We start from the raw sequence: 202,444 nt of genomic DNA, 5'->3' as shown, positions 1-202,444 counted from the left end.
CAGGGATGGGGACAGGGGACAGGGATGGGGACAGGGACAGGGATGGGGACAGGGACTGTACCCCGGGGACAGGACGGGGACACAGGGACGTACCCTCCGCCAGGAACCAGCGGCTGGAATTTCCACTGGTCCTCATCGCCGTCGAAGTAGAGGCGGTTCATGATCTTGTTCTTCTCCTCGGGAGGGATGAAGTTCTCGATGATCAAGTACCTGAGGCAGCAGGAGAGATGGGGAAGGAGCAGGACAGGATGGGGTTCATGTGGCAGGAGACAGAAAACAGGTGGGAAAGGGAGAGGGAAGGCAGGAAGAGAAGGAGACATGGCAGGGAGAAGAAACAACCAGAGGATGAAAATGTGATGGAAGGGGAGAGGTGGAAGCAGTAGATGCAGCCACGGAGAGGGGAAAGGCAGGAGAGGAGGCATCAGAGAGGAGCCCGGGAGCTCTGGGGCTCCAGGCAGCACCAGGACCCTTCCCTCCTCTCCTCCCACATCTGCTCCCCCGCTGCCCGGCCTGAAAATCAAGGGAAGCTCAACAATGCCAGGAGGGAATCTTTTCTGTGTTTTTTGGGCAAGGCAAGCAGCTGTCAAAAACTGTTTTGAGGCAAGGAGTTGCATCAGTGAGCTGTGGCTTCCGGAGGGGAGAAGGGGCAAAGCTGGAGATGGAATTCTGTTTGTAGTGAAACTGCCTCACTCTGCAAACGCTGCAGTGCTCCTAAATAGCTGGGGGGGTATGAAAGAGAGGAGAGTTTGAAGTGAGAACAAAGCCCCGGGGGCGGTGGAGCAGCAGCTGCGGCTGCGGGAGGCTCCCGGAGGGAAAACTCTGCCAGGGAGCCGGGGTCACCCCCAGTCCCCAGAGCTGCTGTCCCCCCGAGGACAGAGCAGGTCACCCGGTGCCCTCGGGGGTCCCTTGGCCCCGGCCACCCCCAGGTTCAGCCTCAGCCAGGGTTTCTGCTGGAGGATTTTCTGGTTTTTCCCCTTTCTCGGCAACTCTTGGGTGCTCCCTGTGCTGCTCACCCAGCTCCCAGTGCCCACGGCTTGTGCCAGCACTGACAGCCGGGCAGGGCTCGGCTGTCCCTGTCTCTGGGTGGGGTCAATACCTCCAGTTCTGCACCCACTCTGAGCCTCTGAGCCTCCCAACCCTGCTCTGAGTCCCCCAACCCTGCTCTGAGCCCCCCAACCCTGCTCTGAGCCCCCAAACCCTGCTCTGAGACCCCAAACCCTGCTCTGAGCTTCCCAACCCTGCCCTGAGCCCCCAAACCCTGCTCTGAGCCCCCCAACCCTGCTCTGAGCCCCCCAACCCTGCCCTGAGCCCCCAAACCCTGCTCTGAGACCCCAAACCCTGCTCTGAGCCCCCGAACCCTGCTCTGAGCCTCCCAACCCTGCTCTGAGCCCCCAAACCCTGCTCTGAGCCTCCCAACCCTGCTCTGAGCCCCCCAACCCTGCTCTGAACCCCTCGATGCTGCTCTGCACCCCCAGTTCTCCAGGGCCCCGCAGGCCAGGGGACCCCCAAGCCCCCCAGAACACCTACTTGAGCTTCAGCTCCCGCGTCTGCTCGTTCTGGGCCTCCTCCAGGTCCCGGCGCACGCGGATGTACTCGTCGTGCTGGTCCTGGATCTCAGCCTTCACGGCCTGCAGCTTGGCGTAGAGCTGGGGGGGAGCAGCAGCTCAGCCCTGCCCGGGGCTGGGAGCCCTGGCAGGGACCTGCCCGTGCCCTGCCCTGCTCTCACCTTCTTCAGCTTCTTGGTTTTGATCTCCACCTCCTGCTGCAGGGACGTGTAGGTCTCGCGCAGCTCCACGGTCTCCTCGTCCCTCAGCAGCATCTCCTGCTGCATCTCGCGCTCCCGGCGTTTCTGAGGGGCAGGGACGGGGTTGGAAGCGGGGCGGGCACGGGGAGGGGTCCCAGGACCCCCCTGGCACCCCCCGGCACCTGCTCAGCGATCTCCTGGCGCCTCAGCTCCAGCATCTTCTGCTGCTCGTTGGTGTGGTCCACGATGGTCCTGCCCCCGATGAGCAGCTTGCTCTCCATGGCCTGGAGGGGACAGAGGGGCAGGGCAGGGGGTCAGGGCGGGGATCCCCACCCCCATCCACGGGCTCTGCCTCACGCCACCCTCACTGGGTGGTGACCCCCACCCTGATCCCTGTGGTCACCCCCACCCCTGATCCCTGTCCCCATCCCTGGTCCCTGTCCCCATCCCTGGTCCCTGTCCCCATCCCTGATGGTCACCACCATTCCTGACCCCTGTCCCTGCCCCTGATCCCTGTGGTCGCCCCGATCACTGATCCCTGTCCTCTGTCCCCATCCCTGGTCCCTGTCCCCATCCCTGTCCCCACCACTGTCCCTTGTCCCCATCCCTGTCCCCATCGCTGTCCCCATCCCTGTCCCCTGTACCCAGCCCTGTCCCCTGTCCCCACCCCTGTCCGCATCCCTGTCCCCTGTCCCCACCCCTGTCCCCTGTCCCCATCCCTGTCCCCATCCCTGTCCCCATCGCTGTCCCCTGTCCACATCCCTGTCCCCTGTCCCCACCCCTGTCCCCTGTCCCCACCCCTGGTCCCTGTCCCCTGTCCCCACCCCTGTCCCCTGTCCCCATCCCTGTCCCCTGTCCCCACCCCTGTCCCCTGTCCCCACCCCTGTCCCCTGTCCCCATCCCTGTCCCCTGTCCCCACCCCTGTCCCCTGTCCCCACCCCTGTCCCCTGTCCCCATCCCTGTTCCCTGTCCCCATCCCTGTCCCCATCGCTGTCCCCATCCCTGTTCCCTGTCCCCACCCCTGTCCCCTGTCCCCACCCCTGTCCCCTGTCCCCATCCCTGTCCCCTGTCCCCACCCCTGTCCCCTGTCCCCACCCCTGTCCCCTGTCCCCATCCCTGTTCCCTGTCCCCATCCCTGTCCCCATCGCTGTCCCCATCCCTGTTCCCTGTCCCCACCCCTGTCCCCTGTCCCCACCCCTGTCCCCTGTCCCCACCCCTGTCCCCTGTCCCCATCCCTGCTCTCAGGGAGGTGGGAGTGTTCCGTGCCCCTCTGCTCAGAGCCCAGCTGAGGGGAGGAGGCTGTGCACGATTAGATTGGACGTTGGGAACAATTCCCCCTGGAAAGGGCTGTCGTGTGTGTGTGTGTGTGTGTGTGTGTGTGTGTGTGTGTGTGTGGTGTGTGTGTGTGTGTGTGTGTGCACACTGTGTGTGTGTGTGTGCACACTGTGTATGTGTGTGTGTACACCGCGTGTGTGTGTGCACATTCTGTGTGTGTGCACTGTGTGTGTGTGCACTGTGTACGCACACTCTGTGTGTGTGTGTGTGTGTGTGTGTGTGTGTGTGTGTGTGTGCGCGTTCCAGCCGTGCTCCCGTGCCCGGGTGCCCGTGTGGGACGGGCAGGGGGACACGCGGTGCCCCCGCAGCTGCAGGGAGGGACCCAGGACACGGCACACGGAATCCATGCGCCAGCAGCACCCAGGAGACACCCACAGCAGCACCCAGGGGACACCCACAGCAGCACCCAGCACCCAGGGGACACCCACAGCAGCACCCAAGGGACACCCACAGCTGAGCCAGCACCCAGGGGACACCCACAGCAACACCCAGGGGACACTCACAGCTGTGCCAGCAGCACCCAGGGGACACCCACAGCAGCACCCAAGGGACACCCACAGCTGAGCCAGCACCCAGGAGACACCCACAGCAGCACCCAGGGGACACCCACAGCAGCACCCAGCACCCAGGAGACACCCACAGCAGCACCCAGGGGACACCCACAGCAGCACCCAAGGGACACCCACAGCTGAGCCAGCACCCAGGGGACACCCACAGCAACACCCAGGGGACACCCACAGCTGAGCCAGCACCCAGGGGACACCCACAGCAGCACCCAGCACCCAGGAGACACCCACAGCAGCACCCAGGGGACACCCACAGCAGCACCCAGCACCCAGGGGACACCCACAGCAGCACCCAGGGGACACCCACAGCAGCACCCAGCACCCAGGGGACACCCACAGCAGCACCCAGGGGACACTCACAGCTGTGCCAGCAGCACCCAGGGGACACCCGCAGCCATTGAGTGCTGTGGGGACACAGCCCCCCACGGGTGCCCCCGCCAGCCCCCCGACCCCGGGGATCCCTCCTCCTCCCCACCCATGGGTGGCCCAGGCTGGGTGCTCTGCTGGGGGCTGGCACCCCCAAGGGCAGCGCCCAGCCGATCCTGTGCCACCCCGTGCCAGGCCTGGGCGCCCTGGGGTGCCAGGGGTCCTCACCCCTGCTCCTCCAAAGGCCGTTCTGGCACCCAGCTAGTGCCCTGGGTGCCAGGTGTGCCCTGGGGACCCTGCGGGGAGCAGGGAGGGGACAGGAGGGTGCTGGCACCAGGGTCCCGCTGCCACCCCCTCCCACGGAGCTGCCCCTGCTGTCACCAGCCGTGCCAGGGTAGGAGGGTTCTCGGTGCCACTGCTTCCCCCGTGCCAGGGCATTTATCCCCCAAGGAAGAGATTCCCGATCTCCTTCAGCACCAAGGCTCGCCCAGGAATTCATCTCGGGCACCCAAAGGACCCCCGGCGCCTTTCCTCCCACCCACCTCGGCCTCAGCCCCTGGCACAGCCCTTGGGAGCAGCCACACCCCGTGGGCAGCTGCCCTGGGGCACTGCCCCTCTGCCTGGCACACATCTGGGCACCCGGAGCACATCTGGGCGCCCAGGAGCACATCTGGGTGCCCAACACACATCTGGGTGCCCAACACACATCTGGGTGCCCAGGAGCACATCTGGGTGGCCAGGAGCACATCTGGGTGCCCAACACAGTTCTGGGTGGCCAGGAGCACATCTGGGTGGCCAACACACATCTGGGCACCCAGGAGCACCCCACAGCCTGCACCCCCCAACCTGCACCCACAGCCTGCACCCCTCAAACTGCACCCACAGCCTGCACCCACAACCTGCACCCCCAACCTGCACCCGCAGCCTGCTCCCGCAGCCACGGGGGCATGGCTGCAGAGACCCCCGTGCCAGGCATCCTGCTCTGCCAGGACACCCATCACGGGACACCCGTCACGGGACACCCGTCACGGGACACCCGTCACGGGACACCCGCTGTGCCAGCCAGCAGCCCACGGCTCTGCCCCAGTGGCACGTCCCAGTGGCATCCCACGGGCTCTGTGCGGGCATCCAGACATGGCCACGCAGCCCTGGGCACAGCCACGCATCCCTGGGCAGGATCACACATCCCTGGGCACAATCACACATCCCTGGGCACAGCCACACATCCCTGGGTACAATCACACATCCCTGGGCACGATCACACAGCCCTGGGTACAATCACACAGCCCTGGGTACAATCACACATCCCTGGGCACGGCCACACATCCCTGGGCACGGCCATGCAGCCCTGGGCACAATCACACATCCCTGGGCACAATCACACAGCCCTGGGCACCATCACACATCCCTGGGCATGGCCATGTGTCCCTGGGGCTGCAACAAACACGACCCTGGCCATGGAAGAGGGTCCAGCCCCTTGGCCAGCCCTGGCACCCCGGGCATGTCCTTCCCCAGAGGGATCCCCCCAATGCCTGGGCTCCAGCCCAGTCTGTGCATCCGGGCCAGGGTGGTGCCAGGGGGGCCGTGCCAGGGGGGCCGTGCTGAGTGTGATGCCAAGGGTCAGGGTGCTGGGGCTCCCTCCCCACCGCTGGCACTGCGGTCCCGGCCCCACGGGCACCGTGGGCAGGGGGAAGGACCCCACAGCTCAGCGGGGTCCGGAGCAGGGTGGGGCAGGGGGAGGTGCAGCCCCAGACCCCCAGCACAGCCGGGGCTGTCGCGGCCCCTCTCACCCTCAAATCCCTCAGATCACCCGCAGCCCCCATCCACGCTGCTCTGGCTCGGGGTGCCAGGAGGATTTGGGGTGGGCAGGGGGATGGGGGTCCCTGCAGAGCTGCCAGGCCCTGCCCCCAGAGAGCCCCTGGGGCTGGACAGAACTGGGGGCGGCTGGGGGCAGGGGCACCGTGCCCCCAGCCCCAGCCCGGGGCTCCGTCCCGAGGCCACCAGGGAGGAATCTGCAGCATCACTCTCGTCACTCCCCTTCCCACGCCAGCTGCTTTGTTGTGCCGAGAGGGACGAGAGCCAAGCACGCCCGTGCCACCAGCGACCCCCTCCCTCCCTCCCATCCCTGCAGCACCCACGCAGGTCCCCACGCAGGTCCCAGGGCCACCCCAGCCCAGCCCCACGCCAGAGCCTGCCTGGACACCTCGCTTGGGAGGTCTCCTTGCTGGGCACCGCGGTGGGCACCTCCCCCTGGCTCCCCGCTTGGGATCCATTCCCACTGCACACCAGGGGCCGGGGGGCACAGCAGGTACCCCGGCCCCATTTGTCACCGTGGGTGGCAACACGAACCTTGTACTTGATGGCCAGCAGCTCCGTGGCCTCCTGCTCCTTCCGCAGGTCCTCTAGCATCTTCTCCTTCTCCTGGAGCAGCTTCTGCTTCTCCTCACTCACCAGGCTGTGGTCATCCTGGATAGCGGCTTTCTCCTCTTCCAGCCTCTCCTTCTGCTCCTTCAAGTAATTCTCCATGGTCTTCTCCAGGCCATCCTCATTCTCGTCCTCCCCTTCGTTGTCCACGGCGCCCTCTCCATCCACTGCTTTCTTCCTCCGGCTGCTCCTCCTCCTCTTCTTGCCCAGCATCCCGCGTTTCTCCAGCTGGGCCTTCAGCCGGACGATCTCCTCCTGGAACTCCCGCAGCAAGGTGTCCTTGGGGTCCTCGTTCACCCGGGGCTTGTTCTTGATGTTCTTGGCCCTGTTGGCGAACCTGAGGGTGGAGAGGCTCTCGTCGTAGCTGTGGGAGGCCGGGCCCAAGGTGGCCACCATGATTGTCTTGGCGTTGCCCCCGAGGGAGTCCTGCAGCAGGCGGGTGAGCTTGGAGTCCCGGTAGGGGATGTGCGTGCTCCGGCCGTCCACCAGCGCCGAGATGACGTTGCCCAGGGCCGAGAGGGAGAGGTTGATCTTGGAGGCTTCCTTGGGGCGCTCTCCGTGGGCCCCCATTTTGCTCTGGCGCTCGCTGCCGGCCAGGTCCACTAGGTTGAGCTTGCCCACACGGATGTGCTCGTCGCCGTCCGGCCCCGTCTCGCTGCACTCGATGGTGATCAGGAAGATGGCGTGGGAGCGCGAGCTGTGCTCGTTCATGTTGGTGCTGCCCACGGAGCGCGTCTGGCTGCCCAGGTTCATCACGTGCTCGATCTCCTTGACGTTCTTGGTCACGAAGGAGGAGAGGTCCTTGATGTACACCCCGGTCTCGGGGTTCTCCTTCAGCTCCAGCTTCTTGCTCTGGTCCTTGGCGAGGAGGTCCCTGATCTCCTCCTGGTAGATCTCCAGGTACGAGGCCCTCACCAGGTACTGCTGGTTCTGCGAGCGGGAGATGTGGGTGAAGATGTGCTCGAAGGCGCTGGGGATGATGCCGCGCTTCTCGGGCTCCGCCCAGGCGCCCTGCATGGTGTAGGTCTTGCCGGTGCCGGTCTGGCCGTAGGCGAGGACGGTGCCGTTGAAGCCCTGCAGCACCGAGTCGATGAGCGGCCGCACGGTCTCATCGTAGAGGTCGGCCTGCTTGGAGCTGGCGTCGTACACGGCGTCGAAGGTGAAGGTCTTGGGCAGCTCCCCGGGGGCGGCGCGGGGGTTGCGGATGCTCACCTGGCCCAGCTTCACGTCCAGCTCCAGGACGCGCTCGCAGCCCGCCGCCTCCTCCCGCCGGCTCATGGGCCGGCACCGGGCCACCACCCGCAGCGCCTCGCAGCCGCCGCGGGGCTTACCGGCCATGGCGGCGGCCGGGCGGGGCCGGCGGCGCAGCGGGGCCGGGGCGCTCAGCCGCGCCGCCCCCGCGGCACCGCCGGGGCCGAGCCCGGGGCCGGGGCCGGGGCCGGGGCGGAGCGGGCGGCGCCGGGGCGGGGGGCGCGGGCGGCCGGGGCGCGGCGGGGCGGCCCCGCCGGGCGCTCGCTCATGGCAGCGCGGCCGCGGCGCCCCGCCCGGTGCGGGGATGGGCCGGGGCGCGGCCGCGCCGCGATTGGTGCGCGCCCCCGCCCGCGCCCGCGCCCCCCGGGCGCGCTCCCGCGGCCGCGCTCCCGGCCCCGCCGCCGGCGGCTCCGCCCGGGCGCGCCGGGAGCGGTAGTGCGGCCGCGGGAGCGCGCACGGGCTCGGGGCGCGGGGCTCGGGGCGGGGAGCGAGGGGTGCGGCGCTGGGATGCTGCGCTGGAATGCAGAAGCGGCTTGCGGGATCGGGATGCGCCGTTGGAATGCGGGATTAGCATGCAGGATGAAGGATACGGGTCTGCCGGGCGGGGCTGGGATGCAGGATTAGGATACAGGATTTGGAATGCAGGATGAAGGATACGGGTCTGCCGGGCGGGGCTGGGATGCAGGATTAGGATACAGGATTTGGAATGCAGGATGAAGGATACGGGTCTGCCGGGCGGGGCTGGGATGCAGGATTAGGATACAGGATTTGGAATGCAGGATGAAGGATACGGGTCTGCCGGGCGGGGCTGGGATGCAGGATTAGGATACAGGATTTGGAATGCAGGATGAAGGATACGGGTCTGCCGGGCGGGGCTGGGATGCAGGACTGAAATATGGGATCACAAATGCAGGAATGGCATGCAGGGTGCAGGACTGGGGTATGGGTTGAAGGATACAGGATTGGGATGTACGACAAAGGATTGGAATGTAGAACTGGGATGTGGGATGAAGGATACAGGACTGGGATGTACGACAAAGGACTGCAATGTAGGACTGGGATGCTGGGCTGGAATGCAGGACCGGGATGTGGGATGAAGGATAAAGTGTTGGAATGCGGGATTAGGATGCAGGATGAAGGATACGGGTCTGCCGGGTGGGGCTGGGATGCAGGATTAGGATACAGAATGCAGGATTGGAATATGGGATCACAAATGCAGGAATGGCACAGGACTGCGATATGGGATGAAGGATACAGGACTGGGATGTAGGTCAAGGATTGGAATGTAGGACTGGGATATGGGATGAAGGATACAGGACTGGGATGTAGGACAAGGATTGGAATGTAGGACTAGGATGCTGGACTGGAATACGGGACCAGGATGTGGGATGAAGGATGCAGTACTGGGGTCCAGTGCTGGGATGCAGCACTGGAATGCAGGACTGAGATTCTGGGCTGGGATGCTGCATTGGAATGCAGGATGAAGGATTCCAGATGAAGGGTTGAGGATGAAGGATGCAGGTCTGGGATGTGGGTTGCAGGATGCAGGATGCAGGATTTGTGTGCATGGAGAGTACTTTTGTGGAATGCAGGATGTGAGATACAGGATGCAGGTCTGGGATGTGGGATACAGGATGCAGGGTCCATGATGGGGGATCAGGGATGTGGGATACAGGATACAGGACTGGGATGTGGGAAGCAGGGTGCAGGGTCTGTGATGGGGGATCAGGGATGTGGGATACAGGACTGGGATGTGGGATACAGGATACAGGACTGGGATGTGGGATACAGGATGCCGGGTCTGTGATGGGGGATCAGGGATGTGGGATACAGAATACAGGACTGGGATGTGGGAAGCAGGGTGCAGGGTCCATGATGGGGGATCAGGGATGTGGGAAGCAGGGTGCAGGACAGAGACAGGAGAAGCAGGGGATGCCCAGTCCCAGCACTCTGACAAGGTCAGAGCTCTTTTCTCAGACCTGGCAGCCAGCTCAGGGATAATCCCCTATCCCATCCCATCCCATCCCATCCCATCCCATCCCATCCCATCCCATCCCTGTGGGGCCAGGGCAGGGTCACCCTGTGGAATTTGAGGGTCCCTGGGCCGTCCCAGGCTCTGTGTCCCCTTGCAGCCAGGCATGGCTGGTGCATCCCAGTGGGAATAATCCTGGTGCCTTACGGGGCTGCAGGGAGATTAAACATTCTTGTGGTTAATCGAGTCTGAGCAGCCACCCGTTCCTTCCCTGGAACCAGAGATTATCCCATAATCAATTAATTAGGGTATTTGCTGCCATACACAGGCCTGCCTGGCACTATCCAAGTCCTCCAGCTCCAGGAGGAGCTTCCAGGCAGGGACAGTCCCCTCCCAAAAGGCACAGCCCCAGCCATGGAGGGGGACCAGGGGACCAAGGAGGGTGTGAGGGAGGAAAGCAGGAGGGAGATGCAGCAGGGATGGAGGGGAGATGGAATTGGGATGGAGGAACAATGAAGGGGGAAAGAGGAGGATGGAGAAGATGATGGGGAGAGTGAAGGGCGATGGAGGGCGATGGAAGTTTCAGGAGAGGAAGGGTGGGAGTGGGGGTGCAGCAGTGATGGAAGGAGGGATGGAGGGGGTGGAGGGAGGATGATGGATGATGCAGGGGAATGGATGGATGGATGGATGGAGGTGATGGGGAGGGTCACAAATGGAGGGGGCAAGAGAGGAGGATGGAGGAAGGATGGAGGGGGCACTGCGGGTGGAGTCAAGCGGTGGAGGGATAATGAGGGGATGGAGGGAAGGGAGTGATGGGAGGATGGAGGAGGTAGAGAATGGGATGGGGGGACAGCAGGGGCTGTGGAGGGGGCACTGCTGGGGCCACCTTTCCTCGCCTGCCCTTTCCCAGGGAAGGCTCCATCCCCAGGGCGCTGCAGCTGGGCCCTGTCAGGGGCACGGCCGCCGGGTGGGGACAGCCCCCGTGGCACAGCACAGACCTGCTGCTGCTGTCCCCGCTGTGCCCCCACACCCTGGCTCCCCACCAGGCCCCGTGCCACGGGCAGGGACCAGGTGCTGTGTGGCTCTGCCGTGGCACTGTCCCTGTGTCCCCGGGGATGAGTTCAGGGGCACCAAAGCTCCCCTGGCAGCCCCAAATCCCCCCAGGACCGGGCTGTGGGGACAGGCAGGTGACACACAGGAACAGGAGCGTGTATAGGTGTGGCAAGCAAATTTCTCTCTCTGTCAGGATTTTTCATAGAGGTACACAGAGAGAAAGAAAGAGAAAACAATTTCTATTTCTGCTCCTTGTTTTTCCTACGTGGAAAAATGTGTTCGGAGAATTGCTTACCTGGGGTGATTGTTTAAGTAGATTCTGGTGAGAATTGTTTGAGCCTGAAGGACAATCCAATCTATCTGTGTCTGGACCCTTAAGAGAAATCACAAGTTGTGAATTAGCTAAATATAGTAAGTAGAAAAAGTAAGTATGTAGTTTAGTATCTCCTTTAAATAGCATATTTATGTATTATAGTATAGTTATAATAAAGAAATCATTCAACCTTCTAAACTAGAATCAAACACCATTATTATCAAACACCATTATTTCTTCCCACCGAGTTCACCAACATTTACAATACAGGCAGGGCATGAGACATGGCAAAGAGACAGAGGGGACATTTCAGGAGCAGGGACAGTGCAGTGGGCAAGGACAGTGTGCCACGTCAGGCGGGGGAACCTGTAGGGACACGGTGACCTAGGGAGGGTGAGGTGACACGTATGGTCAGAGTGACACGCAGGGACACGGCGCCGGGCGGGGCAGGGTGCCAGGCAGGGCAGGGTGGCACACGAGGACAGTCCCTTGCCCACAGGTGTCAGCACAGGGTCACAGTGTGCTGGTGGTGGCCAGTGGCCTCTGGCCTTGGGGTGACCCTCGGGACGGTCCCTGGGGTGGTGGGGCTGAGGGGACAGCGAGCCCTCATTGGGGCCACGCTCAGCCAGCCCGGGAACACCTGGGCAGGGACACTGTGGGGCAAGAACCCCACAGGAACCTGCAGAGCACAGCCCTGACCCCCTCTGTGTATGGGGGATATGGTGTCTATGGGGGATATAGTGTGTGTGTGGATATGGTGTGTATGGGGGATATGGTGTGTATGGGGATATGGTGTCTATGGGGGATATGATGTCTGTGGGGCAATGTGGTGTCTATGGGGATATGGTGTGTATGGGGATATGGTGTGTATGGGGATATGGTGTGTATGGGGATATGGTGTCTATGGGGATATGGTGTCTATGGGGATATGGTGTGTATGGGGATATGGTGTCTATGGGGATATGGTGTCTATGGGGATATGGTGTCTCTGGGGGATATGGTGTGTGTGGGGATATGGTGTCTATGGGGATATGGTGTCTGTGGGGCAATGTGGTGTCTATGGGGATATGGTGTCTATGGGGATATGGTGTCTCTGGGGGATATGGTGTGTGTGGGGATATGGTGTGGGGGGGGATATGGTGTGTATGGGGATATGGTGGGTATGGGGATATGGTGTGTATGGGGATATGGTGTGTATGGGGATATGGTGTGTATGGGGATATGGTGTCTATGGGGATATGGTGTCTATGGGGATATGGTGTCTCTGGGGGATATGGTGTCTATGGGGGATATGGTGTGTATGGGGATATGGTGTGTATGGGGATATGGTGTCTATGGGGATATGGTGTGTATGGGGATATGGTGTGTGGGGGGGATATGGTGTGTGTGGGGATATGGTGTGTGTGGGGGGATATGGTGTCTGTGGGGATATGGTGTGTATGGGGATATGGTGTGTATGGGGATATGGTGTGTGTGGGGATATGGTGTCTATGGGGATATGGTGTCTATGGGGATATGGTGTGTATGGGGATATGGTGTGTATGGGGATATGGTGTGTGTGGGGATATGGTGTGTATGGGGATATGGTGTGTATGGGGATATGGTGTCTATGGGGATATGGTGTGTATGGGGATATGGTGTCTATGGGGATATGGTGTGTATGGGAATATGGTGTCTGTGGGGATATGGTGTCTATGGGGATATGGTGTGTATGGGGATATGGTGTCTCTGGGGGATATGGTGTCTATGGGGGATATGGTGTGTATGGGGATATGGTGTCTATGGGGATATGGTGTGTATGGGAATATGGTGTCTATGGGGATATGGTGTCTATGGGGATATGGTGTCTATGGGGATATGGTGTCTGTGGGGGATATGGTGTGTATGGGGATATGGTGTCTATGGGGATATGGTGTGTATGGGGATATGGTGTCTATGGGGATATGGTGTCTATGGGGATATGGTGTGTATGGGGATATGGTGTGTATGGGGATATGGTGTGTATGGGGATATGGTGTGTATGGGGATATGGTGTGTATGGGGATATGGTGTGTGTGGGGATATGGTGTCTATGGGGATATGGTGTCTATGGGGGGATATGGTGTGTATGGGGATATGGTGTCTATGGGGATATGGTGTCTATGGGGATATGGTGTCTATGGGGATATGGTGTCTGTGGGGGATATGGTGTGTATGGGGATATGGTGTGTATGGGGGATATGGTGTGTATGGGGATATGGTGTGTATGGGGATATGGTGTCTATGGGGATATGGTGTCTATGGGGGATATGGTGTCCAAGATTGAAGCACCAAGATGTTTCCTATCCCCATCCCAGGAGCAGCTGCCTCTGGGCAGTCTTCCTCATCCCCTGTTAATTGCCCATCAATGTCTCCCCACAGGACTCAGAGATAACTCTCTCCAGAGCCAGTTTTTTTAACAAGTGATTAAGGACACACCTCTGACTCAGAATAACATCAGCCCATGGTGAGATGCCCTGCCCAGGGGGAGGAGCCAGGCATTCCCACCTGGATAAATCCGGGGATTTCTTCACAGAGAGGCAGCCTTCCCACAGGTTTCTGAGAAGACACAGCAACCACATCTGCCATCCCAAGAGGACTGCAGCCACTACAATTTGGATTGCTACCAGCACGCTGGCCAGAGGTTGTCAGGTTGTATTCTGCCTTTGTCAGTGGTCTTCCTTTTGTATCATTTCATGTATTTTTGTCTTTTTCCCTTTTTCCAATAAATTGTATTTCTGACTTGGAGTATCTCGCTGGTTTTGCTTTCAAACCAGAACATATGGTGTGTATGGTGTGATATGGTGTGTATGGGGACATGGTGTCTATGGGGTGATATGGTGTGTATAGGGACATGGTGTCTATGGGGTGATATGGTGTGTATAGGGACATGGTTTGTGTGTGGAAATGGTGTCTATAGGGTGCTATGGTGTCTATGGGGACATGGTTTGTGTGGGGACATGGTGTCTATGGGGTGATGAGGTGTCTATGGGGTGCTATGGTGTCTATAGGGTGATGAGGTGTCTATGGGGACATGGTTTGTGTGGAGACATGGTGTCTATGGGGTGCTATGGTGTCTATGGGGTGATGAGGTGTCATCTATGGGGTGATGAGGTGTTGTCTATGGGGTGCTATGGTGTCTGTGGGGACATGGTGTCTATAGGGTGCTATGGTGTCTATAGGGTGATGAGGTGTCTATGGGGACATGGTTTGTGTGGGGACATGGTGTCTATAGGGTGCTATGGTGTCTATGGGGACGTGGTTTGTGTGGGGACATGGTGTCTATGGAGGGTCCTGGTGACATCCCAGTGCAGCCGTTGTCACGGGATGGCCCGTGAGAACTGAGCACCTGCAGGAGTGGGTTGCTAGATCCTGAGCCAGGGCTGACACTGAGCTGGCTGGGGCAGGGGACACAGTGTGGGTGCCACATAGGGTGGGGTGGCATTCGGGGCCTGCATCTGTCCCAAAGTGCTTCAGCAGGGCTGGGGTATCCCGGTTCCTGACCTTGGTTTTCCTGTTCCTCCCCATGAGGGGTTCCCACATCCTACAGCCACCCTGGGACATCCCAGCCGTCCCTTGGGCATTGTGGCTGCTGCCAGGACAGCCCCGATACCCTGAGAGTACCCAGCCTCTGGAAATCTGGTTGGCTTTGGGTACTGCAGCCATCCCTGGGACACCACAGCCAACATTGGGACACCATGGCCACTTTTGAGAGCCTAGTGCCAGACCTGGGCCACCAAGGGTATCCCTGGACAGCACAGTCACCTCTGGGACACCGCAGCCATCCCTGGGTACTGTGGCCACCCCAGTTCCCAGCTCTTGTGGATGACTGGGGGGATCTGGGGGGGGCTGTGGCCCCATGTACCCCGTAGTCACTGGGACACTTGACACCCTTGGCTGGCAGTGAGGGTGGCATGAGACCTCAGGACCTCCTTTCCATGGTCAGCTCCAGCCTCTTGGCATTCCCTGGCTGCCAGAGCAAGGCAGATGTGGGAGGCAGGGGATGCCCAGATGTGGGAGGGAGGGGTGATACTCTCCCACCCAGGGGACTCTCTCCCATCTCCTTCAGCACCACCATCCCTGCAGCATTCCAGGGGAAAGGCTAACAAAGGGGACACTGATAAAGGGACACACCAGCATCTGCCCCACGTGTCCTGGTGCAGCAGCTTCCCCTGAGGCACCCACAGCCCTTGGGCTGCTCCTGGTGCAGGACTGGGGACCAGCTCTCCCCTCCCAAAGCCCCCTCTGAGGGTGTCTCAGAGCTGCTCTCACTGCAGCCTCCACACAGGTCCAGGTGTAACCCCTCATTCCCAGGTCCTGCTGCTGCTCACTGCCCGGAGCACCTTCACTTTGTCTAAACCAAGGTGGTAACAGGAGCACTCCATGGCTGCCAAAACCTTCTCACCTTCGCTGTCACCAGGAGATTGTGCTGGAGCTCATGAACATCCTCTGGTCAGAGTGCTGCCTCTCTTGGCAGGGTCACAGGGGTCACCCCTGTCCCCAGGGAGGACCTCTTCCCTCTGTGGGGGCAGATGGAAGCACACAAGTTGGGAACAGGAAAATCAGCCTCTATGTTGGCAGTGCTGGATTGACATTCCTTAGGCTTTTTCTTGGTGTTTGGCCAGCTGGTAGCGGTGTTGGCTGGAGCAGCCCTGGAGAAAACCCTGTCCTCCCTGGTGGGAAAAGGACATGTCCAGTGGGATGTTCCCAGCTTGGGCTGCAGCTCCTTTTCCCACACCAATGACCCTTCACCCTCTCACTCTCTTGGCTTCTACATGGGGGAAGGGTTTGGCAGGCATTTGGCTGCTTTCCCTCAAAACCAGCTTGCCAGCATTCCCAGAGATCCAGTGGGTTTATTTCCCATTTCCCTCCTCTGTGGCAGTCCTGCGGTTCAGCTCAGCTGTTTGTGGCACTCCTCATCCTCCCCATGCTCCTGGCTTCCCTCCTGCCCTCCCCATCTCCATGTGCCAGATTGCTGCCGAGGAGCTTGGGAAGCAGCAGGGCCTCGGGCTCCAGCCATCCTTTTGGGCTGAGATCAGAGGTTTTGTGGTTTTTCAGACTGTGAACCGAGCAGGGCTGCCCAGGGGAGCACAGGAAAGGGGAGCTCCCACGGCCACACGGGAGGGCAGGACGAGAATCACTCCAGTGCGAGGCTCACCCCATATCCAGAGTGGGGGAGCTGGAGGGGCAGCGCAGCTCACACTAAGCCTGGATTTAGGATGGATCAGTTTGCCAGCAGCTGACTCCTCTATAATTAGACGACAGGGCTGGAACGGGAGCCAGCTCGGGGTGCAGAGCTCCAACACCTCCCCAAGCCCAGGCACGGCATTCCACATGACCCCCGGATGTGTAAACAGCCGCGGGAGGGATGAGCTGTGTCTCCTTTCCAAAGGGACACAGGAATGCGAGCTGCTGCAAATGCTGCCTCTCCTGCAGGCCCTCGGGCTGCCCCCGGGAGAAGATGTGGTCCCAGCAGCAGATGAATCCCGCTGGGACACGGGCTGGGTGAATCCTGCTGGGTGAATCCTGCTGGGACACAGGCTGGGTGAATCCCGCTGGGTGAATCCCACTGGGTGAATCCTGCTGGGACGCGGGCTGGGTGAATCCCGCTGGGTGAATCCCACTGAGTGAATCCCACTGGGATGCAGGCTGGGTGAATCCCGCTGGGTGAATTCTGCTGGGATGCGGGCTGGGTGAATCCCGCTGGGTGAATCCCGCTGGGTGAATCCCGCTGGGTGAATCCCGCTGGGACGCAGGCTGGGTGAATCCCACTGGGTGAATCCTGCTGGGTGAATCCCGCTGGGACGCAGGCTGGGTGTATCCCACCGGGTGAATCCCACTGGGTGAATCCTGCTGGGACGCAGGCTGGGTGAATCCCGCTGGGTGAATCCCGCTGGGTGAATCCCGCTGGGTGAATCCTGCTGGGATGCGGGCCGGGTGAATCCCGCTGGGTGAATCCCGCTGGGTGAATCCCGCTGGGACGCAGGCTGGGTGAATCCTGCTGGGATGAAGGCTGGGTGAATCCCGCTGGAACGCGGGCTGGGTGAATCCCGCCGGGTGAATCCTGCTGGGACACGGGCTGGGTGAATCCCGCTGGGTGAATCCCGCTGGGACGCAGGCTGGGTGAATCCCGCTGGGATGCGGGCTGGGTGAATCCCACTGGGTGAATCCCACTGGGTGAATCCCACTGGGTGAATCCCGCCGGGTGAATCCCACCGGGTGAATCCCACCGGGTGAATCCTGCTGGGATGCGGGCTGGGTGAATCCCGCTGGGTGAATCCCGCCGGGTGAATCCTGCTGGGTGAATCCCTCTGGGATGCAGGCTGGGTGAATCCCACTGGGTGAATCCCGCTGGGTGAATCCCGCTGGGTGAATCCCGCTGGGTGAATCCCTCTGGGATGCAGGCTGGGTGAATCCCGCTGGGTGAATCCTGCTGGGACGCAGGCTGGGTGAATCCCGCTGGGTGAATCCTGCTGGGTGAATCCCGCTGGGATGCAGGCTGGGTGAATCCCGCTGGGTGAATCCCGCTGGGTGAATCCCACTGGGTGAATCCTGCTGGGTGAATCCCTCTGGGATGCAGGCTGGGTGAATCCCGCTGGGTGAATTCTGCTGGGATGCGGGCTGGGTGAATCCCGCTGGGTGAATCCCGCTGGGTGAATCCCACTGGGTGAATCCCACTGGGTGAATCCCTCTGGGATGCAGGCTGCATGGCTTAGCAGCAATGTGCCCCAGTCACTCCGGGGCTGGAAGGAGCTGCAGCCCTGCTGGCTTCAGGCCCTGCAGGCTGGGAGCCCACACATGCCCAGCGCCCCTGGTCTGTGGCCCCCAAGCCGTGTCCTGGCTCCTGTGTGACTTTGGGAACTCCGTGTCTGCTTGCCAAGGTCCCACAGCTCCGGGCTGTGCCCTCTTCCACCTCTGCCATCATCTCACACAGGAGCTGAGAGGGGGGAAAGGGGCGGCTGGCAGCTGTGTGGGAGGCTCCAGGCTTTTATCTTGGACGTGGTTTCCAGCAGATGTGGAGTGAGCAGTGTCTGTAAAGCAGCAGCTCGGCTTCGCTGCGCCGAGATTAAAGGATTTCATCATCTGCTGGCAAGATGTAATTGAAAAAGGCAGAGCTCTGGCTGTGCAGCACTCAGCTGATGCACCAGGGCATTCCCACGCTCCCGAGATCCCTCCAAACCTCCTGGCAAGCTCAGTAAATCCCAGTGTGTGTGGGGCAGGCCCTACTCTCCACGGACCCAGGGACTAGCTCTTCATCTTCCTTCATAGCTAATTATTGATTTGTCGGTAATGAGCTGCCAGGGATCTTCTCACTCTGCACCTCGAGCTGCTCCAGAAAGGATCAGGAACTGGAAGTGGCACTGGCTCCAGCTGGGTACGTGTGGATGTGGCACACGGGGACAGGGGTTAGTGGTGGGAATTGCTGGATTTGATGGTCTCGGGGCCTTTTCCAACACCAGTGATTCCGTGATCCCGTGACTCCGGGTATGTGGTGTGTCTCCGGGTACTGAGGGCAGCAGAGCTGCCCTTGCTGGAGGTCAAAGCCTCATTCAGCAGCAGTGGGGATCCATCCAGTGCCACTCCTCAGTCCCTTGTTCCATCCCTGCTTCACTCCCTGGTTCCCACTGCAGGAACCAAGGCTGTGACTGGCTCTTCAAAGCACTGCCAACAACGCTGGCCTTCTTCCCCCACTGGGGAACCAGGACCCAGCACAGGCAAGGGATGCCACAGCCACAGAACAGCAATTTTTGGCTGTAGACACCAGGGATGAAGCTCTGGAGGGGGAACGCTGTCCTGGAGGGGCAGAGGTATGGGAAAACCGAGGTCCTCAGGCATTACAGCTGGGAAGGAGCCCCTGCAGGCTGAGGTGGCCTGGGCAGGGAGCTCCCGGATGATCCAGGAGCACAGATGGGAGCTCCTGGATGATCCCGGAGCCCAGAACATCCACTGGCAGGGAGATCCTGGATGATCCAGGAGCACAGATGGGAGCTCCTGGATGATCCCGGAGCCCAGAACATCCACTGGCAGGGAGATCCTGGATGATCCAGGAGCCCAGAACATCCATGGGCAGGGAGCTCCTGTGTAATCCAGCAGCCCAGATGATCCACTGGCAGGGAGCTCCTGGGTGATCCAGGAGCACAGATGGGAGCTCCTGGGTGATCCGGGAGCCCAGAACATCCACTGGCAGGAGCTCCTGTGTAATCCAGCAGCCCAGATGATCCACTGGCAGGAGCTCCTGGGTGATCCACTCAGCAGAGCCCAGCTGAGTGCCCTGTGCTGGCCAAGCTGAGGTGACTGTGCAGAAATCAGAGATGAGCCTGGCCCACAGAGCTGCTGCCAACGGCGCTGGGCTCCCTGTGCCCTTTGTGTCCTCCCTGTCACCTGGAAGTGCTGACTGAGTCCTTCTCCTTGCAGCAGGCTGGCTGGAACAAAAACTGGGGGAAGTCCCTGTTTCAGGAACTTGGAGCTGCCTTTCTTGTTCCCCTCACGTGCTCTCTGTGTGTCCACCTGCCTGGGAGAGGGGAGAGGGAAGGAGGTGAAATCCAGGCTGGTGAGAGCCTGACCCTGCTGGCAGCAGTGCTAGGAGCTGCTCTAAACACCAGCCTGTCCTCTGCTGAAGAATTCAACATTCTGACAAAGGTTATTTTCTTACACTGGGCTTCCTTGGGGCATCTCAAAAATTTCACCAAAGCTGGGAAGGGGCTCAGCCTGGAGCAAAGGAGGCTCAGGGGGACCTTGTGGCTCTCACAGCTCCTGCCAGGAGGGGACAGCCAGGGGGGGTCGGGCTCTGCTCCAGGGAACAGGGACAGGACAAGGGGAAATGGGCTCAGGCTGGGCCAGGGCAGGCTCAGGGTGGGCAGCAGCAGGAATTTCTGCCTGGAAAGGGAGCTCAGGCCTTGGCAGGGGCTGCCCAGGGGTTGGAGATGTCCAGGGAATTCCTGGATGTGGCACTCAGAGCTCTGGGCTGGGGACAAGGTAAGGATCAGGCACAGGTTGTCCTCAATGATCCTTTTCCAACATGAAGGATTCTGTGATTCTGTGAATTTATTTGAGTTCTCCTGCTCTGATGATATCAGGGAATAAAAAAAAGCCAGAGGGGTGCCTGGAGTTCAGAGCTCCTGCTTGGGTGTCTGGGGTGCTTGGAGCATAGAACGTGCTTTGGACATCCCTGCTAAGAGGACAACGTTGTATGGCAGCAGGTGGAGCAAATTCAACCTCTTCTGTTCCTCCTCAGACTATGCCCTGAGCTTCTGGGGCTGTTTAACAACTCCTTTGGGGCTCTTGTCCTTACACAAGTTTGGGTTCCAGACACTCCTGAAGCAGGGGGAGCTGGAGGTGCTCAGGGGCTGAGAGGGTCTGTGCCCCGTGGGAGCTCATCCTTCCAGGAATGGTGGTCCCAGAACCTCCTCAGATGGCCTGACCTGTGCCCATGCCCAAGAGCAGAGCCCCCAGCCCTGCCTTGGCCGGGGGAGGAGCTGGAGAACACAGAGCAGCTTGTTCCCAGTGGCTCTGGGATGACAAAGGCCCTGCTCTGTGAGGCTGGGAGTGAGCAACCAGCAAGCCCAGTGTGTGACTGCTCTGCTCCTGTTGCACAACTGGCTGGTGACTCACAGCTCTCCAGCAGTGGTGTTGCAATTCCTGCTGCTCAGCTGTCCCTGCACAGCCCAGGAAGAGGCTGCCAGGTCCTGCTGGCTCTCCCTTTACACCCCATTAGTCCTAATTTGGTAATTTCTCCTTGTCACAGATCAATGTTCTCTGGGGATCAGGACAGAAGGACAAGGGAAGGATGTGGTGGGGAGAGCTGTGGGAGCTGTTCCACCTTTGCCTGGGCATCTCCAAATCTCCCAGTCCTGCAGCAATGTTCTCCTGACTGAGCCACCAAGACCAAAGGTGTCTTTGTCCTTGGTCAGGCATCTCCTGAGGAATTGCTTCCCTCATGGGATAACATTTAACAATTTGACACAAGGGCCAGCCTTACACAACAGACAGAAAACATTTTCTCTTGCTTGCAGAGGGATATGTGAGACTCTCAGGAGAAAATTCTTCCTGGAAAGGGAGCTCAGGCCTTGGCAGGGGCTGCCCAGGGAGGTTTGGGGTGCCCATCCCTGGGGGTGTCCAAGGAAAGCCTGGATGTGGCACTCAGAGCTCTGGGCTGGTGACAAGGAGAGGATCAGTCACAGCTTGGACTGGAAGGTCTGGGAGCTCTTTTCCAACCGCAGAGATTCTGAGATTTCTGTGTGGCAGCATTTCCTCTCCAGGATCCCAAAGATCACCTTCCTTGAAGCGTTGAAGTCCATGAGCAAGGTGTCTAGGACAAAAGGTTCTTGTAAAGGGAGCTGTGAACACCCAGAGCTGACAAACCTCCCAGGAGTGCCTGGAGCCCCCTGGAGCACGGCTCCCAGCCGGGCTCCGTGCCTGTGCCACGGAGCTTCCCCCTTCTCTCTGCTCAGTCACAGAGGAAGTGTTTGTGCGGCGCCCTTCCACTGCTCCAGCAAAGAGCCAAAAATAACCCCGTGTGCTGTGTGCTGTGTCAGCACCGCAGCGGAGCCGCTGCTGGGCTCAGGGGACAGGGACAGAGCCAGGGCCCCGCTGCCAGCGGGGACAGCTGCCTGCACAGCCCACAGGGTGAGAAACCAAAGCACTGAACACACCCAGCCCTGTGGCAGAGCTGGGCCTGAGAGGGGACACGACCTGTAGGGAACCTTCTCACAGAATCGCTGAGGCTGGAAAATCCCGCCCAGCCCATCGAGTCCCAGTCCCCACCTTGTCCCAGCCCAGAGCTCTGAGTGCCACATCCAGGTTTCCTTTGGATATGTCCAGGGACGGGCACTCCGACCCTCCCTGGGCAGTGCCAAGGCCTGAGCTCCCTTTCCAGGCAGAAATTCCTGCTGCTGCCCACCCTGAGCCTGCCCTGGCCCAGCCTGAGCCCATTTCCCCTTGTCCTGTCCCTGTTCCCTGGAGCAGAGCCCGACCCCCCCTGGCTGTCCCCTCCTGGCAGGAGCTGTGAGAGCCACAAGGTCCCCCTGAGCCTCCTTTGCTCCAGGCTGAGCCCCTTCCCAGCTCCTCAGGAACTCTCCATTCCCTTCCCAGCTCCTCAGAAACTCTCTAGCCCCTTCCCAGCTCCCCCAGGAACTCTCCAGCCCCTTCTCAGCTCCTCAGGAACTCTCCAGCCCCTTCCCAGCTCCCTCAGGAACTCTCCAGCCCCTTCCCAGCTCCCTCAGGAACTCTCCAGCCCCTTCCCAGCTCCCTCAGGAACTCTCCAGCCCCTTCCCAGCTCCCCCAGGAACTCTCCAGCCCCTTCCCAGCTCCCTCAGGAACTCTCCAGCCCCTTCCCAGCTCCCTCAGGAACTCTCCATTCCCTTCCCAGCTCCCTCAGGAACTCTCCATTCCCTTCCCAGCTCCCTCAGGAACTCTCCAGCCCCTTCCCAGCTCCCTCAGGAACTCTCCAGCCCCTTCCCAGCTCCCTCAGGAACTCTCCAGCCTCTTCCCAGCTCCCCCAGGAACTCTCCAGCCCCTTCCCAGCTCCCTCAGGATCTCTCCAGCCCCTTCCCAGCTCCCTCAGGAATTCTCCATTCCCTTCCCAGCTCCCTCAGGAACTCTCCATTCCCTTCCCAGCTCCCTCAGGAACTCTCCAGCCCCTTCCCAGCTCCTCAGGAACTCTCCAGCCCCTTCCCAGCTCCCCCAGCCCCTCCTGGGGCTCCGTTCCCTTCCCTGGACACGCTCCAGCCCCTCCGGGTCTCTCCTGCCAGGGGGGCCCAGAGCTGCCCCAGCCCTGGAGGTGCCCCAGGCCCTGCCCTGGCCCTGCTGCCCCCAGAGCTGGCACAGCCCAGGGGCCTCCTGCCCACCTGGGCACACCTGGAATCGTGCCCAGGTACAGGACCCCCAGGGCCTTTTCCAACCTTGCAGCCCATCTGCCCTCACATGAGTTAACTCATCCTGCGAACAATGGGAAATTAATGAGAGAAGGATACTTAATTAGGATAGCAAATTGCAGTTGGCAGCGTGGTGGATCATACCATGGGATCTCGGGATTCAGTGTGAGAGAAGTGTCGAGTCTGTGAAAAATCTGTGATGGGGCATCTCCAGCATTTCCCATGCTGGTTCCACAGCCTGGCTCTTGTGGGTACGTTTGCTCCCCTGTGTGGGAAGAGCAGGAGCTGTCAAGGAATTCCTCATGTCCAGGTTGCCTTGGGCTCTACTGCAAACACACCAGGTGCAGAACAGGGGGGATTCTGTCCCTGTGTCCAGGTGAGCCCACCTGCAGAGCTGCCCCAGCCCTGGGGATTCCAGCAGCACAAGGACCTGGAGCTGCTGCAGAGAGCCCAGAGGAGCCCCCAGAGCTGCTGCAGGGCTGGAGCCAGGCTGGGAGAGCTGGGGGGGCTCACCTGGAGAGGAGAAGGATCCAGGGAGAGCTGGGGGGGCTCACCTGGAGAGGAGAAGGATCCAGGGAGAGCTGGGGGGCTCACCTGGAGAGGAGAAGGATCCAGGGAGAGCTGGGGGGGCTCACCTGGAGAGGAGAAGGATCCAGGCAGAGCTGGGGGGGCTCACCTGGAGAGGAGAAGGATCCAGGCAGAGCTGGGGGGGCTCACCTGGAGAGGAGAAGGATCCAGGCAGAGCTCAGAGCCCCTGGCAGGGCCTGGAGGGGCTCCAGGAGAGCTGCAGAGGGACTGGGGACAAGGATGGAGGGACAGGAGCCAGGGAATGGCTCCCAGTGCCAGAGGGCAGGGCTGGCTGGGAGATTGGGAATTAGGAATTGCTCCCTGGCAGGGTGGGCAGGGCTGGGATGGAATTCGCAGAGCAGCTGTGGCTGCCCCTGGATCCCTGGCAGTGCCCACGGCCAGGCTGGACACTGGGGCTGGGATCACCTGGGACACTGTCCGGGCCATGGCAGGGCTGGAATGAGCTGGGTTTTGCTGTCCCTTGCCAGCCAAACCTCCCCACCATCCCCGCACTCTCCGCTCTCCCCTCAGCGCCCTCTGCCCCCTCACGCCGCCGCCGCCAGGGGGCGCCCCCCGCCCCGCCCGCGGCCGCGCTCTGCCCTCCCGCGGTGACGTCACTCCAACCGGGGGGGGGGGGGAGGAGGGGAGCGCAGCCAATGGGAGCGCGGGGAGCGCAGAGGGGGCGGGGCTTTCGTCGGCGCAAGGGCGGGGCCGGCGGACCTGGCTGGTGACGTCATCAGGCGGGGTTCTGCGGACCCGCGGGGCGGGAGCGCAGCTGAGCGGGGCGGTGGGCGAGGGTCGCTCCCAAAATCCCAGCCAGCCCTGCCCTCTGGCACTGGGAGCCATTCCCTGGCTCCTGTCCCTCCATCCTTGTCCCCAGTCCCTCTGCAGCTCTCCTGGAGCCCCTTTGGCCCTGCCAGGGGCTCTGAGCTCTCCCTGGATCCTTCTCCTCTCCAGGGGAGCCCCCCCAGCTCTCCCTGGATCCTTCTCCTCTCCAGGTGAGCCCCCCCAGCTCTCCCAGCCTGGCTCCAGCCCTGCAGCAGCTCTGGGGGCTCCTCTGGGCTCTCTGCAGCAGCTCCAGGTCCTTGTGCTGCAGGAATCCCCAGGGCTGGGGCAGCTCTGCAGGTGGGCTCACCTGGGCACGGGGCAGCTCTGCAGGTGGGCTCACCTGGGCACAGGGACAGAGGAGCAGAATCACCTCCGTTCCTGGTACCACACTGGGGGATTAACCCAACATACGAGGGGTTTCATGGCCCAGCCTCTCACCCACCAACACCCCAAAGCCGCTTTCCCTGTGCTCGTCCGCAGCCTGGGTCCCTCCGACGCTTTGTTCTGACCCAAGTGCAGCAGCAGCACCAGCAGCCCCTGGTCCCGTTAAATTAAACCCCACGCGATCTTCGCTCCCGGAGCTCCGCTAACCGGAGCAAAAACCAAAAAAAAACAAAAAAAACCCAAAAAACAACAACAAAAAAAACCCAAATCTAAACCAGCAGCAGCAGCACCTGGTCCCGTTAAATTAAACCCCACGCGATCTTCGTTCCCGGAGCTCCGCTAACCGGAGCAAAACCCAAAAAAACCCAAAAAAACCCCAAAAAACAACAACAAAAAAAACCAAATCTAAATAACCGCACGAAATAAACCGAAATCCGGGGACCGCGCGGTGACGTCACCGGGGCGGTGCGGGTGACGTCAGAGCGGCGTGCGCGCGCCCGCGCCCTCCGCCGCGCCTGCGCGGTGCGCGAGGCGGGGGAGGCGGCGCGCGCAGCCTCGGCAGCGCCTCTGAGGAGCCGCCGAGAGCGCCCGGGGGGAAGGACCGGGAAGGGCCCGGGCGGAGAGAGAGAGAGGGAGAGAACACCGGGGCCATCGAGCCGGGCGGAGCCGGGGAGCACCGCGGGGTTATGAGGGCGGGCGCCGCCGCCGCTTCCCCGTGAGGAGCCGCGGGCGCGGGGAGCGCGCGAGGCCGCCCCGCCACAGGAAGCCATTTTGTGGGCCCCCTCCTCCTCCTCCTCCTCGTCGCTCTCGTCCTCTTCTTCCTCCTCCTCCTCGTCCTCCGCCGTCGCCGCCGCCCTCGGGAGCGGCCGGGCCCGGTGAAGGAGGCGGCGAGGAGGGGCGGCGGCGGCCGCCGCGCCCTCCCCCATGGCGAAGAAAACCTACGACCTGCTCTTCAAGCTGCTGCTCATCGGGGACTCGGGGGTCGGCAAGACCTGCGTCCTCTTCCGCTTCTCCGACGATGCCTTCAACACCACCTTCATCTCCACCATTGGTCAGTGCTTTTCCGCCCGCGGGGGGGTGGGATGCGGACCCCCCGGTTCTCACCGCCGTACCCCCCGGCTCCGTCCCTGTGTCACCCCCGGGGACCCACCCGCCCCCCCGGTGTTCACCGCAGTCCCGTTATTGTGTCACCCCCCAGGGGTCCCTTGTATTATGTCCAGCCCCCTAGGGACCCCGTGTGTCACCCATCAGGAATCCCTTGTGACCCCCTCCCCACCCAGGGACCCCCCAGCCCCCTGTCTGTGTCACCCCTAGGGGCCCCCTGTGTCACCCATCAGGAATCCCCTGTCACCCTTCCCAGGGACCCCCAGCCCCGTGTGTCTGTGAAACCTCTGGGGACACCATGTGTCACCCATCAGCAGTCCCCTGTGACCCCCAGCCCCGTGTGTCTGTGTCACCCCTAGGGATCCCCTATGTCACCCATCAGGAATCCCCTGTGACCCTACCCAGGGACCCCCAGCCCCGTGTGGCTGTGTCACCCCAGGGACCCCTATGTCACCCATCAGGAATCCTCTGTGATCCCCAGCTCCGTGTGTCTGTGTCACCCCTAGGACCCCGTGTGTCACCCATCAGGAATCCTCTGTGACCCCCAGCCCCGTGTCTGTGGCACCCCTAGGGACCCCCTGTGTCACCCATCAGGAATCCTCTGTGACCCCCAGCCCCGTGTCTGTGTCACCCCTAGGGACCCCCTGTGTCACCCATCAGCAGTCCCCTGTGACCCCCAGCCCCGTGTGTCTGTGTCACCCCCTTGCCCCACCCGTGTGCCCCCCCAGCCCCGTCCCTGTGTCCCCCCGCCGGTGCCGGTGCCGGTGCTGTCCCCGAGCCCCGGCAGAGCCGCCCCGGTGCCGCCTCGCCCCCGCTGCAGGGCGGGCTGTGTTCGGAGCCTCTCTCCGCTCTGGGTGACCCTGAGCGACCCTCGCTGTGCCCCCCCGCTGGCAGCTCGCCCCCCACGCCCTGTGCCAGCCGGCAGAGCCCACCTGGCCCCTTCCATCAGCGCTAATCCCTGCGGCTGCGGGCGGCGGGGCGCTGGGATCGCCGTGCCCGTGTTTGCAGCGCTATCCATGTGGCTCACAGGCGGTCGCGCTCCTGGGTGGGGTCTGTTTTCTCGCCCAACAAAGCTGTCCTTTCCCCCCCTCGGCAAAGCTGATTCCAGCCCTTCCTCGCAGAGCACCTCCTGACCAAGGTAGAGCTGCTGTGACATCAGAAAAGAGGGATGTGTCTTTGCCTTTTCCGTGCCATCTGTGCCATGGGACAGGCCTGGCACCCAATATCCTTCCATCCCAGGGCTATCACAGGGCTTCGTTTGCCTTCTCCTCAACATCTTGTTTTGCAGATGAAGAGTTCAGGTCAGCAGCTTCTTGGTGACCGCCTCTGGAAATTAAGGATAATTCCTGGCTCAGCTTTCTTGCAGCACCTGCTGGTGTAACACATGGAGATGCATAAGGATAAAAAAGAAAATTATTTTGAGGGATTTGAACTGGAGCTGACTTTTGTGTTTGCTGCAAATCCCTTAAATCACTGGTCATGCAGCTGAGGGAGCATGCAGTGTCAGTGTAGATCTTAGTGCTGGGTATAAGTTCACCCCTGTGCACTTCCTCATCTGTGTTGAAACATCGCCCAAAAATTGCACCTCAGCCTATAACATATAAAAATACTCTCTTAAGCAAGGCTTGGGAAATTTAAAGTGAAAAAACCCACCTTTGTGACAACTAAGTGTTGAGAAGGTTACTCCCTGAAATCTCTTAGGGCCTCAGCTTGGCATTTTGCTGAAATGTTGGGGCACTGTGTGGCAGTTAATGTTGTCCCTTCCCATGGCATACCCTAGCTCGGGGAGGCCAGATGGGTTTGCTGCTGTGGCCAGGGTGTATTTTGGCACTGCTTGGCAGATCCTTGCTGGGATCACATGACATTCCTTGCTTCTGGAGTTCGTTGGGAAGGTTTATTTCAATTCTCAAAGTTAAAAATAGTCAACGTCATAGTTAAAAAGTCAGCGGGCTCGCAGTGGCTCCTGCTCCAACAACTCGTGCTTTTAATAATTAATAATTTAGTAAGTAGTATTAGTTGCTGGTCTGACCGTGCAGTTTTGGGGCCTTCAAGAGAAGTATCACCAAGCTGAGTAGGAAGTGTGCGTGTGCAGATTTTGGAAGTGTTTCAGACCAGTGGCTGTTTGTTTCTGGAGTGCCTAAACTAGAAGGCAGAGGTGTTTCATTCCCTGAATCCTGAACTGAATGTCTGGTGATGGTAACTGTGTACACCCTTTGGTTATGTCAGGTTTGTGTCTTCACAGTAGAATTTGGCAGGTGTTGGAGTACAAATTGATTGTCTGTGTGGTATTTAGCTGCCCAAAGATGCCTTAAATGTGTTGTTTCCATAATCCTCTGTAAGTGGATGTGGAAACTTGGAGGGAAGTGTCCTGTGCAGACAATGTCACTTGAAAGGGAGACTCTCCATTAGCACCTTGGGAAAAACAGCCCATCCCTGAGGGAGGAATCCAAACACCTGAGTTACCCAGGTCCACTCAGTTCTCTCTGCATTATTCCCAAGTGATGCAGCAATCTGGCTGAAATGGGGATTTCAAATTCCCCCTGGTGACAGCAGCTCTCACACTCAGCCAGGCTGGCCCTGCAGCAGCAGGGGCAATCCAGGAGCCTGGAAAGGGCTGTTCCATGGGGGTCCCTGCTGTGGGAAGTCCCAGCACAGCAGCCCTGCAGCTCTGGAAGAGCAGAGTTTCGGGGAAAACCTCTGATGGAGTCTTTGACTTGTAGCAACACGGAAATGTGGTTTGCAAAGCCCTGTGTACACAGTGGGTGACGGGAGGTGACTGGATCCTTGGCTGAGGCTCCTCTGTGTTTGGATAACCCCAGCAGCTCTGGTCCCTGCCCTGGGTTTGCTCAGAGCTCAGCCAACAGCCTGGGACACACGTAAAATGTCTTGGAGTGTTTGGTGGGGGCTGTAGGCAGGGACTGGTTCATGGAATCCTGGAATGGTTTGGGTGGGAAGGGACCTCAGAGCCACCCAGTGCCACCCCTGCCATGGCAGGGACACTTTCCACTGTCCCAGGGTGTCCCAGTGTCCAGCCTGGCCCTGGGCACTGCCAGGGATCCAGGGTGGGCACCCTGTGCCAGGGCCTGCCCACCCTGCCAGGGAACAATTCCCAATCTCCCACCCAGCCCTGCCCTCTGGCACTGGGAGCCATTCCCTGGCTCCTGTCCCTCCATCCCTTGTCCCCAGTCCCTCTGCAGCTCTTCTGTAGGTTCCCTTCAAGCACTGGAAGGCTTAGTCTTTAGTTTGTAAGGAAAAGAAGGACCTCAAGGAATATTGAAACTGGCCTCTGTCTAAGGAGGATGCACGGGGAAAAGGTTTTAATTCTCTCAAACCAGAGGCCTGTTTGCATATGTTGGAGAAGACACACTAATAGAACATTTCTGCTTCACGTTAGTAACTTCTGTTCACATTTCATCTTTGCACACTGGCTAATCCTGCTCCATGATGGCTGCTGGGAGATAATTTACTGTCCCTGTAGTTCCACATACTCTCACTTTGACTTTGAGTCACTTCTATCTGATATTTCCTGCTAAAGCAGCAGTTAAGCTTCTGGATGTGCTGAGGTGCCAGCGTGAGTGATTTCATTGCCCCGTCTCAGGCACTATAAATATTCCAGATGGCATTTCTGCAAGAAATCCCAAAGTCATGCTAACCTCCCTGGGGAGGGCAGAGCCTGGGCCTCCAGCCCTGCCCTGCTGTTTGCAGGTACAAAAGGAATACATCTTGGAAGGCTTAACTGCTTTAAATTTTAACTGTTCTTCAGCGATTTTCTGGTGCAAGAATCATTTTTATGGTGCTTGGTTTTGAGAACCGTGGTGACTTCTCAGTTGTGCCCTGGAGGTGCTCCTGGCTGGCTCGGTGAGTGGGTGCAGCTCCCCTCTGGCACTGGTGGTGCTCCTCCTCATTTTAGTGCTCTCCCTGCTGCTGGCAGTTTGTCTTTATTTTGAGTGTTTCAAATGTTAGGATAAGTAACTTCCAGGCAGCATATCCCTGAGATCTTATTTTTTACAATCTCTTTATTGGCATTCAGTGGGTCGGGTTGTTGATGGTTTGAAGTGAGCTGTGGGTAGAGGATCCAGAGGAGCTGTGCACACTTTGTGGAGCTCCTCAGGGCCCAGCCTTTGGCACCTGGGAACAGGTAGGGAGGGAGGCTCCTCTGGCCAGGATGGCTGCTGGAGGATTTGAATGCCAGAACTGAGCCTGAGCATGTAATCACTGTTGTCTGACTAAGTCCAATGCAAATGAAGATGAATCACAAAAAAATGTTTTCCCATGCAATCTCTAGTAACAGCTCAGGAGAACAAAGGGTGTGTGAGTATTGGAGATTTCCCCCCTGTGCTCCTGATGGAGGTAAAACTTCCCTGGATCTTTATCCCTCCTGGAGGTGCAGCTGTATGTTGTGCTCCTAAGCTTTACTCACCTGGCTGCAAGTCTCCAAATCCAGAGATAAAAAACAGTGATTTTTGAAGTTTGTTTTATTTTGAACACAGCCAAAGCTGTGCTAGGAGTGTGCAAAACTATTACTTTAAATATGAAAGTATATGAAAACTACTTGGATGAAATTATTATTTTTTAATTATTTATTTTGCCTTTATTAGAAGTGGGTTGGAGTTGGAACCACTTGCTTTGAAATTGCTTCATATTGGCACATTGAAGCACTGAAGTTTTTAAAAACAAATCCTCAAGAGTCCTTAAGTAGTAAATTCAAGTTTGTTTGTGCATCCTGGGAGGAGTTGTTCACTCAGGATTGTGCTGTATTAATGTCAGAAGGAAGGAGGGATCTCCAGGTAGAGAATGGGGAAAAACTTGCCAGATTTGGGAAAACAAATGATGGTGTGAGTGGTGAAGATGCTGTTGCTGTGCAGGGGTTGCAGTGAAGTTTCAAAAACTGGTAGTTTCAGGATTCAAACAAAAAAGGGGTTGCTACACCAGTTGGAAGCACTGGTTTGCCTGTTCCCAAATTTTGTGGCTGTCCCATCCCTGGCAGTGTTCAGGCCAGGTTGGACAGGACTTGGAGCAGCATGGTCTAGTGGAAGATCTGCCCTTGGCAGGGGGTGAAATGTGAAATGGGATCAGCCTCGTGGTCCCTTCCGAGCCAAACCATTCCATAATTCCATAATTATGTCCCTTTTTTGTATCCTGCCTACAGGAGCAGCAGCAGCTGTGAGTTGTGTTCATGTTGTGCTCAGGCTGTGGGCTCAGTCTGCTTCTGACTCCTGGCATGGAGCAGGTGAATTACACAAGGAAAAACCTCAATAAACCCTGGCCCAGCAAAGCCCGTCCATCCCAACTCCTGCTCAGCCATTTCTGTGACCTGAACCCATCAGGAGGAGAGGCCAAAGTCATTTCCACTTGGAGGTGGCTGTGCTGCATGACTGGCTGCCAGGGGAATTTTGGAGGGGAAAAATGGGTGGGTTCAGAATGAAAGTAGAAAATGGAAGTGGATCCATCGGTGGCTGTTGGATGCAGTCCTCTGGATGCAGACTGGAGCTCAGGAATCCCCTGGGCTCTGGGCTGCTGGAGGTTGGACAAGCATGGTTTGGCCTGGAGAGGGGCTGTCCTCTCCTCTCTCTGCTGGGACACCCAGGGGAAGGATTGCAGAGCGAGCTGGACTGGTGTGATACTGTACCAGAAGGGTGGTTTGGTTTTGCTTTTGTTTAGTGGGGTTTTTTTTAGCTTTTGTGTGTGAGTGTTTGGGGATTTTTTTCTCATGTAGGGCAGTGAATAATGAGCAGCAGTTTTGCACACGCCTCGCAGAGCTGATGAGAAACTGGGGATGGCTGTGGTGAAGAGCTGAGGAACTGAGCTGGCTGGAAACTTCTTTGTGTAACGTGGCTGTTTTTTCAGCTGAGCTGGATCCGTTCCCTGATGGGGCTCCTTGCGTTACCCTCCAAATCTGTGCTGGTGGAGTGATAGGGCAGCAGGGGACATGGAAACAGCAGAGGAGGTGGTGCTTGTACTCAGAACACCAGGATCCCTGAGGCTGGAAAAGAGCTCCCAGCCCATCCAGTCCAGCTGTGCCCAATCCCCACCTTGTCCCCAGGCCAGAGCCCTGAGTGCCACATCCAGGAATTCCCTGGACACCTCCAGGGATGGGCACTCCGACTTTCCCTGGGCAGTGCCAAGGCCTGAGCTCCCTTTCCAGGCAGAAATTCCTGCTGCTGCCCACCCTGAGCCTGCCCTGGCCCAGCCTGAGCCCATTTCCCCTTGTCCTGTCCCTGTTCCCTGGGAACAGATCCCAAATCCCCCCTGGCTGTCCCCTCCTGGCAGGAGCTGTGAGAGCCACAAGGTCCCCCTGAGCCTCCTTTGCTCCAGGCTGAGCCCCTTCCCAGCTCCTCAGGAACTCTCCATTCCCTTCCCAGCTCCTCAGGAACTCTCCAGCCCCTTCCCAGCTCCCTCAGGAACTCTCCAGCCCCTTCCCAGCTCCCTCAGGAACTCTCCAGCCCCTTCCCAGCTCCTCAGGAACTCTCCAGCCCCTTCCCAGCTCCTCAGGAACTCTCTAGCCCCTTCCCAGCTCCCTCAGGAACTCTCCAGCCCCTTCCCAGCTCCCTCAGGAACTCTCCATTCCCTTCCCAGCTCCTCAGGAACTCTCCAGCCCCTTCCCAGCTCCCTCAGGAACTCTCCAGCCCCTTCCCAGCTCCCTCAGGAACTCTCCAGCCCCTTCCCAGCTCCCTCAGGAACTCTCCAGCCCCTTCCCAGCTCCCTCAGGAACTCTCCAGCCCCTTCCCAGCTCCCCCAGCCCCTCCTGGGGCTCCGTTCCCTTCCCTGGACACGCTCCAGCCCCTCCAGGTCTCTCCTGGCAGGAGGGGCCCAGAGCTGCCCCAGCCCTGGAGGTGCCCCAGCAGTGCCAGCCCAGGGGACGGGCACTGCCCTGGGCTTGAGAGGTTCTCCATGAAAATTCACCTTCTGGTTTCAGTTCCACATGAACAAACCTCTTGGCAGCAGTTCCAGTGCCTGGCCTTCCCTCCTCCCTGCCCCAGTATGAACCAAAGCCCAAACTGGGCTTGCTCCTCTCGGGGTGCTGTTGCTGTCGGTGCCGCGGGCTAAGCCGGTCAGGGAAGGTCGGGAACGCTGCAGACCTGCTTCCCTGGGCTCAGTCCTGTGCTGGCAGCCCTGCTGCTCCTCTGTCCTTGCACTGACACGCTGGTGATGTGCAGCTGAAACTCAGGGAATGTGCTGAGCACGATCAGGAGCCCTGCAGGCTCAGGGGAAGGAGAGTGCCCAGGTTGGCTGCTCCAGGGAGGGACTGAGCTGTCACTTCAGCAGTGACAGAGATGGAGAGTTAGGAAGTCCCTGATATTTGCTGGGCTAATGTGTGTTCAGATTTGGAGCACAGGCTTCTTGTGACAGGCTGTATGATCTGTGGGCTGCTTGTGAATTTTCAGAGGCCAAACAAAATGTCTGTTGGTGTTGCTAGAAACTTGTTCTTGAATGCCTAAGCAGGAACACAGCCTTTGTTTTAAGTAGCCAGTGATTAGTTTTTAGTGCCTTGTTGAGTGATAAACACAACTGGGAGGTGCAGAGAAGTGATTTCCTCTTGACTCCTTGGTTTATGTCCTTCGAAAGAAAATCTGTTATGCTCTTGCAGATTTTCTTCCTTGTGAGGGTGGGCAGGCCTTGGCACAGGTTGCTCAGAGAAGCTGTGGCTGCCCCTGCATCCCTGGAGCTGTCCAGGGCCAGGTTGGACTTGGCAGCACCCTGGGATAGTGGAAAGTGTTCCTGCACATAGCAAGATGTGAAATGGGATGAGCTTTAAGGTTCCTTCCCACCCAAACCATCCTGTGATTCAACAATTCTCTTTATCCTGAGAAAAACGCTTGATCTTTTCCACTCTTCAAGTCAATACTGATATTTAATTAGGGTATCGATTGAGAGCCTACTGATGAAAACCTCATCAAGGAACAGGAAGAATCAACCCTAACTTGAAGGGTTTTAGGCAGATGCTGCTGCCTGTAGTCCAGCAGTGCTGCCTGTGAGGGGTTTTGCCTTGGCAGGCCCTGCTCCTGTCCCTGCAGCCCTGGAGCAGGGCGTGGGCTCTCCCCACCCTGGGTACCCACAGCTTGCCTGCTTCTCCTCCCTGGAGCACAGAAAGCCAGCGTGTCCCTGCTTGTTAGTGAGCTGGAGAGCCTCAAGAAGGATGGTGGCTGGCAGAGGGCTGCTCTGCCAGGAAAATTCATCTCACCTGGGCTTGAGAAATGCCCAGGCAGGACAAGGGAGCAGAGCAGGTTGCACAGATTCTCCAGGAGTGGCAGCCTGTTGTGCCATCAAAAAAGTCATGGAGCAAAAAGTAGAGAAGGATTTCAGCCTTGGTTTGTGTAACTCTTACAAGGGGGGAAGGTAGTAGAGAAATGCTTTGTGAAGAACCAGCTTGTCAAATTCCTGGTGCTGGGGGAATTCCCTGCCTGGCCCTGGAGAACAGAGAAGAGACCAGAGCTGCTCTTGCAAGTTGTCTTGAATGTCTGGTGTTTCAGTGCAGCTCGGCTGTGTGGGTTTTCCTCTCTGTGTGGGTTTGACTACAAGTCTTGTGTGGGTTTAACTAAAGTCTCTGCATGTTTTGGTTCTGTTCTGTAGCTAAAACAACTCCAGGCTTTCTCTCCCACTGGGATTGTGACTGTTCCCTCTAACTTGGAGAAGCACTCGTTTGTGTCTCATTTCCAAAATCTGGCTTAATGCTCCCAGAGAGACACCGCCTTGCTTGAGAGCCAATAGGTGTGGAATTTCTGCAGTTAGATCCATACCTGTACAGCTTTTTCCTCAAGGATGCTTCTCAGATTGGTGTGCTTTCATGTTTGGACCCACTGAAGCTGTTGTTGGACTAGGAGGAATGCTGCAAATGGTCTCTTCCCAAAACCATGGCCGTGGTGTGGCTGCTGTGTACTGGGAGTTCCTTTGGTGCTGGAGGGGCTGGGATCAGCAGCGTGCTTGGGGAGGCTGTCCTGGCCTGAGATCTGAGCTTCAGAACCCTTGAAAGCCGTGGTTCCAAAGGTGGGTGGTGCTCTGGTAAGTTCAGGAGTCAGCATGTCCAGGTGGGGCTGACCTGGGCTGGGTCAGGGTACGGTACCAGCCACTGGATCTGTGGAAGGTTCAGGAAAGCTGGGCTTTGTCATGGCTCAGCTGCACCTTATGGGAGCCTCAGTTTCCTGACAACATTGGGTTGTACCTGGTCCCAAATAAGTTGTTCTGCCCCTGAGATGGTTGTGTCTTAAGTGGGTCTCACCAGCATTGTAATCTTCTACAGTAAAGGTGATTTTATGTTTCCCTCCAAGTGCTCACGTATTGACTTTGGGCACCTGGATGTAGGAACTCACCTATTGGTGTCTGACATATTTACATGCCAGGTGTCATCTCCTGCCCTTCCAACCAGGCCATGGTACCTGTTCTTCCTCACCACCAAATCCCCTGGGCATGTGACTTCCCTGAGGCCACCACTTTGCACTTTCATTCCTGCAGATCTTTAATAAGTGCCTGAACTTAGCTCATTGGAGTGCTGGTAGCAGTACCTAGAAGCTTCCAGTTCCTCAGGTAGCAGCATTGCTTTCACACCTTCCAAGGCTTGCTGCAGGCTGTGGCTCACCCTCCCTCCCCTCTCCCTCCTCCGGGTGGGATTGCTGTGGCAGAAGGAGCTCCTGAGAAGCTGAGCTGTCACCTCCATCCCTGTGCACGTGGCAGGACGTGCCTGTGCCTCTGTCACTTGAGAGGGAGCTCAGATGTGGGGCCTCAGCACAGCTGTCTAATTACTGCTTAAAGGAGTCCCTCCAACACTCCTGATTCCTTGAGTGTGCTGGGAAGGGCTTTCATCTCCAGGGAACCTTATGATCTTCCCAGTAAACAGCAAAGTTAGTTATTTTAGCTACACAAATCTCTGCTAAAAGCAAAGTAAATCCTGTCTAGTTCTTTGGGATTTGTGCTTCTTGTTGGTCTGTCCAGGACAGCATGGACCAGGAATGTGAGTTCTCTGGAAGTCTGCTGTGCCTCATTCCTGTTTCAGTGAGCAGAAGTGCTGTGTGTTCCTTCAGAGGGGCTCAGAAACTCCACCTGCAGCACCATTAGGCTGGCAGTGTCTGCTCAGCTGAGGTGGTCACATCACAGGGATGTGTCCCCAGCCTGGGGGATGTGTCCCCAGCCTGGGGGATGTGTCCCCAGCCTCAGGGATGTGACCCCAGCCTCAGGGATGTGACCCCAGCCTCGGGGATGTGTCCCAGTGTACTTGAGACCTTGTCCCAGCCAGAGACCCGGAGATGGAGCTGCCTGGGTTTGGATTGGGTTGGAAGGAACATTTAATATGTTCCTTATTCCACCCCCTTTCCCCTATCCCAGGTTGTTCCAAGCTCTAGTCCAGCCACAGACTGTGTCAGAGAACAACACCAGGATTTACAGGAAAAGAGCTGAGGTTGCAGCAGAGCTCTGCCAGCAGCTGGAGCAGCAGCCCCACAAGCCCCAGGGTGCCAAACCACAGCGCCGACAGTCCTTGTGTCACCTCTGGCAGCTGCTGGGTGACAGCACCTGCACTTGCTCAGAGCAGGACTTCCCACGCCACCTCTGTCGCCTGCTCATTCTGCTCTCGCCCACCTGCAGGGTTAGGAGCTCTTCCAAAGCCGGTGGCCACCATCAGCTGCTCTGAGGATCACAGGGAGACCTCATCCAGCAGGAATCTCCCCTGCCTGCAGGGCTTTTGCTGGGATCCAGAGCAGCTCTGCAGGCTGGGAAATGGGATCCCCACCTCAGGTCCTGTCCTGGCACCCAGGACCAGCAGCACGACTGAGGCAGCCTGTGGAGCACAGACTCTGTGGTTGTCACCTCACAGCAGGGCTGGGGTCATTGGGGTGTCTGGGGTCTCTCACTGCCCCCAGCACAGCAGAGCCAGCACCTCTCTGCTTTTCTGTCCTGTCACACACCACCTGCAGCACAACTTTTCCCCAGTATCCAGATCAAGTTCTCCCTGTTATGATCAGTGTCAGCCACCTTTTGTCCTCAGCACCAGTGGGGACACCCAGAACCCAGGGCCTGGAGGGGCTCCAGGAGAGCTGCAGAGGGACTGGGGACAAGGATGGAGGGACAGGAGCCAGGGAATGGCTCTCAGTGCCAGAGGGCAGGGCTGGGTGGGAGATTGGGAATTGGGAATTGTTCCCTGGCAGGAGCCAGGGAATGGCTCCCAGTGCCAGAGGGCAGGGCTGGGTGGGAGACTGGGAATTAATAATTGTTCCCTGGCAGGACCCAGGGAATGGCTCCCAGTGCCAGAGGGCAGGGCTGGCTGGGAGATTGGGAATTGGGAATTGTTCCCTGGCAGGGTGGGCAGGGCTGGGATGGAATTCCCAGAGCAGCTGTGGCTGCCCCTGGATCCCTGGCAGTGCCCAAGGCCAGGCTGGGCACTGGGGCTGGAGCTCCTGGGACAGTGGAAGGTGTCCCTGCCATGGCAGGGGTGGCACTGGGTGGGCTCTGAGGTACCTTCCAACTCAAACCATTCTGGGGTTTTGTGAACCTTCTTGCAGAATAAAGCAAACTGAAAAATTCAAACAAGTCTCACAGCCTCCAGTGCTGTGTCAGGAGATGCCAGTGCTCTGGATAGCAAGAAATGTTAATTCCAGGTGTGTCGTGTGACATTCTTCCAGTTGTTTCCACATTTTCAAAGGCACGTTTTTCCTGTTTCTCAGGCTTTTTCTGGGATTTCAGTTAGACTGTTGCAGTATCAATCACAACTAAAAACTTCCTGATAAATGTGATGCTTTGGGGCGATACCATAACAATGGGCCTTTATTTCAAGATTTTTCCTTGCTGATGAACTGGAGAGCTCTGCCACTCATCTTCTCACTTGCTAAAGAACTTAAAGCTTGGGTGGGAACTGAAAATCTGGTGTTGCAACTCTTGACCGCCAGGATCTCTCACGGTCACACTGTGCCATTACCCTGATGTGTAGGAATTACACATCAGATCTAGGAGTGTGCCTTACAGACTGCTAGAACTTGGTATGAACCAAAGATCAGAACCTGCTGCCACGCTTGTTATTGATGCTGAGAGGGGTTAATAAATGGAAGGTTTTCGTGACGTGTGAGTTGCTGTTCAGTAGCTGGGAGCACCCCCGGTGGTGTGGCAGCTGCTTTTGAGTGTTGGAACATCCTGCAGGGCCTCTGGAGCCTGGGGAGGGAGCAGGTGTGTCCCCAATCAGCCATTCCCTGTTGGAAATGTCACCCAGCGAGGGCTGGCTCCCAGCCTGTCCCCTTTGTAAGCAGGAGTGATGCGAGGTCACACGTGGGGTGGCAGTGCTGGTGCCAGCAGTGACAGAGCTCTCTGCTCTGGGCAGCCTGGCTTGGGACACTCAGAAATAATGGGATTGTTTTGTGTTTGTAAGAACACAAACAGGTTTTCCAGCAGTCAGTTGTCACATGAGTCCTTTTGGAGCAACCTGGTCCAGGGGAAAGTGTCCCTGCCCATGGAACGAGTTGAGCTGGAAGATCCTTCCCAACCCAAACTGTTCTGGGGTTCCATGGCAGTGAATCAAGTGGCTGAATCCTTTAATGATCTCCTCTTTGGTGAAGCTGATGCTTTTCTGAATGAATTCACTTCCCTTCATTTATGTATTATCTGTCGTGTCCATCTGCTGAGTATAAATTAGCCAGGATAAGTGTTAACTTGAATTTTATTTTTATGTATTTTGAGGGCAAAATTACCATTGCAGCAAGTAGTGACAAATTCTGTGTTTCATAAATAGCAGTCTATGTGAAGGCAGATTCATGTACTGTATTTATTTTCTAGCTAACAAATATAGCTTAAGTAGGGTGAGACATGCATGAAAACTGATTTAATTGGCTGTAATTGAACTTGAACATATTTAATTCATGTCCTTGGTGGTTTAGAGTAGAATTCCAATTGCAGACTGGGCTGTCTGGAGTCCAGACTTTTCCCTGCTGTGATTTTGGGTGTGGGACCTGATGGGCTCCTGACAGTGGGATTCATGAGGAGATGCAGCTGCTTCCCTGAAAATATGGGCTGGTGAAGGCCTGGACCAGAGTTAATTGAGTATATTGGAAAATGAAAGATGTAATGGCAGGGAATTAAATCAGCCCTCAAACCTGGAATTAACTGACACTGAGCAGACGTTACTGCTGCATGGGAACAGCTCTGAAGGAAGTTCTTTTTCTTGCTAGAGCTTCACTTCCTTTTTTTGCCCCTTAGTACCTTATGAATAAAAACCTTATTGTCTCTCTTTTCTCTTGGTATGCATAAAACATCACTAAAATAGTTCCTTTGTTCATTTTCTTTTGTTTTGTTTGTGGGAGCCTTGTGTAAGGTTTAGCTGCTGGAATAACAAAACGATCAAATTTCTTTTTTCTGGAAGAAATAACTGCTTGTGTTGAAGCTGTGGTCTCGGGGACCTTAGTGACAGTGTAGGTGGTGTCAGCAGGAACCTGGAGCCTTCTTTCTGCACAGAGATTGTTTTTACTCATAGATTTGAGCCGTGCTTTCATGTGATTTCTGAAACCCCTTCCCTGGGGGGAGCGTGGGTAAGTCAGAGCTCCCTGGACAAAAGCTGCAGTGATGTTTGTGAGCTGAGGGCAGCTGGGGAGGAGAGGATGAGGAGGTTCCGTATTCTGCCTTCAGAAGTGGCCTCAGTGCCTGGCCATGAGCGCTCACTGCCCCTCAGGGGTTGTGCACACTGATATTTCCAAGGGGGGTGCCAGGGGATGGTGCCAGGCTCTGCTCAGTGGTGCCAGTGGCAGGACAGGGTGCAGTGACCATCAACTGGAGCTCAAGGAGTTCCTCCTCCACGTGGGGAAGAACTTCTGTCCATGGAGAGTGACAGCTGCCCAGCGAGGATGTGGAGTCCCTCTCTGGAGATGTTTCAAACCCACCAGCTCCAGGTGACCCTGGTTGGGCTGGAGGATCCCCCGAGGTCCCTTCCAGCCCCAGCAGTTCTGGAATTGTCTTGGAAGCTCTGTTGTTGTCTGGGGTCCCAGTGTCCATCTGCTGGGACGCCAGGTGCACTCACTGCTCCCAAAACCCGTGGCACACCTGCTGAGTGCACAGTGGAGTTAAAGATGGTGGATTCTGAGCTCTTGGAAGTGGCTGTCCCTTCGTGTCCAGGTCACAGTGCTTGGGAAATGCTCCGTTTTGTGGCAAGTGTCCATTTTATGGAAAATGTCCATTTTATGGCAAATGCTCCCATTTTATGGGAAATGTCCATTTTATGGCAAATGTCCATTTTATGGAAAACACTCCCATTTTATGGGAAATGTCCATTTTGTGGAAAATGTCAATTTTATGGCAAATGTCCATTTTATGGAAAACGCTTCATTTTATGGCAAATGTCCATTTTATGGAAAATGTCCATTTTATGGAAAACGCTCCCATTTTATGAAAAACGCTCCATTTAGTGGGAAATGTCCATTTTATGGCAAGTGCTCAATTTTATGGCAAATGCTCCATTTTATGGCAAATGTCCATTTTATGGCAAATGCTCCATTTTATGGCAAATGTCCATTTTATGGAAAATGTCCATTTTATGGCAAATGCTCCATTTTATGGCAAATGTCCATTTAATGGGAAATGTCAATTTTACGGCAAATTCTCCATTTAATGGGAAATGTCAATTTTATGGCAAGTGCTCCATTTAATGGCAAATGCTCCATTTTATGGCAAATGTCCATTTTGTGGCAAATGCTCCATTTTATGGAAAATGCTCCATTTTATAGGAAATGTCCATTTTATGGAAAATGCTCCATTTTATGGAAAATTCTCCATTTTATAGGAAATGTCCATTTTATGGAAAATGTCCATTTTATAGGAAATGTCCATTTTCTGTGAAATGTCCATTTTATGGAAAACGCTACATTTTATGGCAAATGCTCCATTTTATGGAAAATTCTCCATTTTATGGGAAATGCTCAATTTTATGGCAACTGTTCCTCTCCCTGGTTATCTCCCAAACTTTGCCCGCGCTCTGATACGGAGAGCGCTGGCTCAGGAACCAAACCACCACATCAAACTGTGCCACAAAGCCGTGGCCCACAGGTTGGTCTGAGCTCTTGGGGCTTTAACTTCAGTCCCTTGAGTCCCCTTTCTCTCCAGCCCCCCAGGCAGCCACCTCTAACTAATGGTTTTAAGCTCACACGCCTTCACTATACAGAAAAATTGAAATTTATTTGCAAAGGCTAGTACAAACTTAATGACTGGCAGTTTGTGTCCAGGTCAGTATTAAAACACCTGCAGCAGATGGAGCGAGGGACCTGGAACTTGAGGTTGGTGTGGAGCTCTTGGGAAGGCCCTGTGTGTCATCAGAAATGAGGAAGGGACATTTGGGAATCCCTCCCAGGCAGCTCCCTGTGTGCTGTGTGGTACCCTGGCCTTTCCCACCTTTCCTGATTATTTGGATTTTAACCCCAGGTGTGGGTTTGAACAGCACTTCTCATTGTAATCGATCTATCAACCCTGAGCAGTGCTGCTTGAGGAATCCCTGATGTATTGATACTCTACTTCCTTAGAGCCCTGTGGCTTCCCAGACCTAAATGTGTGGGTAGAATCTGTATTTTTAAGAACAAAAAAGTCATGTTCAGCTGATAAAATTATTTACATTTGCAAGTATCTAATGTGTAAAATCAAGGTAATGGACTTCTCCCAGTTGGAGGGAATAAGGTGGAACAAAGGAGGTGTCAAGGATTGTTCCTGGAAGTGATTAATAATTTAATTTAGGTGATGAGCAGTGAAAGATCCTCTGTGCCATGGAGGTGCTGTGTAGGGAGCACACAGCTCCCACCACCTCTGTCTCCTTGGTCACTTCATATTTTTTATATTTTTTAACATAGCTGCCAAGTGCTCTTAAAGAATTCTTGGAAGCAGTACTGCCTTTTGCAGTGACTTACCTCAGGTGTTCATTTATGATTTTTCATACAAATCTCAAAAACAGTCACGGAGCAGGTTTCAGTGGAGACTTGGAGTGAGTTTTGGTGCCCTGCATGTGCTGTGCATCCCTGAAAAGGCCAATGGCAGAGATCTCACCTGCTCACAGCTCCTTTGCTGCTTTGGTGGCAGCAGGAGCACTCAGAAAGGAATTTCCAGTTAGGGAGTTGTGAGTTTCCTGGGGCTCTGAGTCCTGCAGTTGGGAGTGCTGCTCATCTCTGATTTGGTTGGTGCTGTGAGGGCAATATGAGATGGGTTTGGGAAGATCCCCAAATTCTTCCAGCAGTGGAGATGTGGATGAACTCCCAGCAAGTGGCCATTCCCAGCTACCAGGTCAGGCTGGAAAACAACAGCCTCCTATTGTCTGGGGGGGATTAAGCCTGGAATTTGGGGGGATAGAAGTACTGGATTTATCACCAAAATGAATATTCATGATCCCTGATGGGCTGGTTAGGGCTGGTTTTCATAAATGAGATCTCCCTGTACCCTGCTAGGGATGTGTGGCAGGGACTGAGGCACACAGATGCATCCAGGAGGGGAATGTAGGTCACCCCCAGGAGCTGCTGTCTCACAGGACTGTCATCTGCTTCGTTAAGAATAGATTAATTGGGAGGAGACGATCTGGCTCTGGTGCTGCTGGTGTGTCCTGGCTTTGCAGTTCCTCTGGATTGGTGTGGGATTGGGGAATCTGGGCCTGGAGGGGCAGTTTTATAAAGTGCTGGGAAATGGGGGCTCAGCACAGAGCCAGGGGGTCACTAAGAGGGGCTGGTAGAGCTTGAGCAGCCTCTTGGAAAGGAAATACACTTGGGTTTAAGCATCTCTAATTTAGCAAATTTTGTGTTAAAAGCTGAAGTGCTTCGTTTGGATTTTGGGAATCTACTGCATTCCTAAAAATAGATGCTGGAAATAAATAAGGTTTTTTTGTGTTTTTTTGTTTTTTTTTTCTTTGAGATACACACTCTCATGCTAGCAAATGTCACTGGATAAGAGTCTTTAACTTTCCTTACAGAGTGAGATCTAGTCATAATCCCTGTTCTTGATACCTGCTCTACAAAATAGCAATTTTCAGGATACTGCAGGTCCTGTGCATCCCCAGCAGTTGGGTTCAGCTGTTCCCATGGGAGTTTCTCTGCTGCTGCTGTGAATATTACCCAGAAAAACCCTTTTGTGTAGCTGTTGCTGCCGTGGTGTGGATGGATGGAGGCTGCTGACCTCGGGCTAGAGCAGGGAATGTTTGCCCAGGTGACAGTTCAGGGGGAAAAGCAGAGTGCAAGGGCTGGTTTGGTGAGTGGGTGATGAGAGAGCTTTTGGGGAAGGAGAGGCCTTTGGGTGATGGGCTGAGGATGGGAGGGCTGGCACCAGGGACTGGATGGATGGGAAAAAAACTGTTAACACTGATCATGTCATCAGTTGTGGCTGGTGGGATTAAAGCAATTAAATCACTTGACTCTGCCCCCGTGGTCCTGCCAAGCCCAGCTTGATCCAAACCAGGCTCCCAGACAGGACCTGCACCTTCAGGGAGGAGCTTCTCCTACCCTGTGGAGCTTTCTTAAACCACTGGAATGGTTGGCCTTGGTGATCTCAGAGGTCCTTTCCAATTCCATGATTGTGTTCTGTAACTGAGCTCAGCGCACATTTCCCAAGGTTTCAGCTGAGGTGTGTGTTACTTTACTTCATGTGAGGTATGTGCTGACTTTATTCAGATGCAGCTTCAGGTGCTCTGTCAGTCCAATTCCATGATTGTGTTCTGTAACTGAGCTCAGCACACATTTCCCAAGGTTTCAGCTGAGGTGTGTGTTACTTTACTTCATGTGAGGTATGTGCTGACTTTATTCAGATGCAGCTTCAGGTGCTCTGTCAGTGCTGAGCTGTCACGACTTGAAACCTTGCAGAGCAGGACGAGTGAGTTCCTGCTGCAGCTCTGCTTTGCACACTCTGCACTGGCAAAAACTTCCTGCAGAGAGGGCGAAACACCTGAATTCACTGAAAATTCACTGAATTTCTGCTTTGCTAACACACAGATCCATGATTGACTCATACTGTGAGTTCTTTGTTGCCCTCCTGGTGGTGGGATGTCAGAAGTGATGGAACTGAAAGTGTCGAAGAGGAGAGCAAAGACAGCCAGGAGGCCGTTCCAGTGTCCCTGTGATGACTGATGCTCTCTGAGCTGTTCCCAAGGCTGCTCCTGCCTCTCCCCACAGCTGTGGGAGCCCAGGGTCGCTGGAGTCTCTTCATTTCCTGGGACCCCTTTGCTCCCTGTGCCGAGCTCTGCTCCCGCTCCAGGCACTGAACAAGTCAGGCAGGAACTGCCCATCCTGCCCCGAGTCCTGAGTCACTGCAGCTTGGGAGGCTGGGAGGGAACTCCCCTGTCAGTTTGTACCACGAGCTGGAGTCCTTTGGAGAGCTTTAATCCTGGTCTGAGTAGTGTGGGAGGAGGCTGTGCTGAGGAGGGCTGGGAATGTGCAGCGTGGCCCGGCAGATCCCGAGCTGTGCTGCCTGCCTGTGGTGGGGCCCTGCATTATTTATAACCTGCCTTGCAGCTCTTTGTGTGGGCTTGTCTCAGGCCAGCAGCAGCTCTTGGCTTCTCTGATCCAGGTGTTCTGGGGTTGGAGATTCCTCCTGGGTGCCCTGCTCTCCGTGCCTGGCTGGCTTCTACTGCCAGGACACAGGGGTTGGCTTCCCGTGGGCGAAGGACAGGGCTATTGGGAAGGAATCCCAATATTCCCCTTGGGAACGCCCTAGCACAGCTTTCCCCTGGAACCCTGGCAGTGTCCAAGGCCAGCTTGGACAGGGCTTTTGATGCCTGGAAACACAACACCAACTTTTCCACCTGGGGCAGTGGAAGGTGTCCCTGCCCATGGAACACAGTGGGACAAGATGAGCTTTAATGTTCCTTCCCCACAAACCATTCTGGGATTCGGTGAACGCTATTTTTTTATATTTCCTTGAAGAAATCATGGCCACATGTAAGTGTCAGAAGGATCCATGCAGGAATGGCTGCTCTCCCAGGGATGTGTGTGCTGGCTCTGTGTACACACACAGCAGCAGGTGAGCTGCCTGTGCAGGGGCTGTCCCCTGAAGGAGGAGGAGGAGCAGCTGCTGCATTTACTGAGTTACTCTGCTGTTTACTCAGGGGATTAAGTGTGTTTGAGCTCCCAGAGCAGAGTGTGTGCGGGGCTGTGGAGCTGGGGCATCCTCCTGCAAACCCACGAGCAGAATTCCTGCTGCCTGCTGGGTTTAAACCAGGAGCACCATGTGTTTGCATCTTGTCGGACCCAGAGCATCCACAGGCTCCTTGTGTTGGTTCCATCCCTGGATTTTTGTTGCTGATCCAGCTGCCTTTCCCTCTTCCCACTGTCCTTCCCATGTACCTGACCGTGCTGCACGTGATCAGGGCTGAACACAAGGAAGAGTTCAAATGCAGTGCAGTGCCTCACTCTTGATGAATAAATGTTTTGTTAGAAAGTGTAGCCACGGCCTGAAGTGTCAATTCCTTAATCTGGAAGTTCCTGGTACTGTTTAAAAGAAGCCAGGTGATCTCAAGCTTTCAGGTTTCCTCATCACAATCTCTCTCATGATTTCATTGTCAGTGATTTCACTGAAGTGAGTTTTGGGGCTGCCTAGTGACCCCTCATGCTGTTTTATTGAAGTTTTCTCCTGGGACAGAAGGGCTCCCAAAGCTCTGATGGTCAGAGATGCTCCTGTTAGAGAAGTTGTTGGGACTGGGGGAGGACAGTGGGTGTTCCATCTCCCTGTCCTGGCAGTTCCTCCCCTTTGCAGCTGGGTGCTCTGCTGGCTCCCAGAGGTGGCAAAGCCTGATTGCAGGAGCAATTTCCAGGAGTGCCAAGGCTTGTCCCAGCCAGCCTAAAGCTTCCCACTCCCTCCCACGTCAGCTGAGTTTGGCTCCCTGATAAAACTCAGCCTTTCCCTCAGGCCTTTGCCAAAGGATGAGGCTGGGAATGGCTTCAGATTCTCTTTCCTGAAGAGAGCTGTGATTCTTACAAGTGGCACTGGTTGATGGAGGCCCGTTCCTTTATCTGCCATGGATGAGGCAAAGGAGACACCTCAAGGAGCTGGGAGGGGCTGCAGGAGTTGAAGCTGAGCAGTTTAATCATAGGATGGATCAGGGATTGGTTTGGGTTGGAATGGACCTTACAGCTCCGTGCCATGCAGGGACACTTCCACAATCCCAGATTGCTTCAAGACCTGTCCAGCCTGGCCTGGAACATCTCCCTCCACCCATCCAACTCAAGAAGTGCTTTAACAGCCACAGGAAGGTGTAAACCTTGTCCTTGCTGCCTCACTTTTTGGGAATTCTTGTGTGAAGGAAGTGCCTGGGCAGGCAGAAGGAAACTGCTGCTGTCTTCACTGAATTAACAACTCTCCCCTTCACAAAGTGTGAAGGAACGAGACCTCAGGGCTCACAGCAATCCCAGGAGCACAGGCTGTGCCATACCTGGAGTCAGCGTGGAGCTGGGATCCTCCAGGTGTGCTTAGAGCTTACACGGAGCCCAGGAAACAGCCCCAGAATGCCTTTATTTAAATTAAAAAAAAAAAAAGTAAAAGAGAACTGACAACAGCAGCAATAATTAAGCCTGGGAGCTCTTAAAATTGCCAGATTAACTTGGGGCTGGAAAGCTTTGCCTGGTCTTTCTAAAGTCAGCAATTTCATGCTGAGGTCCCCTGAGTGTAGAGAGAGATGGATTGACCTGAGTGTAGAGTTCCAGAATCCCTGGGTTTGGAAAAGACTCCAAACACCATGGAGCCCAAGCTGTGTCCAATCCCCACCTTGTCACCAGCCCAGGGCACTGAGTGCCACGTCCCTGGACACCTGCAGGGATGGGCACTCCAGCCCCTTCCAAGGCTGACCACCCTTTCCAGGGAGAAATTCCTCCTGCTGTCCTCCAGGCCCTCCCAGTAACAAATATTGCAAATATGTCACGTGCAGAGCTCTAAACTCTTGGAAGACAATGCAGCTCTTGCAAAGACTCTTGAATGCTTCAGAGTGTCATTTACTCGGAGCAGGCAGCCCTTAACCTTGGTTATCAGCTAAGATAATTATTAATTATTTCGTAAGAAAGCTTCAGCAGTAAATCCACTTTCTCTTTCCAAGGAAAGCCCAGCACAAGCGCATCAGGCAGGAGCTGAGAGTTCTGCTTTTAATTAAGCTCTTAATGATCTCAGTTCCTACTTAAGTCTTTCAAAACATTTCTCCTGCAAGGGATTCAGAGCTGCACAGTGTGCACGAACACCATTCCAAACCTACATCTTTAGTGCCAGTACAACTTCCCTGAGGTTTTCTAGGAACTGTTTTCTCCCTCCTTCACTTTTCAGCACAGAACAAGGCCTCAGTGTTTGCTTTTCCAGGTGATGTCCCCAGCACTGGGACTTTGCTGGGACAATGATTTCACTTGGTGTGAGAGGTTTTGGAAGCACAAGATCAGTCAGGAGAGTTTATTTTGGAGGGGCAATAGCAAACCCCAGGCCTGGGACGCTGGCACTGCTGGATTCCAGCTCTGTGGATACCTGTGGAAGAACACGTGGATTACTCAAGCATACACAGCTGGCAGGAAAAAGAACACAAGGATTACACAAACATACACAGCTGGCAGGGAGAGCCTTGACTCCTCACCTTACTAAAACATAAAACCCAAACAAAAACTGAACTCTGTTTTGGTGCTACAGTGACTTCATTTATAGCTGGCAAATTTGCAGGCTAGATAATCCAACAATGATCTCCATCCTCATCCCTGAAAATGCCCAAGGCCAGGTTGGCACTGGGGCTTGGAGCACCTTGGCGTAGTGGAAGGTGGCACTGGATGGGTTTTAAAGTTCCAACCCAAACCATTCCATGATTTTATAGTCAGCTGAGGTTCTTGGAGAAGCTCTGGCTGAGGATTCACCTTGCTCAGAGTGACCCAGCACTGGGAGGAACCCATGTGGGCACGGCCATGCAGGCACCTCCTGCTGCTTCTCAGGCGTGTGCCCCGAGTTCTGCCATGGCAACTCAAGTACTGAGAGCTGTTCTTGGAGTCACACTTAAAAATCCAGGCTGTTCTCAGAGCCTGTGGCACAAAGCTGGGCAGCTGGAACACGCAAGATTTAAATTGTAGAGTCAGTGAGGCTGGAAAAGGGCTCTCAGACCACCCCCAGCACTGCCCCATGTCCCCAAGTGCCACATCCACAGAGCTTTTAAATCCCTCCAGGGATGGGGAGTCCCCCCTAGCTGGGCAGCTGTGCCAGGGCAGGACAGCCCTTTCCAGGTGGGAATTGTTCCCAGTTCCCTGCCAGGGCAGGACAGCCCTTTCCAGGTGGGAATTGTTCCCAGTTCCCTGCCAGGGCAGGACAGCCCTTTCCGGGTGGCGATTGCTCCCAACACCCACCCTGAGCCTGCCCTGCCCAGCCTGAGCCCATTTCCCCTTGTCCTGTCCCTGTTCCCTGGAGCACAGCCCGACCCCCCCTGGCTGTCCCCTCCTGGCAGGAGCTGTGAGAGCCACAAGGTCCCTCTGAGCCTCCTTTGCTCCAGGTTGAGCCCCTTCCCAGCTCCTCAGGAACTCTCCATTCCCTTCCCAGCTCCTCAGGAACTCTCCATTCCCTTCCCAGCTCCTCAGGAACTCTCCAGCCCCTTCCCAGCTCCTCAGGAACTCTCCATTCCCTTCCCAGCTCCTCAGGAACTCTCCAGCCCCTTCCCAGCTCCCTCAGGAACTCTCCATTCCCTTCCCAGCTCCTCAGGAACTCTCCAGCCCCTTCCCAGCTCCCTCAGGAACTCTCCATTCCCTTCCCAGCTCCCTCAGGAACTCTCCATTCCCTTCCCAGCTCCTCAGGAACTCTCCATTCCCTTCCCAGCTCCCTCAGGAACTCTCCATTCCCTTCCCAGCTCCTCAGGAACTCTCCAGCCCCTTCCCAGCTCCCTCAGGAACTCTCCATTCCCTTCCCAGCTCCTCAGGAACTCTCCAGCCCCTTCCCAGCTCCCTCAGGAACTCTCCAGCCCCTTCCCAGCTCCTCAGGAACTCTCCATTCCTTTCCCAGCTCTTCAGGAACTCTCCAGCCCCTTCCCAGCTCCCTCAGGAACTCTCCAGCCCCTTCCCAGCTCCCCCAGCCCCTCCTGGGGCTCCGTTCCCTCCCCAGCTCCATTCCCTGGTCAATCTGAGGATGAATTTGCCCACGTTGGCTTTTCTTCCCCGAGCTGAGCAGGCGTGGTGCTGCTGCAGTGAGTGCACAGCAATTATTAATGAATTTCAGACCAAATGCAGTCGGTCCTGCACTGCTCTTGGCCTGGCTGGGGTGGGATGTGCTGAGCTGGGTGTAGAGGGTGGGCCTGTAGGGTGTGGTGGGCTGTGCCTGGAGGGTGGGATGTCCCTGTAGGATGGGATATCCCTACAGGGTGGGATGTCCCTGTAGGGTGGGATGTCCCTGTGGGATGGAATGGGATGTCCCTACAGGGTGGGATGTCCCTGTGGGATGGGATGTCCCTGTGGGATGGAATGGGATGTCCCTACAGGATGGGATGTCCCTGCAGGGTGGGATGTCCCTGCAGGGTGGGATGTCCCTGTGGGATGGAATGGGATGTCCCTACAGGGTGGGATGTCCCTGCAGGATGGGATGTCCCTGCAGGGTGGGATGTCCCTGTGGGATGGGATATCCGTACAGGGTGGGATGTCCCTGTAGGGTGGGATGTCCCTGTGGGATGGAATGGGATGTCCCTGCAGGGTGGGATGTCCCTGCAGGATGGGATGTCCCTGCGGGATGCCTGTCAAGCTCCAGCTCCCTCCTCCTGCCCTACATTCTGCTTCCTCCCGCCCAGCGTCCTCCCCGTGCTCAATGGGGGCTTTGTTTGGAAGGAATGCAAACAAAATTCGGGCTGTGTGAAAAGGCCGGCTCATCATCTGTAGCTCTGCAATGGACTGGAAAATAACGTTTTCAAACCAGTGGCCGTGGGTCTGTCACTTGTCCAGAACAGTCACTTTGTGATTTAGTGGCACAAGGGGGATCTTGCCAGGGGTTTGGGAAGGTGTAAAGTGAGATGGAAATGATTATGGACTTAAAGGTGTTCTGCTGATGCAGCTCCTGGCTCTTCATTAACATCTTATATCTGAGAGAGCTGGGAACACAAATCCCTTGAGCCAGTAGCTGTGTATCCACCAGGACATTGAAGGTTGGAACCTGCACAGGCACAGGAGGGGCTGTGGGCAGCATTCCCTGTGGCTGTGGGATGGAGGGGCCCGACTTCAGTGCCCAGTGTGAGCTGGCAGCCCCTGGAGCTGCTCCTGGCCCTGGCTGCCCTGGCTGGCACAGCAGACTCCGTGTTTGTGGCAGGGCAGTGTTTGCACTGACCGGGAACTCTGTGAGTGCTTCTGTCCTTTCTAAAGCTGAGTTCAGGTTTGTCACACCTGGGCCCGTGCAATCCCAGAATCCCAGACTGGTTTGGGTGGGAAGGCAGCCCACCCAGTGCCACCCCTGACACGACAGGGACACCTCCACTGTCCCAGGGTGTCCCAGTGTCCAGCCTGGCCTGGGGCACTGCCAGGAATCCAGGGTGGGCACGCTGTGACAGGGCTGCCCACCCTGCCAGGGAACAATTCCCAATTCCCAATCTCCCAGCCAGCCCTGCCCTCTGGCACTGGGAGCCATTCCCTGGCTCCTGTCCCTCCATCCTTGTCCCCAGTCCCTCTGCAGCTCTCCTGGAGCCCCTCCAGGCCCTGCCAGGGGCTCTGAGCTCTGCCTGGATCCTTCTCCTCTCCAGGTGAGCCCCCCCAGCTCTCCCTGGATCCTTCTCCTCTCCAGGTGAGCCCCCCCAGCTCTGCCTGGATCCTTCTCCTCTCCAGGTGAGCCCCCCCAGCTCTCCCAGCCTGGCTCCAGCCCTGCAGCAGCTCTGGGGGCTCCTCTGGGCTCTCTGCAGCAGCTCCAGGTCCTTGTGCTGCTGGAATCCCCAGGGCTGGGGCAGCTCTGCAGGTGGGCTCACCTGGACACAGGGACAGAACCCCCCTGTCCTGGTACCACACTGGGGGTTCAGGGCATTGGAAATTTGGGGCTCTGGTGTCCAGCCTCACCCACCAACACCCCCAGGCTGCTCTAAGCAGCAGGGGGAGGACTGGGAATGGGAGGGAAATGCAGAAGTGAGCTGGGATCCCTGAGGATCTGCCTGCTGTGAGCTGTGCTGAAGGGTAGCAAACATTTCCCTATCCTACTTGGAACATCTGGAGTTTGTAAGGGTTTTGTAAGCCTGGCCCACTCTCTTCCAGGTTTTCCCCTGAATTCCAGCTTGCCCTGCTGAAGGTGATAAATATCTCACAGTTAATGAGGGAGTAATTTCATGCTCATCTTTAATTCATGAGCTCTTTCATTATCCTCCCGTGATGACGAGATGTCTGTTCTCCAGCCAGTCAGGTTTGTTAGTGAATTTTCCTGGAAACCTCCCCAAATCTGTTTCCTGGGAAGCTTTTGTGTTTCTGCTGTTTGTTGTCAACAGCCTGACTGGACAGACACTACAGCCATGCAGGAGTTTCCTTTTGCCAGTCTGTTGAAACTCCTCTGGAGGTGTTTCCAGGGAAATGGATTGTTATTTATAACAACCTTTCTGTTCTGAAGGCTGAACTGGTATTATATTGGAATGGGAGCTGAGTATAACATGGGATTAGGGATTTATTTTATCCCCAGATACTGCAGTTGGCTAAATCCCTCTCAGTGCAGAGAAGAGTTAATTTCTTTGGCTGGGTTAATAATTTACTTTATCTTAACATATAAAAAGTGGCTCTCAAACATTCTCCTGCATCTGGGCACAGCCCAGAAGTAACTGTCACCATATAAAATATTTCATTTACATGTTAGGTGTTCATTTGTTTGGTTGTGTTACTAGGGACACGACGTGGCAGCAAACAGCTCCCCAAAATGCTGAGAGAAATGCAGGGCTGGGTGGATGTGGAGCAGTTTTGTTTGATTGATCTTGGCAATCAATCATTGAGCAGGTTTGTATTTCCAGTCACGTTTGTGTGATAGTTCTGCATTGATTCATAAGTGTAATCTCACGTGAGGGATGCAGCAGTGCTGGGCTGCCTGGAGAACAAAGAGCTCTGCCCTGGGGTGGGTGGGAGGTCCCAGGATTAATTCCCAGCCTTGCCCTCAAGTCACTGCAGGCCTTTAAATCCCTGAATTCTTCAGGTCAGAAAAGCACTCCAGGATCATCAAATCCCAGCCCGGAGCTCTGAGTGCCACATCCAGGAATTCCTGGGACACCTCCAGGGATGTCCTCCCAGTGCCCAGCCCAGAACTGGGAATTTCTGGGCTCAGGAAGTTCTGTGTGCTGAATTGGCTAAAAGGAGTTCAAGGCAGAGCTCCCATGCAAACTTCTTATGTAATGGTGCATTTCATAAATTCTGTTCAATCTTGTTTGGTATAAAGTGACCTTGTAGATTTGGGAGGGAAGTTTGGGATTGCAGCTGCTGCCTTTTAAAAAGTCTAAATATAAACAGGTTTTTGGAAAGCATGAGGAATGATCAGTGGCATTCTCTGATTGGAATCGAAAGCCAGGATGGTGGCATCTAATTAATGTCAGAGCAGTTTGAGGGAATGGTTTGGAGCGTTCCTGCTGCTCTGCTGCAGCAGCTTTGGGAAGAGAAGGCTGGATCCTGGGGCAGCTCTGGGCTCCTCCTGCCAGGAGAGACCCAGAGGGGCTGGAGCGTGTCCAGGAAAGGGAACGGAGCCCCAGGAGGGGCTGGGGGAGCTGGGAAGGGAATGGAGAGTTCCTGAGGAGCTGGGAAGGTAATGGAGAGTTCCTGAGGGAGCTGGGAAGGGGCTGGAGAGTTCCTGAGGGAGTTGGGAAGGGGCTGGAGAGTTCCTGAGGAGCTGGGAAGGGAATGGAGAGTTCCTGAGGAGCTGGGAAGGGACTGGAGAGTTCCTGAGGAGCTGGGAAGGGGCTGGAGAGTTCCTGAGGAGCTGGGAAGGGAATGGAGAGTTCCTGAGGAGCTGGGAAGGGAATGGAGAGTTCCTGAGGGAGCTGGGAAGGGGCTGGAGAGTTCCTGAGGGAGCTGGGAAGGGAATGGAGAGTTCCTGAGGAGTTGGGAAGGGGCTGGAGAGTTCCTGAGGAGCTGGGAAGGGGCTGGAGAGTTCCTGAGGAGCTGGGAAGGGAATGGAGAGTTCCTGAGGGAGCTGGGAAGGGGCTGGAGAGTTCCTGAGGGAGCTGGGAAGGGGCTGGAGAGTCGCTGAGGAGCTGGGAAGGGAATGGAGAGTTCCTGAGGAGCTGGGAAGGGAATGGAGAGTTCCTGAGGAGCTGGGAAGGGGCTGGAGAGTTCCTGAGGAGCTGGGAAGGGAATGGAGAGTTCCTGAGGAGCTGGGAAGGGGCTGGAGAGTTCCTGAGGAGCTGGGAAGGGAATGGAGAGTTCCTGAGGGAGCTGGGAAGGGGCTCAGCCTGGAGCAAAGGAGGCTCAGGGGGACCTTGTGGCTCTCACAGCTCCTGACAGGAGGGGACAGCCAGGGGGGGTCGGGCTCTGCTCCAGGGAACAGGGACAGGACAAGGGGAAATGGGCTCAGGCTGGGCCAGGGCAGGCTCAGGGTGGGCAGCAGCAGGAATTTCTGCCTGGAAAGGGAGCTCAGGCCTTGGCACTGCCCAGGGGAGTTTGGAGGTGTTTTACAGCTCTGTGGATGTGGCAGCTGGGGACTTTCTGTATTGGTATTGAAAGTAAAAACCTTTTTCATGCTCTGTGCTTGGCTGAGCTCTCAGAACCTTGGTGACACTTCTGCCAGGGCCTGGCTTTGCCTGTCCCATACCCAAGCCTGAGGGTCTGGACAAGGAGATTGAGCTCTGATAATTCTCCTTTTCTTGCTGGTTAAAGCTTCAAGTGGCTTGAACCATTCTGCATCCCTGTGGAAGCTGGGGATGTGGAATGAGGCTGCCAGAGCTCCAGGAGCCTTTGGCAACGTTCTCAGGCACAGTGGGGGTTGTTGGGGTGTCCTGGCAGGGCCAGGAGTTGGACTGGATGGGGATTTTTGAAGGAGTTTTAAATAAGTTAGAGCTGGGACTTGTGAGATTTTAGATAATGTCATTTTGTTCTTATTTTGTACATAGGCAGGAAGGGTGAGTTTGGCTTACATTGTTATAGCATGGCTCAGAAGGTCTCAAGACCCTTAGTTACAAGACTTTTTAAGGAGTTATTGACTGATGTAACACTGCTAATAAGGATACTTCTGTTTTTGACCCAATCCTTAAATATTTCATCTTATGGACTTATGTTACAGTGTAAGCTTTCTTAGCTAATTGTGTTGTGACACAAAAACTTCCAGTACTGCCTTCTAAACTTCTTGTTTACCTTTGTAATTACTTTATTATTTTACACCTTAAACTCTAAAACTCTAACCTTTCCGAGACACTGTCCCTGCTTTAAATTATAAATCCACATTCTCGCTTTCAGCACTTAAGTCTGGAAGCCTTTGCTGAGGTCTCAGATCAAATCCTGTGTTTCATTCTAAGCTTTGGCTTACAGAGTTCTCAGAGTTCCCTGCATTTTGGGTTGCAGCAGGCTGGATGGTCCCTGTGGCTCCTTCCTGCTCAGGGTGTTCTAGCTGTGCTGTGTCCCAGCTCCCTTCCCATTTCCGTGTCCCTGGACATCCCTGCTTTACCTGGCAGCTCAGTGAAAGAAGAAAAAAAAATCTCCTGTTCTGCCTCAGCCATTCAGAGTTCTTGTGGAATCGATTTTTTTTTTTTTTTAATAAATAAACACTAATTACTTATTTATGTGTTTGTTTATTTTAGGGATAGACTTCAAGATTAAAACTGTTGAATTGCAAGGAAAGAAGATCAAGCTACAGATCTGGTGAGTAACACACAGCTTCCTTCAGCAGCAGGTGTTCCTGGGGGGGTTTGCTCTCTCTGGATTCCCTGCAGGGCTGCAGGGCTGCAGCTGTGTTCTGTGTCCACAGTGGTGACTCCACTCCACAAGTGTTTCTGCAGCAGTTGCAGTGCTGTAACCACTGGGCCTGGCTGCTCTCGGGGTCAGGCTGCTGGCAAAGCTCCTGTGGTGGTGGGGAGAGCATCCTCACAGGCTGTGATTTAGTGGGAAGTGGTTTTAAACTGGAATCTTTAAATTAGGAGTTGCCTCCAGTCCGTGGCTATAAATTGACTCGTAGCCTTGCTTTGTGTCAGCAAGAAAATGCAATCCAGGGCTGCAGCAGGGCTGGAATTTTCCATGCTCAGCGTGGAGAGGTTCTGTGTGACAAGAGGCACAGCCTCAGCTCCTTCCTTTGAGCTTCTGTGCTTTGAAGCAGAGGCTTTTCACCAGCTCAGGCCAGGAGAGCCAGGGGCTGTTCCTGGCCCGTGGGGCTGGCTGGGCTCCCTGCTCACATCTGCATTCTCCAGCTCGCTGAAGGAAGGGCTCTGAGCTGGGATTTGTCCCTTTTGTCCCACTCAAAAACCCCATGGCTGTGTAACGTTGGCATCTGGAGATGCAGCTGGGTGTTTTCCAGTTTGGGGGAGCACTGATCTTTCCAGCCATCCCAGGATAATCATTCCAGGATAAGCAGGAGTCATTATCCTTCCTAAGCAGGGCATCTGGAGCCTTCCTGTCAGCAGCACCCCGAGGAAGTGTGAGAACTGACAGAGAGCAGGTTTGGATGGGATTTGGGGAATAATTAGGAATTGTTCCCTAGCAGGGTGGGCAGGCCCTGGCAGCTGGGGCTGCCCCTGGATCCCTGGCAGTGCCCAAGGCCAGGGACAGTGAGGGTTGGAGCACCCTGGGACAGTGGAAGGTGTCCCTGCCATGGCAGGAGTGGCACTGGATGAGTTTTCTGGTCCTTTCCAACCCAAAACATTCAGTGACTCTATGATTAAACTTAAAAAGAAATTGATGAAATGTAAAAACAGAAAATACAGAAAAATGAGGATATTTAATGCAGCTGTAAAGAGCAAGATGTAATGAAGCTGTAGAGGTTGTGGGGTTTAGTGCCTTAGGGAAGTGGAGTTGGGTGAGCTGAGATTTATACAGTGGCAACTTTTAAATGTCACCAAATTGGGAAGTTGTGGCCTGAATCTACTGCTTGTTTCTACCAGATTCAGATTGCACATTCGAAATGAAACTTGGAAAGCAGAAAATGAAACTCCTAAAGAAAAAAAAAATTAAAAAAAAAAAATAAAATCTCACTGTTGTTTCCTGCTTTTCCTGTAGCAGGAGCTTGCCCAGCAGTGGTTCAGTGTCTTGTGGAGGTGTTTTGTGCAGTGCATCTCTATTTCCCCACTGCTTCCTGCCTTTGAACTCCCTCCAGACTTGCAGGAGCTGTGCAGCATTCCCAGAACAATGCAAGGCAGCAACTGAGCGAGCAGGGCTTGGATTTAGGGAAACATTTCCTGTGTAAACCTGAGCATGTTCTGGATCTGCAGTTGCTCTTCTTAAACCTCAGGAGATTCCCGTGGGCCACTTCTGGAGCTTGTCCAAATCCCTTCAGGTGTGGCACCACTCCACACAGCAGGACAGCTCCTTACCTCTCCTGGGTGTGGGAAAGGCCCTCTGACACCCTCACAGCCATGCCCTGACCTCTGAAATTATATTTAGGACTAAAGAACACAAAGGTCAGGCTGAACTCAAGCCCTTCCAAGGAAATGAGCCTGTCCAGGGCAGATCCACCAGAACTGCCAGGAGCAGGGTGGGACATGGTCCTGGACTGCCCTTCCAAGGAACTGAGCCCATCCAGGGCAGATCCACCAGGAGATGCAAGGAGCAGAGTGGGACATGGTCCTGGACTGTCCTTCCAAGGAACTGAGCCCATCCAGGGCAGATCCAGCACTGTGTGTCAGATTCTGGGTGGAATCTCAGATCCTGCAGGAACTGAGGATCTCCTTGGCTGGGTCATTGTCCAGCTCCTCGCTGGGAGAATTGCTGCTGGGACAGTCAGTAGTGATGGACTGCTCCAGGAGCTGGGAGAAAGCAATTCATGCACATTTGGGAATGGAAACTCTTACAAAGGGTAGGAGCTGGAGGGGTTTGCAGTGCTGAATGGCTGGAAGAAGATTAATTAACTCTGTCATGGTGCAGGGAAGGAATGAAGGACCAGAGTGAGAGAGCCAAGAAAAGATGGTGCTGGCTTTGCTGAAGGACTTCAAAGGGACAGGGTAGTGGAGCTAAAAATTGAGTGTGGTATCTCTGTCACACACTCAGGAACTCGGGTAGAGTTGTTGTGAAATGGAAACCAAAAGGCTTTGGCATCTCTGAGTTCCCAGAACTCATTAACATAACGGAGCCATTGAGAAATGAAATGGGATTTTCCTGATGGTGTGGGCAGGAGGTGAGTGTGGCAACCCCACAGAACACAGGTTTGGGGAGAAAGGGACTTTCTTACGAAGAACAACTGGAAAAATGAGGGTTCTTTGTGATGGCAGAGCACATCTTGAACATCCTGGATTTCCTGAACACGTGGGGAGGGTCTGATACAACTTGCTGCCTTTTTCCAACACCAGAACATCAGTTCTGGCCTGAGGCTGGAAAATGGCTTGTGGAAAATACCAGGAAATGAAGTTTTGCTGGGAAACTCCTCATGGGATGCAGGGGTAGCTGCAGGTACCCATGGACAGGTTCACAAAGGGTTTCACAAGAGCACGGTCAGGTTTGGACTCCCAAATCCACCGAGGGGATCCCTGCTTCCAGAACTCCTTACCCACTGGGAAATGGAAGCTGGAAAACCTCTGGGCTGCCCAGGTACAGCCTGAGGGGCTTGTCAGGAGACACAAAAAGCAGAGCTGGGTTTGTCATCCAGGTAGAGCACAGGCTCAAAGGAATGCAACTGGCAGCTAAAAACCTCATTTTTTCTTTTTTTCCTGCATAGCTGCTCCTCCAGCTCTGCTATCTTCAATGACATTTGTGTGTCAGCCTGTTTTCCTCCAGTCTTCCTGACTGATTCCTAATTTTAGGAACAGCTTTGTGTCTTCAGTGGGCAGCTCCTGGCTGTGTGGAGGACTATAAAATAACATTTTTCTCTCGGTGCATCTTTGCGGGCAACACATTTACATGGCCAGAGAATGTCCTCAGGATCTTGGTTAACTCAGCAGTGAGCTCGTGTCAAGAAGAACTGTGTGGTGTGGCCACCCTGAGCCATCCCAGGGGTGGGAATTCCCTGTGGTGGGCAGGTTCTGGTGTTCAGGGGGCCTGTGGTGACCAGAGCTGCACACTCCACTCCCAGGTGCCATCAGCCTCATTCTTTTCTGCAATTACCCCTAGAATGTCTAGAAGTTAATTCTGTTTGCTGAGGCCTTTTGGAACTCGAGGTGAGAGATGTTCCTCTGGCATGGCAGTCCTATAAAACAGTTGGATGATTCTCTCATTATGGATTTCTCGTTATGGGAGCTGGGGGTGCTCAGCCTGGAGAAAAGGAGACTCAGGGGTGACCTCAGCACTCCCCACAGCTCCTGACAGTGGCTGTGCTCAGCTGGGGTTGGGCTCCTTCTCCAGGAACTGACAGAACCAGAGCACACAGCCTCAACTGCACCAAATTTAGGTTGGATATCACAACAGATATCAGGGAAAAGTTCTTCCCAGGAAGGTGATAAAGTTCTGGGATGGCTGCAAAGGAGGTGGTGGAGTCCCCATCCCTGGGTGTGTTTAACAAAGCCTGGGTGTGGCATCAGCATTTAGTTGAGGTATTTGGGCTGGGTTGGACTCTATGGTCTTGGAGGTCTCTTCCAACCTGGTGATGCTGTGAATTCTGGGAATGTTTTCCTGGCTGAATATTACTCAGAAAAGCTGAAATTTGCCAGTCATGAAGTACCTGACAGAGCACAGAACCCCAGGATCACTGAGGTGGGAGAATCCCTTCATGGCCGTGGAGTTCAGGCTGTGCCAATCCCCACCTTGTCCCCAGCCCAGGGCCCTGAGTGCCACATCCAGGCTTTTTTTAAGACCTGCAGGGCACTCCAAACTCCCTGGGCAGCCCCTGCCAAGGCCTGAGCACCTTTCCATGGCTCCAGCCTGTCCAGATCCCTCTGCAGAGCTTCCTGCCCTCCAGCACATCCTCCCACCCTGGCTGAGGGTACCTGAACGCCCTCCCAGCCCAGGCATGAAGGTGCTGGGCAGGACTGAGGCAGCCCTGAGCCCCTGGTGCCCCCTCCCAGCTGGATGTGCCTCCGTGCCCAGGTTGATCCCAGCCAGGAGTGCTGAGCCAGGGACACTTTTCCCTTTGGGAAATCCTCAGCCCAGTCACTGCAGCTCCTGGTGTTCCCCAGTCCCTCCAGTGCAACACTGGGCTGCACAGTTCTGCAAAAGTAACAACAGTGGGACAGTAATACAATTCTTGGGATTATTTTGCTAGGAATTACTTGGTTTGATATGTTGAAGATCTTCATTTTGAGCCACGTGGACCGGCAGGATGCTCACAAATCATCAGATCTGATCTTTCCTCGCTGCAGCCGTGTAAATCTTTCATCAATAAATCATAATACATTTTAAGGTTTCTTTAGTCTCTGCCAGGTCAGCTGGAAAGCTGTCCCAGAAATTCCTTTCTCTCTAGGTTAAACCTCTAATATGATACAGCTTATGCATATTTTAATGTTGGCATGAAAATAATTCAAAGAGACTTTTCACTTTCCTTGAGCTTCTCCTTCCCCCAGTCCCACAGGACAGCCTCCTTTGTCTTCACAGAGCTGAACATCCAAACTCCCTCCCTGTCTTGTTCTCCTTGGCTGTTTTCAATAATCCTCGCCCACATTCACGTGAGCTGGCAGAGCGAGCCAGTTTGTGCCTACAGCCAGAGCTTTGGAGCCTGCTGCCACCTCCCAGAGGTTTGAACAAAGGGCTGGGGAGCCCCTGCCCTGTGCCCAGGCAGGATCCAGCCCTGGTGGGCACCCAGAGAGCCACAACTCATTTCCTGTTTGCCTCAGCCAGCTCTAATCTCCAGCCATTAGGAGTTATCTCTGAATAATGAATGGAGAATCCATTAACCAGGGGAAAGGGCAGCTGTAGTATTTATTAAAAAAAAGCACCACAAAGGGAAACACGCCAGGTTCTTTGCTTCTTCCCTCCCCAGCCTTCTTCTCTTCCATCAGCTGAGCTGCAGTTGGCAGGAGAAGCAGTGGAGGAGTTAACCAGGCGAGTCAGATGTAGGATGTGACAAGCAGTGAGTAGCAGCTCCGTGCTGCCAACGCCAAAGCTGTGTGAAACCACTCAGAACTGCTCCTGTGACAGCTGCTGGCCGTGGCAGGAGGGAGGAATCACAGATCCCAAAACCCTGCTGGGGTGGGTCAGGCTTCTCCAGCACTGTCCTGCTGCTAGGAGCCAGGGGGAAGGAGCAACCTGGGGGAAGGGGCTGGCAAGTGGGTACAGAACTTGAGGAGAGAGAAAAGAATGAGGGTGTGAGTGGAGATCTGTGGACATATTTTACAGGAGTTTGTCCTGAGTGAAGGAAAGGATCCCTCTCTCTCTGGGATGAGCTAGGAAAGGATTAAACTATCAGTTAAACAACAATTAAAGAATTAAACTCCTCCAGATTAATTCACAGAATCCTAGAATGGTTTGGGTGGGAAGGCACCTTAAAGCCCATCCTATTCCAACCCCTGCCATGGCAGGGACACCTTCCAAACCATCCCAGTTTGCTCCCAGCCCCAGTGCCCAGCCTGGCCTTGGGCACTGCCAGGGATCCAGGGTGGGCACCCTGTGCCAGGGCCTGCCCACCCTGCCAGGGAAGAGTTAACAGCTGGGACAAGGAGACGGACTCTGGGTCTTGTATGGAAGATAAGCCAGAAAAGGTGAAGCTGTTAAGTTTAAATCCAGTCCAGGAGTGCATTTAAACGAATAAAAATTCCAGCTGCTCTCAGCCAGCGGGAGAAACATCACTGGAAAAAGTCCTGTGAAATTCAGTGCAGCCAAATGCCAAGTCCTGGGGGTCAGTGTGGGATGCCAGAGCAGTCTGCTCCTCGTGAGGCCAGGGGCTGGGATGAGGAAGCAGGAATGCCTGGAGATGTCCCAGCGTGGGACTGCTGGGGCTCCAGCTGCATGTCCTGGGTGTTTTGGGACATGGGCAATTGGGAAGAGCCCAGAGGCAGTGGGAGATGCGGCTCCACCTAAGAACTTTTGTGGGAATGCAGAGCTTCCCTCTGGCTGCCCTGGCACCCTGGCAGGGGTCAGAACCCCCCTGGACAGAGCCCCAGAGACACTGGCTGTGATCTCTGTCCATGGAAAAGAGTTTTCAATCTCACAGGGTGAATTACCAGCTCTGAGGGTTTGATATGAGTAATAATTAAGTGTGGCACGGGTGCAAAAGTAAAATTTTAGGATTCTAGATGAGGGGTCCAAAGGGGACAAGCTGGAGGAAACTGGGTGTGCCTTGTCCTTTTTCTCCTTCTTCATGCCCTCCATGTCTCACTGTGGTGTTGGCATTTTTCTGTTGGTTCAGGCTGGGCACACACTGTCCAACGTAGGTGACAGATATTGGCACGTTATTGTAAATGCAGCCCAGGGAGTTTCTGGTATTTAATGTTTGTCACATCCCACTGAGGGCAGAGCCCCACACGCTGCCCTGCAGGACAGAGCTGGGCAGGGCAGCAGAACATGTGAGAGATCAACAGAATAAACAACCTGGAAACCAGCACAGACCAATTATGGCTTCTGCTTTGGCTGTGGGGCAGAAAGACAGAGACTTTCTACAATCTCAGGATCATCAATACCTCAGATTCCGACACCCTTTGGCCAGCCAGTGCAGGCTGGGGAAGGTTCCAGCAGCACATCAAACACCTCAGGCCCAGTGTGGGACCCCTGGGTGGGTTGTGGAGCTGGGAGTGGGGTCAGTGACCTCCCGAGGCCACAGGCAGGGATCCAGGCCTGGCAGGGCATCCCTGGCAGAGGCTGCTGGGTTTGGGACCCCCTCTGCTCCTGGTCCTGGTGCCAGCAGCTCCAGGAGCAGATGCACAGCGGTGGCCGAGTGTGCTGGGTTGTGAGCCAGGGGCTGGTGGGTCAGGGAGGCACTGGGCCTTTCTGGAGAGGTGACAGAGTGTGTGACCTTGCTTTAAACCAGTTTAAATTCGGAGACACCTTGGGGTCTACCTCGCCATGGAATCACTGAATCACAGAGTGGTTTGGGTTGGAAGGGACCTTAAAGTTCATCCTGTTCCACCCCTGCCATGGCAGAGGACACCTCCCACTGTCCCAGGTGGCCCCAAGCCCCAGTTGAGATCCAGGGGCAGCCACAGCTGCTCTGGAATCAACTTTTTCTAAATTAATTTTTTGATTAAAAAAACTAAAACTAAACCAAAACGTTTAAAAAATGAAACCGTTCTCCATAAAACCAAGTGGGTAAGCCCACGTCCATGACAAGTGTGGTGTCTCCCCAGGGACACGGCGGGGCAGGAGCGCTTCCACACCATCACCACCTCCTACTACCGAGGGGCCATGGGCATCATGCTGGTCTACGACATCACCAACGCCAAGAGCTTCGAGAACATCAGCAAGTGGCTCAGGAACATCGACGAGGTGAGTGCCAGGCCAGGCCAGGCCTCCCCTGAGCTCTGCTCTGCCAGGCCTTTCCAGCTTCCCTTTTTCCCCGTCGAGGTCAGGATTGAGGCACTCGAGAGGATAGGTCACATTCAGACTCAGTGTTTATTATTTTTTATTTATGTTAGTCTCACAGCAGTGAGTTCTGCAGTTCTTCACTAACAAGGCACAAAATGGCCAACTGTCTCTTGGTACAGGGTCTTTTATGGTTAAATTATCCAACTAAAAAATTACACAAATTCATCCTCCGGGAGTTCTGTGATGGCAAGAGAACAGCACAACACAGTTCCTGCTTTTGTTAGGCTGCTCCCGAGAGGAACAAATGTTTGGATTTCCCTAGAAAGCACAGAGATGGCCCTGTAGAACTGAGCACAGGTGAGGACTGTGAGGCACTGCTCAGTGGAGCCCTGAGGCTGGAGAAAGCAGCACAGCGGAAATGGGATGTTGGGATTTGGATTTCCCAGCATGAGAAGTGGGACACGGTGGTGTTTGTGGAGAAGTGCCCTGTGTGGTGGGAACAGGACGGGGACAAGGCAGCACAGGAGGAGACTCAGCAATGGGTTGGAGTAAATTTGGAACTGAGGCCTTTGGATTCTGCAGTTGCTTTGTTAAAAATCTCAGAGGTGTCCCAGGTGAGGGATGGATGTCATTGGTACCATCAGGGCTTTGGGTGGCCTCGAGTTTTCAGTGTGGCCCACAGCTGATTTCAGGTGCATTGTGGAGGCTGCTCAGAGCTGTGGGGACATTTGACAAATTAGGGACAAAACAATCCTGTTTTTGTTACTGGAGAAGCTCAGGAGTGGAGTGTCTTTGCAAAAATCACAGAGGCATTGAGATTGGGAAATCCTTTGGAGCTCATGGAATCCAACCATCCCCTGCTCTGCCAAGGCCACCACTGCCCCGTGTCCCCAAGTGCCACATCCACACAGCTTTTAAATCCCTCCAGGGATGGGAACTCCAGCACTGCCTGGGCAGCCTGTGGGGAGTGAATTTTTCCCAGGTCCTTTCCTGCCTGGCAGCTTCCCATCCTGGGGTGTTCCATGGGCTTGCTGTGACCCCAGTGCAGGACCCAGCTCTTGGCCTGGCTGTCCCTCAGCCTGGCACCCAGCCCATGGCTCCGGGCTGTCCTGGTCCCTCTGCAGAGCTCCCTGCCCCCAGCCCATCCACATCCCACCCCCCTGGGGCTGTCCCTGGGCTGAGCCAGGCTGGTGCCCTCCGTCCCCGTGCCCAGGATGTGCCTCCATGCCCAGGTTTATCCCAGCAGGGTGCACCTAGCCAAGCCAGCACCAGCCAGTTTCTCCAGGAGAATGCCACGGGAAAGAAAAGGTGCCAGAGGCTCCAGCAAAGCCCAGGCACCTGCATCCACACCTTTCCCTCATCCATTAAGGTCACACTGTCACAGAAGGAGATCAGGTTGGTCAAGCAGGACCTGTCACAAAGCCAGACTGATCTCCTGCTTTTCCTGCACGTGCTGGGTGGTCACAGCCCAAAAGATCTGCTCCAGGACTTTCCCCAGCTCCTAGAGTTCTGGATCCTCCTTCCGTGCTTCCCGGAGCCTGGCATCACACTGGCCAAGCTCCAGGGAGACAGGACCTCCCCAGCTCAGCAGGACTGATGAGAAATGATCCACAGTCCCCCTCCTGCAGCCTGTGCTGCAGGGAATGTGCTGGGCCTGGCATTGCTCATCCCTGCCAGGCTGGCACTGCCTCCTCCCGCCCCACGCCGTGCAGGAGGCACCGACCCCTCCCCTCCTTCTCCCTTTGGAGAGCCTGCCCCTCTCTCTGCTTTCTGCTTCCCATTCCTCCCTCATTTCTCTGTCTGGGTCCTGTCCCTGATTTCCTCCCCAGTCCCTCTTTGTCCCCTGGCTCATCCCTCACATTGTGCAGTGACAAAGCAGGGAGGAGAAAACCATTAATCAGTGCTAGGCAGTCATTAGGAGGCTGGGGTTAATTAACAGCTCGTTCCTCTGCCACTGCAGTGCCTGAAGCTCCACGGTGGGCGGAATGTCCCCAAATTTCAGGTGCAGATGGTGGCCTGGCCACGCCAAAGTGAGGCAGATATTTTGGGTGTGCAGGGGGAGGTGTGTGACCCTGTAACCCAATCCCGGTGTCCTTCCAGCATGCCAACGAGGATGTGGAGAGGATGCTGTTAGGAAACAAGTGTGACATGGAAGACAAAAGAGTTGTCCCTAAAGCAAAAGGTGAACAGGTGAGTATCCAACAAAAACTTCTTTATCCAAGCCAGCAAATCACCCAAGATTGCTGCCTGCTCCCGGGGGTTGGGATGCCCCAGTGGGATGTGCCACAGGGAATGAATGCAGGAGCTGATGGATGTGAATCCTGGGAATGTTTTCTCAGAAACTGCCACAAATTGGATGAGTTCAGCTGCAGTTTCTGCTTCCTTTGATAACTCAGAATTTCCAGTCCATCCCTGAAGTTCCTCGTCATGTCACAGTGTGTGGTGTCCGTCCTCTTAGGTCCAGGCACAGACTTGGGATTATTGAGTAGATTTTAATTGTGCTGAATGGTGACATTCTGAATCTTCTGAGCCACCTCACCTGGCTGGTGCTGCTGGTGCCTGTTGGAAGGGAATCCCAGAATCCCTGAGGTTGGGAAAGAGCTCCCAGACATTGAGTCCAACCTGTGCCCAATCCCCACCTTGTCCCAGCCCAGAGCTCTGAGTGCCACATCCAGGAATTCCCTGGACACCTCCAGGGATGGGCACTCCAACCCTCCCTGGGCAGTACCAAGGCTGAGCTCCCTTTCCAGGCAGAAATTCCTGCTGCTGCCCACCCTGAGCCTGCCCTGGCCCAGCCTGAGCCCATTTCCCCTTGTCCTGTCCCTGTTCCCTGGAGCAGAGCCCGACCCCCCCTGGCTGTCCCCTCCTGGCAGGAGCTGTGAGAGCCACAAGGTCCCCCTGAGCCTCCTTTGCTCCAGGCTGAGCCCCTTCCCAGCTCCTCAGGAGCTCTCCATTCCCTTCCCAGCTCCTCAGGAACTCTCCATTCCCTTCCCAGCTCCTCAGGAACTCTCCATTCCCTTCCCAGCTCCCTCAGGAACTCTCCAGCCCCTTCCCAGCTCCCCCAGGAACTCTCCAGCCCCTTCCCAGCTCCCTCAGGAACTCTCCAGCCCCTTCCCAGCTCCCTCAGGAACTCTCCAGCCCCTTCCCAGCTCCTCAGGAACTCTCCAGCCCCTTCCCAGCTCCTCAGGAACTCTCCAGCCCCTTCCCAGCTCCTCAGGAACTCTCCATTCCCTTCCCAGCTCCCTCAGGAACTCTCCAGCCCCTTCCCAGCTCCTCAGGAACTCTCCAGCCCCTTCCCAGCTCCCCCAGCCCCTCCTGGGGCTCCGTTCCCTTCCCTGGACACGCTCCAGCCCCTCCAGGTCTCTCCTGCCAGGAGGGGCCCAGAGCTGCCCCAGCCCTGGAGGTGCCCCAGGCCCTGCCCTGGCCCTGCTGCCCCCAGAGCTGGCACAGCCCAGGGGCCTCCTGCCCACCTGGGCACACCTGGGCTCATGCCCAGTCCAGTATTCCCTGCTTTATAAATGCTGCTGATCCCAAGGTGGTGGTGGCACCACTGGAATATCCCCAGCATCTCTAACCTCCCTCTCTCTGTTTCCTGCAGATTGCCAGGGAGCACGGTATTAGGTTTTTTGAAACTAGTGCAAAAGCAAATATAAACATTGAGAAGGCATTCCTCACATTAGCAGAAGACATTCTTCGAAAGGTAGGTGCTCACAGCATTCCTTTGGAACAAATGTCCTGAAATTCCAGCTAGGTGCTCACAGCATTCCTTTGGAACAAATGTCCTGAAATTCCAGCTAGGTGCTCACAGCATTCCTTTGGAACAAATGTCCTGAAATTCCAGCTCTCACTGTCACGATGTTCCCCTGCCTTGGTGCAGTTCGATCTTGCTGTGCTGAGGCAAAGGAGTCCCTGAAGGAGCAGGGCTGAACTTCTGAAGTTTGTTTGGTGTTTTGTTGTTGTAGGGTGCTTGCAGGGAGGGACATCCATCCGAGCCACGGAACTGAAATCCCTGTTAGTTTGGCCCTTATTGTGCCTGGAGAGCCTGCCCCACTCTCCCCTTTCTGGTTCCCTTTTCTCCCTCATTTCTCTCTTTGGGTCCTGCCCCCTGATTTCCTCCCCAGTCCCTTTGTCCCCTGGCTTATCCCTCACATTGTGCAGTGGCAAAACGGGGAGGAGAAAACCATTAACCAGTGCTAGGAAGTCATTAGGAGGCTGGGGTTAATTAACAGCTCGTTCCTCTGCGTTTCCATTGGCGTGGGGAGAATTGTCCTTTGCTGCCACTGTCTGTCAGTGCACTGGCAGCTCCTGAGGGGCTGTTGGGCAGAGTTCAGGTGTGGAGGGTGGGAGCTCGGCCTCTCCCAGCTGTGCTCCCAGGATTCAGCTCCCAGGAATGGCATTTCCCTGGGGGTTCTGTTGCCCAGATCACCTGGTGGTGGCTCCCCTTCCTGAGCGATGCCACGGAACCACAGAATCAGCGAGGCTGGAAAAGCTCTCTGAGAGCACCAAATCAAATCATCCCCACCACTGATCCATGTCCCCAAGTGCCACATCCACAGGGCTTTCAAATCCCTCCAGGGATGGCAGCTGTGCCAGAGCTGGGCAACCTTTCCAGCAAGAAATTGTTCCCTGTATCCAATCTGAACCCTCCTGGCCCAGCCTGAGCCCATTTCCCCTTGTCCCATCCCTGTCCCCTGGCTGTCCCCTCCTGGCAGGAGCTGTGAGAGCCACAAGATCCCCCCTGAGCCTCCTTTTCTCCAGGCTGAGCCCCTTCCCAGCTCCCCCAGCCCCTCCTGGGAGCAGCTCGTGGAGCTCTGTGGAGCTCCAGTCCCACGGGTTGGCCAGCCCTGGCCCTCCTGTTCCTGTTCCTACACAAACCAACCCCGTCCTGAGCCTGTCTCAGCCCTGCCTTCCTCCCTCTCCCGAGGGAATGCTGTGGATAATGTCCCCCAGTTGTCACTGCAGTCCTCAGTCATTCCTTAATCCGTTTTTGACAAGCTTTGTGTGATAAACAGGGTGAAAGTCCCTGGCCTTTGGTGAACAGGAGCTCAAGCTATAAACCATACCAGCCTTTGGGCCTTAAATCTTCTTTTTTAACCTCTGTCATTATCTCAGGGGTTCTTTTGCAAGGCTGTGACAAAGAGAGTTTAAAAAGGAATGTGGAGAGTGAAGTGTGGTGAGGGTTCAGGTTCCTTTCCAGGCAGCTGGAAGTGGATGCTGGTGTTGGATCAGACCCACTGGAGTGGGGTTTTGGCTTTGGTGTCACCAAGCTCCGTCCTGGGCGTCCTTCCTCGGGAGCCGCTGTCCCAGCAGCAGGGAGCAGAGGCTGGGAACAAGCCCAGTTTATCCATAAAAACTGTGGGTTTTGGAGGTCATTAGTTCACATCATCCGAGTTCAGCTCGTGGTGTTTGCAGGCTGGGATTCTCTTACTCCACCAAACCCAGCGCTGGCTCTGCGTGCAGAGCCTAAAATAGTTCCAGTTGACTTTGGGGTGATCCCAGTTCAAGCAACTGGGTTTTTTTCCCCAGCTTTGCTGCTGTTTATTTAAAACAAACCAAACAACAACAACAACAAAAAAACCCTTAAATTGGATTTGCACATTTGTGCTGGAGTGGGGGGAGGATTCCCCGCCTTTCTGAGGAGCTCTTTGTGCGCGGTTCCCTCTGGTGATGTCAGTCCCCAGCTCTGGGTGTTTTCCTGGGGATCTCCAGAGCCATCTAACTGTGTGCACTTGTTTCCTTGCAGACCCCTGTAAAAGAGCCCAACAGTGAAAATGTAGATATCAGCAGTGGCGGTGGGGTGACGGGCTGGAAGAGCAAGTGCTGCTGAACCTTCTCCTCTCTCACCAATCGCCATCCACCGCCCCTTTTTTCTCGCTGCAAAACAAACCACTCTGCCCGTTTTTTAACCTGAAACCAATGTTTTTGTTCCTCATCTTAACGAGCTCCTGCCTCCCCTTGGTTTTCCGGCTAGGACAGCTTTGCCTACTCCACTTTTCTCAACACATGTATAGGAAATTCATCTCCGTGACTTCATTTCCATGTCCCTGCTCAACTCACCACTACGTTTGGGTTGTATTATAGTCCCGTCCCTCCTGCCATTAAACCCCAGAGCAATCATACTCAACTCTCTTCTGCAAATTGTATAAGAATAAAGGTTAGAATTAACAATTGATTTTGTACAACAGTGGAATTTTCTGTCATGGATCATGTGCTTGAGTCACCATATTCTCTAGACGCATCAGGCAAGAGCCAGGAAAAACTCCTTTTCGCCTTGAGTCCGTGAGTGGGGTTTCTTTGTCCTGTGCCTTATGTGGAAAAAGGAACTTTTATTTTCACTTTCTTTTCTCTTTTCTGGTGGAAGCATGTGCAGGAGACATCCCATGCCCCCGTGCCATTGAGTCCCACCTCTGTAGTGGTTGCTTTCTGTAACGTTGGTGTCATGCATCGAGGACAAAGGGTGGTGCAAAAACAAAAGCAAACTCATGTAACCCGCTGTGTCTCCTCTTGCCAATCCCGCCCTTCCCAACTCTTCCTGCTGCCATTTTTTTTCCTCACTTTGCCGCTCTTTCTTTTTTTTTTTTGGTTGTTTTGTTTTCTTTTCTTTTCTTTTGCCTGCATGCTGCTTTGATTTGCATTTCTCCATGGTGTGATGTGTTAATGGAAAGGATGGCAACGCGGTGTGTTTGCCAAAAATTTTAATACAAAGCACTGATTTAGCTTCCGAGGTAAAAATGTTGAGATTCCTACTAACCCCCCTAGGCCTGTCCGTCACTAGTGGTCCCCTCCTCCCGCGTAGCCCCGGCCTTTCCCCCCATCTGGAAGAGTTATTTGCATGCACTAGTTTCTATGGAGGGTGATGTGGTTGTCTACTTTGTGTATGAGTATAACGTGGATTCCCAAACTGACAGTTCACCAACACGAGCCCCAGCTCCTGTCCCCGCCGAGGGCTGCGGGGCCGGGCCACGGCTGAGCGGAACGGGGTGGAAAAAGGAAAGGAAAGGAACCGGCCAGCGGGCAGTTTAATTTATTACTTCCCTGGAAACTTTCCACCTGCCAGTGTCCGCAGCCGCGCTGGGCCAGCCCTGCTCCGGATCCCGGCGGGAGATCCCTGCCCCACTCATCCCGGGATGGAGCAAATCCCTGCCGGGCTCATCCCGGGATGGAGCGGTGATCCCTGCCCTGCTCATCCCGGGATGGAGCGGGGGATCCCTGCCGGGCTCATCCCGGGATGGAGCGGTGATCCCTGCCGGGCTCATCCCGGGATGGAGCGGTGATCCCTGCTGGGCTCTTCCCGGGATGGAGCAGATCCCTGCCGGGCTCATCCCGGGATGGAGCGGTGATCCCTGCCGTGCTCATCCCGGGATGGAGCGGTGATCCCTGCCGTGCTCATCCCGGGATGGAGCAGGAGATCCCGGCCGGGCTCATCCCGGGATGGAGCGGTGATCCCTGCCGGGCTCATCCCGGGATGGAGCGGTGATCCCTGCCGGGCTCATCCCGGGATGGAGCGGTGATCCCTGCTGGGCTCTTCCCGGGATGGAGCAGATCCCTGCCGGGCTCATCCCGGGATGGAGCGGTGATCCCTGCCGTGCTCATCCCGGGATGGAGCGGTGATCCCTGCCGTGCTCATCCCGGGATGGAGCGGGAGATCCGGGCCAGGCTCATCCCGGGATGGAGCAGGAGATCCGGGCCAGGCTCATCCCGGGATGGGGCGGTGATCCCTGCCCCACTCATCCCGGGATGGAGCGGTGATCCCTGCCGGGCTCATCCCGGGATGGAGCAGGGGATCCCTGCCGGGCTCATCCCGGGATGGAGCAGATCCCAGCCGGGCTCATCCCGGGATGGAGCAGGGGATCCCTGCCCCACTCATCCCGGGATGGAGCGGTGATCCCTGCCGGGCTCATCCCGGGATGGGGCGGCGGATCCAGCGCTCCCTGCCGCTCCTGCCGCTGTCACCCGGCCGTGCTGCCGCTGTCACCCGGCCGTGCTGCCGCTGTCACCCGGCCGTGCTGGCCCTGTCCTGCCGCTGTCACCCGGTCGTGCTGCCGCTGTCACCCGGCCGTGCCGGCCCTGTCCTGCCGCAGGAGGGTCTCTCCCCGCCGGTGCCGCTGCCCAGCGCTGGCTCCCGGGAGCTGCCCCGCGTGGATCCCCGCCCGCGGACCCCCGGCGGTGAATCCCGGCCCCGAGCCGGTCCCGAGCCGGTCCCGAGCCCGGTCCCGAGCCGGCCCCGAGCCGGTCCCGAGCCGGTCCCGAGCCGGCCCCGAGCCGGTCCCGGCACGGAGGAACCTCCGCAGCCGCCCCGGGCCCGTCCCCGCTCCGCCCTGGCCGCAGTCGCTGACGCTGAGTGAATTTTAATGAAATGACGGTGTTTTAACACGGCTCCTTCCCGGGCGGGGGCTCCCCGAGGTGTCTCCCCGTCCTTATTCGGCTTTTTGTCCCTGTGTGTGTCAACCCTTCCCCGGCCAGTGGCTGCTGAGCTCGGGCTCAGCGTTCTACGGAGTCCGGCCGCTTTCGGCTAAATCTGCACTTTCTAACGTGATCAAAAAGGGAAAAAAAAAATAAAAAATACGGCGAAATCTACACCAAGGGGGGTTTTAATGTCCAATCCTTGTTTTAAACGTGAGCTTTTTATTTGCTCGCGGGGGCTCGGCTCCCTGTGCGAGCCCTTGTGGAGCCCCGGCCGCTCGCTGGTGCCGCCGCCGCCGCCGGTCCCTCGGTAAAACCGAGCGCTTTCTGTCGGATTTATTTCTGTTCCTGTCCGGGAGGAGGGAGCAGCACGCGCCGGTGCCGATGCTGAGGCAGATAAAAACCCCTAAAAATAAGAATAATATTAATAACAACGATCATGTCGGAGGAGTTTGCAGTAACCTGATGTCTGCTGGCATCTCAGCTCCCTGCTAGTTCCGAACTAACCGCTTGTGAAACCTCTGCTTGGAGGCCCGGCCCGGCCCTGGGGAGTAGAGAAGGGCAGCGGGAGGTGCCAGCAGCCCCTCCGTGCCCCCGCCCGCGGAGGGAGCTCGGCGCTGCCCTTTGTCACCAAAAAAGTGTTAAACGATGAAATTGGTCCTGCTAAACCAAAGCCGAGCTCGGCTCTGTCCCACGGCCGTGTCACACGCCGGCGCTTCGTGCCCTCGGACTCGGACGGTGGAAAAAAAAAAACAAAAACAGCATCAAGGTCTCGGATTAATTCCCATGCCGACAATTTTTTACTTAATCTTTTAATATTTTTGCTACTCCACTCTGGCTTTTTATTTAAAACACATTCTTTTGTACCACTTACTGTATCAAATTGTATAAAAGATCACTGTCCCATTCTTGGTCGTACCAAGAGCAAATAAAAGCTTTTATAAACTTGCACTGGTGACTTCCTGGGCCCCTTAAATTCCCTCTGGCTCCGGTGGGAGTGAGCCCAGCGCTGGCTGCCCCTGGAGGGGGTGGGATGAGTCCCCCCAGACCCTCAGCGCTGCTTTGGCGGGGGTGGAGCTGCTCTGCCTTTTCCAAGGCGTTTCCCGAGGGCAGGATGGAGGGAAGGGCAGCGGAGGCTCCGCGCCTGCCCCATCCCGACGTGGAGCCCCCTTGGAGGGGGGAACACCGGCATGGGCGTCTGAGGTCTCCTCCCTCGTTTTTTTGGGAAGCAGCTGTTCCAACCCACCCTGCCGTGGGTGGGAATCAGGGGTGGCCGTTCCAGCTCTCCGAGAGCTCCTCCGTGCTGTGCTTCCCCAGCCTGTCCCCTCTGCCAGCCCCGGGCTGGGTGTTCCCGGCTCCGGCAGCCTCTGGGGCCGGGGATGTCCCCCAGCAAAGCCCAGCAGGGACAGGGGATGTCCCCTCATCAAAGCCCAACCAGGGACAGGGGATGTCCCCTGAGCAAAGCCCAGCAGGGACAGGGGATGTCCCCCAGCAAAGCCCAACCAGGGACAGGGGATGTCCCTCAGCAAAGCCCAGCAGGGACAGGGGATGTCCCTCAGCAAAGCCCAGCAGGGACAGGGGATGTCCCCCCAGCAAAGCCCAGCAGGGACAGGGGATGTCCCCTCATCAAAGCCCAACCAGGGACAGGGGATGTCCCCTCAGCAAAGCCCAGCAGGGACAGGGGATGTCCCCCAGTAAAGCCCAGGAGGGACAGGGGATGTCCCCCAGCAAAGCCCAGGAGGGACAGGGGATGTCCCCTCATCAAAGCCCAGGAGGGGCCGGGGATGTCCCCCAGCAAAGCCCAGGAGGGACAGGGGATGTCCCCCAGCAAAGCCCAGGAGGGACAGGGGATGTCCCCCAGCAAAGCCCAGGAGGGACAGGGGATGTCCCCCAGCAAAGCCCAGGAGGGATCGGGGATGTCCCCTCATCAAAGCCCAGGAGGGACCGGGGATGTCCCCTGAGCAAAGCACAGCAGGGACAGGGGATGTCCCCCAGCAAAGCCCAGCAGGGACAGGGGATGTCCCCTGAGCAAAGCCCAGGAGGGACAGGGGATGTCCCCCAGCAAAGCCCAGCAGGGGCCAGCCCGGGGCAGCAGAGGAGCCATTGCTGCTGCTGCCCCCCCTCCGCTGTCGCGGTGTCCCTGTCCCCACGGTGTCCCCACTGCCACAGTGTCCCCTTTCCCACAGTGTCCTTGCTGTCGCGGTGTCCCCATCCCACGCTGTCCCTGACCCCACAGTGTCCCTGTTGCCACGGTGTCCCTGACCCCACAATGTCCCCACTGCCATGGTGTCTCTGTTGTCAGTGTCCCCATGCCACGGTGTCCCTAGTTCCACAGTATCCCTGTGCCCACAGTGTCCCTGCTGTCGCGGTGTCCCCGTTCCCACAGTGTCCCGCTGTCGCGGTGTCCCCGTTCCCATGGCGCCGGTATCCGGGAGAAGCCCTTTTCGTGCCCTGCTGGGAATAAAGCCGGGAGCGTCGTGGCCGCGGTCCCCGGGAGGGGGCGAGGCCGTGGGGAGCAGCTCAGCGATCCCAAATCCTCGCCAGCCCGGGGGCTCACGGCGTGGGGGGTTTTGGGGGGCGATTCCCAGGGGCCTGGCAGGGACCTTTCCCACATGGGCGCCATCCAGCAGCTCCAGTGTCCCGCTCGTCCGTGTCACCCCCGGCAGGGAGGCTGGGGTCTTTCCCCATCCTCCTCCTCCTCCTCCTCCTGCTGCGGCTGCATCCTCTTTTCTGTCCCCATCCCGCCTCCATCCCCGTCCCGGCTCCGTTTCCTACGTGCCCTTCGCTGTCCCCTCTCCTTTCCTACAGCCGTTCCCTCCCTTTCCCTGCTCCTTCCCTGCAGCTGCTCCACGCTTTTCCCTGCTCCTTCCCCATCCCTGCTCCCTCCCTGCTCCTGCTTCACCCTTTGCACTGTTCCACCTCTGCTCCATCCGCTCCCCGCTCCGCCCTGCCCAGCAGCGTCCCCTTGGCCTGGGGGACAGTGACGGGGACAGGGGACAGCACGCGGTGGCACGTCCCCAGGGCCGAGCCCTTCTCCGCTCCTTCACCTTCCTCAGCCGGCCTCCAGCGGAGTGGGGCTGCAGCCAGCGAAGAACCGGGTGGGGGCACCCACCGGGTCCGGCGTCCCCGCTCAGGGTGGCCGGGAGTCCCCAGGGCGCGGAGTCCCCGCTCGGGGCGGCGGCGATGTCGCTGCCGAGGGTCCCCGCTGCCTGTGGTGGCCCTGGCCCCTCTCCCGGTGCCGTTTGTGCTCCGCGTCCGTGCGGCAGCGCCGGGCCGGGGGTCCCGGCCGGGCCATCGGGGTCCCCCCGGTCCCCCACGGTGCTCCCCGCAGCCCTCGCTCGGGACCCCCCGGCAGCTCCCGGCGACTCCGCGCCTCCAGCGGCGGCACGGGACGGGGGAGGGTCCCCGCGGCGCCCCCCGGCCCGTTCCTGGGCGGTCAGAGAGAGGCGAACCCCGGGAACCGCGGGGCGAGCCGGGGCTGAGCCCCCCGGACCTCCCCGCGGGGCAGCGCGTCCCCCCCGGGACACCCCCGGAGCGGCCCCGCCGGAGGGTGCCCGGCCCGGGGGGTGCCCGGTCCTGGGGGTGCCCGGTCCTGGGGGATGTTCCGCACGGGGGGGGTGCCCTGTCCCAGTCCCGGGGGGTGCCCGGTCCCGGGGGTTGTCCAGCTCTCTGGGGGTGCCCGGTGCCGAGGGGGTGCCCGGTCCCGAAGGGGTGCCCGGCTCTCCGGGGGTGCCCGTGCCCGTCCCGGGGGATGTCCCGCACAGGGTGGGGGGGTGCCCGGTCCCGAGGGGGTGCCCGGCTCTCTGGGGGTGCCCGTGCCCGTCCCGGGGGGTGCCCGGTCCCGAGGGGGTGCCCGGTCCTGGGGGATGCCCGTGCCCGTCCCGGGGGATGTCCCGCACGGGGGGTGCCCGGTCCCGAGGGGGTGCCCGGTCCTGGGGGGTGCCCGTGCCCGTCCCGGGGGATGTTCCGCACGGGGGGTGCCCGGTCCCGGGGGGTGCCCGGCTCTCGGGGGGTGCCCGTGCCCGTCCCGGGGGATGTCCCGCACGGGGGTCCCCGCCCGCCGCCGCCTCCCCCGCCCCCGCCGGGGGGTTCCGCCTGCCGGGGCGGGCGGGCAGGAGGGGCCGGGGGCGGGCGGGGGGCGGCTCCTCCTGCCCCGCTCCCGCCGCCCCCCGCCCCGGCCCCGGCCCGGCGGCGGCGGCGATGGAGCCCGGCCCGGGGCCGGCCTGAGCCGCGATGCGATGGAGAAGCTGGCGGCGGGGCTGGCCCGGCTCCGCTGGAGCCCCGCGGCGCTGCCCCTCGACGCCATCGTCAGCCAGTGCCGCCTGCCCACCCTCGTCTGCCTCGGGCAGGGTGAGCCCGGCGGGGGAGGACACCGCGGGGGATGAAGTCCGGAGGGACGAGAAGGAGGAGGAGGGAGGGAGGTTGGAGTGGTGGGGAGGAGGAGGAGGAGGAGGAGGGTGGGAGGAAGGCTGGAGGGACCAGGGGAGGGAGGGAGGATGGAGGGACGGAGAGTGAGGCTGGAGTGATGAGGAGGAGGGAGAAAGGATGGAGTGATGAGGAGGAGGGAGGGGTGGAAGGCGGAGGGATGGGGAGGGAGGGAGGAAGGCTGGAGAGTGAGGACGAGGAGGGAGGGAGGTTGGAGTGATGAGGGAAAGGGAGAGACGAAGGACGAAGGGACCGGGAAGAGGGAGGGAGGAAGGCTGGGGGGACGAGGAGGAGGGAGGGAGACCGGAGTGATGAGGAGCAGGGAGCAGTGGAGGGTGGAGAGGTGGGGAAGTGAGGAAGGCTTGAGAGTGAGGAGGAGGAGGGGAGGAAGGCATGGAGGAAGGGATGGAGAGTGGAGGGATGAAGACAGGAAAGGTGGAGAGGCGAGGAGAAGGAATGGTGGCTGGAGAAGTGAGGAGGAGGGAGAGAGGAGGGCTGGAGGGGTGAAGAGTAGGCTGGGAGAGGCTGAAGGGATGAGGAGGAAGACCGGCGGCACCAGGAGAAGGAAGGAGCCTGGAGTGCTGAGGAGGAGGAGGGAGGGAGGGAAGGAGGAAGGCCAGGTGAGCCCGAGCTGCTGTCCCGGCTCCAGGGCTGCTCTGGTGGGATCCTCGGGAGGGGGCTGGGGCAGGGGGGGCCGGGGGCTGCCCCTCAGGGGTCCCTGGGCTCCTGCCCTGCCCCGCGGGGATGCGAGGGGGGAGGTTGTGGCGCCCAGGCTGCTCCCACTGCCCGCAGGCATGGCCCGCCTTTCCCTTCCCGGTGACACTCTGGAGGGGCTGGCAGGGGCTGGGAGCCACCGTGTCCCCTCCCCACCCTCCCTGGGACACGGCCTGGATGGGGGGCCCGGCTGTGACCCCCCCGCCCCACGGGCTGAGTGGGGAGCAGGGGATGCGGGGAGGGGAGCTGGGGCAGCAGGGATGGGCTGTGGGGAGCAGGGATGGGGGATCAGGAGCTGTAGAGAGCAGGGGCTGTGGGGCTGTGGGGAGCAGGAGTTGTGGGGCTGTGGGGAGCAGGGGATGGGGGTGTGGGGAGCAGGGGTTGTGGGGAGCAGGGGATGGGGCTGTGGGGAGCAGGGGCTGTGGGGAGCAGGGGATGGGGGTGTGGGGAGCAGGGGTTGTGGGGAGCAGGGGATGTGGGGAGCAGGGGGTGTGGGGAGCAGGAGTTGTGGGGCTGTGGGGAGCAGGAGTTGTGGGCAGCAGGGGATGGGGTGTGGGGAGCAGGGGATGGGGGACCAGGAGTTGTAGGGAGCAGGGGCTGTGGGGCTGTGGGGAGCAGGGGCTATGGGGAGCAGGGGCTATGGGGAGCAGGAGTTATGGGGCTGTGGGGAGCAGGGGATATGGGGAGCAGGGGCTATGGGGAGCAGGAGTTATGGGGCTGTAGGGAGCAGGGGATATGGGGAGCAGGGGCTATGGGGAGCAGGAGTTATGGGGCTGTGGGGAGCAGGGGATATGGGGAGCAGGGGCTGTGGGGCTGTGGGGAGCAGGGGCTATGGGGAGCAGGGGCTATGGGGAGCAGGAGTTATGGGGCTGTGGGGAGCAGGGGATATGGGGAGCAGGGGCTATGGGGAGCAGGAGTTATGGGGCTGTGGGGAGCAGGGACTGTGGGGAGCAGGGGATATGGGGAGCAGGGGCTGTAGGGAGCAGGGGCTGTGGGGAGCAGGGGCTGTGGGGAGCAGGGGCTGTGGGGAGCAGGGGCTGTGGGGAGCAGGAGTTATGGGGCTGTGGGGAGCAGGGGATATGGGGAGCAGGGGCTATGGGGAGCAGGGGCTGTGGGGAGCAGGGGTTGTGGGGAGCAGGGGTTATGGGGCTGTGGGGAGCAGGGACTGTGGGGCTGTGGGGAGCAGGGGATATGGGGAGCAGGAGTTTTGGGGCTGTGGGGAGCAGGGGATATGGGGAGCAGGAGTTATGGGGCTGTGGGGAGCAGGGGGCGCAGGGACCCCCGCCCGGCCGCCTTCCCCACGGAGCAGGGCCCATCCCGGCTGCGGGGGCCCGGGGGGTGTCGGGGTGCCGCGGTTCTGGAAGGCTCCCGGGGGGGCTGCGCCGGCCCCGACTCAATCAACTTCTTGTTTGCGGCGGCTGCAGCTTTTCAGGGGGGACAAAGAAATTGTTTCCTGGGCAACTGGCGGCTCTTGGCAGCGGCACCTGCTCATCCCTCGCTCCGTCCGTCCGTCCGTCCGTCCGGGGGCGGGGGCGGGGGGCTGCTGGCGGTGGTGACAGCCCTGTCCCCTCGCAGGTGAGCGCGTGGAGGGGGTGACAGCCCAGGACGTGCTTCTGGTCCACTCCTGCCGGCAGTGGACGACGGTGACGGCCCACAGCCTGGAGGAGGGACACTACGTCATCGGGCCCAAAATCGACATCCCGCTCCAGTACCCAGGTGGGGGGCTGGGGACAACGGCGACGACGGGAGCGACGTCCCGGGGCCAGCAGGGATGGGATGGGATGGGATGGGATGGGATGGGATGGGATGGGATGGGATGGGATGGGATGGGATGGGATGGGATCAAGGTGAGTGATGAAGATGGAATGGGGAAAAGGGACAGGGAGGAACTGGATGGGATGAGGAAGGGATGGGGACAAGGAGAGTAATGAAGATGGGATGGGGACAGGGAGAGTGATAAAGATGGGATGGGGAAAAGGGGCATGGATGAAGTGGGATGGGATGAGGGACAAGGAGACGATGGGATGGGCTGAGCTGGGTAGGAGCCGGGCTGGGATCAGGATGAGGATGAGGTTGGGGCCGGCGGTGCAGACGAAGGTGCTGAGCTGCCTCTGCCGGCAGCCGCCAGAGCCTTAATGACCCCTCTAAGTGCTGCACGGCGGTAATGAGTCCTGCTAATAAATAAATAATGGGAAATGGAGCGGGGGAGGGGTTACTCGCCCGTCCCGCGGGGGAGGCGGGGGGGCTGGGCACTGTGTTAACAGCGGCCGGGGGTCGGGCGGGGGGTCGGGTCTGGGGTCGGGCCGGGGGTCGGGTCTGGGGTCGGGTCTGGGGTCGGGTCTGGGGTCGGGTCTGGGATCGGGCCGGGGGTCGGGTCTGGGCTCGGGCCGGGGGCCGGTTCGGGGGTCGGGTCTGGGGTCGGGCCGGGGGCTCGGGTCGGGGGCCGGTTCGGGGGTCGGGTCTGGGGCCGGTTCGGGGGTCGGGCCAGGGGTCGGGTCTGGGGTCGGGCCGGGGGCTCGGGTCGGGGGCCGGTTCGGGGGTCGGACCGGGGGCCGGTTCGGGGGTCGGGTCTGGGGTCGGGCCGGGCCAGGGGGTCGGGCCGGGGCTGGGCCGGGGGTCGGGTCTGGGCTCGGGCCGGGGCTCGGGCCGGGGGCTCGGCCGTGCCCGGCGCTGCCCGGGACGTGCGGCTGAGCCGGCTCAGCCTCCGCTGTCCCCGGAGCCGAGCCAGGAGCTCTGGCGGTGTCCCGGCTCCGCCGGCCGGGCGCGGAGAGGATTAATATTCCCGTCAGGTCCGTGCCCGGCAGCCGAGGCCGGTGGCGGCGGCTTCGCTGGGGCTGCAGCTCCGCGCTCCCGTTCCTGCCTCTCCCGTTCCCGTTCCTGCCTCTCCCCGTTCCCGTTCCCGTTCCTGCTTCTCCCCATTCCCGTTCCTGCCTCTCCCCGTTCCCGTTCCTGCCTCTCCCCGTTCCCGTTCCTGCCTCTCCCCATTCCCGTTCCTGCTTCTCCCCGTTCCCGTTCCTGCCTCTCCCGTTCCCGTTCCTGCCTCTCCCCGTTCCCGTTCCTGCCTCTCCCCGTTCCCGTTCCTGCCTCTCCCCGTTCCCGTTCCCGTTCCTGCCTCTCCCGTTCCCGTTCCTGCCTCTCCCGTTCCCGTTCCTGCCTCTCCCCGTTCCCGTTCCCGTTCCTGCCTCTCCCCGTTCCCGTTCCTGCCTCTCCCGTTCCCGTTCCTGCCTCTCCCCGTTCCCGTTCCCGTTCCTGCCTCTCCCCGTTCCCGTTCCTGCCTCTCCCGTTCCCGTTCCCGTTCCTGCCTCTCCCCGTTCCCGTTCCTGCCTCTCCCGTTCCCGTTCCTGCCTCTCCCGTTCCCGTTCCTGCCTCTCCCCGTTCCCGTTCCCGTTCCTGCCTCTCCCCGTTCCCGTTCCTGCCTCTCCCGTTCCCGTTCCTGCCTCTCCCCGTTCCCGTTCCCGTTCCTGCCTCTCCCCGTTCCCGTTCCTGCCTCTCCCCGTTCCCGTTCCTGCCTCTCCCGTTCCCGTTCCCGTTCCTGCCTCTCCCCGTTCCCGTTCCTGCCTCTCCCGTTCCCGTTCCTGCCTCTCCCGTTCCCGTTCCTGCCTCTCCCGTTCCCGTTCCTGCCTCTCCCGTTCCTGTTCCTGCCTCTCCCTGTTCCCCTGCCCGGTTCCCTTCCCGGTGTCTCTCCCACTGGAGCCGTGGGGTCACTGTGCCCTGGCAGGGTCGGGACGGGCTGTGCTGGCCCTGGGGGTGACAGAGGGGGTGGGTGGCCCTGTCACAGGCTGTGGTGGCCCCGGGGGTGACAGAGGGGGTGGCTGAACCCATGGGTGGCTGTGGTGGCCCTGTGACGGGCTGTGGTGGCCCATGGGGTGACAGGGCTGTCCCCATGGAAGGCTGTGGTGGCCCCGGGGGTGACAGCAGGGGTGGCTGAACCCATGGGTGGCTGTGGTGGCCCCGGGGGTGACAGCAGGGGTGGCTGTCCCCATGGAAGGCTGTGGTGGCCCCGGGGGTGACAGCAGGGGTGGCTGAACCCATGGGTGGCTGTGGTGGCCCCGGGGGTGACAGCAGGGGTGGCTGAACCCATGGGTGGCTGTGGTGGCCCCGGGGGTGACAGCAGGGGTGGCTGAACCCATGGGTGGCTGTGGTGGCCCCGGGGGTGACAGCAGGGGTGGGTGGCTGTTCCCATGGAAGGCTGTGGTGGCCCTGTGACGGGCTGTGGTGGCCCATGGGGTGACAGCAGGGGTGGGTGGCTGTCCCCATGGATGGCTGTGGTGGCCCCGGGGGTGACACAGGTCCCTGCGAGGGCCGGGTCCCTCTCACCTCGGTGGGCTCGGGGTCCCCGCAGGGAAGTTCAAGCTGCTGGAGCAGGAGCGGGACCTGCGCGAGCCCGTGCAGTTCTTCAACAGCGTGGAGGAGGTGGCCAGCACCTTCCCAGACCGCATCTTCGTCATGGAGGCCATCACCTTCAGCGTCAAGGTCCCGGGGCAGCGGGGACACCGGGGACACCGGCGGGAGCGGTGCCGGGGGGGACAGGGGACAGCAGGGACAGTGCTGGGGAGGGGGGTGAGGGGACAGGGACCGTGGGGGTGGTGGGACAGCAGAGGTTGGGCGTGGGACACTGTGGTGGGATATCTGGGGTGTTGGTGGGACACCCTGGTGGGATATCTGGGTGTCGGTGGGACACCGTGGTGGGATATCTGGGGTGTCGGTGGGACACCCTGGTGGGATATCTGGGTGTTGGTTGGACACCGTGTTGGGATATCTGGGTGTCGGTGGGACACCGTGGTGGGATATCTGGGGTGTCGGTGGGACACCCTGGTGGGATATCTGGGTGTTGGTTGGACACCGTGTTGGGATATCTGGGTGTCGGTGGGACACCATGGTGGGATACCTGGGGTGTCGGTGGGACACCATGGTGGGATACCTGGGGTGTTGGTAGGACACCGTGGTGGGATATCTGGGTGTTGGTAGGACACCATGGTGGGATATCTGGGTGTTGGTGGGACACCGTGGTGGGATATCTGGGTGTTGGTTGGACACCATGGTGGGATATCTGGGTGTTGGTAGGACACCGTGGTGGGATATCTGGGTGTTGGTTGGACACCATGGTGGGATATCTGGGTGTCGGTGGGACACCATGGTGGGATACCTGGGGTGTTGGTAGGACACCGTGGTGGGATATCTGGGTGTTGGTAGGACACCATGGTGGGATATCTGGGTGTTGGTGGGACACCACTGCAGGGTGTGGGAATGAAGGGGGAGCGTGGGAAAGCAGGGGACGGTGATGGGACATCAGGAGAGGATGGTGGGACAGGAGTGGTGGGATGTCAGGGATGGTGATGGGACATCAGGAGAGGACGGTGGGACAGCAGGGAGTGGTGGTGGAGCATCGGGGATGGTGGTGGGACACCAGGGGTGGTGATGAAATTTCAGGATGGTGGTGGGATGTCAGGGATGAGGATGGGACATCAGGGGTGCAGGTGGGACATTGCGGTGGTCATGGGACATCAGAGGGTGGTGGTGGGACATCAGGGGATGGTGGTGGGACATCAGGGATGGTGGTGGGACATCAGGGATGAGATGGGACATCAGGGGTGCAGGTGGGACATCAGGGGATACTGGTGGGACATCAGGGGGTGGTGGTGGGACATCAGGGATGGTGGTGGGACATCAGGGATGGTGGTGGGACATCAGAGGGTGGTGGTGGGACATCAGGGATGGTGGTGGGACATCAGGGATGGTGGTGGGACATCAGAGGGTGGTGGTGGGACATCAGGGATGGTGGTGGGACATCAGGAATGAGGATGGGACATCAGGGATGGTGGTGGGACATCAGGGATGGTGGTGGGACATCAGGGGCAGCGCTGGGCTGGCGGGGCCCAGGGCAGGGCAGCGGGCGCCACGCTGGGGCTGTCGCGGGCAGGTGGTGTCGGGGGAGTTCAGCGAGGACAGCGAGGTTTACAACTTCACGCTGAACGCGGGGGACGAGCTGACGCTGATGGGGCAAGCGGAGATCCTGTGCGCCAAGACGGTGAAGGAGAAGTCGCGGCTCAACTCCCTGCTGCGCAAGCTGGGCAAGGCAGCGCCGGCGGCGGGGGCGCGGCAGGTGAAGGGCAAGATGCCGTGCCTGATCTGCATGAACCACCGCACCAACGAGAGCCTGAGCCTGCCCTTCCAGTGCAAGGGCCGCTTCAGCACCCGCAGCCCGCTGGAGCTGCGCCTGCAGGAGGGCGAGCACACCATCCGCAGCATCATCGAGAAGGTGCGGCTGCCCGTCAACGTGGCCGTGCCCAGCCGGCCCGCCCGCAACCCCTACGACCTGCACGCCATCCGCGAGGGCCACTGCTACAAGCTGGTCAGCATCATCTCCAAGACGGTGGTGCTGTGCTGCATCCTGCGCCGCGAGGAGCTGGTGCCCTTCCACTTCTTGCTGCTCGCCGACATGCCCCGCTTCCAGCTGCCCGAGGGGCTGCTGGCCGGGGACCCGCAGCTGGAGAAGCTGCTGCGGGACAGCGCCGCGTTCTGCCACGACCGCTTCAACCCCGACGAGTACTCGCGGGCCGTGCGAGAGGCCAAGCCGGACTTGCTGGAGGAATGCGCGAGCCCGCGGCGCCTGCGGCTCTGCCTGCCCGCCTGCGCCCGCGAGGAGCTCAGCCAGCCCCTGCGGCGCCTCTCGCTCTGTGCCTGCGGCTCCGGGGGTCCCCGGGAGCCCCCCGCCCGCTGCCACGGCCCGCGGGGCCTCGGCACGGGCACCCCGCGCCCGCCGCTGCCCGACTTCCCCGACCCCGAGCGGGAGTACATGACGCCCGACTGGGCCGAGCCCGAGTTCAGGACTCAGGAGCCGCTGGAGATCCCCTACGAGGAGCTGTGGAGCAATCCCGGCCCGGAGGGCTGCTGCGAGCTGGGCGGCAGCGCCGGCCGGCCCGACCTGGTGTCCTTCGGGGCTGTCGCCCCGCTGGGCTGCCCGCAGCGGCCCGGGGACGAGCCCCGCGGGGACAGCCCGCCCCCCGTGCCACCCAAATCGGAGGCGGTAAGAGCCCGCTGCCGTCCCCAGGGACGGGGAAAGGCACGGCCGCGGTCCCGGCCGCCGCTCCGGGGCAAGGCCAGCCCCGCGGCAGGGCAGCCCGACCCCCTCCGTGTCCCCTGGGGTCCCTCCCCAGCTCTGCTCGGTCACCCAAACCTTCGGAGCTCGGTTCCCCAGGGCTGCCCAGCACCGCAGCCTCAGGGACACCCCCGAACCGCGGTGCCCGCGGCTGCCCAGGGCTCTCTGCACCATCCGCTCCCTGAAGCTCTCGGGCTGCCCGGAACCGCGGGGTATCCCGATCCTCTGGGCTTCCCTGCACACAATTCCAGGCTCCCCTTCACCACGGCGTATACCCCAATATTTTGGTCTCCTCGCCTCACGGGGTAGGAGGGCCCCGAGTGTCCCCGTTGCAGCCGGTGGCTGGGCAGGACCGGCTGTCCCCGGGCCCCCGTCACCCCCTCCAGCCGCGGGGATCCCCGGTTCCCGCTGGGGCCCTGACGGCTCTGCCCGTTCCAGGTGAAGGAGGAGTGCCGGCTGCTGAACGCGCCCCCGGTGCCGCCCCGGGGCAGCCGCCCCCCGGCCCCCTGCAGCCCCCCGGCCCCGCTGCGCTGCCCGAAGCTGGCGCCAGCGCCTTCGCCCAGCCCCAGCCTCTCCTACTACTCCTCGGGGCTCCACGACGGGTGAGTGGCTCCGGGAGCACCGGGGTGGGTGGTGGGTGGCTGGGTGGTACCCGGAGCCCGGGCACCCCGCGCCGGGGTGATGGTGACGCCGCCCTGGCCCCGGCAGGGCGGCCCCGCGGAGCGGCAGCGCCTCGCCCTCTCCGGACGCCTACTCGCTGTACTGCTACCCCTGCACCTGGGCCGACTGCAAGGCCGCCGAGCCCCCCGGGCGGCCGCCGCCCCCGGCCCAGCCCGCGCCCGGCTCCTGGTCCGACCCCTGGGCGCTGCCCGAGCCGGGCGCCGGCTGCTCCACGCCGCCGCTGGGAGCCGAGCCCCCGCTGAAACCCTTCCGCAGCTGCCCCCGCCTCAAGCCCCCGCACCCCCAAAAGCGCTTCGCCCCCTTCGGAGCGCTCAACCCCTTCGCCGGCCCCGCGGAGTGGCCGGACAGTCCCGAGTGGTCCAAAGCGCCTTCGGCCCCGGCCGCTCCCTCCTCCTCCTCCTCCTCGCCGGAGCCCTTCGCCCCCGCCGAGGAGCCGGCGGCTCCCCCTCGGCCCCCCAAGGGCTCGGACGGGGACGGCCTCGCCCTCCGGGGCGCGGTGCCGCCGCCGCCCGCCGCGCTGCGCGGGGCCGAGGGCATCGCCCGCCGGTACCTGGCGCAGGGGGTGATGGAGGTGCCGCCGGCGGCTCGGGCCGACGGGGCGGCCTGGCTGCCCCCCGCAGACCTGTCGGCGCTGTCGCTGGAGGAGGTGTCCAAGTGCCTGCGCTTCATCGGCCTCTCCGAGGACGTCGTCAGCTTCTTCGCCCGCGAGAGGATCGACGGCAGCATCTTCGTGCAGCTCAGCGAGGAGATCCTGGCCGACGACTTCCGCCTCACCAAGCTCCAGGTGAAGAAGATCATGCAGTTCATCAAGGGCTGGCGCCCCAAGATCTAGTGCCACGCCGGGGGCCCCCAAAGTCAGCTGGGGCACGGCTCTGGGGGCCCCGCTCCCGTCCCTCTCCGATGCTGCAGGTTCTCCCCCCCCATTGCCCAGCCCTTCCCCCATCCCCCTTTTAACACTGGACAGTAATTTTGGCCCCAACGGGCTGGAAAACACTGGATTTTGCGTCGACTGGTTTAACTTAATCCTTGTGGATTAGCATAATAAATGTACGGGAGAGTAACGAGCCCCCAGAGAAGGCGTTTGCTGGAGGAGAGGGGAAGGGGGAGGATTGATGCTCTGAGGGGTCTCTCCACACCTTGCAGACCCTTCCCATCCCTCGGGAAGGCATTACCAGCCCCGTGCCTCTCCCAGCACTCAGCACTCGGCCCAATTTTGGTCTTTGAAAGACAGGGAGAGGTGATGTGAAGAGCAGCAGGGCTCAGCCATGGCCCAAGGCCTGCCAGGGAGCAGGAAAATGGCTGGAAGCTGGAAAGGAAGCCAGGGAAGGTGGGAACAGGCCAGTGACAGGTGCCCGGAGATTTAAAGCCTTTTAGTTTAACTTGATCTCTCCCCACGGGGGGGGCCCTTCTGGCCTTTGCCTGCTCGATCTGCAATTACAGGCAGGTCCATCTGCCAGGATCACCTGCCAGGATCACCCCGTGGCAGAGAGAGCTGAGGCTCCTCAGAGCCCCTGAGTGATGGCAGAGGCTCCTCACAATCCCTGAGTGATGGCAGAGGCTCCTCAGAGCCCCTGAGTGATGGCAGAGGCTCCTCACAATCCCTGAGTGATGGCAGAGGCTCCTCAGAGCCCCTGAGTGATGGCAGAGGTTCCTCAGAGCTCCTGAGTGATGGCAGAGGTTCCTCAGAGCTCCTGAGTGATGGCAGAGGCTCCTCACAACCCCCGAGTGATGGCAGAGGCTCCTCAGAGCCCCTGAGTGATGGCAGAGGCTCCTCACAACCCCTGGGTGATGGCAGAGGCTCCTCAGAGTGATGGCAGAGGTTCCTCAGAGCCCGAGTGATGGCAGAGGCTCCTCACAATCCCTGAGTGATGGCAGAGGCTCCTCAGAGCCCCTGAGTGATGGCAGAGGCTCCTCACAATCCCTGAGTGATGGCAGAGGCTCCTCAGAGCTCCTGGGTGATGGCAGAGGCTCCTCACAACCCTTGAAGTGATGGCAGAGGATCCTCACAATCCCCGAGTGATGGCAGAGGTGACACTGCTGTGTCCTGCACTGCTGCCATCGTGCCCCTCCATGAGACCCACCACAGACAGGACCCCAGGGCACTGCCTGGACCAGTCAATCCCCACTCCAGCTGTTCCCCCAGGGAGATGGGAGGAGAAGCAGGAGTCCAAACCCAGGAGATGGGGCTTTATTTTGGTGGATGTTTGATGGAAAGGCAAGGCCTCGGCTCCAGCCACAAGCTGGATGCTACTGGCCAGACTGGGAGCTCTGGAGGCCACAGCTCTGGAGGCAAAGGCAGCAGGAATTCCCTCCCCCAGCACGGAGCCCCCAGGCCCAGGCTGGCACGGGACGGACGTACCCGACACACAGTGGCTGGTAAGGCACTTGAAATGACTACAAGCCATGAGGCAACCTGCTGCCCCCCTCCTTCCTTCTTCTCTTCCTTCCCCGGGGGCTTTGGAGATTAACCTAAGGAGAATGGGGTGCTGCAGGGAGGCTGGAGGAGCTGTCGGGGTGTCACCAGGCCGCCTCACTGGTGGAATTTCTTGCTGGGGCTGTTGGCGTGGTCCAGCAGGAGCTGGCACGGTGTGAACTGGCTGCCGTACACGGCCTCGTACTTGCGCAGTTTGTCCACGAGCTGCCGGGCGCCGTACGAGTCCGCGAACCTGAAGGGACCTGCGGGGACAGGGACACGGTGGGGACAGAGACACGGGCAGGGACACAGTGGGGATGGGGACACGGTGGGGATGGGGACACTGCTGGGACGGGGACACGGCGGGGACAGGGACATGGCTGGGATGGAGACACCACTGGGACAGGGATACGGTGGGGACAGAGACACAGGGACAGGGACATGGTGGAGATGGGGACTGCTGGGACGGGGACACGGACACGGCGGGGATGGGGACATGGCGGGGATGGGGACACGGTGGGGACAGGGACACGGCAGGGATGGGGACATGGTGGGGACAGGGACACCGCTGGGACGGGGACATGGTGGGGACAGGGACACGGCGGGGACAGGGATACTGCTGGGATGGGGACACAGAAGTGACAGGGACACGGTGGGACGGAGACACCGCTGGGATGGGGACATGGCGGGGACAGGAACACAGCTGGGACAGAGACATGGGGACAGGGACATGGTGGGGATGAGGACACAGCTGTGACAGAGACACGGTGGGGACAGGGATACTGCTGGGATGGGGACACGGCGGGGATAGGGACATGGTGGGGACGGGGACACGGCGGGGACAGGGACACGGAAGGGACAGGGACACGGTGGGGATGGGGACACTGCTGGGACGGGGACACTGCTGGGACGGGGACACAGGGACGAGGACACAGCGGGGATGGGGACACAGCAGGATGGGGAAGAAGCAGCACCAAGACGCCTGGAAGGTTCCCAGCACCCAGAAGCAATGGCTTTGTCCCATTCATCCTTCTGCACAAGAGACCCCCCTCAGGAACTCTACTCCCTGCTCACCTGAGCTGGGCAGAGGCACTCGAGGGCTGGGGACAAGCTGGGACACGGATAATCCATGGAATCATGGATGGTTTTGGTGGGATGGGGCCTCAAAGCCCATCCAGTGCCACCCCTGCCAAGTCTCACCACCTCCCACTGTCCCAGGCTGCTCCAAGCCCTGTCCAGCTTGGCCTTGGGCACTGCCAGGGATGCAGGGGCAGCCACAGCTGCTCTGGGCCTCCCTGCCCTGCCAGGGAACAATTCCTAATTCCCAATCTCCTGTCCAATCATGGGAAGCCATTCCCCATTGTCCTGTCCCTGCAGGACTTGTAAGAAGTCCCTTGGGGCTGCTCCCTCAGTCTGAACATGGCTCAAGGAGGGAAAGAAGCACCACCTTGGGTCTAAGAGCCCTTGGTAAACTCCAGCAGCAGTGTCAAGAGACAGCAGCAGAGTCATGGAATTATTTAGGGTGGAAAAGCCCTTTGAGACTATTGAGTCCAAACATTCCCCAGCAGTGCTGAGACTACCACTAACCCACATCCCCAAGTGCCACATGCACAGGGCTTTTAAATCCCTGCAGGCACAGGAAGCATGGGGAGTCCAGCCCTGCTCTGCAGAGCTGTGCCAGGGCTGGACAGCCTGGAATTATTCCCAATATCCAAACTGCACCCTCCCTGATGCAGCACCACTTACCCATGTCCCCAAGTGCCACATGCACAGGGCTTTTAAATCCCTGCAGGCATGGGGAGTCCAGCCCTGCTCTGCAGAGTCATGGAATTATTTAGGGTGGAAAAGCCCTTTGAGACTATGGAGTCCAAACATTCCCCAGCATTGCTGAGACTATCACTAACCCATGTCCCCAAGTGCCACATGCACAGGGCTTTTAAATCCCTGCAGGCACAGGAAGCATGGGGAGTCCAGCCCTGCTCTGCAGAGCTGTGCCAGGGCTGGGCACCTGGAATTATTCCCAATATCCAAACTGCACCCTCCCTGATGCAGCACCACTTACCCATGTCCCCAAGTGCCACATGCACAGGGCTTTTAAATCCCTGCAGGCATGGGGAGTCCAGCCCTGCTCTGCACAGCTGTGCCAGGGCTGGACAGCCTGGAATTATTCCCAAAATCCAAACTACACCCTCCCTGATGCAGCCTGAGGCCATTTCCTCAGGCTGCAGCTCCAACCTGGCCTTGTGGGCCGTTTCCCACAGGGCTGCAGCCCACGGGGAGCTTTGGAGCCCAAATCCCAGCACAGAGCACTCACCTCCCAGGCAGGGTGGGAAGCCCAGGCCGAACACAGCCCCGATGTCCCCCTCCACGGGGTTGCTGAGGATGCCCTCCTGCAGGCACATGGCTGCCTCGTTGACAAAGCGTGTCACCAGGCGCATCTGGATGTCCTCGTCGGAGCAGCTGTGGGACAGATGTGGGCATTCACATTCTCTGAACAGAGAGGGACACCATTCTTTCCCCCCAGGATTTTTCCTGGGAAGCTGTGAGACGCTGTCCTAGGGTGACATTATGGTGTTTGTATCCCCAGTCGGGTGTTCTGTGTATGTTTGATATTCTGTTCTGAAAGCAGAAGCTTTCAGAACTGACTCTGAAAGTGAAGGTTTGTTTTGTCTTGTTATCAGCCAGTTCACCTCCCCCCTGTCTGCTGTCTAGAAGAGGCTGGTGCTGGCTGGCTTGCTTTTGGCTTGCTTGCTTGCTTGCTTTTGCCTTTGCTAGCTTTGCTTGCTTCTGCTTTTGCCTTTGCTTCCTAGTTAGTTCAGCTAAGCAGTGCAATTCTGTCTCTGGACTTTTTCCTTTCCTTTCCCTTTCCCCTTCCTCTTTCCTTTCCTTTCCTTTCCTTTCCTTTCCTTTCCTTTCCTTTCCTTTCCTTTCCTTTCCTTTCCTTTCCTTTCCTTTCCCTTTCCCCTTCCTCTTTCCTTTCCTTCCTTTCCTTTCCTTTCCTTTCCTTTCCTTTCCTTTCCTTTCCTTTCCTTTCCTTTCCTTTCCTTTCCTTTCCTTTCCTTTCCTTTCCTTTCCTTTCCTTTCCTTTCCTTTCCTTTCCTTTCCTTTCCTTTCCTTTCCCTTTCTTTTCCTTTTCCTGAATACCATCCAACCTGCTCTGGACTGGGACCTGGAAACACCGAGGAACACCCAGAGCCTGCATTTTGTGATCTGCAGCAGCCATCCCCAGTGCCCAGAGCAATCCCTAGTGACCACTCCCAGGAGAGACTTTCTGGATTTGTTCATCTCTTCAGAGTGGTGAAAGAGTTTTGTTGTCATCTGGTGTTAGTAATTTTTTTTTTTTTTTTTTTTTTTTTGTGCTGGGGAGTGCTTTATTTGTTAAATAAACAGGTTCTTTTCCACTTCTCTCAGAGAAAATTTTTTCCCGAACCAGGTGGGTGGGGAGGGGCTGTGGGGGTCTGTTTTCTGGGGGCTCCTCCCAGAGGGTTTTCCCCAAATTTGCCCTAAACTAGGACAGACACAGTGAGAAAGCTCAGAGAAAGAAGAAAACCATTCTTATCTCTCTTTGCTGTTCCTGTTTTTTGGCACATGTGGAATGTGTTATGGAGATCGTTTACCCAAGAGTGATTTGTTAATTGGGCACTGGTGATGGTTTGGACTGATTGCCCAGTTGGGTCAAAGCTGGTCTGGAGACAGCCACGGGTTTTTCTTTAGAATCTTCTTAGTATGTTACAGTTCTAGTATAGTATTACTGTAATATAATTTAGCTTCATAAAAGCAATTTATTCAGCCTTCTGCACCATGGAGGTGCAGAAGGCTGAATAAATTATGCAGGGGGGTCACACTGCTCCGACAGGACAGAGGCTGTGAGGGCTGGGCAGGGACAGCACAGCTGGGACACAGAGCCAGCCCAGGGGTGGGAATGGCCTGGGAGTGTCCCAGTCCAGCTGAGGATCAGGGCTAAGCCCTGTCAGTGTCCTGAAGCAGGCACTAAGAATCAGGGAAGGTTTAGGCTGGATATTAGGAAAAATTTTTTCACTGAAAGAATAATAAAATACTGGAATTGATTTCCTAGGGAGGTGGTGGAATCACCATCTCTGGATAGGTTTAAAAAAAGACTGGATTTGGCACTTGGTGCTGTAGTCTAGGTGTGGTGTTAGGGCATAGGTTGGACTTGATCTTAGAGGTTTCTTCCAACCTCATTATTCTGTGATTCTGTGAACCAGAGGTTGGAAGGGAGCACTGGGGCTCCTCTAGTCCAACCTCTGTGCACAAGCAGGGTTTTCTGGAGCATGGCCCAGATGAATTTGGAATAAAAGTAAGAGATTGACCAGTCTCTGTGTTCAGCAATGTCATGGAATCACAGAATGGTTTGGGCTGGAAGGGACCTTAAAGCCCAGCAAGTGCCACTCCCTGCCATGGACAGGGACACCCTCCCACTATCTCAGGTTGCTCCAAGCCCCAGGGATCTTCCAGGGGCAGCCACAGCTGCTTTGGGCACCTTGTGCCAGGGAACAATTATTAATTCCCAATATCCCATCCATCCCTGCCCTCTGGCACTGGGAGCCATTCCCTGGCTCCTGTCCCTCCATCCTTGTCCCCAGTCCCTCTGCAGCTCTCCTGGAGCCCCTCCAGGCCCTGCCAGGGGCTCTGAGCTCTGCCTGGATCCTTCTCCTCTCCAGGTGAGCCCCCCCAGCTCTGCCTGGATCCTTCTCCTCTCCAGGTGAGCCCCCCCAGCTCTGCCTGGATCCTTCTCCTCTCCAGGTGAGCCCCCCCAGCTCTGCCTGGATCCTTCTCCTCTCCAGGTGAGCCCCCCCAGCTCTCCCAGCCTGGCTCCAGGACACAAGGAGCTGGGCAGGGCAGGAGCCAGCCCCAGCCTTCCCTTACACACAGGAACTCACACATCGGGGTTTGCTGGCACCCTGAACTTTTCCAAGATCTCATCCATGCCGGAATTCACGCTCCTGTTCTTCACTCCCTCCTGGTACACGTAGAAACCTTTCCCTGCCTTGCGACCTGCAGGGATCAAAGCACAGAGTCAGCTCCTGCCACCCTGGATCTTGTTTTGTGCCTGCTGTTCCTGCTGCCAGCACTCTGCACCTCAGAGCACAGATCTGCTGCCTCAGCAGGGGCACAGGGAAGGCACCCAGCTCCACCTTGGCAAGATGCTGCCACTCTGCCAGGCCCTTTCTCTATGTTCAAAGAACCAATGGCACCACTAACTCTGGGAGGGATTCCTGCCCCATTCCCCCACTGCTGCTGCTGGGGGCAGGGGAGGTGGATGATGCTGGTGCTTTCACTGGGGACACCCTTTAGCTGAGAACACCTCAGCAGCTCACCTAAGAAGCCTTTCTGCACCATGAGCTTGAAGAGGTCGATGCTGCCTCCTCCGAAACGAGGGCCAAAGGCCTTGCCCAGGTCCTCGGCCACGTGCGTGGCCACATCCACGCCCACCTCGTCAATCAGCGTGGCCGCTCCCACCGGGAAGCCGAAGGCCGTGGAGATGGCATCCACCTTCTTTGGGTCAACGCCCTCCTGCAGGATAGGGGGGGAAGCCGTGGGATCTCGGGATGAGGTGGGGCAGAGAGCCCAGCCCCATTAACTGGCTGCAAACAGGGGCCAAAAGCAGGCTGGGGACAGCCACAAGAGGCAGGGCTGGTGAACCACATCCTCTTCTGACCCCACCCCAGCCCTCTGGCCAACGCAGAAGCAATTTCCATGGCCGCTCGGGGGATGCTCACCTGGAGAACTCGGACCACCTCGGACAGCATCGGCCCCAGGCACCTGGTGGTGTAGAATCCAGGCCCATCCTGGGGAAAAGCAGTGCAGCAGCTGAGTCCTTGGCATCCCCAGAACTGTGTTCACAGCCCAGGCTGCAGTTCAGACACCCCAAACCCCATCTCCTACACTGTGCTACTGACTGCTAGAACAGGTTTGTGTGGGAATCCAGAGCTTCCCTCTGGCTGCCCTGGCAGGTCTGGGACCCTGGCAGGGGTCAGGAACCCCCCTGGACAGAGCCCCCAGAGACACTGTCTGGGATCTCTGTCCATGGAAAAGTTTTCAATCTTACAGGATGAATTACCAGCTCTGAGGGTTTGATATAATAATTAAGTGTGGCACGGGTGCAAAAGTAAAATTTTAGGATTCTAGATGAGGGGTCCAAAGGGGACAAGATGGAGGAAATGGGTGTGCCTTGTCCTTTTTCTCCTTCTTCATGCCCTCCATGTCTCACTGTGGTGTTGGCATTTTTCTGTTGGTTCAGGCTGGGGACACACTGTCCAACGTAGGTGACAGATATTGGCACGTTCTTGTAAATCCAGCCCAGGGAGTTTCTGGTATTGAATGTTTGTAACATCCCACTGAGGGCAGAGCCCCACACGCTGCCCTGCAGGACAGAGCTGGGCAGGGCAGCAGAACATGTGAGAGATAAACAGAATAAACAACCTGGAAACCAGCACAGACCAATTATGGCTTCTTTGGCAACAGGGCTGACAGAGACTTTCTACAATCCTGGAACCATCAATACCACAGATTCTGACAGGTTTGGGACTTTTTTCCCCCCCTGTAGAGCTCAGCAGTGTTTGCAGGCTTCCAGGAACTCGCTCCCTGGAAGTTCCTATCCCAGTGTTTTTATTTGAACTAGTGCCTGCAGGTCCAGAACAGGCTGGTGAGGGAAAGGGTGCTCAGCACAAGGGAAACCAGCATGAGCCAGTTGTTCCAGCTCTGCTGCTCCCCACCAAGTCAGGATAAGCTGCAAACTGCCCTTCAGGGAGGCAGCTGAGGTGGGGATGAGGCTCAGGGAAGCAGCACTGTGTCCCCACTGGTGTTTGGAGATGCCCAGAGCACTTTCTGACAAGCCAGTTTTCCCAGCACTACAGGAGAGACGTGCTCAGCATTCTGGCAACCTCAGGAATCAGGAAAAAGACTGGGACACCTTCCTCTGTCCCAGCTTGCTCCAAGCCCTGTCCAACTTGGCCTTGGCCAATTCCAGGAATGGGGCAGTCATGGATCCTCTAGGCAACCTGTGCCAGGGCCTCCCCACCATCACAGGGAAGAATTTCTCCCTAATATCCAATCTAAATCCATTTTCCCATGCATTCTTGCCCCTCTCCCTCAAGATTTAAGCCGGGCAGAGGAGGGTTGCTGCTCACTGACCCTCTGCTCTTGCAGGCTGCCAGGGAGCTGAGGTGCTGACAGTCCTGTGCAGGCTGCTCTGTCTGGGATGCCCTGGAAGCTGTGTGGGGCACGAGTGCCAGCTCCTCGTGCTGCCCCTGCACGTGTGCCTGGTGGCTTTCCATGCCTGCTCTGAGGGACATGTGAGGATCACCTGGGCACTTGCCCCTTTCTGACCTCCCTTTTCACTTCTCAGAGGAGCAGCCAACGTGTCCACAGACATGCTTCACCCTCCCCTCAGTACACAAACCCTTTTATTTATTACCCAGCAATGTGTAGCATCCCCTCACCTTCACCACGATGACCACTTTGCCCTGTTTGAGGCCAACAGCAACAGCAGAGGCAGCCGTGTCCTGGGAGGTTTTGTCTGTGGTGATGATTTCCAGCAGCTGCATCTTGTCAACAGGGGAGAAGTAGTGCATCCCAATCACCTGGCAGACAGAAGAGCTGGGTTCAGATGGGTTCTGGCCCCCAGAGGAATCAGCTGGGCAAGCTGAGTGCAGGGGGAAGGCCCTGAGCACACTCTGTGTCCCTCTGTGACAGGAGTGCTCTCCAATTCCCTTCTCTCCTTGGCTTTCCCAAAGACACAGCATAGCCCAGGAGCTCATTCAAGATTAAGGTACAATTTTTACGGGACTTTATAGTCTGGCAGCCAAATCTGCCTGGGATTCCCTGAGCTCACCCCCAGGGAAATGGTGTGAGCTGGCAGGGCAGCCCCAGCCAGCTGCTGTGCCCGCTGGGCTCAGATTGGAGCAGCACTCGGGGAGTCCCTGCGTGCTGCCTGTGAATGTCTGTGGTGAGGAAGTGAATTTAAGGATGAGAAGGCTTCTCTCCAGGAGCTCATTACAGAGGGAAGTGCAGCTTCCCCCGGGAACGGCGTTTAAGTGCAGATTATCTGGCTGTGTGAATGTGACCATGCCATCAGCGTGTCACCTTCGTGCCTCCTGGCAGCCACGCTTGGCACCAAGCCCTGTGTAAGTCAGAGGCACCTTGCTGAGTTGCAGGCTGCAAAACTAATTAAAGAAAATGTGCTAATTAGTTAAGTGACTTCCTATGAGTTTCCTCCTAAGAGCCATTGCACGGGCAATTTGAACAGCAAGAGGATGTTATTTGCAAAGATGAACAAATGAGGCTCGGTTGGCAATTTGGATACAAGAGAGGTCCTGCAGCAAATGAGGAAGAGGCTCAGCAGGGTGACAGGAACCTCCAGCAGGTCACCTCACACTCACAGGCAGCACAGGTACCCCTGGCAGGGCAGTCCCCTGCTGCCTCAGGGCTGTAGGAATCAGATGGACTGAGGCTGGAAAAGCCCTGCAAGATCATCAAGTCCAAGCTGTGCCCAATCCCCACCTTGTCACCAGCCCAGAGTGCCACATCCAGGAATTCTCTGGACACCTCCAGGGATGGGCACTCCAACCCTCCCTGAGCAGCCCCTTCTAATGCCTGACTACTCTTTCTGTTGTTCAGGAGGAAGAAATTCCTCCTGATATCCAAGCTGAACCTGCCCTGGAACAGCTTGAGGCTATTTCTCCTCATCCTGGCCCTGTTCCCTGGGAGCAGAGCCCAAGCCCCACTCAGCTCCAACCTTCCACAGCTTCTCTGCCTCCAACACTTTTTGATGTGTGCTGACCTGCCCCACCAACATCACCCTTGGGGTGAATCCACCTTCTCCTCCTTCCCACTGGAATCTGGAACCCCCAGATCGTGAGCTCTTTGCTCAAAGCCTGCACTGGGAGCAGAGGATGGGCTGTGCCATGTCCTGAGGAGGGGGCAGAAGGTCTCTAGAGCAGAGCCACCTCATCATGGACAGCTCTGTGCAGGGCACGTGGCCCTGGGGACTCACCTTCTCGGGCCTCTTGCTGACAGCAGCGATCTGGCTGATGGGGAGGGCAGAGGTGTTACTGGCGAAGATACAGTGGGCAGGGATCACCTGGGGGGACAAGAGACACAGGACAGTGAGCAGGGATCACCTGGGGGGACAAGGGACATGAGACAGTGAGCAGGGATCACCTGGGGGGACAAGGGACAGTGAGCTGGGATCACCTGAGGGGACAAGGGACAGTGAGCTGGGATCACCTGGGGGGACAAGGGACATGAGACAGTGAGCAGGGATCACCTGGGGGGACAAGGGACAGTGAGCTGGGATCACCTGGGGTGGACAAGAGACACGGGATAGTGAGCAGGGATCCCCTGGGGGGGGACAAGGGACATGAGACAGTGAACTGGGATCACCTGAGGGGGACAAGGGACACGAGACAGTGAGCAGGGATCACCTGGGGGACAAGGAACAGTGAGCAGGGATCACCTGGGAGGGGACAAACCCAGCAGCACAGCCCAGGACCCTCCACCAGCCAGGGGCTCCCATCCAGGGGCTGCTCAGGACTGACACTCACAGCCTCCACCTCCTTCAGCACTTTGTGTTTGACGTTGATGTCCTCGAACACGGCCTCGATGACCATGTCTGCCTTCTCAAAGCCCTTGTAGTCCAGCTGGCCCATCAGGCTGCTGAGGATGGAGTCCCTCTCAAATGATGTCAGGCTCTTCTTCTTCACCTTGCTGTTCAGCCTAGGGAGGGACAAGCTCTGTCACTGCTCCTGAGTGGGCCAGCCAGGCTGCTGGGGGTGCACCACGGGAATCCCTCCCGTCTCCCCCCAAATCTCCATCTCCCACCCTGCAGGACTGTCACTCTGTGTTCTGACCCCTCCTTCCACGTGGGAGCAGGACTCTCCTGCTCCCCCAGCTCAGCTGAAGGTCAGTCACTGCCATTCCTGATGACACACAGCTGAGTACTATTACTGCAGAGCCAGGAGAACAGGGCAAGAAACCCAGGAAGAAAACCCTGGAATGCCTCCTCTGCCATGGACCTTTAGGCAGCCAGAATCACTCTCTTCTTACCTCTAGAAGTTACTGCTGACTCTGAGGTCTCTGCCTACCTAAGGAGCTAAGGCTGGGCCTATCTCACAGCAGGCCCAGCACACTGCAGGGGACATTATTAAAATAAAACTTTTCCGTGACATCCAGTAGCTCCTCCAGAAGAACAGCAGTGCCAGGAGCTCCTGATGCTGACAGCACAGAAGAACTGTGACTAAAGCCAGCCCAGTGCCACCAGAGCAAACCCCCTGAACTGACATACCCCTTGTAGACCTGCTGCTGGCCTCTGTCCAGACCCTTCTGTGTCGTGTCCTTCAGGATGGTCTTGATGCCCTTATCCACGGAAACCTGGGCGATCCCAGCTCCCATGAGCCCTGCTCCCAGCACAGCCAGAGTCCTGCAGGGAAGGACCAAATGGACACGGTGACTCCCATTGAAACATAAACTTTAAGGAATTTAGAGATTTTAGAGGAGCTAAGATTTTAGTTAGAAATAAGCCTTACTAGAGTTAATTAAAATAAATGAGTAGGCCTTGATGAAGTTAGGAGTTAGTAGTTAACTAATAATTGATTGCTTGTCAGCACAATGTTTAGTTAGCTGGGTTTATAATGAAGAATACACAAACTGACAAATAGCTTTTAGGAACATAAGATAATTGTGGGCCTCCTCTGTTCTGAAACCAATTGAAGACAAGGAATGGGAGTTCTACCAAGAGTTCATTTGCCAGATTTGCATTGAAAAGGTAGAAAGGTCAGAATGAGGAAGACTTCATTTACTTCCTCATTTTGGGACACCTCCCCATGGAAGGGACACTGACCCATTTCAAGGGACAAACTACACATGCTTAATAGGTTTTGGAATAATTAGCATACGAAGTGGGGAATGGGATGTACCAAAATTATGAATATGTATTTGTATTTTGGGTGTTCAATACTTGTATGGATAAAAAGACTCTAATCACCTGGAAGGTGCGGTGTGTATTTGGGAGCTATCCCGCACGCTGCCCGGCGTTGAATAAACACACACTTTCTAACTTTAAACTTAGAGAGTTTTTGTCCATCACAGTTGGATATCGGTACTAGATCAATATCCATATTTTTTTAATAGATCACCATCACTGCTGGCAGAGTCACACAGCTCCTGTCATCCACCCAGGCACCACCTGAGTGAGGCCACAGGGCAGTGAGGCCTCCAAACTGCAGTGGGTCAGGCTCTGGAGGCTGGAAACCTCTGCCCTGATCACAGCTCTCCAGCCCACTCAGGAGCCTTCTAGAGTGGGCAACTGCTCCTTCAGGCATCCCACACTGGTACTTACTTGACCTCTTTCTGAGGCGTCCCAAACTTGTTCTTCTTGCAGTGCACCTGCCCGTGGTAGAGCCCCATCAGTGCCTTGGATTCCTTGGTCACTGCAAGTTGGCCAAAGCTCTGGAGGAAAGGGAAGAGGGAGGCAGAGGTGTTGGCATTAAACAGATCTCTCAGTGCCAGCACACAAAAACACGGCAAGGGGGAGACGGGCACGGTGTGACTGCACAGCTGAGCAACCTGCACAGAAAAGGGACAAGGGCCCAGGTCACCCCTGAGGAGAGGCAACTTCTGGGCTCATCCTGCACCACCTCCTCCTCAGCAGCACAAGGACCTGGAGCTGCTGCAGAGAGCCTAGAGGAGCCCCCAGAGCTGCTGCAGGGCTGGAGCCAGGCTGGGAGAGCTGGGGGGGCTCGCCTGGAGAGGAGAAGGATCCAGGCAGAGCTGGGGGGGCTCACCTGGAGAGGAGAAGGATCCAGGCAGAGCTCAGAGCCCCTGGCAGGGCCTGGAGGGGCTCCAGGAGAGCTGCAGAGGGACTGGGGACAAGGATGGAGGGACAGGAGCCAGGGAATGGCTCCCAGTGCCAGAGGGCAGGGCTGGGTGGGAGATTGGGAATTGGGAATTGTTCCCTGGCAGGACCCAGGGAATGGCTCCCAGTGCCAGAGGGCAGGGCTGGGTGGGAGATTGGGAATTGGGAATTGTTCCCTGGCAGGGTGGGCAGGCCCTGGCACAGGGTTCCCATCCTGGATCCCTGGCAATGCCCAAGGCCAGGCTGGATGGGACTTGGAGCCACCTGGGATAGTGGGAGGTGTCCCTGCCCATGGCAGGGGGTGGAACTGGATGGACTTTAAGGTCCCTTCCCCCCCAGATCACTCTGGGATTTGATGATTCCAGTTCCTCAGTGCCAGGACTGGACTTCCCTGACATGAGATCCTTCCTCCCCCACATTAACTGGGGCCACTGTCCCCACAGATCCAGGTGGAGCACCCTGTCCAAAGGTTTTGTCAAAAATCCTTACAAACAGATCAGCTCTCTCTGACAGCAGCAGCCTGATCCTATTTTCAGAGGATCACAGGCAACAAAATCCCAGGCCTGCATAACCTCCCAGCACCCAGCACAATGTTCTGAGGAACACAAAGCACAAGCACACACAAAACAAAGGTTGTCAGAGCCAAGTCTGCCAAGGAAAATCAGGGAATAAGGTTTGGAGCAGGCTGCACCTTCCTTCACCACTGCCCTGCCAGTTCAAATACCCAAAACAAAGCCTAGAAGAGAATTTGCAAACTCCTGTCCTGGGGGAGAGAGAGAGGGAGGCAGTAAAAAAGCCACAACACTGACACTTATTATTCTTCAGGGGTTCTGGGAAGATCTCCATCCTGCTGCTGTTCTGGTGAAAAAAAAAACCCCATTCATTCTTTCTGTAAGGAACAGAGTATCCCAAGGCTTTTATTCAGCACCAGACCAAACGTGGGTGGAATGCACAACCAGCAGGGATGGGGCACAGCCAGGAGGGCACTGCTGAGGGGACAGCTACAGCTCAAGACAGGCCTTGGCACCAGAAGGGAACAAAAGGAGCTACAAAGCACATCAGGGAAGTGGGAGATGGATGGATTTCATCAGCATTTGAGGGGCAATGACCTTGGAAAATACAGAGATAATGAGATGGAAATGTGGGGCTGCTGGGGATTCAATCTTGCAGAGCTGGCAGTGCCCAGCTAACCCCACCTGTGACTCTGTGCACAGCCAGAATTGCCTCTGTGGCACCAGAAACAAAAAATTTGAGCACAAGTGTGGCCAAACCAGGACCAGTGAGGAAAAAAATAATTAGGGATGGGTTGTTTATTATGGCAGAGAAATGGAGGGATGAGGAGGGTTGAGGAAAACAAAGAATTTTTCAGTGTGTGGGATAAATGGGTCTCACACAAGCTTTTGGAGTGGACAATTGCCTGATCGAGCCACAGTGTGTCCTACACCCTCAATTAAACTGTATTCCAGTTTTTCCTGTGTGCCAGCAAAGCTCAAGCAGGACTGGAGGGTGTTTAGGACACGAAGCCCACGTGCCAGCATGGTCAGATGAGTGAGCCAGCTCCTAGAGGGGGGTGTGGAAGCTCAGCTCTGCCCATCCAGGAGGAGCAGCATCACCCACCCACAGTGAGTGCTTTGTGTTGAGGTTCCCCATCCCTGCAAGTGCCCAAAGGCAGGCTGGATGGGGCTTGGAGCAGCCTGGGGTAGGGGATGGGATGGGATAAGCAGCAGGCTGTGAGGAACCCTTGGTGGGGTAAACCCAGATCCCCTGACCACATCTGGTACCTTGGGTTTTAAGTTTTTCTGTTCTGGTTTGGTGTGCAGCTTTTAGCTTTATATTAAGTACCACTAGGATCTTTTGACAGGATGGTGAAGACAAAACAATCCTATTCTAGAAGGAGATTCAAGGACAACATCTTCCACCTTCAGGCCCAAAGCATAAACAATGTGGGAAGAGGAGGGTGGGCAAGCAAGCAAGGAGGATCAAACTTCATAATTTGAAGCTATTAATTGGACAGTTAACTCCTATATACAAATGCACTAAAACTTATAAAAATGTGAGATCTCCTGGCCAAGCCCTCTTGCTTTCATCTTGAAGCCATCCAGGTACTGCCAGGCTATGGCCTCTGAAGGCACTTCAATAAATATCCACTTTAATCCTCTTAACTCTTGTCTAGCTTCTGTTTTTAAGGCACCACAGCAGGACCTGATCCCTGCCAGGATCTCCTCTCCTTACCTGGGCTTCAATGAGGTATCCAGCATCACTCCCCTGATCCAGACCAGTTTTTACGACCTAATCCAAAAGCAGTAAAGACACACCACAGTTCAGTCATGCTGCAAAACCACAATTTAACAGGATTTCCTGCTGTCTCAGCGACCCTTCCCCAAAATTCAAGGCACATTTCAGATCCCTGAGTCCTGTCCCTGCTGCTCTTAGCAGAGCTGTGTCACCCTGTTCTTCTAGCACAGGAGAGGTGAGGAGTTTACCACCAGGTTCATTTTTAGCCATTCCCCGTGGTTTTAGGAATTGTGCTCCTGTAATGTCACTGATCTCCAAACCCTTCACAGGTTTTAGAGGAGTTTAGGAAACAACTTCAGTAGTGAAAACTTGTTTTACAGTAAGGATTCATTCACAGAGTGTAACAGGATGTCTGTGTAACAGAGGGGACTAATAAAATTAATACTTTATGTAATGAAGCATTAAAGTTAATACTTTATGCATACTAATATGTAGTTAATGCTGTGAAAATTATGGCAATTTCTATTTTTATGGTGTCAAACAGGTCTCCTGAACTCTTCAGAGACTGTAGAGAAAACCTGTGAAAACTGCAGCTGAAAGTCTCATGGACAAAATATTCCAGCTAAGCCTTCCCTCAGCTGGGATTCCTGCTCTACCCCTCACTGGTACCAGTACCCATGAACTGGTGATCATAATTTGGGCAGTGATCCTGAATTCTACCCCACAGCCAGCACTCCTCAGGACTGATCTCTGTGAGGATCAGGATGTTGGTCTCCCTCTGCCTGTCCCACGTTCTCCCACAGATCCACCTGCCCTGCAGCTGCTCCCACCTCGCAGGGGTGTTACCTCGATGATCTTCAGAGGAGCAGGGTACAGCCCTTTGGTTTGCTTTTGAACTTTGCTCTCCACTGTCTTGTAAACTTGCTGCCTGACGAAGGGAAGAGCCATGGCATAGTCTGTTAGCCCTGCAAGGTGGGACAGAACAGGGGTCAGCACAGTGCTGTGCACAGCCAGCCTGCCAGGGTGGACTGCAGAGGTGAGGGAACACAAATGTGAATATCTCCAGCACCTGAAACCCAGGCACAGGCAGCAGGGGCTGCTCACAGGTTTTCCATGGATTATTCCATGGACAAGTCTCACTGAGGGCTGAAGTGTCCTCCTAACACAAGAGGTGACACAGTGAGCCCCGGGAAGCAGAATTCCCACAGATGTCCCCGTTTCTGGGCTGTGCTGTTGAGGATCAGCATGGAGCAGTCCCGTGTGCCTCTTCCCACTTGAGCTCACGATCCTGGGACAGAACCTGCCACCAAAACTTTGCAGATGGACATCCCTGGAGGCACCTGCTCCCTCCACTCCTTAGGGAGTCACCTCAGGAGCCACCACGTCCAGCTCTGCCAAAGCCCAGATCTGCAGGGCAATATTTTCTCTACATCGCTCAAGAGATGATTCCAACGTGAAATACAACTTGCTTTTGAAATGGAATTAAGCAGGAGCACGAACACATCCTGGAGAAGCCAAGATGGATTACACTCCCTGCTGTCCCTTGGGATTTCTCCCTGCTGACTTACTCTGCATGAGCCCTCTGGATCTCTTGGCAGACACAGTCTTGTTGGCCAGTCCCCTGGCAAAGCCAATGGCCACCTCCTCCAGGTACTCGATTGTTCTTGCTTCAGGAGTCTTCACTCCTGGCCCTGGGGAGAGCAGAGAACACAGCACAAGTTATCCCTGAGGGATGAGGATGCAGGGAAACCAGGAGCAGACACGTGGTGGGCCTTTGAACTGCTCCCACTCCATTCCCCGCTCCTGTCTGGCTTTTCTGGGTTATGACCAACAGTGGGAAGGCTCAGCACGGACCATCTGAAGGCCCCAAGGGATTCATACAGAGGGCATTGTGAGAAAAGCTGGAATGCCAGTTCCTCGTGGGAGCAGGGCCAGCTTGCATCCAACTCTGCAATCACATCAGGCTGCTCAGGGACCTTCTGGACACCTCCAAGGACAGAGGTTCCAGGACCTCTCTGCAGGTGTCTTCAGCTCCTGACCATCTTTTTGCCACCTGTGCCCTGTATTCCTCAAACCTTCCACTTGACACAACTGCAGGCACCCAGAATCCTGCGGGAGCTGAGGTGTTCTGCCTCCCCTCCCTCGTGCTGCAGATCTCCTCTCCTTTGTGGAGCCAACACTGAGCTGTTAAACACACAGCCAGCATTCTGGGAGGGCTGAATCCCCAGAAATCCCTGTCCTGGAGCCAATGTCCAACCAACCTTTGAACTCAGTGCAGGAAACCTCTCACTTGCTGTAGCTACTGCAAGACCTGGTCCAAGTTAAAGCTGTCCCAGAGTGAAGCAAGCCACCACAAAACCAGTTTTAGCAGCCTCTGAGGGTGAGTTGCACAATTCCCAAGCACAGGGATCCTCATTTCCAGACAATTGTATCATCAGGACAGGAGGACACAGCACAGGGCTGGTCAGGCAGCTGTGAGATGCTGCCAGAGACAAACTCTGAGTCAGTGATGACAGAGCAGTGCCTGGTGAAGCTGCACAGGGTCACCAAGTACAGCCTGGAGCTAAATGTGCAACTTTGGGCTGAACAAACCTGGGGAGATTACACCCCTGCAGCTGGGCAGGGCGATTCCCCTTTATGCTCCAAACACAGCCCAGAGCCCTCAGAGCTAAGGAAACACCCCACAGACACTCTGACAGAGGAGACAGGTACAATCCAAAATCAGAAATTCCCTCCTGTTTCACCTCCCACTATTGTCCTCCTCCACAAAAGGCTGAGGTCATCAGCTATAAGGTTTTAATTCCAGAAACTCAGAATTGTTTGGTTGGGAAGAAGATGTTAAAGGTCATATAATCTTCCCCCTGCCATGGTAGGGACATTTCCACTGTCCCAGGGTGACCCAATGTCCAACCTGGCCTTGGGCACTGCCAGGAATCCAGGGGCAGCCACAGCTGCTCTGGGAATTCCATCCCAGCCCCTGCCCACCCTGGCAGGAACAATTCCCAATTCCCAATCTCCCAGCCAGCCCTGCCCTCTGGCACTGGGAGCCATTCCCTGGCTCCTGTCCCTCCATCCTTGTCCCCAGTCCCTCTGCAGCTCTCCTGGAGCCCCTTTGGCCCTGCCAGGGGCTCTGAGCTCTGCCTGGATCCTTCTCCTCTCCAGGTGAGCCCCCCCAGCTCTCCCTGGATCCTTCTCCTCTCCAGGTGAGCCCCCCCAGCTCTCCCTGGATCCTTCTCCTCTCCAGGTGAGCCCCCCCAGCTCTGCCTGGATCCTTCTCCTCTCCAGGTGAGCCCCCCCAGCTCTCCCTGGATCCTTCTCCTCTCCAGGTGAGCCCCCCCAGCTCTCCCAGCCTGGCTCCATGGCAGAGGAGCTCCAGCCCTTGGAACATCTCTGTGGCCCCTTTGTTTCACCTCTCTGTGTGAAAACTTGAGGGTTTTCACCCAGCAGACCCCACAAGCTGCTCCCTGCTCAGGGAGTCTCTCAGCAAGGAGGAGATAAAGCAGCACAAACACTCTGACAGCTCAGGGAATCTCCTGTGGAAGTTTCCCTCCTGCCATGGCAGAATGTCAGAACCAGTCCGAGGAAATACGGGCCAAACAAAACACAGCTGATTTTACAGGCAGCAGACAAAATATAGTTCAGAGCTGCTGCATAATCTACATTTCAGCAATGCCCAGGGGGGTTTTAAAGAATTCACTAGAAACCCAAGAGTATTTGGGAGTTCAGAGCTCAGACTTCACCATCTTCCAAATTCTCTTTTTACCATACTAGGCAGAGACCTTCAGCTTTATATCTCAATGTGCTACAAGATGTCAATCCCTGATTCCCAGTAGCTTGGATACATTAACAAGAGCTGGATTCTGATGCTACAGCTGAAGAAAATTGCTGCTTGTTTCAAAGTCTGAGCTGTGAGAACCATTCACACCGAGTGGGTGACCCCACATGTGTGGGTTTGCTTTACCTGCAGTTAATTCCCAGTGTTTTGCTGTTTCCTAACCCAGGAGATCTGAGCTGTGCCCTCCCATCTGCTTTCTTTTATAAATGGCACATGTCAGAATTGGATCCAGGGAGTGCTGCAGAGCTCCCTGCTGAAGGAGAAGTGATTGCACGCCCTGAAATTGCCTCCTGATTGATGGTGTCTGTCTCCTTCCAAGCTTTCTATCATCAGTTAAAGCATCACCCCAGGCAGAGCTGCTTTCCCCAGCCACAGAGTGAAGAGGAGCCCTCCTGGTGCTGGCTGCTGTTTGGATAACAAGGAACACATCCAATGTTTGCATGGAATTTGTATTTCTGTGTTCCTCCTACGTGCTTCTCTGAGCTGAGGCAGGATTCCCAGCAGCTCCTCAGAAAGCTCACGTTTTCTTTTAGCAAACTGGGCTAATTGTGGCTATAAACAGCCAAATTTGCTAGCTCTTAAAAAACAATTCACTTCTAAGCAAGCATCAAGTGGGAAAGTTTACCCAGGCAGTTTTAACTCCGGCCTGAGAACCACAGATCTGTTTTAGAGGAATGAATACAGCTGAAGGTAAGCTAAGGATATCTGGGTATCCTGGGCTGATCACCCCACTGTGGGCAGCAGGAAAGGGGGGATTCTGCCCCTGTGACCCCTGTGCCAGGTGAGCCCACCTGCAGTGCTGCCCCGTGCCCAGGTGAGCCCACCTGCAGAGCTGCCCCAGCCCTGGGGATTCCAGCAGCACAAGGACCTGGAGCTGCTGCAGAGAGCCCAGAGGAGCCCCCAGAGCTGCTGCAGGGCTGGAGCCAGGCTGGGAGAGCTGGGGGGGCTCACCTGGAGAGGAGAAGGATCCAGGCAGAGCTGGGGGGGCTCACCTGGAGAGGAGAAGGATCCAGGCAGAGCTCAGAGCCCCTGGCAGGGCCTGGAGGGGCTCCAGGAGAGCTGCAGAGGGACTGGGGACAAGGATGGAGGGACAGGAGCCAGGGAATGGCTCCCAGTGCCAGAGGACAGGGCTGGCTGGGAGATTGGGAATTGGGAATTGTTCCCTGGCAGGGTGGGCAGGCCCTGGCACAGGGTGCCCACCCTGGATCCCTGGCAGTGCCCAAGGTCAGGCTGGACATTTTGGAGTAGCCTGAGACACTGGAAGGTGTCCCTGCCCCTGCCATGGGATGAACTTTAAGGTTCCTTCCAACCCAGGCCATCCTGTGATCCAGCTGAGCACTGGCCTGTGGGACACCACGGACACCAGGGCTTCCCTGGCACTGCTCAGGTTGGGCAGCAGCAGCTTTTTATGTATTTTATTTTCTGCAGCACCACCAGTGTGCTCTGGCTGTGCTCTGCCTGGGGAAGCCATGCTCAGCACCCTCCAACTCCATGGCAGTGCCAGCTGGAGCTGTGGCTTCCATTCCAACTCCTCACTGGGGCTGGTGACTCCTCCTGGGAGGCTTTGGAGGGTTTAGTCCTCAAACTCCTTCATTTAGTCACCTTCCAAGAAAGCTGCCCTAGTGAAAGAATTTGGGAGCAAGATGATTCAGCAGCCGAGGGAATTTCTCCACCCAGCTGGCAATTCTGAGTCCTTAAGCCATGGGGGCTGCCTGCTGCAGCTCCTGTCAGGGATTACCATCTGCAGGCTGCAGAAACACAGACATCAATCATCTATTGTCCTTCCATTAGGGGCTGCAATCTGTCCTCTGACATGATAAATGAGCAACGTGGGCTCTTATCTGGATAATTAGCTCAAGGAGCAGAGCCAGCAGGCCTGCCCTCCGTGCTGACCTCTCCTGTTCACTCAGCTTCTGCAGCAGCCTTGCATTTCAAGGTCCCTGTGCTTGTAATGTGGGCACAGGGATTCCTGCTCCCCTGCAGAGCAGGACAAGACCTCTCCACGCATTTTGGTGAGGGGAGAGGCTCCCTGACAGGCAGCAGAACATCAAGGAGCTGAGGGACACCGTGTCTGACCTAGTGGTTCCACCAGCTGGTCAACCAGCCCCATCTTCTTGGCTCTGTCTGCACGGATGTTCCTGCCAGTCAGCATCATGTCGAAGGCAGCAGGAAGTCCCACCTAGAAGGGCAGAAAGAGGATTCCAGAGTGGGAGCTTGCCAGGCAGAAGGGGCTGTGGGGTCAAGTTTTCCTCTCACTCACCATCTTTGGCAGCCTTTGAGTACCCCCTGCTCCGGGCAGGAGACCCAGCAACACTTCAGGTGTTCCCAAGACCGTTTTCCTGTCCTTTGTTGCTACTCTGTAGTGACAGGCAATGGCAACCTTAAAAATGGAAGAGACAAGGAAAGGTTTCCCTGTGAAGGACAACAGAAGAACCAGGCACCCATCACACAGCTCTCTCCCACACACTGCCTCAGCTTTCCTCATCACCCTACCCCAAATTCCTTCATCCAACTGCCCAAATTCCCTCTGTGCTCACTGATGGCTTCTCCTGGGAGATGACAGCAAGAGGTGTGAGGTGAACATTAAACTCCCAAACTGATTTTGGACCATCAAGGGCTTAATTCATTCACTACACTAAGAGCACAGTCCCATCTATGGATCAGCCATGATGAGCCAACACACTCATAAAACTTGAGTGTAAAAAACTTGAGAAATCTGTACAAACTGAAGAGACTCCTTTCCAAGATGACACTCTTTTAGTAAAAACTCTGCTCCAGGAATTAGCAGAGCCTTGCAGTTTACAAAACCCTGGCTGGGAGATTACAAGGCAGAAGATCCAGGCAAGGTGCTGGAGTGGAGCTGCAGGCAGGGTGGAGCCCGGCTGGGTCCCCACACTCACTCACCCCTCTCACAGCAGCCCCACAAAGAGTGGAAGTTGCTGGGATACAAAGATTTGCCTGAAAAGCAGCAATTTCCAGCCAGCAGCATTGATGCAGATCCAATGCCTGCTGGAAACAGTCTGTTTTCCTTTGGACACTCATCTAAATATTAGCCTGGCCCACACAGGTTCAGATTTGATTTGCTCTCCTTCCACAACAGCAGCAGAACTCACATGGCAGAGCCCTGAAGCACAAGCAAGTCATTAACTCGCCACAAACTCATTTACATGATGTAATGAGCCCTCATCAGCTCCCAAACTCATCTCACGGTACCAGTCCTGCTGGCATCATTTGGGGAACCAGAGAAGCAGCAGTGCCAGCTCCCACTCCTGCTGTGAGCCCCAGGATTGTCCAGTACCTCCAGCCCTCCTCCCAGGCAGCTGCCACTGATGGCAGCCACGACAGGCTTTGGAGAGTGCTCAATCTTTTCCAGCATCTTCTGTCCATCCTGAGAGAGCTGAGTCACTTCCTGAGCAGTCTTGCAGGCTTCAAGCATGCTGAGGGGAGGAGAGAGGTGCATGAGGATGGGAAAAGCACTGACAAAACAGCAGGAAAATGAGAGGTTTTGATGACTTTGTCCCCGTTTTTCTACAACCTCCAGTGCCTGACACACAGGCAAGAGCTGTTTAGGCCTCAGTTTTGGATCAGGCAGCACAGGGAGACTCACTAAACCACTAAACCCAGCAGGGTCAGGCCCTGCATACTGACAGGGGTTTTCCTGAGACACTGATAGAATGATCCCTTATGCCAGGGCTCTGGAAGCCTTTGGAAAAGGACTGACAAAACAGCAGGAAAATGAGAGGTTTTGATGACTTTATCCCTGTTTTTTTACAATCTCCAGTGCCCGACACACAGGCAAGAGCTGTTTAGGCCTCAGTTTTGGATCAGGCAGCACAGGGAGACTCACTAAGCCCAGCAGGGTCTGGCCCTGCACGCTGACATGGAGTTTTCCTGAGGCACTGATGGAATCCCTTGTGCCAGGGCTCTGGAAACCTTTGGGAGAGGAGGAAGGGTCATAGGAAGCCTCAAAGCACTTGCCAGGAAGGGTGGAGGGAAGAGCCCAGAATCACCCTTAGAGGAGCAGACAGCCAGTGCTCTGATGCCACACTGCCAATTAGAGACTCCCAGTGCCAATTATTCTCCTGGAGGCTCACAGCCTTTGCCAGGCAGGAGAAATTTGGGATGCTGGAGGTGCTGAGGCTAGGAGACACCTCTTAACCACAGCCTGGCCTTTGCTCTGCTCACCTCCTTCCCTCCTGAACAGGGAGCGAGTCTCTGGTCCCTGTTACATTACAGAAATGTAACATGGTTTTGGAGGCTCTATTTTTAATTTACCTTTTTTCCTCAGAGCATTCTGGCTTTTAATGCCTTTAAGCAATTATTCCTAGTGTCAGCTGTAGGAGCCAATGGCATTGCAGGTCCCAGTGGGCACCCCCAGGATCACCCCACACCCAGGAAAAGTTACCCAGGGAGCCTGGGAGGCTGCTCAGCACAGGGCAGAGTGCCAAACCCTGCCCAAACGAGGGGTCAGACTGGAAGGCTGCCAGGCACTCCAACCCAGCTTAAACGAGTCCTGCATGTGAATGATCCACTCTTGTTGTACCCCAGGCCCAAGGACAATGCCCACCCCAGAGCCAGGATGGGTTTCCTTGGCTGCAGGAAGGAGTGTCACAGCCAGGAGGGGTTTAAGGACTGGCCACGTCCCTCTTTGCCGAGATCCTCACTTCAATTCCAGCGACTCTGAAATGCTGAGCACGGGGATTTCACTCCCAGCCTGTGCCTCACCCCGGGGAGGTGTCAGGACAAACTGCTGGCTTTCAGGGACAGCTCCACCAGCTCCTGAAGCCCTGTGCTTACTTGAGGTCCGCTCCAGCAATGAAAGAGCCTGGCTTGGAGGAGATGAGCACGGCGCTCTTCACGGCCTCGTTGGCCCAGATCTCGTTCATGACGTCGGTGAACTCTGCACTCAGCTGCTTGGACAGGGTGTTCACCTGGGAGCAGAGCAGCAGCCTCAGCAGGAGCTCACCTGGAGCCCACAGCTGCTGCAGTTAGCTCGGCCCTGCCCTAGCACAAAACCCACTCCAGGACAAAACCCTGCAGCAGGTCGTCTTTAATGAGAATTTCCTCTTTAACCTTCACAACAGTGGGTTTGTGGCCCCAAACGTTGATTTTATGAACTTGTAAACTGCCTTTTTTTTTTTTTTTTTTTTTTTCATATAATCATGGAATGATTTGGGATGGAAGGGACCTTTCAAGGTCATCTCATCCAACCCCCTGCAATGAGCAGGGACACCTTCCCCAGACCAGGCTGACAATATCCCTCCAGATTTACTGAAAGGCTGCAACAAGCAGGACAAATCCAGCCTGGGTTCTTTAGGTACAACCAAATCCTCACATAAAATAGGGTATTTCAAACCTGAGACTGCTGCTGCTCCACAAAGGAAAGAATTATATAAAAACCCTCTTTCAGTCTGCTACAATTAATACAAGATTTTTCATAGCACTAGTAGTTCAATCTTTCTATCTTGTATAATATCAGAGCAGCTCAGCTGCTTTGCTTTAAAAACCAGGTTTTTACTGCAAGCTCTATCGTTGCTCATAAAGAATATTTCCATCTGTGAGATGACACCTGAAATTCCCTACTGGTTATGAGACTCCAAAATGCATTTTCAGATGTATTCCTTAGATGTCATTTACAGAGTTCCTGCCTCCTGATACCTGAACAACTGCAGCTGTGTTGACCTAAAAAATGAGAATTAGGTTCTATTTATATCATATTCATGATAATAGAATCAAAAGCATTTATGGATTCCAAATTACTGAAGTATGGACACATTCTTTAACTGACTTGAATACAAGAACTAAGCAAGATTTAATTTTTTTTTAAGTGTTCCTTAAGATTTGGAACTCAGCAAGACCTTCTCCCTGGGAGAGAGACAAATCAGCTTAGCACACAAAGTACTCCAAGAGGCATCTGCAGATGTCTCATCAAAATCCCTAAATCTTCTTTTCCTACTTCTCCTTTGCTCCCAGCTCTGTAAGGCTGCAGGTTAGGGAAGTTCTTAGCCTTGAGTGGGAATTTTCAGTACCTTGGAATTTGGTGTGTTGAAGCGCACGACAGCGACATCCCCTTTGATATCACAGCTGACGTGGGTTCTGTCTGCAAACAAACACAAAAATCAACAGGGGTGGGCTCAGCTCCTGCTCCAGGGATTTTAAAATGGATTTATAGAAAAGCTTCACACTTACTCTGGAGGGCACTGGAGGTGGAGATGTTACGGCAGGCATAACCTAAGGAGAAGATGCCAGAGGTGTTAAAGGAATTCTCAGCAGCCTCAGTCTCTCCCAGCTCTGCTGGACAGCTTTTGGGAACCCTGGGCAGGAGCCAGTCCCTCTCCTCAGGGCCTGCCCAGTGCCCCACCAGCATCCAGCAGTGCCCTTCTAGCACAGACCCCATCTAGTGCCACACCTGCCATGGGCAGGGACAACTTCCACCATCCCAGGTGGCTCCAAGTTCCATTCAGCCTGGCCTTGGGCACTGCCAGGGATCCAGGGTGGGCACCCTGTGCCAGGGCCTGCCCACCCTGCCAGGGAACAATTCCCAATTCCCAATCTCCCACCCAGCCCTGCCCACTGGCACTGGGAGCCAAATTCCCTGGCTCCTGTCCCTCCATCCTTGTCCCCAGTCCCTCTGAGCTCTCCTGGAGCCCCTCCAGGCCCTGCCAGGGGCTCTGAGCTCTGCCTGGATCCTTCTCCTCTCCAGGTGAGCCCCCCCAGCTCTCCCTGGATCCTTCTCCTCTCCAGGTGAGCCCCCCCAGCTCTCCCTGGATCCTTCTCCTCTCCAGGTGAGCCCCCCCAGCTCTGCCTGGATCCTTCTCCTCTCCAGGTGAGCCCCCCCAGCTCTCCCTGGATCCTTCTCCTCTCCAGGTGAGCCCCCCCAGCTCTCCCTGGATCCTTCTCCTCTCCAGGTGAGCCCCCCCAGCTCTCCCAGCCTGGCTCCAGCCCTGCAGCAGCTCTGGGGGCTCCTCTGGGCTCTCTGCAGCAGCTCCAGGTCCTTGTGCTGCTGGAATCCCCAGGGCTGGGGCAGCTCTGCAGGTGGGGAGCTGTTCTTCCTTGTCCTGTGCCTCCAGGCCCTTGTGCCTCTCCAGCTCTTGGATCCAGCTCCACTAATGACACACAAAGCACACAAGCACCTCTTCTTCCAGAGCCCTCAGAAACCCCAGACCACCAGATGAACAAGTTCTGCCCACAGGTTTGACTCTCCTTTTCCTGCTCAGAAATTCTGTTTGGGCCCCCCGATCTCTCAGCACACAAATGAACCCCAGCTCCATTCAAGCTTGAGGATCCCCAAACTCAGATGCAGGCTGAATCCCTGCCAAAGCTGCTTTAAGCCTGAATCCCAGGAAAAGTGTTACCTCCACATGGATCTATCTACCAGCCAGCACACAGCCGATTAGGCAGGGGAGGGCTCTGCTCAGCACTGACAAAACCCTCAGGAATGAAACATTCCCATTCCCAGCAGCAAGCAGGGAGGATAACCCAAGGCCAGGAGAATAAACTGCCTCCCCAAGAGGTGTCTCCCCCCGCCACAGCCCCGTGACACGGGCTCAGGGCTGCACTTTGGCCTCCTTTCCACCTTGTCTGGGGTGCTGGCAGTCGGGACTGACCTTTGCTCCCATTCCTGAGCCCAGGATATGCAGTGTGATGCCGTGGGGATGGAAATTCAGAGTCAGGCTGTCCCAGCAAACAGCTCTGGGGTGTGTGTGTGTGTGTGTGTGTGTCATGTGCCCACAGCAGCATTTTATAAACAAAGAGTGAACCAGTTCCCACTCCAAAGCTCCTCAGCAATATTTAATACCCACATGTGATAGCTCCATCCAGCAATAATTTCCCTAAATACTTTGTTGTGTACTCCTGCAAACAAGCACAAACATTGAATTCCCACAAACCAGGTGGGGGCTGACAACAATTCCTCTGGTGGGAGATGCTGCCCAGCAGAACACCACCTTTACCAGCAGTATTTTAACCCAATAAAAGCCATGCAACCTCTTTAAAGAGAAAGCAAGGACTGAACTGTCTCCCTGAATTCATTCATTCAATCCTTGCAGCAAGCTGGGATAGGGGAAGGTGTCCCTGCCTGTGGCAGGGGTGTGGAACAAGATGAGCTTTAAGATCCCTCCCAGCCAAACCAGTTTGGGATTCCAGATTTTTTGTTCTTTACATGGCTTTCCTTTCCCACACCAGTTCTCAGATTCCTTCCATGAAAACCTTCAGCCTTCAATTCCTCTCTCCCTTTCCATTCTCACAAAACAGAAGAGATGAAGTAGGAAAAAAAAAAATCAAGGGCATGGCTGCACAAATATCACTCCACTTGAATATAAATTCTTTTGGGAGAGGCGCTGTCAGAAGTGCACCAGCTGGTTAACACTGGAGTGAGCTTTCTGTAGCCTGACAGTGGTTTATTTTAAGTCTAGAATATTTGTGGAAAACATCTTTTGCTAGGAAGCACAAGTCCTTGTCCTGGTCCTTGCACATCTGCTTTAGGTGTTGATCCCTTCAGCATTGCCATGGGAACGTGCCAAGACTGAAGCCAGAAAAATCCTCCAAAATGCTGCAGGAAGCAGAAGCCCATATTCCGACTTCCACTGTGTCCCATCACTGATTCCAGAGTTAATGCCCTGAAAATCAGTTCCAGGCTCACTCCAGCTCAAACACTGTCCAGCACCAGGACACCAACACTCCAGGTGCCCTCAGGACTTTGGATGCACCAGGGAATGGACAACACCCACCCCACAGCCCAGCCTGCTCCTTCCCACTTTCTCTTCTCCCTGTTCCTACCTCAGCTCCCACCCTTCCACTCACCGGCACGTGGCACACGCCTTGAACTGGGAACTGCCTCCATGGCTCAGGGAAAAGCCTTTTTCCAGTCCTGGAGCAGCCCAAGCCCCAGCAGCACGGAGCTCAGGCTGCCTGAGCTGTCCCTGCCAGCTGAGCACGGAGCTGTGACCCGTGAGAAGGGAAACTCCCGGCACACTGAGCTTCCCAAGCCACCCTGGGAACCTGGTGGCACACGGATGTGGCCCAGCAGGTACAGCCAGCCCTGGAGCTCACCTGGCTCCTGACTGCTCCCTGCCTTTGGGCTGCCCCTGAGAGCTTTGCATGCACTTCCCAAGCTTTGCAAGGCAGAACGAGGGTATTCATTCATTAGCAACGGTGGTAGTGTCCTCACAGCAGCTCCAGGGCTGTTTGTTGTGGAGAGCTTCACCAGTTGGAACAAGAATTCCAACCAGCAGCAGCCTGAGAACTCTCTGGAGTTGCCACAAGTCTCCTCCTCAGTGATTGCAGCTCCCTGTCACGTACAAACCTGCTCCAAGGCTGCACGTAACACAGCTGTGATCCCAGAACCAGGAATTGCTCACCAGGATCCCTGAACCGTGGGATTGCTCACCATGATCCTGGAAACATGGGATTGCTCATCATGATCCCAGAACTGTGGGATTGTTCACCATAATCCCAGAACCAGGAATTGCTCACCATGATCCCTGAACCGTGGGATTGCTCACCATGATCCCAGAAACATGGGATTGTTCATCATGATCCCAGAACTGTGGGATTGCTCACCATGATTCCAGAAACGTGGGATTGTTCATCATGATCCCAGAACCATGGGATTGTTCACCATGATCCCAGAACCAGGAATTGCTCATCATGATCCCAGAGCCATGGAATTGCTCACCATGATCCCAGAACCAGGAATTGCTCACCACGATCCCAGAACCAGGAATTGTTCACCATGATCCCAGAACCAGGAATTGTTCATTATGATCCCAGAAACATGGGATTGTTCACCACGATCCCAGAACCATGGGATTGTTCACCATGATCCCAGAACCAGGAATTGCTCACCATGATCCCAGAACCAGGAATTGCTCACCATGATCCCAGAACCAGGAATTGCTCACCATGATCTGCTGTGCCACATGCCGCGCCACAACAATGATTCCAGAACCAGGAATTGCTCACCATAATCCCTGAACCAGGAATTGCTCACCATGATCCCAGAACCAGGAATTGTTCATTATGATCCCAGAAACATGGAATTGTCCACCATGATCCCAGAACCATGGAATTGCTCACCCTGATCCCAGAACCATGGGATTGTTCACCATGATCCCAGAAACAGGAATTGCTCACCATGATCCCAGAACCAGGAATTGTTCATCATGATCCCAGAACCATGGAATTGTTCACCAGGATCCCAGAATCATGGGATTGTTCACCATGATCCCAGAACCAGGAATTGCTCACCATGATCCCAGAACCAGGATTGCTCACCATGATCCCAGAACCAGGAATTGCTCACCCTGATCCCAGAACCAGGAATTGTTCACCATGATCCCAGAACCAGGAATTGCTCACCATGATCCCAGAACCATGGGATTGCTCACCATGATCCCAGAACCAGGCATTGCTCACCATAATCCCTGAACCAGGAATTGCTCACCATGATCCCAGAACCATGGACTTGTTGGATAAGAGCTCTCAGAGCACCGAGTCCAGCTCTGAACCCCGCACTGCTGAGCTCAGGTTTGGGTTTAAACGAAATAGAGCTGGAGTTTGGGTCAACATCAACACCAGACTCTGAGGCCCTTCAAAGTGCTCAAATGTGAGGTTTCCAGAGCTTCCCAGCCAGGCCCTCTGGCCTTCCCAGGGCTCCTGGGGACTCCCTGCCTCGGTGGCCAGGAGGCACCAAGCCAGATCCGTGCAGAGGCAGGAGAGAGCCACAGCCCTGCCCAAGCTGGCAAGGGAGATGCCCCCACAAAATCATGGAATCACTGAATCCCAGGATGGTTTAGATGGGAAGGAATGTTAAAGCTCATCCAGTGCCACCCCTGCCATGGCTGGGACCCCTTCCACTATTCCAGGTGGCTCCAAACCCCAGTGTCCAACCTGGCCTTGGGCACTGCCAGGGATTATCCAGGGGCAGCCCCAGCTGCTCTGGGAATTCCATCCCGGCCCCTCCCTACCCTCACAGGGAACAATTCCTAATTCCCAATCTCCCATCCAGCCCTGCCCTCTGGACACAGCCATTCCCTGGGTCCTGTCCCTCCATTCCTTGTCCCAAATCCCTCTGCAGCTCTCCTGGAGCCCTCCAGGCTCTGAGCTCTCCCCAGAGGATGATTCTTTTCCCAAGGCTGAACATCCCCAATTCTCTCAGCTGAGAAATCATGGAGCACCTGGAGACAGCCTCCCCCCAGGCAAGTGGGACTACGGGGTCACAGGGATGACAGGGATCCCATGGATACACCTGCCTGCCTGGAGGGCAGCCACAGCACCCAGGCTGCCAAGGACATGGGGACACCCTCTCCTTTCCAAGCAGCCACTCGGGGCACTGGGGACAGGCACACGTGTCAGGGCACAAGGACACTCTCTCCCCGTGGCTCAGCTCATGTGCAGGGATCTGACTGGAGGGTGTGTCCCCCCATCAGTGCCAGCTCACTGGGACCCCCCAAGAACTGCTCAGAGATTCCCACAGCGTGTCCCTGTGCAAGGACTGGCACAGCAGGATGTCCCCATGGGGGCACACAACCCCCAGAGACCACAGGACACGGAGGGGACAAACCTCGGGGTGGGGGATGTTTGGGACCTGCCAGGGATCCCCTTGGGTGACTCTGGGGACAAACCCCTCACACGGGGCACAGACACACATGGGGACACCTCCCACCCCACAGCTGCCCCGGGGATCCCCTGTCCCAGTCCCGGCCCTCACAGCCTTCCTGCGAACTCCTCACAGCCATCACCTCAAGAACCCTTTGTGACCCCCAGACACCCCCAACTCCTGCCCCAGCACCATGAAATCCTCTCTGGGACCCCTTGTTCCTCATCCCCTCAATGTCACCCCGGCCCTCGCCCACTTAGCGCGGCTCTCAGTGCCCCCCTGCCCCTCGCCCCCTCAGCGCCACCCCTGCAGCGCCTCCTCACCGTCCCCCCAAAACTTTCTCCTCAGTGAGCCCCATCCCACGCCAATCCTCGCTCCTTTAGCGTCCCCCGAGCCTTCACTGCCCCTTCACTGCCCCCCTGCCCGCCAGCGCTCCCCTTCCCTCAATACCCCCTCAGGCACCTCCCGTCCCTCACCCCCCACTGCCCCCATCCCCCGGTGCTCCCCTCAGGCGGGGGCCCCCGCAGTGCGGCCGCTCCCGCTCCCCGCCGTGCCCTGGCTCACCGCGGGGCGGGGTGTGCCGCGTCGGGCCGGCCCTGGCGGCGGCCGGGAGGCGGCCGAGGCTGCCGATGGCTCGCACCGCCGCCGCCATCTTCGCCGAGGTCGAATGAGGGAGGAGAGGCCGCCGGTGGGGGGGGGGGCCTGACGGCGCACGCCCCGCCCGCCGCGCCCCGCCCGCGCTGCCCGCCGCGCTGCCCGCGCGCTTCGCCGCCGCCGCCGCCCCGCCGCCGCCTCCCGCTCCGCTCTCCGCCGAGCCTCGGGTGGGTGCGACCCGCGCCGGGCCGCAGCGGATTGCGGGAGAGGCCGGGGACGGGCTGCGGGGCGGCGGTAGAGGGAGAGGTGCGGGTCAGGCGGACGCGGGCAGCCCGAGGGTGGCGGGGCGCGGGGTCCTCGCTGGGTGGAGGAGCGGCGGCGGCGGCAGAGCGCGGTGAGGGCGGAGGTGAGCGGACGGAAAGGGACGGGAGCGCACGGGGCGGTCAGGGGCTCCGTCCTGCGTGGACGGCAGCGCGGGGAGGGTGGGAGCAGTCGGGAGGCGGTCCTGAGGAGGAGGGTGGGGGTCAGGCGCGGTGCGGGCTGGAGCAGAGGGTCGGGGGTCTGTCCTCAGCGGGCGGGGAGGGATGAAGGGAGGCCGGGGGTGGGGGCAGATGGAGGGGGGACGTGAGGGGAGTCGGGGGGTTCGTTCTCGATGGAAGTGAGGGGAGGCGGGGGGTTCGTTCTGGGTGGACGTGAGGGGACTCGGGGTTTCCTTTTGGATGGACGAGGAGCAGTGAGGCGAGTCTGGATCATTCTGAATGGACGGGGAGCAGTGAGGGGAGTTGAGGGGTTCGTTCTGGATGTGAGAGGAGTCTGGGTGTTCATTCCAGTTGGAAGTGAGGGAAGTTGGGGGGTTCGTTCTGATGGATGGGGAGACGTGACAGGAGTTGGAGGTTCTTTCTGGATGGAAGTTTGGGGAGTCGGGCAGTTCGTTCCGAATGGGAGTGAGGGGAGTTTTGGTGGGTTCATTCCTGATGGATGGGGTAGGGGGGCTGGGAAAGGGTGAGGAGGTCCCAGGGGGTCAGTGCTGGATGGATGAAAGGACTGAGGGGCTGGTCCTGGGCGGACAGCAGGGGTCGTGAGTTGGCCCTGGGTGGATGAGGGGGTTTGGGGGTGGCTGAGAGCAGCACGGGTGTGTTTGGGGTGGGAGTCCCGGGGTGGAGGTGGCGGTGCTGCGGTGTGAAAGTGTCAGGGGTGTGTGGGGACAGGAAGGGAGCAGGGGCTGTTCATGGAATTGTGGATTATCCTGAGTTGGAAGGGATCCGTGAGGGTCACAGAGCTGTGGAATCCAGGCAAATCCTGGCTCTGCAAGGAGCTTTGTCTTGACGATTTGTGTGGGCAGGGCTGAGCCCTTGGGGTGCCAGGGGAGCACTGGCTCCCAAAAATGAGGGAGTTTGGGGTGTTTTGAAGGGGCAGGAACGGGGGTGCACCGGGAGGAGATGGCTGTGCAGTGTGGGAGGGAGGAGGAGGTTACACCTGGGAGAAACTTCTGTCAGCTGGGCAGGGAAAATTTAGGGGAAAACTTCAGTCAGGTGTGGGGAGGGAGGTTGGCAGAGGTGGAGGAGGAGCAGGATGCTTTGGAAAGGTCTGGTTTTGGGATTTTTGTTGGCAGGAGGAGCCTGGGGCTGGGAAGGGTCACATTCCAGGTGTGGAGCTGCAGCTGGGAGGTGTCAAAGGGGGTGACTGGCAGCTTGTGCTGAGTTATGGGGAACTGCAGAGGGCTGGGTTTGGGACTGTGGGTGTTCCTGTGCCCCTCCATGGCAAAACTCTGTGCTTGGGAGAGAAAGTGCCAGGATTTGAACCCACAAAGTGTGACAGAGGGAGATGAATGTTGACATGGATCAAGCAAAGTCCTGGAGCTGTGAGGGCCATCTCGGCAATAAACTGCAGATGAGGGTTTGTTTATAGGGAAACCCGATTTGGGAGAGCTTCAGAGGGGTTTTTGGGGGCGAACTTGCTGTGTTTGCTGTGGGGATGCACAGCAGGATCCTCAGGCTGGCACCAGGGGCCAACGAGGGGCAGGGGTGCCAAGGACACTGCTGGTGTCAGGAGGTGCTGCTGGCAGCAGGGCTGCCTGGGCACTGGGACAATTTTCCAGTGGGAAGTGGAGGAGCAGTTCCTGGGAGGGAATTGAGAAGCTCACAGGGCGGTGTTTATTCACAGGCACAAGCGTGGTGGGAGGTGATTCCCTGTGCTGCTGCTGCCCTTGCAGTGTGTGCCCCTCACCTTGCTGGCTCTGTGTGAGGCAGGCAGGACGCTTCCCTTGGGATTGTTCTGGACACAGCAGCTTGGACTGAGCCCAGCCTTTCCCTAGATCCCAAAATGAGTTCCATGCTGAGCTCTGCCCTGCGGAACCTCCCCGTGTCCTCAGCCTGGGCTGCTGGGGCCTGTGAGTATCTTTAGATTTTATTGGTGGCCGTAAACCTCTGGTTGAAGTGTTGGGTTTGGAATGGATGCTGGGGTCTGAATCTATACCCGTTCTCACCTTTAAAAGACTGACATTTTTTACTTTTTAATCCTAATTACATTGTTGCCTTGTTTGTCCCTTCCTGCATCATATGGGGAGGAGTCTTGAGTTAACAGTTAACAGAAAGTGTACCAGGTTTCTGCACAGAGTAAACCACCCAACACCCCACAGGTGCTCAGGTGTCTTAGAGTGACACTATCTGCTTTCCTAACCCTTCTTGCAGAGACTAGAACTGTTTCTGACATTTTTCTGGTATTTTTTCCCCTTTCTTGTTTTCCAGTTACTCGATCACTCAGCTGCTCCTCGCCGTTCCAAGCTGCAGGTAAGGAGGAAACACCAGAATCTCAGTGGGTCTGTGCTAGACAGGGGTGTTTTGGAAGCTGCCTCCACTTCCCACAGTCTTGTTCCACTTAAATCTTAGAAATGGTGCAGAATGCAGGGTGGTTCGGGTGTTCCTGAAAAGCTGCAAGCAAGGAAAACTTCAGGCAAAGCAGTATTTGCAGCAGAGTCCTCTCATTTGCTGAGTGCCCTGGCGCCCAGTGCCATTCCCAGTTTGCTCCCAGTGGCCATTCCCAGTCTGCCCCCAGCTCCCAGTGCCATTCCCAGTCTGCCCCCAGCTCCCAGTGCCATTCCTAGTCTGCTCCCATGCCCATTCCTAGTCTGCCCCCAGCTCCCAGTGCCATTCCCAGTCTGCTCCCAGTGCCATTCCTAGTCTGCTCCCAGTGCCCATTCCCAGTCTGCCCCCAGCTCCCAGTGCCATTCCTAGTCTGCTTCCATGCCCATTCCTAGTCTGCCCCCAGCTCCCAGTGCCATTCCTAGTCTGCTCCCATGCCCATTCCTAGTCTGCCCCCAGCTCCCAGTGCCATTCCTAGTCTGCTCCCAGTGCCATTCCTAGTCTGCTCCCATGCCCATTCCCAGTCTGCCCCCAGCTCCCAGTGCCATTCCCAGTGTGCTCCCAGGGCCATTCCCAGTCTGCCCCCAGCTCCCAGGGCCATTCCCAGTCTGCCCCCAGCTCCCAGGGCCATTCCCAGTCTGCCCCCAGCTCCCAGTGCTATTCCCAGGCTGCTCCCAGTGCCCATTCTCAGTCTGCCCCTGGCTCCCAGTGCCCGTTCCCAGTTTGCCCCAGCTCCCAGCACCATTCCCAGTTTTTAGTCTCAGCCCACAGTGAGTGGCTGGGGTGATCCACGCTCTGGGTTCACTGTGGGGGTTGCTCAGGTGATTCATGCTTTGGGATTTTGGGAACAGGCCTGGACAGCAGCTCCCCATCATCGCCAGGCTTTGGGAAGAGCCTGAAGGAATCTCCAGACAGTGCTGGAGTTTTGTCCTGGCACTGGCCTGTGGAATGATGCCAGGTCATGACATCCCTTGTTTTGAACCTCTCCCACTGGGGAGAGAATTTCTTCCCATTAGGAAGAAATTTCTTCCCATTAGGAAGAAATTCTTGGCTGTGAGGATGATGAGGCACAGGCCCCATCCCTGGAAGTGTTCCAGGCTCAGTTGGATGGAGCTTGGAGCAACCTGGGATAGCAGGAGGTGTCCCTGTCCATGGCAGGGGTGCAATGGATGAGCTTTGAGGTCCCTTCCTACCCAAACCATTCCATGATTCCAGGATTCCTACCTTCCCTGCCTTTCACTTACACACCAAAAAAGGACAATTTCCTTTGTTTTCTAGAAGCTTTGCAGGATCTATATGAAAATTGCTGATATTCTTGTCACCATCACTTCTCTCTTCCCAGTTCAGCCAAAGACTAAGAAGACCTTGGGCAAAACTGGGGTGAAGAATGTGGTGGTGGTGGAGGGTGTCCGCATTCCCTTTCTGCAGTCTGGCACCACGTGAGTATCAGAGACCAGTGAAACCCAGCAAGCACGCCCTGGTTTGGTTAAAACTCAACTCTTTCTGTGAAAAACCTCACTTGTTCCTTTGAATGTAGTTATTCTTGGGCCTAGAGGCTCAGGAGGGGCCCTGAGTTGGGCTGCTGCAGTTATTCCAGTGTATTTAGTGCAGGAATGTGGTTTGAAGAAGGTTGTCAGTGTGTGTATGAATCCCAGGAAGGGTAAGGATTTATGGAGCATGTCTAGAGGAAGCAGTTGGAGAATTTATAGCAGAGGAAGCAACAAGTTTGACAGAACTGGCAGGACAGGGGCCAAGAATCTGCTGTAGGCTCTTCTTCCTGGATTGCTGTGCCACCAAATCCACAGCTGAACTAAAGCCACACCTGACTGTTATGGAGACAGGATGGAGAAAGGATTTTCTTATGTGCTCCCTGCTGCTTTTCTGTGGGTTTATAGCAGTGATTACAGCCCCTCTGCTCTAGAGGCAGGCTGGGAGAGCTGGGGGGGCTCACCTGGAGAGGAGAAGGATCCAGGGAGAGCTGGGGGGGCTCACCTGGAGAGGAGAAGGATCCAGGGAGAGCTGGGGGGGCTCACCTGGAGAGGAGAAGGATCCAGGGAGAGCTCAGAGCCCCTGGCAGGGCCTGGAGGGGCTCCAGGAGAGCTGCAGAGGGACTGGGGACAAGGATGGAGGGACAGGAGCCAGGGAATGGCTTCAAAGTGGAAAAGGGATTTGGGTGGGATATTGGGAAGGAATTTTTGGCTGTGAGGAGGTGAGGCCCTGGCACAGGATGCCCAGAGCACTGTGGCTGCCCCTGGATCCCTGGCAGTGCCCAAGGCCAGGTTGGACATTGGGGTTTGGAGCCACCTGGAATAGTGGAAGGTGTCCCTGCCGTGGCAGGGCTGGCACTGAATGAGATTTAGTGTCTCTTCCAACCCAAACCAATCTGTGACTCCTTGAAATGTTTGCTCAGAGGCTCAGCGGAGCATTTCTGCTCCATCCCCAGTTCTTGCTGCTCACAGGAGAATCCTGTCCTGATTTCTGTGCTGAGAATTCTGCACTGATTTCTCACACCTCTGAGTTTCTTCCTCTGCTCTTCACCTTCCAGGTATGCTGATCTGATGCCACATGACTTAGCCAGAGCAGCACTGCAGTAAGTAAATGGATCACTGGGAGGGCTCTGAGTTCTTGTCAAACTGCTGAGGTTTCAGGCTTGCAGAGCCAAGGCTCTGGGCTTGGCTCTGAACAGCTCAGGTGCTTCATTTTTCCTGGCCTCCCTCCACAGCAGTGGGTGGCTTAAGCAGTGGGGTTTATATTTTTGTTGGGATTCTCAGTAGCTTGGTGTTGATGCAAAGAGATGCTGGTGGTGACAAATTTTAGTGAATTTCTGTAGTTTTTCAAAGACAACAGACCTGCTGTTGAAGTGGGAAAAACAACCTGGGCAACACAGGAAATGAAGTGACTACAAGGATGTTGAGCTAATTCTGTGACCCTCCTGTTCTGAGGGTCATTAGCAGTGGGTTTGTTTTATTGAGAAGCAGAGCAGAGTGCTCTGGAGAGGAGAGAAGGCTTGGAGAAGCCTGGAGATGGCTGCCCCTGGATCCCTGGAAGTGTCCAAGGCCAGGCTGGATGGGGTTGGGAGCACCCTGGGACAGTGGAAATGTCCCTGCCCATGGCTGGGGTGGCACTGGGTGGGCTTTGAGGTCCCTTCCCACCCAAACCATTCTGGGATTTGATGATTCTGTGAGCCATTTTGTGGAAGGGCTATGAAGTAATTGCTTTAATGAAGTTCTATAATAATTTATAGTGACATTATCACCATTACTGTTTGCAGCCCATAATCAGCTACACTTCCCACAGGCCCACATGCACATGAGATTTCTTCTGAGTGGGTGAACAACTGCTTTTGCCTTGTTCTGCAGCCAAGCTGGCAGGAAGAGGATGCTGGAGAAGTTTTTATTTACGTGGGGCAAATTCCCTTTGTTTTGATCCTCTCCTTAGGGGCCTGCTGACCCGGACCAGTGTCCCAAGGGATGTTGTTGATTACATTGTTTATGGCACAGTTATCCAGGAGGTGAAAACCAGTAATGTTGCCAGAGAGGTGGGTTCTGTGCAGCATTCCCCTGGGAGTTTGACTTCTGCAGCTGCTGTGGAAATGACAGATCTGTGCTAAAAATAACAAATCATTGCTAAAAATGAACTCCCAGTATTATTGTTTGTTGAGAGTATGACGTAGTTGTGTAGTATTGTCTGTTAAATGAGTTCCTGGGACTATAATGAGAATGACTTTGGGATTCTCTGCCTCCTCTTGAAATCTGCTACAGATTTCATTTAGCATATTTTTTTAAAATCAGATTTTCATATTTCAATGCTTTCAAGCCTCTGCTTGACTCTTCCCTGCAAGGGAAGGTTTTGTTGAGGATTGCTGATCCTAAACACCAGTTGGATTGAGCACTGCCTTCCCCAGTACCCTTGGAGGAGGAGCAGAGTGTGCTGTGAGGGTTTGCTTTCTTGTGGCATTTATTTATTTATTTGAGCTGCCTGCTCAGACACAGCATCCTCAGGATTTGAAGCGGAGCAGCTTTGCCACCCTTTGTACCAGAAAACACAATTCCTGTACTATCCCCAGAGCAGCTGACCCTCAGGCAGCCTGATCTCTGCCAGCCTGGAGCCTCTGCACCTGCAGAAATCCATGATGTAACCTGGGCTCCCTGTGCAGCCTCAGCCTCGTGCAGGCAAGGCCTGCCTTTGGTCACCTGCCAGTCAGATGGGGCTGCAGGGTAATTTTAACTTGGGAACTTTCAACTAGTTGGCCACATCCCAAGTAGGGAAGGTCTCTGGGCTGCTCAGATGAGTCACTGCTCTGCAGTTTGCTGCTCTCTGTGAAGCCACTCAGCCTTGTGCTGAGTGGTCTAAATCACCCTTTTCACCTGTTGCCTTTGCCAGTAAGGTGAAACAAAGGTGATGTTGAGAAGCTGGAGGCTCTTTTGATATGGGTATTTTTAAATTTTTGTTTGTTTCCCTATTAAAAAATGTGGAGGGGTAGTGACTGTTCTCACTGTGGCCAAGAGCCTTGGCAGCGGCCTCAGCTCCTGCTCCAGAGTCTGGGGAGGGGAAGAGCTGCTGCCATAATTAACTGGATGAAAACTCCACGTCTTTTGTCTCAGCTCCACCTGCCAAGGTGTGCTGGGCAGGGAGCAGAGGCTGTAGGTTTAACAGCCACTCTTGTTGTTGTAGGCTGCCTTGGGAGCAGGGTTCTCTGACAAAACTCCAGCCCACACCGTCACCATGGCCTGCATTTCCTCAAACCAGGCCATGACCACAGGTATGTGGGGTGCAAGTGGGCTTGAGAGGGAGCTTGGGAATTCTTTTACAGCCCTCGTTCAACTTGCACTGCTTGTGAATGTAAAAAAGCAACTGAAGAAATGCTGGAATTGAAGGAAAAATGGGATTTAGCCTGGAGAAAAAGAGGATCAGGGGGGACCTTGTGGCTCTGCACAATTCCCTGACAGGAGGGGACAGCCAGGGAGGATTGGGCTCTGCTGCCAGGGAACAGGGACCAGGAGGAGAGGGAACAGCCTCAAGCTGTGCTTGGGCAGGCTCAGGATGGACGTCAGGAGGAATTTTTCTGGTCAGGCACTGGAAGGAGCTGCCCAGGGAATGGTGGAGTTCCCATTCCTGGAAGTGTCCAAGGAATTGCTGGAAATGATGCTCAATGCTCTGGGCTGGGGACAAGGTGGAGATCAGTCACAGGCTGGGTTTGATGGTCTGGGAGGTCTTTTCCAGCCTCAGGGATTCTGTGGAAGTTTTTTAGTCAACAAAATACAACATGAACTGAGTGTCTGCTGTAGGCCTGCAGCAGCATCTCTGCCCAGCGTCTGTGTTTATTTGGGAGGTAAAGACTGACCATGGTGAGAAAGTTGCTCCTTTTATGTTTGGCTTAGCCTAACCAGGGCTAAAAAGTGGAGACACAGCTCAAACTACTGGGGTTGTCCTTCCCTCCCTGCTCTGTGTGACAAGGACAAGTGGCAGCCAAGTGACAGCAGCTCATGTGTAACCCAGCCATGGCCAGGGGCTGCAGGAGCGGCCAGGGCTCTGTCACGGTGCCTGTTTCAGCTTCCCTTTTTCCCTGTCAAGGTCAGGATTGAGGCACTCGAGAGGATAGGTCACATTCAGACTCAGGTGTTTATTATTTTTTATTTATGTTACAGTCTCACAGCAGTGAGTTCTGCAGTTCTTTGCTAACAAGGCACAAAACAGCCAACTATCTCTTGGCTTTTAAGGCTAAACTATCCAATTAAGAAATGACACCTGAATTAATTTCAGTTTTAACCCAATAACTAATCCCTTGAAGTCTGCAATGTACCATATAAAAGACAGCAGCAGCCCTGGGCGGGGGAGAGAAGAAGCCGTCAGGAGTCAGAGAGGATGTCAGAGTGTGTGTGTGCCTCTGAGCTGCTGAGCAAACCACAGCAGCTCCAGGAGAAAATCTTCTAGACAACTTGCAATAAACTACCTTGAGACCGAACAACAGAGGCTGCTGAGCTTTTTTGAAAGCTTGGAGGAGAGACTTTTCCAGCACAGGGAGCCAGGCTGAGCCCCGGCAGCCTGGCAGCGCTCTGTCCCTCCTTGCAGGCGTGGGGATGATCGCGGCCGGCCAGTGCGACGTGGTGGTGGCCGGTGGCGTGGAGCTCATGTCCGACGTCCCCATCCGCCACAGCAGGAAGATGAGGAAGACCATGCTGACCCTCAACAGAGCCAAGACCCTGGGCCAGAAGCTCTCCCTCATTTCCAAAATCCGCCCGGACTACTTTGCTCCCGAGGTATTTTTTTTTGTTTATGTTTAGTGAGCTGGTTTAGAGGGTGTGAACAGGCCTTGATGGAGGGGATTTAAGATGGGTGAGGTGGCTCCTGGGGGTCACCATGATCAGTCTCTGTCCTCTGCTTTGGGTTAAAACACTGGTTAATGCATCTCACAGCATTTGGGCCTCTGCTTTTTCTTCCCACGTGTTCATCTTCAGTAAACCCAGCTTAGTGCAAAACCTCCTTCTGCAACTCCTGGACAAACTGTGCTGCAGCTGATAGAAATAAAAGTTTGGGTTTTTTTTCATAAATAAAAAGTTTATTCTGAAGTGTCAGAAGAATTCTAGGGTCAGAGGAATTTTCCTAGATAATAGAAATAACCCTCCTTAATATTAGACAGGAATATCCTCAGTATATTAAGCTGATTAATGCATCTTAAATATGCCTTATGATTCCTGTTCGTGGCCAAATCCTGCCAGGGGCTGGATGTGTTCAGCTCCCCTGAAGAGCAACATGTCAGGAGCAGGGTGAGCCACTGCTCTGTCCTGGGGGCTGTGGGGGGCTGAATTACAACGCGGTGAGGATGGAAAGGGGCAGCGTTCCCTCCTTCCCACCGTGAGCTCTCCACAAGGAAACTGCAGCCATGTCATTCCCTTCAGTGTGAGAGCAGCGAGGCCCAGGTTAAGTGTGGCAGAGCTGACACCCCAAATCCACGTAAGATATGAAAATTCCAGACTTGAATGCATGCAGGGATTTCCTGAGTGATGCTGGAAGAACTAAAACTAAGCCAAGATCACCTCTGGGCTCTGCTTTTGGATGAGGAGGTGTTCTGACAAGGAGTTTTGAGGTCCCAGGATGTGATGTTTGAGCTAAACCCAAAAGGTCTGGTCAGCCTTTCTCGTGGATTCCTGTGTCTTGGTTTGAAAAGCCAGGTGTCTGTTAAGGAAGGCAGGAGCCTCCCCTGAAATGGAAAATGCAAACCCCCTCCCTCTGAATTATTATAATTTTGAAATTAAGGGGCTTTCAGGCAAAGATAGGGGAGCAGGTGTAAGAGTTAATTATTAGGAAAATTAAAAATGCAAATGCAATAGTACAAACAGACAAAACCAACCCTGGCAGGGTCAGAGCAGCCCTGTCCCCTGTGGGTCAGGGAGGTGGCTCAGCCCCATCCCAGGGGGGCTCAGCCCTCCTGCAGTGCCAGCTGTGCTTCTGCTGGAGCAGGATCTGCACAAGGGGGGAGTTTTCCTTGGAGCTCCAGGGCTGGGGGAGATGGGCCTGGGCTCCTCTGGGAATGCAGGGGGAAGGAAGCTGCTCCTCTGGGAATGCAGGGGGAAGGAAGCTGCTCCTCTGGGAATGCAGGGGGAAGGAAGCTGCTCCTCTGGGAATGCAGGGGGAAGGAAGCTGCTCCTCTGGGAATGCAGGGGGAAGGAAGCTGCTCCTCTGGGAATGCAGGGGGAAGGAAGCTGCTCCTCTGGGAATGCAGGGGGAAGAAAGCTGCTCCTCTGGGAATGCAGGGGTGAAGGCTGCTGTGGTATCCCAAAATCTCAGATTGTATCCAGGTAGGAATTGCTTGGCTGCTCCTCTGGACAGAGCATCTCCCAGTGGGATGATGGAATTTTCTCAGCCATGCAGGGACACTCAGTGGCCCATGAACAGAAGATAATTAATAATCAATGACCCATGAACAGAAGATAATTAATAATCAATGGTCCATGAACAGAAGAGATCTCCTGGAGGGAGGATGAGTTGTGAAAGAAATAAAATGAACAGAATTGCCCCACAGATAGGAATAGAACACACACCCCCATTTCCAACCTAAGACACCCTGTTAAATGTACAGGCAGCTGCTCTCAACACAGTCCTGGAACCCCTGCGTTAAGCAGCAGCCTGCAACTTGTTTTTTTTCCCCAAAATCTTGCAAAGGGCTGGTTTCTCTGACACATTTCTGAGTCTGTTGTAGTCTGACTACCGCCTGCTAATTGTGCAGCTCCAGATTAACGAAGGGAGGGGCCTCCCTCCCAGCACGGGGCTCAGCTCCGCGTGCTCCCAGGGGGTTTTTTCCCCCCTTGTGCTGACTCTCCCTCCCTGGTGGCAGCTCCCAGCTGTGGCAGAGTTCTCCACCAGCGAGACCATGGGGCACTCTGCCGACCGCCTGGCCGCCGCCTTCGGCATCTCCCGCCTGGAGCAGGACGAGTACGCGCTGCGCTCCCACTCGCTGGCCAAGAAAGCCCAGGACGAGGGGCTGCTGCAGGACGTGGTGCCCTTCAAAGTGCCAGGTGACAGTGCCACGGCCAGCCCCGGCTGCTGGGGGTCCGGGTGGGTTTTGGCAGGGCGTGTTTGTCCCTGGAAAACTGCTGGCGTGTTTGTAAACGGGATGGGTGAAGGGGTGAACGCAGAACCATGGGGTGGTTTGGGTGGGAAGGGACGTTGAATATCACCCAGTTCCACTGGCCCAGGGTGCTCCAAAGCCCTGTCCAGCCTGGCCTTGGGCACTGCCAGGGATCCAGGGGCAGCCACAGCTGCTCTGGGAATTCCATGCCAGCCCCTGCCTGTCGCCCTGATTCTTAAGATTTTCTAAAGCCTTCTGAGTTTACATTCTGTTAGAAAACTTCCCCACACATTTTCTATAAACAACGTATTGTTTTACATTCCTTCATGGGGGTGGAAAAAGTTAATATACTAGTAGTTTGTCCAATGTCTTTGGAGAGGTGGCCCATTCACTCTCCAATCCACTGTCACCTTTGGGAAAGTATAAAGGTTAGAGTCAGAAAAATAAACTTTATTCTTTTTTTACCTTGCATTCATAGTGGCTTGTGTTGTGCTTTCTCATGTCCCATAGCAACACCTGCCCACCTTCCTTCCCTGGGATACCCAATATCCCATCTAGCCCTGCTGAAACCTGAAATGCAAGGAACTCTCTGAACTTTGGGCCTGTAAACCAAAGCTTAGAATTAAACCCAGGATTTAATCTGAAACCTTAGAAAAAGCTTCAGAACTGAAGTGCTGAAAGCGACAATGTGGATGTGTCATTTAGAGCAGAGACACATTAAGCTAAGTAAAGAAAAGTTTAGAGTGTTAGAGTTCAAGATGTAGAAAAAATAACGTAGTTAGAAAGGTAAACAACAAGTTTAGAATGCAGTACTGCAGGTTTGTGTGTCATAACATGATTGGCTAAGGAAGCTCACCCTATTGCATGAGTTCTTAAGGTGAAATATTTAAGTATTGGGTCAAAAACATAAATATCCTTGTTGGCAGTGTTTTATGGGTCAATAACTCCTTAAAAAGTCTCGTAACTAGGGGTCTTGTGACCTTCTGAGCCATGCAGTAAAGATGTGAGCAGAACTCACCCTTCCTGCCTGTAGAAAATAAGAAAAATAAACCACATCATCTAAATGAGATCCTGTTTCTAACACATTCAAAACTCCTTAAAAACATCCCCATCTAACCCTGCCCTCTGTCTTTTCTTTCCATATGTAAATTTTTTTTTTACATCTGTGCTAATGAGGTGACAGAGCAGGGAAAAATCAGGACAGCTGGACACGGAATCCCTCTGCTTTTCCTCCAGGCAAGGGAAACCACCCTTATACCCCAGAATATCAACAACAAACATGAACCCAACAAAAATCCCAGTCTGGTAACTCAGGTGCTGGATGGGACGAGCTGGAATGGGGCAGGTTCCAGTTCACCAGGCCTCACGCTCCTTGCTGGGAGGTGGAACAGTCTGGGGAGAACCTTCAAGCTGCCCTTCCCCTGGGCTGTGCTGGTGTCCCCCTCACCCCCCAGGAGCCAGGGGACACCCTTGGCTGCAGTACCCGTTCATTTGGGAGCTCTAATTGGCAGCCTGGAGAAATTATCCTTGTGGATCCACAGTTCCATGCGGTCTTTGTGATACAATTGCTGCCTTTTCTTAACAGGCTGTGTTAGCAGTTGGATATATTTGGGTTTTCCCAGTGCTTTTTATTGCTCAAACTCAGCACTTAAATGTAAACTGATTTAAGGCCAGTTCTCCATGTAGGCTTTTTAACCTAAATTTAAATTCTTTCCTCAACTGGGTTTCTCCTGTGGTAATTTTGCCTTCCAGTAAGCAGATGGCAGCACTTGTTTTTTGTTGTCTTCTGAGGAAAAGCGAGGTAGCTTCAATTTTTAAGAGCTATTTTCAGCCATGTTAAGTATCCTGATGCCACAAACAGATTTCCCTTTTCTCCCTCCCACAATCTTTTTTCCCCCCACTGGAGTCCTGATGATGAAACCCTTGTGCATTGCTGGTTTTTTGTAGTTGAAATGTACTTTTTTCCCTTGGCCAGGCAAAGACACAGTTACCAAAGACAACGGGATCCGCCCGTCCTCCCTGGAGCAGATGGGAAAACTGAAGCCAGCGTTTGTCAAGCCCTATGGAACAGTCACAGCAGCCAACTCCTCCTTCCTGGTAATTCCTGTTCTGGCACTGTCAGCCAGAGGGGAGGACTGTGCACCTGACCCTCTGCCTCCCTTAGCTGGTGCCATCTGGGAATGAGCCTTTTAATACTGACTTTTTCCAGATTTTCCAGGTGTAACTTGGAACCTTCTTGTAGTCCGGTGGATTTGGGTATTGGATAGTTTCATTTTAAAATCCATGACAAAACCCCTGAAGTTTTGGGATGTCTGAGCTGTTTGCCTCTCTGTAGCTGCTTCGTGAGGGTCAGTCCTTGATTCTGTCCCAGGATGGGATTGGTCACGTTGTACAACTGAAGGCAGTAGGTTTAGTCTGAATTTCACAGAATCACGGAGTGGTTTGGGTTGGAAAGGACCTTAAATCTCACCCAGTGCCACCCCCTGCCATGGCAGGGACACTTTCCACTATCCCAGGGTGCTCCCAGCCCCATCCAGCCTGGCCTTGGGCACTGCCAGGGATCCAGGTTGGACACTGGGGCTTGTGATGCCTGGAAATAGAACACAAACTTTTCCAGACAACGTTAGAATGACAATACAAAACCAAACCTTTCCTTGAAAGCCTTCAGGTACAGAATGTGGCAAAAATCCACGTCCTGAATTAGATTTGTACCATTTAATACAAGGTGGGACAGTTAGAATATCCAGCCAATGTTGTCCAGTTAGAGGAGCTGTTGGTTAAGTAATTCCCTCCTGGCTTCTGCCCTGGCTTCTCCTCCCCATCTCCTACCCTGCCTTTATCATGTCTGTGATTACATGATGCAAAATAAAAACTCCTTGGAGGAGTAACAGGCAAGACAAAAACCAATATTTTAGGAATGCATCAGTGAGCGTTTGTTCATTGCTGGAAAAGTGCTGTAGGTTATACCTAAGCATTTTACAGTCTACAAAGCTACAAATACATGAAGAATACATAAAAGCTAAAACCTCTGAAGAATACATAAAAGCTAAAACCTCTGAGCACTTGGAGAACCCTGGGATAGTGGGAGGTGTCCCTGCCCATGGCAGAGAGTGGAACTGGACGTGATTTAAGGTCCCTTCCAACCTAAACCATTCCATGATTTGATGTGCCAAACCCACAATAAGTGGGTTTAACAATAACCCACATTTTTGTCATGTGCTGAGCCTGGGGCTTGTGTCACCCCAGAATGATGCTGAGTTTTGGGATGGGGCTGGGAGGACAGCTGAGTGTTTGGGATGACCAGCTTGTCCCAGGCCTGGCAGGGCTTTTAGGCAGCTCTGCTGGGTGAAACGGGGGGAGCTGTGCCTGTGGGCTGTAGGGGAGTGCTTCAGCAGTGTGTGCTGCCATCAGCAGTCATCATCTATCCCCTCCATCCAGCAGCCTCATCCTTCGGCCCCTGCCGTTGTGGGGTGTCCTGGAGGCTGTGCTGGGCTTCAGCTCCTCTCTTGCTGAGGGCTGTGGGGCTGGCTGTGTGCAGGGTGTGCAGGTCCCTCACCTGGCTTCTCCCTCCCTGCCCGTTCCAGACCGACGGAGCTTCGGCCATGCTGATCATGTCTGAGGAGAAGGCTCTGGCCATGGGCTACAAACCAAAGGCCTACCTAAGGTAGGAGGGGCTGCTCCTGTGGCTTCTGCATCCTGCTTCCCTCTCCTCTCCCCGGCACTCACAGCCCTTTTCCTGCGCAGGGATTTCGTGTACGTGTCCCAGGATCCCAAGGACCAGCTGCTCCTGGGGTAGGTGGAGATGGAGAGCATCCCCCCTGTCGCTGTCGAGGCAGGACGGGGATGAATAGACTCGACTCAGAAGGCTGTGAGAGTAAAATTCCAACTTATTCAAAATACACTGCTCTTTTATACAGAGCCTCGTGAGGACCAACTCCATTGGTTCTGAAGTGAAAACAACCACACCACTGGTGCAAAGTGCTTGATGCAGTGATAGAACTTAACTATAAACAGTGTGAAAAACAAGAGAGATAAAGAATTATTTACATTCTTCTCCAGCTCTTTCCCAGGCTTCTGCCTGGCTAGAAACTCCCGTTTCTCTCTTTGACTGAATCTGAGTCCCACACCCCCCCACAGCCCCTGCTCCCACAGCAGCCTTCTCCTGCCACGGGGTGTTTTTGGGAAGTGCCTCAGGAGATGTTGCATCTCTCCAGGCCTTCAGAGGTGGGAGAGCAGCAGTGGCAGGAACACCCCAGGATTGCTGGGGCACCTCAGCAATAGTTCTGGGGGCTGTGCCTCCCTCGGACAGGGATGGGCAGAGCTGGGCCATGAGCCCAGAGAGAAGGATGTGGCTGTGGGAAAGGGGGATGAGGCTCACAGGGAACACAGATGCAAGGACTGCGTGTCTTCCCTCCTTCAGCCCCACCTATGCCACTCCCAAAGTGCTGGAGAAGGCCGGGCTCACCCTGAGTGACATCGATGTGTTTGAGTTCCACGAGGCCTTTGCTGTAAGTGCTCTAAAGCTGGGATTGGCTCCCTGCAGCCATCTGCTTTGGGTTATTCCCAATGTCACCCTCTCCTCCCTTGCAGGGCCAGATCCTGGCCAACCTGAAGGCCATGGATTCAGATTGGTTTGCACAGAACTACATGGGCAGGAAGGCCAAGGTAAGGCAGAGTCGGGACATTTTCCTCCTTGTGCTGCCCCTCCAGGCCCTTGTCCCCTCTCCAGCTCTCCTGGAGCCCCTTTAGGCTCTGAGCTCTCCCTGGATCCTTCTCCTCTCCAGGTGAGCACCCCCAGCTCTCCCAGCCTGGCTCCAGCCCCGGGAGCAGCTCTGTGTCTCCTCTGGACACACTTTTCTCTCCAGTTCAGTGAAACTTTGGGGTTCCTGGGCTCCCTCCCACCAGCTGCCAGTGCTGGTGCTGCACAGCTGGGCTCTGGCTCTGTCCTGTGAGGAGCAGTGATGCTCCTTGAGCTTGGCTTAGCAAATCTCAATTCATGCACTTTCTCTGGGACACAAAATTTCGTTAAGCTGCTGGCAGGAGGTGGAGATCCAGAGCCTCAATCTCTGTCCTGTAAGGAGCAGTGATGCTCCTTGAGCTTGGCTTAGCAAATCCCAATTTATGCACTTTCTCTGGGACACGAAATTTCGTTGGGATGCTGGCAGGAGGTGGAGAGCCTCAATCCCTGCAGGGGAGGGTGGTAAGGACAGTGTGAAGGCTCAGTCCTTGCACACTGCAGGGCTCCCCTGAGGTGCTGCAGGGGAAGCAGGAGCTCCTTTGGGGTGGTTTTATCCCCTCATCAGCCATCCTGAACTGCTGTAGCCTCGGTGTTGCTGGCATTAGGTGGGGTGAGGCGTCACCCCGTCCAGCCAGGTGTGTCTCTCTGTGTCCCTGCAGGTTGGAGCCCCTCCTCTGGACAAGTTCAACACCTGGGGGGGCTCCCTGTCCCTGGGACACCCCTTTGGGGCCACCGGCTGCCGCCTGGTCATCACTGCTGCCCACAGGCTGAAGAAGGAGGGGGGCCAGTACGGGCTGGTGGCTGCCTGTGCTGCAGGAGGGCAGGTAAAGGTGCTGTGCTGCAGCCTGTGCCCTCGGGAGAGGGCAGGAGCAGCAGGGCTGGTCCTGCTGGGACTCTGCAATCCTGCCGGTGACCCAGAGCTCCCTCAGGCACCTCTGACTGCCCCCACCACCCCTCAGTCCTGTCCCTGTTCCCTGGAGCAGAGCCCGACCCACCCTGGCTGTCCCCTCCTGGCAGGAGCTGTGAGAGCCACAAGGTCCCCCTGAGCCTCCTTTGCTCCAGGCTGAGCCCCTTCCCAGCTCCTCAGGAACTCTCCATTCCCTTCCCAGCTCCTCAGGAACTCTCCATTCCCTTCCCAGCTCCTCAGGAACTCTCCAGCCCCTTCCCAGCTCCTCAGGAACTCTCCAGCCCCTTCCCAGCTCCCCTCAGGAACTCTCCATTCCCTTCCCAGCTCCCTCAGGAACTCTCCAGCCCCTTCCCAGCTCCTCAGGAACTCTCCAGCCCCTTCCCAGCTCCCTCAGGAACTCTCCATTCCCTTCCCAGCTCCTCAGGAACTCTCCAGCCCCTTCCCAGCTCCTCAGGAACTCTCCATTCCCTTCCCAGCTCCTCAGGAACTCTCCATTCCCTTCCCAGCTCCTCAGGAACTCTCCATTCCCTTCCCAGCTCCTCAGGAACTCTCCAGCCCCTTCCCAGCTCCTCAGGAACTCTCCAGCCCCTTCCCAGCTCCCCTCAGGAACTCTCCATTCCCTTCCCAGCTCCCTCAGGAACTCTCCATTCCCTTCCCAGCTCCTCAGGAACTCTCCATTCCCTTCCCAGCTCCTCAGGAACTCTCCATTCCCTTCCCAGCTCCTCAGGAACTCTCCATTCCCTTCCCAGCTCCCTCAGGAACTCTCCATTCCCTTCCCAGCTCCTCAGGAATTCTCCAGCCCCTTCCCAGCTCCCCCAGGAACTCTCCATTCCCTTCCCAGCTCCTCAGGAATTCTCCAGCCCCTTCCCAGCTCCCTCAGGAATTCTCCAGCCCCTTCCCAGCTCCCCCAGCCCCTCCTGGGGCTCCGTTCCCTTCCCTGGACACGCTCCAGCCCCTCCAGGTCTCTCCTGCCAGGAGGGGCCCAGAGCTGCCCCAGCCCTGGAGGTGCCCCAGGCACTGCCCTGGCCCTGCTGCCCCCAGAGCTGGCACAGCCCAGGGGCCTCTAGGCCACTCCTGGGCTCATGTCCTGCTGCGGTGGCTCCTGTTCTTGATGCTGTGTCTGTAATAATTAGTCCTGGTCCTGTTAATGAGGCATTTCCGTGATGGTTGGTGTCTCTGTTCCAGGGTCACGCGATGATCGTGGAGCTCTACCCCCAGTAGCAGCCCTGGGAGCGCCGTCCCTCCGTCCTGTGCCTGGCGATGCCATTTCAATGCACTAATAAATCCTACACCCAATCCTTCTTGGAGAGGGGATTTGTGGCCTTTGTCAATCCCTTTTTAGCTACTCAGCCAGTAATTTTTACCTAATGAGCACGCTCTATTCCACTTCCAGGAGAGGAGCAGCTAACACGGCTCTGAGTCTCTGCAGGCTCCTTGTCACTGTCTCATCCCCCTGGTAACCCTTCAGGATTTCTCCCACGGGGGAACAAAAGTTATTCCAAAACTCTGGATGGAGAATTAAGTTTGGAGATGAGGAGGACGTGAAGCAGTGGAGGTGGGGGGCTGAGAGGGGAGGCAATGCTGTGGGGAGGAGCAGCTCTGTGGGGCAGCAGGGGCAGTCCCAGGGGCTGAGCTGGGCTCTGAGGGGGCAGTTTGCTCCACGCTGTCCAAATGCTGTTGGAATGAGCAAATTGCATCTGACGAATGAATGTCACTGATGGAACTGCAATAAATCAGGACAAAACCCACTTCTGCCTCTTTTCTTTCCCTTCCTTCGCCTGCAGTGCTTTGGGGGCTGTTCCTGTGGTGGAGGCTGTGAGCTGACAGTGGGTGTTGGCTTTCTGAAATCGTGGAATCACAGCTGCTGTGAGGGGACAGGGGCTTGCAGAAGTCACCTCATCCACCCCTGACACGACAGGGACACCTCCACTGTCCCCAGGGTGTCCCAGTGTCCAACGTGGCCTTTTAATAATTTATTAGTTATTAGTTTTAAGTTATAAATAATAAAATCCATAAAATAATAAATGAATAAATAAATAAACTAACAAATAAATATAAAAATATGATGAAATATAAATAATAAAAATAATCTATTTATAATAATTTATAAGTTATTGTTGAGAAGTTATAAATAATAAAATCTATAAAACAATAAAATTAATTAATAAATACACAAATAAATTAATAGGAAATATGATGAAATATAAATAATAAAAATAATTTATTTATAATAATCAATAAGTTATTAATGCTAAGTTATAAATAATAAAATATATAAAATAATAAAATTAATTAATAAAGGCACAAATAAATACATACGAAAATATGATGGAATATAAAGAATGAAAATAAATTATTTATAATAATCAATAAGTTATTAATGATAAGTTATAAATAATAAAAACTATTAAATAATAAATGAATAAATAAATACACTAGTGAATAAATATGAAACTATTTATTTATTAATATTAAAATGTAAATGCTGCCTGAGACTGGGGACAGAATGCCATGGCTGACCTGGCGGGCAGAGCTCAGCAGGTCAGAGAGAGAACGTTGTGGATAAGGAAAAATAAACAACATTTAGAAGCCAGCCATATACATTTCAGATTCCTTTTTTGGCTGAGCAGCTGGGAAACAAATTTTTATAATTTTGGGGTTCATCCTGACATTGGTCAGGGTGGGAGACTGGAGACAGAATGCCATGGCTGATCTGGCGGGCAGAGCTCAGCAGGTCAGAGAGAGAACGTTGTAGATAAGGAAAAATAAACAACATTTAGACCCCAATCCTTCTCATTTCAGATTCCTTCTTTGGCTGAGCAGCTGGGAAACAAATTTTTATGATCTTGGGGTTCATCCTGACACCCCGAGAGGGTCCAAACCTTCGGGTCCATCCAAAGCAGAATTCAGCCGTGGGGCACCAGCAACACGAGCTGCTCTGTGCCCCTAGCTGCCCCGCTCCTGCAAACACACTCGTTAAAAATTGGGGTTGGTTTGAATAATTTCCTCATTTCGCTCAGGAAAACCTCGCAGGATTTGCAGTGGGACGCACCAGGGCGAGTTCCAGGCAGGAGATGGGGCTGTGGGAATGTCTACAGATGTCCAGGAAATCATGAACAATCCTGGTTTTTTATTGGATGTGAAACAAGTACAGAGAAGCTTGGTCAGTGTGTGTTAGAATTGGCTTTTCGCAAATAATAAAATGATTATTATTCTATTCTATTCCTATTCTATTCCTATTCTATTCTATGTATTATATTATATTATATTACATTACATTACATTATATTATATTACATTACATTACATTATATTATATTACATTACATTGTATATTATATTATATTATATTATATTATATTATATTATATTATATTATATTATATTATATTATATTTATTATATTATATTATATTATATTATATTATATTATATTATATTATATTATATTTATTATAATATAATATTACAGTATATTACATTACATTACATTACATTACATTACATTGTATTACATTACATTGTATTACATTATATTATATTACATTACATTACATTACATTTTATTACATTATTATATATTCTATTCTATTCTATTCTTATATATTCTATTATATTATTTGTATTATGTTAGAAAGTTATGCTGCATTAATTCTCTTAAGTAGCGTGTTAAATAGAGGTTTGTTAAAATAGAAACTCTGCGGTGTAAGATACTTTTTAACAAGCTCAAGAAAGAGATGAGAATGCAGAAACGCTTTGCACAGAGATAACAGCGACAGGGCACATAAAGATTTACAGCGTCCTTATCAGAACAAACATTCCCCCACCTTCTCTGTCTTTATGGAACCACCAGGATTAAGGGGAAGAAGCTGACAAAAACCAGAAAAATTCTGAATTTGCAAGGAATTTATGCCTCATGCATGAGATATATGAATATGCAACAGGCTGTTGCTTTTAAGAGTTATTCCTTTATTCTCAAGGCGTGGTTTTGGCAGCTCAGTGCCCAAAAACATCCGGATGTCTGTAATTCTTTGCTTTTTATTGTCTTGCAATTGTCCTAGCTCTAAATTTTTATTGCTCTAATTGTATTACTGTTTTTATAACCATTTAATTATTATTAAACTCCTAAAAATTCAAAAACCAAGTGATGGCGTTTTCCACAGGTGTCTCGTTGCTGTTATCTCTGTGCAAAGAGTTTCTTGATTATCTCACCCCTTTCTTGAGCTTGTTAAAAAAATATCCCACATCTCACAGTTCCCATTATAACATTATGTTGTAATCTAAAACCACATACAGTGCTTCAAAAGGATTCATACACTATTACAGAATAATCCTCCATAATACATATAGCATTCAATTTAATATTTGCGAAGAACCAATCATAAAATACACATTTTTCAAGTGTGTATATAAATAAATAATATATATATAATATGTATAATATATGTTATATATTTATATATATATAATATATATAAAATATAAATAAAAATTCACATGTGTTATGTTGGAGAGCTATTTTGTAGTACTGTACGAAGTTGACAAAAGCCAGAAAAATTCTTAATTTGCAAGGAATTTATGCATCATGCATGAGATATATGAATATGCAGCAGGCTGCTGCTTTTAAGGGTTATTCCTTTGTTCTCGAGGCGTGGTTTTGGCAGCTCAGCGTCCAAAACTAAAGGGTCCGAAGGTGCAGAATGAACTCCACAATGCTTTGGTTATTCAGGGTGATTTCTCAAAGGGAAAACCATTTCAGCAAACATCACTTCATCCCATTTTTGCTCTCAGTGCAAGGACAGCATCAGTTTTAACAGTGTTACAGGCTAAGGTTCTATTTTGTGGCCACTTTTCTCACTGAAGAAAATAAATTTCTTTCCAAAGGACTGTTTCACCTCTCAAGACCTGGTGAGATTAACATCTCAACAAGCTGGGAGTTGCACAGAAGACACAAAAAATGTAAGGACCAGCAAGGAACATCAACTCCAAACATCATCCCTGGCATGGTCAGAGACTCCTGGTTTGGGAAAAGAGAGAAAAAAAGGAAGAACGAGAACCTAATTAACATGGAAGGTGGAGGAATCAATAACCAATAGGAAACCAAATACTTTAAACTGTGTAACTTGGGACATTGAACAGATGATTTTCTCTGGGTTTTGACCATGTAAGTATGGGAAAAACCTAGGAAAGATCATGTGCCGTTAGAAATGAGGCGCTTGACTCAGCCAATATATCGAGCAGCAATTTAATTTATTAATTAATATGGTGACCTATGAGCAGACAGCGCTGGGTGCAGTGGTGGGGGTTTCCCCCTCCGACTGCACACTGAATGTTGGGCTTGCTACTCATGCATATTCATAAGCTTTTCCCAGCAGTTTCAGTTTCTATTTCCCATTTTTACGCCAGTGTTCTTGCAGTTTCTATTTCACAATTTTTGCACGAGCTTCCAGCAGTTTCTATTTCTAACTTTTGATGTAACAATTCTATCCTTCAGGATCGCGAATCTGTGATGGCGATGTCCGGTTTCTTTCCAATTTCTAGACCCTGTTGTGATCTATTCCAGGTTTGAATATCCCAGGATGTACATCCCAGGATGTGTGTCCAGATGCTGGGGTCCAGCTTCTATTTTCTAGGATCATTAATCCATGGTAGTGATGTCCAGCTTCCCCTTTTGAGATCATTAATCAGCAACATTGATCTCCATCTTCTTTTTCCAGGAGCTTGGGATAGGGTCACTTCCCTTCTCTGTTTCGGTCCTTTATAAATTCTAAAGCTACAGTTTAAAATCCCTAATACTAAGCAACATTCTAAAGTTATAATTCAAAGGTTCTTATTACACAACAGCTTAAGACTTAATTACAGGCAAAAAGTTCTTACCAAAAGCAACATTCTAAAGTTGTAATTCAAATGCTCTTGTTACAAAGGTCTTGTTTAAGACCTATAATTGATATTTGTAAACAGAAGATTGGTTCAAAAGCCTTCTTCCATGCTTTCCTCGGTTGTTTCTTAGAACTCATCTTTATAACTGTCCCATGGCCGTGCTCCACACATTTTACAATCACAATCACACAGGTTACCTTTATTTACCTGACACGAAACACAACTTTGTATTTCACATCATGGAATGATTATCTCTGCACGAGGGAATGCGTGGCTGGCGGGATTTCTGTTGCACAGAACAGCATCCTGGCCATAATAAAATAATGCCTTGATTCCCTAACACTAAAAAGGTGTTGGAGAGTTTTTGTTTCTCCTGATGTTTTGCTGACAGCAGGACACTGGGAAAAGGGCCTTTCCTGTTTTTGTGCACAAGGGTGTGAGCTCGTGGTGTGCACCTCTGTGTCTGTGTGTGCTTTCAGGTGTGTCGGAGCCCAGCACACCCTCTGGCTGCCCTGGCTGCCCCCAGACCCACAGGGGGCTCGGGGACCTTGGCATGAAGTCAGAAACCCCCGTGGCTTTGATTTTAGCCCGTGGAAAACTGTCGGTTTTGTATGAGGAATTACAAGCCACAAGGGTTTGAGTGGTGTGGGAGTTGGATTAACACAGGGTGGAAAAGTAGAAATTTGGGATTTTTAGACAGGGGTTCAAGGGGGTACAAGATGGAGGAATTTGGGTGAGTCCTGGCTTTCTTTCCCTTCTTCTTTCCCTCCCTGTCTTGGCGTGGTGGTGACACTTTTCTGTTGCTTTAGGACAGGGACACACTGTCCAACACAGGAGTCAGATATTGGCAGGTTTTTATAAACAGTCTGTATGTAACTTTTGATATAAAAGGTAAACACCGCCCAACAGGGCAGGGCAGATTGCCATGGCCTTGCTAGCCAGAGCTTGGCAGGTCAGAGGAAGAATGTTATAGATAAGAAAAAATAAACAACATTTATGATCCTGGGGTCACCCTGACCTTCTGAACCCTGAGACACCGACACAGGACCCATCCTCCCTCCAGGAGATCTCTTCTGTTCATGGACCATTGATGATTAATTATCTTCTGTTCATGGGTCATTGATTATTAATTATCTTCTGTTCATGGGCCATTAATTATTAATTATCTTCTGTTCATGGGTCACTGAGTGTCCCTGCATGGCTGAGAAAATTCCATCATCCCACTGGGAGATGCTCTGTCCAGAGGAGCAGCCAAGCAATTCCTACTTGGACACAATCTGAGATTTTGGGATACCACAGCAGCCTTTGCCCACTGCATTCCCAGAGGAGCAGCTTTATCCCCCTGCATTCCCAGAGGAGCAGCTTTATCCCCCTGCATTCCCAGAGGAGCAGCTTTATCCCCCCTGCATTCCCAGAGGAGCAGCTTTATCCCCCCTGCATTCCCAGAGGAGCAGCTTCCTTCCCCCTGCATTCCCAGAGGAGCAGCTTCCTTCCCCTGCATTCCCAGAGGAGCAGCTTTCTTCCCCCTGCATTCCCAGAGGAGCAGCTTTATCCCCCTGCATTCCCAGAGGAGCAGCTTCCTTCCCCCTGCATTCCCAGAGGAGCAGCTTTCTCCCCCTGCATTCCCAGAGGAGCAGCTTTCTCCCCACTGCATTCCCAGAGGAGCAGCTTCCTTCCCCCTGCATTCCCAGAGGAGCAGCTTTCTCCCCCTGCATTCCCAGAGGAGCCCAGGCCCATCTCCCCCAGCCCTGGAGCTCCAAGGAAAACTCCCCCCTTGTGCAGATCCTGCTCCAGCAGAAGCACAGCTGGCACTGCAGGAGGGCTGAGCCCCCCTGGGATGGGGCTGAGCCACTCCCTGACCCACAGGGGACAGGGCTGCTCTGACCCTGCCAGGGTTGGTTTTGTCTGTTTGTACTAGTGCATTTGCATTTTTAATTTTCCTAATAATTAACTGTTATTCGTGTTCCAATATCTTTGCCCGAGAGCCGTTTAATTTCTAAATTATAATAATTTGGAGGGAGGCGGTTTCCAGTTTCCAGTTCAAGGAACGCTTCTGCCTTCCTTAGCAGACACCTGTGTGTCCATGACACACCTAAAACAGGCAACACCAGTTTCGTTTTTGCACTGCTGCAGGAAGACACATGATTTTCGGGAAAGCAGTGACAGCTCCCGCGCTGCTCCTATAAAAGGTGGAGCAGGTCCCAGAGCCCGAGACCTTGGGCTGTGCGGGACTTCTCCCAGCCCGGGAGCTGAGGGCACGGAGAGAGAAGGTAGGGGATGGGATGGGATGGGATGGGATGGGATGGGATGGGATGGGATGGGATGGGACGGGATAATGGGACGGGACGGGACGGGACGGGACGGGACGGGATGGGATGGGATAATGGGATGGGATGGGATGGGATGGGATGGGATGGGATGGGATGGGATGGGATAATGGGATGGGATGGGATGGGATGGGATGGGATGGGATGGGATGGGATGGGATGGGATGGGATGGGATGGGATGGGATGGGATGGGATGGGATGGGATGGGAGCAGCCGGGAGCGGCTCTTGCCTCTCTCCTGCCTCCTGTTCCCCGAGCTTCGGCCGGCCGGGGAGATGGGGGAGCTCGGGGGAGCTGCGGGGGCTGAGCTGGGCCGGGCGGGCTCGGAGCGGTGGCAGCGGGTGCCGGCACTCCCCTAAGGGCAGGAGCGCTGGGGCTGATGCTGGGGGCGGCTCCGGCCCCGCGCCCCTCCCGGGGGAGCCGGGCAGCTCCGCCGTGACCGGGGGCAGGCACGGCACCTCCCGCTCCGTGCCCAGGGTTCCCAGCCCTCGCTCCCCTCGCAGGGAGGGTGGGCTTCTCCCCTCGCACGGTCCCAGCGCCACCAGCCCGAGCGCTCCGGGCCCCGGGACCGCCGCACCGAGGCAGCGGCGCTCCCGGAGCCCTCTCCCTGCGGCGGGGCTGCGGAAAACGCCCTCGGGGGGCTGTTCCCATGAAATGGGGTGCAGGTGGCACGTCCTGCTGCCAGCCGTGCTGCTTCGCTCGTTCGCTTCCCAGGAGGGGCTGGATCCCGAGCTGTGCCCTGGATGTGCTCGGCGCCTCTCTGCGGGCGCTGGCACCGTCCCTGCGGCTTTTCCCCCCTCCTGCAGCCACGGGAAGCCGTGCAGCGACTGCCAGGGGTGCCAGGCCAGGCTCAGGGTGCGGCTGGGCTGAGTTAAAGTTGTCCAGGGCAGCCTCTGGCTCCCGAGACCGAACCGGTGCTGGCAGCGCTGCAGCGGGACGGAATTTGGGAGGGAAAAGCGACAGGACAAGTGGCTCCAGTGAACCCTGAGGCAGCGCTTCCCTCCCTGAGCAGCCGCCCTGCACCGAGGCTCCGCTGCCCAGGGCGCAGCTGGAGCTGTGCCCGAGGAGAACAATCGGTGTCCGAAATCCCCCGTGCTCTGCCAGCACGCCCAGCTTTCCTCCGCTGCTGAACCGCCCTTGGCTCCAGCAGGGCTTGTCCTGTCTCTGCGTCCCCTCCTGTCCCCATCCTGCTGGTGGGACTGGGGGGTCAGTGCCCGCTGGGATCCAAGCCCAGCGCTGCTTCTCCCCCTCTCCTGGGCCCTGGGCTCCCCGGCAGCAGCTGAGTGCTGTGGGCAGGGTGGGACAGGGCCCTCCGCCCCTCTGCCAGCGCTGCTCCCCTGCCCCTGCCCCTCCACGCCTGGCTGCTGCCCCAGGGCACAGCTGCTCCCTGGCAGCCTCAGCCCCAGCACCCCGAGTCCTTCTCCTCAGGGCTGCTCTCAATCCCTTCTCCTCCCAGCTCCTGTCTGTGCCTGGAGCTGCCCGACCCCGGGGCAGAACCTGCACTTGGCCCTGCTGACCTCCATGGGCTTGGTCCTGTCCCACCTCTGCAGCGTGTCCAGCTTCCTTCTGGAAGGAAGTGTTGGAAATGAGGCGCTTCACTCAGCCAATATATCGAGCAGCAATTTAATTTATTAATTAATATGGTGACCTATGAGCAAAGACAGCGCTGGGTGCAGTGGTGGGGATTTCCCCCTCTGACTGCACACTGATTGTTGGGCTTGCTGGTATTTATTGATCATACTCATGTATATTCATAATCTTTTCCCAGTTTCTACGTGAGCTTTCCACAGTTTCCATTTCCACCTTTATCATCACAATTCTATCCTTCAGGATCGTAAATGTATGATGGGGATGTTTGGTTCCTTTCCAATTTCTATGCCCTGTTGTGGATATCCCAGGATGTGTGTTTAGATGCTGGGGTCCAACTTCTATTTTCTGGGATCATTAATCTATGGTAGTGATGTCCAGCTTTGCTTTTCAAAATCATCAATCTGCAACCTTGATGTCCATCTTCTTTTTCCAGGAGCTTGGGATGGCGTCACTTCCCTTTATGTTTAAATCCTTTATGCATTTTAAAGCTACAGCTTAAAAATCCGTAGTACTCAGCAACATTCTAAAGTTATAATTCAAAAGCTCTTATTACAAAACAGTTTAAGACTTATACGTTCTAAAGCTACAGTTTAACATATTTTTTATTTTTATTCTGCGCTGGACGCACATCGGGATTTTCTTCGCAGCAGGGATTCTTCTTTAAAGGGCGTGCGTACATTTTAGGGGATTCTTGATCTTTTTTATTATCCTGTACTAATCTACATATACATAGAATCTCACAATAGGTTCATGTATATTTATTTTGTTGAATTTGAGTTACAATTTACAGTTGGCTTTTTGTACAGAGAACTCTTTAATCTTTTTGTCTATTTTTGTAGACTTCTTTTTTTAGTTTCAGAGTTCAAGAGGCCCCTCGCATCTCTTCACCCTGGAGATTGCATTTTTTTCTCTTTGCCTGGGGCAGTTTTACAAGCACAGCAGAGTTAATAGATTAAATAGCATATTTTACTCACGTTAGCAAGCTACTACGCAGTACGCTTTACCTAAATCCAGGTGGATTTTCTACTTTGTTAAATTTCACTCCGTTTCATCTGCCTTGTGCGGAGGAGAGGCGACGTCCGAGGAGGCGACACAGGAGTCGACTCAAGGCTGGGGAAAGTCTCAGGTTTAATCCATGCTCTGAGGAGCACCAAACTCCAGAGTATCCAGCAGCTGAGAGGCCCTCGAGGCTCTCGCCCATCTTAAATACCGGGGCGGTAACGGGAGGGACTCCCACTAACCAGTGGAGGGATCTGGGCGAGTGGAAGGTGGAAGGATAGACAGACACATGAACCAGTGGGGAAGTTGACGGGAGGGATCCCTGGCCCTCGGCCAATCCCTCGATGCCCGTGGTGGAAGGTTCTGGAAGGGTGGGATGCGGAGCCGAGTGATGGACCAGGTGGCAGGGAGGGGAGAGGGGAGTGACGAAGCGTTTCCAGGGAGATCGGCATTGAGGGAAAGGTGGGAAAACTCGGGGTGGAGCAATGGGAGCTGAAGGGGCAAACGACTACAGAACCATTACAGAAATACAAAACCACAATCCAACACTGTCCCATGGCCGCGTTCCACACATTTCACAGCCACGACCGCACAGGTTGCCTTTATTTGCCTGACACGGAGCACAGCTTTGTATTTCCCAGAACGGAACTTGGATGCAGGTCCCAGGTGAAACCCTGCTCCGGTCACCTCCCCAGGAGAGCCCTGAGGAGTCTTTGCTGCCTGGGCAATCCTCAGTGGAGATGAAGGGTTGGCCTCCAGTGCTCCTGGAATGAATCCTCTGTGCCCATGGGTCGCTTTCTCCTGACTGTGTGCTCTTCTCCTTTAGGATTTTGAGCCTTTCCTTCCTGGTGCTCCACACCTGAGTTCCTGAGGGGTTCCCATCTCCTTCTCCACACCCTGCCTGGGTGCCCCAGGTGAGACAGAGTGAAAATTTAACAGGGTATAAATCCATTTGGATTTAGGTGAGGTGTGCCACTTTGAGCTTAGTAGCATAAGTGAAATGTGCTGTTTAGTCTGGTAACTGCAGCACTAGCAAAACTGACCCAGCTAAGGAGAAAGAATGCAAATTTCCACACTAAAAGATAAGAGATAAGAAAGACTCCTGGACCTTGAAAGAGACAGGGCAGAGTGACCCAGGAGTTCTTTCTGTACTTTCTGGCAAAAACTGAGTATAAGTGTAACCATGTGCAAATGTAATGCGAAATCAACAGAATGAATATGCATGAACCTGTTACAAAATTCTATGCATATGGAAATTAGGGTAATAAAAAAGGATCGGGAGTTCTCAGGGGTGCACATGCCCATTGAAGGGCAATGAGTCCCCACATGGGCCCAGTGCAGTAAAAGTAAACATACCGTTCCATACAAATGTTTATTGGAATTGTGGGGGTTTGATTTTTCATCCGCTGCTGCTGTGCTGGGTCCCCTGAGCTGAGGAGCCGAGGCTGGGAGCAGCGGGAGATCTGCTGTGAGGTGGGTGAGGGAGTCAGAGCCTGCAGCCCTTGCACACATGGCCCAATTCTGCAGGGATTCTGAGGGAAAGCTGCCCCTGAAAGCTCCGGAAGGGTGCAGGAGCCCAGCACAAGCCCCTGGGATCCATTCCTGGGCTGGTGGCAGTGTTGTGGCCTTGCTGGGACAGCGGCTGAATGCTCTGAAGGTTGTTTGCAAGGAGTAAATCTCTCCAGCACCCAAGTGAACCGAGACTGGGGCAATTCTCGGAGTTGTGTGACAGAGCCACAGCCCCAAAGGTTTAAGGGCAGGTGCCCAGCTGAAGGTTTGCAGGCACTTTTCCTGCTGTCAGCAGAGATTTTGAACTCGGTGGCTCCGTGGTGGCCGAAGCCAAGACTGCCTCCAACGGGCACCGCCTGACGAGACGCTCTGAAGCCGCAGGCGGAGGGAAGACAAGCACAATCAGTGTGATTGATAAGCAAGCTTCATTTGTTCAAAAATCCTGTCGGTTTATATAGGGTTTGCTACAAGCAAAGTCAGCAGCAGCTCTCATTGGTTTCACAAAGGTCTTTGTCCTGTTTAGCCTACGTGCATTTACAACCATAGCCAGGTTCCTTAAGCCAAGTTTCTCATCTCTAGTCACGTCGTCGTGGTACATCCCATCTTCTCTGGGCACATCTTGTCACACAGCCTATTCTTGTACAAGCATATCTCCAAGGATGTGCTCATCCTTATTCTCTCATTCCCACCTTGCTCCGTTTCCCAGGCCTAGACACAGAGCCTGTTTCCCAAGCTCTGTTCTCAGGCCGGTTCTGATTCCGGGGTCTTAGGCAGAGGTATCAATGGATAACTGTTCCATTGATCCATGACCCCTCTCCTGCAACCATTCTCCAACAGCCCTCTGTGCTGAGGAGCAGCAGGTCACAGAGGGCACCTCTCTGAGCTGCCTCCCAGCACCTCCAGTCCCTCCTGAAGGGCCACCAGGATGGCCCAGGAGCAGCTGTGGGCAGGGACAAGGTGGGATTCCCCTGCACTGGGGTGGCCCAGAGGGTGCAGGATGCAGGCAGGCTGTTGGGTGGGCAGAGGGGCTGTGCCAGTGCTCCGGGGAGCCAGGAACGTCCCCGGCTGTCTGCACCTGTGGATCGAGGAGTTCTGCCGGGAGGATGTGGGTGATGTGAAGGCAGCAGCTTGTCCAGGGCGCGTGGTGTGGTTGAGTGGGTCTGTGCGGGCTGTGCATGTCTCTTTGTATGTCCGTGTGTTTGTCCGTGTGTCTGTGCTGTCTCTGGGACACGCACTCACCCTCAGGGCTGATCCTGCAGACAGGAAAGCCACAGGCACATCCAGGGTGCTGGGAAGGAGACCCTGGCTCTTGTGCCATCGCAGGCCTGGCTCCAGCAGCCGGGTGGGAGCAATCCCCAGGGCTCAGCTGCTGCAGAGCCTCTCCAGGTGCTCTGACAGCACCTTAGGGACCATCTCTGCTCTTCCTCCACAGCCATGGCTTCGCCGGAGGATGCACAGGAGGGGGATGCAGAGGCGCAGCTCCTGGCAGAGGCGTTCCAGAAGGAAGGGCTGGATGCTGGATACTGGCTGCCCAAAGCTTCACAGATCCTGGGAATCAAGAGCAGAGGAGCCCTGCAACATCTGGGATATGAGGGCTACCTCAGGCTGGAGCGTCACGTACGGCACCCCCGGGAGAAAGAGGCACTCCAGAAAGTTCTGAAAATAAGAGATGACGGAACAGCCACTACAGAGGGGCAGAAGGAGTACTTGGAGAAGACAAAGAAAACTCAAGAAGTGGCCAAACAAACCCGGAATGATCTGACAGAAATGCTCAGGAGCCGCAGCCACAGCCAGGATGCTCTGAGGGAGAGAGCAGAGACTCTGTGGCAAGCCACGGAGATTCCCAAAGAGTTCTGGCCAGCACCAGAGGAGCCCCTGGTGGATAGGCTGGAGAGCATCCAGAAGCAGCTGGAGCAGCAGGAGCTGTCAGCAGGCAGGAGGGAGAACAGAGGAGATGAAGACTGGGAGAAGGTGGAACGGGACTTGCACTCCTTGATCGGTGGGTGCTTGGATGACAAATGGCATGAACAGAGGATGCAGAACATACTCAGAGACGAGGAAGACACTTTTTGTACACCTGAGGCCCCCCGTCAGTCCCAATGCAAGGCAGACAGCAGCGAATCCAAAGAAAGTGAAGCCACTGCAAACCAGGAGTTCCTCCAGTTGCTCAAGCGCCTTGGACTGGAAAGTCACTATCCAAGGAAAATGGGAATGGGAGATTTCTGCACCATCTGCAGCACCTCTCTGCAGGACAGCCAGCCCAGCCAGGACAAGGAACTGCCGTTGTACTTCTTGCAAAAGCTGTTAACTGCGGATTACCAGGTGAGGTACCTGACCTGCTGGGATGAGAGCAGCCCAGGCCTTGCGCCCGTGCCACCAACCGGAGGGCAAGCGAGCCAACAGTCAGACTCCTTTGGAAACTTCCTTGATCGGCTGATGGAAGCAGCCCCTGCACATGAGGGCAGGGAGGGCCACGTGCACCCCGTGGACCTGCAGATGGCCGTTTTCCATTGTGCTGATGACTTCCTGAGACAGACCCTTGCCAGCAGGATGGCGTTCTGCCAGCTGGCGCTGCCTCTGCTGGTGCCCAACCCCGGCACTTCACGCATCGAGTTCCCGCTCTACGCCCTCAGCCAAATCCAAAGGAGCTGGGAGGAGGTGAAGAAGTCGAGAAAGCAGGTCCAAAGAAAGAGTTACAGCAACGAACTCATCTTTCAGGCACAGACACCCATCGTGTCCTTCATCCGCATTGGCAGCTCAGCCTCCTCCTCCAAGTCCCAGCTCCTGAACGCTCTGCTGAGCAAACACAAACACGACACCTTCTTCCACCGCCACTGCAAAGGCAGCACCCGAGAGCGTTTGCTGGTGGAAGGGCTGGTGGAGATCGCCTGGTACTGCCCCCGCGGAAGCCCCGATGACACCTTTGGGTGCTGCGTGGCTTTCTGCAACCTGCGTGGAGACGCCAGGGACCACGGAGCACAGCTGCACTTCCTGCAGGAGGTATCTGCTGTCAGCGTGGTGCTCGTGTCCGATCGGGAGCACATGGACGACAGGGGGAGAGAGATTCTGCAGGGCCTGTGGCAGTCACAAAGGCCTTCGGTTTGTCTTCTCACAGAAAAAGAGAACGTCGCAGCTGGACAAGCCAGTAGAACCATAACGATAGGGATCAAGAACAGAAACAAAGCAGAACTGATGGAGCAGCTGACCAAGACAATTGGGAATCTCCTGGGAAGGTCTCATCCCTGTTTCAGCCTGGAGGCCTGCGTGGACAAAGCTCGCCAGCACGGATTTGTAGTGGATGCAGATCAACCCGCATGTGTGACAGCCAAAGCAAAGGCAAAGGAGCTGGTGGAGCTTCTGGAGAAAGAGAAGATGTCTGAGATCAAATCCCGGCTGCTGCCGCTCCAAGGAAAACTGTGGCACCAGTGGTGCCAGAAGGACAAAGAGCTCACTCGCCTGCAGGAGAAGGGCAACAGAAGCATTGAGCATCATCGCAGCCAAATTGAAAATTATAAGGAAGCAATAAGAAGAAAGCAACTTGAGCGAGCTTTCCCCCTCAACCCTCTGATGAAATCATTCCTTGGCTTTCTCCAGGCCCAGCCAGCAGATACCAAGAAATACTTCCTGCAGTGGATGAAGGTCTTTATGCACGAGCTGTCTTGTGGTCGCTTTGAAAAACTGAGGCGAGACTATCACAAGTTATGGTCTGGAAACCTGGCAGGAAAGAAAAGCAAGAAAAATCCCGGTGGCAATGATGAGTTGCTGAGTCGCTTGGATGCCCTCTCTGATGAAATCCACAGTTCATCCATTGGTCTGGAGCACCTTCTGAGAGAGGTAGGGCAGATTTATGAGGCTCTGGAATTTATAAACTTAGAGAACAAGAGTTTTGTCAAACTGCCAGAAATTGCAGCAGAGCTGATGGTTTCAGGGTATCCCGTGGAGCTGATGGATGGGGACGCTTCTTACCTGCCCTTGCGCTGGGTGGGCGCAATCTTTGACAGCTTAATTGAGAGGCTGGGGGACAAACGAGTGTTTGTGCTCTCCGTGCTCGGCATGCAGAGCACAGGCAAGTCCACGCTGCTGAACGCCACGTTTGGTCTGCAGTTCAACGCCAGCGCAGGGCGCTGCACCCGCGGAGCCTTCATGCAGCTCATCCCGGTGAGCGAGCCGCTGCAGCACGACCTGGGCTTCGATTTTGTGCTGGTGCTTGACACAGAGGGGCTTCGTGCCATCGAGACGGCCGATAAACAGTCCCTGAACCATGACAACGAGCTGGCCACCTTTGTCATTGGTGTTGGCAACTTGACTGTGATCAATATCTTTGGAGAAAATCCGTCAGAAACGCAAGATGTTCTCCAGATCGCTGTGCAGGCTTTCCTGAGGGTGAAGAAAGTCAATCTTTCCCCAAGCTGCCTCTTTGTCCATCAAAACGCGGGAGAGGCCACTGCCAAGGAGCAGAACAGGGAAGGACAACGGCGCTTGCAGGAAAAGCTGGATGAAATGACTGTGGTAGCTGCTCAGCAGGAATTCTGTGACGTCTCCTCCTTCAGCGATGTCATTGGCTTTGATGTGAACACCCACATTCACTACCTTGCTCACCCGTGGGTAGGAAACTCCCCAATGGCACCACCCAACCCCACCTACAGCCAGAACGTCCAGCAACTAAAGAGCAAAATCCTCCAGGCTGCCAAGAAGGAGCCGCAGCGCAGCATTTTGAGGCTCTCGAGCCTGAAAGATCGTATTGGTGACCTCTGGAATGCTTTGCTGAACGAAAACTTTGTTTTCAGCTTCAAGAATTCCCTGGAGATTGCTGCGTACAGGAAACTGGAAAGTGCCTTTAGTCAGTGGACCTGGAGGCTGAGGAGTCACATCTTAGACGTACAGATGAGACTGGACAACAGAATTCGGAATGGGGACTGGCAGAATGTCACCAGAGAGCACCTTGAAGGGCTGGTGCAAGAGACGAGCGACGCCCTTGAGAAAGAAGTGGACAAGTATTTCAGGGAAGACAAAGACCACGAGACACTGGTCCAGTGGAAATCAGGCACAGAGCTGAAGCTGAAAGAACTAAAAGAGGCTCTTCTTCATGAAACAAAAAAGAAATGTGAGAATCTTATTGAGCTACTGAAGGAGCAGAAGAAACTGGATGCGAGGAAGTTGGAATATAAAGATGAGCTCCTGAGAAGGAGTCGGGAGCGGGCTGTGAGTCTTAAAGGGAAGAGCCTCAGTGAGAGAGAGCTGGAGCGCAACTTTGCTCTGGTCTGGAACAAGTGGATTGCCAAAGTCCCCCGATCTTCTCGTCCTCCAGAACGGGTGGATATCAATGCAGAAATCAAAGATGTCCTTCTAGAGCACTTTAAGGAGCCAGGTTTCCATGCACGGATCAGGTCATTTCCCAGAGGCAGAGGGTTTTCTTTTGATCCAGAGAAACACATAATGAAGAAAACGTATTTTGGCCTTTTCTCAGATTCCAGGAGCATTTCTGATGCGGATGTGATCAACTTTGAGCAGATCTCAGTCAACACTATAGTGTATGTGAAGACAAACATTGCTAAGAAGGAAGAGGAGAAATGTGATTACAGCAGAAATTTTATTCATGAAATACTCAATGAAGTGCAGAAAGGTGTGGACTCTGTCTCCAGCAATGCAAAATGTACTTTTACCAGAGAGTACAGCATGGATTTGTCTCTGTATCTGTGCGCAATGGCAGCAGAAAGGTTTAAAGCCATGCACGAAGCGTTCCAAAAGGCAAATGACCCAGTTGTGTACCTGAGCAGCAGGAGAGAAGACTTCCTAAAGTGTTTCCAGATTTCCTGCCAAGGAGCCACTTCTGTCACAACTTTTGCTGTTTTCCTTTGTGACAAGATTGAACCAGCTCTTCGCCAGGCGGTCTATGAGAGGGCAGCTAAAGACATCGCTGAGGACATGCAGGGCAAATTCCCAGATTTCCAGGGCAGCAGAGCCAATCTGGAAGTTTGCATCCTGAGATACCTGGCAGAACAGGAAAATTTTGAGTATTTCATGCAGTACCTTAGCTTTCCAAAAGAGTTTTGTGAGTGGTACATTAAGACACGAGTTTGGAGGCACTGTTTGGATGGCAGTAGGAGGCTGAGGAGGTTTTTAGATTCCTCCCTTGATCTTCTCTATCAAAACATCCTGTCAGCCGTTGCTTTATCAACCCGGGTTGTCAAAGACAGAAAAGACAGAGAAGACAAAGTCTCTCTCTGGCTGGATGAATTTTGCAGGGAACTGTCAGAGGTGGTGAACTTGCCCAGAAGTGAGCTGAAGGGCATCGAGCACCAGGAGGTCACAGACATTGAGTTCCTGAGCAGCGCCATGGCAGAAGCTCTGGAAGACCTGAGGGACAGGCTCGGGGAAGAACTCGCTGGGGCTGACCTGCGCTCGTTTTCGAGGCAGCCTCACACCATCCTGGCGGAGCATTTTTCGGGATGCTGGGCACAGTGTCCCTTATGTGGGGCTGTCTGCACAAACGCCATGCGGCATCACGATGGAGATCATCAGGCGCTCTTCCATCGCCCACAAGGTGTGATAGGATTCAAATGGTGTACATGTGAACCTGACAACGAGCATGAGTCACCTGAAATGATCATTGACATTTGCTCCAGCCTTGTTGCAAGTGACCTTGAATTCAGAGTTGGTGGTGACCAAAGCATCCCCTACAAGACATACCGAGATGCTGGACCTCCTCGTTCCACTTGGAACATCCTTCCTGACCCATCCATGCAGGCGTACTGGAAATGGTTTGTGTCTCGTTTCAGGACACAGCTGGAAGATCGGCTCAATGGGAAATTTCGGGGCAAAGGAGAAATCCCTGCGGCGTGGCGGAGAATCACCAAGCAGAAAGCGCTGTCCGAGCTGGAGAAGCGCTAGGCCACATCCCCGGGGTGGAAGAATAACAGCAGCTTTGCAGCTTAGGAGAACTTTGTACCAGGCTCTCCACAAAATGCAGTCACAACGCTCTCAAGCCCGGTGAAGACAGTGGCATCGAATTTTTCCCAAATCTGATGAAATAAGGCGCGTTACTTCACCCATCAGTCAGCAGCTCCCTGGCTTTATGGGAAAGCCGGACTCCTCTTGCCTGTTCGCTCTGAACATTTCCCTCAGCTTTGCCCCAGAGCCAAACCAAACCCCCTCCTTGGGGCGATGGGCCTCGTGGCCAAGCTGAGCCCAGGGGCCAGGGACGGGGCGAAGGCAGCACCCAGAGCACCCCTTGGATCAGCTGCTTGAGACAAGAGGGGACAGACCCCCAGAGGCAGCTCTGGCGAAGGTGGCACGGCCGGCTCTGGAGAAGGTGGCACCAGCCGGCTCTGGAGAAGGTGGCACCAGCCGGCTCTGGAGAAGGTGGCACGGCCGGCTCTGGAGAAGGTGGCACGGCCGGCTCTGGAGAAGGTGGCACCGGGGCCGTGCTCTGGAGAAGGTGGCACCAGCCAGCTCTGGAGAAGGTGGCACCGGGGCCGTGCTCTGGAGAAGGTGGCACTGCCGGCTCTGGAGAAGGTGGCACCAGCCAGCTCTGGAGAAGGTGGCACCGAGGCCGGCTCTGGAGAAGGTGGCACGGCCGGCTCTGGAGAAGGTGGCACCGGGGCCGTGCTCTGGAGAAGGTGGCACCGGGGCCGTGCTCTGGAGAAGGTGGCACTGGCCGGCTCTGGAGAAGGTGGCACTGCCGGCTCTGGAGAAGGTGGCACTGGCCGGCTCTGGAGAAGGTGGCACCGGGGCCATGCTCTGGAGAAGGTGGCACGGCCGGCTCTGGAGAAGGTGGCACTGCCGGCTCTGGAGAAGGTGGCACGGCCGGCTCTGGAGAAGGTGGCACCGGGGCCGTGCTCTGGAGAAGGTGGCACCGGGGCCGTGCTCTGGAGAAGGTGGCACTGGCCGGCTCTGGAGAAGGTGGCACTGCCGGCTCTGGAGAAGGTGGCACTGGCCGGCTCTGGAGAAGGTGGCACCGGGGCCATGCTCTGGAGAAGGTGGCACGGCCGGCTCTGGAGAAGGTGGCACTGCCGGCTCTGGAGAAGGTGGCACCGGCCGGCTCTGGAGAAGGTGGCACAGGCCGGCTCTGGAGAAGGTGGCACGGCCGGCTCTGGAGAAGGTGGCACGGGCCGTGCTCTGGAGAAGGTGGCACGGCCGGCTCTGGAGAAGGTGGCACCGGCTGGCTCTGGAGAAGGTGGCACCGGGGCCGGCTCTGGAGAAGGTGGCACAGGCCGGCTCTGGAGAAGGTGGCACTGGCTGTGCTCTGGAGAAGGTGGCACCGGGGCCGTGCTCTGGAGAAGGTGGCACCTGCTGGCTCTGGAGAAGGTGGCACTGGCCGGCTCTGGAGAAGGTGGCACCGGCCGGCTCTGGAGAAGGTGGCACCGGCCGTGCTCTGGAGAAGGTGGCACCGGGGCTGTGCTCTGGAGAAGATGACACTGGCCAGCTCTGGAGAAGGTGGCACCAGGGCCGTGCTCTGGAGAAGGTGGCATGGCCGGCTCTGGAGAAGGTGGCACTGGCCGTGCTCTGGAGAAGGTGGCACTGGCCGGCTCTGGAGAAGGTGGCACAGGCCGGCTCTGGAGAAGGTGGCACGGCCGGCTCTGGAGAAGGTGGCACCAGCCAGCTCTGGAGAAGGTGGCACAGGCCGGCTCTGGAGAAGGTGGCACCGGCCGGCTCTGGAGAAGGTGGCACAGGCCGGCTCTGGAGAAGGTGGCACTGGCCGGCTCTGGAGAAGGTGGCACCGGGGCCGGCTCTGGAGAAGGTGGCATGGCCGGCTCTGGAGAAGGTGGCACCAGGGCCGTGCTCTGGAGAAGGTGGCACCGGGCCGGCTCTGGAGAAGGTGGCACCGGGGCTGGGCTCTGGAGAAGGTGGCACCGGGCCGGCTCTGGAGAAGGTGGCACCGGGGCTGTGCTCTGGAGAAGGTGGCACCGGGCCGGCTCTGGAGAAGGTGGCACGGCCGGCTCTGGAGAAGGTGGGACCAGCCGGCTCTGGAGAAGGTGGCACCGGGGCTGTGCTCTGGAGAAGGTGGCACCAGCTGGCTCTGGAGAAGGTGGCACCGGCTGGCTCTGGAGAAGGTGGCACTGCCGGCTCTGGAGAAGGTGGCACTGGGGCCGTGCTCTGGAGAAGGTGGCACCGGCTGGCTCTGGAGAAGGTGGCACCGGCTGGCTCTGGAGAAGGTGGCACTGCCGGCTCTGGAGAAGGTGGCACTGGGGCCGTGCTCTGGAGAAGGTGGCACCGGCTGGCTCTGGAGAAGGTGGCACGGCCGGCTCTGGAGAAGGTGGCACCGGAGCCGGCTCTGGAGAAGGTGGCACCGGCCGGCTCTGGAGAAGGTGGCACCGGGGCTGTGCTCTGGAGAAGGTGGCACCGGGCCGGCTCTGGAGAAGGTGGCACCAGGGCCGTGCTCTGGAGAAGGTGGCACCAGGGCCGTGCTCTGGAGAAGGTGGCACTGGCCGGCTCTGGAGAAGGTGGCACCGGGGCCATGCTCTGGAGAAGGTGGCACTGGCCGGCTCTGGAGAAGGTGGCACCGGGGCCATGCTCTGGAGAAGGTGGCACTGGCCGGCTCTGGAGAAGGTGGCACGGGCCGTGCTCTGGAGAAGGTGGCACCGGGACCGTGCTCTGGAGAAGGTGGCACTGGCCGGCTCTGGAGAAGGTGGCACAGGCCGTGCTCTGGAGAAGGTGGCACGGCTGGCTCTGGAGAAGGTGGCACCGGGCCGGCTCTGGAGAAGGTGGCACCGGGGCCGTGCTCTGGAGAAGGTGGCACCGGGCCGGCTCTGGAGAAGGTGGCACTGGCCAGCTCTGGAGAAGGTGGCACGGCCGGCTCTGGAGAAGGTGGCACCGGGCCGGCTCTGGAGAAGGTGGCACTGGCCAGCTCTGGAGAAGGTGGCACGGCCGGCTCTGGAGAAGGTGGCACGGCCGGCTCTGGAGAAGGTGGCACGGCCGGCTCTGCCCAGGGAGCTGTGGGGGTTTCTGCTGCGCCGCTGCCGCAGCCCCCGGGCACAGCGAGGGCCCAGCCCTCAGGAGAGCTGCTGAGGGGCTGCTCCAGCCCCATCCCCTGCAGGCTTTGCTAATAAACGAGTTGCTTTGGACTGCTCTGCGTCTGCGTGGTGTCCAGGGCAGCCACCGCTGGGGCTGACGGGCTCCGGGTGCTGCAGACGGGCAGGGCACGGGGGGCACTGGGCAGGGGGCGAGGATCGCAAAAATGCGGCGAGCCCCGACTCGGGGGAGAAGTGATGGTGTCTGCTCCAGATCAGAAGGCTGAAGGACAGCTTTACTAAAACTATACCATATTGCATTAATACACTATTTAAAGAGATACTTTCCTATTCTACATACTCACTTCTTACTTACCTAAGTAACTCAAACTCGTGACTCTGTGCTGAGAGCCCCAGCCACAGCTGGATCCATTGGCCACTGACCCCAAACAACTTCCCCAGAATCCAATCCAGCTGCTGAGAGCCCCAGCCACAGCTGGATCCATTGGCCACTGACCCCAAACAACTTCACCAGAATCCAATCCAGCTGCTGAGAGCCACAGCTGGATCCATTGGTCACTGACCCCAAACAACTTCCCCAGAATCCAATCCAGCTGCTGAGAGCCACAGCTGGATCCATTGGCCACTGACCCCAAACAACTTCCCCAGAATCCAATCCAGCTGCTGAGAGCCACAGCTGGATCCATTGGTCACTGACCCCAAACAACTTCACCAGAATCCAATCCAGCTGCTGAGAGCCACAGCTGGATCCATTGGCCACTGACCCCAAACAACTTCCCCAGAATCCAATCCAGCTGCTGAGAGCCACAGCTGGATCCATTGGCCACTGACCCCAAACAACTTCCCCAGAATCCAATCCAGCTGCTGAGAGCCACAGCTGGATCCATTGGTCACTGACCCCAAAGAGCTTCCCCAGAATCCAATCCAGCTGCTGAGAGCCCGAGCACCTGGGCTGGAGGAGATCTGGGACAGCTTTGGGGACACCTGGGCTGGAGGAGATCTGGGACAGCTTTGGGGACAGCTGGGCTGGAGGAGATCTGGGACAGCTTTGGGGACAGCTGGGCTGGAGGAGATCTGGGACAGCTTTGGGGACACCTGGGCTGGAGGAGATCTGGGACAGCTTTGGGGACACCTGGGCTGGAGGAGATCTGGGACAGCTCCTGCAGCCAGAGGTTGGAGGTGTCCCTGGCCATGGTGTCACCTCCTGGGCTCTGGGAAGGTCCCAGTGCCGCTACTGGAGTGACTGGGGGGGTCCTCAGGTTTGGGCTGGGGGGTCAGGAGGGTGCAGACCCCTCACCTGTCCCAGATCCTTCCCCAGTAAATTAAGCAATTAAATTTCAGCTTGTAGAATCGTGCGTTAAATTTTAACTTTTTAATTAAGAAACCTCCGCCGTGGTAGAAAGGGCGTAGGGAAATGCAAATTTCTGAAGCTTCTCGCAATAAAGAACAACACCAGGAGACACCAAGGGGGGCAAGAAACTGAGATAAAGGAGCTCCTCTACCTCCAAGCTTTTAAAAATTCGAAAACCAAGTGATGGCGTTTTCCACAGGTGTCTCGTTGCTGTTATCTCTGTGCAAAGAGTTTCTTGATTATCTCACCCCTTTCTTGAGCTTGTTAAAAAAATATCCCACATCTCACAGTTTCCATTATAACATTATGTTGTAATCTAAAACCACATACACTGCTTCAAAAGGATTCATACACTATTACAGAATAATCCTCCATAATACATATAGCATTCAATTTAATATTTGTGAAGAACCAATCATAAAATACACATTTTTCACGTGTGTATATAAATAAATAATATATATATATAATAAAGATAATATATATAATATATATTTTTTTATATATATAATATATAATAAATATAATATATATAATATATATATTATATATATATAAAATATAAATAAAATTTCACATGTGTTATGTTGGAGAGCTATTTTGTAGTACTGTACAAAGTTGACAAAAGCCATAAAAATTCTGAATTTGCAAATAATTTATGCATCATGCATGAAATATATGAATATGCAACAGGCTGTTGCTTTTAAGGGTTATTCCTTTATTCTCAAGGCGTGGTTTTGGCAGCTCAGTGTCCAAAAATATCCGGATGTCCGTAATTCTTTGCTTTTTATTGTCTTGTAATTGTCCTAATCCTCATTGTCCAAATTTTTATTACTCTATTTTTATTACTATTTTTAATAACCATTTTATTGCTAATAAACTTTTAAGATTTAAAGAAAACACCCCCAAGTGATTGGCATTTTTCACACGCACACCGTTCAATTTAATATTTGCCGTGAGCCAATCATTTGTTTCAAAGTGCCAACCGCTCGGTTTTTAAAATGTTAAAAGTTTCATAATGACAAAATGGTCAGAAAAATAGCAATACAATTTAGAGTAATAAAAATTTAGAGTGAGGACAATTACAAGACAATACAAATCAAAGAATTACGGACGCCTGGACGCTCTCAGGAACTTAAGCCATGAAAAATATGTTTTGTGAGCAAAGGAATAATTATTTTGCATATTCATACATATTTCACGGTTATGCATAAATTCCATTTAAAACAAAAACCTCTGTCTATATTTCTGCTTCTTTTAATCCCCGCGGTGTCTTCGAGTCTGAGCAAGGCCCGAAGAAATAATTTCTGGTAAGAGAAGCATCAATTCCTCTTCTTTTATTCTTTAAATAGAAATATTTAGGATTTAGGGGCTCTGTGTTATCTTGCAGTGAGTGTCTCATTCCTTAAAAAAAACAAACCCACATACACGGTTTCGATTTTCACTAGTAAAGTTTCTATTTTAACTATTAAAGCTTCATTTTAACTATTAAAATTTCGATTTTCACTATTAAAGTTTCGATTTTCACTATTAAAGTTTCTATTTTAACTATTAAAGTTTCGATTTTCACTATTAAAATTTCGATTTTCACTATTAAAGTTTTATTTTAACTATTAAAGCTTCATTTTAACCACAAAACCACATTTACCGTGCTATTAAAATGTTAATGCGGCACCGCTAATCAATATAACAAAATACATATAGTATTCAATTTAATATTTGCCAAAAGCCAATCATAAAATATGCATTTTTCACACCTTTAACATGCATTTTTTCACACGTTTAACATGCAATTTTCACACGTTTAACATGCATTTTCACACCTTTAACATGCATTTTTCCACATGTTTAACATGCATTTTTCCACACGTTTAACATGCATTTTTCACACGTTTAACACGCATTTTTCACACCTTTAACACGCATTTTTCACACCTTTAACACGCATTTTTCACATGTTTAACACACATTTTTCACACGGGGAATCCTCCACGCTGACCCGGGGCAGTTCTTACATGTGGGTTTTTTTGGATCTTTATTCCCTGCTTTTTCCGGGATCTTTTTCCCTGCTTTTTCCGGGATCTTTTTCCCTGCTTTTTTGCGGATCTTTTCCCCTGCTTTTTTTGGGATCTTTCCCCCGCTTTTTCAGGATCTCTTCCCCCACTTTTTTGGGGATCTTTTCCTCCATTTTTTCTGGGATCTTTCCCCCCACTTTTTTCAGGATCTTTTTTCCCTGTTTTTTTCCAGGATATTTTTTCCCCCACTTTTCCCGGGATCTCTTTCCCAGCTTTTTCTGGGATCTTTTTCTATTCTTTTTTTTGGGATTTTTTTCCCCTGCTTTTTCCAGGATCTTTTTCCATGCTTTTTTTCTGGGATCTTTTTTCCATTCTTTTTTCAGGATCTTTTTCCCTGCTTTTTTTGGGATCTTTTTCCCTGCTTTTGGGGGATCTTTTTCCCTGCTTTTTCCGGGATCTCTTCCCCCATTTTTTCTGGGATCTTTTCCCCTGCTTTTTCCGGGATCCTTTCCCCCCAGCTTTTTTCAGGATAGTTTTTCAGGATCTTTTTTTTTCCCGGGAACTTTTCCCCCGCTTTTCCTGGCTCTTTTTTGCCAAGATATTTTTCCCTGGATCTCTTTCCCCGCGATCTATTCCCGATCTTTTTTCCTGGGATATTTTTCCCCATTTTCCCCGCGATCTTTTCCCACTTTTCCCCAGGATCTTTCTCCTGGATCTTTTTTCCTGGGATCTTTTTCCGCTTTTTCCCGGGATCTTTTCCAGCTTTATCCCGGGATCTTTTCCCCGCTTTTCCCAGATCTTTTTCCTGGGATCTTTCCCCCGCTTTTCCCCGCGATCTTCTCCCGTTGTTCCCGTGATCTTTTCCCATTTTTCCTGGGATCTTCCCACGTTTTTCCCGCGATCTTTCCCCGTTTTTTCCATGATCTTTTCCCGTTTTTCCTGCGATCTTTTCCCGTTTTTCCCGCGATCTTTCCCCGTTTTTCCCGGGATCTTTTCCCATTTTTCCTGGGATATTTCCCTGCGATCTTTCCCCATTTTTCCCCACGATCTTTTCCCGTTTTCCCCGGATCTTTTTCCCAGGATCTTTCCCCATTTTTCCCGCGATCTTTCCCCGTTTTCCCGCGATCTTTCCCTGTTTTTCCCGCGATCATTCCCCGTTTTCCCGCGATCTTTTCCCGTTTTTCCCGCGATCTTTCCCCGTTTTCCCGCGATCTTTCCCCGTTTTCCCGCGATCTTTTCCCGTTTTTCCCGCGATCATTCCCCGTTTTCCCGTGATCATTCCTTGTTTTCCCGCGATCATTCCCCGTTTTTCCCGTGATCATTCCCCGTTTTTCCCACTATCTTCTCCCGTTTTTCCCGCGATCATTCCCCGTTTCCCGGCGATCATTCCCTGTTGTTCCCGCGATCATTCCCCATTTCCCCCGCGATCATTCCCCGTTTTCCCGCAATCTTTCCCCGTTTTTCCCGTGATCATTCCCCATTTTTCCCACTATCTTCTCCCGTTTTTCCCACGATCATTCCCCGTTTCCCCCGCGATCATTCCCCATTTTTCCCGCCATCATTCCCCGTTTTCCCGCCATCATTCCCCGTTGTTCCCGCGATCATTCCCCGTTTCCCCCGCCATCATTCCCCATTTTTCCCACCATCATTCCCGTTTTCCCGCGATCATTCCCCGTTTCCCCGCAATCTTTCCCCGTTTTTCCCGTGATCATTCCCCATTTTTCCCACTATCTTCTCCCGTTTTTCCAGCGACCTTTCCCCGTTTTTCCCGCGATCTTTCCCCGTTTTCCCGCCATCATTCCCCGTTTTCCCGCGATCATTCCCCGTTTTTCCCACTATCTTCTCCCGTTTTCCCGCGATCATTCCCCGTTTTTCCCACTATCTTCTCCCGTTTTCCCGCGATCATTCCCCGTTTCCCCGCGATCATTCCCCGTTGTTCCCGCCATCATTCCCCGTTTCTCCCGCCATCTTTCCCCATTTTCCCGCGATCATTCCCCGTTGTTCCCGCGATCATTCCCCGTTTTCCCCACGATCATTCCCCGTTTTCCCGCCATCATTCCCCGTTTTCCCGCCATCATTCCCCGTTTTCCCGCCATCTTTCCCCGTTTTCCCGCCATCATTCCCCGTTTTCCCGCCATCTTTTCCCGCTTTTCCCGGGACCTTCCCCCGCTCTTTCCGCCCCTCCCGCGCGGGGTCCTCCCGGCCGCCAGGCGGCGCCGTGCCGGGGGGCGGGGCCGGCGCGGTGACGTCACGGCCACGCCGGGTGGGCCGATGCGGCGGCGCCGGGAGCGGCCCGGGAACAGCGCCGGGAAAACACCGGGAACACACCGGGAACACACCGGGAACACACCGGGAACACAGCGATAGCCCCGGAACGGCGGCAGCGGCAGCGCCGCCATGGAGTACGTGAGCCCCGAGCAGCTGGCCGGCTTCAGCAAGTACAAGGTAGCGGCGCGGGCCGGGCCGTGAGGGGCGGCCGGGCCCGGGGCAGGGCAGGCTCCGGCGGGGCGCTGAGGGGCTGCAGAGAGCCGGGGTGTGGGGGCTGCGGTGAGATCTGGGGATTTGGGGGCTGCAGAGAGATCTGAGGGTTTGGGGGGCTGCAGTGAGATCTGGGGATTTGGGGGCTGCAGAGAGATCTGGGGATTTGGGGGCTGCGGTCAGATCTGGGGATTTGGGGGCTGCAGAGAGATCTGGGGATTTGGGGGCTGCGGTCAGATCTGGGGATTTGGGGGCTGCAGAGAGCCGGGGTGTGGGGGCTGCAGTGAGATCTGGGGATTTGGGGGGCTGCAGTGAGATCTGGGGATTTGGGGGGCTGCAGTGAGATCTGGGGATTTGGGGGGCTGCGGTGAGATCTGGGGATTTGGGGGCTGCAGAGAGATCTGGGGATTTGGGGGCTGCAGTGAGATCTGGGATTTGGGGGCTGCAGTGAGATCTGGGGATTTGGGGGCTGCAGTGAGATCTGGGGATTTGGGGGCTGCAGTGAGATCTGGGATTTGGGGGCTGCAGTGAGATCTGAGGGTTTGGGGGGCTGCAGTCAGATCTGGGGATTTGGGGCTGCAGTCAGATCTGGGGATTTGGGGGCTGCCGTGAGATCTGGGGATTTGGGGAGTGTAGTGAGATCTGGGGATTTGGGGAGTGTAGTGAGATCTGGGGATTTGGGGGCTGCGGTGAGATCTGAGGGTTTAGGGGGCTGCAGAGAGATCTGGGGATTTGGGGGCCGCAGTCAGATCTGGGGATTTGGGGGCTGCAGTGAGATCTGGGATTTGGGGGCTGCGGTGAGATCTGGGGATTTGGGGGCTGCGGTGAGATCTGAGGGTTTAGGGGGCTGCAGTGAGATCTGGGGATTTGGGGGCTGCGGTGGGATCTGAGATTTAAAGGGAGTGAGGGGGAACTGTCCAAGTGTTGGGAGGGTCTTCAGTGAGTGCCGGGATTTGGGGGCTACAGTGGGATCTGGGGATTTGGGCTGCAGTGAGATCTGGGGTTGTGTGGCAGAGGAATTGCAGTGAGTGACAGCTGGGATTTGGGGGGCTGTGGTGAGATCTGGGGATTTGGGGGGCTGTGGGTGCAACGAGGATCACTAAAGGTGGTGAAGGTGGCACAGGGTGTGAGTGAGAGCCGGGATTTGGGGGGTTGCAGTGAAAGCTGAGATTTAAAGGTAGTGAGGGGGAGCTGTCCGAGTGTTGGGAGGGTCTGCACTGAGATCTGGGGTTTTGGGGGCTGCAGAGAGAGCCAGGATTTGGGGGCTGCAGAGAGATCTGGGGATTTGGGGGGCTGCAGTGAGACCCGGGGTTGTGTGCAGAGGAATTGCAGTGAGTGGGAGCTGGATTTGGGGGGCTGTGGGTGCAGCGAGGACCCGTAAAGGTTGTAAAGATGGCACAGGCTGTGAGTGAGAGCGGGATTTGGGGGGCTGTGGGTGCAGCGAGGACCCATAAAGGTTGTAAAGATGGCACAGGGTGTGAGTGGGAGCTGGATTTGGGGGGCTGTGTGTGCAGCGAGGACCCATAAAGGTTGTAAAGATGGCACAGGGTGTGAGTGAGAGCGGGATTTGGGGGGCTGTGGGTGCAGCGAGGACCTGTAAAGGTGGTGAAGGTGGCACAGGGTGTGAGTGAGAGCGGGATTTGGGGGGCTGTGGGTGCAGCGAGGACCTGTAAAGGTGGTGAAGGTGGCACAGGGTGTGAGGGGGGGCTATGGGTGCAGCGAGGACCTGTAAAGGTGGTGAAGGTGGCACAGGGTGTGAGTGGGAGCTGGATTTGGGGGGCTGTGGGTGCAGCGAGGACCTGTAAAGGTGGTGGAGGTGTGTGACATGGGACCTCCCCCTTGCTGGAACGATCAGGGTGTGACCGGGAGCTTCTCCTCCTCCCGGGCCGGGCTCCGGGGAGCCAGTGCCGCCCTGTCCCCCAGGAAGGCACCGCAGAGGGGGCTCTGGGTTTCTGGGAGCAGGGCCAGCCCAGGAGCTGCCCCCGTGGAGCTCAGGATTGCCATGCTCCTGCCCCGTGGCTGCTCCGTGCAGGCACACCCGTGGAACCCACCTTGTTCCCATCTCCTCCAGTGCCAAGCTGTGCCTTGTTCAAAGTGCTGGGAACCTTGAAGGGAGCACTGGGAGTGCCAGCAGGCTCTGCCGTGGCATTTAAATCCCTGGGGCCTGATTTTGGGCCAAATTAGGTGACATCCTTAACATCAGTGAGCACTGGATCCTGTGTTGGTGTGGAGAGGAGGGGGTTTTCCACATTTCTTACTCCTCCCGTGCCAGCTGTGAAGCAGAAAGGCTTCACCTCACCTTCTTTGCTTTGGTCTGGTTCTGGGACCCATCATGTGGGCCCACATTCCAGCCATCCTTCCAGGGTGGCTCGTGAGGTGGGACAATCAGGACAAGTCTGAGGCCCTCAGGGAGCACAGCTCCTCCTGGACCCATCCGTGGGGGCTGGGGTGGCCAAGGCTTGCTCACAGGTGGAGAGAAAAGGACTTGGGGGAGTGCAGGGTGCAGGAGGTTCCCTGTGGAAGGTTGGCTGTGTGGGGGTTCAGCAGGAAAATGCATGTTTAGAAAGGCAGGGAACTGCCCTGGGTTAGTGTGGGTGCTGCAGAAAGGTGATCAAAACACTCACCAGGCCTCCCAAAGGGACTGCCTTGCCTCCTACAAAGACAATCCTTTTGCTCCAAGAGGGATGGACTGTTGGGTGTTGAGCTTGTTTCCTGTCCTGCTGGAGGGATTTTTGGGATTGCTGGTGGGATTCCCTCTCAGCAGCTGTGCAGGGACGAGGGGGTCTCCAACTTCAGCACCCTTCTGGGTCGTGTGGCAGGGACCGGAGCTGCTGCCAGGTTATTTCCTGCAGCCACCTCTGGCAGCAGTGCTGCTGCAGTTGGATCTGGGAGCAGAACCCTGAAAGGTGCCCGGGCTGAGGAGGGATGTCCCACACAGCACAGAAAGCACCAGCCACTCCCTGTCCCCAGCTAGGCACTGGTGGGGTGCTCCTGGCCTGGCTCAGGGGCACAGGGCTGGAGTGTGGAAGCAGGGCTCTCATGGGGCTGTGTCCTGAGGACAGCAGGAGCTTTGCCCCCGAGCCTGGGGCTTTACTGAGTCGCTGGAGACTTTGACAGGAGCGGGTGGGTTCACTTAGTGCTCCAAGGGCACCGTCTGTGCCCCTCTTGTGTCTCTGCCCTGCTGCCTTCCTTGCTTCCTCTGTGCCTCGTTTCCTCGGGGAGTTTGTTCCTGGCTATTTTAGCCTTGGGGAAGTGGCTGATCCAGCACAAACCTCCGTACTGGGTCACGTATTCCAGCCTTGATGTCAGCACTGAGGCTTGGCGTGCTCTGCCCTCTGCAGCTCCCAAAGCTGGGTTACCTGCTCACCCTCACAGATGGGGCTGGGAGGGACCTTAAACCCATCCAGTGCCACCCCTGCCGCGGGCAGGGACACCTTCCAGTGTCCCAGGTTGCTCCAGGCCCTGGTCTGGAACACTTCCAGGGACCCAGGGGCAGCCACAGCTTCCCTGGGCAGCCTGTGCTGGTCCCTGATTGTGCCTCAGCCTTTGAGCTGTGCCTGGCAGAAGCTCTCTGGCCACACACCGTTGATTTGGAGAGGAGCCAGTGGGTTTGGGGGGATGTGGAGGAGGCAACGTGTCCCAGGGATGGAGCTGGTGTCCCTGGAGCTGGCAGAGCAGGAGCAGCTTCATGCAGGATGATCTGTGGCCTTCTGCAGCCCTGGCTGGGTCACTCCAGCCACGGAGTCAGGATCCCGATGGTTCCAGTTTGCAGTGGGCACGTTCCTGCTGGCTGGGGGCGAGGCAGGAGTGTGCTGCTGCTGTCCCAGGCTGGCAGGGGCACGGGGGGAAGGGTCCTCTGGCAGCTCTTGAAGGGACACTGAGCAGCTCCTGAGCCCGAGGAGGCCGTGCAGTGCAAGGTGCAGCGCTGGCAGAGAGGGTGCCATGGTTTAATGGTGCTGGAGAAGATTTCCTGGGGGTGCTGGTGCCAGCAGGTGGATACGAGCCCAGGTGTGCCCAGGTGGGCAGGAGGCCCCTGGGCTGTGCCAGCTCTGGGGGCAGCAGGGCCAGGGCAGGGCCTGGGGCACCTCCAGGGCTGGGGCAGCTCTGGGCCCCTCCTGGCAGGAGAGACCCGGAGGGGCTGGAGCGTGTCCAGGGAAGGGAACGGAGCCCCAGGAGGGGCTGGGGGAGCTGGGAAGGGGCTGGAGAGTTCCTGAGGAGCTGGGAAGGGGCTGGAGAGTTCCTGAGGGAGCTGGGAAGGGGCTAGAGAGTTCCTGAGGAGCTGGGAAGGGAATGGAGAGTTCCTGAGGAGCTGGGAAGGGGCTGGAGAGTTCCTGAGGAGCTGGGAAGGGAATGGAGAGTTCCTGGGGGAGCTGGGAAGGGGCTGGAGAGTTCCTGAGGGAGCTGGGAAGGGGCTGGAGAGTTCCTGAGGGAGCTGGGAAGGGGCTGGAGAGTTCCTGAGGGAGCTGGGAAGGGGCTGGAGAATCCCTGAGGGAGCTGGGAAGGGAATGGAGAGTTCCTGAGGAGCTGGGAAGGGGCTGGAGAGTTCCTGAGGGAGCTGGGAAGGGAATGGAGAGTTCCTGAGGAGCTGGGAAGGGGCTGGAGAGTTCCTGAGGAGCTGGGAAGGGAATGGAGAGTTCCTGAGGAGCTGGGAAGGGGCTGGAGAGTTCCTGAGGAGCTGGGAAGGGGCTCAGCCTGGAGCAAAGGAGGCTCAGGGGGACCTTGTGGCTCTCACAGCTCCTGCCAGGAGGGGACAGCCAGGGGGGATTTGGGATCTGTTCCCAGGGAACAGGGACAGGACAAGGGGAAATGGGCTCAGGCTGGGCCAGGGCAGGCTCAGGGTGGGCAGCAGCAGGAATTTCTGCCTGGAAAGGGAGCTCAGGCCTTGGCACTGCCCAGGGAGGGTCAGAGTGCCCATCCCTGGAGGTGTCCAGGGAATTCCTGGATGTGGCACTCAGAGCTCTGGGCTGGGGACAAGGTGAGAATTGGTCACAGGCTGAACTCAAGGGTCTGGGAGATCTTTTCCAAGCTCGGGGCTCCTGGGATTCTGTGCCTGTCACGCTCCTGCAGCAGGGAATTCTTCGGGTGGACGAAATGTCCCTCTGGAGACAGGCCCAGCTAAAGGGGGACTGGGGAGACCAAAGCCTTGCTCTGCAGTTGATGTGTCCCAGCCCTGCCCCGCAGCTCCTGAGGCTTCCCCGAGGCCGCACAAACACCAGCTGTGCCTGCTCCAGCTCTTGTGACTTGCCAGCCTGGCCCAGGTGACAGCTGGAGGTCTCGATATCCAAACTCCAGAGCTCGTTTTGAGGCCGTGGGGCAGGATTTGTGTGTCCACCTGCCAAGGAAAAGCAGCCCAGGCACCCTGCTCGGGTTGGGTGTTGGGTGTGCTCTGCCAGACCCCAGCGCTCTGTCGCTGTCAGGTGTGGGGTGTCCCCTGCCAAGAAAGGGCCCTGCTATTTCTGAGTGGGAGCTTGCTGTTGGATGCCAGAGGTCAAGTTCTTAACAGCTGGCTGCTGATGGCCTTGTGGCCAGCTTCTGGGCAGCCTCCTTCTGTGAATGTATGGGAGAGGGGGGAAAAAAGCCCTGGGGAGTGTCTCAGAGGTGTGTGCTCTGCTTCCTCTGCTGGAGAGGGACTTTGGACATGGGTCAGGAGGGGCAGGAGCCAGGGAATGGCTCCCAGTGCCAGAGGGCAGGGCTGGCTGGGAGATTGGGAATTGGGAATTGTGCCCTGGCAGGAGCCAGGGAATGGCTCCCAGTGCCAGAGGGCAGGGCTGGGTGGGAGATTGGGAATTGGGAATTGTTCCCTGGCAGGAGCCAGGGAATGGCTCCCACTGCCAAAGGGCAGGGCTGGGTGGGACATTGGGAATTGGGAATTGTTCCCTGGCAGGACCCAGGGAATGGCTCCCAGTGCCAGAGGGCAGGGCTGGCTGGGAGATTGGGAATTGGGAATTGTTCCCTGACAGGACCCAGGGAATGGCTCCCAGTGCCAGAGGGCAGGGCTGGGTGGGAGATTGGGAATTGGGAATTGTTCCCTGGCAGGAGCCAGGGAATGGCTCCCAGTGCCAGAGGGCAGGGCTGGGTGGGAGATTGGGAATTGGGAATTGTTCCCTGGCAGGGTGGGCAGGCCCTGGCACAGGGTGCCCACCCTGGATCCCTGGCAGTGCCCAAGGCCAGGTTGGACACTGGGATACCCTGGGACAGTGGGAGCTGTCCCTGCCATGGCAGGGGTGGCACTGGGCGGGTGCTGAGGTCTCTTCCCAACCAAACCATTCTGGGATTTGATGATTCTGAGGGCACAGCTCTGCAGCTTCCCGTGTCCCTGGCAGTTTCAGCCAGCTCTGGTGGTTTGTACCCTGCCTTTCCGTATTCCAGGCACACTCCCTGCCTTCTCTGTAGCCTCTTCTCTCCCAGCCTTGTCTGAGCTGCTTGTGATTCCGTGTTGCCCAGCTCTTCCCCAAGGGATCCTCTCCTCTGCAGGTGTCTCTGGTGTGATGGAGCCCCTGTGACGATTCCTGGGGCCGGGATCCCTGTGTGGCTCTTGGATCCAGGTCCCCTGGGAGCAGGGGAGGTGCTGGGGTGACAAGCATTGTGCAAGAGGCTCTGGCTGCACGTGGGTGTCTGCTCCCCTGGTTTCCTCCCCACAAGGCTTTGTCATGATGCCACGTGGCATTCCTGGGATCTTATCCTCAGGGATCTTGGTCTGGGGGCAAATTCCAGCAGAGGAGGAGGTGGGAATGCCACTCCTTACCTGAGGCACCTGGAGGAGTGGAGGGAAGGTGATGACACATGTCATGTTTGAGTCCAAAGGTGGACCACGCTGGTGGTTCGCCCCAGAAGCTTCTGGAACCAGCGTGGGTTCAGCAAGAGGAAGCTCAAATGAAGCTTGGGAAGGACATTTTATAGCAAAGCTGCTGATCCAAAAACCCTCAAACCCTTCCATTCAGTGTCTGAGCTGGAGCTGGTGGTGGCCTTAAGGGACCTAAAGGTGCCCTTTGAAATGCTGTTTATTACAGCTGACACTCTAAGGAGGGAAGTGTGGATGCTACATCCATTTGGATGGTGGGAATCCCGGGTGGGGGAGCAGCAAATGGGCCTCTGATCCATGGGATTGGCAGGCCCCATCTGTGGAAATCCTTCCCACATTTGATTATTCGAGTTCTTAAAGGGTTTTCTTACAGGAAAACAACTCCATTCCTCATTTCCAGTGTTAGATGGAAAGGATGTTCAGAGGAGAGCTGGGAGACCTGGGGCACTGAATGCACCCAAGGGTCAGGCTTCAGGAGTTGCAATTTATTGTGGAAAGCGTTTTCCTTCTGGATGCTCTCTTCCCTTTCCTGCACCCTTCTTGCAGGTGGGAACCCAGCTGCTGGTCCCACCTGTGCCCTGAAGAAGGGGGTGCTCTGCCCCTCAACCCAAATTCCTCCAGGCTCGGCGTGCCGCGGGGCTGCAGATGCTGTGCCGTGGGGAGCAGATGGCTGGAAGCTGTTCCTGGCAGGATTCTCCAGGCTGCTCTGCAGACAGGAGCCCTGAAGAGATCTCTGCAGGCTGTTCAGAAGCACCGACGGCAGCTCAGACCGATGGAGCAGCAGCACTGGGAGCAAGGGAAGCAGGAAGGGAAGTGTTTTGGTGCTGGGCTGTGGCTGTGGGGCTCAAGGCCACCCCCACAGCCTGCCAGCTCCACTTCTCCTTAGCAGGAGGGTGAGAAGGACGGGAAGCCTTTGAGCCCAGCTCCGGAATCACTTAACTCCTTCCCCAAGGGCTCTTTTAATTACTCTGAGACAGCCGGGTTTTTGTGCCTGCCTTTAAACACATGCATCTCTCCGAGGTGCTGCCTGGCACCTGCTGAGCACCTCCTAGACTGTAATTTCCAAGTTAGAGGTGGTTTTCCTCTTCCTTCTCCTTTTCTGTGATTAAATTCAGGGCCCTGAAGCACTGCCCAGCTTAGCACATCCCTTGCAGCTCTGGTGGTCTGCAAAGGCCACCCCCACAGCCTGCCAGCTCCACTTCTCCTTAGCAGGAGGGTGAGAAGGACGGGAAGCCTTTGAGCCCAGCTCTGGAATCACTTAACTCCTTCCCCAAGGGCTCTTTTAATTACTCTGAGACAGCCAGGTTCCCCGAGGTGCTGCCTAGCACCTGCTGAGCACCTCCTAGACTGTAATTTCCAAGTTGGAGGTGGTTTTCCTCTTCCTTCTCCTTTTCTGTGATTAAATTCAGGGCCCTGAAGCACTGTCTGCAAAGTGCCGTGGCTGGAGGAGGCAGCAGCAGTGCTCATGGATTAGCTGGGAGCGACTCAGCTCCCGAGCCTTGGCTGAGCTTTCCCCCTGTGCTAAGGGATGAGATGAGGGGAAGGGATTTGTGCTGCTTTCCAGAGACACTTCTGACGTGCTGCAGGGTTTTGGTGAGTGATGAGCTGCTGCCACTCCCAGGACTTGCTCTGGCTGTGTTTACATCTCTTCAATCAGAGCAGCCCTGAAACTGCTGCTGAGCTGCTGCTGGTTTCTGAGCAGTGGCCTGTGTTCTTCAGGGTGTCAAAGGTGCTGAGCCACGTTTTGGGGGATTCCCAAACTCGCTTGTTTTAGCCACAGAGTGCTGGTGATGAAGCTCTTTGTGGTCAGGACCTACTGCACCTTCAGTCCCCAGTGGGTCCTGCAGGGTTTCCAGGAGGAACTTCAAACCTTTGTGGGTTTTTGTATGAGACAATGACTCACCCAGGCACAGGCAGCTTGTGGCTGTATTGGCTGCCACACCTCCCCTGGACACTTCCAGGGGTGGAACAGCCACAGCTTCTCTGGGCACCCTGTGCCAGGGCTGCCCACCCTGCCAGGAACAATTCCCAATTCCCAATCTCCCAGCCAGCCCTGCCCTCTGGCACTGGGAGCCATTCCCTGGCTCCTGTCCCTCCATCCTTGTCCCCAGTCCCTCTGCAGCTCTCCTGGAGCCCCTCCAGGCCCTGCCAGGGGCTCTGAGCTCTGCCTGGATCCTTCTCCTCTCCAGGGGAGCCCCCCCAGCTCTCCCTGGATCCTTCTCCTCTCCAGGTGAGCCCCCCCAGCTCTCCCTGGATCCTTCTCCTCTCCAGGTGAGCCCCCCCAGCTCTCCCTGGATCCTTCTCCTCTCCAGGTGAGCCCCCCCAGCTCTCCCTGGATCCTTCTCCTCTCCAGGTGAGCCCCCCCAGCTCTGCCTGGATCCTTCTCCTCTCCAGGTGAGCCCCCCCAGCTCTCCCAGCCTGGCTCCAGCCCTGCAGCAGCTCTGGGGGCTCCTCTGGGCTCTCTGCAGCAGCTCCAGGTCCTTGTGCTGCTGGAATCCCCAGGGCTGGGGCAGCTCTGCAGGTGAGCTCACCTGGGCACAGGGGCAGAATCCCCCCTGTCCTGGTGCCACACTGGGGGTTCAGCCCAGGGCTGGGGGCTTCCAGGGCTGTCAGCACACACGGCCAGGGCACGTCCATCTTCCTGGGTTCCTGTCCCACAGCAGGAGCCCTCTGGGCTCTTCCTTGCAGTGCAGCTGAAGGACACAACCCCTGCTCTGTGCCCACCTCCTGCTGCACACATCCTTCTGCCTGGAGCAGGAGGTTGCTGTTCCCAGCTGCTGCCTGGGGACATCTGCTGAAAGCAGGTGCCTTTCTCGTGGATGTGAGCACATCCTTGAGGAAGCTGCATTGGCAGTCCCAGCTGTCAGTGTGGGCACAGAGGTGCCATGATGAGCGTGATGTGGAGAGGAAGGAGCAGCTGAAGTGGTGCTGACAAGTGCTGGTGCCTCTGGCTGTTCCAAAAGTGGCTTTTCCAACACTCTCTGCTTGGCATGCAAAGCAGAGCTGGGTCCCAGCTCGTGCCTTGAGCGTTGCAAGGTGTGCAGAGCCATCACTTAAACACTTGTCAGCCCATCTTGGGCTTCTTTAATTGCACTGAAAGTTTGCTGCAATGTTTACTGCTGAGTCTTGGCTGCAGGGAGTTGAGGAAAGTTGCTCATTGCTAATGAACAGCAAGTCTTTGGCTGTCCAGAGGGTTTGGAAGAGAACTGGGAGTGCTTTGTGGAAATTGAAGTGTCGCTTCCCGTGGAGTTACAAGGGGTTGTGTCAGTGACCTGAGGCTCTCTGCCTCACATCTTGCACAAAGCTGCGTGTCTGGTGAGGGTTTTTTCCTGTTAATTGTGAATTTCTTCTATGTGGATAGGCAGGATGAGAGAGAGGCAGAAATGTGCTTTGGAAAAAAAGGTTAAAACCTTTGAAAAACGTTGAAACATGGGGGTAGCATTGCCCCTTCTTCCCTGCAGTGCCTTGCTTTACCTGGAATCATCTCCTGGTGTGTCTGGGCTTGTGGCTTGTTGAATAGAAAAGTTCAACTTGGTTTCCTTTCCTAGAAAAGAAATTCTCTTTTCTTCCACTGACTTATGCATTATCCCAGATTGGTTTGGTTGGGAAATAACTTAAAAATCATTTAATTCCAACCCCCTGCTAGGGGCAGGGACACCTTCCACTATGCCAGGGTGCTCCAAGCCTGGCCTTAGGCACTGCCAGGGCTCCAGGGGCAGCCCCAGCTGCTCTGCCCACCCTTAAAGGGAATAATTCTTCCCTCCTTCAGCTTAAGGCCATTCCCCCTGTCCTGCTCTCGTGGTTGGTGGGTTGGGATCAAATCCAGTTCTCCGGAGGGGCTGAGAACTGGATTCTGCCCCTGGTTCTGTGCCCGTGTTTGATCCCCCTGGAGGCTCATGGCCTCTGTGAGGAGCATCCCAGCCTGGGGGTGCCAGAGCAGCTCGCTGAGCCCGCAGGAAGCAGATTTTGGGATATGCCCTTGGGGAGGGCACAGGGGTGTGGAAGTCTGGGGGTGGTGAGAGACTGCTGCCTTCTCTGCTGTCACTGCCTTGCTCTCCTGGTCCCTCCTGCTCTCCTTGGGCACACAGAGCTGGTCTGATCCCCCCCCCCAAATATGTCCCCTCTGGTTTTTGAAGCCCAAACCAGCTCTGGCAACATAGGGAATTCTGGCTGTCCCAGCGTTGTTGTAACAGGTTTCCTGTTCCTGCATTTTTGGCTCTGCCTTTTCTCCTCCCTCCCCTGAATCACTTCTCTGATCCCACCACCACTCCAGAGGTTCACTGGTGACTGATCCTCTCCCACCTGCATCCCTGAAGCCTCCTGAGCTCACCATCTGTGCAGCCCTGATCACCTCACACTGCAGCAGAAGCGCTGCTGACCCAAATTCACGGATATTTGATGCTCCCAGACGGAGGGAGCTGCTGCCACAGCCTGCCAGCAGCACCAAGTGTTGATGTATCCGTGGGGAAATGGCTTCTCCTGGGGCCAGCACAACAGTGGGATGGGCTCAGGGCTGATTCCAGTGCCAGGAGAGAGCCAGAACTGCTGAGTGTCCCACCTGGGGCCAGCACAACAGTGGGATGGGGTCAGGGCTGATTCCAGTGCCAGGAGAGAGCCACAACCTGCTGAGTGATGGGCTCAGGGCTGATTCCAGTGCCAGGACAGAGCCACAGCTGCAGAGTGTCCCACCTGGGGCCAGCACAACCGTGGGATGGGCTCAGGGCTGATTCCAGTGCCAGGACAGAACCACAACTTGCTGAGTGATGGGCCCAGGACTGATTCCAGTGCTGAGTGATGGGGTCAGGACTGATTCAAGTGCTGAGTGATGGGGTCAGGACTGATTCCAGTGCTGAGTGATGGGGTCAGGACTGATTCCAGTGCCAGGACAGAACCACAACTTGCTGAGTGATGGGCCCAGGACTGATTCCAGTGCTGAGTGATGGGCTCAGGGCTGATTCCAGTGCCAGGACAGAGCCAGAACTGCTGAGTGTCCCACCTGGGGCCAGCACAACAGTGGGATGGGGTCAGGACTGATTCCAGTACCAGGACAGAACCACAACCTGCTGAGTGATGGGCTCAGGACTGATTCCAGTGCCAGGAGAGAGCCACAACCTGCTGAGTGATGGGCTCAGGACTGATTCCAGTGCTGAGTGATGGGGTCAGGGCTGATTCCAGTGCCAGGACAGAACCACAACCTCCTGAGTGATGGGCTCAGGACTGATTCCAGTGCCAGGACAGAGCCAGAACTGCAGAGTGTCCCACCTGGGGCCAGCACAACAGTGGGATGGGCTCAGGGCTGATTCCAGTGCCAGGACAGAGCCACAGCTGCCGAGTGTCCCACCTGGGGCTGCTGTGCTGGAGGGAGGCACTGCACCGAATTCTACCCTGACAGGGTGCCCAGAGCAGCTGTGGCTGCCCCTGGATCCCTGGAAATGTCCAAGGCCAGGCTGGACAGGGCTTGGAGCACCCTGGGACAGTGGGAGGTGTCCCTGCCGTGGCAGGGGTGAGACTGGGTGAGCTTTAAGGTCCTTTCAATCCAAAGCAATCTGGGATTCTGTGAATCCCCCAGCTGGTGTCTGAGAAGCAAGGCTGTGAATGTCAGAGTGTGTTGGCAGGGCAGGAATGTGGTTTTCCCAAGGAATTGGCACATGCTGTGGGGCTGGGGGAGCAGGAGGGAGGCTTCTGCTGAGTGTAGCAGTTCCTCATTGTGGAATGGGGCTCTGGCCTTGCTGGGGCCCTGCAGGTGTTCACTCCTGGGCTCCTGCCAGGAGAGCCCTGGAGGGGCTGGAGCGTGTCCAGGGAAGGGAACGGAGCCCCAGGAGGGGCTGGGGGAGCTGGGAAGGGGCTGGAGAGTTCCTGAGGAGCTGGGAAGGGAATGGAGAGTTCCTGAGGGAGCTGGGAAGGGGCTGGAGAGTTCCTGAGGGAGCTGGGAAGGGGCTGGAGAGTTCCTGAGGAGCTGGGAAGGGAATGGAGAGTTCCTGAGGGAGCTGGGAAGGGAATGGAGAGTTCCTGAGGGAGCTGGGAAGGGGCTGGAGAGTTCCTGAGGGAGCTGGGAAGGGAATGGAGAGTTCCTGAGGGAGCTGGGAAGGGAATGGAGAGTTCCTGAGGAGCTGGGAAGGGGCTGGAGAGTTCCTGGGGGAGCTGGGAAGGGAATGGAGAGTTCCTGGGGGAGCTGGGAAGGGGCTCAGCCTGGAGCAAAGGAGGCTCAGGGGGACCTTGTGGCTCTCACAGCTCCTGCCAGGAGGGGACAGCCAGGGGGAATTTGGGATCTGTTCCCAGGGAACAGGGACAGGACAAGGGGAAATGGGCTCAGGCTGGGCAGGGCAGGCTCAGGGTGGATGTTGGGAGCAATTCCCACCTGGAAAGGGCTGTCCTGCCCTGGCAGGGAACAATTCCCACCTGGAAAGGGCTGTCCTGCCCTGGCAGGGAACAATTCCCACCTGGAAAGGGCTGTCCTGCCCTGGCAGGGAACTGGGAACAATTCCCCCCTGGAAAGGGCTGTCCTGCCCTGGCACAGCTGCCCAGGGCAGTGTGAAGTCTCCATCCCTGGAGGGATTTCAAAGCCCTGTGGATGTGGCACCAGGGGACATGGGACAGTGGTGACCTTGGCAGTGCCAAGGATGGTTGGGACTGGATGTTCAGAGAGACCTTTTCCAGCCTCAGCGATTTTCTGTGATTTTATGCTGTGTTTTGGAGCATCTTCCATTGCTGCATGTCTGAACCCTGCACAGTGAAACCCAGGCAGGAGGAGGGACTGCAGCTTCCACAGGGCATCCACGTCCTCCCTGCAGCTTCCTGCTGGGAGCCAAACCCACGGGCTCATGTGGTGGGTGCAGCTCTGCACTGCCAGCACACCACAAGTGGCCTTGGGAAAGGCAAACAGGGCTCGAGTTAATCAGTACCATGAAAGGGCGAGGCGACTCCTCACTCACTGGCCAAGGGTGGGCATAGGGCAAACGTGCCCTGTTTGGCCTGGCACGGCTCTGCTCACTTCCATTGGTTGAGTTTTCATTGGTTGAGCCCGAGGGGAGGAGGTTCTCAGCTTTGTGCCCTCTTTGTATTTGAGGAGATTTGTAGGGAGCAGCTTTGTGGACTTGCTGGAGCTGCTCTGTTGAGCGCCCTGATCCCACCTGGGAGCAAGATGGGATGTGCAAATCCACCCTTGCTTGCTGTCCCCAGCACAGGTGCCACCCGTGCTGCCCCAGCCCTCCTGGTGTCACATCCCAACAAATTGGGATGTGCAAATCCACCCTTGCTTGGTGTTCCCAGCACAGGTGGCACCCGTGCTGCCCCAGCCCTCCTGGTGTCACACCCCAGTGAGATGGGATGTGCAAATCCACCCTTGTTTGGTGTCCCCAGCACAGGTGCCACCCGTGCTGCCCATCCCTCCTGGTGTCACACCCCAACAAATTGGGATGTGCAAATCCACCCTTGCTTGCTGTCCCCAGCACAGGTGCCACCCGTGCTGCCCCATCCCTCCTGGTGTCACACCCCAGTGAGATGGGATGTGCAAATCCACCCTTGCTGTCCCCAGCACAGGTGCCACCCGTGCTGCCCCATCCCTCCTGGTGTCACACCCCAACAAATTGGGATGTGCAAATCCACCCTTGCTTGGTGTCCTCAGCACAGGTGCCACCAGTGCTGCCCCATCCCTCCTGGTGTCACACCCCAACGAGATGGGATGTGCAAATCCACCCTTGCTTGGTGTCCCCAGCACAGGTGCCACCAGTGCTGCCCCATCCCTCCTGGTGTCACACCCCAACAAATTGGGATGTGCAAATCCACTCTTGTTTGGTGTCCCCAGCACAGGTGCCACCCGTGCTGTGTCCTGGGTGTCCCACCCCAACACCGCTGGGCCCAGACAGTGGTGATGGTGTGAATCCCACCAGGCACGTGGTGGATTCTTGGCGTGTGTCCTCTGCAGGGCCAGGAGCTGGATTTGATGACCCCAGTGGGTCCCTCCCAGCTCAGGGTGCTCCAGGATTCCATGGCAGTGGAATCTCTGCTGCTGCCTCACGTAACCAGATTACCTCAAGGCAGAATTGTTTTTTCCACGACAGGAAGACCATTAGGAGAATCTGGGCTATAAATCTGTATTTTTTTCCCTCTTTGGACACATAATTGGATCTCCCAGAGGTGTCCTGGGTGCAGGATTGATGTTGGGTTGGAGCCATACGAGCCATTTGTGTCTGTAAATCCTGTAGTGATGGCACCACAGCCACCAGGCCTGTCCCCAACTCTTGGGGTGCCTGTGGCTCCCTGGAGCCGTGCTGGCACGGGCAGGAGGCTCCTGTGTGCTGCAGGGCTTGTTGCTGCTGGTTTTGCTCTTCCCCTGAGGAGTTCTGACCCAATCCCCAGGGAGATGTCTGGGCTGGTTGGCTCCTCCCTGCAGCCGTGTCTGTGAGCCAGGAGCTGTTTCAGAGCCAGAGCCTTTACAAATGCCTGGCTGCTTTGGGAAAGAAGCTCTGGGGTGTATGAAATTCCTTCTTCTCCTTTTCCTTCAACCTTCTCTCCCTGAAAAAAAGGCAGAAATCCAGAGTTCAGGCTGGTGGGAATCATTGTTGATGATAGAAGAAGGACTTACAGAGTGATGTGAGTTGCTACACTAGTGTGTGGAGATCCAAAATACAGAAGGTGACACTGATTTCCAGTGAGGATGAGGTGAGGGAATGATGGAACCAGCTCCAGGCTCAAACACTGCTGGGTTTGGAGCTTCACAAGTGAAGAGGTGGAGGGGAAAACTTTAGTAATGTTTGTAAGGAAGAACTTAAAAAGGACTAAGCAGCTGGAGGAGGCTGGGCATGGCCAAGATGCTCTTGGGATCTGTCCCTGGAGATGCCTGGCAGCTCATTGGTATGCTGGGAGCGGCTGTCCCGGGCAGGCAGCCGTGTCCTGGCTGTCCAGAGGGCTGTCCCCAAGGGTGGCAGCCAGCCCTGGTTGTGTCCCTGTGCCCCAGGGTGTCCCCAGAGCGGGCACAGCACAGCTGGCCTTGCTCAGCACACAGAGAAGTGTCCTGGCTGGAGCCTGGCAGGAGCTGGGGGGCACTGGGAGGGTCTGAGGCTGTGGGAGAACATCCAGAGGGGCACAGGAGGGTCTGGAGCTGTGGGAGAACATCCAGAGGGGCACAGGGAGGGTCTGAGGCTGTGGGAGAGCATCCAGAGGGGCACAGGGAGGGTCTGAGGCTGTGGGAGAGCATCCAGAGGGGCACAGGGAGGGTGTGAAGGTATGGGAGAGCATCCAGAGGGGCACAGGGAGGGTCTGGAGCTGTGGGAGAGCATCCAGAGGGGCACAGGGAGGGTCTGGAGCTGTGGGAGAACATCCAGAGGGGCACAGGGAGGGTCTGAGGCTGTGGGAGAACATCCAGAGGGGCACAGACCCAGCGGGGAAGGGTCTGGAGGGGTACAGGGAGGGTCTGAGGCTGTGGGAGAACATCCAGAGGGGCACAGGGAGGGTCTGGAGCTGTGGGAGAACATCCAGAGGGGCACAGGGAAGGTGTGAAGCTCTGGGAGAGCATCCAGAGGGGCACAGGAGGGTGTGAAGGTATGGGAGAGCATCCAGAGGGGCACAGGGAGGGTCTGGAGCTGTGGGAGAGCATCCAGAGGGACACAGGGAGGGTCTGGAGCTGTGGGAGAACATCCAGAGGGGCACAGGGAAGGTCTGGAGCTGTGGGAGAACATCCAGAGGGGCACAGGGAGGGTCTGGAGCTGTGGGAGAACATCCAGAGGGGCACAGGGAGGGTGTGAAGCTCTGGGAGAACATCCAGAGGGGCACAGGAGGGTCTGAGGCTGTGGGAGAGCATCCAGAGGGGCACTGACCCAGCAGGGAAGGGTCTGGAGGGGCACAGGGAGGGTCTGGAGCTGTGGGAGAGCATCCAGAGAGGCACAGGGAGGGTCTGGAGCTCTGGGAGAACATCCAGAGGGGCACAGGAGGGTCTGAGGCTGTGGGAGAGCATCCAGAGGGGCACAGACCAAACGGGGAAGGGTCTGGAGGGGCACAGGGAGGGTCTGAGGGCTCTTGGCTTGTTCAGCTGCAGAGGGCCTGAGAGGAGAGCTCATGGGTGTCAGCAGCTTCCTGCTGGAGGGCAGCTGTGATCTCTGCTCTCTGTGACAGGGACAGGAGCCAAGGGAACCACGGAGCTGTGTCAGGGAGGTTTAGGGTGGATATTGGGAAAGGTTCTTCCCTCAGAGGGTGCTGGGCACTGCAGAGCCCCAGGAGGGTTTGGACAGCGCTGCCAGGGATGCCCAGGGTGGGATTTGGGGATCTGTGCAGGGGCAGCAGTTGGACTCCATGATCCCTGTGGGTCCCTTCCAACCCTGGACATTCCATGATTCCCAAGGTTGCATCAGCAAACCTCTGCAGAGCAGCTGCCCTTTCTCCAAAAAACCTCTTCCCAGCTCTTGGAGTTCTGCAAGCAAGGTGGGAACATGGGGAAAAGCTGTTTATTGAATATTATCCCCAGTCCTTGCAGGGAGAGAGGAAAGTTTCCCAAGCCATGGGCCTGTTGAAACTTCCCTGAGGTACCTTCCAAGCATGGGCACACGGAGGTTCTGGAGCTCCTCCCCTGCCTTGCTGCAAACCTTGCATCTATTTTCTTGTTCCAGGCTGTTTTGGGGATAATGAGATTACATCAGTCTCTCCTCCTCCCCTACTGGTGCTTCCAATCCTATTATCTTGTAAAGCATTTGGAATTCTGCCCCCCAAAATTGCATTAAGCTGAGGTGGAGATTTTTTGTGGCTTAGAGTCCAGTCCAACAGCTTTGGGGTTTGTTGCTTGTTCTGCTGCTGCTGTGGGGACACAACCTCTGGGGCTGAATCCCTGCACAGCCAGGGCAGGGAAGGGCTGGAGGGGGCACAGAAATCCTTGCCAAGGATGGGATTCACCCAGTGAAACCTGGTGCCCCCTCTCACTCCTGGTGCCTGCCTTGGGCGGGTGTTGCTTTGCCCTTTCCCACCACTCCTCTGCTTCCAGGGAAAAGGGGGGTGTGCAGACAAGGAGAGGAACAGGCTGGAGCAATCCATGGGTGCAGTGGCAGGGGCTGGTTCAAGGCTTTGGGCTGTGGGGGGATGACCTGGAGCTGCTCTTTCCTGGGGGGTTTCCTTTGACCATCCAAACCAAATTTGGTACCTGTTGGAATGAGTCCAGAAAAGGCCCTGGAGCCAGGCTGGGAGAGCTGGGGGGGCTCACCTGGAGAGGAGAAGGATCCAGGCAGAGCTGGGGGGGCTCACCTGGAGAGGAGAAGGATCCAGGCAGAGCTGGGGGGGCTCCCCTGGAGAGGAGAAGGATCCAGGGAGAGCTGGGGGGGCTCACCTGGAGAGGAGAAGGATCCAGGCAGAGCTGGGGGGGCTCACCTGGAGAGGAGAAGGATCCAGGCAGAGCTGGGGGGGCTCACCTGGAGAGGAGAAGGATCCAGGGAGAGCTCAGAGCCCCTGGCAGGGCCTGGAGGGGCTCCAGGATTGCTGCAGAGGGACTGGGGACAAGGATGGAGGGACAGGAGCCAGGGAATGGCTCCCAGTGCCAGAGGGCAGGGCTGGCTGGGAGATTGGGAATTGGGAATTGTTCCCTGGCAGGGTGGTGAGGGGCTGGGATGGAATTCCCAGAGCAGCTGTGGCTGCCCCTGGATCCCTGGCAGTGCCCAGGGCCAGGTTGGATGGAGCTGGGAGCAGCCTGGGGCAGTGGAAGATGTCCCTGCCCATGGCATGGGCTGGCACTGGAGTTTCTGGAAGGTCCCTTCCCACACAAACCACTCTGGGATTCTGTTTTTGGGGCTGGACTCGGGCAGGTGCCTGTGCTGGAACTGGGGGTGCTGTCCCAAACTGGGGGTGAGCAGCATTTTCTGCCCAGCCCCACACCAAGCATGTGAGCCCAGGAGTTTGGTAGCCTGTGGAATTGTTCTTGGGATTCTTATCAAAGTGTTCCTGGGAGAAGAGGACTTTAGCCAGGGTAATCTGTGTTTGGAAGGGGCTGTGAGAGCAGATAAAGGCTCATGCTGCTCTCGAGAGCCAAATGATGTCAAATTTTAACTTTCTATCTGGAAATCGTTCCATGCCTCATCTAGATCTTCGATTTTTATTTTTATTTTTATTTCCCCCACCACAAACACACCCTGAGCACCTCCAACGTTGTGAAAGCGATGGGATGAGGGCTAAGAGCCCTCCCTGCCCATTCCCAAAGCTGCCTCTGGTGAAATCTCAGCTCCTCAGTGGAGAGGGGTCCTCTGAGACCCATCCTGCTCCAGGGGCTGGAAGTGAGGATGGAGCCTGGGACCAGCAAGGGAACAAAGGGGTCACAGCTCAGCAGGTGACAGATGGCACCCACAGCGTTTCTCCTCACCCAGGCGGGGCAGAGCAGGTGGAATGAAAGGATCAGCACTTTGCTCCTTGCCTGGGTCCGCTCGGAGAGCTGGTGTCGGAACTCAAAATGTTCCTCGGACATTTTTGGATTTTCCAGACCCTGGTCAGAAGCATTTGGGATCCTGGCAGGCAGCTGGAAACAGCTGTGATTTTGGGTTTGAGCCATGGAAGGATTTACCAACCTTGCAGGGAGAACAAGAAGTCACAAAAATTTAGATGTTACAGTAGAAGTAGTCACAAAGTAGAGGGAAGAATTTTTGAGCATTGTACAGGGGGATTTTTACCTTGTACATGGGGGTCAGAAGTTTTAAGATGGAGGAATTCTTGGCTGGTCCTGTCCTCCCTCTTTCTTCTTCCTTACCTCCATGTTTTTGCTGATGCTGGCACTTACGGATTGGTTTAGAATAGAAAAGCACCATTTAATATAGGTAATAGGCATTGGGAAAAACTGTAAACATGTAACACGTAATGTACCATATAAAAGATAGAAAAGCACCATTTAATATAGGTAACAGGCATTGGGGAGAAACTGTAAACATGTAACACGTAATGTACCATATAAAAGATAGAAAATCGCCATTTAATATAGGTAATAGGCATTGGGGAAAAACTGTAAACATGTACCACATAATGTACCATATAAAAGATAGAAAATCACAATTTAATATAGGTAATAGGCATTGGGGAAAAACTGTAAACATGTAACATGTAATGTGCCATATAAAAGATAGAAAATCATTTAATATAGGTAATAGGCATTGGGGAAAACTGTAAACATGTAACACATAATGTACCATATAAAAGATAGAAAATCGCCATTTAATATAGGTAATGGGCATTGGGAAAAACTGTAACCATGTCACACGTAATGTACCATATAAAAGATAGAAAATCACCATTTAATATGGGTAATAGGCATTGGGGAAAAACTGTAAACATGTAACATGTAATGTGCCATATAAAAGATAGAAAAGCACCATTTAATATAGGTAATAGGCACTGGGAAAAAAACTGTAAGCATTTAACACATAATGTACCATGTAAAAGGTAGAAAAATCACCATTTAATATAGGTAGTAGGTATTGGAGGAAAACTGTAAACATGTAACATGTAATGTGCCATATAAAAGATAGAAAAGCACCATTTAATATAGGTAATAGGCATTGGGGAAAAACTATAAACATGTAACACGTAATGTACCATATAAAAGATAGAAAATCACCATTTAATATAGGTAATAGGCATTGGGAAAAACTGTAAACATGTAACACGTAATGTACCATATAAAAGATAGAAAATCACCATTTAATATAGGTAATGGGCATTGGGGAAAAACTGTAACCATGTAACACGTAATGTACCATATAAAAGATAGAAAATAATCATTTAATATAGGTAATAGGCATTGGGAAAAACTGTAAACATGTAACATGTAATGTACCATATAAAAGATAGAAAATAATTTAATATAGGTAATAGGCATTGGGAAAAACTGTAACCATGTCACACGTAATGTACCATATAAAAGACAGCAGCAGCCCTGGGTGGGAGAGAAGAAGCAGTCGGGGTCAGAGAGGATGTCAGGGTGTGTGTGTGCCTCTGCCTGAACTGTGAGCAAACCACAGCAGCTCCAGGAGAAAATCTAGATAATTTGCAATAAACTGCCTTGAGACCCAACAACAGAGACTGCTGAGTTTTCTTTGGGTCGGAGGAGAGACTTCTCCACCACACGGAACCCCTGGAGCAGGCCTGGCTTCCATCAAACTTCCAAAGGGTGGAGGGTCCATCAGGAGTCCCGTGGGGGTTGCACACAGGATGGGGCTGAGAAGATTCCAGCTGTTCTGGAATCTTCTGGCTCAGAAGATTCTGGCTGTTTCTGCAGGCTGCTGGAGCCCTCCCTTACTCTTGGCTTTTGTGTTTCCCAGTACAGCGCCGTGGACAGCAACCCCCTGTCCCTGTATGTCATGCATCCCTTCTGGAACGCCGTTGTCAAGGTGAGTCCCTGTCCCAGAGCGGGACGGCACGGCCCAGCTCAGCTCTGTAACACCATCAGCTGCTTCCTTTGTGGTGCCACTAATGAGTGAGGGGCTGCCTGCAGCCTGCCCCGAATCCCTGGATCCCTGCATCCCAGCCCCACGCTTCCTGCTGCCCCGGGATGCTCCGGGTGCTCCTGGCAGCGTTGTCTAACACCCAGCCGGTGCAGCCACGGCTGGAGCAGCACCTTGCCCCTCAGTCCATGTTTTAATGAGTTCATCTGTTCTTTTGCTGCTTTCCCATAGATCTTCCCTACCTGGCTGGCCCCAAATTTGATAACGTTTTCTGGCTTCCTGCTGCTTGTCTTCAACTTCTTCCTCATGGCATACTTCGACCCTGACTTTTATGCTTCTGGTAAGGCTGCATGTTCCTGGTCAGGTGGGAAATCTGTCACCTCCTCTGCTGGGAACTGGTGAGGCCTCTGGGTCTGGGCCTTCCCAGAGTGGCTGGGACAGAGGAGGGGATTGAGCTCGCTGGGTTTTGTGACAAGGACTTGTCAGGGTGTGATGTGACCCCTTCCCTCCGGCTGCCAGGAAAGGTGCTCCTGGCTGGGACAGGGAGGAGGAGACAGCTGGAATCTCAGGCTGGAATTGGCTCTGCCTGCAGAGCAAACAACCCAGTGCCCTCCTTTGAAAATCTAACAGGAAAATGTTAGGAAGTGCTGCTTCCCTAAAATCAGCAGATGGAGCCTTGTTTTTCACATCCCAGCTCGTTCCCCTCTTGGCAAAACCACCACGTCAGACTAACAAGGCCAAATCCTCTTTCTGAGCTTCACCATTCACAGCTTTAAACTTTCTAACAGTCCCCACGTTCACCTGTCTGTGAATCCAATAGTTCAGTCGTGTTCCTTTGCACGTGGAGGAGTCCCAGGGAAAGGATTAATGCAGAGTGATAATTCTCAGGAGCTTCTCCTCTGTGTTTTTCTCTCCCTTAGACCCTGCCAGGTCTGCTTTAGGTTGCTCAGGAGAGTTTGTGTAGTTCTTCTAGACTGAACCCATCATCAAAACACAGTTATATGGCAGAAATCCTGGATTATTTGGATTGTCTTTATTGGTAGACAAGTCAAAGCTGTTGAAGGCTCAGGTGACACCCGTGGCTGTTGGCCTTTGGACCTGTTAAGGTCCATGAGCCATGAGAACAAAAGCTGTCAGTAGCTCAAAGTGAAAACTCCAGCACGTCAGACATCCACAATCATGGAATCCCAGCATGGTTTGGCTTGAAAGGACTTTAAAGCCCATCCAGTGCCACCTGGGACACCTTCCACTGTCCCAGGTTGCTCCAAGCCCTGTCCAGCCTGGCCCTGGGCACTGCCAGGGATCCAGGATGGGCACCCTGTGCCAGGGCCTGCCCACCCTGCCAGGGAACAATTCCCAATTTCCAATCTCCCACCCATCCCTGCCCTCTGGCACTGGGAGCCATTCCCTGGGTCCTGCCAGGGAACAATTCCCAATTCCCAATCTCCCACCCATCCCTGCCCTCTGGCACTGGGAGCCATTCCCTGGGTCCTGCCAGGGAACAATTCCCAATTCCCAATCTCCCACCCAGCCCTGCCCTCTGGCAGTGGAAGCCATCCCCTTGTCCTGTCCCTCCAGGCCCTTGTCCCACCCTCTCCAGCTCTCCTGGAGGCTCTTTAGGCTCTGGAAAAGCCTCTAAGAGTTCCCTGGAGCCATCCCTTCTCCAGGCTGGACATCCCCAGCTCTCCCAGCCTCTCAAAAAGTGTCTTTGGAAGGATGGAGGAGCTCGTGGCTTGGCACCCTTTCACATACATATCCTGCTTGGAGAGAGAACTTCTCCAGGTGCTGCTCCAGAGTTTTGTGCCTTCCCTCTTCCTTGGGTGGCTTTGCAGAGGTGATGCCCTCCATCCCTCCATCCCTCCCTTTGCTGCTGGGAGGGCACCATCCCGCTGCCCTGAGGAAACGGGAGGTGGCATTTCACAGCATCACTGTCCCCCAGGAACCTCCCTGTGCCCTCCTGCTGCCAAGGATCCATGCCCCTTCCTGCCCTTCTCCAGCACCCCTTTCATTATCAGCCTGCCACCATATCCATTAGGAAGTAAATATTAACAGGGGAGAAAGGTGCTGTGTGGGAATCTGTGGTATTGATGATTTTGAGATTGCAGAAAGTCTCTGTCTTTCTGCCCCACAGCCAAAGCAGAAGCCATAATTGGTCTGTGCTGGTTCCAGGTTGTTTATTCTGTTTATCTCTCACATGTTCTGCTGCCCTGCCCAGCTCTGTCCTGCAGGGCAGCGTGTGGGGCTCTGCCCTCAGTGGGATGTGACAAACATTAAATACCAGAAACTCCCTGGGCTGGATTTACAAGAACGTGCCAATATCTGTCACCTACGTTGGACAGTGTGTCCCCAGCCTGGACCAACAGAAAAATGCCAACACCACAGTGAGACATGGAGGGCATGAAGAAGGAGAAAAAGGACAAGGCACACCCAATTTCCTCCATCTTGTCCCCTTTGCACCCCTTGTCTACAATCCTAAAATTTTACTTTTGCACCCGTGCCACACTTAATTGTTACTTATATCAAACACTCAGAGCTTGTAATTCATCCTGTGAGATTGAAAACTCTTTTCCATGGGCAGAGATCACAGCCAGTGTCTCTGGGGGCTCTGTCCAGATGTTTCTGACTCCTGCCAGGGTCCCAGGGCAGCCAGAGGGAAGCTCTGGATTCCCACAGTGCTGGACAAGTAAAAAGGATTGTTATTCTCCTTCTACCATAACCAGCACAGTGTGGGTATTAACCAGCATGCTCAAAGTCCCAAAATAGGTTTTATTTGGAATAATAGCTTGAATCAATCACGTTCATTCAACTTTTTCACATGATACAAAAGAAAACATTGTCCACCAGAGGAGAAATCAGAGGTGTGATGGCAGGACATCCACAGGAGCGTGGGTTTGGGGTTAGGTGCAGCCAGCTCCCCTGGCTGGTGCTGGAGGAGGTGGAGGTGCCATTAGGGAAGAGCTGGGTTTCCATTGGCAGGATGGGACTGGAGACTGGGCGGGGAATCCTGGCGTGTTCCCGCGGGGGCAGGGGCTTGCCACATCCAAGAGGCTCCACTTGGTGCTCTGGGAGCCAGTGACTGAGGAGTGTCCTCTGCACACACTGCCAGGGCCTGCAGTGGCACTGCAGAACTGTCCCAGCTCTCAGTGGCACTGCAGAACTGTCCCCAGCTCTCAGTGGCTCTCCAAAACTGTCCCAGCTCTCAGTGGCTCTCCAGAACTGTCCCAGCTCTCAGTGGCACTGCAGAACTGTCCCCAGCTCTCAGTGGTACTCCAGAACTGTCCCAGCTCTCAGTGGTACTCCAGAACTGTCCCCAGCTCTCAGTGGCTCTCCAGAACTGTCCCAGCTCTCAGTGGCACTGCAGAACTGTCCCAGCTCTCAGTGGCACTGCAGAACTGTCCTCAGCTCTTAGTGGCACTGCAGAACTGTCCCAGCTCTCAGTGGCTCTCCAGAACTGTCCCAGCTCTCAGTGGCACTCCAGAACTGTCCCAGCTCTCAGTGGCTCTCCAGAACTGTCCCCAGCTCTCAGTGGCACTGCAGAACTGTCCTCAGCTCTTAGTGGCACTGCAGAACTGTCCCAGCTCTCAGTGGCTCTCCAGAACTGTCCCAGCTCTAAGTGGCACTCCAGAACTGGTCCCCAGCTCTCAGTGGCACAGCAGAACTGTCCCCAGCTCTCAGTGGCTCTGCAGAACTGTCCCAGCTCTCAGTGGCATTCCAGAACTCTCCCAGCTCTCAGTGGCTCTCCAGAACTGTCCCCAGCTCTCAGTGGCACTGCAGAACTGTCCCCAGCTCTCAGTGGCACTGCAGAACTGTCCTCAGCTCTTAGTGGCACTGCAGAACTGTCCCAGCTCTCAGTGGCTCTCCAGAACTGTCCCAGCTCTAAGTGGCACTCCAGAACTGTCCCAGCTCTCAGTGGCTCTCCAGAACTGTCCCCAGCTCTCAGTGGCACTGCAGAACTGTTCCAGCTCTCAGTGGCTCTCCAGAACTGTCCCAGCTCTCAGTGGCTCTGCAGAACTTCCCCAGCTCTCAGTGGCTCTCCAGAACTGTCCCAGCTCTCAGTGGCTCTGCAGAACTGTCCCCAGCTCGCAGTGGCTCTCCAGAACTGTCCCCAGCTCTCAGTGGCACTGCAGAACTGGTCCCAGCTCTCAGTTCCCATGATTTTTGGAGAGCTGGGAACAAAGGACAAATACATCTTAGAAGGGAAAGTCCTCGCTGCCCTGGTTTTAAGAGCTGTCCTCACACCCTGCAAAGCTCCCATCCCCGATTCACCCTTTGGGTCCTGGTGGCTGAGCCTCTTGGGCCAAAAGAAACCCTCTGGGTCACATCCTGAGCTGTCCTGACTCGGCTCTGTCTGATCCCTGCAGCTCCTGATCACCAGCACGTTCCCGACGGCGTGTGGATCGTGGTGGGGCTCCTCAACTTCATGGCCTACACGTTGGGTAAGAGTTTGCAGGGTCACCCACTCGTGCTGTGGGGGTGTTGTGCCCACGGGAGGAGTTAGGCTCTGGGCTCTGGCCAGGAGCAGTTTCTGGGAGCTGCTTTGCCATGTGGAGACAAGGAAGGTGTCCCGGAGCATCTGATGGGAAAGGAGGATGCTGGAACTGGCTTTGAGATGAACTGTCAACTTGGGTCTGCTTTAAATAATCAGAGAATCCCAGAATGGTTTGGGTTTTGAAGGACCTGCAAAAGCCTCTAGTTCCACTATGCCACATGTGGGAAATGAATTTATAGAGAATTCTTAAAGTATGATTAGGATACTCATGTAATGTGTAGTTGTATGTAAACATACAACATGTGCCTAATCTGACACCAGGTTGCTCCAACCTGGCCTTGGACACTTCCAGGGATCCAGGGGCAGCCACAGCTCCTCTGGCCAACCTGTGCCAGGGCCTGCCCACCCTCACAGCCAAGAATTCCATCCCAATATCCCACCCAAATTCCCCCTTTTCCCGTTTGAAGCCATTCCCTGTGTCCTGTCCCTGCATCCCTTGTCCCAAATCCCTCTCCAGCTCTCCTGGACCTCCCTTAGGCACAGGAGGAGGCTGCCTTAATGAATGAAAAGGAAACAGAAGGAAATAAATATAATCTCCTCAGATTTTGCAATTTTTGTTGCATTTTTCACCCTCCCGTGGAGCAGGGGTGGGAAGCCACGCGCTGATTGAGGGTGGAGGTGGGGAAAGCTGCTGTTCCCTGGCCATTGCTTCGTGTGGGGTGTCCAGGACAGCTCCATGTGTAGGAACGTGCCCCTTGTTGTCAGAGTGACCCAATTATTCTTTGCTTAAAAAGGCAAAAAGCCCACAAGTTTCTCCCCCAGTTTGCCAAAAAGAGACCTCATAGAACCTTTTGGACTTCACCTCAAACCTGGGGCTGTCTGATTAGACAGCGACCAAGAGGTCCTGCCTAAAAAAGGGAGAACAAAGGAAATAATCACTTTTGTGGGGTGCTTTAGCAGGAGCAAGAACCTCTTCCCCCTAGCTCATTTTTTCTGTGTAGGAGCTTTGTTATTTTGCTTTTATTAAACCCTTTCCACCACTTTCTCAGAAGCCATCCTGCTCCTTTGGTGCCGTTGGGGTAGCTGGGCTGTCCTGGGCGCGGCGAGTTTCTCCCAGAGCTCAGAGCTGCCCCGAAGAGCCTCACATCCCTCTCGTTCCTTGCCCTGTTCCCAGACGGCGTGGATGGGAAGCAGGCACGCCGCACCAACTCCAGCACCCCCCTGGGAGAGCTCTTTGACCACGGCCTGGACAGCTGGGCCTGCGTCTACTTCGTGGTCACCGTCTACTCCACCTTCGGCCGGGGCTCCACGGGCGTCAGCGTCTTCGTCCTCTACCTCCTGCTCTGGGTGGTCTTGTTTTCCTTCATCCTCTCCCACTGGGAGAAGTATAACACGGGGATTCTCTTCCTGCCCTGGGGATATGACGTCAGCCAGGTGGTGAGTTCTGCCGTGGATCCCGAGCCTTGTCCAACACGGATTCCCTCCGTGGAGATGGATCCTCCACCACAAGCCAGGCTGGGAGGATGGACATGGCCGTGGCTCCCCTCTCCCTGCTTCCTGCATGTTTTGCCCGCTGGAATTCCAAAGCAAATTCCAAAAGGAGTTGTTGTTTCCTGTAGTTTCCTACATGGTACCACTGTGAGTAAAGCCTGGAAGTTTGGGATGCCTTTTGGAATTCCAAAAGGAATTGTTGCTTTGTGTAGTTCCACTGTGGGTAAAGCCTGGAAGTTTGGTATACCTTTCGGAATTCCAAAGCAAATTCCAAAAGGAGTTGTTGCTTTGTGTAGTTTCCTATGGGTAAAACCTGGAAATTCAGGATGCTTTTTGGAATTCCAAAAGGAATTGTTGCTTTTTGTACTTCTGTACGTGGTACCACTGTGTGTAAAGCCTGGAAATTTGGGATGCCTTTTGTAATTCCTAAGAAAATTCCAAAAGGATTTGTTGCTTCATGTAGTTTCACTGTGGATAAAGCCTGGAAATTTGGGATGCCTTTTGGAATTCCAAAAGGAATTGTTCCTTTGTGTAGTTCCCTACATGGTACCACTGTGGGTTAAAGCCTTGAAATTTGGGATGCCTTTTGGAATTCCAAAGCAAATTCCAAAAGGAATTGTTGCTTTGTGTAGTTCCACTGTGGGTAAAGCCTGGAAGTTTGGTATACCTTTTGGAATTCCAAAGCAAATTCCAAAAGGAGTTGTTGCTTCGTGTAGTTCCCTATTGATAAAGCCTGGAAATTTGGGATGCCTTTTGGAATTCTGAAGCAAATTCCAAGAGGAGTTGTTGCTTTGTGTAGTTCCCTATGGGTAAAGCCTGGAAGTTTGGGATGCCTTTTGGAATTCCAAAAGGAATTGTTGCTTTGTGTAGTTCCCTATGGGTAAAGCCTGGAAATTTGGGATGCCTTTTGGAATTCCAAAGCAAATTCCAAAAGGAATTGTTGCTTCATGTAGTTCCCTACATGGTACCACAGTGAGTAAAGCCTGGAAATTCGGGATGCCTTTTGGAATTCTGAAGCAAATTCCAAAAGGAGTTGTTGCTTTGTGAGTTCCCTACGTGGTATCACTGTGGGTAAAGCCTGGAAATTTGGGATGCCTTTTGGAATTCCAAAGCAAATTCCAAAAGGAGTTGTTGCTTCGTGTAGTTTCCTATGGGTAAAGCCTGGAAATTTGGGATCCCTTTTGGAATTCCAAAAGGAATTGTTCCTTTGTGTAGTTCCCTATGTGGTACCACTGTGGGTTAAAGCCTTGAAATTTGGGATGCCTTTTGAAATTCCAAAGCAAATTACAAAAGGAGTTGTTGCTTTGTGCAGTTCCCTATGGGTAAAGCCTGGAAATTTGGGATCCCTTTTGGAATTCCAAAGCAAATTACAAAAGGAATTGTTGCTTTGTGCAGTTCCCTATGGGTAAAGCCTGGAAATTTGGGATCCCTTTTGGAATTCCAAAGCAAATTACAAAAGGAATTGTTGCTTCGTGTAGTTCCCTATGGGTAAAGCCTGGAAATTTGGGATCCCTTTTGGAATTCCAAAGCAAATTCCAAAAGGAGTTGTTGCTTCGTGTAGTTTCCTATGGGTAAAGCCTGGAAATTTGGGATCCCTTTTGGAATTCCAAAAGGAATTGTTCCTTTGTGTAGTTCCCTATGTGGTACCACTGTGGGTTAAAGCCTGGAAATTTGGGATGCCTTTTGGAATTCCAAAAGGAGTTGTTGCTTCGGATGCCTTTTGGAATTCCAAAGCAAATTCCAAAAGGAGTTGTTGCTTCGTGCAGTTCCCTACCTGGTAGCTCTGTGGGTTAAAGCCTGGAAATTTGGGATGCCTTTTGGAATTCTAAAGCAAATTACAAAAGGAATTGTTGCTTTGTGTAGTTCCCTATGGGTAAAGCCTGGAAATTTGGGATGCCTTTTGGAATTCCAAAGCAAATTCTAAAAGGAATTGTTGCTTCATGTAGTTCCCTACATGGTACCACAGTGAGTAAAGCCTGGAAATTCGGGATGCCTTTTGGAATTCTGAAGCAAATTCCAAAAGGAGTTGTTGCTTTGTGAGTTCCCTACGTGGTATCACTGTGGGTAAAGCCTGGAAATTTGGATGCCTTTTGGAATTCCAAAGCAAATTCCAAAAGGAGTTGTTGCTTCGTGTAGTTCCCTATGTGCAACGAATTGGAAAGAGAATTCAATTAATGCAGCTGCATTAATTGGAGTAATCATCTCTCCTAGTACACGGAGACCAGAGCTGGTCCCTGCCTCTACTCTGATCCTTTCTCCCAAAATGTTGCTTAACCCAGGTCCCTGAGCTGCCTGCTGGAGCAAGGCAGGGGTGGAGGGCAGAGCAGCGTGTTCCACCCAGCTTCAGGCGACTATTAAAGCTGAAATAGCCCTGGTGAGCTTCTCCCCAAATCCAGCAGCAGCTGGAGAAGGAAGAGTCCCCGAATGACCCCTCCAGGGCCACTGCAGCTTGTGTCAGACCTGGCCTGTGGTCACCTCGAGAGTTCAAGGCTGCAGCTCCTGCTCGTATCCTCCTCATGGACTCCCTGAGGCTGGAAAAAACCCTCTGAGACCACCGAGTCCTCAGCGCTGCCACGGCCACCTCTGGCCCGTGTCCCCGAGTGCCACTTCCACGTGGTTTTCATATTCCTGCAGGGATGTGACTTCACCCCCTGCCAAGGCCTGAGCTTCCTTGCCAGGCAGAAATTCCTGCTGCTGCCCACCCTGAGCCTGCCCTGGCCCAGCCTGAGCCCATTTCCCCTTGTCCTGTCCCTGTTCCTGGAGCAGAGCCCGACCCCCCCTGGCTGTCCCCTCCTGGCAGGAGCTGTGAGAGACACAAGGTCCCCCTGAGCCTCCTTTGCTCCAGGCTGAGCCCCTTCCCAGCTCCTCAGGAACTCTCCATTCCCTTCCCAGCTCCCTCAGGAACTCTCCATTCCCTTCCCAGCTCCCTCAGGAACTCTCCATTCCCTTCCCAGCTCCTCAGGAACTCTCCAGCCCCTTCCCAGCTCCTCAGGAACTCTCCATTCCCTTCCCAGCTCCTCAGGAACTCTCCATTCCCTTCCCAGCTCCCTCAGGAACTCTCCATTCCCTTCCCAGCTCCCTCAGGAATTCTCCAGCCCCTTCCCAGCTCCCCCAGCCCCTCCTGGGGCTCCGTTCCCTTCCCTGGACACGCTCCAGCCCCTCCAGGTCTCTCCTGGCAGGAGGGACCCAGAGCTGCCCCAGCCCTGGAGGTGCCCCAGCACTGCCAGCCCAGGGGACGGGCACTTCCCAATCCAATCCCTGCTCAGCAGCTCACCTTTCCTACACTTGGTAACGTGGGATATTTGTGGATTTGTTCTATTTTCCTCCTTCCTGCTGTGGGGTAGGACTGAAGGTAGCTCCGAGCTGCCTGGCACAAGGGTGGTGCTGCCAGCCCAGGTGCTGCCAGCCCTGCCCTTCACATTTCTCACCCCTGCTTGTCCTGTGCTTTCTTCCAGACCATTTCAATTGTCTACATAGTGACAGCCTTTGTGGGAGTTGAGGCCTGGTATGCACCTTTCCTGTTTAATTTCTTATATAGAGACCTATTCACTGCAATGATTATTGGTAAGAAACTCCATGTTGAAGCCTGTCTTTTAAAACTGCAACCTTTTTTCCCAAACCCCCTGCTAACGACCTGCTAACACTGCTGTGTTTGGGGCTGTTGCTGAAGTGACTGATTGAGGGTGTTCTCACAGCCTGAAAACCTTTCCCAGGATTTCAAAACAGGGTTGTCTCCTGCAGAGTTATTTCGGAGAACTTAAAACTGACTTCACTCCAGAGAAGCTTAGTTTGTCCTCAGCGAGAGCCTGGGGGTAAAACCAGTGTGGCAAACCCAGAGTTTCCAGGGGATGAAGAAGCCCAGTGGGTGGGTGGTGGGACCTGGCTCCCAGCGGAGCCTCCCCAGCCCTGGGCTGCTTTGGAGGGGTCAGGACATTTTTGTTGTGCTGCTCTGGGGCTGCCTGTCACCCCAGAGCCCAAACACTGCGTGGGAGGGAGGTTGCAGCCATGCAGGTGGGTGGGAGCTCTGCTGGTTGGGGATCTTGCCCTCCATCCACCCACCTAAACATTACATCATAATAAATAATAATAAAATTTAAATAAAGACCCAGCCTCTCTCTCCTGTGGTCAGTGAAAATAAACCACTGCAAAGGGTAGAGCCCAGCTGATGTTCAGTTCCACTCAACTAATTCACAAGTTCTGCTCAGTTTATTTTCTGTGTCCCTTCAGGTGTTCTTTGTCAGTGCTTAATTTCGAGTTAATTGCTGTGTTAAATGTACTTCTTGCAGTTTTATGGGGTGGATGTTCCCAGCTTTCCTTTGACAGCCATGTGACTTAACATGAATAATGAATGTGCTTTTCCTATATGAGAAATTGAGCCCAGTTCCCACACGAGGGAGAGGAGCTGGGTTATTAAAACAGGAATATTTCCAGCCCTGTTCACACACCTTCTGCTGGATAAACAGGGAAAGAGTTGTGCTGGAATATTGTGGAATAGATGGTTCTGATTTAGGTCAGGATTTTTCAGTTATTTGGGTGCTTTGTGTCATTTATCCAGTTAAATTACAACTTTTTGGCAACGTGGCCACTGGAAATGTTTGCCAGAGAAGCAGCAAACTGCCTTTCTTGTGGAAACTCTTGTGCTCAGCCGTGTCATTTGAGGAGTGTGCACTCATGTCTCATTAGAGTTGTATTGTAATTAAGCTTTGTCACCGTTTAAAGCACAAAAAAAGCACCAAACCGATCTCCTTAATGCAGCCCTTTCAAATGGAAACGTCTTCAACTCACAGCAGACTTTAACTTTTAATTGCAGCTCTGGGGCCAGACTTGGGAGCAGCTACTTCCAAACGTGCTGAGCTATTCCTGGGGCACCAGGAACTATTTTTGGTGCAGGGAATTTGAAGGAGAGCCCAGCCAGAGTCTCCTGTTTGGGGTGCATGGGGTGTCCCCTCTGCCCTGGGGCACTAACGTGGCACTTTTCTCTTCTCTTCCAGCCTGTGCCCTCACTGTGACCCTGCCCATGAGCCTGTACAACTTCTACAAGTGAGTTTTGTAGGATCTCAGGAGGGTTTGGGTGGGAAGGAAGTGGGAAATTCCTCCAGTGCCACTCCCTGCCATGGCCAGGGACACTTCCCACTGTCCCAGGGAGCTTCAAGCTCTGTCCAGCCTGGCCTTGGGCACTGCCAGGGATCCAGGGGCAGCCCCAGCTTCTTTGGGCACCCTGTGCCAGGGTCTCACCACCCTCACAACCAAGAATTCCTAATTCCCAATATCCCATCCATCCCTGCCCTCTGGCCGAGGGAAATCATTCCCCCTTTTCCTGTCACTCCAGTCCCTCTGCAGCTCTCTTGGAACCCCTTCAGGTACTTCCTGCAGGCAGCCCCAGGGATTTCTCAGTCATTCCATCTCTTTTCATTTCTCTGCTTGTGTTCCAGGGCCTATAAAAACAACACCTTGAAGCACCACTCCGCCTACGAAATCCTGCTGCCCCTGGTGTCCCCGGTGCTGCTGTTCCTGCTCTGCACCACCTGGATCTTCCTGTCCCCCTCTGACATCCTGGAGGTCCAGCCCAGGCTCTTCTATTTCATGGTTGGAACAGCCTTTGCCAACATCTCTGTAAGAGCTGCTGCTTTACGCTTGAGGAAGTGGAGAATTGGTTAAATTGAGTTTTCACGTGTTGCTGTGAGCAGCAGAGTGCAGATGGGAGATGAGTTCCTGCCTCATTTTGGGGATAAACTTAAAATGGGAGGGCTAAATTTTTGGTCAGAATTTAATTTAGCTGCATAGTGGTAGAATCATGGGATTGTTAAGGTTGGAAAACCCCCCTGAGGAGACCACCGAGTCCAACTGTCCCCCAGCACTGCCGAGGTCACCCTGCTCCATGTCCCCAGATGCCACATCCAGAGGGCTTTTAAATCCCTCCAGGGATGAGATTCCACCACTGCCCTGGGCCTTTTCCAATGTTTAACAGCCAGGAATTCCTGCTGCTGCCCACCCTGAGCCTGCCCTGGCCCAGCCTGAGCCCATTTCCCCTTGTCCTGTCCCTGTTCCATGGAAATAGATCCCAAATCCCCCCTGGCTGTCCCCTCCTGGCAGGAGCTGTGAGAGCCACAAGGTCCCCCTGAGCCTCCTTTGCTCCAGGCTGAGCCCCTTCCCAGCTCCTCAGGAACTCTCCAAACCCTTCCCAGCTCCCTCAGGAACTCTCCAGCCCCTTCCCAGCTCCTCAGGAACTCTCCAAACCCTTCCCAGCTCCCTCAGGAACTCTCCATTCCCTTCCCAGCTCCCTCAGGAACTCTCCAGCCCCTTCCCAGCTCCCTCAGGAACTCTCCAGCCCCTTCCCAGCTCCTCAGGAACTCTCCAAACCCTTCCCAGCTCCCTCAGGAACTCTCCATTCCCTTCCCAGCTCCCTCAGGAACTCTCCAGCCCCTTCCCAGCTCCCCCAGGAACTCTCCAGCCCCTTCCCAGCTCCCTCAGGAACTCTCCAGCCCCTTCCCAGCTCCTCAGGAACTCTCCATTCCCTTCCCAGCTCCCTCAGGAACTCTCCATTCCCTTCCCAGCTCCTCAGGAACTCTCCAGACCCTTCCCAGCTCCCCCAGGAACTCTCCATTCCCTTCCCAGCTCCCTCAGGAACTCTCCATTCCCTTCCCAGCTCCCTCAGGAACTCTCCATTCCCTTCCCAGCTCCTCAGGAACTCTCCATTCCCTTCCCAGCTCCCTCAGGAACTCTCCAGCCCCTTCCCAGCTCCCCCAGGAACTCTCCATTCCCTTCCCAGCTCCCTCAGGAACTCTCCAGCCCCTTCCCAGCTCCCTCAGGAACTCTCCATTCCATTCCCAGCTCCTCAGGAACTCTCCATTCCCTTCCCAGCTCCTCAGGAACTCTCCAGCCCCTTCCCAGCTCCTCAGGAACTCTCCAGCCCCTTCCCAGCTCCCTCAGGAACTCTCCAGCCCCTTCCCAGCTCCCCCAGCCCCTCCTGGGGCTCCGTTCCCTTCCCTGGACACGCTCCAGCCCCTCCAGGTCTCTCCTGGCAGGAGGGGCCCAGAGCTGCCCCCAGCCCTGGAGGTGCCAGATGCCACCAGTGACCATCCCCTCAGCTCTGGGGACAAGCAGCTGTGGCTCCCCGTGCCCGCAGCAGGCTCAGGCTCTGTCCCTGTCCCCTCAGTGCCAGCTGATCGTGTGCCAGATGAGCAGCACTCGGTGCCAGCCCCTCAACTGGATGCTGCTGCCCATCGCGGCCGTGCTGCTGCTGGTGCTGTCCGGGCTGGCTCCGGGCAGTGAGACGCTCCTGCTGTACCTGCTGACAGCCTTCCTCACCCTGGCACACATCCACTACGGAGTGGTGGTGGTAGGTGACAGCTCCTGGGCTGGGAGGGCTGCTGCTCGGGGCAGGGAATGCTCCCTGTGGAACTGGGAATGGTTCCGTGGGAATTTGAGCTGTGTTCCCTGTGAGAGCTTTGGGAAGGTTGCACGGGGTTGGGAGGAAGGAAGGAACTGCACAGGACGTGGCGGGGGCTGTGCTTCCCCTGGGGTGTGTCAGCTGAGGTGGAAACCAAGCACAGAATCCTGGAATAGGCTGGGTTGGGAATTACCTGAAAGCTCAGCCAGTGCCACCCCTGCCATGGCAGGGACACCTCCCACTGTCCCAGGGTGTCCCAGTGTCCAGCCTGGCCTTGGGCACTGCCAGGGATCCAGGGGCAGGCACAGCTGCTCTGGGAATTCCATCCCAGCCCTGCCCACCCTGCCAGGGAACAATTCCCAATTCCCAATGTCCCATCCAGTCCTGCCCTCTGGCACTGGGAGCCATTCCCTGTGTCCTGCCAGGGAACAATTCCCAATTCCCAAAATCCCACCCAGCCCTGCCCTCTGGCACTGGGAGCCATTCCCTGGCTCCTGCCAGGGAACAATTCCCAATTCCCAATCTCCCAGCCAGCCCTGCCCTCTGGCACTGGGAGCCATTCCCTGGGTCCTGCCAGGGAACAATTCCCAATTCCCAATCTCCCAGCCAGCCCTGCCCTCTGGCACTGGGAGCCATTCCCTGGCTCCTGTCCCTCCATCCTTGTCCCCAGTCCCTCTGAGCTCTCCTGGAGCCCCTCCAGGCCCTGCCAGGGTTTTGAATCTCCTCCTGAGGTCTCCAGGGTGCTGGGGAGGCAGGCTGGCGTGGGGATTTTGCTGCTGGGGGAAGCAGCAGCTCCAGGGCCTCCCCTCCTGCTGTCCACTTGTGCACAGATCCAAGGGTTTTTTTCCTCCTCGTGCTCTGCCTGCCTCCCTGGGCTTTGATTCACAAACTTGGAGAAGCCCAGAGTCCCACTGGGAAGCTGCTGAGCAAGGAGGACACGTGTCCCAGCTGAAGTGGGGACACCCACCTTGGGCAGCCCCTTCCCCTGGCAGCCCCAGTTCCACCCTGGAGCCTGTGGAGCCGTGTCCCAGCTGTAATTACAGCCAAGCACTAATAGCCAGCTTGCCTTGTCTTTCCAATTAGTGTAACGAGGCTTCTGTGCAAGAAGGATTTGAGTCACTAAGAAGCTTAAAATAAATTTGGTCTTGGAATTACAGCTGGAGAAGGGGCTGAGCTGGTGGTGTAATCCTCCTGCCCATCCCCTTCCAGGAGATTGCCAGGGCTCTGCTCCTCTCTGCTCCCTCTTTGCCTCCCTCTGCCCTTCCCGGGGCCCGTCTGTGCCAGCTGCTCTTCACTTGGAGCCAGGAGCCTTTCAAGGCTTTGGGATTGGGGCGTGATCCCAACCTGCTCGCATTTGGGCAGGAGTGATGGGGGTTAAAGCCTCTGCCCCGGGTCAAGCTCAGCCTCCATTTGCAGGAAGTGACTGATCCAGCTCCCACTTTGAACGGATTCAGGAGTGTTTTGTACAGAGATCTGAGATGATCAAATTAATTTAAACAGAATAACAAGGGTTAACCCCTCGGGATCCGGGATAACACCCTGGGATCCAGGATAGGCCTCCGGGACCTGGGATAACCCCTGGGATCCAGAATAACCTCTGGGGGTCCAGGATAACCCCAGGATCCGGGATAACCCCCTGGGATCCGGGATAGCCCCCCGGGATAATCCCCAGGATCTGGGATAGCCCCCAGGATCCAGGATAACCCCTCGGGATCCCCTCGGGATCTGGGATTACCCCTGGGGGTCCAGGGTAGCCAGTCGGGAGCCAGGATAACCCCTCGGGATCCAGGATAGTCCCCCAGGATCCGGGGTAACCCCCCTGGACCCGGGATAACCCCCCTGGACCCGGGATAACCCCCTGGGATCCAGGATAACCCCCTGGGATCCAGGATAGTCCCCCAGGATCCGGAGTAACCCCTCGGGAGCCGGGATAACCCCCCTGGACCCAGGATAACCCCCTGGGATCCGGGATAACCCCCCAATATCTGGGATAACCCCCAGGGAGCCGGGATAACCCCCGGGATCCAGGATAACCCCCCAGAATCAGGGATAGTCCCCCGGGATAGCCCCTCAGGATCCAGGATAGCCCCCCTGGGAGCCAGGATAGCCCCTTGGGATCCAGGATAGTCTCCCGGGATCTGGGATAACCCCCTGAGATCCAGGATAACCCCCGGGATCTGGGCTAACCTCTCAGGATCCGGGCTAACCTCTCAGGATCTGGGATAACCCCCAGGATCTGGGATAACCCCTCAGGATCCAGGATAACCCCCGGGATCTGGGATAACCCCTCAGGATCCAGGATAACCCCCTGAGATCCAGGATAACCCCCAGGATCTGGGCTAACCCCCGGGATCCGGGATAACCCCCGGGATCCGGGCTAACCCCCAGGATCCGGGATAACCCCCAGGATCCGGGATAACCCCCCGGGATCCGGGATAACCCCCGGGATCCGGGATAACCCCCAGGATCCGGGATAACCCCCAGGATCTGGGATAACCCCCAGGATCTGGGCTAACCTGTCAGGATCCGGGATAGCCCCCGGGATCCGGGCTAACCCCTGGGATCCAGGATAACCTCTCAGGATCTGGGATACCCCCCGGGATCCGGGCTAACCCCCTGAGATCCAGGATAACCTCTCAGGATCTGGGATACCCCCCGGGATCCAGGCTAACCCCCTGGGATCCGGGATAACCCCCCGGGATCTGGGCTAACCCCTGGGATCCAGGATAACCTCTCAGGATCTGGGATACCCCCTGGGATCTGGGATAACCCCCGGGATCTGGGCTAACCCCTGGGATCCAGGATAACCCCTCAGGATCTGGGATAACCCCCCGGGATCCGGGCTAACCCCTGGGATCCAGGATAACCTCTCAGGATCTGGGATACCCCCTGGGATCCGGGATACCATCCGGGCTACCCCCCGGGATCCGGGCTAACCCCTGGGATCTGGGATAACCCCTCAGGATCCAGGATAACCTCTCAGGATCTGGGATACCCCCGGGATCCGGGCTAACCCCTGGGATCTGGGATACCCCCCGGGATCCGGGCTAACCCCCGGGATCTGGGCTAACCCCCTGGGATCCAGGATAACCTCTCAGGATCTGGGATACCCCCCGGGATCCGGGATACCCCCCGGGATCCGGGCTAACCCCCTGGGATCCGGGATAACCCCCCGGGATCTGGGCTAACCCCTGGGATCCAGGATAACCTCTCAGGATCTGGGATACCCCCGGGATCCGGGATACCATCCGGGCTACCCCCCGGGATCCGGGCTAACCCAGCGCACTCTGCTGCTCCCCAGGTGAGCCAGCTGAGCCGGCACTTCCACATCCGTCCCTTCTCGCTGCGGAAGCCCAGCCCCGACTGACTGGGGCCGCGGGAGGAGCAGACGGGCCCGCGGGCCGCGCCAGGACTGTAAATACCCGCTGCAAACCGCCCTGTAAATACCTGAGCCATCGCCACGGAGCCACCCAAACCCGGGCAGGCCCGCTGCTCTGCCATCCCCGCGGGCTCCCAGCTCGGCTTTTGGGTGGGCTGGAGGAGGAGCAGCCCTCCGGGTCGCTGTTTCTGTACCTTAGACCGGCTGAATGTTCCCAGAGAAGCCTCTGCCTCCGGCCCTCCCTCGCTGCTTGGGGGCCAAGAGGCTTTAGCAGAGCAAAGCACCTTGGCCTGACACCCAAAGCAGCGCAGCTGATTCCTCCGGGGGCAGGGGGATGGCCTGGTGGTCTGGGCAGTTCCTGGCTGTCCCCTGTGCTGGCCTGGGACTTTGGGAGCAGATGGTGGCAGTTCTCCCACGTTCTGTCCTGCCTTCCTGCTTTTGGGCAAACACATGCTAGGCACCTCTGTTGTCTTTTTTTGGGTTTTTTTTGGGTTTTTTTGAGGGGGTAAAAAATGGACAAGCCAATCAAAACTTGCAGTTCAATTCTAAAATTGGGGGGGCTTGGAAAATCAGGGCACAGTTTCCCAAAGGAGTTTCCCATAGGATTGGGAGTGTGGCTTCTGCACGTTGTGTGGTACCTGGGACCACACCTCAACACGTTCCCGTGTGTCCGTGTGTGTTCCCAGTCTGGGAATGGGGTCTGGGCTGTGGAGGGTGGCTGAGACTGCAGAGCCACCTCTCCCCATTCCTGCCCCCATGGATTTGGCTCCCGGGGTCCTTCCCTGCTGCCTGAGCCTCTTTTCCACAGCCAGGAGCAGCCTGGCCCTTCCCTTCTGCAGTTCCACCACTGGGAGAAGCACCTGAAGGCCTGTGGTGCTCACGTGTGCTCCTTCAGGATGTTCCCAGGGGTGGGAATCCTTCGGATCCCCCTCTCCCTGTCCCCAGCACCCGCGTGTCTCATCCAGGCATCTCTTCTGTTTACTGTCCGCTCGTCAAAGATGTCCTTGCGTTGATTTTGTTTTTTAATTCGTTTTTATAATTGACTTGGAGTGGGGTGGTGAAGACTGAACGCTGATTTTCTTTCCTGTTGGCTCGATTCAAACGAAGACCCGTGCTTGAATGAAGAGTGTAGCTTAAACCCAGGCTCTGGAAAGGCTGCATCCGGAAGAGAACAAGCACAGATCCCGCAGGTGGAGCTGCCATGGGAACAATTCCTTCAGACACCGACTGCTGTGCGAGCGTGGGGGCATCACAGCTTGCCCAGAGCACTCTCCTGCTGCAGGGGAAGCCTCTTGCTGCTCTGGGAAGCCTTCAACGTGCAACTGCTGTTTCATGCTTTTTCTTTTGGAAATTGGAATCACCGTCACGCCGAGACTGGAAGCGCCGAGGTTGAGCTTCGTGAGTTCTTGGTTTGCTCGGTCAGCCCCTGGGCACCTCATGGTCAGCCTTGGTCAGCCCTTGGCCACTCTGCTCAGCCCCTGGTCCCAGCACAGCCCGTGAGGAGCAGACTCACCCTTCCCAGGGCTGCCATCCCTCGTGGGAGGCTCTGGATCTCAGGGCTGCCGCGGGGCTGGGAGAGGGGGCCGATGGTTTTCAGAGTTTATTTAATAAAGTAGCTTCCTCCAGTCCATTTTACTGATGTTGTACAGAAAAGAAAAAAAAAAAAAATCCAAACAAAACCCTCCGTGGACAAATTGCTTGGGCTGCACCTGAGTTTTTGACTCGTGATATTTAATGAAATAGAATTATGGAGATAAATTGAAGTCCTGCTCACACAGGAATCAGAGGGAATCTTCAGCTGGGCCACAGCTTCCTGTGGGACTTGTGCAGATAGCAGAGCTGGGCTGGCAACAGTGAAAAATGTGGATGTTGGATGATTTTTCTGTCTAGTTTTGTGTTTGCCCAAGCAGGGGACAGCTGAGCTGTTCCCCCAGGCTTCCAGCTGAACTCTGGAATCCCAAACCTGGCGCTTGCCTTGTCCTGTCTCTTCCCATGGGCATCACTGGCCCCTGAGGATTTGGGATGCTGCTGAGGCTGGCAGGAGTTGTCTGAGCTTAAATCTTGGTGTGTGGGAAGAACATCCCTCTCCAAAACTGGAAGTGCTTCCTCTGCACAGGCTTTATCTTGGGGGAGTTCTGGCTCTTTGGTGCCTTTAATTTATTGCACCTTGAAAGTAGAAAAAAAATCTCCTTAAGGCAGCGCTGGGGTTTGGGCTGGTTTTTCGTGGTGGGGACAGGGATGGAGCAGAGCCCATCCCAGTGCCCAGGCAGCTGCTGGGGAGGGGGGGTTCTCCCTGGGCTCTTAGAAATCCAGTGATTTCTGTTCCTGGATCCTGAGAGGGGAATAGAAACAAAGAGACCAAACCCTGTGTGGCAGCTGAGAGCCAACCCTTCTATTGCCCACCGTGGGTTTGGGTACTGGGAATTAAAATAAAATTAAATTTAAAAAAAATAAAATAAAAAATGTTCCTGGGTAACAGCCCCCGAGGGGGATGTTCCGTGCTGGTGGTCCCTGGCTGGGCTCTGTCCTTCCCGTGGGCTCTGCTGGGGATGGAGAGGGCAGGTCCTGGCTGTCAGCTCCTCCTGCCCCACAGCTGATCTGTGTTCTCTTCTTCCAGGGGTTGGTTGCTCCAAGCCTGGGACCCTCCCAGGGATCCAGGGGCAGCCACAGCTGTGCCAGGGAACAATTCCCAATTCCCAATCTCCCAGCCAGCCCTGCCCTCTGGCACTGGGAGCCATTCCCTGGGTCCTGCCAGGGAACAATTCCCAATTCCCAATGTCCCACCCAGCCCTGCCCTCTGGCACTGGGAGCCATTCCCTGGCTCCTGCCAGGGAACAATTCCCAATTCCCAAAATCCCACCCAGCCCTGCCCTCTGGCACTGGGAGCCATTCCCTGGCTCCTGCCAGGGAACAATTCCCAATCTCCCACCCAGCCCTGCCCCTGGGTGCTGTCCCAAATCCCTCTGCAGCTCTCCTGGAGCCCTGCTTGGTCACGGTGGGGTTTGGCTGCTGCCTCTCCTTGCAACCATCGTCCCCCTGCCCCAAGGCTTTGCCAGAGCCGGGAGCAGAGGGCTGGAAGTGGGAACTCCCAAGGCTTTGGGAACATCTTTAAGCTCCTTGAGCAGAGCTGGCTTGGTGTCACCTCCTGGCCTGTCAAGCATCTGCAGCTGGGAGTCAGAGCTGCTTTGAGCTCGGCTCCAGTGAGGCACCTGAGAGCATCCATGCCTGCTTCTGAGAGCTGGAAACTCCCCAGGGAAGGGGTG

At 55.5% G+C, this 202,444-nt stretch overlaps 7 protein-coding genes and 1 long non-coding RNA gene across 10 annotated transcripts in view; 6 read left to right on the top strand and 2 right to left on the bottom strand.

Annotated features, from left to right (window-relative positions):
- The window catches only part of KIF3C (kinesin family member 3C), an 11,034-nt gene extending 3,235 nt beyond the window's left edge, over positions 1 to 7,799 (bottom strand). The window contains exons 1-5 of the mRNA XM_077782496.1: positions 6,361 to 7,799; positions 1,927 to 2,028; positions 1,727 to 1,849; positions 1,528 to 1,646; positions 94 to 210 (exon numbers count right to left, since the gene is read on the bottom strand). Coding sequence (XP_077638622.1) covers positions 94 to 210; positions 1,528 to 1,646; positions 1,727 to 1,849; positions 1,927 to 2,028; positions 6,361 to 7,773 — 1,874 coding nt within the window. The 5' untranslated portion in view covers positions 7,774 to 7,799. The remainder of the gene's footprint in view (positions 1 to 93; positions 211 to 1,527; positions 1,647 to 1,726; positions 1,850 to 1,926; positions 2,029 to 6,360) is intronic.
- A 403-nt stretch (positions 7,800 to 8,202) lies between these two features.
- LOC116183502 (uncharacterized) lies at positions 8,203 to 13,782 on the top strand. Its single transcript, XR_013339629.1, has 3 exons — positions 8,203 to 9,207; positions 13,425 to 13,509; positions 13,579 to 13,782. It is a non-coding gene; the product is annotated as an uncharacterized LOC116183502 (long non-coding RNA).
- An 11,452-nt stretch (positions 13,783 to 25,234) lies between these two features.
- On the top strand, positions 25,235 to 68,335 carry RAB10 (RAB10, member RAS oncogene family). The gene is made up of 6 exons (XM_077782495.1): positions 25,235 to 25,745; positions 54,435 to 54,495; positions 61,986 to 62,124; positions 64,264 to 64,353; positions 65,762 to 65,863; positions 67,907 to 68,335. The coding sequence occupies exons 1-6, from the start codon at positions 25,619 to 25,621 to the stop codon at positions 67,988 to 67,990; spliced, it is 603 nt and encodes a 200-aa protein (XP_077638621.1). The 5' UTR covers positions 25,235 to 25,618; the 3' UTR covers positions 67,991 to 68,335.
- A 6,432-nt stretch (positions 68,336 to 74,767) lies between these two features.
- Positions 74,768 to 84,549, top strand: GAREM2 (GRB2 associated regulator of MAPK1 subtype 2). The gene is made up of 6 exons (XM_077782494.1): positions 74,768 to 74,916; positions 77,281 to 77,421; positions 80,048 to 80,178; positions 81,626 to 82,732; positions 83,243 to 83,406; positions 83,513 to 84,549. The coding sequence occupies exons 1-6, from the start codon at positions 74,805 to 74,807 to the stop codon at positions 84,315 to 84,317; spliced, it is 2,460 nt and encodes an 819-aa protein (XP_077638620.1). The 5' UTR covers positions 74,768 to 74,804; the 3' UTR covers positions 84,318 to 84,549.
- Positions 84,550 to 85,657: 1,108 nt separating this feature from the next.
- Positions 85,658 to 116,131, bottom strand: HADHA (hydroxyacyl-CoA dehydrogenase trifunctional multienzyme complex subunit alpha). Its single transcript, XM_077782493.1, has 20 exons — positions 116,007 to 116,131; positions 110,033 to 110,074; positions 109,873 to 109,943; positions 108,641 to 108,774; positions 107,142 to 107,280; positions 106,104 to 106,223; positions 105,920 to 106,022; positions 101,577 to 101,699; positions 100,855 to 100,973; positions 100,006 to 100,062; positions 97,258 to 97,367; positions 96,205 to 96,339; positions 95,465 to 95,636; positions 94,915 to 95,001; positions 93,362 to 93,502; positions 91,640 to 91,708; positions 91,238 to 91,433; positions 90,800 to 90,914; positions 88,213 to 88,358; positions 85,658 to 86,161 (listed from the first exon to the last, which is right to left on the bottom strand). The coding sequence occupies exons 1-20, from the start codon at positions 116,092 to 116,094 to the stop codon at positions 86,016 to 86,018; spliced, it is 2,313 nt and encodes a 770-aa protein (XP_077638619.1). The 5' UTR covers positions 116,095 to 116,131; the 3' UTR covers positions 85,658 to 86,015.
- A 230-nt stretch (positions 116,132 to 116,361) lies between these two features.
- Positions 116,362 to 134,859, top strand: HADHB (hydroxyacyl-CoA dehydrogenase trifunctional multienzyme complex subunit beta). Of its 3 annotated transcripts, none has more exons than XM_021545091.3 (16): positions 116,362 to 116,442; positions 118,200 to 118,425; positions 118,784 to 118,825; positions 120,240 to 120,336; positions 121,443 to 121,487; positions 122,336 to 122,435; positions 123,572 to 123,659; positions 124,970 to 125,157; positions 127,233 to 127,413; positions 129,442 to 129,563; positions 131,051 to 131,130; positions 131,211 to 131,258; positions 131,887 to 131,974; positions 132,057 to 132,131; positions 132,864 to 133,028; positions 134,297 to 134,859. In XM_021545091.3, exons 2-16 carry the CDS (start codon positions 118,359 to 118,361, stop codon positions 134,330 to 134,332), a joined length of 1,422 nt encoding a protein of 473 aa, XP_021400766.1. In that variant the 5' UTR covers positions 116,362 to 116,442; positions 118,200 to 118,358; the 3' UTR covers positions 134,333 to 134,859. The 3 variants fall into 3 exon arrangements, with proteins under 3 accessions (XP_021400766.1, XP_021400768.1, XP_021400767.1); XM_021545093.3 differs by having other exon boundaries at positions 116,415 to 116,442; positions 118,351 to 118,425; XM_021545092.3 differs by lacking the exon at positions 116,362 to 116,442 and adding an exon at positions 116,452 to 116,518.
- Positions 134,860 to 146,850: 11,991 nt separating this feature from the next.
- On the top strand, positions 146,851 to 152,307 carry LOC110478446 (interferon-induced very large GTPase 1). Its single transcript, XM_021545088.3, has one exon. The coding sequence runs from the start codon at positions 146,851 to 146,853 to the stop codon at positions 152,305 to 152,307; it is 5,457 nt and encodes a 1,818-aa protein (XP_021400763.2).
- Positions 152,308 to 160,999: 8,692 nt separating this feature from the next.
- On the top strand, positions 161,000 to 200,806 carry SELENOI (selenoprotein I). The gene is made up of 10 exons (XM_077782492.1): positions 161,000 to 161,198; positions 182,310 to 182,378; positions 182,664 to 182,772; positions 186,794 to 186,868; positions 188,096 to 188,358; positions 191,868 to 191,976; positions 193,404 to 193,452; positions 193,845 to 194,025; positions 195,569 to 195,751; positions 199,104 to 200,806. The coding sequence occupies exons 1-10, from the start codon at positions 161,151 to 161,153 to the stop codon at positions 199,218 to 199,220; spliced, it is 1,203 nt and encodes a 400-aa protein (XP_077638618.1). The 5' UTR covers positions 161,000 to 161,150; the 3' UTR covers positions 199,221 to 200,806.
- The last annotated feature ends 1,638 nt before the right edge of the window (positions 200,807 to 202,444 follow it).

This window comes from Lonchura striata, chromosome 3 (genome assembly GCF_046129695.1).
Source record: "Lonchura striata isolate bLonStr1 chromosome 3, bLonStr1.mat, whole genome shotgun sequence".
Classification (NCBI taxonomy): Eukaryota; Metazoa; Chordata; class Aves; order Passeriformes; family Estrildidae; genus Lonchura; species Lonchura striata.
Note: the sequence above shows the minus strand (reverse complement) of the source record. Positions and strands in the feature narration are given on the sequence as shown.

Bases quoted from the DNA above. Each gene is read 5' to 3' on its own strand.
- RAB10 (XM_077782495.1), top strand. From the start codon at position 25,619: ATGGCGAAGAAAACCTACGACCTGCTCTTCAAGCTGCTGCTCATCGGG. The intron at 62,125-64,263 runs GTGAGTGCCAGG...GTGTCCTTCCAG, and splicing joins GGCTCAGGAACATCGACGAG to CATGCCAACGAGGATGTGGA. The intron at 64,354-65,761 runs GTGAGTATCCAA...TGTTTCCTGCAG, and splicing joins CTAAAGCAAAAGGTGAACAG to ATTGCCAGGGAGCACGGTAT.
- GAREM2 (XM_077782494.1), top strand. From the start codon at position 74,805: ATGGAGAAGCTGGCGGCGGGGCTGGCCCGGCTCCGCTGGAGCCCCGCG. The intron at 77,422-80,047 runs GTGGGGGGCTGG...GGGTCCCCGCAG, and splicing joins CATCCCGCTCCAGTACCCAG to GGAAGTTCAAGCTGCTGGAG. The intron at 80,179-81,625 runs GTCCCGGGGCAG...TGTCGCGGGCAG, and splicing joins CCATCACCTTCAGCGTCAAG to GTGGTGTCGGGGGAGTTCAG.
- HADHA (XM_077782493.1), bottom strand. From the start codon at position 116,094: ATGGCGGCGGCGGTGCGAGCCATCGGCAGCCTCGGCCGCCTCCCGGCC. The intron at 97,368-100,005 runs GTAAGGAGAGGA...CCTTTCCTCCAG, and splicing joins GATACCTCATTGAAGCCCAG to AGCTTTGGCCAACTTGCAGT. The intron at 88,359-90,799 runs GTGAGTTCCTGT...TCTGTCCCACAG, and splicing joins GTGCCAGCAAACCCCGATGT to CTGCTCCGACGAGGACATCC.
- HADHB (XM_021545091.3), top strand. From the start codon at position 118,359: ATGAGTTCCATGCTGAGCTCTGCCCTGCGGAACCTCCCCGTGTCCTCA. The intron at 127,414-129,441 runs GTGACAGTGCCA...TCCCTTGGCCAG, and splicing joins GGTGCCCTTCAAAGTGCCAG to GCAAAGACACAGTTACCAAA. The intron at 133,029-134,296 runs GTAAAGGTGCTG...TCTCTGTTCCAG, and splicing joins CCTGTGCTGCAGGAGGGCAG to GGTCACGCGATGATCGTGGA.
- LOC110478446 (XM_021545088.3), top strand. From the start codon at position 146,851: ATGGCTTCGCCGGAGGATGCACAGGAGGGGGATGCAGAGGCGCAGCTC.